The sequence below is a fragment of the Melopsittacus undulatus genome, chromosome 4 (genome assembly GCF_012275295.1).
Source record: "Melopsittacus undulatus isolate bMelUnd1 chromosome 4, bMelUnd1.mat.Z, whole genome shotgun sequence".
In the NCBI taxonomy this organism is placed as follows: domain Eukaryota; kingdom Metazoa; phylum Chordata; class Aves; order Psittaciformes; family Psittaculidae; genus Melopsittacus; species Melopsittacus undulatus.
The window spans coordinates 35,673,969-35,962,326 of record NC_047530.1 but is presented as its reverse complement, the minus strand read 5'-3'; the positions used below and the strand labels follow the sequence as shown (position 1 = coordinate 35,962,326).

Below are 288,358 nucleotides of genomic sequence, written 5' to 3'. Positions count from 1 at the left end.
GCTAGCTTTCCAAGAGAACATATATCCCTGGACATGTCCTCTACCTGTCAGGTATGAAACTTGGTGCTAATGAGAGGCCTTGCCTTGTGTGGAGGGTCTAGATCTTCTGCCTGGATCTCACAGGGCAGCTGGAGGTTACTAGAACTCAAAACAGGTGACATGTAGAGAGAATCCCCTCTAGGTTAAGAAGAAGCAGGAGATCTGCCTGGGCTGTGAGTTAGGAGAGGTTGTTTGTGCTACTTTGCGCAGAACTCCATTCACTGTGACAGTGAACACCTCTGTCTGCCTTCACATTCTCCATTCCTAGACGAGAATTATTTCTGTTTTCACATCAATTTACTGTGAGTGTTGTGCTGGATTGAGTTTTCTGCAGTCTATAGAGTGAGACAATTTGGCCCTCACCTGAGCCTAGAGGAATGGCTTTTGTCAAAGGAAGAGGAGAGTTCAGTCCCCATAATTTTTTTCAGTCTGTGGCTGCTCAGCTGACAGTTTGATTTCTCTGTTTTAGCATTTATCTCCAGTATGGACCTTGCCAAAGACCACTTTGTCATCTCAGAACAGGATTTTTGACAGTCTTAAGTAGAGCATTGGCAATAGATTAACAACAAAAATATCCTAATAACTAAAGCATTAACTAAAATTAATTGTGGGAGTACTGGTTAGATGGATTACTCTAATTTCATAGAATCTTTATTATCTTCCTGTCCATTGCAAATTTGTCTGGGATGCCAAAGGTTTATATTGAAAAAAAAGAAGCAAAATTAAAGTGATGTGTTTTTTTCATAGCATCATTCACATGCAAGGTGGAAGAAGTTCAACGTTTTATCCTAGTCTCATCCCCTACTGTTTATGCAGGCTGGATGAATTTTCAAGGCTACTTACCTTCCTGAAGAGAGAGAAAGTTATTTCTAGCAGTGTCAGGAATCAAGGGGATTCTGTAGCTATTTGTCAGGGGAGTGACTGTGAGCTGAAGGACAGCAAATTCATGAAGACATAAACATGGTACAGGAGATGGCTTGGGGGCTGGTGGGTTGTATCACAGCAGTGATACCTCTAAAATAAGGGAAATACCTCAGCAGGAGACACACATGGAAAGAGTGCTGCAAAAGCTGGATCACAGTACAGTCTGGGGTAGTTTTGTTCCGCCTGTGCATCATTTCTGTGAGTGAGATAGTCAGAGGTCCTAGTTTTTAACTACCTGTTGAGGAATTAACTAATGACAGACTCTGAATTGCAAAGCATGACCTCCCCATGTAGCTGGGAGGGAGGCTAAAACTTTTGTGTATCATCTTCTTTGGCCTTTGGGGAAGAGCATGTAAGATGAGGTGTCAGCTGGACTTCTAGGTGCTGAACAACTCCAGTGGGCTTTTGGTTGTGAGTGTGCAGGCTCTGCCACCACATAAAGCATCTCTCCAGTCTCTAAAACTGTAGATCTTTGGAACTTCTTTGTTGTTTTTTTCCTCAGATGTGGTAGGGGGTCAGTGGGGCTGCCATGGAGAAGAAGAGTGGAAGAGATGGCAGTGAGGGTGAGAGGGGATGGTTGGCTGGAGCAGCTGCCCTTCTGCTGGGAGTCCCTCCCGAATTCCCTGCCACTTTCCTGCTTAGCCTGATAGTTCCTCCAAGTTCTCTAATCACCTTCTTGCTGTAATGAGCCTCTCATCTCACTGATGGAAATCAGGGTATTTGGTTATGAAAGGGACACTGTTAATAACACGATCTCTCTCTTCCCCACTCCATCCCCCACTCCCCCCACCAGCCCCCCTCCCAGCTCTCCACACAATTCTCTCAATTAACGATAGGCAGAAATTAATTTTTCCCCTGGACTGAAACAATTGCTTGGCGGAGGATTGCCAGCTCGGCTCCAGATAGGGACCTTTCCCAGCAGGGCCCAGAGAAAGGAGGAGAGACCGAGGCGATAAGCAGGGCCCTATCAGCAGCCACAGGACGCAGTAATACAAATGTTATCCTTAGAAATGTATTTAAAGAGGATATGTTTATAATTCGAAAGGGATTGTCAGGCTTCTCTCTTCCCCCTCCCCACAGATCCACACTGCTACCGCCTTCCTTGCCATGAAGCGCTCTCAACTCTGAAAAGCTTGGCAATGTCAGCACTGCAGGCTCCCCTGGCCACAGCACAGGGTAGGAGGAAGGGATGCCTGGGTGCAGTGCTGGGAATGGCTGTGGAGAGCCACGACATTCAGCATGCAAAAGCCAGGTAAGGCAGTGTGCAGAATCTGCTCAAGGGGTGGAAGCTTGCCACAGTTCTACTTGCATCTTGAGCAACAAGAGTCAAGGACCAGACAAACACACTGTGCAGAAAGCAAGCAGTAGTAGGAGGACTAAGCAAATACATGGAGAGAAGGGAGAACAGCCCTTGCTGAAGGCTGGTCTGGAGGGTAGGGAACTGGCTGCTGTTGCATGCAACTGTGTTCCAGTAACACTGGTGACTCAGAAAATGCTGTCCTGTTGGTTGCTTTCTAAAGCTGCCCATTTATAAATTATTCTTGAGGTTTCAGCAGTCCTTATGGGTGATCCCCCATACCGCTTGCTAATGCTGAAGGCAATCTAGAACTCAGTTCCTACCATGCAACATTAACATCCTTGTTATTCCAGCCCTCACCAGCATTACTAGTACCATTGTCAGTTCTGAACATCAAAGCATCCTCAAGAGATTTAGTTGGGTCCCTGAGGCTGGCTGGGAGACTGCTGGCTGGGAGACTGAGTGCCCCTTTGTGTGGCTTGGAGGCTGCTGTTATTATATGAGCAATGGCATGTGGACAGGTTCTGTGGTACGAACCTGCACCATTCCAGTCCTACAGAAGTCCTTGATTTATTGCCAAATAAAATAAAATTATCAAATAAAACATGCCAGATATGAGATGGGTAGCTTCATGACCAAGTTTTCAGTTGCAAGACCAAGGGGATTCCTGTGATTTGTTTAGTGGTTCTTCAGTTCCTGTCTTGCCTGTGCTCGGTTTCTCTTTGTATTTAGTTCTTGCTTCCAAGTTGTAGCATTATTAACATCCTGCTTGCTATATTTAAATGTACACTTTCCATGGAAGAATCCAAGTAAAAGTGATTTATCTTAATTTATAAAATTACTTTTCCAAGGAACTCTGCATCTGTGATGTCTTGTTTCTCGCTTGTCACAGTAATAATCACATTTGTTTTATATTGCCTCACACCTATATTTACAGTGTACACTCCACAGCAGTCAGGAGCTTGACTTGGACATATCAGCAGGATTGGCACCTTGTCACAAGACCTGGCCATGAACTCCATACATGGTCATTGCTCAGCCAACTGCTAGCAGCCACGAAGGCTCTGTGAATCCTGTCAGAGCATCTCTATTCAGTGTGCTGCACGCAGTACTGGAAAGAGGGTGGCCCTCATATCACCAGGTTCCACAAACTTCCTGGCTCCCCTTACTTCAGCACATTCTGTCTCCACCATGCAGATTTTGCCCATCCTCTGCCAGACATGTGAAGGCAGGTAGCAGTCCCGGGAGGTGCAAAGCATCTTTAAGACTAGTGTACCAGCAAGGGTGGAGGAGGTGATTTGACAGACCTTGCTGGCCTGGAGGGTTAGACCAGAGAGATCTCTTTTGGTGAGTCTAAAGAAAAATGCATGGTTTAAAATACAAATTTAATTTATTGCTGTTAGCTGTGAAAACCTCTCGCATTTACTACATGCATGTCAAGTCTTTTGCCCTTGTGCAGAGATGCTGTTGGCAAACCATAAGCCCTAAGAGCGAGCCACAGAGCTGTCTCTGCAGTTGACTGATGAGCTTGAGCTCCTTCATTGAAGCTCCTGGATTCTCCCCATGCCTTTGTTCCCTTCCCTCAGCCTTTTCCACTGCTGCTAACCTGACAGTCTTCAGTGAGGTTCTGGAGCCACCTATCCTGGTAACAGTCACATACTTCCCTTTTTTTCCTCATATTTGGTAGTAGTAAAATATTCTTAATTGGAAGTGGCACACCAAGCTACCATTAGAAGGCAAGATGGCCTTTACTAGCAGGGGCTTCCATGAAGCCAGTGCTACAAAACGCTAGTAAAGAAGCTAGGCTCATCTTGGGTGTTGTGGCACTGTCCTCCCTAGCTATGTCTTTGGGGCTGGTATTCACTGATTGTCAGTCCACACCCATGGCCACAGTCTGCATGACAGCCTCCTCCCCTCCCTGCCATCTTCACTCAGCTTTGTCATTGGGCTGCCTGTGCTGAACACGCCTGGCAGCAGTCACCTCACACAGATGTCCACATTGGTGAACTGGCACCTCCAGATGGGAGCAGTCCAAGGCACACTGTCCTAGTGGCTGGAAAAGGCACCAGGGAGGGTCTTAGCCTGTGCAGGGCCTCCCAGATACCATTTATTTCCACATTCAGGTGCTGTTTAAGGTTGGGCAGTTGGGAAACGGGGCTTTGAAGGTGTCTGAGGGAGCATTCTTACAAGATGACACAATCCGTTAGTCACATCAATACTGGTTGGGTTTTTTTTTGGCAAAGACATGCAGAGGAGGTCTCTCCCTGTAGCACACCTGTTTCTGGTATGGACTGGGTCTCTGAGCCAGGCTACATCCACCAAACCCACACAGCATGACTGAACTGACAACCTGAGACTTTCCAATGTCAGCTTGGCAGCCAAAGTCTTCAGAAACTCCTTCCGGGTGGTCAGGTGGGAGGGAAACGTGGTGGTATAGCCTTGTCCACCATGCACTTCTTCACTCCTTTCCTTTCAGCCCTGTCCTTTCTCAATACCCAGGAAAGATTAACTCCTCTCCGTGCACCAGAGAAAGTTATTATCATTAATGAAGAATTAAAAGGGAGTGATTAATAAAGGGCCCTTATCTGGAAGCAAGGAGGAGGCCGGACAATGGGAGGAAGATGGAGAAAATGAAAAACAATAAATATGAAGTGTAAAAGGAGGCGAGCACTGCTCCCACTTGTTAGATCGCAGCTGCATCTCCTGAGGGGGGAAGGCTCCAAATTGCTAATTACTGCCTCTGAAAAGACCTCGTTCTGATATGTTTTCTGCTGAAAGGTTCCCATTAATGAAGCAGCGATGATGCCGTTTCCCTTTGACTTGCCTTCAATTCCCTCCCCGAGCTTCCTCCCAAGCCGGGAACAATGAGGCCCTGGGAGCTGGCGGCTCCCACAGGCCTCTCAGAGACTAGGCCGGGGGCAGCCGAGTGAGGGGAGCCGAGCCGGCTGTGAAATATGGAGGGGGGAGATAAGGCAAAGACAGAGGAAAGAGGCTTGCTCCCAGGAGCCCAGGGAAAATTTGCAGTTATTATGAAGGAGATGAGACAGATTAAAAGCCCTTGTGTTCTGTGCTGCCCTTTTATTTAGTGGCTTCATCTCCGAGATGAAAGAAGTTGGAAATGACTTTCTCCACATTTTGCTGCAAGAAGCTTCACGGCACATTTTTTGACTCTATTCCTCCCTTTGTCTCTTGTCCCCTTTCTGTCTCTCTCTTTTTCCTTTTAACCCTTTTTGCTGAGAAGCACCATGGGACCAGGCAGGGCATTTGCTGGGATAGAGCAGCGACCCTTCTACTCTCCCAGTCCTGATGGGCTGTACCTCTCCTGCTGTCCACCGGGGAGGAGGCTTGGCAAAGGCTCTGCCATGACGTGCTGCTCGCCTACAGCCAAGCTTCCTCTCCTGCTTGCCTCGGAAGCATCCCTCACCACTAATATCTCCTTTCCTGCCTCCAGGCCCAGCAACAGCTCGGCACTGGTGAACACAGCCTCTGGGCAGAAAAAACAAACTGTATGTACGAAGTCCAGTGACTTAAAGCAATCTAACTGGGCAAGAGTGCTGAACATTTTGTATCCCTGGAACATTTCCCCTGCAAAACTAACCCTGGGAAGATGGGCCAGTTCCCATTGTCCATGCAGTGAACCTCAAAACTGCTCAGAGAACAATTTGCCAGGGATACAGGATGAAGTTGAATACAGGCAAGGATTCAAAATTTATGGTCACTGGCCCATGCCAGAGCAAACCTTGTAAAAGAGGACAGAAATACCATAAACTGTTGAACACGGGATTACCCCAACTGCCCTGTTATATTTCTCAAATTCCTATTCCCAATTTTCTGATTTGTCTCTGTATACATAAATGCTCATTTTAGTCCTTGGAACTCTTGCAATTGTAAAAGCAACTTTGCCCTGTCTTTTGCTTTTGCCCTGTTCCTCTCTCAGAGAACCAACCCTGCACACAAGTCTGTTGTCTTTACTCAGGTTGAACATTGCCAATGTCTGCTGAAATTTGAAGTGTTGAAAATGGCAAAAAAATGGAAAGGTAAAGTAAAATTTATAGCAGTTGCCAAACAGTTTGTTAACTGACAGAAACAGCAGAGAGCTAGTTGGGAAAATGAAGGGAAAATAATAGAAATTAGAGTGGGCATCTGCTGCCATCTCCCCAGGACATCCAAACACAGTATTCCTTGTACACAATTGTTTGTCTGGTTTGTTATCCTGCCTGGAATGGCAGCCACTACCAAGGGCTTGAAATGAAGGGGTAAGAAGCTCTGAAGTGGATGTTTACAGAATAACCTTCCCATCAGGGGAGTTTCTCTCTAACCCAGACATTTTGTAGCTGTTTTATATCCTGAAGCATGAAAAAGGATTGCAGCGGTGAAATAGGATTAGATTTTAGGAGGGATTGGCTCTCAGATCTGAGAGTAAAAAGAAAACCCCTGTATTGGAAATAGGAAACTGTCAGGGAAAACTAAATACCGCAGGCAAGTAAGATGACTTACTGCCATAGAAAGGGTTAAAAAGACAAAAGAACAGAATTTTACAGGCAAATTTGTGAGCAGACAGTAACTTATATGAAGTCAGCTATTGGAAATGGGATAAACATGATCTACCTAATGGCTGTTTTTCTACTTTTAATATTTCTTTCTCAAATTTTTCAGAGAACTAAAAGGTAATGAAAACGTTAACATGACAGCTCAGGCTGACACGAAGGATTAGTTAAAGAAACAGCATGTAGAAAGCTCGGTAAAGCGAAACAATGACTGGGTTATTGGGGTGCAGAAATCACTGGCAAACTCAAGGATTTGGTGATTTTTAAAGTATCTTGACAAACTAGTGAGGGTGCCAGAGGACTGAGGAAAAACAAGCGCTGTGCTAGTCTTTTGGGGGGCAAGTGGGGAGGAGGCAGTGATTCTGGCAATTATCACCCTTTCAGAGTAACTTCTGTTCCTGGTGACATGGAGAATAGAGGCAGAAAAAATGTAAAGATAACAAAGGAGATCTATGAGCAACAAGCAGCAGCACAGATTTATAGAGAACAAATCGTGTCAGACAACCTGATTACTTTCTCTGATTGAATTTACAGAATTAGTGAAGACAACTCCACAAACATAATGTATCCGGACTTTGGCAAAGCCTGTGATACGCTGCCTCAGAGAATGTTACTTTAAAAATGAACCAGTGTTGAGCGTGCAGCCACCTGGGTTGAGGAAAAAAAAATCCAAAAGCCCATATGGAAAGTGGGATATAAAAGGAAATTATAAGCAAAACTGGACAGTGGCAGGGTCGCACCTGGATTTACTGTGGTGTGTAAAACGGGACGAATGAGTGAAAAAGAGGTGCAGGGCTTAAGGAGAAGGGAGTAACACTGTAAGGTTTAATTTAGGAGATTATTTCCATCCTGCTATACACAACTAATGTGCCAGCACCGAAATGGAGCCGTTCGGACACAGCCGCTGTAGCCGTGAGCTTGCCACCGGCCGAGGGAAGAGGGAGGTCCGACCATGAGGCCAATCCCCCAGCTCTGCCGTGGCAGCCGCCGCCGCCAGACCCGCCCCGCAGGCGGGGCGGACGGGGAGGAAGTGGCTCGGAGAGGCCGGAAGCGCCGCTGAGGCGGGGTTGGCGGAGAGGGGCGCTGGCCGGTGAGTAGGGTCGGGGTGAGGCCCGGCGGCGGGTCGGTGAGGGTAGGGTTTCCCTGTAGGGCCAGGGGTTGTTCGGTAAAAATACCCTCTTCTGCTCAGGGGAGGGTGACAGTGTGGTGGCCGGGTCTCCGAGGGCGCTCGGTGTAAGGGAGGCGGCCTGCTGCAGCAGGTGCTTCAGCAGAGTGCGGGTGTTTGTGAGCCCGGTGGGACGTGGGGAGAGAAATTCCACGTCTGCAGCTCACTGGTGGGGAGAGGAAGGTTGTGACGTGAGGGATTTGACCAAGACTTTGGGATTGGCACAGTGACAGCCCTGAGGTGGAAGAGGTGGGATTTTATGGCAGTAGGAGTTTGGGCTCTGTCTCATACACCCTTTTCTAAGGAGCGCGGGGTCTTACGCCTTGGTTTGCTGTTGATGTTTTGCAAACTACATTTTTTTTACCGTATGTTTTACTCTCAGCTTTACTCCTTATCTCTTTTTTGGAAGACTTGACTGTTTGCTGAGCAAGGTAACCGTTTTCTGTGGCTTACTGACACCAGGTAGTTGTAGGCTCTGATACCCTTAAGATGTGTAATAGAGCCTGCTGCTTCAGTGTAATAGCTGCAACCTTAAGGCCTCTTTGGACACAGAGCACTTGACCCAACTGCTGCAGTAGCAAGATCTCTGCTACCATGGTTAGAAGAGAGTTATAATGCTTGCAAAAGGAAGGAGTGAGCATTAGCCCAGGAAGCAGCAGTTGTCCTGCATTGGGTTCTCCAAGACAACTCCAAAGTAAGTACATAACTTGGTTAATGTTACAAAGGTTGTAGTGTACTGTAGTCTAGTGGTGTGCTGGTAGCAGCATTTATGTCTGCTGCTAATTGTTTGTTGTCACTTTTGGTAGACATTGCCAATGGATGAACTGGTGCATGACTTGGCCTCAGCCTTAGAGCAGACTTCAGAACAAAACAAGCTGGATGAGCTATGGGAAGAGATGACCCTAAGCCCACGGCAGCAGCGGCGTCAGCTTCGCAAGAGACGGGGTCGTAAACGCCGCTCAGACTTCACACATCAGGCAGAGCATGCCTGCTGCTTCAGCGAGGCCTCAGAGTCAAGCTTGGACGAAGCTGTCAAGGATTGCCGTGAGATGCTGACAGCCAATTTCAGTGACTCTGATGACACAGCAGTGGTCAAACGACACCCTGCTCTTAATGCCACCCTGAGGAGCAAGCAACACTCGTGGCATGAGTCAGATTCCTTTACAGAGAACGCGCCCTGTCGACCTCTCAGGCGCCGACGAAAAGTCAAACGTGTGACATCTGAGGTGGCTGCCAGTCTCCAGCAAAAGCTTAGGGTGTCAGAGTGGAGTTATGAGAGGGGTTGCAGGTTCAAATCAGCCAAGAAACAGCGTCTTTCACGCTGGAAAGAAAATGCCCCTTGGACATCATCCAGTCACAGCCTTTGTGAAGCAGGAGAGAACAGGCCCTTCCTCAGCAAAGGGGGAAGGAAGGAGCGGATGGAGTGTGAAGCTGATGAACAGAAACAGGGCTCAGATGAAAACATGTCAGAATGGTGAGATCTCAGTTTCTTCCCTGTGCTTGTCAGACTGGCTGTTTTGCTTGCAGCTACTTGTAAATCCTGTGCTTTGCTTTTAAGAAGTTCTTATGAAAATTATTCATTGCTGCTTTCTTTTTGAAGAGGAGAAATATCTCTGCTACTTCTAAACTGCAGTTTTTTTCCAAGTCTTTCCTGTCAGTGCCGTACTGCTGACCCCAAATGCTTCCTTGAGAAGTTGGCAAGTCAATATGTTTTTGGCTCCTGTTACACAAGAAGCCCTCTGAAATGTCTGTGGCCCTGCAGCTGCAAAGTGGCATGCTTGTGAACTGAATTTTGGAGAGTAAATCCACCCTTGGCACTTGTGTTGTGTGATTGATATGAGGTGATATCAGTTTCTTGTTTTCAGAGTTTACTGTAAGTTATAATAGAAGCAGATCAGATCTCTTCCCATCATGACCACTAGCCCTCTGTGCAGGTACTGTGTGAACCTCAGTCAAAATATCTTGTTTGCAGCTTTCCATCTGAGCTCTGGATCTAGAAAAATGTCTTGAAAGGCTAGCTATGGGGAAAATGTAGTGAGGCAATAAAATCTGGGGAAAGTGTACAGGATAAGGCTGTGCTAACAGTGGACTCTGGCATGTCTTTGTGTCCAGTTTTGGAGACCTTTGAATTTGTGTCAGAATCTCATACAAGAGATGAAAATGAGAAGTGTAGATGTCATGGTCCGAATTTGTGTCACTCTTGGGAAATTTTTCCCTGGAGTGTGACTTTTATTCTTTCCATAAAAGGTTTGAGATTATATAACTGCTTCTGTACAAAAGATTTTTTCAAGTTAGAAAAGAAACATCTGCTGAGAATCAAAGTGAGGACATTTCTTAATGAATGAAATGCAGAAAGTGAATGAAGTTGTTTATTTGCTAATTATCAGTGTGTAAGAAGCATGAGACGTTGAAATACTTAAAATAACTTTTTTAAATTTTTTTTTTTTCATGAAACACAAGGTTTGGAACTCTGCTGTGGGACATTTTGGGTGTCAAAAATCTAAGTATGTCCAAAAGGGGGATGTGGAGCATAGATTTACTAGGGTCTGTTAAGCATTACAGTCCAGATGGAAGATCTGGCTCAGGAAGTCCTTAAACTGCTGACTGATAGAACCTGGAGGAATACAGAGGAAACAGCTGGTCTGTATTTGTCATGTTCTCATATTCTTTCCTCACACATCCACTGTAGTGGGCACTATCAGACAGAGGACAGTGGATTTGGAAAGTATAACTGCGTGATCCAGTATAATTGTTCATAGGTTAAGGTTCACTTAAGTATTCTAGCTGTCCAGCTCCTGTAATTTGTCAGGATAGATGAGTGGTTATTGAGGGCTTTGTTGATAATAGCTGTAAGTGCAAACTTCTCAGTAATATTTTCTGGGAGCCTGTGAAAAGCATAGGTTGTAATATGTCCTCTCTGTCCTTATCTGGGGGACCACTATTGCATTTTTACTGAATCTGTGTTCTGTATGTAACCTGCACAGGTTGGAAGAAGCAAAGATGTAATTTTTTTCTTTAAGAAGTGGCTACTGTTTGATAAAAAACTAGGTGCATTGTGGGTCTTTCCAAGAGACTAATCAATGCCTCTTCACTACTAGCTGTTAAAAATACTTCTGTCTGTTCAGAGCTGTTTGTCAGTAGTCCAGGAAAGGGAATGTGGTGACTACTCATGAATGTTGCATGTCAGTGGTGATGGGCTGAGAGATACTCTTATTTGATGTGGCTGTGATGGACAGTGTGCCTTCAGACTTCTTTCCCGCCAGAGCCTGTTCTGTCATGTCAAACTTGAACTTAAACCAATAGGCTTTCATCCAGCCTTTATTTGTGACAGCCTTTGAAAGAGTAAATAGCTTTGTCTGGACTGTTACTTGAGGACCATGCTGGGAGATTGCTTTGTTTTGTCTCAGTTGTCCCTTGCTCTCAAACTAATTACTGTGCGAGTGTTTTCATCAAATAACATTTATCATCAGCTGCCAAATCCTTGGGATTCTCTTTGGAAAGCCAAGGGTTGAATATTTGACCTTTCCAACACCACATGTGTGATCTGTGCTGTGACTCACTAGGGAGGGTCAAAGTTGGAGAGAGAAATACATACAACCCTCTTAACTGCAGAGTATCCCTCACCGCAGTGGAGGATCATGCTTTGGTCTCTGAGGCTCTAAATATAGCACATTGCTGGTAGCAGCAGGGTGGAACTGTCTGTGTTTACCTCACTTGCTGTGCTCTAGCTGTTTGTCGTGGTACCATAAGAGAAGTACCTTTCACAGATAAGGGCATAATATCCTGAGGAAGGGAGAAGAAAATTGGGTGCTCAAAAGAGTGAATGGTATGGTTGTCATCCCCAGTTGATGGGAGGGAAAGTGACTGATACGGCTTCTGGAAGTCAGGAAGACAGGAAGCAGTTTGTAGTAATCTGGTGATTTATGAAACAATTTGAGACTGAAGTGGTTCCACTACTGTTCACTCTAGCAGTGGCAAGTGTCAGAACTAACATGGTTTTAGGCAAACTAAGTTGTATATTCAGAATTACAGGTTGTTTTTTTTTTTACCACCTTTTGCCTCCTTTCTATTGACACTTGCTTTTCTTTGTTATATAGAAATGAATCTCTGTATATGCTAAAATAGCCAGCATTTCTTTGCCTTCCAGAAGGCTCCTCATCCTAAGTCAGATCAAAACCCTACTGTATTCAGTAGATAAACTGTCATTCACTGAGAAGTCTTTGGATATAGATCCTTAATGAGGAGGTAGTTTTATATAGCTTGCTTGTGGGACTGTGCCCAGTCTTTTCCAGGAGGGAGATGTGCTGCAGAGTTGTAATTCAAAGTGTTCACAAAATGAATTATTTGAAATTGTTTGCCAGACATGACAGGAGATGAACACAAATTGAGAGAAGGAAGGATGTGCAGGAACATGAGGAGGGAACAATGATCATTCTAAATCGGGTAATGACATGTCTTAAACCTGATCTATAAATGATTTTGGAAACAACAGAGGAAGCAAGTGGTCTTAGCTGAAGTAGCCATTTGTATATTTGTACAAAGGTGATGATGAACTGCTAAGACTGTTAGAAGTAACTTGCCCTTCTGTCTCTTAATGCTTTGAGATTCCCTGCAGCCATAATAAAGCAAAGGCAAATTATATATTGAGTACTGAAGTTCCTTTTGTTGGTCTAAGCTGAGTATTCCCAGTATGGTCTGGGTTTGGCTTGAGGGTAATACAAGAGCTGTCTGAAAAAAATCACTTTGAATGGTGTGTTTACTAGTGAGATGTGCGCAGTTTGTCTAATCTGCTCTCAAGTACCATAACTGACCCACCAATGCTGTGTAACCTCATAGCAGCCTTCCAGTATTTGAAGGGGGCCTACAGGGATGCTGGTGAGGGACTATTCATTAGGGACTGTAGTGATAGGACAAGGGGTAATGGGTTGAAACTTAAACAGCAGAGGTTTAGATTGGATATAAGGAAAAAGTTCTTTACTGTGAGGGTGGTGAGGTACTGGAATGGGTTGCCCAGGGATGTTGTGAATGCTCCATCCCTGGCAGTGTTCAAGGCCAGGTTGGATGAAGCCCTGGGTGATATGGTTTAGTGTGAGGTGTCCCTGCCCATGGCAGGGGGGTTGGAACTAGATGATCTTAAGGTCCTTTCCAACCCTAACTATTCTATGATTCTATGCTGATGTATTTGTTGTGGTTTAACCTGGATAGGCAACTAAGCCCCATACAGCTGCCCGCTCATGCCCCACACAGTGGGGTGAGGGCAAAAATTGGAAGAGTAAAAGGGGGAAAACTTCTGAATTGAGGTAAAGTTGGTTTACTAGGTAAAGCAAAAGGTATGCAAAAGAAGGCAGGCAGGTGTTTAGCCATCTCCAGGAAAGTGGGCTCTTTTATGTGTAATGGATACTTGATAAGACAAACTCCACCCCTTTTCTTTCTCCCAGCTTTTATTGCTGATCATGATGCCATATGGTATGAGGTATCCCTCTGGTCAGTTGGAGTCAGTTGTCCCTGCTGTGTCTCCTCCCAACTTCTTGTGCAACTCCAGCCTGCTCACTGGTAGGGCAGTGCAGATGGCTTTGGCACTGTTTAAACACTGTTCAGCAATAACAAAAGTATTAGTGTGGTATCAACATTGTTTTGGTCATAAATCCAAGCATAGCACCATGAGGAGGTACTATGAGGAAAATTTAACTATCACAGTCAAAACCATTACAGTATTCTGGCTTGGAAGTACAAGCATAGCACCATGAGGAGGTACTATGAGGAAAATTTAACTATCACAGTCAAAACCATTACAGTATTCTGGCTTGGAAGTACAAGCATAGCACCATGAGGAGGTACTATGAGGAAAATTTAACTATCACAGTCAAAACCATTACAGTATTCTGGCTTGGAAGTACAAGCATAGCACCATGAGGAGGTACTATGAGGAAAATTTAACTATCACAGTCAAAACCATTACAGTATTCTGGCTTGGAAGTATAACCAGTGCTCATCGTGAGCGTGAAGTAATTTCTTTACCCTTTGGAAGGGAGCTGTTTCTGTGACAGCCTGCAGTGGCAGTCAAGAGCCTGGCTAAGCTGATGAATTGGAGGCCAGTCTCTGTAAAGAAAAAATTCCTCTCCCTTGGAAGGCAAGTGACAAAGACAGAGTGTTCAGCTTCCCCTCCTTCTCCAGCCCAGCCTGACCTTCTGCAGCCCCTCAGTGCCTCTTGTTTTCTTATTTTTATAGAAAATCAATATCCCTCCTGACACAAACAATAGCTCAGGCAAAAGAATAAATGGGGGAAACCTGAGATCTCTGTCCATCAGCTCTCACTTTAGCTCCCCCAAACTATTTAATTACAAGCATGCTTTGCTCCAGGTGTTTATGACAGTGAAATTGCTAAATGAGGACCATTTTAACCAAAGATTGGGTGATCAATAACACTCTATAGCAGTAGCTTGTCGAATCAATAGCATTCATTATTTCATGGTTAAGGTAAGTAGCCTCCTTTGCAAGTGGAGGTCATTAATCAGTGCTTACTGGACCTGCAGAGAGGCTTGTGTGGGAGTCTAGTTCATGTTCAGACCTGAAGTATAAAAGGGGTGGTAAAGAGGGTGAGATCTGTGAAAGTTTGTTCCAATAAAACACTGGCAGTAATGTGTATCTGTAGGAAACTAGAGAGCTCTCAGTACAACAGGATGCTTAAAATACTTTTGATATGATCTGGAATCTTGACAATGCTTTTTCCTTTCTCAGGCACCTTTCCTCTGAGGATGCTAAAACCCTTATGAAGCAGTCACTCAATCCTCGCATCTGCTGCTTGTGAGGACTGTTAATCCAGGCTTTCAAAAGGGAAAGCAGACACGCTAAGAGATTTGCCCAGGGTCATACAGTGAGTTGGTAGGAGAGCTAGGAATGAAACAAATGACTCATGGTTCTCCATCCTTGGCCTTCATTGCTATGGTGTATATGTGGGAGGGTGACTGGATAGCCAAACTTTGTAAGGGATTTATTTGGAATTTTATATTAATTTACATCCTAAAATGTGGGAATGATGTATAAACTGTTCATCCTTTAGGTTTAAATAAAGGCCTTTATACAATGATGAACATGCAGGGTTTGTAGATATCCAGCACGATGAGTTGATTTGACTATGCTTTGGAGTGTATTTTCTAAGAACAGTATTATGCTCCTAAGATGGGTTTTTATTAGCTGCCTGCAATTCTTTAGGGTGACATATCTTGTGGACACTCATCATTCAGCTTTCTGAATCAAGGACTATCCAGTTGATACTGGTGTTCAGTATGATCCAATTTCTCTGAAAGAGAGGGACCCAGAGGTGCTTTCTAACGGCATGCCCTGGTCAGAGATTGGTTCTAGTGCTGAGTTATATCTGATGTTTGCATCTAGGGCCTTAGTGCTGGAGGGCGGGCATTAAGTAATTTCTGCTTGTTCTGATATCTCTCCACTAAATCCAGAGGAATTACTGCTCAAAGTGTCCAAAGATTGATTTAATATCACCATTAAAGCCATCAGATGCTTGGGACTGACCTGAGCATGTACATCTGCTACAGATATTCATCCAGCTTTACAGTCAATTAACGGCTTTCTACACATTAATTTCTAGTTTAATTCTTTGGTTCAAGAATTAAGTCTTTTGTAACTGCTTCAGCAAATGGAAAACGTGCTGTAATGAGGCTGCATTCAGCAGCAGCAAGTCATGCTGTGCTAAGGTATTTAGCTAAAGAGTTGTAAATGTACTAGCTACTCTTCCCTCCAAATAAAATGAAAGTTGCCATAGATTGAAGGGGAAGTTTATGTACCTGTATAATATTTTGAGAAAAAGGAATCTGACGTAGAAAACTTCAGAGGGTTTTCAGTTAGCAGTTAAGTGATCCAAGGACAGAGTTTTTAACTGCACTTAATTTCCTAGTGAGCATTCCAGACAATGTCATAGTTAGGTTATTAAATGTAGTACCTGAGGCAAATGCCATTGTATTAATTACTTTTTGATAACTCAGAGCTATACTAGCTACAGGATTCTTTTTCAAGTGGTGCAGCATTGCTAGGTTTTAACAGAAAGCAATTATGCCCCATGCTAGAGCCAGCCAGGTATCTGAAATGCATTTTTTTTGTGAGATAGCTAGAGTATTTTGGGCTCAGAGAAGCTAGTAAAATGCAATAAAGTAGTTTTTTTTTGTTTTATATCTGCGGCAGTTGTAACAATGGGGTTTTTTGTTTTGTTTTTGTTCCAGTGAAACCAGCAGTGTATGCAGCAGCAGTGATACTGGCCTGTTTACCAATGATGAGGGCCGTCAAGGTAACGACTGTCCTATTTTTTCTCATGTGTTGATGGGGAATTTCTTTTACTTTATTCACAAATAAAAAAAAAGAGATCTGTTTTTGAAGAGGGATAGAGAGGGAAGTATGGGAGAAAGGCCAGTGGCTGGGAGGGCATGGGAGTTAAGAAGTGAGCTGAGGGCTGCAAAGGTTGATAACAGTGCACTCTTCCTGCTGAGATTGTTTGTATATTGGATCAAAAATACTTGAAACATCAGAAGCTATTATGATGGAAAGGCACAGAAATACAAGAGAAGTTTAAGAGCTCTTTATAAAGAGCAGAGTTTATAATTTGTTTCTATACGTGTTTCAGTTGTTGTCTGTATACTGTTAGAGACTATGTGAGTTGTTTCTATGAGCGGGAAGATGTGGATAAAAAAATGAGTACTTAAAAGTCACTTAACAGATTGTGCTAGGAAGACAACAGCAGCATGTGCTAGTCTTTATTTCTTTAAATACACATTCCTCCCTTACTCTTATGTGCATTAGTTGAGGCTAGTATTTTCAGTGTCTGTTGCAGAAATAGTTTCTTAGGGGGTTTGAGTGTGGAATGTAATCTGTTTTATTTATCAGTGACAGCCCAGTGTCTAGTTCATGGGGAATATGGAAGAAGTAAGTGTGAAAGAAGTTGTAGTAGGTACACAGGCACTCAGGAGCAGGTGGAATGTGACCCTAGAGACCTGCCATTCTGTGCAGCTTTTGCTGGTGTGCACTCTGATTCTGTCTCATTTCACAAGCTAAGATTTGGATAAGATCTCTTCTGGGAATATATGAATGCTAAAGGAAGTAATATCAGTAACTCAGCAGGAGATGTTGCTTTTACTAGCTTGTTACTGACCTGGGTATGTGTGTGTGAGGACAACACAATGATAGCAAATATGCTTACAAGTTTTCTGATGGTATGTTAGGCTGTAGGGCTGATCTGTTGTGATCTTAGGTGGCTATAATATGTTCCTGAAAATTTGGGATTTAAAATATCAGCTTTGACCTTTGTTTCCAGCATCAAGTCCTTCAAAAACAACAGAGAAGTCAAATCTTTTGTCCTCTCTTCTTACCGATGACTGTTCTGGGGGGACTGAAATAAGTGAGCACTTGTGTATCAGATGGCGAAGCAGGGTGGTGACTGAAGTGTTGAATTTTTACTTCATCACCTGGGACAAGATTGATGTAGACTGGATAGTGTGTATATATATACTTGTCTATATGCTTGGCCTATATACTTGCTCTGGTTTTATACCCTGTCTTAGATACTAACTTTTGGCTGCTACTGGAAGTAGGATACCCAATACAGCACATAGAATATACTCCTTAAATAAAGTCCAATTACAGCCTCCCTTGTCTAGGTACTAGAAGAGATCTGGTATCCTACCCATCAGGCCCCTGTTCAAAGAGTTTATATTGTAATAGCTTTATGGACAAGATGTTTTAGCTTGCAGTTATGTTAAAAAGGTTAAAAAAATGTTGCACTTTCAGGTTAAATAAAAACCATCTCCCTTTCCTTTTCTCTTTTTTTTTTTGGCCATTTCTAGTCATAAATACTAAGCAACAGTTCTCCAGTGTAATGAAGAAAGTACAAAACTGTCAGGTTTTGGGTTTCTTGTCATTGATCATCATCTTAGAAGTAGTTCTCTGGTAGAATTCCAAAGTAAATAATAGGAAATTTAAGCCAGCAGTGTACTTCAATTGAGTGTAGTTCACCTCCACTTCTTTTGAGGTTATGTCATGTAATATTTGTGCTAGTGTTAAATAGGTTGTCTTTGCAATTCTAGCTACCAGTTCACTTCTGTGAGCAGAGAATGCTCCCAGTTTATAATTTGAATGTAAATTTTTGGTGCATTGTGATATTTCATGGTTGATGTATTAGCATATGACCCTAATTGTGTTTGTCTTGTGAAAGTAGTGATTTGAGATATGAGGGTGCACTATGCCAGTAGATCCAAAATTGTGATAATTTTGCCCAAATTTTGAACACTTAACTATCCAACATTACTTAGTCTTAACTTACTATGAGATGGATAGGGATATTTATATTTTAAAATATATTTGTTACAAGCATGGTAGGTCAACTGACATACCACAGAAATAAAAAGCAATGCCATAGCTTTGGGAAGAAGTATTCTGACTGTCTTACCTGTTGCTGTTTGGAATAGGCTTTGGGTATTGCTTCTTCTGTTATGTGAAAGATGGCAGTATTCTTAACTAGGGTGAGGCTTTTTTTTCCTTCTTCTGTTTATTTTCTTCTCTGGCAAGATGTGTAGGTATGCATAATGGACTTCAGTGAGAAAGAATATAACTTCATGAGGAAAGGAGAGTTGGGTGGAAATGCTTGACTTGGGACTTAGTGGTAGACAAATGAGAGTTTTCCCAAGTGAGGTGTGTTAGGTTTTTAAGGCAATGTGAAGTACCTTGCAATTATATGGGATTGTTTGTTACGTGAGTCAGAGTCTTTGCCCACTTCTTGCTTTTTTCTTATGCTGCTCGTGTGCTACTGCTCTCAGAGAATTTATGGTGAGGCAGATTTACCATGAATGATGCAGTTATTTTTAGACTGCAGCTGCATTAATTACAGTGACCCTATGTTGTGGAACTTTGATCATTACTTCTGTTGCTGGTCTAGTTTTGAAGAGGTTTGTAGTTCTGACAGATTATAAGAAATTTTTATGGAGAAACACTCACAGCATGGTTAGGACTTACAGTCAGAGTGACCATTTTTAATACCTGTGTGTTTTCCTCTTAGTTGCTGTCTTAGGAGACTAGGGATCTTTCTTGTTAGTGAGTATGCTTCTTTTTCTTGCTCTGTGAGCCTGGTCTTCTGTTGCGAAGTGTCTCCTGTGACAGCCTATAACGTGTGCCAAATGATTGGCCTCTACCTCTGTCACAGTAATTACTTCAGAGAAAGAGTTCTGCATAAGACATCACACAACATTGAACTGAGGTTGATGAGATGCAGTCGCAACAGAGTGCTAAAGCTGCCCTAGGCAGGTCTATAAAGAGGGCTTTGTTCTACAGGGAAATTCTGTAGACTGATGAGTTGGATAGTTTAAAGCATTTAGTGAGGCCCCATAGTTACTGCAGATCATTGAAATGGAATACAAATATAAGGCTCTTCAGGAAGGAATTCCTAATGAGACTTCAGTTGTTTCACATCCAGAAATGTGAATACTACCTGTAATATTTTGTGGGGCTGTCACAGGGCGCGTTGATTTTACTTGTAGCTAATTCCATCCCATTTCTTTAGGAGATGATGAACAAAGTGATTGGTTTTATGAAGGAGAATGTGTTCCAGGATTCACTGTCCCCAACCTTCTTCCCAAGTGGGGAGCTGACCACCGATCTGAAGTGGAACGTATTGACTCTGGCCTAGACAAGCTCTCGGATTCCATGTTCCTTTTGCCCTCACGGCCAGCTCAGAGAGGTGAGGTCCATAAGGAATACCATGAGTTTGAGAACTTTTGATGTGATGGCAAGAATGGATTCTGGTCATGGGCTTTGCAATTTAAATGCATACTAGTGATATGTATTTTTTTCATGATCCAATTAGAAATAGCTCTACTACTGGAGAGTATACTAGAGTAGCAGCTACAGACATTCTTGAATCTTTTTTGTTGTTGTTGTTGTAGTTGTTTTTTTTTTATAGACGTTTTACTTGATTTGTGAATAAATGGGAATATCTACCTCTTGCAGATTGGGAACAGAGGATCTGAGTTGACCACTGAACTGTTTTTCCTGGTGGTTTTGTCAGGAAGAATCTTCTTTATTCATTGCTCAGTTTTTCTGGATTTGGTTTTCAGGGTTTCATGCTCGCTTGAATCGCCTTCCAGGAGCTGCTGCCCGTTGTCTCCGAAAAGGTCGGAGAAGGCTTGTTGGCAAGGTATTACCTTTTGCAAGATAATAATTCTGTATTTCCAATGCTGATCTGTCCTGAAGTACTGTTCTAAGATATCATGTGAATTGTTTTCTGCAGAAAGAGGCCACTTACAGGTTTTTTCATGTATTGTTTGATTTGTTTAACTGCTTTGATTGCCAGAAGTCGATTGAGTGACTAAGTGGATTTTAAGGCAGGTTTGGAGTGGCAAAGGCAGTTGATCAGTGCTAAAAGCAATATGAAAGGAGGTCTGATGATGAATGACAGGGAGCATAAATATCAAGAAGCTTTAGACAATGTAGGGGAAAATAATGGTGGCATAAGACTTGGGCATGCTCATAATCTGAGACTACAAGGGCAAAGAGGTGACTCAAAGGAAAGCCAAATTTTTGATAGGTAAGCAGACTGATAGGAATTGCAGCAAAGGAAGGTGGTTTTAGCAGTTGCATTTTTACTGGGAAGACAGAAGAATAAAGGGTATATGCAGTATTGCAGACAATGTTACCTAAAGACCTTGACTATGTTTATTATATGTAGGGAAAACAACAAAAAATATTAGTCCTGTTTCTAGAGGAGTTAAGCAATATTTGTAGATGCCTGTCTAAAAGAGGGAGGGGTACATCTGGTTGGGTCTGGATCTTGGAGTGTTAGGTGCTGATGGCTTTTGTGAAGGATGTTTCTGAGAAGGAAGATGTTGGCTGTGTTTGGCTTTCTTTTTATCGGGATAAGCTCTGTGCTTTTGAAAATATTTGCATATGTTCTGAACTGACTGGCTTCAGGGAGTCTTTTAGCAAGGTGTGTTAGAGAGGCAAGGAGTGTGACTTCTTCCTTCTGTTCAGTCACACTTGAAAGATCCTTCTTTGACCCTTCTTTCTTCTACTCACTTTGCTTAGTTGTAATCAGATTTATAATATGAATCCTCATCTGGCAAGAGACCTGCTTTGGGTAGGATTCCTTGAGCCACCTGCAAGTGACTGGGTCTGTTGGCAGCACCTCTAATGATCCAAATGAAAAGGATAATATTTACTTGTTTAATTCATCTTCATCACCTTAAAGGGATCTTTGTCATTTGCAGCGGAGGTCACTGCTCCCCCTTCCCCATCTCTCTCTAAATTGTAATCATAAATAATGAGTTTCATTCAAAGCTCCCCGCCAGCGAGCTGCTAATTACCAAAAGTATGGCTTGTAATTTACACAGTAATAAACGGTAAATTTAAGCATTACGGCACTTTAAGTTAATAATTTTTCTGCTGTAACAAATAGCCCATCTTTCACCCCTGCTGCTGTAACTGCCCCCAGACTTTGAGTATGGTTTGCCTATGTGCCTGGCACAAACAAATCTTAACCTGTGAAAGCTTTTTAACCCTCATCTTCAGACCCTTCCTGCAAACTGTGTTTCTTTTTTTGTAGGTAGTAGCTATGCAGACATGAGTAGCTGGTGCTTTAAGTGGTGTGTGTATGTGTAAGCCAGCATCAAACATACACAGAGCAGTGTCCTGCAGGGGAAAGTGTGTTCCCAAAACAAGTTTTTTCTCCTGGGACCTGCCTTTTTAGTTGCTAGAGGTCCTGCTATTTCCAGAAGGGGCAAAATCTTCATGCATGAAACAAGTTTCATTCACCTGTACTTGCTGAATCCCTGTCCTTAGTATGACAGTGTCATGTCCTGTCCTGTCACTCAGCCTGTTCTGGTCCAGCTGACCCCAGCAACCTGGAAATAAGCACTCCTCAGCTATTTCCCTTGTTATTGACTTCATTCTCATGCTGCATGCTTTCTATTAGTCCATCGGTGTGCCCTGTGCAACTGTCATCACTAAAATAAAAAACAAGCCCCACCAATAAAACTATTTTTAATTAGTTAAATCAGCTCAATTTTGGCTCTAAAAGGAGAGAATGAATATGTTTAGTTGAGAGTGAGCTTGGAAGAATAGGATGTGGCCCAGGGGAATAAGATCTGTTTGTACTGGCAGCAGCAAAGTATTATGCCTACTCACTGTGTGACAATCTGCAACCTTTTGCCTGTGTTTGTGTTTCAGGAGACCTCCATGAGCACTCTGGGCACTGAGAGGCTAGGTCATATTGTTAGTGATCCACGCCAGAAAGAGTAAGGCCCTTAACAGCTTGTATAGAACTTTGGGAAGGGTGGAAGAACTATAGTTCCCTCCTGGGACTGAAGGGAATGAAGAGCTGGGTGGTAACTGAAGTATCCAGTGATGTGTGGAATGGGAGGCAGTCTTCTACTGATGGCTTCTCTATTTTCTTTCTTGCAATTGCTGACTTTCCTTTTGTAAGGCTGCCCCATTGTGTGGACTCTGCTGAAATGTCCCTTTGGTTACAGTCAGCTTTTTCTTTCCTCCTGCATTACGATGTGTGATTGCAATAACTGCAGATCTTCTGCACAGTATGAGAAGACTGAGCCCTATATGTTAGCTTTTTATAAAGCTTCTGTGTGGAGTCAGGCTATGGGTGCATACTCAGACTGCAGAAATTATGCTGACAAGGCAGCCGCAAAATTGCTTTCTCTTTCTCTGATGTTCTGTCTCCTTCCCCAATTAGCATATTTAAATTGTAGCCAGCATCAAAAATAGTTATGATGCCTATCCTTTGACATCTCTCCAATGCTCTTCTTGTTGGGCTATGGATAGGTAAGGATGTAGGCTGGACCCACTGCACTCTTGACTATGGTGCAGTGGGTCCACCCTTCACCAGGTGTTGGTATCAGTTTTCTTCCTTAGATCTGTAATTCGTTGTTTTTAATGAATCCTGCTGATGTTTAATCTTTCTCCTTCTTTCTCCATCTTTGTTCTTCCCCCTTCTCTCTTTATCTCCAACCATCCCCTTCCCTCTGTGTTCATTCCTTCTTTTGCATTGCTCCCTCCTGTCCTTCTGACTCTGCCTCCTTCCAGCTTTTGGTTACCATCCATGGGGAAGAGAGATCGCAACCAGGTAAGCTGACTCTGTTCTACCTTTTTTATTTTCTTGATTCCCCTCTCTCTAGAAAGAATAAAGTGCCAGCTTCCAATTTCCCACACACTGTGGCCTGTGCACATGAGGTAAGGCAGTCCTTTCTCATTTTGTTAACTGATGTCTTCTGGGCTTTGAACCCATGTCTTGGGCATTATATTGTCTGTTTAAACTGAATAGCTCAGGAACTCCTTTTGTTTTATCTTCCTGTTTCAGGTTAGTATAGGCCTTCCTTTCTGACAGTGACTGGGAGGGAAAATGCCTCTTGGCATGAGAAACTTTCACTTCCATAAGAATTGGAACCTTTTTCTCTTTTTAAATGTTTTGTTTTGCCTTGTTTGGCTGAGGCTTTTACCTGATAGTCTCTTCAACAAAGAAGGGGAAAAAATTTGATCTGATTGCAGTTAAATAGCAGCTACAACAGGAAAATGTAAGAGGCAGTAAGTGAGAGAAATAGGCATTCTTGTAACTAAACTGTATTTTCCAGTAGGTCTTTCATAGCTTCAGTGCTGGAAGGCTTTTTTACTGAAGATATAAGAGCTCAGGTTTGTAACTGCAGAAAGCAAAAGGATCTTCCATTTGAGCAGTTGTGTTGCAGCCTGGTTCCTAGCCATGCATGCCCCTTTCTCTTCCTTTGCAAGTTGTTTTTTTTTTGGCTGGTGAGCAGTAGGATTGAAATCCATTTTCTCCTTCAGGTGATTAAAAGTACATACATGAGAAGAAATAATTTTCAGGTCTTTGTGCAACTGTGTATTTCCTGTTAATGAGAGCATTTCACATACTGCTTTTACATTTGCCAAAGAGAAGAATAACTACATAAGCTTTAAAATGACCAAAATAAATTACTTTTGTTTTTTTTTTAATTGAACTTGAATTGACTACGGAGGCTTACTGGTGATTCCCCCCTGCTGTGCAGTTGCAGTGTTACTTCACTGACAGTAAACTTAACAGTCCAGGTTAAGGAGAAGTTCCCTGTCAGCAGCAGCTTTGTGGTGCATAGTGCCTGTTCCTTCTCAGAAAGGTTGAAGGTAAAGGCCTGGGACTGAGTTCTGGAGTTGCAGATAGCTTTTATGATGAGTCCTGCTACAGATGTGGATTATTAATTTGTTCTTATTTAAAATGCATCAGCAATCCTAGTAATACAAGAAAAGTGTTCTGGAGATCGGGGTAGCACTTTGCAAAGCAGATGGAAATTAATTTCCTGCTTGAAGTGTGAATTATGAATAAAGAGTAAATGCTGAATATAAGTGTGATGCAGGTACCCCAGAGAAACTATTAGTCTAAACCTTATATCTGCATATTGAGCAAAGTTTGCTTCATGCATTGATTGACTAGATTGTTCAGTTTCTGTCCTGACCTTTAAAAAGAAAAACAACTTCAGAGTTACTTCTTCTACAATAAGCTGTTTTGCACACGTTTAGTGCTTTCAGGATTTGTCTGGTCTCAGGATCTAAGGCTAGCATGACTCCTCAGTGTTTGAGAAATCTGTTTAAAACAGTTTGCAGAGAAACCATGTGAGGTGGGTTGGGAGTGGGAGGAGCAGCTCACTTGCTGTGGAATGAATTGGGAGCTCTTTGTGAACTGAACCTGGTGGGCCCAAGTCTTTTAGAAGTTTGTTTCAGTGATCCATGCACCCATAGAGAATACTGGAACTTCTCTGTGGGAAGTGGGAAGAAACTAACTTTTCTCTCTACAGTGTGATGGTAGACATAGGCTTCATGAAAGGAAGGCAGACTTTTTGCTTATGGCATGCAGCAGTAGGGACTTTGAGTATGCTTTTAGTTGACCATCATTTTTAATAATATAAGTTGAAAGAGGAGCATGCTTATAATGCTGCCTGTTGTGAGAAGATGGTTATGAGATTTGCACCCTGTGCTAGCCTTTTGTCTGAAGTGAGAGTCAGTCCCCACCTTGTCTCACCCCTTGATGTGTCAGAAAGGTCTCCTTATCCTTACATGAACAACTACAGGGAATAGATCTGAGTGGCTGTATCTGAAAATTTTTTCTTTTAATGCTTTGCTTAAATAAAATCTCTTGACTTTCCAGTTCAATCCATTGTCTCCTTTGTACTCTCTGGATGTGCTTGCTGATGCTTCCCACCGAAGATGCTCACCAGCACACTGCACTGCCAGGTAACTCCCTTGCTCTGCTCTGTTGGGGTTGTCTCGCTTCCATCCCATGGTTATCTTCAGTAGTACTATGTGGTTTGAACAATGCTTGTGGACCTGGAAGTTAATGAGCTTTTCCCCAGGAGGCCTGTGTTCAAACTTAGCATAACATGTATGGATGCAGATTATTTCAGAGTCCCAATAACCACGTGCTTAGAGTATATGAAACAGTGTATGACAGACAGGCAGAACATAGTGTGCTTTTAGAAGTAAACATGATCTGTTCTGAATTGTGGGTTGCTGCAAGACTGTTGTATAGCTACAAGTGGGGACAGTGTTGTTGCCCACTATTAAAATCAGAACAAGATGAGACGCAAAGTGCTGACAAGCTTGTGTGGGTGACATGCTGAGGCATTTTGGTATTCTGGGTGCCTAAAATAGACCCTCTAGGCAGATTCAGATCTCACCTGAGGTGACCTCTGATGGCATGGTATCTCTCTCTACTGCTGAAATTTAGATCTTGCCTGACCGAACACTGAGCTATATTTGAGTCTGCATAGTTGGGGTTAATATGCTATTCAGGCGCCTTCTGCTGACTAAACCTGAATTAAATTCAAGTGTTGGCCTTAGAGGTGACTCCTGTTCTTGTGCTGCAGGTGACTGGCTAAAGGTAAAGTGCCCTTGAGCTCTTTCCCATGCAAGGAGACAAAGCCTTGGCTGGGGCACAGTTCTAGTTATGTGCTTGCATGAAGGACCAAATCTGAAAGAAACGTCTGGACTTTCAGCTTCATGGCTTCCTTTTTCGCGTTAATTAGCAAATAGAGCATGAAAAATGTACTGAGGTTGTATGTGTCTGAACGAAAGCTTGGCATCCACCCAGCAAAGCCTCTCCTCCCACTGGCTTCTGCAGGGAGTTTTGTGATGTCGCACCATGACCTCATGCTGCTGTAGCCAGCATGTTAAAGTTGGAAAGAGGGAATGAGGAAGAAATCGGCTCGTAAACATTCGACTGGATGAGAATAAAAATAATTCAGAAGATTGTGCATCAGCAAATTGGTTGCTTTTGGGGCTTTTGCTCTGCTCTGGGAATGTTTTGTGCCTGTGAAGCAAGAAGATTGGTATCTTCATTTACAGCTAGGATAACCTTTCTAGTACCTTTAGTGTTTTACTTGGTACTCTACAGACATTTGTTTTCTAGAAAGAAGAGCTAGACAAATCCTGGTCACAAATTCAAGGGCGAAGTCTCTACCTTTATGATAATCAGCAAATAACCAGTAGCTTTGGAAGGGGCATGGCAAGGGATTTCTAAACCTGGAGGAATCATGTTTGCTTGTTTTGGCTGAATATGTAGTCTAGCTAACCAATGAATATATGCTTAGTTCCTTCTCTAATGAGCAGCTGAATGCTGGCCTGACTAATCTCTGATGAATTGTTACAGAATATTGGCAGAGAAGTTGTCCTATCCTAGAGGCAGGTGTGGTTTTGAGTGCCTGTATTTTGAGATAGTAGTTCCTGTTTTCATGTGAAATGTGCTCAAGAATCTTTATAGGAGAAAGAAATGTGGGAAGAATGAACATGTTATATAGACCCATGTATATGGCAAGGATTGAACTTTTTGATGCATGGTACTTGCTTTATGTAAAGATGCTGCCAAGGGCACAGAACGAAGTTGTTCCTTCACAGAAACATTTTTGTAACAATAATTGGTCTTTAGGTGCTTCAAGAGATAAGCCTATTAATAGTCCATTTCTTACAGGAGGGTCAGGTAGTCTCTGTAAGCACTGTCCAGCAATTGCCCCAGTTAACATCATCTTCTTTTGCCATGAATGGAGTTAGTTCCAGTAGTTTGTGCTTTGGTAAGCTCCTAAAAGCTTGCACCTCATCCTGGAGAAACTGCTCAGAAATTTGTCATAAAATGGTTTGTTGAGGGGAGTTAAGCCCTTGAAAATTATATGAAATGTATTAGAGAAGAAACTCTTGATGGTTTGGACACCTTATGTCTTCAACCTGCTGCCTCTACTGTGCCATGCAAAATGCTTAGTTTCTGCTAACTCAGAGGCAGGTGGAGTCTTTGCTCTTGCATGGAAATGTTTTCTTTGTCTCAATGGCAGATTTTGGTGCAGTTCATCTGGAAGAGTGGTAACCCAGTGCTTTGTTTAAGCAGAGCTGAAGGCTAGAATACTGAGCACAGTTGGGGGTGTTCAAGAACCTCCTCCTTGACACTGAAAAGCCTGTGTGGAGGGTTCCTTGGGAAGTCTTATTTGAAAGGCTGTATAAATTGTACACTACCAAGATTACCTTTCTTGCTTTATGTCTGTGATGGGAAGAGATTTCATTCAAAGTGTATGCACAGCATTGGGAATTTCACACCCATCATTAGAAGCCGTTTTGTGTGTGTTGTGACTGTTATCATTAGTGGTATAATTTTATTTTGTGAAGTGAGGAGAGTTTCCTGCTTTCTTGCAGCCCTCCCAAGGGATGGCTGGTGTATTAATTTGCTGTATTGCCTCCTGGCTGTTCCCAGGCTGTTTTTCCTCTTCATCATGGAATTTTTAATGGCCCTGCTGCCTCTTGGGAGGCATGCAAGGAAGAGTACCTCAGGGATCTCTTCCTTTTTTCACATGCCTATAATTACTCTCCTTTAAGAGCACAAAGCATTTGCTAATCGTGTCTTGTCTGTTAAGGTTTCGGCTTCATGCAGGCTTGCTAAAAGCAAGCAAGTAGAGACTTGTGTGGGCAGCTTAAGTGATCCTTCCCCTCTTTCTCTTCTGCCCATTTGCCTCTTTTGGAGACAGGAGTGATCTGAACAGAATTTTCTTCTTGAACTCCTACTTAAGAGCATTTTGTACAGGCTTAAGTGGAATATCTTATTAGATTTTGGTTATTCAATGGCTATATCAGTGGGAAGGTATTATAGGTTCTTGGTTATTGGAGTGTTATTCCCTTAAGGGAGGGTAAGAGTTTCAGAAGAGCCTAGAGCCAGTGTTCCCTTCAATTTCATTTTGAATAGCAGGTAGAATAAGAGAAGAAAGTAGAAGGTAATTTTTCCCTAATGCAATTTATTGTTTGCCTTGAAAATAGGGTTATGGGTGAAAAACACAATTAAATGCTCTCACTGGAGGTCATAGGGAAAGTGCACCTCAGATGGCAAGTAGATGTTGAAGGTGAAGATTTTGAAGAGGTATGTTAGAGGCCTCTGAAAATCATTTTGCCTGTACTCTGAGTTAATGTTAACTGTAAACCTAGAGTTTAATTGCGTTTAGAAGCAAGCCTCTCATCTTACCTGGAACATGGGATAAAGATCTAAAGGGGTGAGTCCTCATCTAGTGAACTGCCCCACATGCTGGATTTGGTTAGAGTGAAGAGGCTTGAATAATTCTAGTTCCATCTCTAGAAGTATGCTCATCAAAGTAAATCTTATTCTTTCTCTTCTGTATCTTTGCAGAGATCCTGACATTTCTGACTCTTACCAAAGTATGGGGAAGTACAGGGATTCCCTGCAATGACAAACACTGTCAATGTCTTCCTTTGCTAAAGCCTGGCTAATATTCCAGTTGGGGATATAACTGAATTCTTCTGACAGGCACGCAGTGAACAACAGCTGTCAACCTAGTGTCACATGCAATTGTTTGAGGCCTAATGCTCCCATTTTGGTGAATCCTAATTCTCTGAAAAATAAATTCCTGTTAGCTTCAGAATTTTGTTTACCTGCTATTGCTTTAGTCACCTTAAAGCATGTTGCCATTATCCAATACGTGTACTCAGCATGTCTGGCAAATACTGGGACTCTTTCTGGAAAAGATATCATGTAATTTAGTATGAAAATTGAGAATGCAGTATATGGGATCACATTGTTTCTGCTTAGAATACTTACATGGAAAACAAGAAGAAAATGTGTTCACTTGTATTTGTCACACACAGACTTTAGTAACGAAATTGCTGTGTCATTATAATGCTTACTTGGGGAACAGTCAGCTGCTGCACGATGACCTATGAGATTTGGATAATTTAAGAAGTGAGCTGACCTGTTTGTGATTTTTGGAATCTGAAAAGGTGCTCTGGAAGCTCTCCCATGAGGCTCTGCAGGGCAGAGGAGAGACTGCTATTCACAGGAAGTATCTACAGTGTGATGTGACAGCAGGAGCCACTTGTATGTGTGGAAGCTTTGCATGCAGATTGGATGTGCGACTTGTACTGATTTACACGTGTTATGTGCAGATCAGACTTTGGTGCCCATCTGTCTTTATAGGCAAAGAGGAGGAAGAATTCTGCTTTTACCATTAATTTTGTGAAGCTGCCACCAATAGCCTCAGGTAACACCCCAGGGCTTAGAAAAAGAGCCTTTTATTTGGCCAGTGTTTGCTGGGAATATAGCATCACAACAGCAACAGCTGAGTTGTGTGGAATTTTAGTAGCAATATCCTTGTTAGAAGGCTGTCTCTGTTCAACATTTACTTTAACATGAGGATAATAACATCCCTTGTTTGTATGACAGTAGATTAATGGCTGCCTCTCACTTTCACTACATAATCCAAGTGCTTTGCTTCCTCTAAGGATACAGCTGAAATAAAAATTGTCACTAGACAAGCTGGATGATGTAAGATTACAGTGAGAGGTGTACACCCCCAAGTGTGCACTGTGCCTCCTGCCTTCAAGAAGGCCCCAGACTGTCACAGCTCTGTAGTCTTCTCTGAGGCCTCCACTGTGAGTTTACGGTATTTTTTACTCTAAAATGTGGAGATTGCTTTATAATCTAGACTTTGCTTCGCAGACAATGAATGTTCAAGGGGCCTCGTGCTGTTCAGTAAGGGTCTTCGTGGGCTAGTGTCTGCTTGTTCTCCATATTGTATGCCACAGATTGTCCTGTCAATCCTAATTTTCTGTTGAAACCCTGTGGTGGATGTAAAATAGTGGCAAGCTCCTGTGACCCTAATGTCCAGCACGTGGTCACCTTGAACTGGAGGAATAAGATAGGAGTCTGGTTTCTGCTGCAATTAAAATTCATTAAAAAAAAATCATAGAATAAATAAGTGGAAAAAGAAAGGAAACATTACTTCTGACACGTTAGAGACAGCAATGAATCTCAGCTTTCTGCAGAGCAAAGCATGCTTTTTCTCCAGTGTGACCTGCATGTAGGATCAGGTACCTTAAGCAACATGTTAAGAGACAAATCCATATATCCTGGGTAATTTCTTTAGCTTATGATTTCAGACAAAACCAAAAAAATACAAACATTGTCAGAAAGACACTGTAGACTTCTTTTTCAATATAATTTTTTTTTTCCTATACATATGTAGTTTGTAATTCACTAACTCCTGACAGTGAGGACCTGCAGTGTTAGTTGGATATATTGCAGCTGTGAATGTGTCTGCACTTTGGATCATGCTTTGTCTCTCCAGGTGTGTTCTACTTTTTCTCTTCCCAGGTTAGAATTTCAGTCCTCTTTAGACTGTAAAGTAGGTTTTCACATTAGTCTGTAGTCACCTGGCAGATTCAGCTGTGACTGGGCACTGCAGCTTTGGGTTTTTTTTTTTATCATGATCAACCAGCTATAGTCCAAAAGTAACCAGGGAATTATTTTCTAGTACTGTTTGTGCAACATTGAAGAAAGTATAGAAGCTTAGCAGAAGAGCTAACAGGTAAGGACAGAGAAAGTGCCATTCTGGTTTCTCGGTTTAGGCCCACAAAGCTCTCTATGCCTCAGAATTCTTCACAGAGGGGTTTGTGACTGCACAAATGTGCATTTTCTGTCAGCCTTTCCTCTCAGCCCTATTCTATTCTACTTCAGAGTAATTTTTAAACTGTTCAGAAAAGTTGTTAAGATTCAACTTTGGCAAAAAAACTAATTCATGGTTACAGTCAGTCACTGCGATTTTCACAATTTATGGTTCAGCCTGTCCACTGTTATGTTGTGTGCTTCACATGACCTGACTTTCCTGGTGGTGGTGTTCCTAAGAGTCTGCTGTTAAGCTGGGCTTCTCCAATTCTGTTCTCTTACCAATACAGCACAAGTATACAAGCTAGTGATTAGAAATTTAGATTGAAAAGTGTGCTACCAACCCAAAAAATTCATCTTTCATAAATTATACCTCAGACACTCTTTCAGTCCATGTCTTAATAAGGGCTGTCATCCCTACATGCATTCTTTTGCTCCTCTCTCTCGCAAGGTATTTACCACCTGGAGATTACACGAATGCAGATTTATGGTGCCTGTAAAGTGCACCAGCCACTTGTAACTGACACTTTTACCACCAGGGCAGTCAGAGCCAGTGCATAATCAATAGGTTCCTGATTTACTAACTGAAGTGTGGGTGATCAATAAGGGATAAACCTGAATGAAATACATGTTACAGAGACAATTTATGACCTCTGAGCCTTTGTGTGTTTGAGGCAGGGCTGCTAGATGCAGCATCCTTGCTATTAGTCTCCAGCTAGAGTATGATTTGCCTTTACTTTGGTAACAAGAATTTTGATTTGATTTGGTAACAAGGATTTTGAGATTTTCATTCACATTCTGTGCCCTTTCCACCCTTCCTGTAATCATGAGGCAGGGGTAGATATAGTTTGAGCATGGAGCTGAGAGCAGGAGCTCTTTTTGAAATCTAGTTTGTAACACTTGTGAACTGGGAAAGATTACATAAAGTCTCTTAAAAATTGATAGTGTATACTTTTTTCCTAGTCTGCAGTGATTCTCCACCAAGGATCAGATGGCTAATGTTGGTATAAGTTCATAAAATTAAAAAGGAAACCTTATTATCATGGAATAAAATGAGTTGGATTATTGTATATAATTATGTAGCCATCTAGTTAGTAATTTAATACTGTGTCACTGATGCAAAATAAAAACCTGAAGTGGCTATCTTTTCCTTGGGCTATGCGTGTGCCTAAGTGTTTCAGATTACATGGTGGGACTGGGCTACAATGCTGTATAGCCACTATGCTCGTCGTGTACGAAAACAATTTTTAGCATATGTGAAGTCACTTTGAAGTTGATCACTTCTGTGTACAAACTTGAGATCTGAATATGTGGTTTGCAGGTGTGCTGGTACTTTTGAAAGCCTTTATTTAGTTCATGTTTTCAGGAGACTCCTGTGTCTGGTTACATTATCATACATTCCCAGATTTGAAAAACTGGCTGTCAGTGAAACTTAGCACAGCTTAAAAGTGTTTGAAGCTATTCCTTAATGTCAAGCTTGGATGACAGATTTTTTTAGACTTCTTGTAGAACTTCTGAATTTTAGTTGAGAGGATAGAAGATGAGAGTTCTTTGTGGTTGTGCTTTGTTACAGGTAAGTAAGTAGATCCAGCAGCATTCAAACAATTTATAGTCTTGACTGGTATGGGAAATATTTTTGTATTCCCTACAAGAGTACACTTTGGTTTTGCATAAATACAGTGTCAAAAACTGTATCTATTATAAATGTGCTGCCTTTTTTTTTTGTATATTTTTGGCATGGAAATACAAAGCCATAAACTTTTCCTGTTGTTATTTGCAGGAGATTTCAGTACTTGATAAATGTTTGTTAAACTTTCTGGATTTTTTGTTTTTTTTTTTGTTAATCAAATAACAGGCTTTAAAGACATGGAAGCTTTTCAGCACTTTATCATCAAAATTTATATGATTCCAATCTTTGCAATATATAAGCACTCACAATCTTACTTGCATTCCAGTTCTGCATTTTGCACATCAGATCTGATGCAGAGAGTGACCAAGGAACGTGCCAAAATAACTCTGGTATCTTGGACAAAGGAGGGATTTGAACCCCACATCATTGCTAAATTATGCATTTTTATTCATTATGGATTGTATTTGAGAAAGTTCTCTGGTTTGCTCCCAAGACTGTCTTTTCTGAATTAAACTTCTCCCTCCATCTAGACCTTGGAGAAGTGCTCAGTTCAAGTCAGTCCCAATAATGCAGGTTTTCTTAACTGTCAAATGGCCAAATTGATGGTCATTGGCAAGCTTCAGACTTAGCAGTTAATAATGACTTCTTGTGCTTTCAGTTTGTTTACAGGTGCAGCGAACCTGTATTGCCATCAGCCAGTTCAGCTGTTGTCACAGCACTTCAATAAGGCAATAATCATTTTGAAAATGCATCAGATTGTTTTGCATTCGTAACTTTATGAACTTATTACTGTAGTGGAACAAGTCTGCATGGATATTGGAATATGGGTATTCCACTGAATAGGTTGGAGGGTGATTGGCCAGTGTCTTACAAGAAAGTGATACTAGAACAAAGTTTTGTTTTCATTTCTCTGTAGGCAAGCAAATGTACACCTGGGACCACCATGTTCAAGGGACATCAAGAGGAAACGAAAGCCAGCTGCAGCCTCCATGTCCAGCCCAACATCAGGTGACCTGATATGTGTGCCAGCATTTGTGTGAAGTCTCTCTTGAGCAAAGTGCCAGTCACAATAGTCAAAAATATCATTACTTTGATTTGAAACTATTGAAATGTGTGTGAGAAGGGCAACATGTGAGAGAGAATATCATGTGGTTTTTCATAGCATCAAAAGCTGCCTATTAAAGTGGCACTATGGCATGTTAGTGTAATTTACAGTGTGTCATTATACAGTGGGTAATATGTTTCTTCATAAGGTGTTATTTCCACCATTCTTAAATTATACAGTACATGGTAATAAGGAGGTGATCACTGTTCATGGTGTGTTCCTTCAGTGTTGGGCTGACATTAGCTGGTGGCTCTGGTGCCTTTTTCAGGATGCTTTTAGGCACTTTTCCAGGAACAGAAATCTAGCATTGTTTCTTCACTGGGTGAAGCCACCTCTTCCCTGAGAGCTTAGTCTTGTGAATGAAAATAGTAACGTTTGTTCTTGCTCTGGGGATGTACTAATTAAAATGCTGGTTTATTTTCATGTGGTATATTTTTGGAAAGAGACTGATTACTTACCAGGATCTGAAGAAGCTTTACTCTGCAGACCACAGAGCAGTTTTGGAGACTTTTCTCTGGCCTCTCACCCTATCCTCTCTTGAAATATTTTGCCTGCTATCAAGTGACCTGTGTTCTTCCAACTAGCTTATTAAAAAATTGTTACTGTAATTCAGTAACAAGAAGGTGGGTAAGCTCATTGGAAAAATGCTGATGTGAAAACAGTGGGGAAGACTGAAAGAATTGGTGATGAGTTCCTATTCATGAAGTTTAGGTTTCTTCCTTAGGCTGGTGGATAGACAGTAGAATAATGAAATAGGGAAGAAAGTTGTGCTAGTTTTCCAGGCCACAGATCTGGATTACAGACTGTCTGAAAGGTTCTCTATTAAAAATTAAGTAAAAGTAATCTGTTACTGACTGTTCATTTAGGATATTCTTTCCTGGCTTTTGAGTATTCCGTGTGAGGATATGCAAACTTCTGTAGTGAAAGAGTTGGTGAAATTGCATATCCATAGCCACAGAATTTTACTTCTGGGAATGCTAGGTTTTCTTGGTAAAATGCTGGTGTCTCACTGTCCCCTCTTACCTATCCATTAATTTATTGTTCAGAGTATATTCTCTACTACATTGCTGGTCACTTTCTATAGGGAGAGCATCTATTTCTATGCCTGCATGTTTCAAAATATTATGTACGTTGTACTTACTTGACTAGGCAAATTGTACAAGGACAGTTTTTGAAGACTTGAATCTGCATCTAGGATGGAACCAAGCACTGGAATCTTGGTTTCATTTGGGATAGAGTTAATTTTGCTCCTAGTAGCTGGTACAGTGCTGTGTTTTGGCTTTAGCCTGAGAACAATGCTGATAACACACCAATGTTTTAGTTGTTGCTCAGAAGTGCTTACCCTGATCAAGGACTTTTCAGGCTTTCATGTTCTGCCAAGTGAAGAAGGGGCACAAGAAGCTAGGAGAGAGCAGAGATAGGGCAGCTGACCCAAACTAGCCAAAGGGGTATTCCATATCACAGCACGTCATGCCCAGTGCATAAAATGAGAGGAGTCACCCAAAAGGCCCAGATCACTGCTTGGGTTGGGCTCATTGTTAGTCAGCAGGTGGTGAGCAATTGTACTGTGCATCACTGTTGTTTATTGTTTGTTTTCCTTTCTCCTTTCCTTCTTCTCTCCCCTTGTTATTTTCATTAGTAGTAGTTGTAGTAGTAGTAGTATATTGTACTTCAGTTACTGTACTGTTCTTATCTCAACCCATGTGGCTTACATTCTTTCAGTTCTCCTCCCCGTCCCACCCAGGGAGAGGGGAAAGCTGGAGGTGAGCAAGTGGCTGTGTGGTTCTGAGTTGCCAGCTGGGTTTAAACCATGACAGTAGCTGAGGGGTTTCAAAGTGTTTTGTTTTTTGAGGTGAGGGAAATAAAATTAGAGTATGCATTACAAAGGAAGGAGAGTGTAGTTACTAGAATCCAGACAGGATGCTTCGTGATCAAGAGAAAAGTGCTGCAAGGTTTTTCATGGTCAAAAAGGCTAAAGATTTCTTACTTAGACCCTATTTAGAAATATCCCCAGCAAAGGCGGTAGCTGTGGACAGGTTTGCTATAACACTGACTTGTGGAAAAAACCTTTTGATTGTGTAAGTGAAGCTGTGTCCTAGCTGACTTAGTACAGCAGTCTTCCAGTTGTAGCTGGAGCACAGCCTGGGAATGTAACTTGGAAACTTCTGAAATCTGGCATTATTTCTGTCAAAGGTGATCTGACTGGAATTACTAATGTCTAAAGAAATACATAGGATTACTCTGCAATATAGAACTGACTAATGACTCTCATGCTTAAACATTGCTGAGATAGTTACAGATTTTTCTCCCTTGCCATACATCTACTCATCCACTCATAAATGTCTTACACTGGGGCTCCCCTGTACCTGAGGAGTCACAGCAACCTCATTTTCTCACTACAGAGGCTTTTTGTTTGTGGTGTTTTACTACTTCTTCAAAAGATGAAACACAAGTAGATCAGAATGCAGGCCCATGCCTGTCACTGCAGGCACACAGAGTGCTGGATTTCTTCACCTTTAAATAGCATCTTAGCTGAGTCCAATTGCGCTCGTCTCACTTGTTGACCAGGTCCTGCTTCAATGATCTCCTTTTTTTGCAACCTGGGTGCCCCATGGAGGTGAAGGACATAGCCTGAGCTGGCTCCATCAGTCAGCAGAACAAATGGGCTTGCTCTGCTGAACATCGGGCCATCTCGGATTCCACCTCTTTTATAGAGATGAGTGATGAAGAGGGGCTCGTTCCACTTTGCCGCTGTATTAATACACATCAGGGGCCAGCTCCCGGCACTAAATCACCCTACTGCATACATCTGTTATCGGACTCCTCACCAGTGTGATGAACAAGACTGCAGATAGAGGCTTCCTCATGTCATTCTTTATAGGATTTTCCTAAAAGAATAAATAGCTCAAATCTCTGCCAACACTCTCCCCTGTCATTGTGATGAATTTAGCTTCTTTCTTAAACATGCAGCTACAAATCTTCCCCTGTCACCTCACCCCCCCATCATCTACAGAAAGTTTTGAGTTGAATTTGGCTGAAATCAGAAGATGCTAATAAAGGGCATATGAGATGTGAATGCTATATCTCCCTTGTAGCTGCAGGAGTGAGAAGGGAACTGGAGATACATTTATTTGGGAGTGAATCAAACTAAGTTTATTGATGTCTTCTCATATACTTTCATATAAGTGGGTATTTATGGGTTCTGGTAAAGCATTTTTTGACAGACCATTGTATGAAAATCCAAAAACATGCATTACTGTAGCAGAAATGCATAGGTCTCTATTGTATTGCTATAGCATTAAACCTCTGGTATTAGTATTGTGGTCTGAGGTTAACTGGCCTAAATAGTGTAACTGAGATAGAGGTTAAAGAATAGTGTTTTGGAAAAAGGCCTGGCTGTTGAGAGCAACAAAACATGGGTAGAAAATTCGGAATTCATTTGCACTTCAGGAAGTGAGTGTTATTAAAATTAAGTTGGTCAAACATATGCCAATGTTGAGAGAGATTGAAAATGAAAGTGCTTTCCACGCTACACAGTTGTGCATTATGTGAGCCCTAAAGCCCTCACCAGGTAAGAACAAAGATCTGGCTGGTGTAGTCTGGGAGTAGAATAAGGAAATCTGGAGGAAGTAAGAATGGCTGTACTGGATTAGCCGAGAAGCTCATTCAGCTCAGTGACCAACAGCCAGTGCCTAGGGAGGAAGAAAGTTTGTTGTGATAAAGGTTCTTCAAATTTTCAGTGATCTAAGACAGGGCCTTCAGAAGGCACAGATAGTGTCCTTGTGTGTAGTTACTTTCTGTTGCAGTGCAAATAGAGTTGGACTAATGTCCCCAGTGGCACAGTAGAGCTTGTCTGATAAATACTATATAAAATGTTATTCTTCTTGTAGTTATTTTCTGTTTTGAAAGGGATATGATGAAGACTGTCATGTCTGTCTTTTGTTTGTCAGAAGAGTCCACAAGTATAGAAGGTCGTGAAATAAATGATGAACAGTTGTCCAGCTTTACATTGATGCTTTTAATGTTTATTATGGTCCAGTCCCAGTGAGTCTGGGACATTTTACCCCAGTGAGTCTGGGGTAAAAATCTGCATAAATAGATCTTTGTCTGCCTGGTCATGTATTCACACTTAGCTTGTGAAAAATAATAACTTCTAAAAAGTGCCAGTTAGCAGCCTCTGAAACTGCTTATCAGAGAACAGCCTGATGAGTAGTAGCAGTTTTGTGACTTTTCTCTCTCCTGTTTCTTGCCGATGGATTCACCTTTTGTCATGGTATTATGGTACCCAGCAGCAAGAAGCCTGGTTTAGGCCTTTGTTGTTTTTTGTTTTCTTTTTATGAGAACCTGAGTGGGGAGACTGCTAGCAAGGTGCCCATAGTGTAGTTTTGGTGGTGATTATTAAAGGGCTTCATTGTTTTTGCGTGTTTTATCTGACCTTTAGATGGAGGGAGCTGATGGGCTGGAGGTAGAATATGCAATGTACTGTTATCAGCTGCATTGCTGTGGTTGTATGGGAATGACTCACTGGTTTGAATGTACAGAAAGGGGTTGTTGGCGTTCCAGATCTACTGACTGGAGAACCTGAAGCATTGAACCAGCTTTTTATTTAAACTTCAAAGCAATCAGTCCACTAGTTGAAGCTTGTTATGGCCTCTTTATTCTTCATCTGCTACAGAGCAGCAGAGGCAACTTGTAATAAAAACACACAAACAGCTATTATCTATTGTGAGAATACAATGAAAGAGAGATATGTTTCGTACTGAAGCAAGCACTTGTTCAGAAAGCTTCTGGTTGCCCCAGAGACTCCTGTGGCAGCAGCTTTTTCTCCTGCCCTGTTCTGCTTTTGAGGATTGAATGATTCAAGATACTAAGAACAGGAGCAAACTCTTATCTTATGGAAATTTGGGTGGCTGCTGGTTTGAGCTATGGATCTGCAAATCTCTTGCTAATTATAGCCTGTCCCATTTTGAAGTAGTGGTTGTATGGATAAAATGAGAATGGATTCCAGTCTAGCTTAGCAAGTAGCTTCTTGGTATAATATGGTGATTTGCCATATTAGATATATGTGGAGGTTTATGGTACTGCCTTTACTGTGTAAGGAGGAGAGGTATATTTTCTTCTTTAACTGAGCTTTGCAACCTGAAATTTGCCAAACCTTCAGAGACTTTGAAATTCCCAGATGTAGGGTTAACTGAGTCTTTGTAAAGAGATCAAGGTATTTTCAGTTGAGTGATTACAAATTGATCCTGTTTAAGTATGGGACAGCTAAAGCTCTTGATTTCCGACAGGAGCTTTGACTAAAGAAACTAGTTAGTGGACTTGGAGTTCTGAATATGAGAATCATTACGGCAAAGGTGTTAAATGCTATCAAGAACATGTATTTCAATGGAATTTGGTGGGGGAACTTGGAGAAACTCAGGGAAATAACACCTTCTTATACAAAAGTACATATAAGGGGTGTTTTCCATGAAATCACTTGCTCTAACTTTTATTATTTTATTGCCCATTTCTACTTTCTTCCTCTGTTCCCCCTTCCCTGAAATTTTATATTTCAGCAACTTTATCTGTCCACATGGATGCAGCAGAGTCAGAGCTACCAGCAACACCATCTCTGAGATCCCAGAACTCTGAATGGACGGGGAAAACACCAGCAGCAGAGAAAGCTACTATCACTGCCTCCAGTAACTTTTTTAAAATGCCACCAGAGAAGAGCCCTGGATACAGCTAAAAGGAAGCATTGCAGCTGTAAAAGCTTGGATTTTGGAAGTGTTTGACTCTGTGTGTCTCTACCAAACATCTTGTTTGGTGGTAGTGATAATCTTCAGTATTGGTGCGTGATGCCTGACATCATCCAGACTGATCTGTGCCCCACGCACCTAAACCATGTTTGTGAATCTGTGTTTGAAAAAAAAGGTAATTGGTGTTGGGACCTCAGTGGCTTTTAAAAATATTCTTGCTATTGTTGTATTTATTATGCATTCATCTCTTTCCCTGCTGCCAGCTCATATGTGCTGGGTCATGTACAGATTCTTCTGGGTTTTCAGATCTTTATTCACCCCCTGGACATGTTGCTTGTTTGTGCATTTGGTGTTTTTTTAGGTGAAAGTCCCCCTGCCGCTCAGGCACGTGTCTCCCCCTGGTTTTTTTTTGGCTGGGGAATGAGGAGGGAATGCAAACAAGTTGAAACATGCAACCTGAATTCTGTATTAGCAGAATGTTTTCAGGCCATGTGCTGATGGACTCAAATCACATTGCTTCCAGTGAAGCAAATATGGTGCTTGTCCATTCAGAAATTGCCATTGGCTCACTGGCAGCATGATTCACTAGACTGTTTCCTTCTCTGTTGTTCTGAATGTCTTTAGTCTTGCTTGTGTATTGCATGGTCTTTCCTAATCTACTGGATAAGGAATTGGGAAAGCTACTTGGACATGAATGTGCAAGCTGGTATATTTGAAAGAAACCTGGGCCCTTGTATATCCTTGGAGTATGGTAGAGGATATACAAAATTCCTGTTTCTCAGTGTATAAATTATAAAATGACTGTTAGCATTTCTAAAGGATGCTTGCCATAGAGGTTAACATGCTGTTGAACAAAAAAGCCATTTAAAGTACCACCTGAGTTCAGAATATTCTGGGTGTTGATCAGACCTCTTCTATCTAAGTCTTTCCTTCCCTTCAGAAAGTATTGTCTGTTCTCTCTTCTAGAGGTGTCTCCACCTATTGATGATTGGACTTTGGAGCATGCACAAATGAGATTCTCTTCATAGCACTCCCACTTGTTCCTCTGTTATTTTGTGTTGCAGAATATGTGGATAGTGATTTCTTCCCTCTCTTTTCTTGAATTCTTGATCATGCTCCCCTTACTTTTAATTACTTTGTCTGGAGCTTATTTTAAGCTGTGTTTTTAGAATATACTCCTGCATAGCTTGTATCAAGGAACAGGTGGCCTCATGGCTTCAAGAGTCCTTTAAAAATAGGATATATTTGTATGCTTACAACTCTTTTTTGTTTTCTTCACTGGGTGGAGCTTTCAAACAGTACCCTTTAAACTTATAAATTTCATTTTGAATGGGGAGGTGCAGTTAGCACTTTTAAGTGGTATTGCAGTCTTCTGCTCTCCTTTATAAATCAAATAGCTGAGGGAAAGATCAGAGTTTGAGACTATAAAGCAGTGATTTATATTTAACTCTCTATTAAAATGTTAAATGCTCATAACATACACAGAACAAAAATTGAATGACTCGCTAAATCATGATTGACATATACACTTAAGACTATAGACACACTGTCAGTGTCTCATCCCCTAAATATCTACTTATTTTTGGGGAGACATCTAAATTGCATTTATATTTCACAGCCCAAGCAAACTGTCAGATCTGTCATTGTAAATCCCTCTCAAAACCGTTTTTTTTTGGTGGTGGTGCATTTTTAGAACCAATTAGAACAGGGGAAGCCTTTTTACCTTGCTGAAGGAGTACAGAGGTCTGTTTGGATTATGGAACAAGCTGTAAGGGTTTTGCAGAGAGAGTAATGTTCCTGTTTTAAAGTAGTCATTGGATTGTCTTATTTTGTAGGTATTTTGTGGCAGAGAAAGTCTTGGCACTGTAAGGGCCTGGAGATTACTAGAAGTTACTGGAGAGCCTGTAATTTAGAACATACAAAGAGAAGGTAAACCTGAGGAGTAGTAGCTTGACTCTCTAGTACTCATGAACGCAGTGAATGGGAAAGGTGGTCACATTCTCCTGCCAACCTGCAGGACATTTTAGGATTGGGAGCCTCATAACCTAACTTGCAGGCTGCTTTAGTGACAGGGAGTGGTTCTCTAAAATGTATTTGTGCAATTGAGTGGTTTTAATCTCTGCAACCTCTCTTGGTTTGAGTCTGTTCAGCAAATTTCCTCAGATTACTGATCCTTCAGCTAAAATTTCAATGTGTGGCCTTTGTGTTCCCCTTTTTAAAACAAATTCTGCTATGTCCTGCTACATTCTGAATGTTGTTCAGAGTAGTTCTGTTTCTTATGTGGTGTCAGGGCAATTTTAAAACTTTCATAAGAGAGGTGTTTGAGGTGTTCAGGAATCTTCATTGTGGCAGCGGGGTGGGGGTGGGTTGCCAGGCTTCACATGATTTTTCTCTAGGGGCAGGGAAAGATAACTTATCACATTTTCCTATTGATGTCTACTGCTCTCGTGAGACCTCACTTGCTCTCATGAGACCTCACTTGGAGTATTGTGTGCAGTTCTGGTGCCCTCAACATAAAACGGACATAGAACTGTTGGAACAAGTCTAGAGGAGGGCCATGAGGATGATCAGGGGACTGAAGCACCTCTTGTATGAAGACAGGCTGAGAAAGTTGGGGCTGTTCAGCCTGGAGAAGAGAAGGCTGCGTGGAGACCTCATAGCAGCCTTCCAGTATCTGAAGGGGGCCTACAGGGATGCTGGAGAGGGACTATTCATTAGGGACTGTAGTGATAGGACAAGGGGTAATGGGTTGAAACTTAAACAGCAGGGGTTTAGATTGGATATAAGGTAGAAATTCTTTACTGTTAGGGTGGTGAGGCACTGGAATGGGTTGCCCAGAGAGGTTGTGAATGCTCCATCCCTGGCAGTGTTCAAGGCCAGGTTGGATGAAGCCCTGGGTGATATGGTTTAGTGTGAGGTGTCCCTGCTCATGGCAGGGGGGTTGGAACTAGATGATCTTAAGGTCCTTTCCAACCCTGACTATTCTATGATTCTATTCTGTGTCAGTAGCACTGTTCATCTGGTTAAGGCCTTTCTTGGGTTCTGAGCTCCTAGGAGGTCTTCCTTTTCTTTAATAGTTGAATGTACCTGTGGCAGTACTGAAGAGTAACTGTGGCAGGCCTTGCCTTAGTAAGCTATACTTCCTGCCATGGCAACTTCCAGGGATGGGGGATCCACAGGTTCTCTGGTTAGCCTTTTCCAGTGGGTCACCGCCCTCTCACAGTAAGTAACTTGTTTGTCGTATCTAATATAAATCTACCCTCTTTGAGTTTAAAGCCATTCCCCCTTGTCCTTGTACTGTCACTACATGCCATTTCAGAAAGTCCCTCTCTAGATTTCTTGTAGGCCCCCTTTATGTACTGCAAGGTGCTCTAAGGTCTCCCTAGAGCTTTCTCTTCTGCAGGCTGAACAATCCCAACTCTGTAAGCCTGTATTTGTAGGAGAGGTTCTCCAGCCCTCTAATCATTTTCATGGCCCTCCTCTGGAGGGCTGCCATTCACCTGTACAGGGAGAAGACACAAAAGGCCAAAGCTTAGTGTTGAAACTGGCCAGTGTTGTAGTGGGCAACAAAGGGTTTTTGAAGTACATTAATAGCAGATGAGGTCTAAGGAAAACATTGGACTGATACTTGTTGAAGATGGTCATGTGAGAAATAGGTATGGAAGAAAAGTGAAGGCATTCAATACTTTCTTTTGCCTCAGTCTCTAATAATACTGACACATCTTGGGCTGCCCAGTCCTCTGAGTTGGAGGACCACAACTGTGGGAATAGTGACTTTTCATTTGTGGACAGTGAAACTGTGAGGGACCAGTTGTATCAGTTGAAGTCCACAAGTCTGGGAATTCATCCCAGAGAGGTGAAGGAACTAGTAGATGTTGCAGCAGGACCCCTCTTTATCATCTACCAAAGGTTTTGGGATCTTGGGAAGGTCCCTGCTGACTGGAAGCTAGCCAGTGTTGTTATAGTTGACAATAAGAGCATGAGGGAAGACCCAAGAAACTACAGATCTGTTACTCTGACCTCAGTACCTGGAAAAATTATGGGAAAGATCACACTGGGCACTTCTGAAAGACATTTAAAGGACAACACAATAAGACACAGTCAGCATGGGCTCACAAAGGGAAAGTTCTGTTTAACTAATTTGATACCCTTCTATGATAAGATCACCTGCCAAAGGGATGAAGAGAAGGTGGTGGATGTAGTTCTTCTAGATTTTAATAAGGCTTTTGATACTGTCCCTCACAGAATCCTTCTGAACAAGTTGTCCAACTGAGATGAGCAGGTACACAGTGTGCTGGGTGAACAGCAGGGCTCAAAGTGTTGTGGTGAATGGGGCTACATCTGGCTGCAACTGATCACAAGCACTATTTCCCAGGGTTCAGTTCTAGGAACGGTCAGTATTGTTTATGGATGATTTGGGTGCAGGAGTTGAATGTACCATTAGCAAGTTTGCTGATGATACTGAACTGGGAGGTGCTTTTGACACTCTCAGGGGAGAAGAGGCCTTGCAGAGGGCTCTAGATAGGTTGGGCTATGGGAGCACTGGGCTGTGATTAATGGGATGAAATTTAACAAGAAAAAATGATGGATTCTGCACCTGGGATGGAGTAATGCTGGACACAAATATAAATTAGGAGAGAGGTGGCTGAAGATCAGCCTTGCAGAATGGGAGCTGGGGGTGATGGTTGACAGAGGGCTCCATACCCCAGTGTCCCCTGGCAGCCAAGAGGGTGAACGGTAGGTATCCTGGGGTGCATCAAATACAGTATAACCAGCTGGTCAAAAGAGGATATTATCCCCCTGTATTCAGAGTTAGTGTGGCCTCTTATTGAGCGCTGTGTGCAGTTCCAGGCACTGCAGTTTCAGAAGGATGTTAAGTTCCTTGAATAATTTGTCCAAAGGAGGGCAACAAAACTGGTGACAAGACTCAAAGGCATGTCCTATGGGGAGTGACTGCGCACTCTGAGGTTGTCTGGTTTGGAGAAGATGAGGCTGAAGGGCAACCTCATTGGTCCCTACAGCTTCCTCACAAAGGGAGGTGGAGGCTGAGGTTCTGATTGTTTCCTCCTGTTTCCAGTGACAGGATGCATGGGAATGGTTCAGAGCTGCACCAGGGAAGGTTCACACTTGACATTAGAAAACACTTCTGTTCAGGGAGGACGGTCAAACAATGCAGCAGGCTTCCTACAGAGGTGGTCAATGCCCCAAGCCTATCAGCATTAAAGAGGCATTTGGACAGTTCTCATAATAATATACTTCATTTTTGGTCAGCCCTGAAATGGTCAGGCAGCTGGACTAATGATGATTCAAACTGAACTTTTTTACTCATGAACTTCGTGAAGCTTCTGTCCTTTCAAGGTCCCTCTTGGGTGGAACCTCCACCCTCCATCAGTGTCTCCCCTCCCCAACTTCCTGTTATTTCTGATCTTGTTGAGAGTATGTTCTGTGTCTTTCCACCAGATCAGTAATGATCACTGAACGGTATCAATCCCAGTATTGTCTTCTGGGCCATGCTTCTCATAGGTGGCCATCATGCAGATTTCAAATCATTGATCATTATTGCTGAAAGTTCAGCCAGTTTTTCACGGACCTTTCTTAATGGATGACTTTCAGTGCAGAGTCCATAGCTCCCCCATTTGGCATATATAGATACGTATATATGTATATGTGAGAGACTACATCAAGAGGCTTACTGTCCACTACCCTGTATACATCCACAGAGCCTGTCATCACAGAAGGCAGTCAGGTTTGTAGGCATGATTTTCCCTTGTTTAATCTAGTGGCCTTTTCCTAGTCACCTTCATGCCTGGAAATGGCTTCGAGAACTTGCTCCATAGAGCTACAAGGGACCATGGTAGGGCTGACTAGCCTTTCATTCCCAGATCCTCTTTCCTGGCTTTTTAGAAAGGTGACATGGTAGGTACCCCTTCCTGCTACCGGACACCTCATGCAATTGCCACAACTTTTCCTAGACAACCAAGTTCAGTCTTATAAAAGCATGCTTTCACAAATGGGGCTTTATTTGTGTACTGGGAGAAGATGAAGAAAGTGAAGTCAGGAGCTGTGAGAAGCACATTTACTAGTTGTTCTTTGAGCATTTACAGTCATTCTGGTGAGGCTTCATGCCCAGTTTAGTAGGTAATGGAGAAGTGCAGATTAGAAGAATGAAGTTTCTGGCCTGATGGATTTATGATTTTAAGGTAAGGTACAGTAAAGAGTGAAGAAGGCAACAAAAGAGTGGCTGGAGAGAAACTCAGAAGGGGCTGGGACTAGCACTACTGAGTCATAGATTAGCTTCATGACTGTGGTATGCATAAGTGTGTCTTGCAAGGATTCCTGAATAATGACATTGAGTCCCTTAGTGCTGGCCTTCCAACTGTAGAAGCTCATGCTGTTGCTTTGTGGATGTTGCAGAGACCTTCTCAATGGGCAGAGAATGAGCAGGGAAATTCGAGAAGGGGCATCAACAAGGGTGAAGTGTGCCTGTCTTATTGTAACCCTTTCTGCACTGAAGAAACAAGATGATGCAAAAAAAAATGTGTGTGCCTGAATATCGAAAAGGAATTCTCTGAAGCAGATAAGAACTTTCTTTTGTTGTCCCGAAGAATAGTTTTGTAATCAGAGAACATTTCAGTGAAGCAAAAGTGAAATATGCTACCAGTTACTTGTTTAGAAAATGTATTTTAGTAGTCTGTTAGGAGACTACAAAAGGAAGACAAACTTCTCATTGTGATTCTGCGTTGTTGTATCTTTATCCCCTGCATTCTATTCCAGTTTGTGTTTTGTGCTTGAGACATCCTGCTTTTGTACCATCAAATGTGGGAAAAATACAGTAATGCTTCTTAAGGCATAAAGTGTAAGGGACCACTTGCTAAACAAAAGGCAAGATAAGATTATTTTAACCCATTAACTTTTACCCAATACAAGGATTAAGCTGAACATAGAGAACGTAATATCTTGATTATACTGAAATGTTCAGTTCTTAAGAAAGTAGACTCTTAAGAGTGCCATAGGCAAGTGCAGGAAGACTGGTGCATAGGGTCATAGAATCAGAGAATAGTTTGGGTTGGAAGGGACTTCTGAAGGTCATCCAGTCCAACCCCCTGTAACGAGCAGGGACATCTTCATCTGGATCAGGTTGCTCGCATCCAGCCTGGCCTTTTAAGTCTCCAGGGAATGTGCATGCCTGGCCTTCAGTCAGGTGACATACAGACTGTTGTGGAGACAGACGGAACATTCAACATCATTCTCAACTTCACCATGGGTAAAATGCCTCTCCAACTGCAAACCCATCCATTAGCGTAACTCCGGTGAATTGATAAAGATATATTAACTGGCATACCAGGAAAAGAGAAGTCTTGTGCCAACTCAGAGAGTTGATACAACTGGAAAATGGACTGGCACAGTCCATTATATGAGATAAAAATGCAAAATGTATATACCTGCAGACAGTAATAAAAAAGATTGCTGAGCCCTGTGTTCATGACCTAGAGTATTTGTTGTCTTAAAGCTGCCAGTATTATGAGAATGATCAGGGTGTTGCAAAACTGCCCTCTTTTCCTTCTAACCTCTGAAGGAAATGGCACAAATAGCATAAGAAAGGCTGCACAGGGGCCCACCGGAAGTCTGTCTGTCTTGGTAGTCTGTTTCTCACAGTGGCAGGGTTTGGATACATAGGGGGCATCCTTTGTCCTTAGTAAGGGCAAAGTATTTATATGGTGATACTCTCCTTTGATGTTCTCTTAGCCCAGTGTCCTACCTCAAAAAGATAACTCAAGCTCTCTCCAAGGATGGAAAAAACTGTTGTGAACCTTTTGGCTATAGTATTTATCCTGCAACTGGATTTAATTATATTTCTAGAAGGACATGTAATCTGACTTTAAAAAAGTCAAGTAAGGATTAGCTCATCTTTCTTGGTAATATTTTTTCTTGCTAATTACCCTCTTCCTAAGGAAATTGCATCTTCTCTTGGAATAGTTTTTTCCTAATATCAGCACCCTGACATTGTTTCTTGCAATGCTTTTTATTTTTTCAGCAAGTTTGAGAAGTCCTTTACTTCCATTACAATTTGTGCTTCTTTGTTATGTATAACTACCTGTAGCCAGTCAACAGATCTTATGTAATCCACTAACCCATATAACTAATTTTTCATAAGCTTCACACTGTAAAACTTGTCATTTAACCTTTAATAATGTATTCCACATCCATCTGTATTCAGCTCTAGTGTCTATGCTTAAGAGTATTCTTTACAGTAGCAGGAACACTTGCTTCTCTATTGCTATTCAGGCTTCGTATGCTCATAAATCCAAATATCATGCTAGCCTTTGCTGCCCAAACACTGCTGTAACACTACCATAAAAGTGATATTCAGGCACTTGACTCAGAATCTAAAGTTCTTACCACTGCACATGATCCTAGAAATAATTTTTTTTTAATTTATTCCAAAATGCATTGCGTTTCCTGTGCCTGAATTGCAGTGCAGTTTTGGACTGACAGTTTTTATAATTTGTAATACTTAAGAGCTCAGTCTGTGTAGTTTTATCAGAAGAGGATCAGAGCCATTTTGCCTGTGTGGTAGACAGTTCTTTATGGAAATGAAAATACTAGGTAATAAAGTCTCTCTTGTCTTGTACAGATTGGCATAAAAATGAACTTGAAGCTAAAGCCAGATCAATTCAAGTTAGAAATGGGGTATGAGATTTTAACAATGAGGACAGATTAATCATTGGAACAAAGTACTGTGGAAAGCAGTAGCTTCTGTGTATCTTCAAGCTTCAATTTGTAGACAGCAGCTTTATGGAAGGAATATTGTAGCCAAATATAAGCCATTGAAATAAATACAGAGACATCTAAAAGACATTGAATGGTCAGTTTTATAGTGAAGTACAGTCTACATGAAATGATAGCTCATTCTAGTTTAGAACCTCAGAGAAGACAGAAGGCTTTTTTTTCTACATGATAGAGATCTGTTGAAAAAAGCAAAGTGTTTTGGCAAACATAGGGAGAAGTCATGGTGATGGACTCTTTATGGTATTAACGAAAGATTGCCATGAAATATGTATGAGAAGGTGAGGTGAGAAAGAAATTGTATGTGCCAACTGAAATGAAGCAGCATTTCTGCATGGAGGTTTATCTGTGAGTACTATAATGACATATGAGTGTACAGTCTTCAGAACCTACGTGATCACTCAGTTGAAGAGCATCCTTGGTGAGGAATCCTCCTTTCTTGCTGAACTGGCAACTAGAGTTCTGCTGCTTTGAGCTAGTGTTCCCTGTGTACACATTCAGATTTCAGTAGCTCTGTCTCAGTTCATTCAGCTGTGTGAACTGCCTGCACATTGCACTGAAATCAGAAATACGAGGGAGAGCATGGGTGGCCTTATTACCTCAATACGATAATTGCCAAAAAAGTATGCAATAACTTTTTAAATCACTATAGCTATTGCTTCTGCTTTTCCCTCTCATGGCATATAAGGAAGGATGCCTCCTTCTAGTACAGCCCTTTTGGTAGCCTGTAGCTTTCACTGTCATACCAAAGGAGTAGACTAGGTTTCTCCAAGTGGAAGAGCTCTTCTGCACTCATCTGAGAGGAGACAATGTGATTGGAGGAAGCAACTTTCTGGTACTGTGTTCTGTAGCATTAGGGAGTGATGATTTGCTCAGCTTTTTCAACTTTAAAATACCACAATACTATTGTTTCAGAATTAATGTAAAATTCCATTGATGAGGGAGTGCCACATTTGAATCCTTGTTTCAGATCTTAGGTCCTGGATGTTGTGTTAAAGTCCCCTGGTAGCATTTGGTTTTGTTGCGCAGATTGGTGTATGTGAGAACTCGTTGCTGGAAGCTCTTCTAAGAGTGCCAGGAACTGAGATTGGTCTGGCCTGAGCCCCTGGGCACTGCTGAGGCCAAGGAGTTTTCCCTTGGGTTCAGCAACACCAGACAGCCAAAACCACCATCAGTTTTATTCTAGCTTCTTCCTTCTGTCTCAGAGGACTAACTTAGAGATAGTTAACAAACAGGTCTGCTCAAAATCTTTCAGAGCTGCATTGTACATGTCCCAGATATTTTAAGTGATCATAAGACTTAACTGATTGATAGGGATTGGACTTTGGGTTCTTAGGGCTCTGTTTTGGGGGTAACATATAAATAAGGATTCTTGCTTGTATTCCTTTGTCTTAAACATGTATTCTCTGAATGGCACTCTTGCAGAATCTTTGTTCTGATACAGAAACTGGAAATAAATCAAAATATGAAAGAAGTGTTTTATCTGACACAAAGCAAACTGAATCAAGAGTGGGAGAAAGAGGTTTCACGGACATCTAACTAGATTTACAGTATTGAAATGTCCATTAATCTGCATGCTTCCTTGACTGTTTTCTTAAGTATAAGCTGTAACCTGAAGGTCTATAGGGAGTTACTGTGCTTTTCTCCCTTTTGAATTGCAGACTCGAGTGAAGGATTTGAGGTAATTTATCATTTCCATTCTTTGTTTTTTGCAATGAATTTGTTTCCCAGTTTGTCATGACATTGTCTCTAGACAAGTGAGATGCTCTCTGTTTGGAATCTGAAGCAATTGTAGAGTTTTGTAAGTAGCCTTTCACTTCTGAGTCGCTGCTTCAGATCTGCCCAGCCCCAAAAGGGATTTCATTTAAATAAGCAGGTAAGTTTCAGTGGATGGTGTAATGGATATCTGTTCATTTGCTAATGCTAACATCTTTTTAAGATAGATGGGCATCATTCTTTTGAAGCAGTGGCCTCGAAGATGAAGTGAGCAGTGGACTTTGAATTTTCTTTCTCATATATATGTGTCCCGGTATTGAAAGTTATGTACATTTGTGAAAGGAACAAAACAAGACTCCCTCTACATTAACTGTTCCAAGGAATAAATTCTAAAAACTGGATCCCAAGAGTATTTTTAAACAAAAAGATCAAGATCCTTCAGGAACTGCTTCAAGTTCTCAGCACTGTATGGGGGGAGGGAGGGGTGTCTTAATTTTTAAAAGTGATGATTTTCCTATCTCTTCTGCAAATCACAGCTGAGAATTGGGAAGTGTTCCTCATGAAATGTGCTGGGTTTTGTTTGGAGCAAGGAGAAAAGTGCTCTTAACAATAGATTCTGTTATGGGAAGTGCCCAGATTTGGCAAACATCATCAATTACAGGTAACTGTCAAAACTGTCAGGTCTCTAAAAATCATTAGGAGCTGGTTCAGTCTTCCACCTACTTGCATTTTTTTTTTGTTCTGAGTAATGAAGCATTTAATTTGATAATTGGAGACCTTTCTATTAAAAAAGCTGAATGGTTCTTGTTCACACGTCCTTAATTTTACACCCAAGGGCTGAGAATTTTCTCAGCTCAGTTCGAATAGCTGGTGATAAATTCAGTAACAGGCCTGACTGTGGTGGCTTTTATTTACTTTGATCTTTTTCAGACCATGCTTGCTTCATGCTTTTCCAGCTCAGAGAATCAACTGAAACTACAAATGAATACAAGTAGACTTGCTGGATTCTAATGAGGATTTCTCACATCTAAAGGAAGGGTATTTCAAATCTGGGGATACACATTTTGTTCTCTACTGAAGTAAAGCAAGATACTGGAAAATATTTTTTTAATGAAACATTGTATAGCATTTCAAAATGCCAAATGACGTTAATCTCATTCATTGCTAGCTGGGGAGCAACAGGGAGGTAGCTGAAGCTGAAAACGAGCAGATCTTAGGAGTTGCTGCCATTGGGCAGATAGAACACACAAGTTTTGCAAAACACACTTTTAAAATTGCGCATAGTTGAAGAAATCTTACTTTGAGAAGTGCTGGGGCTTCTTCCTCACACACTGTCTGCAGCGGCAGTGATGGCAAACCATGGTTCTGCTAAACAGTTCTGACACTGATGTGTTTCTAGCAATTTTGACACCAGCTTCGTGAGAAGTTCACCTACCTTGCCTTAGGACTGTTCTTGACCCTGCTTCACCACATAGCTTGCAAGTGCTTGGACTCACCTGACCCCCACCCTATGGGGAAACATATATTCCCAATTTGAGAAAGCTAGAGTGAAGACACCCTTAATGCTGAGTGCTGCATGGTCAGTGAAAGAAGCTTTGTGTTTTCTTTCCTGACTGTTCAAGTGTCACCATGAAAGGAACCTATGCAAACAAGAGCAGCAAGGGGAGTTTTTGTGAACCTTTTGTCTCTTACTGGACCTTTCAGGTACTTTCGAGACAACAAGGAGTGGGAATGAAGAGTGCAGGGTTTGATTCACAAGAAAGGGGAGAGGGACTCAAGAAATGCAGATACTGCCACAGTGCTACCCTGGGGCAGGTGGCATTTCCCACCTTTCTGACCACTGTGGTAGGCTGCGGGACTCTAAGCCACAGATTTCTTGTGTTTATGTATTGTTATTGGGTTTGCATGGCAAAGTTTTGGTAGTGGATGGGCTATAGGGGTGGCTTCTGTGAGAAGCTACCAGGAGTTTCCCCTGTGTCTGACAGAGCTAATGCCAGCTCCAAAATAGACCTACTGCTTGCCAAAGCTGAGCCCATCAGAAATTGTGGTAGCGCCTCTGGGATAATGTGTTTAAGAAGCAGGAGAGGAAAAACTAGTGAGGAGCAGCAGTAGGAAGAGAGGAGTGAGAATATATGAGAGGAACAACTCTGTAGATGCTAAGGTCAGCAAGGAAGGAGGGGAAGAAGGTATTCCAGGTGCCAGAGCCAAGATTCCCCTGCAGCCTGTGGTGCAGACCATGGTGAGACAGGCTGTGCCCCTGCAGCCCATGGAGGTCCACAGTGGAGGGGATCTCCACCTGCAGCCTGTGGAGGACCCACACTGGAGCAAGGGAAAGCCCGACAGAGGCTGTGACCCCATGGGAAGCTCGCGCTGGAGGACGCTCCTGTGAGGAGCTCTGGCCCTGTGTAGAGAGGACCCTGCACTGGAGCAGGTTTGCTGCAGGACTGGTGACCCCACAGGGGACCCATGCTGGAGCAGTCTGTTCCTGAAGGATTGCACCCATGGAAGCCACCCACACTGGAGTAGTTCGTGAAGAATGGCAGCCTGTGGGAAGGACTCATGTTGGAGAAGTTCATGGGGGACTGTCTGCTGTGGGAGGGGTTCCACACTGGAGCAGAGGGAGAGTGTGAGTAGTAAGGAGCAACAGAGACAACGTGATGAACTGACTGCAACCCCCATTCCCTGTCCTTTTACAGCACTGGGGGAAAGGAGGTAGAGAACTCAGGAATGAAGTTGAGCCTGGGAAGAAGGAAGGGTTGCAGGGAAGATGTTTTCCTGATTTGATTGATAATAAACTAAACTAATTTCCCTGAATTGAGTCTGTTTTGCCTATGCTAACAATGGGTGAGTGCTCTCTTCTTGGCCTTATCTAACCCATGAGCCTTTCACTCTATTTGCAGTGACAGAGTGGCTTTGGTGGGCACCTGGTGTCCAGCCAACATCAACCCAGCACACATATTTATTGAGACATTTAAACAAGTGCCTTCTGTAACCCAACACAACACAAAACCCCAGTAAAAAGAGAAAACAAACTGAAAAAATTGTGCTCTCATGACCAGCAAAGCTACAATTGAAGTGGCCAATGTTGCTACAATCAGTGCCCTTCTGTATACAGCATACAGTACAGTCAAGCAGCTGCATGATATATTACTGTGTTTGGAGGTTGTGTTTCCTGTCCCCCACTCCCCTTTCACACTAGGTTTCTGCCTCAGTCCGTGTAGGAGAGTTGAGATTCTCTGAATGTACATCTGCTTGGGTTTGTTTGGGGCTTTTTTTCCCCTCATTTAGGCTGACTTCAAGCTTTATTTACTGCACAGCATCCAGGCTTCACTCTGAAGAGGGAAGAAGTCATTTCCTTTCAGTGTCTTCAAGGTACCTCCTGCTATGGCAGCTTAGAATGCTAATGAATTTATTTATGTGCTGAGAATTTGGATGTTACTGTCACCCTTATTTTACAAGTGGAAAGTTTAAGTTAGAACAACTGAACCAAAACCCCAGGGTTTCTGGCTGAATTTGTGAGGTCCAGGATGACATACCTGGGTACTGGAGTTTGTAGTGGCTCGCTTTGTAGCCTTTTGTAGGTTCAAATCATGTTTCCTATGAAGTTCCACAGGAAGCTCAAAGCTCAGAGCTTCTGCAAATCTAGCCACAACTACTGACGAGGTGAAAAGCACTGTCCTCCTTCTTGAAGGAAGCCCTCTGGCTTCTTGGATACTAGAGAGATGGCAACAGGCTGGCACTTCTCCAGGGCTCGTGGTTGATTACTTTCATTGCAAGATTTTTGTCTTGACAGTTTCCTGCGTTGTCCTTTCTGTCTGTAGCAGCAAATGAGTCAGACCCAATCTCCCACAGTTCTTGGCCCTCGCCTCTCCAGAGGTGCGTGTTCTGTATGAAGCTAGAGTTTCACAGAAAATAAACTGTGGATCATTTGATTTGGTATTATTGTAATGTGTATGCACAGAGGGATGAATTAGGACAACAGTTCATTTCTCCACTTCTGAGTATTTTTATCTGTAACCAAATAAGAGTGTGTGTGTGTGTGTATACACACAAAATTTATGTTTGCACTAGGAATAGGTATGTATTCACTTTGTATTGGGGTTTCCTTATAGGGTGTTTTAGCTTTCTAAAATATGTCTCTGGACCTACCTACGATTCCTGGACTTCAAGGGAATTGCAAGTGGAAGAGCAGAATAAATGTATAAATGTATAGTGTTACAGAGGATCTCCTGTGAAATAGCTTGTCTACTATGGTTTGAGAAAGAGCAATAGGTAGGTGACAACTTGCTCTTCAGCAGTTACATTTTGTATACTTTTACCTGGGCAGCATAGGACAACGTGACTATTGACTCGTGTTTCGCACTGATATTACAAGTGTCCTTTGGTTCTCTTCCCTAAATTCTGACGTAATGACTGTCCAGTGCAGAAAACATGGCTGTCATTTAACAAATGCTAGGCAGCCTGTTAAGGCCCAGTTCAGCAGAGGTTTAAAATACCAGAAATCTTAATGTATATTTTGAGAAGAATGCCCTCTGGTCAGAGACCCCCTTTGGAACCAGAACCAATCCTCTGACCAAGCTGTGTCAAAAAGAAGGCGAAAGGTACAAATAAAAAAATGGTGCTAATTTTTGTCTTTATTGTCCTATGTTTTGTTTTATGCTCTCCACTGATTCTGAGGTCTACATCTTCTATAGAAGTTAGTGCAGCTCTTAAAAAAAAAACCAAACCAGAACAACAAAACCACAAACAGCCTCCCTATCCAAGTTTTTGTAGGATTGTTGTGTCAGATATGGGATGACAGGCTCTGCTCACAGCTGAATATCCAATTTCTGGTGTAAACAGATGCCATTACCTGAAAGATGACAATCAGAATGTTCTAATTCCTATGAATACTTTTTTGAGACTGGGCAGGAAGCTGCAGCTGTGGTATCCTTACCTTTGCAATGGAGTTCTGTGATAGACATCATTCTCTGCTCTCACATTGCACCTTTACACCTGAGCTAAATGCTCATTTTCTGAGCAAAGTGCATTGTTTGCTCCACAGAAGTGGGCAGGATGACGTGGTTTGTTGCAGTGCACCTTATCTTCTCTCTGCTAATTGCTGTGGGTGAAGGGATGCTGGGCATTACACGTGACTCAGAAACAACTTTGCTGAAGCACACGAATTTTTCTTCAGGTAAGCTGCATCCCACCTGTATTTGTAACTGTGTGTTTGTTCCTGGGAAGCACCCAAATGCTTGTCACGAGTAGCTAGCAACTGGAAACACCACAACTGGTGTATTCAGAATGTGACTTCTCTCTTATCATACTGCAAGTATCTTGAATGTTTAGGATATGCATGAGTACAACTTCTACTGCTTGTCGCTGAACTACTACTGGTAATTGAAAATTGGAATACAGTGTTCCCTGGAGAGTCAGTCTGTCATGGAGCTCAAGAGGTTAATATGTAGTTATGTGATGATACTATAATTTTATATGCATCTGCAGATACTTGTAATAGACATTAAAGTGGGCATTTACATCCTTATTATGGGTCAGTACTTGATGTCATAATAAAAAAGTCACATCAGAAAAGTACAGGATAAAAATCTGATTATGCACCTTTTGGAGTGTAAATGGCTTTAAAATTCAAATTGTCACCTGATGGGAGGATCAGAAAAGAGTCAGAACAAGGGCAAAGGGGCAAAGCTGTGAGACACAAGGGGCAGGATAAAGGAGGAAAAACATAGGCCAGACTAGGCCTTTGCTTGGGCAGTTTGTATCCATATGAATACTGTACTCCATTGCTTAGATATCTCATGTCATCTGATTACACATAAACTTGAGTGAAAGGTGGGCTTTGTGAGGGGGATTTGGGGTAAATAGACTCCATATCTTCTGTTTTTTCCACACAGTTCAAATCTGCTCAGTGCTGGGAGGGCTAAAACTTCATGTTCACTTTGGCAGTGTTCAAGACCGGGTTGGACACGGTGACATGCCTTGGGTGACATGGTTTAATGTGAAGTGTCCCTGCCTATGGCAGGGGGGTTGGAAGTAGATGATTTTAAGGTCCTTTCCAACCCTAACTATTCTATGATTCTATGTGGGTTAATGCAGTGTGTTCATTTGGAAAACAACAAACATCATCAAAGCTAATAAAGTTTCCAAGGCAAGGTAGCAGCTGAAACTCTCTCATGATGCTGTCCTAAGTAACTACACAAGAAATGATGCAACTGCTAGCCCCAGAGCCTGAGGAGAGGGGTGGACACTGGGAAACCTGAGACTCTGAATCCTGAAGGGCTGAGTAGGTTAAAATCAACCAAGAAGTACAGTGAGGACTAGAGCAGCATGTAGGGTGGACTGCATATGTGGTTGGGTAGACTGGCAAAGTAAGTTCAGCTGCTATGCTCTCAAAGGGTTTCCAACATCACCTTGAATGTCTGTGGAAGCTGAAACCCCATAAGATGCATAAATTTGAAAGGGTGTTGACCTTCTATTTCTCTACTACCTTTTTACCCACATACATCCTAAAGCACTCTAGAAGTTGACTGGAAATTTAGGGATTTTTTTCTTTGTTGGAAGTAAAGTATGGGTGCAAGGCCATGAGATGAGGTAAAACAGCTACCTCTGTTGAAAGGGGAAGCCTCCTCCTTCCACCTCCACCCCGTCTCCTCCGCATGCCTGGCTGTAAGCTCCTGCTACTTACCTTTCACTCCTTGGACCCCTTTAAGTCAGTCAACCCCCTTAACTGCAAAACAATTACTTTATTTCTGCTGGTTTAATCAGTTGATTTGGCTCAATGGGTGTGGATGAGGAGTGCCGGAGGCAGCCCAAGGCATGAGGGCAGGACTGGGGCTGGGGAGATGGGTGGGCTGGGAGAAAGTCCCATCATTTGAGTGAGGGAGACAACTCAAATTGATAGCGTCAAGGTTTCACCTTTGGCTTACTCACTTACAGACCTGTGCCCACTGCCTTGTGTTCTCCAGGGATTCAGCACCTTGTAGGAGCTCCATACAGTCCAAGGCTGCAAGAGGGGCTTTGGGGGTTGTAAAGTCACCTGGAGCTGCCTCACCAAGAACTGTGTGCTCTTCTTCTCTCAGTTGCTCCTTAGTGGTTTTGACACCATCTTCAGCTGAGGTGAGAGGGGACATTTCTTGTGACATTACCATATGAGCTTCCTAAGCAGGGATTATAGCTGCAGGAGACTTGCTTGCTTTAGAGAACCTAAAGCATCTCTCACATGGATCTCCTCTTTAGAGGGCTGATTTGTATATATGGCATAATGAATGATGGGGCAATATAATGAAAAATACTTAGTATCTCTGCACCATCTTGCATGTGATGAGAGCCAGCCTTTCTGGTGAACGAGAATGTTATTAAGCAAGTCATATGTCCTGTGCAACAGCTGTCAATAGAAGTACTGAAATGTTGAGGCCCACAGGCAGCATGGTCTGCAGCCTGATGGGGTGGAATGGGATATAAGGCAATTTCCTCAGGAAAACAAGAGGTGCAGATAGAAGTAAAAACTTTGCAAGAGTTACAATGCCTGAAAGGCTTTTAAATTGCCTCCCTAAAAGCCTTGTGTCCCTGCACTAGTGAAGTACAAATAGAACTCCAAGAGGCTGTCTCTCCATTCAGTGGATCAGACACTGAGCAGGCTGGCGGCAGTCAGGCAGACAGTGAGCAGGGGGCCATTCAGCAATTAATAGATCCTGGTTTATGAATGGCCACGCCTTCTGGCTCGAGTGGCTTTTGGCTGCTGAGAGAACAGGGATGGAGAACTCCATCTCCCTGTTTGCAATTAGTGTTTGTTATTAAATGCTGACAGTGTGTTCTCTCCTCTCATGCATTTGGTCTTTGTTTATGCATTGGATGTTGGCACAGGCTTCTGTGCTGTAATGTCTTGCATTAGCTGCTGTTGAAAGGAGTCCAAGGAACAGTGTGCTTAGAGGAGGACAGGAAGGTGGCTTGGCACAAAAACAGCCGGAGCAATTCTGAGTGAAGGATGAAAACAGGTTTACTTAATTGGGAGGCTGGCAAGGAGCAAGCAGCAATGAGTCCATGCACATCTCTGCTCTCAAATGTGATGCCAAACACTTTGATGGGAATGAAGAGCTAGCTAGGAGGTACAACCAGCAGCAGAAAGGTGAGATAGCCTTGGAATTTGTTTGGTAGAGGGTAATTTTAGCAGACATGGCATCTTCAGGTGGATAGGTTGTGCTTGAGGTGTTAAAGTGTGGGACCTTGAGAAGGAGACTACAGTTACTGGAGATCACCATAGGGGCAGAGGTAATAGAGAAGCAGTAACAAAACCCAAGCTGTCTGTGGAGAATGAGAAGGAAAAGCTTAAAAGCAGAGAAAAGAAGGGGAGAAGAGTAATCTCTGGACCCCTAGCTGATTTAAAAGGCATTGGTAGGGATGAAGGGCAAGAGAATGGCATCAGTTGTCCCATCGGTGAGAGGAGACTTATTCCAGTGTATGGGCTTTACATAGCACCTACAAGGTCTAAGATGCAACATCTGGCTATATCATAATGGAGGTGCAATGGCTGCAGCTCCCTGCTGCTCCCTGTGGTGCTCAGCAGCACACCAAGCTGAGCTGGCCATTTTGGAGGTCAGGTCTTTTCACCCATTTGTGTGAGAATAACTTGAAATTTGACTCAGGAGAAAATGTGCCAGGATCTACAGGCGACAAGTATAGTTTGGTTATGAGAGGGAAGTACTTTAAGAGCTCTTTGTCTCCTGCAGCCCATCTGCTCGGAATGGCTGCAATGGGTTATTTTAAGATCAGAAGTAAACATAAAGTGTGTTGGTTTTTCTTTCTGTAAGACCTGGATACCAGCTCTGCCACTCCTCCCCTGCCCCTGTCCTCCATTCAATAAGGGGATGGAACATTAAGTAGGAATGGCAGGGGGGTTGGAACTCGGTGATCTTAAGGTCCTTTCCAACCCTAACTATTCTATGATCCTATGAATAAACAATGCAGCTTCTTGCAGTTCTGCTTGAGTAAAACGTATTTCCTCATGCAATGGGGACAGACAGGGAAAGGTGTCATGAACTCTGATGGATGCCCTTATTCACTATGTTAGCTTTTGGCCTGGCTGGTCACAAATTGTCTTTGCACATCGGAACCACATTCCCAAAATACAAGTGGCTTTGGCAGTTGCACGGAAGTAGAGCCTTGATACTCACTGGTCACTAGGAGTGGAGTAGGATGAACAGCATTACTAAGTACTATTTATTCACCGCTGGGGACTGTGGTGTGTAACTGCCCCTCTGCGTGTTCCATTTCATCCTGTAAATATTTTACTGTGGTATCTGCAAACTTTGATCCAGAGTATCTTTGACAGCAGGGCTGGCTACTGCTATTCATTTCAAATATTTTGGGTACATAGCTCTGTTGATCCAGCACTTGTTTGCTGGAGAAAATTGAGGTCCTCATCACCAGGAAGGTACCTTGCTCAGTCACTGCTCATGTAGCCTAGTTAAAGTGAGCATCTTTATCTTTTGCCATCTCTTAGTCTTTCCTGGTTTTCCCATTCCTCTGATGCTGGTTTGTCACTGCTCCTCCCCCATAGCCCACATTCAGGTGTGGCTGTTTAAAAGCAATCTCTGTCAACATTTGTCATTAATCTGTTTCCATTTTTATTTGTAAAAGAGAGAGAGAGAGTGAGAACAGAACAGCAGCAGTAGCAGGGCAATTGCAGATGAATAATGAAAGGATTCATCACAGCCATACCAAGATATATATATTTTTTGCAGCCAAGCGAGACGGATTCCCATCACAGCTCGGGGACTCGTTCCACACAACCACTCATCTTTCATGCTGGGGGGAAGGGAAAGGTGGAGACAGTATCATTATGGATGTAATGGGGCTCAGAAGTGACTGGTCAAGGTTGCTGCTTCAGTTGCAAGGAATCTGCTTACAGGAATTTTCTCTCCACCTGGTGTTATTGCCTGGTAAAATGGTTTCCTTCTACAGCAGGCTGCCACTTGCTAAAGGAAGGCTTAGGGTTAGCTAACAGGGATGCTTGCTAAGCGGTTGCATTACTAAAGATGGATAAGATGGCCAAGTGAGGGTTTCACAGGGGTGGCCATCTTGTCTTAGAAGGAATGAGGAACACACTGAGTAATGCAGGGATCACTCTTGCTCACCATTTTGTCTTTTGAGCCCACCCTCAAGTTTGCTGTCATATCACAGAATCATAGAATAGAATCACAGAATAGTTAGGGTTGGAAAGGACCTTAAGATCATCTAGTTCCAGCCCCCCTGCCATGGGCAGGGACACCTCACACTAAACCATATCACCCGAGGCTTCATCCAACCTGGCCTTGAACACTGCCAGGGATGGAGAATTCACAATCTCTCTGGGCAACGCATTCCAGTGCCTCACCACCCTTACAGGAAAGAACTTCTTCCTTAGATCCAATCTAAACCTCTGCTGTTTAAGTTTCAACCCGTTACCCCTTGTCCTGTCACTACAGTCCCTGATGCAGAGTCCCTCTCCAGCATCCCTGTAGACCCCCTTCAGATACTGGAAGGCTGCTATGAGGTCTCCACGCAGCCTTCTCTTCTCCAGGCTGAACAGCCCCAACTTTCTCAGCCTGTCTTCATACAAGAGCTGCTCCAGTCCCCTGATCATCCTCGTGGCCTCCTCTGGACTTGTTCCAACAGTTCCATGTCCTTTTTATGTTGAGGGCACCAGAACTGCACACAATACTCCAAGTGAGGTCTAACAAGAGCAGAGTAGAGGGGCAGGATCAACTCCTTTGACCTGCTGGTCATGCTCCTTTTGATGCAGCCCAGGATACGGTTGGCTTTCTGGGCTGTAAGCGCACACTGAAGCTGGCTCATGTTCATTTTCTCATCGACCAACCCCCCCAAGTCCTTCTCTGCAGGGCTGCTCTGAATCTCTTCTCTGCCCAACCTGTAGCTGTGCCTGGGATTGCTCCAACCCAGGTGTAGGACCTTGCACTTGTCATGGTTAAACTTCATGAGGCTGACATCAGCCCACCTCACAAGTGTGTCAAGGTCCCTCTGGATGGCATTCCTTCCCTCCAGCGTATCAACCGAATCACACAGCTTGGTGTCATCGGTAAACTTGCTGAGGGTGCACTCAATCCCACCAATGAACAACTCTCAGCTTTTCCTGCACCATCCAGCTTTACAAATCTGTCTGCCCTGTTGAGCAGAAATGTTTTGTCTTCTTGTCCACTTTTAGTACATAAGGTGGATGGAAATCCATCAGATAGGGAATGCTGAAGGATTCTGCAGTCTTGAAGGTCTCTGTCAAACCAGAAGAACAAGAACTGCCATTTAAAAAAAGAAGAACAACCAAAACAAAACCAACCCCCTGCAATAGGCCTGGTTGATTGAGGTGTGCACTCAAATCCAAAAAGGTCTCAATTTTCTCCTATCTGTCAGGTCCAGGGCAGCCAGGCCAGGCACATCCTGTGAGAGCAGTGCTAATGCTTCAGTACCGTTTGACCTCTGTATGCCTGCATACACACAAATGTAGTGGTTAACGTTCCTCCACTGCTGAAAGGAGTCTGACTCTCTAGCCCTCTTGTGCTTGTAGGGAGGTGATCCAGGTAATACTGTTGTCATCCAAGGCAGAGGTGGGCTGTGCTGAGTAATTCTCAGATGCAGAAGTGCAGTTACCCTGTCTGTTCCTGGGGTTTAGAGGGTCTGGGTTTGAGGAAAGAGCATGACATTTGTCTATATTTTTCCATCTAGGAAAGCACTAAAGCAGGTTGATTTAAAGACCAGGATGGTCTAATTTTCAGGTGCTGCAATGACCTATATTGCTGGTTATCAGTTCCGCTTCCAGTCGTAAGAGTCCATCAGCCCATGAAAAGCACAAAAGACCTTGTCCCAAAGGACTGTGTATTTGTCAGGCCTCTTGGCAGCCTGGAATGCTTCATGCACCTCTGGCAAGGCATTAGCATCAGGGCATTCCTGTATTTAATCCTTCCTCCTCTCAATTGAAGTGTAAGTGCCACTGGAGGCAATCCCAGTTGGATGGGAGGGTGCAGTACAATGCCACAGCTGATGCGATCCTTGAAAGAGTAAGACAAGCAGATACATTGCTTTGTTGGGCCCTTAGGGCTGTCACCTTGGCAGAGGGAAAAGAGCTGTGATCTTTTTCTAATCCAGACCTTTCTAGTGCTTTATTTTTCCTCTGTAAAATCACAGCCTTGCCAGCAGTAGAGGGATCAGGGAAAAGGGACCTGTTTCTTTAGCTGCCCCTCCATGTCATCCTCTCCCTCCTGTACTCTGGGAATGCAGTGCTCAGAAGCTCAGACTCAGTCTGTCTCTTACCATTCCTCTCCAATGTGTATCTCCCTTTGGAAAACCATTTAGTAGGTTTCCCCATATCCTGGCACAGAATTATGACAGGTCATTATGAACTGGATGTTATTCAGTTTGGCTACATGATTCAGCTCCATTTACGCATCCTACTATGTCTCCATTCCTAGGTAAGGACCCTTGGTTGCTCAGCGGAGACACAGGTTTTCTCTTGAGTATGGAAACCATCAAGTGTTGGGGAAGTACAACAGGAAGAAGCTTCTATATAAGGCATTTGCTTATTCCAAAAGAGAAAAAGTGCTTCAGCCACACTAGGGCTCATTGTTGATCAGCTGCAGAAGTTGGTTCTTATACAACCTGTGGTTGGTTAATGGTTTCTCCTGGCAGATCTTTCTTTACATCTCCAGAATAAGATCCCTGAAGGTGGTTTCACTTCCATGGAGACTATGTGCTGCTAAAGCTAATGGCCATATCCTGACCTTCTTTGGAAGGTTCTAAGTGCTTGGACATTGAGGGTGGGGGAGTAGGGGGAAACAACCAAACCCAAACAAAAAAAACCTCAAAAAACCCAAACTCCTCCAAAACAGACACTCCCCTCCCACTTCACCCCCTGAAAAGAACAAAACAAAACTGAAAAAAACAAGCCTCCAAACCAGCTTTTCCATACCTGTAGTATTGCAAAACTGAGTTGAATGGGCAGGTTTCAATCTAGAGCAGTTCTAAAAATGCTGTGTGCTTCCTGTTTTTTCTTGGTGGCATTATGTATTATTAATGGAAAGCTTGCTTTGTTGCAGCCCAGGAGATTGCCTTGACTCTAATTGGTGCTTTCTGTGTAGATATGTGTAATAAATGTGTAGGAGCATGTTAGCAAAGGAGAAAGTTCTCTTCTGACTCCAACCAGCAGATGTTCTGTGAGATCTCATCCCTCCAGTCACCTTTGCCCCAGTGGTACTTTCACCGAATTCTTCTGTTTCAAGTGCTGTTTTTAGTGGCTCTGTGCAGTAACTAATTTAGGGCCTTCATTATTTGGCCTCCATGTCTATTCTCTCTCGCCCCTTCTCTTCCTCCAAACACTCCCAACCAAACCAGGAGCTACTCAAGCAGTAGTTTTCTATTATTTTGCAGACATGGTGGTTTTCCCTGCATTCTGTTGTGGGTCGGAGTTTCTAGGCCTTGCTGTGTACCTACTCATACGGGCAGTAACACCACAGCACAAGATTAAACATCAAAGATGGCCACCAATTCTCTACCACAGGATGTCACTGAGATATCTCACATTTAAATAACAAAGGGTAGAGTTTATTTAGGCTTGAACAGCCTGTAAAATACTGCAAGAAAATCACTGCTCTTGCTGAAGGCTTGTGATGCAGCAACATACAGGCTTTTACTGGAGCTGTCTCCTCCCAGCCATGTAGGCTCTTCTCAATTGGAAATATTTAACACCCTATTAGTTTCTGATGTGTTCTTTAATATATCGGTGATCTCAGTGTTCCCAGAGAGGCCTCAAATTATGAGGATATAACCAGGTGCAGGTTTGCATAACCTGCTTTGAAATGCTTCACTCCATCTGAGGAATACTTCAGTTATTTTAGAGTTGCCACGGTGTAAGCATGCTGAAAAGTCTGCAGTGTCCAGTGAGTGGTGGCTGAAGAGCTTTAAACTCCTTCAGCAAGGGTCATGTGAAGAAAAGTCACTGGGTTGCCTCTTGGAAAACTAATTCTTCTGTTTGGGAGATGCAAGAAGTGTTCTTTCAGCAAGGACCAAAGTGATGCCTGGAGCAGCTGCTGTAGCCTGTGGGATCATTGTAAACTCAGTCTTTCCTCACTTTCTGTACTGCTATGGTTCCTAGATGGTTCTGCTCGTACCAAAGTCCAGCTGACCCTGAGGTTTTACAGACTTTGAAAAAAGCATTTACTATCCAGAGAATATACCATCCAAACAGAAAGATGTGGGTGTAGGCCACAAGTAGTAAAGGAGAGGAAGGACAGGATGATACATGATCTGTGATGACATCAGTGTGAAATAAAATGGCAAAAAAGACAGACTGCTGAATTGTTGGTTACTGAATTAATTGTCCTTAATTTTCAGAACCTGAGCCAAGGCATCTTGGGACAGCAGCAGAAGCATATTGAAAATGATCAGGGAAGACACATGTATGAAGGCATGTATAAGCAAAAAGAAGAGGAATCAAAATAAGTGGTAGATATGTTTGGAATAGAAATCTAGGTCCCCAAACTTCCTTTATTGTGCTTTCTTCTGGTGAAGGAGGCACAAAAGGAGACCCAGGCTCAGTATAAGACACTTCTGATTCAAGGCCTGAGCTGGGGAGATATTTTGCTGGTAACAGTGGAATGGTGGTAAGTGGAGTCTTCCTTTCTGCAGTGCCCATGCTTTGTGCTTCAAACCTATGCTTTTAATGGGAGGATCCATTTCTTTAAAAGAAATCTAAGAGGCCAAACTATTACCTGTGGGAATGGAATTTCCTGTACCAGTGCTACCAAGTGGGAGCAGTTCAGCAGTGTCCTCCTTGGACTGGTCAGTTCCCCCAGTTGCTGCTTACCCAGGGTTCCTCTCTGGCAACTCTTCCCTGTGTCTGATGGCATGAATGCAAAAGGATCTTCCCTTGCTAATTCCAGGTCTCCTAAATAATGCTGGTTTCTTGTTGATCTGTGCCCAGAACTAGAGGCTGCAGTAAGCATGTGTAAACAAGGTGTCTCAATGTGTTACCTGTCAGTCCCTGTATTTCCATGCTCGCCTTGGGAGAGCAGTGAGGAGGGAGCTGGGCTGCTTAGTTTGACCTTGCTTTTTAGGTTTTCCCCCTGTTGTTTGTTGTGTTTTGTTTTGGTTTTTATTCTCTTTGCACATGCCTCTAATTGATCTTGAAAAGAAGGGGCAGTTAAAGAAGATGTTAAGGTGAAATGAAGCCATAACTGTGACTGGAGACTTTTATTAAGTGTGGCAAAGTTCCCTGGGCTGCGTAGAAATTGTTTATTGATTTTGGTATGGCTGGGTGCTCCGGAGTAATCGCCCGCAGAACCGCTAGAGAGAGAGCAGAGAGGAGAGTGCTTTGCCAGGTCTCTGCTGCCTCCTGGCCTGGCTGCTGTTCCTCCTGCCTGAGCTGGTGGTCTCCTCTTAAGCTGTAAATGAGCACCACAGCTGGTTAACTCTTGTTGCAGCCAACTCCTGCAGCCCAGAGCTGGGCTCTTCCTGCTGCTCCAGAAATGGCTGGTAAAGAGGTAGGGTAAGGGAGGAGATGAGCATGGTACTGCTGAGACTTAAGCTGCCCTTTGGCTCTTCCACCTGTTGGTTGTTACAGAGAGAAACCTACCTATGATAGTCAGCAAGGTTAGTCACCTCTGAGCCTGCTTAACCATGGGGCAGGTCAATTTTCTGGCATGGCAGAAATGAACATGTTCATGTTTCTCAGTAGCATCTATGAAGTTTTGCCCCAGTATCCCCTACCTGCTCTCACATGCCTTTCACCCCTGTGCCAAAACTGCAGGATGCTGAGGAGGGGTTAAATGGCCATGTGTGGTGAGCACAGGAAAACTTCAGCCACTCCTGGTTTTCCTTTGCTTTTTGTGACAGCATTAGGGTGGGTTTACTGCTGTAATTCAGTCAACCTGCCTATACAGAAATTTTTCACATCCCATTTGGAGACTTGATACCACTGTCTTGTCAGAGATAAGGGTTTATGCTTCATTCACTTCCCATGGAAGTGCTGCACACCACCCTTGCCTTTAGTACAAGGGCAGTTAGTTCTCCTGTTGTTCCTCATCTAGGGTGCTATGATTGAAGTATGTTACTAAAATACACTGGCCCTTCAGTTCCAAGGAAAAAATGGAAAGGGAAGCAATTTTACTGGCATTTGATTGGATAAGTGAGTGAATTTTCTGAGGTATCTTGCACAGTTTGTGATACCCCATCTTCTACAGGAGAGGTGCTCGTAAGTAATGGGAGGTTTTATTCTCTCTGTGTCATCCAGAGTGCTTAGTTCTACCTTCTGGTAGCATAGATTGGTTTAATCTCTTTCTTTCTACAGAAGACCTCAGAAGCCTGCAGTAGTGTGGTCATTAGGTGAATGATATTCGGAGGTTAATCTCTATGTGGTCAGAAAAAGAAGATCTGTTAGGGCCCCCTTGAATCTGCTGAGCTTTAGTACAAGTGTCAAAACCTCTGTTTAAAATAACAAACTGGGTTCCTTCCTTAATCTTCTAATGTGTATATGAGAGTGGGAATATGAAGCTGGAGTAAAGGTAAGATCCTTCTTTGCATCATTGAGCAAAAGTTTTGGGAGGACATGTGGATGCTATAAAGTGTTTTCTGCTTTGCATGTGCATTGTTTCTTTAATGAAAAAGACAGGAAAATGTGTATTAATTTAAAATTTAATTTCCTAATGTGCATAATGTTAATGGAAGGCAAACTATCTCTAAAGTGTTGGCAATTTAACTCCTGTAGAAAAGGTTTTGAAATGGGATAAACTCATATGAGTAAAACTCTACCTAGAGAGCCCTCTGACAGAAATGACATGTGAACGCTTGTGCTAGAAACAGCAGTAACAGCTTCAACTCTCATCTTTTTGATTTTTTTTATTACCCCTGTAATAAAGTTCAGAATTTTAATTCACAGTGGAATAAAGACAACGAATTATGCTGACGTTGGTCAGTGTACTTTGGCTAGGAGGTGTGAATGCTGTAACAGAATCTGCACCAGTCTGCACTGGTACTTCAAAGCATTTGCTGTGTATGTACATCACGTAAACTTTTGTAATGCTCATTGCTTGAATGAACTAAGATGACTGATTTATTCTCTGAAAGAAAAAAAAAGTAAAAGAGCCTTTTAGTTAAAGCTGCAAAACCTTCTGCTGTGGCTCAAGTTCCCTCACTGCCGGTTCTTGCTTGTAACTGCTGTAGCTTACTGCTCCTGTTGCTTGTGTTGGAGATTTTTGAACCCCCACCCTTGGGAAGAACAGGCTAGCTTTAAATTCCTGTCCTGCACCTCAGACTGAAGGAGTTATTTTTAACCTGCCTTGACCTCTGCCTGAGGAAGAATAAAATAGGGATTGGGCAGAATATGACTCAAATCAATAGGTTATCCCAACAGATATGATCTTTGGCACTGTTTTGCCTTGGACACTTGCTGCAGTAACAAAGATAAATGGTGATTTGTTAACATTATGATCTAGGGACTGGGTGGCTCAGTGGATCGTGTGGTGGCCTCTGACCTCTGGGTCTCTAGGCTTTGAACATCAAGATGAAATCCCATTCTGGTAGTAGGAAGGGGAAAAAAGGTCCATAAGGGTTGGGTGATTTTGGTTCAGTGCTAATCACAGTGCTCTACAAAACAATCCAACAAGGACTTAATAGACAATATCTCCTGCCAAAAAGGAGTATGAGCAATAGAGCAGGAACTGTAGCAATAGAGAGCTAGTGATCAGTTACTGCAGGCTAAGACTTGCAGTGCTTTTATGGAGTGACACTGGACCACTCAGAGCTCCTTTGTCTCTTAGCCTACTTATCAAAGAGGGCTTGCACCAGGGACGATTTGTGTTGGCTCTCAGTAAAAGAGAAATTGGGTTTATGAAAGCAGTTTCCCTTTTATTTTCTTGAAACAGTTTGTGCATGTCTTTTGACCCTTGATTGATAACTGAAGGATAGTAAGGCAGGCTGTTTTGGGAGCTGAACTACTGGAAACAGCAGATACAACTGGTATAGCTGTGTGCCTGTCGTGTCTTCACTGACTTTGTGTGATCTGTTCCATATCTCCACTGAGCCCTGTTGCAGGTCCTCTGTAAATAGCTGACTTTTAATACATTCTCAGACATGCGCAGTTTGCCTTGCTTCAGCAGTCCATGATGGTGGATTCTCCTCAGGGTGAAAATAAATTCCTGCAACAGAATTTCTTTCAGGACATCTTCAAGGATTGGTGAGCAGTGTTTGAAGACAATTACATGTTGTAACTAACCTCATGTAAACAGGCATAAGCCACAGTCAGCTCTTGTCAACCTTGGCTGGTGTATAATTCCCTTTGCCATGAGGAGGCAGTATGACAGTATCTCATTCTGAAGCTGAACCTGTCAAATTCAACGTTTTGGCTCTGGATCGCCTCACATTTCTGCAGTAAGATTGGCGCTCTGCTCTCAGATGCTTTACCATGTACAGAGTACATCCTCTCAGTATGGAATAATCAAGGGAACAAAAAGCTTGCACCTGCTGTGGCTAAGGGATCTAGTAACTGCCTTATTGATACATGCAAGATGCTTACCTATTGCTCTTAATTTTTCCTGTGTTGTAGATCCAAGGGTTATACGAGAGTTCATGTGCATGGGGCCTTGCGGCAATCCCCTACAGCATCAGTCCCACTTCGTACTTTGCACTGGGCTGTGCATTTATGGGTTATAGAGAATGATGTGTGTTGTGTCATTGAAAGTAGCCTCTTTCCTCATTTTTCCTCATCCCAGCCATCTCTATGCTGTACCTATACCAGCTATAATCTGGAATTGAAGTGGACTAGTGCAAGCTTCTGCTAGTGTCTCTGTTTAGTTCTGTTTTATCATTGACAATTGCTCTTGAATCTCAAATGGGGAGCAAGTTTTTAATCCACAGATTGGATGGTTAAGGGTTGCTCACAGCACATATTTGGTCCTTGAGATGTCACAGAAGGAAGCTGAGATAAGAATGTTGTCCTTCATGTTCCTCTCCTCATGAGCAGGTCCTTCATGTTCTTCTCCTCATGAGCAGGTGATGGTGGGAAAGGCTGGTTCCTGAAAACTTTGCCCAGTGTATTCCTTGCCCCAGACCAAAGCATGTCTCTGTACCCTGCCCAGGTACCTGTTCCAGCTGATACTCCCCCAAGCTTCTTGTGGCACTTGTTTGTCCAGAGACAGGAGCTGCAACCTGCCTGTAACCAGGAACAGGGCTTGTAGCCCCCAGCTGTATCCCCCTCCTTCTATGTGGATTCATATACCCCTGCCATTCTTGCCTGTCAGTCCTTGAGCAGAGGTCTGTGTCCCTCTCCCCGGCAGACCAACCCAGAGCTTGCCCTGGCTCCAAGATGAGCAGAGGAGAGTGCATGAGGCAGACTTAGTGTAAGCAAGTGTGTTCAGCTCCCTGTGCCCTTGCAGCCAACATGCCACTGGCATTAGACTGCCACTGCCACCTCCTTCATGCTCCCGCCTTCTTTGCTACATACAGAATACACCTGGGGTTGAGCTTGTTGCGTGTATTGAACAGAGGCAGCAGGGTGGTTTGTAGTCCAAGAATGTGTTAGAACCTGCACACTGGCTGTTAAATGACACCTAACTGGCTGTGGCTGTAGCCTTGCTGTGGACGTCCAGGTACGTCCCAGTATTTCTAGGTATGCTGCACTGGCACTGCTGTCTTTACCTACCAGGCCTGTCATTCCATTAAAAAAAAAAAAAAAAGAAATCAGAAAGAGCTGGAGAGCGAAGGGAGCAGCCCAACAAGACCTACTTTCCACTATATTTTTAGCCTCTGATTTTATTTTCCCCAGTATAATTCTGGATTAACTGTTTCACTGTTTTGTCCAGGCTGATCTAGTATTCCCTGCCAACATCATTTTTATCCTTTTTGAAATAGAGGAATTTCACTGTCATTTCTTCAGTTGTTGCCTGATTTTCTTGTTGTTTTAAGAAAAAGAGGTGTGCAGTGACATCATTGGTGATTTTGAGTTGTTCTAATGGAAAGTTCTTACTTTCAATACAGGTTATATCAGGTTTCCTTTGATTGTAACAAACAAAGGGTCTCCTCCATCCTAAGATACATGGGATGAGCCATCCTGTGTCCTTCCTGGTTTAGAGAGAATTGCTAGCTACCAATTTCTGTCATCTCTTTAACTATCTAGATGGAGACAAGGACATTCTTCCTACTCTAATACTTGGTTTTACAAGGAGACAGCTCCATGTGTATGTTACTGGGGAAAATAACACACATTTTTTTTTTTTTTTTAAAGATGTGAAGACTGAAGGACAATAAACTGCCCCAGCTTCTTTGAGGTGCAGCTCAGCTCAGAACGCACTTTGGTTTGCTCTCATGGCAATAGCTTTACATATTTGTTGGTATAAATTGTCTTTTAGGGGTTTTCTTCCAAAGGACTTTTATTCTCATGGAGAGACATACTGGAAAAGTTGGTACTTCTGCAGTACACTGTGCTCTGCTTTTACTGGCAGACTGGTCAGTTGTACCTCTGAGAGGGCATGAGCCATTCCTTCACTGGCACTAGAAAAAATGCCTGTACTTTGGGTCTGGCAGTGGCCAGGATCAGGTCTTCACCTTAGAGTGCATGCAAGTAGCTGTTTTTCTCTCTCAGGGGCTCTGTCCCATCTACGCCATAGGTGCTATGAGGAGAGTTGTGCAGATGCAGTAATTGCAGAGCTGGTGGAAACAGACAGTCAGGTCCTATCATTTTTGTACCTGCTCCTTCTACTCCAGAAATACCTCTGCAAGAAATGAATGTCTTCTTCAGTCTGTTTTAGAATCACTGAATTGCAGAATAATTCAGGTTGTAAGGGATGTCAGGAGGTCTCTGGTATAGTCCCTTGCTTAAAGCAGTGTCAACACTGAATTCAGACTTAGTTGCTTGGGGCTTTATTAAGTTTCTGTCTTGAAAGCCTCCAAAAATGAAGGTTGGACATCCAGTCTGTGCAGGTCATTCCAGTGCTTGACTGTTCTCATGCTGGAAAAGCTTTTTCTTCTATCCAGTACGAACCTTTCTTGTTTCCATTTGTATCTGTTTTATAGTTCCAACCCAGGATCCACTATAAACAGTCTCTCTCTGTCTTCTTGATAAAGTCCTTATTGAAAGTCTGCTCTCAGGTCCCTCTAAACCTTCTCCAGGCTAGACAATCCTTCAATTTCTCCTCATAGGGCAAATGCTACAGCCTGTTGACCACCTAGCTCACTCTCTTTTCAGCTTGCTCCAGTTTAGCTCTCTCCAAATCTGGACAACATATTCTAGAGAGAGTCCAGTACGTGCCACGTGAAGTGAATAGGCACATCCCTTGACCTACTGGCTATGATCTGACAAATGTAGCCCTCGGGTCCTTTCCAGCAGAGCTGCTACCCAAGCAGGCAGGCCCTAGTAGGTACTGTCCCAGTGAATTACTTCTTCCAAGGTATAGGACTTCGCATTTGTCCTTGTCGAATTTCATAAGGTTCATGTTAGGCGAATTCCTGCAGCCTGTCTAGGCCACCCTAGAAGGCAGCCCTTCCTTCAGCATATCAACCAGTTCCTCCAGTTTGGTGTTGAGTGTAAATGTGGTAAGGGTGTGCTTTGTTGGAGCCTCTAGGTCAGTCATACAGATGCTAAACAGGACACATCCCAGGATATACGCTGGCATACAACTTGTTACTGGCCTCCAGGTAGTGTATAAACACTGCCCTCTGAGCCTGATCATCCAATCAGTTTTTTAACACATCTGATTGTCCACTCATAATAGTTTTGTATCAAATTTGAGACATTCTGTGAAAGCATTGAATGCTTTGATGCAGTCAAGGTAAATGGCTTACATGCCTCTCCCCTTGTCCACAAGTCCCATCATTTTATCATAAAAGAGAATCAAGTTGATCAGCATGATTTATCCTTGGAATATCCACACTGGCTGTTTCCAGTCACGTTTTCCTTCATGTGCCCAAAATATGTTCTAAGGGGACTCACTACATAATTCTCCCAAGGACACAGATGAGCTGACTGGCCCTAATTTATTGGATTTTGGACATCTGAAAATGGATCAGAAGGAAGTTACAGGTCAGAGAGAAACCCATAGTCTGTAAAGCCAGGTTCTTTCAGCTGCTTTTTCCTTAGTCAGCTCACAGCCAGCACAGAGTATATAGTAGTGTGCATGGATGAGGTAAGAGAGCTTTGATTGCAATTTCTACCTTATATCCAATCTAAACTTCCCCTGTTTAAGTTTTAACCCATTACCCCTTGTCCTATCACTACAGTCCCTAATGAATAGTCCCTCCCCAGCATCCCTGTAGACCCCCTTCAGATACTGGAAGGCTGCTATGAGGTCTCCACGCAGCCTTCTCTTCTCCAGGCTGAACAGCCCCAACTTTCTCAGCCTGTCTTCGTATGGGAGGTGCTCCAGTCCCCTGATCATCCTCGTGGCCCTCCTCTGGACTTGTTCCAACAGTTCCATGTCCTTTTTATGTTGAGGGCACCAGAACTGCACACAATACTCCAAGTGAGGTCTCACAAGAGCAGAGTAGAGGGGCAGGATCACCTCCTTTGACCTGCTGGTCACGCTCCTTTTGATGCAGCCCAGGATACGGTTGGCTTTCTGGGCTGTGAGTGCACACTGAAGCCAGCTCATGTTCATTTTCTCATTGACCAACACCCCCAAGTCCTTCTCTGCAGGGCTGCACTGAATTTCCTTTTTGCCCAACCTGTAGCTGTGCTTGGGATTGCTCCAACCCAGGTGTAGGACCTTGCACGTGTCATGGTTAAACTTCATGAGGTTGGCATCAGCCCACCTCACAAGCGTGTCAGGGTCCCTCTGGATGGCATTCCTTCCCTCCAGCAGATCAACCGAACCACACAGCTTGGTGTCATTGGCAAACTTGCTGAGGGTGCACTCAGTCCCACTGTCCATGTCACCAACAAAAATGTTAAACTCCAGAAGAGCTGAATTTGGGGGTAAGGTTGTTTTTTTTAAAACTGTTTCTGCTTGTGTGCAGTTGAATGCAGCCTCCAATTTTGGATATTCTTTGCCTTTTCTCCAAGAAGGTGGGTCCAGCTGGTAATGCATTGGCAAGCTCAGGGGACAGCTCTGTACAGTTCTCATCTCTTTCTATAGGAACTTTAGATAGAGAAACAGCTATTGTGTCAGTATACAAAGCCTAAAAACAAATCAGGCACTGAGGCAAAGGAGCTGCCTCTCAATTGATCCACAAAGCCCAGCAGAGGCTCTCTCAGCTGGCACCCATGTGAAGCTGGGTGCACCATTATTCTCTGATGGTCAGAGGGTTACCTTCTGATGAGTTTTAACTGAATCTCTGATTGTCAGAATGACAATTGTACGGGAGGAGGCAGATTATCCCAATTTACTATGAGGTTCTTGCAGCAAGTTTTGGCTGCTGCCAGTGAGACAGCAGAGGACTGGAGAGCCTGTATAGATCACATCATAACTTGTACACCTATCTGATCCTATTTTTAACCCTGCTTAATCTGTATCTTCAGTGCTACACAGTGGGGCTGAGTCCCATGTGTTAATGTGGCTTCATGTATTCTATATTCTTGAGGCACTTTTCTCTCCCAGCTTTGCACTCCTTTTTCTGCTCTCTCCCAGAAAATATTCAGGACCAACTGACTATGGTAGTTCTAAGGGCGTGGTTGCGTTGGGCCCTTTATAGTAGTATCTAAGGAAGGAAAACGAAGAAGAGTAGAGATGTTTCCTCTAAGAATTCCACTGGCATACAAAGATAGGGCTACTGTAGAGCACCAAACATAGGGGGAAAATTCCTATCTATTATCACTTACTATTTCCTTCCTGAAGCATCTGAATGAGTGCCTTTTTTTTTCTTCTCCTGATGTTTTATTTTCCTTGCCACCACTGTAGGTGAAAGGTCATTTCCTTTGAACTGTCTATGCTTCCAGCAGTCATTTGGAAATTCCAGCCCCATGGAAGTGTTGTCTGAGTGCAGTCTGCACTGCTTGGCTTTATCTGATACTGGATTTCACACACAATTGTCTGTGCTTCTATCTGGTTTTGTCACACAGAGGTTCTTCTCAGTTCACTTTTACCTTGATTACTTTAAGTGAGGCCGTCATCTGCAGTTTTCTACCACCTGTTCTCAGTTTCCAGGTCACTCAGTGTATCACAGTAGTCCTACATACACTGCGGAGTAACTGAGCTTTTGACCTGGTCTCATGCTGAAAACTAGCTGCTAATTCTTTCTTTACTAACCTTTCCAGTTTCATCCAGCTTGTCATTTGTGACAGAAATTACACTCCACAGATCCAAGAATGTCTCTGGGAAAAAAAAAACCAAACACATTATCTAAAGGTCCTGACTGTCAACTGGTTAACTCACCAAGTTGTTCCAGAGGTACCTTGAAAGAAGTCTACTAAAGCAAAGGACCAACTCTTGTTCCAGAGTGAGAAACTACACTAATTGGTAGCAGTAAATTGAGATTTATGTGCAGTTGTGTATAGTTCAGATACTTGTAATTGGTTAAGCTCATAATTGTACTCCAGCTTGCATGGGTATAGGGATCAGGTCATTAACGGAATCAGGGAGATCCCCTTCAGGTTGGCATTTTATTCTTCCCTCACATCCATCAGAGATGAGCTCAGTCTTTTATGGTAGAGAACCATCCAGGCGCTCACTGAGAAAGCAATGACATACTTAGAGGAGGTATACTCTTCTTGAGCATTCAGTCATGTTTAGGTGCCCTGACTGCGGCCATGGGGAAGTCAAAAGCTGTTACAGTCCCCACCCATGGGAAGTGGGTAATGATATTGGGTGGTTATTGAAGTGCCTTTGCACCCTTCCCCCTTGAGGAGTCTCCTTTGGACTAATTTCTTGGAGAGTGAAATGAGCACTGAGGAATTAATAGGAAGCTGGTTTTGTGGGACACTTCATCCCTGAAGAAATCATTGTGGAACTGAGGTTTCTCCATGAGTTTTGGATGGATACTTTTGGTGCATCTCATTGTCCAGTGCTTGTCTCTCCCCTCATTCTGGCATTCCTGGTTCCCTGCAGTACCCAGCCTTACAATACTACTGCTATTCTCTGCTCACAGGCATGTTCTTCCCAGGTGCTTATACTCTCCTGCTTCTGAGACTGACCCTGTGATGACAGCTGCCTGGCTGCCTATCAAAGGCTCCATTTAGAGCTAGCCCAAGAGCGGACAGAAAGGTGCAGTGTTAGATCCCGAAATCTGACACAGTGTGGCTTGCCTGCTTTTCAGTGGGTCCTTGACAACCCTTCAGGGCAAACCTACTATGGTAGCTCTAAGGGCTCATGTCTGTCAGCCTCACTGCCAAGCACACAAGTTCACTTCCATCTTGGAAGAAGGGGAGAGAGAAGTGACATTTCACCGAGTGGCAGGCACACCAGGGGATGTAAGGAGATAAGGCAGGATCACAGAAACAGCTGAAATCCTGAGCGGATATTGCATTGCTGGCTGGATTGACAGGTTTAAAGTATTGCTGGGGCAAGTCTCACTGCTCCCTCTGTCCCAGAGGACTGTGTAGTGAGAACAGCACTCAAACCTATTGAATCTTGGCCTACACTGGGGCCAGTTCTGACATAGTCTGGCATGAGGACATCCGTGGGGAATTTGTTTCCAACATTCAACAGGAGCTACCAATAGAATGGCTTTTAAAGTAAGTAAGTTCACTTAGCAAACAGCAGCAGTAAATGAACAGAAACACTGACATGGCCAAGGATGAAATATTAGCATTTTTCAAATCCGTTTAGTGAAGACAGCCCCTGGGCACTGGTTCAGGTCCTTGTGTTAGGAGGCTGTTTGCAAAGCACTAAGCTAACTTACAGCCCAAACCTGTCAGCTTCTTCCTGGAGCTCAGGAGGGCAAAACTTGACTTAGTTGACAAACTAGATCTGGCCTAAAGACATAATACCTTTTCATTTCATTCATCCCAAAGTACTTCTGACACATCAGTCAGAGCACAAGCTTCAGTGTTTTGGCCACTCCAGACTGCAGGCAGGAAAAGGAAGTTTTCTTCAAGCCCCACAAAGTTGCTACATAGGCAACAGCAAACTGGAGTGACATGTTCAAAGAGCACCACTTCAGTGATTACAGATGATCATGATGCATTGAACAGATTCTCTGTGGCATCACAGCAGTGGGCAGCAGGATCAAACAGTCCTGGCTTGGAGAACTGCCTTGCACAGTTATGAACTGCTTCCTGCCCATGGCTGAGTTTACGGGGCAAGTGATGTGTCCAAATGGTTATCTAGCCTTGACTGGTTTACCAGCTCTTGTGGGTTGCAGCCCAAAATGACATGGCTAGATGCCAAGATGATAAGACAAACTGTCTAGCAGAAGTTTTCCACTCTTCGAAAGGTGTGACTATGTCCTTGGGTAAGGAGAAAGTTGTATGGGGAGCCTTTTCTTCAAGGTTGCTTGATCCAACTTGATTTACACCAGTAAAGGTGTGCCAGCTGTGTGATGTGAGTGGTGGCCCAGCATTCCCTAGAGGAAATCCCATGTGCAGAAGTAAGGCTAGTGCTCCTCATCTGGAGAAAGAGGTGTCAATCCTCAGGAAATGGATTTGAGAGTGGCATGAGGGTTTTCCCAAGGAACTTCTCTGTGCAGTCAGTGGGGAAACACTAGTGACTGATCAATGGGTGGCCCATGCTGTTACCTATAGGTCCCAGACCAGGGCACTCTCCCAGCAACTGAGAGGTCCCAGGAGAGGAGGAGAGTTCTGGGAGGGTGCTTAGGGGGACCAGTCTTGCTGGATAAGGTGTAGTAAGCCAGCACACTAGTCAGTGACTTGCCAGAGGACCAAAGGACTGTGAGGAGGGTACTTGAGGCCAGGCAGGTTGCAAGGGAGGGAGAGGGGGGTGCATAATGCCTGGGAATGCAGTGTGGCAGCCAGTAGGGAAATTGCACCAAGGAGTATTGGGTGCCCTGCTTGCTGACCTCCCCATATCACTCTCCATTCTCTGCCCACTCCTATACATGGCAGATGGAAGCACTGCCTTTGTTTTATGCTGTGATCCATGTCCTTTCTCACAGGTACTGTGATTCTGAAAGACCTCCTGCTTATCATTAATGCCCAGACAATTTAACCCAAATATCTGGGGCATATTGTCCACCTCCTCCCCTGTTGTGCAAGCACAGTCCCATTCTGCAGCCCTACTGCTCCGTTCTGCATGCAGCAGTGTCCCTTGCAGTCCCTACCAAGAGGTTAATAAAGACCTATTGCCTGAGTTACCTTTAGCTTTTATAAAGCAAAAAACACAAACAGCATGTAAGCAGCATTCATTACCTTGCATGCCTTCAGCTGCTTATTGGATACACATCCCCCCCCCTCCAGCATCTCTCTTTTTTTTAATATGTTTTTTTTAATTTGTTTTGATGAATGAGTGACAACCCTGACACCCGATTCGCTGAGATTAATAGAAACGACACAATATTTACGTCGCGCCGACGAGCAATTATCCTGCCATCTATCTTTGAGATTATCTTTCTGATTGAAAACTACTCATCCATGTAATCGGAATTATTTGGAATTAGAAGGGAATTTATGGCCCCTCTCACTCTCCCTCCTATTTGCCTCTGTCTCCATCCTTCTTCCTCCTCTTTTAAGAGGGATTCTTTTTTCCTTCATTCCTTCCTTCCATACTTTTTTCTTTCAGCCTTGTGGATGGAAATGTATGCTTTTCTGTCTAAATCTTTGCTGTACAAGGATGGTTGTTTGTGGAGATGAGGAAGAATGGGCAAGACTGTGTCCAGGCAGGCACAGGGGACAGTGGAGACGTATTGAGGCTTGGGCAGCAGCTGAGGGGTAAAAGCCTCTTCAGAAGAAGGCTGGCAGGGGAAATGGATGCGTGGAGTATATGATGCAGTGGAGGCTGCACTGGCAGTACTGCAGTGATAGAATAAGTGGAGATACCTCACTTGTCTCCCTTCTTTATTCTGTTTTACAGTTCCTTCCTTATTACTGTGCTTTGAAGATGTCTTTCCCTGGCCCACTGCTTAGTAAATGTGCTCCCTGTGCATTTATTTTATCTGAATGCTTATCTGAAAGTCTTTTTTCCAGTTCACTCTGTGTAGGAGAAGCACCCATACCTGTGGGCTCCTTCCTGCCTGCAGTGAACATTTCTGTAGCTGCTGCTGGTGTCTCTGCTACTTCAAAAGTCTGTGGGGACAGCCTGCTGAATGTGTGGAATAGGGTCTGGCAGACTAACATCAATACTGGTGTCCCTTATTACAATGCTGTCTGTTATAGGGCTTCTAGGAAATACTCTTGCTTATTTCTCGTAGCTTTAAGGAGCTGATAAGTGGTATAGGACCTCTCATGTTTTTTCTCACTGGGAAGAGCTGTATCTTTCTGCATTTTTTTCAGAAGCACCAATGTTTCCCACACTTTTCTGTATTCAATTTTCATTCTTTTGCTGTCCTGTGATGCAAGAAAAGCAACTAGTTGTGTTATCTCAGGTCACCTCTAGAGTAAGGAGACAAAACTTTCCCTTTTGGGTGCTGACAAGAAGGGATAGCAAAATTCATGTGTGTTCCTTCTCTTCTCGTCTCTCTCTGAACACAGTCATTAGTGAGGCATTTCCTACCTTTCCTTTCTCCTGCATGAAGACAGAAATGAGACTATCCTGCTACACATAGAAAAAAAAATCTGTGTTGTCGGTCAGTCAGTACTGAGAACTACACCTCTCTAGATACACTTCAAAAACAGCACTTGATTTTTTCACAAGTGGTTGTGGCAGAACCAGAGACATTGAAGTGGGTGTCAGGGGATGTCAAGTAGCAGAGACCTTTCAAATGGATCTAGTAGCATCTGTGTCCTTTGAGAACCACAACATGGAAAGGTCCTTGGCTCACATTAATCCTGCTGAAGAATAGAGAAGGGAAGCAATGTAGGTTTATGAGCAAGTGCCTCGTGCTGAAAGAAAGACACACAGGCTGAGTGTTGCAAGAATACAGCCTTAACTCAATTGCAGAGCTACCAGCTAACATACAAGCCAGGCTGACAAAGATGTTTGATACAGAGAGCAGTGTAAACAGTTAATGTTACAAAGATTTGGAAAAGAAAATGTGCTTTGAGGTACAATTGCTGTCAGCTCAAGAGATCTAGGCCCAGATGGGAATCCCTGATCCTTCCGCCCAGAAATACCCAATGTTGCTCTTAATTAGTATGGAAATATTTTCCTTCTTGAGAGAGGGCTGTTGAATTGCCAGTGGGATACTGGGGGGATGGGTGTGTGCTTGTGTGGGGTAGGCTATCAAGGAGCTATTAATTAGGTTACTTCCCACTGCTGTTGACATGCTGGGGAAGGGGGTTGTTTGTGGGCAAAATAAAAAGGAAAGGGAAATGGAAAGACTGGGGACAAGAACAGAAAGCATGAGGAAAAAAAAAGTAGTCAGGTAGGACAAAGTGCACAGGCTGAAAGAAGAAGTATGTGTAAAAAAACATTCCTAAGATTCCTGAAGCAGAAGACGGGATAAATGAAACCAGGATATGGTTAGAACCAAAGGTGCAATTCTTTTGAGACAGCAGCAGCATAGATTGGACACAGCCACAAGGACTGACTGATCCTCTCCTGCCTTGTCACTGGTTTTGTTGTTTATACTTCCACAAACTTGTCACCAAAGCCTCCTCATGTCAGAGTAGCGATATTTTTATGCCAACAGTCACTATGAAACAGGAAAGAATTTGGATGTGAAACTTCTTCAGTTGTAGGTTACCTTCCTTTGCTGGCTGGGTCTCTTACCGCTGCCTTTGGAATGGGATCTTTATTGGGTTTGATGAATAATCATAAAAATACTAATTGGAATTTTTTCTTGGCTTCCTATATAATACTTCAACCACTTACTAATTTTATCAAGGTCTCATTGCAGTCTCTACTCTGTACTTCTGGTCATCATGTGTACAGCCCTGAAAGAGCCCAAACACAAAAGCCAGTATCCAGTGATAGCATAACTCTCTATCTAAGCAGTAGGTGCTGCTTTTACAGTTCTGAGAGAGTGCCAGAACAAGAAAGAGACAAGGAACGTTTGTGGCAGTGTGAGTTAGAATAAGCAAATGATCTGTTCATAGTGGGGAAAGAAAACTGAGCAAGTGGGTTACCTAAAAATATCAGGCTCCAGGCTCCCTTGCAGAGAGAAGAAATCAGTGCAGTTGTGATTATTCAGAGAAAGTGTTTTGAGTTTGCAAAGCGGGAGGAGTGGACTGTTAAGGCAAAGGCATAGCATTGATATCTCATATGGGACCAACACAATCCAGACCTATTTACCCTGAGATCTCACTCTAGAGAACATAGCTGTCTGCTTTATTTTCTTCCAAGAAACCTGTCTAATAGGAAGCCGGATTCTGAGCATGGAGAGGACCTACTCAGCCTCCTTGGAGCAATACAGCACAGGACAAAATCTATCCAGTTTGCAGTCTACCATCATAACTTCAAATCCCCAAGTTCCCTAAGAGATCCAGAATGAACACAGGTGGTTTGAAACAGAGAAACTGGTAAAAAGAGGGACTAAAACTAGAAGGATAACTTTGGTTTCAATTCCAGGGGTTTGTGCACCACAATGACAATTTATCAGCACATGAAAGACTGCTGTCAAAGCAAGCACATCTGCTGGGGGCCAAGGAAGCTCTTGTCCTTAAATCTGACACCAATCATAGAATCCAGGAGCACTTGTGGAGCTCTTGCATGTCCTCTTCCTATGCTATGTGTAAGGCACAGCAGGATTGAGAGGGGATATGCTCATCAACAAGGAGGGGTATGGTGACAGAAGAAGAGTGAAGCAGGATGAAGCTGAACACCATACAAGTGAGGGCTCCTGATTCCATATCCAGCTCTTTTTGGTTTTACATGGAGTGTGATTATTTGTTTGTTTGGGTTTTTCCAGTTGGCTTTGTTTTTAAAGAAAATGAAATACAGATTATATCACAACATGGTGTTCCTTCGAAAAATGCTTCTCAGTTTAACTGGAATTTATTGTTAGGCCAGCTATTCTAAGGGAATACTGCATATATGATCATGCTTGATGAGTCTGTATAACTTTTGAACCTGTTATCTAATTTCAACACATTTCACATCCAATCAGAAGTCTGAAAGCTATTAAATTCGTGCAAGCTTCATGAAATAGGTGACAGGTTGAGGAGGAAGGCCTTATTGTTATCCCTTAGGGAAAGACAGCAGAATGAGCTCACTCTTATTTAGAGTCCAGGAAATTCACATGGGACAGGGACTGTCCAAATGCCCCAATTACAAAAGAGTTCAGTTGAGGCTCACATCTTACTATGTGTGCATCAGAGGATCCACTGGTTGGCCAATGTATCTCATAGATTCTCTAGTGACTAGCAAGGAATAAGCTTCCTTCTTTCTGGACATTCATAACGCTGCTAATGCATGTGGTTTCCCTGAAATTTAATAACAAGTAAGTAATGTTGCAGCTTCAGGATAATACAGTTGAAAAGCCTATCAAACACAACAGAGAAAGCCATTGGAAACAAGGCATCTTTGTTTCAGGTACCTGAGAAGGCAATGCACACCCAAAATTTTCAATAGAAGATTCTTTCAGGAGGTAAGTTGAGGTGCAGCTGTGAAATTGTTGTGGTCTGTACAGACTGTATCTTCTGCCCTCTAATATATGTGCCCCAGTTTTCCTCATATTAGCCTATCTGAGCACTGGTTTCACTGTGATCTTGGATCCCAGTATAGGTAAAGTGGTAGTTCTGCATGAATATTACTTTGGTAGAACATAGTTCAGCATAACTTCTTTGGAGATGTAAGCTAGAGTAATATAAACGTGGTTATAGTTATATAACTCTGTCCAGTGCAATATCCTTATAAAATCATTCCTGTGAAGTGGGATAGTTACATTTATACAAAAATTAATGTGGACCAGGGCTCAAATTGCAAAGTATTTGCAGTGGAGATCATATTTGCTTATTTACACATGCAGGGTGTTTAGTGTCAAAGGGCCTGGTACTGAATGCTGCTTATAATAATAATAATAGCAGCAATAACATAAAAGGGTTACAAGCCTGGCTGGGGAGTCACCACAGTGTGTCTGTAATTAGTTGTAGTAAAAATTATCATTTCTAAGGCATCTGGAAACACTGACTCTCAAAGATGAACAGTAACTATGTAGTAATGCCTGTCATGGCACAGCCTTGAAGACATTTTTGTCAGGGATCTTCCTTACTTTTTGCTTGCTCTGTACCACGAAATGAAGGTAATGGTTGCATGTTTTTACTTTGCAGTCTTGCCATTACATGGACCTCTGAGGCTGCCCATTTTCATGACTCACTTAACAACGCTTGCAAGGGGAACAGGTAACATTTTGCAAGCATAATGTAGCAATACCGAAGTAGTTTCTCTACAGAGACTCACACATTCTGAAAAAGGAGGTGAAACGAGAGTTTCCATTTATAGAGAACTTGGCTGAAGAAATCACCTTTGAAGGAGGGAATCACTGCACAGTTCAGGGCAGAGGGCTGCTTCCTGATACTGTGTGTCAAGTCTCGCTTGGTTGTTTGCTCTTTGATTAAAGTTTTCTGGTGTGAATAACAATTTCTCCAAATTAATACCACTACTCAGAACAATTGTAATTAACATAGAAGACTTCCAAATAATTTGTCCAGAACTCAGTTTTTTGTTAAATTTCATAAAGGAACAACCAAGTTTTAGGAAAGTGTTTTATTGGGGAATTTGCTGATACAGACAGAAAATATGAAATGCCCTATGGTTACAACCAGCAGTCCACCTGCCTCCAAATTAGAGCCTTGCTTTCTGCCTGGATGCAAACTAGTGATCAGTGAGAAAGTTAAGAAAATAACATTTTTGAAACACAAGGTGTCTTCTTTGGAAACTTAAGAAGGAGACATGAAAAAATTTCCACACTCTCTACTTTTTCTAACATCCCATTTCTATAAATTTAAACATGTGAGTTCTGTCACCTGATAATGTGTCAAAAAAAAAAAACTTCTCCAGGAAAATGGCAGAGATGTAGCACAACAGCTCTGAAGAACAGGCTTTCAGAGAGCAGAGGGCAGTCTGCTTGCAGGTTTCCATGGGGTTTCATCAGGCAAATGAATCCCAGGATCGAACGGCAAGGCACAGGATGTATTCAAGAGAGAGTTTCTGTTCTTGTCTTTGCTACTTAAGGTATATTTACAGGGCACAGGGGAGCACCATGCAATGATAACTTAGATACAGTCTCATGGTATTCTCAAACTGAATTTATATAGCCTGGTTCTCATCTGGATATAAAGTCCATACGAATGAGGCTATCTTTCTGCCAAAATCCAAACCAGATCATTTAGAGCATGCTGAAGTAGCCCTGTGTAACTCTGTTTTGCTAAAGTATCCTTATGTGCTGTGTGACATAAAACTGAAGTTTCTGATACCTGGCTGCAAAGTGCTTTGATGTATCTGTCCTGCCTTGCAAAGGTGCAGAGGGCTGAATCCATCACTTTTTTCACAGCTTAATGTTGCACAGAGGAGCTAAAGAAAAGTTGTGGTTTCATGGTGGTTATGTTATGTTTTGTTTTGTTTTCCCAAGCTTGTGAGAGCAGGAGAGCTGCATGGTACACAGCATGTCAGGGAAGAAGCTACTGTGATTGCTTTAGATCTTCTACTCTGTGCTCAGTGGAGAGTCACAGCCAGGCCATGTAGCGAGTGAGTGTGTGTCACGCTAGTGACACATTCCTTGAGGGAGGGGACTGGTGAGGAGCTGTGCCTCACCTCCCAGCAGCAGCAGGGCCCTAGGCAGAAGTAATGGAAGGGACTGGTTATTCCAGGCGAGGACAGGTCCAGGTGTGGCAAGAGCACAGACTAAAGCAGCAGCAACGGACTGAGCAACCAAATGTCTGCACCTGAAGCACGGACTTGACAGAAACCTTCCTCAAGCAGCTGTTTCCAAGGGGCCTTGGGTAAATCCACTTGAGGTTAAGGATTTGACTTTTTTTTCCCTCCTCACTGTCAAGCCTCAGTGAATGTGACATCTTTTAACAGGGAGTAGGGGGGTGGGGAAGGGGAGGATAGAGGACAAGATAGTTTGCGATAGACTGTGCTACACCTGAGCTCAGGTTCCAGCAGCTTTGAGTGTCTGCAGTGAACTAGCTGCAGGGCACCTTTGTGCCCAGAAGCAGCCCATAGCGACTTCAGCAGTTGGGGGGGGGGGGGGGGGGGGGGGGGGGGATGTGAAAGGGGGTGGGGAAGAGAGAGGGAGCAAGCACCATGTGCTTCCCATCAGGACCTCAGAGGGATATGCTGTCTGCGGACTTGCCAAGACTGTTGGTAGAGAAACAGCTGGGCTTTGGCTCCTCCTCAGCCTGGCAGGCTGTTCACTAGCAGCACTGGTTGGCTGTGGGGGCAGCTGCTGTGCATTTGCCTGAGCACAGGGCACATTGTCCTGGCACTTCTACTCCTCTGCTGGGATTCTGTGTGTGTATGTGTGTGTGCGCGCGTGCGTGCCCTTCCTTTGTGTCCTCTCAGCGCAGAGCATCCTCAGACCAAATCCTGAGTGACTGAAACAAGCAGTAAAGCTCGGCAGCAGCATGACAGCCCCAGCAGCTTGTCGTCTCTCTGTATGTGCTGTAGCTGTGCCCCTTCACCTGGGATCAGCTCAGTGCCAGTTTCTGTCTGGGGAGCAAAGGAAGGAAACACTAAATCCTTTTGCAGAATCCTTCTTTCTTGCAAATATGGGTAACTACATTTAAAGAAAAGGCTCCTGCTCTTCTCCCCTTCTCTCTCCATTCTTTTGGAGAGGAAAATGCTCTGAGTTTTGAGGTACTCCAGGCTGCAGGGCGGGAAGGGTCTGGGTCAGGAGAGTTTTCAGAGGTGACTGGTAACTCTAAGATGAAGAAGGACTTGAGGTGATAGGGTGAGAAGGCAGAGGAGACTGCAGAATTGTGAAGAGGGAGAAACCAACTCACCTATTCACTAAGATGAAGCTGAGTCAAAGTTCAGCAGAAGCTTGCTATGGTTAGCCTGAAGAGAAAGAGACGAGGGGGAATTTTACCTGGGTCTGTGCCTGTTCAACACATTACAAGGGCTTGCATCTCTCAGCCAAGGGCCTGGCAGACACAGAGTGGGCTCAGAAGTTATTTTAGGTGGCACAGAGCTGAGAGACATTAGCTGGAAACAGATTCCAGTTCCCCTCACAGTGCAAGTGAACCTTGCCTTAGGTTTATGTGCTGGAGAAGCTTCTGTGAGGGTAATGTTTAGGCTGCCATTTCATGTTTGGTTTTATGCACAGTGAGGGAGTGATATTATGGTGGCAGAACTTCACTGCCGGAGAGGGAATTGAAGCAGGCATTTGCACACACATTGCTGTGTCCATGAAAGTCATGTGTGCCTTCAAGTGCCTCCCAAATATGGGTTGTCAGGAGTTGTAGGTAGGGTTTTGGTGTGATCTGTGAGAACAGTCTCTCCCCCAGTAACAAGACAGTTTCCAGTAGCGTTCAGGGTTATTTTTGGTGGCTTGTCCCCTCCTTCCATTCCCTGTGGCATACCCTGCCTGGCACAGGAGCCCTGGCAGCACCAGGCAGAAATCACCTGGCTGGGAGCACTTGCTTGCCTGGGTCTACAATGCAGAGGGAATGCTACTGAACATGCAGAATTTGTTTTACTGTGGTGGGCTGACCGTGGCCAGCTGCGAGCTGCAGCGCTTTCAGGAAATATCCACATGCTCCACCGTGCTCTCTGCAGGGGACCGTGTGCTCCGGCACCTGCAGCGCCTCTGGCCCTCCTCCTGCTCTGATCTAAGTGTCTCCCGTTTCTCACTCCTCACTGCCTGTCCCCTCTTACACAAACACGCTTTCCTAGGGGCGCCGCCATCTCAGCTGAGGGGATCAGCCGTGCCCTGTGGTGGGTCAGCTGGAGCCGGCTGGAACAGGCTGTGTCTGGCACAGGGCAGCCCAGGCTCTCCTCACAGGGGCCACCCTGCAGCCAGCACCTCACCACAGACACCTGGTGCAGATACGCCGAGTAGCACTTGCCTAGTGGTATTTCGGGAGGGAGAGCTGAGTCTTGTCCTTCGGCTGAGAGAGGGTCCCAACCTCACGGCAGGGATAAGGGTTCTTCAGACACAATCAACTTAGCTGGGAGATGAGGCAGGACAGGAGATCGGTGGTGTTGCTCTGGAGTGGGCTCATGACGGACCCACTGCAGAATTTCTCAGTACTTATTTCCTCACTTTCAAGGCTGAGGAGCTTGTGTGGCCCCTCACTTTCCTCTGAGAGCTCTGCTGTGTTGTGCCGATGTGCAGGCATGTTCTCAGCAGGTATGGAAGCAGATGAGCAGCCCTAAAACTGCTCAGCTTGCATATGAAGGGCTTCTGGAAAAACTTACTCCTCTGCAGCCATAAACATCCCCTTCCTTTGAGGACCTTCATCAGTTTTTTGCCTTCATTTTTACTTTAAAAAAATACATTTTATTTGAGCAAGACACAGATTATGGAGCCTCTCATTGGAGAGGAGAAGAGGGAGTGGTAATAACCCCCATGACACACTGGGCATTTGGAAAATGGTGATGATCCTTCTGAGGAGCCGAGCTAACAGTCTGGCTGTAAGAGGTTTAGATCTGGAGCCAGACATCATGGTTAGGCCTGTCTGTGGTTATAATGTAGTTGTTTGGGTTTTGTAGAAGTTGTCTGAAGGAATCTGAATTAAAAGAAAAACAAAAACAAAAAACAAAGGGAAACCTTTTTCTGGCAGTCCTGGTTCCTATTTCATCTGGCACCAGAACTGATTTAAAGTCTGTCCTCATTCTGGTTTCAAAATTGCTCTGAGCTTTCCTATGACAGTTACCGTGCTTCCTCTCCTCACCATGGCCAAGGTCATTGAGAGCACAAAACAGTATCTTTTGCCTGAAGATGACCTTAGGCTGCTGGGCTGCTAATGCCCTGCCAGCACAGGTGTGGACTTGCTGGTGCTAAACAAGGTCCTAAACAAGTGATACAACAACAGCAATGGGTTTCTGCTAAACATCCACCAAGAAGTTGAAAGCATAAAGGTACCTGCCCCAAATGATGGAACTGACAGCCAGACGCTGGTGGAACACATTGCAGCATATGATTGGAAGAAGACGATGGTGGTTTCCAGTGAGAGAATATTGTGTTTACACAATTTAGGCAGAAGTACATCCAAGAATTCTTATTCCATTTCACTGCTTTTAGCTGATTGTAAACACAGAAGCTCTTTTAGGAACAGGCTCTGCAGTAGAAGCGGAAGTTTAGGAGGGATCTAAATGAGGTAAGGATAGAAGGAATTTTATTGTCATACTGTATGTGGTAGACTGCAAAGCTTGTGTGTTTAAATGCAATACAGCATGTGATTGTCCTACTGCTTACAGGCTTCAGTTAAATCCTTACAAATTTTATTTCCGTGTGTGTGTGTAGAACTGAATGTTCACTCTGGATAGCTTCTGAATGCTCAAGCCAAGTTATTTTTCATTAGCACATTGTTATTATTGGTAGGCTCAGAAAAACAAGGGAGAGTAGCATTCTCCTGTGCTTGCTCTTGTTAAGACCAATGCCATTCCTCTGCTGAGCAGCCACAGATGGTGCCTCTCCACAGCCTAACTCTCTGAACACCTGTGCCAGGTGAAGATTTTTCTCTGCCTTCAGCTCTGAAAATGGAAGAATAGATTTGGAGTCTATTTCCCCTAATCCATGAAGGTTCCTTAGTCCTAACCTGACATGCTTTGCTTGAGGCTGTTAGAAAGTTTTTGCAGGTTCTCTTCTGCCAAAGAGCTTTTGGAGTCCTAATCTCTGGCTGGCAGGCAGCTGGAGGGTGGTAACATCTTTACCTGGAATGGCTAGGTAGGTGACTTCTGTTAAAAACTTGGTAATTCTTGTGTGGTAATTCTTTACATTCCTGAAGAATATAAAAATATATAGAAGTTAAAGAAGGAGTGAAGTTTACAAGTGTTTTAACCAAGCAGTGTGGCTTTCCCTGGTGATGGCAGAGACTTGACATGACAGTATGGCATGCACCATCCTAAAGGGTACATGGAAGAATTAGATGGTATGTATGGACTTTGGGTTCAGCATGTGCCGTAAATATCCTGCTGCGGATATTGGTTGCACAGAAAAATAACTTTGAAGTAATATGAAGTTTTCAGCATTAAAATCAAATAAAGAAATTAACCAGCTAAACTGCTAGCAGTAAAACCAGCATGCAGTTTTTCAGAGTACATGCTTAGTATCAAAATATATAGTATATTTAACTACATCTTAGATCAGTCATACTGTGTGTGCCAAGCGTCCAGAAGAGTGGCTACTAAAATTTTTCCCTTTATCTTTTATTCCTTATCTTGTTATTTTTACAGTCTTGGAAGAGGGGTTTTTTTTGACATTCATTTCCTTTACGTGAAAAGAGTTATCATTCCATAGTATCTTTTTTTTGTGTTTACCTAGCCTCTTTTTGAAGTCTGTGCAATTCACACCTCAGTAAATGCAACAGGGCATTAATACAGCTATCCTGGAATGCTGGGTTTGTGAGACTTTCAAAGTAGTGTGACTGCCAAAGAAACTTTTTGTTGTGTGTTACAATTATTCTTAGTTTGTGGCTAGCCTTGGAAACTGCAGAGCTGACTTTCAGTTTATCTGTTAAAACTTATATTCATATCTGTATTTCTGATAGCAAATCGGCACTGGTTCTGAGCTCTAAACTTATGGTACATAAATCAGATGCATACAGAAGCACCTTAATAGCTGCTTCTGTGAGAAGGGACACAGGAAAAGAGGACAAAGATGTAGTTTAATGTGAGGGTGGGGGGACTTGGAAGATTACACTGATTGGATCAGTATTCCAAGCTTCAACTGGTTTTGCTGTGTCGCTCTCTACAAGAGGTAGTTGTGAATTTTTGATTTTGTCATTAGAAGGAAAGTATATATTGCATTTGTCTGTAATAGCTTATATGCAGCAAATTCTGCTTTGATTTCTATGTGCAAAGCTCAAACTTTTTGAAGAAAATAAAGCACTGAAATTTTACCTCTGTCATAGCCTTGAGAATCTGAGACTAAATACAGGTTTATGGTGAAAGTGGCCCTAGAAAGAAACATTTAGAAAGAGTTTCCCAGACAACAAGTAGAAAAGATGGTAAAGCTGCATTTGCACTTTATCAAAAAAAGAGTTGAGCCTTTATACAGCCTACAAGCCACTGACGCTGATGTTTTTCTGGTTTTTTGATTGTTCTTTTGGGTTTTTTTATTTGCTCGTTTGTTGTAGTGTTTTTAAGTGGGCATTCAGGGTTACGGCCTCTACTGTTGGATTCTTTCCCTGCCTCACCCTAAGTCTTGAGACTGGAATTAAGTGGTTTTTGTGCATAGGGGTGCTGGCAGTGTGGATGCAGGACCTGTTTTTGAAGTTTTATCTAAAGCAGATCTTTTCTGAATTGCTGGGTATTCCAGTGGGGAGCAACTAAGGTCATACATACTGCTGTGTAAAGGCAGAAAGGAAGAATGGAGGAATGCTGACTCCATTCAGGGTTCATCTGTATTAGCTGTCACATGCTAGCAAGTCCTCATCCCTTAATCCTCCAGGCAGAAAGTGGAAAGATGGAGGACTAATGTATGCCCGGGCTTTGCACCACTGTAGGTATGGGATGACAGTGGTAAGCACTGGACCTGGACCTGAGAACTGAATAGTGCTTTGCAGCTACTTGACTGAGATGTGCCCAAAGTGTCCTTGTGATTTAGACTACACTATGAGCTTTAGTTTGGCTCATAGCAGCATAATGGGGAAGGGGTGGTGCTGCTTTATACAACACAGGGCTTGATGGAGTAGGGTTGAAGAACTATTGTCAACAGTAGTCAACTGGCAAAGAACAGTCTGACAGTGGTAACATGTTCAGGATCTATGTAACTATGCATTTGTTAAAGCTGAATTTTTCAAAAGTGATTGTTGAATTTAGATGCCCCTGTTTTGTGACCTTGCTCTGCTGTGCCTCAGCCTGATTATTCTGTGTACTGAACTTCTAAAATTCCTTCTGATGGCAGTGGGAAATGTAAAATGGTTTACAGTTCTCAATACCAAAGCCCAAAACACCTTGTACTAACCAGCCCAAATGAGAGGGCAGAAATTCAGGTGGTCATGTAATTTTTTTATCCAAGATCTGATTCAACTAGGTGAAGGACCAAAATCTGGTGGGCAATTGAGGGTATATTTTCTCATTGGAGCTCAGCCATTTGTAGTTCTTAATCTGTGGATATCAAAGTGCTTTGAAGTGCAGTGTTAAATGTTGTTATCTCTGGTTTTTTTAAAGCTGTGGTAAAGTGACAAGCCAGACTTCACAAAGGGCACTAGCTCAACTAAGGAAAATGTCTAAATTTCACGAGTCTTTGCTCAGTGCTTCATCAGACCCCTGTTCTACAAGAAGGGCATTTCATTGACTAAATCCTACCAGTTTAGACACAAAGCATATTGTCAAGAGGCAAGTTATGCATGCATCAGGATTTGGCCCAAAAAGAGGAAATTATTTTATCTCCCCACATGATCAATATCTGCAGTTGAGCTGAGACCTTGGCTGTGATGTGGTGGGTCCTTGCCTTGCTTTAGGATAGCTGCTCCTGTTAAACTAACGTTACTCCAGCAAGAGCAGCAGCTGCAGTGTAGTGCAGACATGCCTAAACTAGCTTAAATAGTTCAGGTACTGTTAGCCACTGAGCCAAAGAACCATGGAGTTCAGCATGGGCTTGATGCCTGAGGATTTATCCTGCTTTTTATGAGTTTCTTTACCATCAGAATGCTTTATGAGTATTTCTTTACCATCTCAGCTCAAGCAAGCCCAGCAATGTGTTGAAAAGTAGGCTGGTGAATCTGGTTCTCTTTCTATACTAGTACTAGTACTTTTGCCTGCAGAGCTGAGCATGGTGCTGGGGATGATTGTAGGAGATACTGTCATTGTAGGAGCGTAGCAAAAACTATTTTTCCTCTTTCTGCCTATTATTCTTCCTCTTATTCTCTACCCAGATGTTCATCAGGAGCTGCCTTGCCATTAAGATTATATGCTGTGAAACTGCATAGCAATTAAGGTTCTACTGTAGATCATAAATATCTAGGAGTTGATGAAAGATTGGAGAACCAGGTGCCCCCTGGAAAACCTTTTGCTTTGCCTGACTATGGATCTAACAAGAGAATCTGTAGAGGTTAGATATGGAAAAACCAAGGACCATTACCCCTGTCAGTTAATGAGGACCAGGGCTGAAGAAGCATTCCTGATGCATTCTCTCAAATCATTGCCCAGATGGTGGGCTCTCAGCTCAGCCTCTGCAAAACTGCTCTGCTGATATCTATAACTCATCAGTTTTCTCCTGGCAGTCAAGGACATGAGCAGGAACGATGGTTCAGGTCCCTAAGAGCTAAGAAACTTCTGCTGAGTCAATAGGGGAGGTACCATCTATGCCCTCAATTTTGTTTTCAGGAACAGCCTCATCAAATAGTATTCGTGGGCAGAGACCCTAAGTAGACTGCTGAGCTGTTAAATTGCTAACCTACCCACTAGCCCTAGTTTATTCTGTAGCAGCAATACAAGCATGCCTGGACCAACCCCCAGAACTTAATTCTGGACTCCTCTCTCATTCTGTCAGAAACCCCAGCTTGTTTTTAAAATGGCATTTATTTGCGCTAAATTACAAAAGAGTTGGATGCAGTCTGCCAGTTGTGCTTTCCCTCTCCGTCTTTGTGCACTGAATTTTGTTCGTTTGCCTTACATGCCTCAAGTTGCTGTAATGCTGCTAGGAAAGTAATTGCCTTGCACTTTCTCTTTCTGATGCCCACGGGTGACTGTGGGGGACTCCTCCCTGGGCACAGTGCACAGTTAAAAGCCCAGCTTCTGCTGCTTTGCTTAAGACCTGGTTATTTCTTTTTTTTTTTTCTTCTTTCTTTCTCTCCTTTTTTTTTTTTTTTTTTTTTTTGTCAGCTGCCTGTTATATCAATCACAGAGCTGGGATCTATTTATAGGTTGGGACTCAGAGTACTGTGTCCTAGTCACAAAGAGAGGCAGAGACGCAGAGGGGACTGTCGGCTGGTGCAGGCGGAACCGAAAGATATTTAATCAGCAATTAGAAACACCTGAGGGCAAGGGAAATTCTACTCCAGCCTCAAGCTTCATCTCTCAGCCTGCAGCATGTAAGTAGTGAACTTCTACCTTTTACTGCATTTATGGAGTTGTTTTTTGTTTTGGGTTTTTTTTATCCAAATGTTGCTCTACACCAATCCTTTTAGCTGGGCTAAAAATTAAGGCAGCATCTCAGTATGGTTAAAGGTAGTATTTTTTTTTCTATTTTCACACTGTCAAAGGAAGGTCAGCATGACCCACAACGACAGGAGTTGGTTCAGAACTTTGTAGAGATCAGTCAGTTTCACTATTTGAGAGTGGCTTTTTCCTCTGGAAATAAGCAAATGAAAGTTTGAGTGGAACAATTTTGTTTTGGGAATAGAAAGGGTCAGGTTTGCTGGCATTCCAAAAAGGTCAATGTATAATGTAACTCTGCTTAAGGGCTTACCAAGGACAGGTGCTATTTATCCCATGCTGGTAAAGGCAAACCTGGAAACTTCAGCAGTCCTGTCTTAAAAGAACCAAGCAACACACTTTCCTCTATTAAAAAAAAAAAAGAAGCAAACCAAGCCCAACAGCCCACCTCTCACCCCCCCCCCCCCCCAGCTTCACATCAAACCTTCTCTTAGCATGGAGATGAAATGAAATTTTGCTTTTACTGAATGCGTTTATCATTGAGCAGTCGATGTTTCTCTAATTTTAAAAGTCCCACAGCAACCAAAGTCTCCTCAATGACAAAAGAGGGGTGCAAGTCTTTGTAAAAGTCGGCATAGTGGTGAGAAGGAGAAGGAACTTACTCTCTCATTGCCAATGAGCTGTTTGCTTTAAAGCAGACAAAATGCAAAATGTTTGAACAACATTATATTTTTAGAGTATCTTAGTTAACAGGAGTATGAAGAGAGAGAAGACAATAACTAGTGAGGAATTATTTTTTTATTTATAGCTTTTAGCACAAAGAGGTTTTTCTTGTTTCATATTTTTGCCTGAGTTTTGGGCTATAGCTTTTAAAAAATTAGATGTTGTATTTTTTTAAGTATAGAAATATTTTCTTCATTTATTGTATTTATAATGTTTACTTCCCAAAATGCAAATATTACAATTTTTAATTTTGCTGTGCTAAACTTTTAAATATAAATTTATAACTGAATCTATGTTCCAAAAACTTTTCTCCCCCACAATTACCATTTTTAAAAGTAGCGACAAATCAAATGAAGCTGAACTTAAAATAATTTGGAGGAACAAGTGTCTCATAAAAATAGAATAATAAAACTGGAGCTGTTTCATAGGTAATATATCAAGTCCTAAAAAATACACGATAGCTGAGTTGCTTGGACTGACTGTAGAAAGGTGAGGAGTGATCTTGCTCATAATTTATTTATTTTGCATTTCTTTATTATAATTATAATAACAATTATAATACTCAAAGTTTTTAACTCGGGTTCTAGAGACAAAAAATCCTGGTGGCAAATTCATTCTGTCTGAGTTTTTAGCCACTGTTATAAATACTCCGTCCTTCAGCTAGAATGTTAGATACCAGAAAGGCTTTTAGGAAAATATGGATAAACGTGGTGGATTTATATACATAACTAATGCTCAAAATAATGGCTACAATACACTGCTTGCTAAGAAGCTGCCCTCCCCCCCAAAAAAAAAATTTAACCTGACCATTCTTATCATAGGAAGCTTCATTTTGATTATTAAGGCTTTTTGCTTTACTTAAAAATGAATGTAGTTAAATTATTTAAGTCCCTTTTCTGTTTGTTTTGGCATGGTATTACATTTATTGCCTCTTTGTGACAATGCAATGTTATTGTGTAATAAAGGGAGAGCAGATTTTCCTGAAAGACATTAAAGAAATAAAGTTGCTGACTCTAACAACTAACTAACAAGGAATCTATCAGATAACTGGTCTGAGGTCCCCCTAAAATTGAAAACCAAGAGACATGTTATCACTTGAAAAATGAATCTTTTTTTTTCTTATGTAAACAGAAATATCAGCATGACTATGCTCGGGAATTATTGCAAAAACTGATTTACTATAAATTTTTGCAGACATCCAAGCATTCCTAAAGTAGACCTTCAAGTATAAAGCTAGAAAAATTTAGTCTTAAGAATTTGTTTGGACTGTTCAGTAGTTGTGTCATTGTAACTGCTGGACTTTATCCTTCTCTTTTAACTGCATATGGGTCTTTTCCCCTGTTAAACCTGCCATATCTTTTTATTAGTGTATTTGGAAAAAGTAACCAAGCATCTACTGTCCTGTAGCATATGAATCAATGGTTTATGGGACCACTTTTATTTGGAGGGAAGGAATTACCTGTGGTTAGAGGGGAGACTTTGATGCATTATGTGGAAGTCTTTGTTATTTAGTTTTTTCACTAATGTTTCATGTTTTGTGGACTAAGTATCTACCAGCCTCCAAACTGACTTCCTCTGTACAGTGTAGTTTGTCACAGGGCTGTTGCATGAATTTTTTTTTCATTCCTTAAACAAACAACTTTCATTTTGTCCTAATTTATTTGTTTCTCTGACTGCAAAGTAATGATTGACATGCGGAGTCTCCTCTTCAAGCCCCTCCTTTCATTGCTGGGTATAGCACCCCTTATAAATAAAACCTCTGCCAAATCTGCTGCACAGGTGTCTGGAGCACAACATGCTCAGGTGTCTTGCTGTAAATCCCTGAGAATATGGATTAAACACCAGAAGAAAAAAAAGGAATACTCTTCTTGAAACGGTTCTGTGTTTTTAGGGGCCTTCAGAATAAACCCCCCCAACAGCCAGTTATTAAAGATTGTGTAGCCAGCTATCTCTCTTGCTCTCTCTTACGTCTTTTATAGCTTCACCTGTACATCTGTCCATCTATTTCTCATCTCTATTTTTACATTTCATTATGCTATGCTTGCTCTCCTGCTCTCTTCTTTTTCTTTCCTGAAGACACATTTCTATCTGGCACAGAAAATAAACTCAGATTGCGGGTAGTTATGTTAATCTAATTCAATCCTCTGTGGGTTAGGAGTGAAATTCTAATAGTGGAGCTGTTGAGGGCTTTTTTGTTAATGGCTTGGGGATTACATTGAGTTAAAGGCTCATTTCCTAATCAAACAGAGAGGGAGAGAGTGACTCCGAATATTTATGAGTCTCCCAGCGCGAGTTAAACATTGAACTCCAAAAGCAGGATTTCAATGCTGCAGAAAGAGTTAAAACCCCTCAGGGTTGCTGTGTCGAGAAGGGAGGAAAAAAAAAAAGAAACCAGTTAAGCCATCAGCATTTTCAACTGCTGCATAACTTCAGTTTGGTGAGAGAAAATAATCATCTCACAGAGCTAAAATGGAAACCGTAGCAAGATATTTAAAACAAAGTCAAGTGATGCTTCAAAAAGGCTCTTCTTTAGTGAAGCAGGATACATGCAAGGCATACAGCAGCCTAATAGAAACTCCATATAAATATTCTAAATGAGAAGGATTGGAGGGTGGGCTGCCTTTTTGTTATTAGTGCTTGGAAAACCCGATTTATTTTTTTAATGCTTTTTATTTTTGTTCCTACTTAACTCTTGGGTAGCCTTTTCTTAAAAAGAAGAAATAAAGTGTGGATAGGTCAATACCTAAATTGTTCTTCTTTTGTTATGCTGACTGGTATCTTTTGAGGCATTTATTTCTGTCCTTCAGTTTAGCTTGATTCTTGCCTTGTCATAGTTGGAGAACTGGATTTGCTGTCACAGGAATGATTGACCAAATTAATGCTTGATTGCTTTTGTGATGAGTTCATCATACATGCTTGGGTAGACCCTGCTGTTACTGGGAAAGAGCAGGCCTGCCTGTCTGGCTGCAGCAAACAGAGGACCTCTGTGTTGCTAAAGACCTGATGTGTTGTGAACTAGCCAGCAGTCCTTTTTTTTGCTCAGAGCTTGGGTTTAGAAAATGTGTCTGCAGCAGGTGACTTGCGCAAAATCAAGACTGTGCCATGATCCTGCCTTTCTTCTGGAAAGAGGTCCTGAGAAGGAATGGGTATAGAAGCCTGCTGTCTTCCAACACATAGCCAAGTCCATGTTCTTCAGTTTACCTGCCTGTAGAACGATGTATGAGTGCCACCAAAAGTACTCCAAGATCAACAGAGGATAATCTTATATAAATCCCAAATGGCTCATTTGCCCATGGCAAAAACTGCAAATCACTGACACAGGTGCATAGCTTGAAAGCAAGAGGATTTTGTGCTGGCAACAAGAGTTACCCAAGTTTGTGGGTTTTTTTGTTTGTTTGTTTTGGGGCTGTTGGGTTTTTCTTTGTTTTTAAATACATTTGGTCCATGCCACCAAAAAGATTTCTTGGTTTGGTAAGACAAGCAGATAGAAGGCTAGCTTACTCCTAGTATAACATTCCATGGTGTTATCCTACACATTATGTCTGAATATGGTCTTGGTGACTCTTGTTGAGAGGAAGCTCTGGTTTTATTACTCAAAAGTGGTAAACTTTGGAAAAAAATAAGTTACTGTTTTGTTCTGGAGCAATGTGTATTGATGGTCATCCTGTATGCACTGAACTTGGTGTTTTTGCTGACATGTCTATCTGGGTGCAGCACCTTGAGGTAAGAATTGGCACCTTGCCCTAGTTTAAAAATTATTTAAAACTGCGACCTGATGTGAATGCCTGAGGCCCCTTCTCTGCTCTGTGCCTGGACCTGCTGAGGAGAGCACCATCAGCTAGGGTGTACTTCATTAAATGCATTTCGAATACATAATATTTGTGCTTGTTCCCTCTAATAACTGACACCTACAGCACATCACTTTGAGACAGGAGCTTTCTGTGGCTGAACTAAACACTGTATAACACTATTTCCTGCCTTCCTTTCCCTTGCCATCCCAGTTTCCTTTCTGTTTGCCTCAGCCTTTTCCTCTCCTGCACTATCATGCTGTGGTCATGGCCTCGCAGTTTATATTTCCCCTGCTGACCTTTCAGGGAAAAATACCATTTTTTCTCTTTTTGTCCTTTCCGGTGCTATGCTGAATCCTTTGAATGACCTGCTGCTGTTTACCCTGAAGGTGGCTGTGTTTCAGTACAGTTTAGCCTGGCATATACAGTTTATAAAGAACTGGGGAAATAAAAGCTAATTTTCAAATTTTCCACAAGCTAAATAGAAAGCTACTGTGTTTTTGTTGTCTTCTTGTCATGTTGATTTTATAGTAGTGTAGGAATTTTGGGGAAGAAAATACTGCCACTCTTCAAAGCACCCTGTTTGGTTGATGTAATAACTTGAAAGTAGCCACAGTTTTAAAGTCTCAGGACTCTCTAAAGTCTCTAGAAAAAGGGGTGTGACTTTAGGAGAAATTACTTTTTCCAATGGGATAAAACTTGCAACTAAATCTTGTTTGGATACTGGAAAGCATATGTCCAGCATGTGTGAGAGGGAAGCATAAGTGGCTATTTTTATGTATTAAGGAGTCGCTGCCCTTTTCTTTCCCTCAACCATGTGGGATGCGAATGATCCTGCTCACAAGAGTTTCATGCTGTTCTCCGAATGGGTTCTCTTTCTCTTCGTAATTGTGTTTGCTGGATCAGCAGGAAATGTACTCCAGAAATTCTTGTTTCCCCAGCCTCCCATGATCACCTCTTTGTAGTAGGCTTAAGCAAATGATTTGTAGCCATATACTAAAACATAAGCATTTCATTGACATCCCTGTAAAGCTCACAGGACCTAGGGGGTGACTTTCTGGTTGAGAAGAGAGGGTATGCCTGCCACCAGGCTTACCATACAGCTTTATTTTTGTTTGCTTTGTTATCCATTCTCTGGCCTTTCTTTTTCCACAGGTCTTCTGGAATTTAATAAATTGCAATTACTCTCATTGGCAGATCTTTCTACTGCTTCCATTTAAATAAGTTCTTCCCTGTTCCACTGTGACTCCGTGGCCTAATACGGAGGATTTCAAGCTTTCTGTGTTGGTGATGTGCACTTGTGTAAACTGGTGAAGAGCTGATGTGAATATGATTTTCTCCGTCATACTTTTTGGACCCACATTCTGTAGTGCTGAGAGTATGGCAGCACTTGCATTATAACCATTGCTTAGTGCTGTCTTTGCATGGGGGAGGACAATGAGGATTTTGTGAGCAAAACATAGGCTAGGAAGGGATTCCTTGCATCAGCATCCTCTTTAATGCATTGCCCCAAAGTCATTCTAGAAGCCTATCTCAAACCCCACTGCTTTTTAGGTAGAAATTTCTGTGTACAGGTTAATGTATTCATGGCCAATCTTTATACCAAGTTGTTTGTTTCACTGTTGTTCTTTAATTCTAGCTCTGATACAAATTCTCTCTTCAGTCTAAGGTGGGTCCCTTCACTGATGTGTTTTGCCCATCTTAAATAAGGTTCTTGTTTGCCTGTTCTCCAAGATCTATAGAGAATTGAATGAACACTGCAAAATTCCCTGTGTTACAGTAGGTTCTGAGTACAATCCTGTGTTTTGCCCTCAGTAGACCCTATTCCCTTTTTTACATTGCAGATAATCACATGATTCTTCCATTCTTCTTGAGCTTTCTGTCCATTCCTCTTACTTTCTTTTTCCTATATAGGATTAAACTTCATTTTTGTGTGTATCTAAACAGGCTTTACTCTTGTGACTCTGTAATGACTGTCCATGCTGTCTATTGCCTATGCAGATCCCTTCTCTGAGTGTCAGCTGGTGCTCTGGGAACACTTTATCCTCTCTGCACAGAGAAGTACTGGGGATAGAGAACTGTGGTTTTTTGGAATTCTGCATCCAATTCAAACAAATCAGGTGCAAGTGTGTTTCCATGTGCTCAAAGGGCTGTACACAGACATGGTTTTGTTGTGCTGCAGTAATAGGCTATACAATGCAATACTATGTTCATCTGGCTACATCCAGCTCTGTAGATATTTCTGGCACGCAGGCTCATGGAATGCATATTTAAGGACAGAATTAATGGGGCTGTTATGTTTGTGAAGGGTTAAATGATGGGACATGAGAGCCACAGCTTCTCCTGGGGAATAAGAACTAGCCAGAAGAATTGATTGTCTTGGCTTATTGATCCTTCAGGAAACAGCACTGAAGCGATAATGCTGTTCCTGCCACTTTGAGGCACTTTGTACCAGCAACATCCTCTGTTTACCTAGGACAGTGCAAAGGAAGAGCTGCTCTGTTGCTAACCCATTCCAGAAAAGCCCTGTGCTAGATGTGTTGAATTTCCCACTTGTATGTCTGCTCCTAGGGAGATGTGTATGTGCAGAGAGGTAGCTCAACAAGTGTTGTTATTTTGTAGTGCTTAATGGAGATGGGGTGTAAATGGTACCTTGTGAATTACTATATGAGCTTTTGCTGGCAGTGTTTTGGTCTGTACCATTCTGTGAAGCCTCAGGCTGTCTTGTGACAGGGTAACTATCTCTCCCATCCTTCTCCCTAACTTCGCCTTTCTGATGAGTTGGCAGTCAGCTGGTTGGTCTTGCTTGCAAGTTGGAACAGGGTGGTTGAGCACTTTTGATCCTGTGAGCCCAATGCTAACTTATGGCCACCTGTGTGAGCTGGTAGGGGTAGATGATGAAACATCCCACCTGATTAGCACCGAAGCTCCAAACCTTCCTTGAGAAGTCAGGCATTTCTTTCTGGCCTCAGGGTGGCAGAAGGAGAAACCTCCACCTGCTACAGGAGCTGCTGGAAGAGCAGTACTTTTTTGTCGGCTTAGCTACACCACCCCTATAGATGCATGAAATATGTCTAAAGAACACAGCACAGCATGCAGATTGTTATCCCTAAGGAACTTTTGGGTGCTTCTGCAGCCACAGGCCTGTGAGGGGCAGGGGAGCATATGTTCCTACCTGTTTTGGGGCTCATAGTTGTACTTCTAGCACAGTGGGGTGGGAGAGCCCTCACATAGTTCCTCCTGAGGCATCAGTTACACTCAGTTGCTGAACTGGGCTTTGCTCACACTGTCAGCTGGACCATTGCTGATAGTGACAAGATTTGAACTCTCACCTGTAGAAATAAAAGAGCAGCTTGCTTGTCATGCTCCCTATCTCCTTTTCTCTCTGCTTTACACTTGCACCCTTTCTCTTTGTGGATGTGCTGTGTTTTTGAGGAATCTCAGGCAGGTCTCTGCAGCTTCCCGTAACCAGGTTAGCAGGCTAGGAAAGCTTGGGACCATTTGGAGGGCATTGCAAAATCTTGCATGAAGCCAAAAAGCTGTTGTGCAAAGCTGCTTTATTAAGTCTGGCCAGCTTACATACAGAGATACACAAATAACTTCGCCATTTAATTACCCTATATATCATTTCTATACTTCATCCTCTTTGATGTTACCAACAACTTTATTGCTGTGCTTGATGTTTGACTTTATATCTCCACCATGTGAAAGCAAATGATGAGAAACATTGCAATTTGCTTTAAAGCAAGAAAAGTGTCTAGACCACAGGGTTTCAGGAAACAAGTAAAAAGCAATGCCAACTTTATATATATATAAAAGGGGGGTGATAAGAATAACCACCAGTGTATCATGTTTATTTTGGGACTTGATCAGTAGTTGAACATATGAGGCTCACAATACTGGGTTTAATATAGTATGTGACATTGTGTATTATGTAATATAAAATTATTATCTACTACTTAATAAATCTCATGCTGTGACTGTTCCACTTTTTTTTAACTAGCTCTCAGACTGTGGCTACAAGTTGTACAGTCAGCTTTGGCTCTTGCTTCCATTTTGCCCTCATTGTTTGTATCATGACACTTTCCCTACTGCTGGGGCTGCTGCATTTAGCCATAAGACAGCTTCTGACTGAAAGAGCTTCCAAACGGATTCCAGATAAGAGACTATGAGGGTGTAGAGTCAGACATTAAGTCTGTGGCTAGAACAAAGATGAAGGTAACTGAGAGAGAAATGTATGCTAATGCACTGTTGCAAGTCTGGCTTGTTTGGGGTGTAGGTGGCTTTACTTGCTGTGCACTTAACAAAAAGACAACAACAAAAAAAGAACATAGGTCTCTATTTTCATGTGTAAAACCTGCCTAATTCTTTGCTTTGCAGAATTTCACCTTCACTTTCTTAGGTGAGAACTCTACTACATTTTATTGGTATCTTTATACTTGCATGCATGTTTTCCCCTTTTTTCAATGCTGTAGTCATCCTTTTCTCTTAAAGCACTGTTTTGTTTGTTTTTTTTTTTTTAATAAGTTAAAAAAATATTTTTCCACATAACACAAAGTTAAACTGTGGGACTTATTGACCTCTGCATCATTCAATGGCAAAGTTATGGATGGCTTCAGAAAGATATTGAGGAATTTCTAGAAAGTGTGGACTCATCAAGTGGCAAGTACATGTTATGGTCTAGAGGGAGCAGCCTAAGCCACAAGCAGCCAAGATACTGATAGTGCAGTGTGCAAAGGTGCAGCAAGGTGAAGAGCAGGGAACACATTCTTTCTTACAGTCTTTCCTTGAGCATGTGCTAGTACCTACTGTTGGAGATAGAATATGGGACTTGGTGACTTCTTAACTTGACCTGGTGTGGCTGTCCTCACAGCTTCTCTTGCAACTGGAACTGGTGTTGTCACTCTTTGTGGATTTACATGATACTCTGTTACAGACATGCAGTATCTGTATTTTGGGATGCCTGATGTTGCTTATGCTGAATGTTTTTCTGCTGTTATAGGCAGTGATTCTAAAGTAGTGAAAGTCCCTAAGATTGATAAGCTATGCCACTGTGAAAGTAGCTGCAGAATACAAGAATAGAGCTAGGGAGCGAGGGTGAGCTAAGCTGAAATGATGCTTCCTGAATTTATCCTTTCTGATTGGTACTATGTTCTTTTCCACTAGCTGAGTGGCTCTTGTGGTGGAATGTGCAGGGCAAAAGTAGGCCCAAAGGGAAAGAGGCAAAAGGTTAGAAGAAGCTTTCAGTTATTTAAGACCACATTATGCAACAGCCATGAATTTGTTTCAGTGTATAATATCCTCTGCTCTGCAATGCATAGGTCTGCAGAAGGGTTTGTCACCTGATGGCTTTTGGCTTGGTGGTATATTGAATCACAAGAGTATTGCACTGCTGTATCACCAGTTGGTAGAAGTTTCTTCAAGTAAATTTTAACACCCAGCAGGCCCTTTGCTATGCTGATATTTATTCCTTATAACTTCAACAATGGCTTTTGGCTTCATCTTTCCCGTCTGTGAGTGATGTGCCTGCAATACTTCCCTTCTGCAGTGGAGCATCTGGGAACACCTTACCAGGTTTCACCAGACAGAGAAGGCATTTGGACAAGAGCAAGGTACTTTGCTTATAAGATGATTGGTCAGTGTGAGAAAGAAGGGCCCCAAACATTTGTGCAGCCTGCTGCTTGTGTGACACCTACCCTGTGAGCACAGAGTACTGAGAAAGTGCCCTGTTACCTGTTGGAAACTGTAGCTTAGTGTTTTGGCTCCACCCCCTGCCCTCAGATTTCACGGGCCTTCCCAATGCAACCACCTCTAAACCTGTACTTGTAAACCTGTGTAAACTTGGAAGCTGTCTCATGTACTTTTGCTGCTTAATGTATGTCTTTAGTAAAACATGAATGCCTTGGGGCTTCTGAGCAGATTTACTTTCATGGCTCAGAATTCACCTCCGTAGTTAGAGGACAGCTCTGCATTAACTTTTGGGAGCTGGAAGAGGCTAGGCAAGGAACAACATTGCCTCCTATCTTGCTTCAAATGTCGATGGTCATCTTTTGCATGTTTCAACACTTTGCATTGGTAGGTGCTGACCCACATGGGAATGAAAACCAGAATCTCTTACACTGAAGTCCTGATAGGCACTCAATGCTGAAAAGCTCATGACAGGCCTGGAGTGCTGGGGAACTGTGCTAGTTTTAGCTCTCCATCCCAGCCAGAAATATTCCCAATTTTCCCTTTTTGTTTTCAGCCTGACAATTATGTGACTACGAAGACCAAGTTTTTTATACTGTATAAACATCTTTTTTGTACTATTTTCTGTTTCAAAGCAGAGCCAAGCAGGAATTTGTGCTTCTGGCTTCCCATTCATCTGGGAACTGCTGCAACTTTGGTAGAGGCACGTTTCTGCAGAGAGGACTCAAGCTGCTGATTTTGACTGGAGTTTATTTCTGGAATGCAGCAGTGTTTCACCAATGGAGCAGCTGTCCTGGAAACACTTACCACATGGGGTCATTTTCCTCTCTGCATGTAATCAACAAAGCCACCCCAGTTAATCTGAATCCTTTTAAGTCTCCTAAACTAGACCACAGGGAGTGCAGAGAGGTCTACAGGACTCTGACCTCCTTCACTTCCTTCTCCTGTTATTAGGGAATTAAAAATGCTCCCATGCTTACATGTTCCTTAAAGGAGAAGCCTATAATCTTTTCTGAGCATGGAAAACCATTTCCATCAGTAACATGCTACTGATACGGGGGGAGGTATAGATCTTCCATTTTCTATGGATATTTTGTAATAGTAGCTACACTTCTCCTAAGTTTACCAGCTGCTCCAGATTGTGCAATCACAACAGTCAGCAGCGGAGAAAGCTTCTTGGGTTATTCAGTTCTTTTTCTTCTGTTTGATTTACTTTGTTTGCACAGCTTTCTTCCATCCCTGTTCACTTCTGGGGATAACAGTTTTAGAGCTCAGTTCCTTCTGCTACAAAATTTTCCCAGTTATTCAATTTAGATAACTTTTTAATTTCCTTTCTTCTTTCTAGTTCTCTCTCACGTGGACTTGGCGGTGCTTGGTTAATGGTTGGACTCAATGATCTTAAAGGTCTTTTTCAACCTATGTCATTTTATGATTCTGTGTTGCCCAGTTACTTCCTCACTGTTTCCATTCTTCAACACTTTTTGGATGCAGGTCCTGTCTCTTAAGTCCTCCTTGCCTCCAGCAGGTTTTTGTTTTGTTTTGTTTTTTTCCCCTTGCTACAACCTTGCATAAGTATCTTGAACTACCATATTATCTTTATTGTGGTTCTCTTGTAGTTTTACATTTTGAGTTTAGTGATTCCTTTCTTTGTCTTACACCTGTCTTTTAGGACAGGGTGCAAGGCCAGTCAGAGATAGCAGTTTTTTGTGGGTAGGAAGAAACTCTCAAGCCCAGACAAGGCCTTTTTCAAGAAGCTACCACCCCATCTGGCAAGTTCTGGCAAGGCTGTGATCTGGGCCAGCCTTGTTGCAGCCCTCCATGGGTAAGCTGCTGAAGCTCTGCAATGAAAACTTGCATCTGCCAGGATCCAGGGACTGCTTCTTCAGTCAGGCACTTGAAAATGGGAATACAAATTACTCTGCTGGTGGCTGTTTTCTCTTTCCATGTGCTGTGCTAAGGTAACTTTTTAGATGAGTAATTATGACTGGGGCTTCCTAAGAATTAGAAGTATCTTCAAAAGTTTTTGCCCTTACAACCAGTTTTTTCAGAAAGTGATTAAAAAACCCCAGCACTTCACTGAATTCAGCTAGAATATTTAAGAGTTTCAGAGTGAAGAACACTCTAGAAAATATTCAGTGGATGTACAGTTTCTTATTGTAAGTTCTTTGCCTTTCCAAATGAGAGATGGGATGAACATAATTAGTCCTTGGGTCACCCCTATGGAAAGGTAAAATCTGGCAGGATGAAAAGGCTGGTGTGATCCCTTCAGAGAAAAGGCAATATAGGTTTTCCTAACTGAGATCCAAGGGGGCAGTAAGTTGTAGTAGGAAACTGTGTTTTCCTAACACTGTTTCAGAAGCTGAGGCTGAGGTTTGAGAAATGTTGCAGAAAGGACAGGTGATCAGTTTTTAACAACAGCCTGCTATGACACAATCAGAGAGGGGACTGGAGAACAGTGTGTGCCTTTAAGAAGCCTTCAGTAGGCAATAAAGTAGTAAATTGACATATAATAGAGAAGAATAGAAAAATATTTTCCTCAGTACTATGACAGTCTCTTCTGATGGAACATGGCTATGTTCAGTTGAAATTAAATGATGGATTTATCTGTTAAAACTAGAACAGTATTTGGTTAGCCAGAGTATGTGAGAAATGGGAAGAACAAAGATTTTCCTCTCCTGTTTATGAGTGTGTGTTACAGAAGAGTTCACAGCCTGACTTCAGGCTTCTAGTGCACTGATATTGAAAATACATACTGTAGTAGTGAAGGCAAACCCAGGCAGCAAGGCAAACGCATCAGGATTGACTGGTTGACTAACAATTCTCTTCACTCATTTTCTAACCATGATGAACTGGATTTATAGTATTTATTCTCACTGGCAATTTATTCTATGAAGCTTGGATAAAATTTCAAAACAATGAAGATCTTTAAAAATATAAATTTCAATTGCCTCACTTCCCACCCCAGAGATTACGTAATCCAAGACATGAGCATATTTAACTGACCATTTTCGTCTTGTTTATGATTCATGCACTGCACAGGCCTTGCCATTAGCCTTTAAACATTCTTTGTATACATTTTATACATTCTGGTAGATGCAGCATATATTGTCTGGCAAAACTGAGTAGTTTTCATAACAAGGTTACTACAATATGTAAGAAATTGCCTTCTGAAAACCATGTATGATGTCTCTTAATTGAAACTCATTGGAAACAAATGAGTATTGGATAGTAAATACAGCACAAACACTTCTTAGTGAATAGTTTCAGCAGACCAAAGCAGATGCTGTCTTTGCACATTTGTCTTGCTTTCTATAATCCTTAAAGAACCACAGGGAATCAAAACAGATTTCAAGGCAGACCCATACCACTCTAATGCTCTAGGGCTAACTGCCTAGCACAGGCCATTAAAATCCACCTAGTAACTCCTGCATTTAGCTGGGCAGCTTCTCAACATCAGTGTCTTCTAGAGAGACATAAAACCTTGATTTAAAGACATTGTGATAGATTATCCAGCATGCCTCATGGCAAGTTGTCCCAATGGCCACTTCCTGCTGTTTAAAAATGTCTTTATTGCTAAGTGAAATTTGTCTAGTTTTGGATATCAGGAATAGTCTTGTATTACATCGTTTTAAAGCTAGATTAAAGAACTTTCCACTATTAACTTTTCCCCCATTTACAATTAGATCAGGTCACCCCTTAGCCTATTATTGGAATTAAATTTATTATGCTTCTCAGATCTCTCACTGGATAGACTTTGTTTCAAGCAGGCATTAGTCTGATAGCACCATGCTTTTCAGTTCAATGATTTATGTCTCTCAGTCTTATTCTGTCTCAACCATATCATCCTTTACCTACAGAAAAAGGCAAGTTTTCAAAGAAAAATACCCCATATATGAGTGCTTTTAAGAAACCATTTGATATTACTAATGGTATCACAACTTTCAAAACTGTTGTAATGTAGGGGTCATATGGCAGGTACAGGTATTTATGTACACCTGCTTGTGGTCAGTTTGAATTAAACTAACATTTTGGCATTTTTAACCCACATCAGCTCCTCATTCTGAGCTGTACAAATGTGTTAACACAAGGGAGGAGGCAGGACACATGTAGCTCAGATGGGAAGGATGGTGGGATCTCTTTCAGCAACAGAGGTGGATTAATAAGATCCTGCAGCCTATGTAGAGAGACTTAATTTTTCTGCAGTCTGATTTTTAAAAGTTACACACCTAAAAGAAACAAACAGGCAAGAACTATGTAGTTTTATGCTTTTTGAATGTAACATATGTATGTTATTTGTATGAAATTGAAAGAAAATCTAGAATTCTGTAGAGGGGAGGAAGAGATGCAATTCTTTCTATGGTAATTTTGAAATAAAAATAGTAAAATCTCTCAGAGAAAGAAATTCAATATATTCTAAAAGCCTTTGGGTTTCCGCATATGTGTGTGGCAGAATGTAGATATTTCTCCAGGAAGAATCACAGAATGGTAGAAAAGTTAGGGTTGGAAAGCGCCTTAAGATCATCTAGTTCCAACACCCCTGCCATGGGCAAGGACGCCTCACACTACACCATGTCGCCCACATCTCTGTCCAACTTGGCCTTGAGCACTGCCAGGGATGGAGCATTTACCACTTCTCTGGGCCACCTGTTGAGAATCTGGGGAAGAAATCCTAGCTTTGGTACTTCTACATTCATATTTTCCCAGCTTGCACAGGAATGGGTGTTAAGAATAATTACTTCAAGGAAGTTGTGCTCTGAAAGAGACTCACACACAAGGCCAGAGCTAGTGGCCTGTTGTTAGGGGTGTGAGAGTAAATCTGAGAAGGAATGGGATTTTTTCAGTCTTGCAGGATATTAGAACATTGGAATATCTCTTCCAATGTCTCCCCTGACCTGCCTGCTGTAATGCCATGAGAAGGCCACTTCCTTTCACTCCCCTTTGCTAGTTATTGCAGCTAGTCAAAATCAGACCTTGTGAATGGATGTAGTAATGAAGGCCATTCATCAGTCTCAAGTGCAGGTGGCCTGTATATTTATAATTTTACTATGAGCTTTATTCATTCTCATTAAATTAGAATTTGATTATCAAGAGAGAAATTGTAAGTGCTTTACCAAAGAATTCTAGAACCAGTTGGTAGATATATTGGATTGCTTGTACATTCACTATAGCTGTATCCCTAAAAAGAAAATACTTGGATTATGAAATCAAGGTAACAATGCTTCATGCATCAGAATTGCAGCTGCTGGAGTGAAATATATCCTTCTTTGTACTTTCTGTGAATAATTTGATTGTTTGTGATATGGACAGTCTAAGATTTATGGATATAGCTTCTCAGCTGGTGTAAACCAGTACAGCTGCGGTGAAAACAAACAAGTTCTGCCACTGTACACCATATTACAATTTGGCGCTCAGTGTAGTTTGGTAGATGTGTCCTTGCTTTTAAGTGGTCAGGTTTTGTAAATGCGACAGGTAACTACTGGGGTTTTAGTAACCTAAAACAACTCTAAACATGGTTTTAGCAGTAGGTTTTACTTTTCAGCTCTACCTACATGAGGGGAAGTATTCCCATCAGTTGAAGCGGAGCACAATGGAGAACTGAACGAGAGTATGGGTTAATGGTAGTGACAGGCAAGTCCAGTCTGAGCTGGCAGACCAAGGAGGAAAAGTGGGCAGGTTGCAAATGTTGGCCTTTATATGAGATTTGATTGTATTGTATGCAGGCAGGAGGCAATGAGGTAGTGTTCTTGTTTGGTACTGTTCTGGTAAGATTCACAGCTCTGGGCACTAGCGGTAAAAAAATGCAGAGGAAACTTGGAAGGTAGTAAGAGAAGAACAACAAAAATGATAACAGACCTAGAGGGATTGTTTTCATGAGGGAAGATCAAAAGACCTAAATATGTGGAGCTTGGCTAAGTGATGACTAAGAAGGGAACATGAAAACTACCTACAACTGTTTGAAGGATATAAACACTAGAAGTGAGCAAACAGTGGGGGAAAAACAGTCTGTGAATTTGAAAGTGGTTTTCAGTGTTCTGTAATTCCACCCTTTAGTGTTCTCTCTCTGTTAAGACTTGTGGTTTACTGAATACATTTTCAGGGAAGAGCACACTTGTATATTCAAATGCTTCAGTCTCTGTGAGGGAACTCTGAAGTGTAAATTCAAGCTTAAAATTTGAAGTTTGATTTAGCTTACATAAGTCAGGTAGTGTGTAGTACACTGGACTAATCAACACCATGCAAATTTTATGCATGGCAAGCCAAATATGTGGTTGAAAACTGTATTTTCAGTTTTAGCATGGTACTTGTGTGTTTCCCTGGTGGAATTAGTTAACTGAACAATGTAGGATAGATTCCAGCTGCTTTCTATCAGCTTTGCACAAAAAGGTGAGGCATTTGCTTTTGTTGACAGGCTGTAATTTATAAATGGTATGATTTGCAAGTTGATATGTTGGGGGAGGTGGGTTTTTTTTTTTTTTGACTTAAAAAGTGACTACAGCCCAAAAACAAGAGCATGCTATGTATAGAAGGGCTGCTGGTGCAGTTTTATGAAGTTGTCCAGATGTGCCTTTGCACTGCAAGGAAGATATTTTCTAATTTTTTTTCTGCACAATTCATGAGCTGGGAAAAGTGGATTTAGCTTCTGTGATCCTCCGGACAGTTAGAGCGGTTGAACTGAGAAGACATTTAAGGATGAGTTTAAGAAAATACTGTGTTAATGGTGACTTTTTCTCCTCCTGGAGGTCCAGTTGTCAGTTAAATCACTTGGGCAAAGCAATGGAAGCAGTTGCTGGGCAAAGCCTCAGGTGAACTGACTAATTTGGTAAGTCATTTTCAACTTCAGTGATTTGTGAATTCAGGTATCAAAATTCTGTGTTAATACTCATCAACAGGCTTTTCTAAGCACCTTTTTCTGTTAATGCAGGATTGATGCATGCTGCCCAGAGAATAACAAGAAATATATGGTTAGCTGTGTATATACACTCTTTAAGAAAATGCCTCTGGATAAAACTGTGTATATGTATGCACGCATGCGTCAACCCATACTGCACACAGAAACTACAGGCATTGACCTATGCAAACACACACCAAATTATCGCTTCCTATAAACAAATTAGCATGCTTTAAAAGGTGAAAAGCTCTATAAAATTGTCTGCCCCGTTGTTTATGGTGTGAATAGAGGATGCACTACATTACAGAGAAGCTCACATCTCTCTCTTCTCCCCCCCTCTCTAAATGGACGCGTGCTCCGTCCGTTTCACCATTGTTCCTGCCAGCCCGATCCCAGCAGGGGTTCCCTAATTAGCAATCTCTTCATTTCCAATCAAAGCACAAAGCGGCCCCAAAAGCCTCTCTTTATGAGGGAGCTGAGCGGTGGCTGGGGACGTGGAGTGGGATAATTGCCTTCGCCACTGGCAGCAGTAAGCAGCCTGGCTAATTCATTATTGTAATAACTTTGCTTGTCCTTGGGGAGGGGGGGGGCTAGGGTGAGAAGGACTGCGCCTGGCGGTGCTAGCTGAGGACAGGGGGAAGGGGGAATCCAGCCAGAATAGAGGTAGAAGATGGGAACAATTGGCAAGAAAGGAGAAACTATTCAAGTTTTTCCTGTCTGCCCCCCCCCTCCCCCCCCAATAATATGAGGTTGATGTTAATTTCTGGCATGGCAGCCAGGACTCCCTGAGCAAGACTGCTGAGGGCACCCCTCTGCTTTGCCCTTGTCATGTTCACAGAGAGGGACATCTGGAAAGGTATGTAACTTGTCCCCAGGATGGCTGGGGAGGCTGGGGCTTAGTGGATGAGGAAGACTGAGGGTTAGTCTCTCAGTCCAGGAAGGAAAAGTTGACACTCAAGCATTGCAATAAGGTTGAATGATTGAGCTGCCCACACCCAGCACTTTGTGGCTTTCAGCGATACACAAGAAGTCATCAGTCCTTGTGTGGAGATTGTGTACTGTATTTCTTCAGTGGAGCCAGGAGGTGGCAAATCCTGTGGCAGAGCTTTGTTCTTATCTATTGTCTCTTTAGAATATCTTTAAAAGTTTACCTGTCTTCATGTGGATGACTGTTTTGACTTTGCCGGAGCTCTGTTGACTTTCAGTAGCAACCAAGGCTCTGTGCTTGTGAGCTGACTGCTAGGCTGAGATACCAGCAACTGCTGGAGCTGCTAAAGTGAATAGGTGGTGATGGTGATTACTTCCTCTTACTTGAAGGGAAATGTCTGTGATGTGGCGCAGTGGGTTCATTAGGGTTTTGGTTTTGAAATGAGTATATGTTTAAAGTAGGTAAGGCCAGCCATATATTTCCAGATCCCTTGGTTTTCACATTGTTGTGGCAGGGTCTTGGCTGCTGTACCTGACTGTTAGGACAGCTCCTTTTCCAAATTCCTTTGAGCTGTTACTGCTATGTATGTTGATTGTGCTCGTCACTGTCATGGTTCATGTTTCTGCACTGAGATGGCTGCTAATGTAGCTATGCATTTTACTGTCATAGTTTTTTTCACTGAAAATTAGTATTTCTGACATAAAACTAAAGAAACAGTGACATCAAAGTGCAAGTGCCGAACATACAAATCTGTGTGTCGCAGGAGCAGTTTAACATTAAATTATGCCACTGTATTCATGAATACTTCATGCTGGAGTGATCTGTGCTGCACCTGTGTGGTATGGAGAGGCACATAGAGTAAATCCTGGGCCTGATGGCATTTCAATACTATGTAACGGATCCTTTGTTTCCCCAAGAGCTTAGCCACCTAAGATGCAAAATGCTTACTGGTAGTAGGTGTTTTGGGGTAGTGGGATGAACAATGGATTATTAATAGGTGTTTAGAGCAGAATTTATGGTTGATGTCCTGATACTTGTGACAAGTGCTGTTTTTCCAGCTGCCGTGTGCTAGTTGCTGTCTAGCAGGTTTTTCCTCCTCTATCTTCTCTACCTCTTGACCAGAGATTCAACCCCTTGGAGGCTGTGCTGCCAGCAGCCAAAGGAATGTGAGCTCAGTGAGCTAACAAGCAAGAGCAAATTTCCCCTGCCTGGTACTAATGTCTGTGCGGGGTCCACAGTGTTGATGTAGCAAGAGTCCCAAGAGAAAACATGTCTTCTGATTTTTATTTTCCCATCATCAGTGCTGTAGTCCTAGTTGTGTTGTGCTTCTTGTCGTCTAATGTAAATACTGTATAGAGGCCAATGAGTGTGTACACAATTGCTACTGTGAAGGATTTCCATCACTTACTGTGTGTTTTGTGCCATTTCTATGCTCCTGGACTTGCAGCAGTAACAGCACATAGGGTTGAGGTGAACTCATGTGGGTAACCCTGTCTGCTAGAAATGGAGATAACCCATTTGTATATTTGAGGGATTCTTCATCATGTGGTATATCCTACTCTTGTTGTATTTATCCCTCTAGCCCTTTGAGAACATTTTTAACTGTGGAAAGTGTAGTGACCTAGAGTTAGATCCATGCACTGGCTAGACTTTTGGAACAAATTGTTTCCTTTTCTTGTGTTTCCAACTGCTCAGGAATTAGGATCATCTTGAATCCTTTTCCTGTCAGTTCAAGAGGCAATGAATCTTAAAGACCTTTTGGTAGATAAACTGGGACAGGCAGTTCAAAGTTCAAAATTAAAGTAATCTGATATACAGCATGCTGGCATAAGGTTGATGGAATGCTTGGGTATGGGCAAGGGTGGATGGGCTGGAGTAACACTGAGCAGTTTAGTCTTGACTTCACTTTTAGTCTGAGACCCTAAATAGTTGCATTGTTAGCAATTGCTTGAGGAGAGTTAAGAAATTGTGGCAATGGGCATGAGAAGGAATATTAATGATCCAATTTCCAGCTGGGTTCCACTCGAAGGCTTCGCTGGGTGATGTGCATTTTTAATCATAACAAACCAGAATGAGAAGGAGTTGTTTGCAGCAAGGCAGGCCTGTGTATGAAATCACAGGGTGTGACACCATCTCAGACCTCTGCCTGCTGCTCAGGAGCAATTGCACAAGGCTGCTGTGCTTGAATACCACCATTCAAGCTAGGTTGGGCTGTGGCCATAGCAAAGCCTGGATTACTGCTAGAAGTGGATCCAGGTAGGGCTATCTAGTAACTGTCTTGAATAGCCTGAAGATCTTGACCAGAGGAAATCACTGAATTTGACTGGAGCTTTGGATCAAAACTGGCCTTGATTCAGAAAGAGCTAGAAATAAAATTTCTAGATGTTAGAGAGCATAGTGCTGTAGCCATGCTGAATTTCCTGATAGCTAGTTTTTGCCATCTTGATGGTTTCTGTGGTAGTCTTCTCACTTGTTTGTGTTTCTGGGACATGATTTCTCTGACTTTCAAGGATACAGTCTGGCTAAGTGATGTGCTTAACAACAAGACTGCATTGATCTTTTCAGTTTTAGAGACACAGCTTTTGAGAGAATTTGGGAGAACCCAGAGGTTTTCTTTACCCTCTGAGGTGCTTTGCATTCTGAACATTCACCCACAGAGAACTTTGCTGTACTTCCTTGGGAGCCCATCATTAAGTTGTTCAAATAGCCAGTAGGAGTTGCTTTTGAGGGACATGGAGCCCCTTTTGCCTGGGGCCAAGTGTTCTGTGATCATTTAGTAGTGAGACATGTAGCTCTGTGCTTGATACCTATTTGAGAAATTCCAGCTCTGTACCCTAACTTACCTCAGGACAGGTCCCTCTTTACTTGCCCTTCATTCTGTTTTTGGTGACTGTGTAACTGCTTTGTCTGTAGGGTTAAATTGCTAATAGTCACAACAGTGTTTTAGTCCAACAGTTGTCTAGTGTATATGAGAATATGATGCAGAAACACAGCCTTTTTGTGGCAGGGATGTCTAATACATCTCTGTGGCAGAAAAAGCAGCAGCTTACCTTTATCAATACAGGACTTAGAGTGCACACTAAGCAGGACAGGAATTCCATCTAGCAGAGGGCAGGGGTGCCACAGATTCTTACTATAATGCAGGAGTTATGGGAGGAAGAAATACTTTTCTCTCATCCCCTCAAGTGTATATTAAGGCCAGAAGCATGTACTGACTTCCCTCTTGGAGTTCTCGGGAGCTGTTTAGTTGCTCCCCTACACGTTAGTGCTAACCAAAACTAGGGAAAAGGGCTGAATTACTGCATGCCTTCCCTTTGTAGCATCATGTTTTGTGTATCTAGCAGAGGAAAGGTGGCTAGTGTTTGATATCCCAGTACTCTTGCTCGTTATTTTCAAGTAAACAAGGTGAGGTATCTGGAAGAAGCATGAGAAAACTCTTGTCCTGGTTTTTATCCCATTAAGCTGGGTACTAACATTTTCTGGGATGGTCTGTGCTGATGCAGCTGTCTGTATTGTGCAGGCTGGGGTTAGACCATTGCTGCAGAAAGATGGGATGCTTTCTATTGGAGAAGTTTGTGAAAGAACAGACACCTGCAAAATCAGAGCCAGCTGGGCCACTAGTGTCTGCCCCAGCTCCTGTCTGTCACAGTGCCAGGGGAGATGCCAGCAGCTTAAAGAGTTCTGTGTAGGAATGAAAGTTACATGATTTATGCAAGAGCTGTTTCACCTGATGAAGGGAATTCGGTTAAGTGGCTGGGGAGGAAATGGGGAGGGGATAGGAAGAGTTGCCTTTCGACATCCACAGGAGATGCTGCCTCTGGCATAAGTGTCATGGTGGAGGACATAGTGAGGGTTTTGTACATGTTGTGTTCATGCAGCAAGTCTGGCCCAAGAGAGTTACCTTCCACTTGGCAAAGCTGTCTCACAGCTGCCGCTTGACACCCAAGCAGCTAATATGCCTCCTCCACAAAAGGCTTTGGTTTGAAATGTTGAAAACTGCGATTTTGTGTGTGCATCTGTGTGTGTGAAGGGTTGGAGATTGAATGGGCAGTGGTCCCCTCCTCGTGGGGGGAGGGGACTGTCAAATGGATATAGCTTGCTGTGATTTTACAAATGCTTTTTGGGGAAGATGGATATAATTTGCTGAGATAGGTGTTTGTTGCCCAGGCAAAACTCCCAGTGCATTTACAGCAGTTCTACATGGTTTCTGTGTCTGTGGTAGGTACGTGTGTGTGCATGTACATGCTTGTGTATGCCTTTATTTCCATGCTCTGGCTGCCTGCCTCTGATTTAAGGGCAGGTTTTATTCCCCAGCTGCCTCAGGGCTCCTCTTTTCTGATTGCATTAAAGTCTCTGTAATTCTCCCTTCATTAATGATTGGCATATTTTTACCTCTCACTAAAGGAGCTTGGAGGCAACTCCCGTGGGGCCCTGCTCGCCAAATGAAACAATTTCATCCTGCTCCAGAAACGCATTAAAAAGGGTTTGTCAGGATCTTATCACTAGTTAGGGAAAGCTAATCAAATTACTTCTATTTATTAGCTGCCGCAGCAATGTGTCATTCCATCAAGTACAGGTACTGGGATGGGCAGGAACTGCATAGAAAGCTCTGTGCATCCACCCCTGCTGCCTTGCTCTGTACAACAGCATCTCTTGCCAAGGGAGGCCACAGGGCCATGAGAGGCTGTGAGCTTCCTAGCATCAGTACTTCTGCCATCATTCCCAGCAGGACCTTCCTTCTGCTGCCACTCTTCTCTTGTCTTTTCCAGGGGACTCTCCAAAATCCCTTTGCAGTAGCACTCCTAAGCTTTAACCATTGAGTCCATTGCTTCTGCATTTGGTTGATCACTTCTTGCTGTTACTGATTATATTTTACTATGGACTGTTTGTTTTGAGATGGTTTGGGGTTTTTGGCAAATTTAACTCAGTGTTAAACCAGTCCAGGAATTATTTATTACTTGGTTTCTCTTTGGGCCTGGGTTGACAAAGCGAGTATTCTGTCAGGATTATAACAACTTGGAAAATAATAAACAATAATAAATATAGGGGGTTTTGTTTTATGAGACTTTTGGGAGACATTTTTCAAGCTTTTTTTTTTTGGGGGGGGGGAGGGTGGTTGTGGTTTTGGTTGTTTTGTTTTAAATGATCTGGAAAAGTAATTAAAATTGGTGAAGTGGGAAAGAAGACAACTGACTATTGAATAAACTGCATATGAAGGACCTAGCTGGGACTCTGAAAAGAGCACCAACAGTTGCGGGGCTGGTGCTGATTATATGAGCAGTAGTGGTTTGTGAAGCAGGAGGTGTGAGCTCAGGCAGATCACTCTTTCATTGATTCCACACATGGAACATGCATTTCTCTCATACACATACAGAATGCACTTGTATTTGCAACCATGTACGTGCTCCCATTCCTGTACATAATCCTAAATCCCAGGGTGACTTTGCCTCCTGTGGGCTTGCTCAAAAGGGATATGGAGGCAGGTGTTTGAGATGCACTTTCAAATTTTAAATGGCATAGTAGATCACCTTCCATCTCTATTTCATCTTGAAACTAAGAACAGTGACATCTCTGGTGCTTGGGATAAACATGAGTTTGCCAGTGAAAATGGGCTTATTTCCATGTAAAGCTGATCTCACATTAGAAAAAAACACAGGAATATTTAGTGGATGTATTTGCATGAAATTGAGTGTGTCTAAATATAGTTATGGTGATTCATGATGATGTAAACTTTTGCTGTTTCATTTTGTGCATACTGAAGATTTTACCTTAGCACAAAATCCTGGGAAAGCAGTGAAAAACGCACTGTTCCTGTGAATGAGTGTCAATGAAAATACAACAGTATGCACATTGCATGTGTTGTTAGTTTCATTTAGAGAAGGTTTGTGCTGGTTCTCAGCATTTTGCAGTGTATGTACACACAGGCGTGCTCTGTGTTTGCACAGAAATTATGGAGCAGTTAGAGGTTTGACAGTATTCTGGCACTACAAGCAATGATTTCAGGAGCTTGGGTTGGTGGGGGACGGGCAAGTGCCCCAGATATCATAATTTTATAAATTCACGGTGCAGTGTGAGTGGCTGCCAAGCTGCAGGGGCCTGGGGTGCTGTTCCTGGGAGCAGCAATGTAGCAGGACTTGTGGGGGAGTCCAGTCCCATCAGTCCCATGCAGTGAGCCACCCAGACCCATCAGTCCCATGCAGTGAGCCACGCTCCAGCATTCTCATTATCCACATAGTTCAAAAGGCAGTTCTGAGTGGTCTGTCATGTCCCACAAAAGGTTGTATCGATTGGTCTTTCAGGGTATTTCCCGGGGTCCTTTATATCTCTGCCTTGTCATCAGTAATGAAGAGGCCTAGAGCAGGGAGAGTCAGCAGACTTCCAGCTGCTGGGATTTCTTCATCTTCTCATCAGGATTTTAATTAGACACGTCCAAGAGGGCAGCACTGTGTGAGGGCAGGAGGGAGCTTTATCAAGCAGGCCACTTCTTTAATTACTGTTTACTGACAGATAACAAGGGAGGGGAGGTGGGAGCAGGGATAGTTGTAGGGGAAAGAAGGAAAAGGACGTCAGTCCCCAGAGCGTGCGTTCAGCAAAGGCAGCCTTTGCTAAGGATTGAGCAGAAATTTTCCCCCCCTCCCCACCCTGCCATACTGTTTACCTATTGCCAGAGTGAGAAAGGCTCCCCTTGCCCCTTTCCTAGGGGGCAGAAGGTAAATCGATCTGAAAGGTGTTAAGTGGTAAGGGCCAGAGACACAAGGAATGAAAACTGTAAGTCTGTTTAGAGAGAAATGAGAGAACTGTCTCCTCTAAGCTTCCAGGATGCTCAGCTGAGCTGTCCTGTGCTGTCCCTGCCTTGGGCAGCCCTGTAGGTTTTCTGACACTGCACAGTAGGAAGCAAAATTATTTCCTTTTCCTTCTGTCTGGAATTGGCAGCCCTCCCCTCTCCAGCTGCCACCATTGTGGTTTTGTCAAAAAGAAACCTTCTTTTCTATGTGTCCTCAGCATTGGCAGTGTGAGAGTGGTCTGCTCTGTGGCTGCTGCTGTCAAGACTTTTCCCCTGCTCCCCCATGGGCCAGCTCTCCACCTGAATCATATCTTCACCCATCCCTCCTCTGCCTGGCCTCAGAATCCACATCTTCCAGCTTTTAACTCATTCGCCTTAAGGTGGTTTGGGGCACTGTTTGTAACGAAACTGCTGTGTCCTGCTGGATCACAGCCCTGTTTTTCATTTTGTGGAGCTGCATCCTGATTGGTTTGTTGTCACAGGGGAATGCTGTTCACAGTCCCTACCAATCCAAGTGGTTGGGTCAGACTGCAATGGTGAATCACTGCTCTGTGGCTCAACGAGGTGTCTGGGACATGGGATAATATCTGCAGTAGAGTGCAACAGTTGGTTTCCACATGGGCTGTCCTTTGGCAAACTGAGCTCAGCAGCCTGTCGCTCTCCAGAAACTTGCTCTGATCTTCATGATTCTTCATGATCTTCATAATCATCTCTGATTTTGGCTGTGTTGAAGTCTGGTGCTTCCAAAATACTGTTGCTATCCCAGTATGGAAGACAGCCTGTGGCAGAGCTTGTTTTCCCCTTGGTGCCAACAGAATCCAACTGCTCTGAGCAAAACAAGATCTGGAGGATGCGCATGGAATCACCAAGGACTTGGTAATTGGACTGTTGTTCTTTCATTTTGCTACGCAGTAGTGAGCAGATTATAGAGCCCACACGTTATAGATTTCCTGTCATCCTTCATGAATCAAACTCCACTGTCTTATTTACTGTTGGCCAAGGCCTGTGAATAACATCACCAAGGGATATGCTCTCAAGCAGTTGTGCAAATACACAGTCCGCAATTGCATGTGCGTTTGAGCTGCCAGTACACCTCCTCCCATCACAACACTTATGGTAGAAAAGGACCCTCTGTTTCCTATCTGCACAGAATGGCCCCTGGCTTCCCTGAGAGCTCACTGTAACACTGGAGGCAAATCTGTATTATCCAAATAATGTTAAGTCCTGTATTTTTAACTTTATGACATTTCTAGTTACAACTCCAGCCATTCTGTACACACTCATACCTACCCACACCAAGGATGTGAACTTCCAGTTTCCTGACAGCTGTTTCATATGAACTCTGGCAGGTCTTTGTTGCAGGTCAGTAGAAGAGATAGGTTTGTGCTCAAGGTACAGTACTGGAAGTCAGGATCATAGACACAACTCTCAGGTTCATCAAGGACAGCTAAGAAATTTTGCTGCTCTAGCTAGTAGTATACTGAATGTAATATATGATAGCCTTAATTTATCAAAAGGTATTTTCTCAAGTTTCCCAAAATTTCAGCTCAAGATCTTGAAAGAGTGGGAAATGGAATCCAGCTGGAGATTTGCCTCAGTGAAGAACTGACACTTGTTTATTTATTTTATTTTTGATAATTGTAGTGAGGCATTAGGGACATGTTACTACTGACTCCCTTGGAGTCCCCTTGGAAGTGAAGTTTGCTTGTTATTTATCACAAGCCAGCCTGCTAGTTGCAACTTTGTTCTTTATTGTAGGTGTTCATACGAAATCTGTGGCCTTCCATCTGCTGAACTTGGAGGCCCACAAATGAAGTTAGAGAGATTTGAGTGCTAATTGATTTCTGTTAGGCAGGTTAATGTTTCTGTGTGGAAATCTAAATATTAGGCAAGGTCTGGGGGATGTGTCTTCAAATAGTAAGCCATTTTGTTCTGGAGGAAGTGATTAAGCCATTTGCTACGTCTGTTGTTGATAGAACTGGAAGTAAATGGGCTTTCGTTGTAATGTGGGATATTTCAGTTTGATGTTACGAACTTCTATTAGCAGTGATATGGTAGCATTAAAACAGACTTTCTGAGATGTGCTGAAAGATTTTCAGAATAGGCTAGAAGAAAAATGTCAAAAAAAATGCTGCTATAGCTGATCCTCTTTTGGGATGTAGTGATGCACCAACCACCTGACCTGGTCCTAGCCCTCTTTTCTGTGACTCTGTGAAATGTTAAGATGTATATGATCATGCATCCAGTTGATGCAAACTTGAGAGGGGTGCAGGTGCATGCATCAGATAAGCACTGGCATCTATAAGCTACCAGGAGAGTGTTCAAAGGAGTACAAGCACTGCACTTTCCTTGAAAGGCCTGATATCCAAATGCTAATGTACCCAACCATAGTAAGTCTTGAAAAGAGATGGCAGTAGCAGCTTTTTTGCTTAACCAAGTTCCTTAATTTTTGTCTTCATTTTCTCTGCCATGTACAATGGTCTAGTAGCACCATCATTTTTTACTAGTGCTTCCTGTGAAGTTTGGTTCCAGTTGTTCATACCACTGCCAAGCTTTAATCATTGCTGTGAATATTTTGTATGCTTTTGATAGACTTGTTTTGTGTAAATATTCATCAAAACCAACTTTTTTTTTAAAAAAAGTAGAGAGTATGCCATATTCTTGAATTATGCCCATCTTCCATTTAATAACAAATCAAGAAGATTTCTCTTTCAAAGCTCTAAATCAGCTTGTGTTCTGGAGCCAGGCTGCAGGGACAGAAGGGGCTGTGCTACAGCAGAGATAGTGTCAATAAGTGGGGCAACCAAACAGTAAAGAAAAGTCAATGGGAGGTGGGCAAAAAAGTGAAGAGGGGGAAGCAGATAGTTACAAACAGCTGTTGAACAAGGAGGCTGGACTGTGGAGTGTGGGAGAATGGTGCCTGGAGGAGTGAGATAAGAGCAAAGGAAAAGGTTGGGGTGAGAAGGTAAAGGCAGTGAAGAGAAGGAAGTAGGCTGTATTGGTCTGGAGAGAAGAGAGCAAGAGGCATGACTTGGATTGAATTGTTGGTAGAGCCTCTGTATTGTTATTCCTCAACTGTCACTGGTGTCTGAAATTCACCCAGTGTTTCATGCTCCTTGTGTTAATCTTTACAAAGGAGGTTAAGTTACCCTTGCAGCCATTTACTCCACTACTCTGGTTGTAGTGGTCCATGTGATAAATTCATCTCTTCTGATAATCCACCAAAGCATCCTTGTGATACATCATGAGAGAGTTTGTTCACTGTAAAAGAAACAAAAACCCTGTGAAAATGGTACTTTGAAGGGTGCTTATACAAGAATTGGAAACTGGGGAAAGACCAGTTATCCTCTGTGTGCACTTCTGTCTAGCCAACTGAGTGTCTTACACAACTCTATGTTTTAGCTGTGTCACTGTGTACTGTTTCTTCCACAGGACCCCTGCCTCATTCACTGCATACGATGGACATGCTCTGAGACAAATCAGAGTTGCACAATGAGAAAGACCACCTGTAGGACCCCTGCCTCTTTTGTCAGGTGTGTACTGAGCGAGACAAAGGGAGTGCAGAAGAGAAAGGGAAGCTTTTATAGCTGAAGCAGTGAAACTCTAATCTGCCAATTTACTTTTTTTTCTATGATCATTTCTGTATGATAGGTTTCAGGGTTCTTAAAGCAGCTGTTATGCCAGTAGTTGTTTAATTGTGTGTTCCTTATTTTATAGGGGACCTTTTAGATCCCAAAGGACCTGCTTTACAGAACCACTGAGTGCATACAGCTGCAAATGAATAGGAATCCACTGAACCCAAAGTTCTATACAAGCACAGATCACTCAGGCTTCTGGTGTCTCAGAATGGTCACCCAGAATTGGCAAATGACTTTTAATACAGTCTTCAGTCATTCACCTGTAAAATGGGAATAAAAATACCCCCTCCTCTCATAGAGGAATGTGAAAATAAATGATCTTGGCCTGGTGAAGCTCTTGGACAATGTAATGATAAGCCCATAGAAAAACACATAAGGAAATGAATAAATCTGTAGAGTCAGGTTTGAATAATATGTGGTAAATAAGGCCTGGGGCCACACAGTGAACAATGAACAGAAACCAGCATCTCAACTAGCTGTTCATTACATGGGAACAATCCCTTCTAAGTGCAGTGTGAGATGGGGTACTGTGGAAAAATATGATCATGTAATTAAGGGCTAGAAAATAATGCATATGTATATGAGAGCTAAGAGTATTTCTCACAAGTAAACATAACTGTGGCATTTCCTAATTCTTGACTTCATTTGTAGTCTGTCCTACTTAACATACAGGTTTTTTGTCTTTGTTTCACGGGTCCTGTCATGCTTCGCAGATTAATCTGCTGTAAGATGGTGTTGTCCCAGCCTCTCCATTTGGATTAAGTGTTGCCATTTCATGTAGTTGCAGATCAGCTAATTGCAAGTAGTCAAAACCTGCTCATCTTATATATTCCAGAAGTTGTAATCTCCACTGAAGTGCAGATTGCTGTGAGTGAGAGAGGCAGATCTGACCCTGAATTTGCCATCATGAGCAGAATTGGTGCCTGGATGTTGCTGTTCATAACAATGAAGGAACTGGGGATATTTGAGAACTTTCAACCTGCTAGCAGTAATTAAAACAATAAAAAACACAGTAATTTTCCCATACAGCAATATGCAAGAGAGGAGAATGTCACTAGGGCTACAAAATGACTTTAAAAGTCTTTGCTGTAAATGGGTGGAGGAAGAATGGCAAAGTTTAAACTCTAGCAAACGTATGCAGAAATTTAGTGGTCAAAATATCTAATTCTAAATAACCTGTCGTGGTTTAAACCCAACCACAGAGCTCATTGACTCGCTCCCCCCCTTTCTCCCCCAACTCCTGGAGAGCTGGGGAGAAGAATCCAAAGAATGTAACTTTCACGGGTTGAGATAAGAACAGTTTAATAACTAAGGTATAACACAAATCACTACTGCCGTAACTATAATAATAATAATGATAAAGAAAATATCAAGGGAAGAGAATACGACACCTCAGCACCTGCCGACCCATAACTCACCCCACCCTGCCTGACCGAGCACTGACCGATCCCTCTACCAGTCCCCGGAGCCTAGCCCTTCCGGCTAACTCTTGGTTACATCCTGGGCATGACGTGCTATGGTATGGAATACCTCTTTGGCTAGCCTGGGTCAGGTGTCCTGTCTCTGCTTCCTCCCAGCCTCCCCTCCTCCCTGGCAGAGCATGAGATCAGAAAGTCCTTGGCCAGAGTAAACATTTGAGCAGTAACTAAAACCGTAAGTGCTATCAGCACCGTTCCCAGCCTGAAAGTCAAAACACAGTGCTGCACCAGCTACCAAGAAGGAGAAAACATGACTGCTACTGCTGAAGCCAGGACATAACCACATTTTTGACGACTGATTATGTGCATGTTTAGGAATAAATGTATAATGAGTGTAGTGGTAATGGAGTAGTGTTAAAACCCATCAAGTTGAAAAGTTGAAAATGGTGCTGGGATGGTGAGGGTGCAAATGCTGTTTAACCTTCCCAAAGCATACCTGGTATTTTCTATAATTCCAAGGGAGAATGTTATGAATAGCTCAAGAAGTGGAGCTGTGACACATACCCCTGACATATTGTTTGTAGGAAGTAGAATTGTCTGTTGCAAATGTCTAAGAAACATACTATAAAATATTTTCATCTTATATTTTCCCCTTCTCTTCGCCATTCACAGTCTCAAATATGAGGAGTATTAATTGGCCTATTTAGACAGTATAATGTGGTGCTTCCCTCAAGGATGACTGTTGGCCAGTTGATGACTAGGAAAGCATCGGCTCCCACATTTGCTGCAGATAATGGTTCATTCTGGAAATTAAGTAATCCAAACCTATTGAACACATTTTAACCTGTGTAAAAGACTAAGTGTCCTTTGTTCAGTGGTTTAATTGCTCAATTTAACATTTTCTTCAGACAAACGTATTGCATGGTTTAAAGAGGACAGAAGAAAAAGTAATGCCAGGGTACCCAAGAGCAGGAACTCTGACAAAAATCCCTGTGGGCAAGGCCTGGCACTACTGGCCAAAGGAGAGAGGAAGGAGCAATTAAAAATATACAACAATCTGTTCGTGTTCAGACAGCAAGATGCAGCACTTGTGCTGGGTGGCAGCCATCAATGAGAGCTGGTTTCCCCATGGGATATGCAGACCTGGACTATCAAAGTAAGCTGGGGCTGGGACAAACAGATGTTATGCCAGACACGTCAGCAGAGCTAGTCTGTTTTGCATAGGCGCCTGATCTTACTTGGCATGCTTTAAACTCATTCTTTTCTGAATCTCAGGGTGCAATATAACTATTATGATTTAATCCTAACTGATCTGTTCTCCACATGTGATGTAACTCTGGGGTATTACTTCTAACCTATACAAACGGGAAGCTGAGGCACAAGGTGGTGTGTTGCCAGGTGCACAGCTCCTGAGTGTGCAGCCTCAGTTGCATGGCTCTGCTTCCCTTTGATGACAGAGGCTGTGGGGGCACTGCATTACCAAAGTGAATGGTCTTTCCCTACAGGTGTCTTATTGACAGGTAGTGTTAGTGCCACAAAACTGATGTTTTGAAAACACCATACTGAGGCATCTCTGCACAACAGGCACTCTACTCTCTGGAAAAGTGTGTTAGGACAGAGTGGGGAAAAATTAACGTGAACATATGGGCTAGTGGCCCCCACACTGCTGTGTCAGTGCAGCAGTAGGTCAGGCCTTGGCATGACAAAAACTGCTTGTGATCCTAATTGTGCTCAGGGGCAGACAAGTCAGAGTCTTGCTCTTTACATACAGGCCTGGAAAATGGAAAAATGTTTATTTGCTGCTCTCAATACACAATGTAGGAGAAAAGAATAAAAATTATTTAATCTCCGATGTGAGAAATATCACCTGACTGAGCATGATGCAGAGGACAAATGGGTTAGAGGGCCTTACCTTGCCCAGCCAGAAGGGATGAGGAAACATTGGTGAGGCACAAGATCAGATTTGTTAATTATTTATTATTCATTTTCTGATTTTCCCCTTGCTCAGATTCCACGATTGCTGGAAATTAAAGCTCCTCTACCTGTCTGGGTGCATCTGTGACATTGACTCCGTCTTTGAGATGGGGAGCACCCTCTAGTGGTTAAGGATAAACTGACATTTCCTGGGATTGGCACCCATCATAATCGCAAACTGCCAGTTAAACTGGGCGGGAGTCAGTGCTGGCTCTGTCAGTGCTGGAATGGGTGTTTGAGGTGTAAACGCTGTCGCTAACTTTCTAACCCAGGGATTCTAGTTGACCTCATGAGAAGCCTTTTTGCCGTGTGAAAAGCGTGCAAGGTGTGTATGTTCTCCTTCCCCTGCTGTTGGGCAAAAACTCTCATTAAGCCCCTTCTTGCTTTCTTCTGGTGAGAAGGCAAGTAAACTTCAGTTTGCTTTATTAATTCTCAGCGGACATAACATCCGACCCTGCCTCCTTTCTTGGGGACTGCTGTTCCCTGCCTCTGCTCCTACTCTTTTCTCACAAACGTACTAGTCTTGCACCCAGAGCTCTCCCCAGTTCAGCTATGGCTGATTGCTCTGCCTAGATGCTAAAGCCAGCACAGTACAGTCCCTTGCAGGGGCCACAGCAATTCATCTCAGGTTTCCCTTCTCCTTCCCTAAGTGGATTAACAGGCTGAGGGGATCGTCTCTGCCTGCCTGACTCAATCTTCATTAGCTAACATGTTTTGCCAGCCTCAGTCATATCCTGGTCTGCCGAGCTGTTTGACATGAGTGGATTCTGGCCCCAGCCTCCCAACAAAGGCTGCTGCGTCTTCCAAGAGGGTTTTCTTGTTAACAGGGCTCTGTGGGCTGCCACGGGTGGTAGGGATGTAGGGCAGGAGTGCTACAAGATGTGCATCCTTGCTCTGTGCAGTGTTTACTTTATAGTAACTAATCTGCATCACCTGCTGGCTGAAAGACCTGCACCCCTAAGTAATGTGTATGCTGTATGAGTGTCAGAAAATGTCAGAAAACCCACAGGTGGGTTTTTTTCCCCCTTACGGTTTCCAGTTAAGGGAGGATCCTGAGTGTATTGGTATGTCCCTGAAACTTCAGTTAGTTGGCTGTCACTTTTGGATGCCTTTTCCTGGCTACTTGTTGCTAGTCAATTTGAATACAGTATTTCCTAACAAGCTGTGTGCAAGCAACTGACCCTAATTCCTCATCCCTTTCTCCCTGCTACTGTGTGGTAGTCATTAATGGCTGTCGTACCCTTGCACAGGCAGTCATTTTTTTACAAGTGCTGCTGTTTTCTCAGTCCAGAGCAGACCTTTTCTACACAAGGAAGGTGTGCAGTTCAAGTACTACCTGTTTTAAAATAATCTATTTAAACTATTGAAAATTCAGACTGTGGATGCTCTCCTGCCAGTTTGAGGATGCTTCATTTTTGCTCATTAGCTGTCTAAACAGATTTAGTTTCAATACTAATTAGTGCCTTTTGCACTAGCTTCAGTTAATCTATTTCAAATTGTACCTTGAATTATATACTGCAGCAACATTCTCATGCAAAGAAAGCCTTGAGGAGAGGAGGTGAACACTGGGCATCACTAGTATCAAATGCCATTGGGGAACACCTATGATTGCAGCAGTACAAAGGCATTAGGTATCTGTGCAGAGACCTGAACTTGCCTTCATGGGAAAAAGAAGCCTCCTGGCTGTCAAATGCATGTAAATAGGTGCAGGTAAAGCACTTGTATTTCTGCAAAACTGACACTGTGAAAGCACAGAACATGATACAGAAATTATTGTGACTGAAAAATCTCAATGGGAAGTGATTCACAAGGAAGCAAATGTTCTCTGTATGTTTTTGTAACTTGACCATTGCGGTGGGGGAAGTTGGTGTGCCAGTCTCTGAAAGCAAGGTCGCCTGGCTGGGAACAGAATCAAAATGGATTTTTTTTTTTCTTTTGGCAAGTTGGAAGGGAAATAAAAAAGGCAAATGAGCATGAAGGGGTAAAGGACACTGCAGACTTCAGAGGATTTTAGAACCTAAAGCATTGTATTTAACAAATTAACGGATGAATTGAATTTCCCAAACACTGTGTCTTAAAGCACACAATGATTAACCCAGCACTTATAAATTAGCACTCTATTTGGTTTGTCCCTGCAAGGTCCTATACCTGGGTTGGAGCAATCCCAGGCACACCTACAGGTTGGGCAGAGAAGAGATTCAGAGAAACCCTGGGGAGAAGGACTTGGGGGGTGTTATGGAGACCTTATAGCAGCCTTCCAGTATCTGAAGGGGGGCTATAAGGATGCTGGGGAGGGACTATTCATTAGGGACTGTAGTGACAGGACAAGGGGTAATGGGTTAAAACTTAAACAGGGGAAGTTTAGACTGGATATAAGGAGGAAGTTCTTTACTGTTAGGGTGGTGAGACACTGGAATGGGTTGCCCAGGGAGGTTGTGAATTCTCCATCCATGGCGGTGTTCAAGGCCAGGTTGGACAAAGCCTTGGGTGACATAGTTTAGTGTGAGGTTTCCCTGCTCATGGCAGGGGGGTTGGAACTAGATGATCTTGAGGTCCTTTCCAACCCTAACTACTCTATGATTCTGTGATTTTTCAAGCCACAAGTCAATGGGTCAAAGCAGAACAGCTCCCCAGAGAGCCATGAGTTTTCTGTGTTCTATTTCCCTGGGGGATTCAGCCCCCTCTGGAGCAGTCACCTGCCAGCGCTAAGTAGTTACCAGTGTTTAATAACTCTTCACATAGTGGGAAACAAAGGTTAAACAAACTCTAAAAATGTAACTTGTCTCTGAATGGGCAGCAAAGGAAGGTTCCTTTGAGAGACCAAATAAGACCTTTGTTTGGAGGAACATAGAGTGGGAGAACAAACCTGTTCTCATATATTTACAAGTAGCAGAAATCACTTTGTTACGTGTGATGAGGAGCAGACTAAGGAGGCAGTAGTCTTAAGTTAAGGCTCACGGAAACACTCGTGGTTAGACTTTGTGCCTTTTTGATATTAAGGCTATTGTGGATCACTAATCTTGACAAAGATGATACTTTTTGTTCTTCAGTCCTGTCCTTTTCAAAGGTTTCCCAAAGCACTTTATACATTAATGAGTTATTTTGCTGCCACAACTGGTTTTGCAGTAGCTTTAATGGCACAAAACAGCATACTGATATGAGACCAGAGATGAGGAAGAATTGCTGGGGAGTAATGCAAGATATACAGACAGAGATAGAACAGGAATAAACTGAGAATGTTGAATGAGATGTATTTAAAGCAGTAGTCTGCTGTCTGCTCCTGCCCTTTTCATCTCAATCTCTGGCATCTCATCAGTAATGAATTGCAGGGAGACACAAATTGACACAATGCAACCTGTACCACTCACATTATCTGTTCAGCCTCCATCAGTGACCCTTTTGCAATGCTACTCTTCTGCAGCATCTTCCAGTAACAAATTCTAGTGGTGGTTGTTAGTTTTCAAGTTCCCTTGTGTGGCCCTCTGACCAGAGCCAGAACAAGAGGGTAGATGCCAGATCTGTCTGTCTCTGAGACTGTTTTTTAGCTGGTGGTGAAGGGTCAACTCTGAATACTGAATGGAACACTGTGATTTTAGGGAATAACTCCTCTTTATCCTCCAGTTTGAGGAAAAATGAGAAATATCTTGAAAAGACATTCTTCATACAGTATCAAGAATTCCGTATTTCCATGCTGACTTTTAAAATTCACATACTTCCTCCTGTTTAATCTTTCCCTCCCCCTTAAATTTAGGATGTTTGGATGAGGTTTGGATAAAGACTAGACTGGTGTGCTTTCTGTGCAGTTAGGATCTGCATGTAACTTCAGGGTTGCTTTATCAGCTGTGGACTGGATTGAGAATGTCTGTTGGGAGTTTCAGGTCTTGGTTTTCTTGTTGGAGGTCCTTCCATCAGGCAGGTCTGTTAAATGCTTGCTGAGTCCCTAGAGACACCTGATCTGTGTTTAAAGGGAAGCAGCTGAACCACAAGAAGAGAGAAACTGCTGTGTACTCAAGCACATTTGCTCTGGAGGGATCTTACTGTAAGCTGTGCAAAGCTTGCATGGCAACTTGGGAGCCGTGGGCTCTCTGTGTGCTCTATCCCAGCAGAGACCTGTGTGATGCTCCTAGCTTTTCCTGCTCTGAGAAAGAGAAGTTGATGGCTTCTGGATTCTTTGGGCATGAACTGTCTTTAATTCTCCTGAGGCCTAGGCCAGGAAAACCTCTGGAGGATTCCAAGCAGCACCTTCCTCCTGCTCCCTACTCCTCTTAAAGCTTCCCTAGTGGAGACACCCACTCAGGGAGAGCAGGAAGTCCATAAATAAGTAATTCCTTCTGTCTCTCCTGATCAGTCCAAGCAGCTGTGATTGCTCCTGAAAGCCTAGGTTGCTTTCTTAATGGCTTTTGTTTAAAATTTCACCCTCATCTGATGACCCAGGTTCTCCTCCTGTTTTTGGAAGAAGAATTTCTTCCTTTAGTGAGACGGTTTTGGGACTATTTATATGGTGTTTCAATAGTTTTGGCTGAGGTGAAATAGTATAGCAGTGCAGGTGTAGCTACAGTTCACAGGTTTTACCAGGCTGCCCTATGCCTTATTTTGACAAACCTCTACAGGACACCTCCCAGGGTACTGCAGCTAGCATTGCTTGAGAGCACTGGACACATGTGATGCTCGTGGACATCCTACAGACATCTAATAACTCTTACACCACTCTAAGGCACAGAACTTTTGGGGGTCTCTTTTACTATTGGGAGAGCTAATCACTGTGACACCTAAGTGCTTGCTTACCCTTTGCCCCTCAGTGTGTAGGTAAACATTTGGGAACATAATTTAGGAATGTAGGTTCTCACTTGTCCGTTCAGTGACCTATGGCATCACATTAATGGGCACTTGACAGCTTGCTGGATATTTAGGGCTTATATTAGTGCACTTGTACTTTGTAGAGAGGGACTTTTGTGGCTAAAATAAATGTGGTCTCTACATAGCAAATATATAGCTAAATTTAAAGGTGCTTTCTTTGTTTCTTAGTGCAACTCCTGGAGATATTTATTGCTCATCTGATAGGTGTCATCTAGGTTTGTCTATGCAGTAGTCTGTATTTCTGGAAGTATTAGTACTGCTTCCTCAGGCAGAATATACTTGCTGGACAGTAGGACATGCAAGGCATTTTCTGAACATCCTTGCAGTGCTGATCAGGTACCCTATATGATGTGTCCTAGTACAGCCTTGTGCTGCAGGCCAATGCGGGTCCCATAGTGCCTTCAGTAGAGGCACTAGTTTAGCTGGATGGAATGCAAATGCCATTCCTATGGCTATAATGTTAAATAGGCTGATTCAAACCAAACGATTGCTGGCTAATCAGGGCTAGTCACCTACATTTTTTGTTTGTTTTAAACATCCTGCTTGACCAAAGAATTTAATGACTCTCCTTTTGAAATGAATCCCTGGAAGCAAAGTGATTCTCAAGGTAGACTTGCCTGGTACCTTTCCCCTCACAGGCAAGGTAGGGGGGTGCTGTGTTATTGACTGTTTGGCAGACCTCTGTATGTGAAGCAGTGTCAGTCTCCTGGGTGCTATGTCATTGACTGTTTGGTAGTGGCAGTCTTCTGGGTGCTATGTCATTGACTGTTTGGCAGTGGCAGTCTTCTGGGTGCTATGTCATTGACTGGCAGACCTCTGTACATGAAGCAGTGGCAGTCTCTTGCCAACCGTCTTCCTCCTGTCCTGCTTCTAACTTTTTGTTACTCTGAAAAAGCAGTGATTTTAACAAGGAGCAATGCTGTCCCCAGACTGTGTGGTTCCCACGCTGAATCTGATAGCAACAACGTCTGAAAGTTGTATCCTAAAGGCCTACTCTTTGCTGAATTGTGGACTACATGAGTTATGAAATACTACCAAATGTTGAGGGGCATGGTCTAGAAGATTAGTTGAGTACTACTGAGTTCAACTGACTGTAAATATTTAATGGAAGATGGGTATGTTCACCAGAGGAGCAGACTGGGGAGGCAATAGTAATCTTTGATCGTTGCTAAAATAAAAGTGTTGAATGAACACCTGATGAGCAAAAGACCAAAACCAGAGTTTACTTTGTAAGCTCTGTGGAGACCAAGGGGACCTGTTGCTAGGAGTCTGCAGCACCAAAGTCACCCTCAGACCCCATGGGACTGAGATTTGAGTTTGCCTTAACAATGGTACTCAAAGTAATCTTTTCTAATGCTGCCACAGGACTGGTGAAGCTGGCAACATGTGACTTTGAAGGATGAAAGTATTTTTTCTGAAATCCAGTGATGCATATTCCGCATGAGAGATATTGCTATCTTTTGGAGTACACAGTGCTGCATAACAGAAGGAGGACTGAGCTAGTGAAGCTTGTCTTTCTCTTTACATAGAAAAGCTTTTTTTTCTGGTAACCAGCAACCATCTCCTTGTGACTGGCTACCCTCTTGATACTGTATGTGTACACACTGTATAGCTAATGCAGATGTGCTTACATGGTCCTGAGTTGCCCTGCCTCTTCTAAATGAGGTTTTGTGGTATAGGCAAGGATTGCTTTTCGTTTTCCATTTCTTGTTTGAAAAAGTACTGCAAAACCATGATCATTCACGATCCATAGGCAGAGTGTTTGAATGTTAATGACTTGTAGACAGAGCAGTGATTTCCTAATGTGTTTTACTGCAGGTGTCTGAATGAGATACAGTTGATGGAACTCAGAAGTTAAAAGTATGTTAAGAAGCTTGGGATAGGGCTTTCTGGCAAAGCTGTCTAATCAGATAATCTGTCACTACAATTTGCTCTTGTCCAGAAAGTGAAATAAATGTAGTTCAAATAATAAATAAACATAAGAGGGAGTTGTGAAAAAAAAATCTGTGTTGTTGTCCGAACACTGAAATTAGTAGAGAACAAATTTTCAAAATGGTCATGTGTTTTAACTGTTTGAAGTTGCAGAGCAGAGGAGACTTGCAGTTGTGCTGCTGATAGTGTGTCAGAAGGAAGCCAGCTCTAGGGGTCTGACACTAGCCAAAACCTGTAGCCCGTTACTGTTAGAAAGTGGAATATTCTGAGGCTCAAGAAGGTGACCAGGAAAGCACTCCTGATCATCAGATGATCTCTGCTTTTTCCAGACTGTTGTACATCAGGTTTCCTGATGTCACTTGGTACCTGCAGATTCATCTTACTGTTAAATACTTTTGCATAGATCCATTGTCAGTGAGCTCTTCTGCATTTGGCCTGGCTGACCTGGTGAAGTCAGTAAGTCTTCTATTGACTGTGCCCAGATGAGGCCAGATGGAAGTTCCTGAAGAGAAAGGATGGTCTTTAATCCTTGCTTTCTTCATCCCTTATACCCTGCACGAAAAAGTCCTTTCACTGCTTTGCTTCTTTAATTGCCTACATCACTTTGCTGGAGGACTCGGTTACCTTACTCAAACAATCCAGCTAAGAGGAAATTGCACACTTATGCACTGTTTTTTGTCATGTCATAGTATTCAAACTGCACATGCCAGAAATGTTTTAATTCTTTGATTGCAGCATAACAGTAACTTATTTGTCATGGCAAGACAGATACTTCTTTTGATCAGTTTAGTGAATATGCTGGTACTGTGAATATTAGGTCCTGAGAATGCGTGGGCTTAGAGAGAAAAACAGCAAATCATCTTCCCAAATTAGAGAAATGAACAAGCATCCCCTCTTTTTCTGATCTCCCTCCTTGGCTTTTTCAGTACAAGACTTGAAGCTGGTGCACTGAAGTAGGAAAGCTAAAGGTAGAAAGATGCTGTTTGACTTCGTGTCCCATGTGAAAGAAAGAACCACCATACTGGGAAAGGCATGCTTGTGATGCCTCATGCTGGAGGACTGGTGACAGCTAAGCAGAGATATTTGATGTCTTGTGTTCCTTCCTTCCTCCTGGAAGAAGGCAGGCGAATAGGCCAGCTACTGCTCTGTGGATACCTGAGATCATGGATAGGGAAGGATTTCTTTCTGCTTTGCTGCAATTTGGAATGAGGACAGAAAATAGTAGTGAATGTGCTAGTAAACGATGTGTAGCTGTCAGTGTGAATAAAACCACTTTCCAGTCAGTATCTTGATCACATTCAATCACAGTAGCCCAACTGAGTATTAGTGTAATACATTACAGGAAACACATCGGCAACAGGTCAAAATTTGGAACTAAATCTCAGCTCTCCACTGAAGTAGTCTATGAGATCCATCTACTTCTGTAATCACCTGGGGTTTCTTTTGAGGAAGGTTTCTGACTGCTCAGTTAAACAAGAGTTAGGCAAAACTGACTGAGGATTGGCAAAACATGAAAGCAGATACACTGCAGTATTTCTGGTCAAGAATGATGGAAGTTCCTATCAAATATCACAGCTAGCTGATGATGCAAAAGGGAGCAGAAGGCATAATCCCAGCTACATAATTTCTTCTTCTGCATCTCTACATGTTTCTTACCTCAAATTATCCCAAAATCTAGAAAATGGTATCTCTCTTCCCATTGTCTTTATTCTTTTCCATTTGGTAAAATACTCTGTGCCTGCCTCTTACTGTAATGTCTTGGTTTGAATTTTACAAAAGTTAGTGTGGCTTCACCTGGTTTGTCTTTGTGTGTGTGCATCTGCATGTATAGGTTCACCTAAGATTTCAGCAGGAATGAATTCTACTCAGGAATAGAGTCCTGCTAGTAAGACAGAAGCAGGTATAGAAGGACACAAAACAGCACTGCCCTGATGAAAATACAGGTTATTAAAAGAAAGTCTTGACTTTTTATTGGCAGTGTAGGGACTATGTTTATCTTATCTCACAGCTTCTAAGACTGTTGCATCAAAGCACAGAAATTAATTGTGACAGAATTCTCATTCAAAGCAGTACAGGAAAGGTTGGGACACTTGTATTCAGACTCTTGCTCTGCTACAGATTTGTGAAGATTGATCTGGGGCAAGCCACACAACCTCTTTATGATACCATTTGGTAGTCTATAGGTTGAGAATTATAACACGTCTTAAAGACTAGGAAATGTTTAAAGCACATTCAGATAGGCAGTTACATAAAAATTACAATATAGAAATTATTTCCTGCTTAAGCAGATGTTGAGCTTCAGCAGTGATGGTGGTGATACCTTTTAGATGGAGGCATAGTGTTCTTAAGTCCAATTTATTTTTTTTGGGGGGGAGTGTGTGAGGGAGGAAATCTATTGGAGTTTAGTAGAAAGCAAGACATTGCCTTTGATGGGCAGAGTGAACTGTTTTGTTTGGGTGTAGTAAGGGAAAATGGATTAGAGCCAAAATAAAAAGAAGGCTGTTTTGGTCTCATGGATGAAGTCTGTATCTGGCATAGCGATTTGATGTGGAAAGGGATATACGTGAGAGTGGTGAAACTCTACCAGTGCTCACGGACCTGTGCTCAGAGGACCTAAGTTTTTTTTCAGGGCTACACTAGCCTTGCAAAGCAGAGGGATCAGGGTATGCAACAGTGACTTTTGTGAAATCCAAGCAATACTATTGGCCTCAAGTGTGAAAGGGTTGTCTTCTAAATTTATCATAATGACCCCTCTCTAACTGTTTCCTTAAGGGAGACGGGCTGGGAACGTTATCTTGTCATTGAACTCATCTCTCCTCTGCAGACAAGATAAGAATGTGTGTACAGAAGTCCCTTCTGCCCGTCTTAGTAGTAATTACTCTGTGCATTTTCTGCCCTGTGCAGATACCACTTCACTGTCTTCCTTGTGAGAACACAATAATAGGGCCTTCATAGAGGGAGAAAATTCCACAGTAACTAGATCTCTCCTTCTGTTGCATTTTCCTTATTCACAAAAAAACTAGCCTTATCAACAAGTGAAATCAAGTTTGTTTGGCATGATTTGCTGGTTACTCCTATATTAGAGAAAATGAAATTTCTGTCAGTCAATCAGTCAGCTTGCTGGAAAGTTGATCATTATGCCATGATAAAAGTTTAAAAAAGTAAAAAATTAATCTATCAACAGATTAGTCATTAAAGGATTGAGGGAAAGTCTCCAAAGAAAGTCTTTATCCGTCATCTCTTGGAAGAGGCAGCAAATGTCTTCACAGTGCTTTCTGAGGAGTGGGATTGCATGTCGCAAAGAACTGATATTGCCTAACATTCCATTGCCTATAACACTCCAACTGTGGTCTGTCTGAAGCTAATGCTCGTTTCCATTAATTTCAGGATGGAAAGTTGTTGCTCTACATCTTGATTGAGTGTGAGGAGAACTGCTAACCTCAAAAGCCAGAGGTTTCCTTAAGAAAGTTATCACAGTGGGTAACACTGGAACACCTGTGGATATGCTCTGCTTAGAGGCCATGGATGGTGTGGCCAGGACTGCTGCTGCCCCTCCGACAATAAGAGAGCAGCAGTTCAGGGCAGGATTTGGTAAGGATAGCAAACAAAGGCCATGCTCAGAAGGCAACCCAGTGCTGCTGTTGCATATACAGTTTTGCCTTGTACTTACCCAAACTGAGGTTTTGGGCTTGAGATCTAGTAGCTTAATCTTGCAGTCCTAGTACTTTTTAAAAAAAACATACCTATCAGAAGGATGTTGTGATCAATGTTTCCTTCTTTATTCTCTGGAGGAAAGAGAAATTGACAAAAACTGTGAGAAGAGCTCAGTGAGCACTGCGTATGAAGGGATTTTCAAAAGGTGAAGGCTTCTGAGGGTCCACAATCAGCCTGCACGACTCTAGTCCTCCTACTTGGGAAATTCAGGTTGGCAGATTGGGCAGAGGCTATTCCATTCTATCTGTCTCAGAAAAGAAGAGCCAGGCCTCTGCACAGCTATTGTCAAGGCAGAGGAAGCTTAATTTGTCCATTTGCACTGAGTCAGAAGAGATTAATGTTACATTTCTGCACCACTCTAAATACCCACCTTACCCAGGGAGTTCTCTGTCAGCAGCAGCCTATTTCCAGAGCACAAACTCACCATTGTACTGTTTATATCAGTTAATTCAGCCCTGTGGACCTTGTGCCCAGCAATCACATGGCTCCCTGCTTGCCTAACCTCAGCCTAAATAAAAGTTAAAGTGCAAAATGAAAACATTGGCTATTGGGCGAGCAGAACCTGCCTGCCAGATTGTTGCCACCATGGTCTCCCATTCACCGAGGGTCCACACCAGGGTTAATCTTTGTACAGTCAGGATCCAGCCAGGGTGCCTCTTTCTGGAGAAAATTGTTTTCCATCAGAATCAGCTCACTGCAAACGTTCTGTTCTTGAACTGTAGCCTGCCCAGGCCCTGACCCTGTCTGCCTCTTACAGCCCCTCTTGCTACTGTGCATTAGGAATCTTCTTCAGTGGGCAGCTAGGTCATCAGTGAGTCTCTCTCTGACCTCAGATTTCTGTTAGAAGCACACTGGTGCTGATTTTATCCTTCTTGCTTCTGCTTGGGTCAGATGTTCTACAGTGTGGTTAATGTGAGATTCCTTGCTTACAATCTTGGGCCCTACAAAAGATTGTCTTCTATCTTCAACAGTTAAAGCATCTTAGAGTTTCTGCTGGGCTGATCACTTATGTAAAGAATGGTGTATGTATACATATGCTCAATTTGTATTAATTAGCTGTTTTAACTGTGTCACCTGCAACATTCAAGACATCAGATTCTGCTTTATTAAAACTGTAAATGAGTCTGCTCTGTTTCCTGTTGTTCTAAGCTAACATGATTTCTCTGCCATCTTCATGTGTATCTTTCACCATAAAACACCTCTGTTTTGACATCTTTAAGCTGGTCTGTCTATAGGATAGTTGATCAGAATCACAGTTTGTCCTGACACAGTGTGGGGATGCACTGGGGCACACAGTTTGTATGACATCTCAGGTAGAGGAGGTAGTGAGCACGTTGCACTGATAGACTTCAATAAAGCAAGGATGGCTTATACTGGCTGTCAATTTGGCCATTCTTTTTTTTTTAATCTTCTTAAGTTTCTACAAATACTGATAGTATTTGTAGAACACTGATAGTGTGAAAAGTTTTAACCTAATCTTAGTGTTTATTGCTTCTCTTGGTGGTGTACATTCTTGCCTCAAATTAGGGTTGATATAATATCAACCTCAGCTGGGGTTGGTATTGAGAAATATCCTTTTAGTTCCTACTTTTTCCTTTTTGTTTGCCTGACATAAGAGAATTAAGCTTTTATCCAGATGTGTTTGTGTGTATTTTCCTTTTAAAAAGGCCTCTAGGTCTTGTTTAACTGTTAAGGGTATTTTTACATATTTGAGCAGTGGACAGCTAGACCCTGTAAGGACAGCTTTGTGAGTCAGGCTTCCTGTGTAAGACAGTGTGTGCCTGAGAGGCTCAGCTGCTGATATGGAGAGGGATCTTCAGACAGGTACTGAAATGCTGCTGTAGATAGGCAGTGGAATTGTATGAGTATGGAAATGTGAGTGGAAATTGTGAAAACAAACTGACTCCAACAGCAGCCAGGACATATGCAGAGCTTTGAAATTGTTTTGTGTGTGCTAGTTCTGATGTTTGTGAAGATTTCTGAGGGTCTGTATCTATGGGTTCTGTGCCTGGGAGTATGTAGTGTTATCCTGAATACCTGATTCTGATCTCACTTGCTGGGATTTATTCTGGCTGTGATTTCATAGGCTGCACTGAATTACACTGCTTTGAAATGGGACTCGGGCACTTTTCTGCATGCCTGTGTTAGTTTGTGCTTGTATGGGGAAGCGGGTGAGCACAGCAATTAGGCTTTGTCAGGGTGAGATGTAGGTCTATTCATGTGCACAGAGTGCGTGTGTGTGGAGTCGTGTCTCTTGAGTGTGCCGGTGCGGGCGTGTGCAAAGCGGCACGCTGGTCTGCCGTGCTGGGCTTGGGGAAAGCTCTCGGGTGGACAGGTACCTGCTGGCCTGCCCATGTAAGTAGCCCATAGTGCACCCTTCACCTTAACCCTAAACTCTACAGCCGTGCCCACGACAAGCAGATTAGTGGTTAAGGGGGAAGAGGAGCGTGCGCTGCCGCTGCGATCCTTCCCGTGGTTGGACCGGGCTGGAGCCGCGAATGCATGTCACGCGCTTCCGCCGTCCCAGCTGCGGCGCCAGGGTCAGCTCGGCTTGCGGCCCGCATTGCACCCCAACTCCTCCGGCTCCAGTCCGGGACGCCCCGCCGACTATCCCGGGGGAGCCGGGGCCGCACGCTGCCGCCACGCGCGCTGCCGGTGCCGGGTCTGTGTCCGGCGGCCCCCCTGGCCGTGCCTCCCCCAGCCACGCTCCAAGCCCAGCCCCTGCGCGGGAGCCAATAGCCGCCTTGCCGTCTTCATCCGTCTCGGCGTTAAAGCTACAGCGGGGCTCGGGGCGGTGAAATCCCCCGTGGCCGTGTTCTGCGCGCTGCCCGCCTTCTGCCGCCGTCAGTGTGTCCGCACGCGGGTGCGGGAGCAGAGCGGAGCGGCGCCGCCTCCCGCCGCCTCTGCCCCGCCACCCGGCTCTGTCCGGCTTCTGTTCACGGGGTTCCCCGCCCTCCCCGGCCGCTGCATTTTAGTTCTCTCGTTCTTTTTCTTTCTTTTTTTTTCCCCTTTCTTTCTTTTTCTTCTTTTTTTTTTTTTCTCCTTTCCAACCGGGAATGCTCAAACTGGACTGATGGACATTTCCGAGCTGTGCATCTCCGACCCGCTCGGCTACCACAACCAGTGAGTGTGCCGCGCCGCGACCGGGGGGGGGGGGGGGGGGCAGAGGCGGGCTGCGACTGGCGCTGCGTCCCGCTGCGGGTGGGACGGGGCAGCGACTCCGTGGTCCCGCTGCCTCCCTGCCGCAGAGCCGCCAGCCTCCCTCCCCCAGAGCTCCGCATGGACCGGGTGCATATGAGCGGTCGCGGGCGCAGCGCGCACCTCCGCGCGGGCAGGTGCGGCAAGGTCCGCGGAGAAGAGAGCGCTTGGGGTGTGGGGGGGAGGGTGTCGGCGTGTTGCTGTGTTTTTCTTGCCTTGTAACTTCTCCCTCTAATGCTTCATCTCCTAGGAGCAGGCAGCTAACAGTGAGCACTGGCAGTCCTTTCTGCGCAGTTTTACTTTCCGTCTGTGCTAGGATTTTTATTAGATGAATTACTAGGTGTCTGTAAAGAGATGTGCATATAAAATGACACAAAGCAGATCCATTAAAGCACTGTCTCTATTTTCAAGAAGTACGGTTTTTCACCTGAAATGCCCTCTGGAAATTTAGTTTCCCACAGCTTACTGTTCGGATAGCCTGCCCGGGGAAAGAGTGGACTGAGTCGGAGGGCTGGCAAGCAGACATCCCGACCTGGGACCCGTGGCGAATACCTTAGCACCTGCTACTGCTCTTTGTATTCCGAAGTGGGCTGTGCCTGGTAATGCTGTGTTCAAAATCACTTCAGCATGTTAACTTTGGTTTGATCCTTTTGGGGAAGTTAGGAAACAAGGCAAAATCTTCTCGGCATTTACATTCAGCTGACTTGAGCAATTAGTTTTAAATGCATTTCTCCTCTCGGATAAATCTCAGTCACCCTGAGCAGAGTCCCCTTTTGTGTGTTTGATGTTAATCCCTGTGTCACCTACGCAGGTTCTGTTGTGGCATCAGACGTAGGAGTGAAGTAATTTTGCCTATTTCATTGCTTTTAAGAACACATTGTATTTAGTAAAATGAAAACAATTAAAGCCAAACAGAAAACCCACAATGATACTTACCTCTCCTCATTACAGCTGTCTTATTTGTCTTTGTCTCGTTTCCTGATATTCCATCTGTCCTTACACTCATTTCTTCTTCCTTTAATCCCCTGCTTCCAGCAGTTTCATTAAAATGAGACTTAGTATTGTTAATAGAAATTAATAATCTAACCCATGTGATTTTCTTTTCCCCACTGGTGCTTCACTTGTGGCTGCTCCATTTTGAATTAAAAATAAACAAACAGTTTCTTAAGGGAAATGCATTCAGTATGCTGCTGGGAGTCTTCTCATGTTAAGGCAAAAATAGAAGGTGCATTTACCTTCATTAAAAAAAAAGCAAAACAACCAAAACACCACTACATCTTCGTGACTTCCTATGGTGTCTCTTAACTTTTTCCTTTAGTTTTGTGTGCTTTTGAAATTAAGGTACTTCAACATGAAAATAGTAATAAGTAATCTGCACTTTATGTTACTATTCAGTTTTCCATGGGCTGTCAGCTTTCAGTAACGTCAAGTGCACCTTACCCATATTCACAACTGTATGGACAGTGAGTAGACAGATGAAGGTGGCCCTGGGGGAAGTGCCACTGAGACCCTGCGGCTTTACAGTAGACGGAGAGTACTGCTTTTTGAGATGATAAACTGTTGGGGAGCTCTTTGTTTAGAGAAGTGCTTGCCTTGGTTCTGTGTGCCAACTAACCTGCTCAACATTGTTGAGAGTAGGAGGGACAGACAAATATCATTTAACGTGTCTCAGCTTCTGTTTTTCAACCTCCTTATGTATTTATTTATTTATTTTTTAATTGAAGATGTACAGCAATGCACGGAAGTATGGCTTTATCTGGGCAAAGTTACTGAGAGAAGGAAAAGAGGTAATAAGCGTTAAAACTACAGTGTATTTAAAGTGTACATACAGTGTGTCAGGTACTGATTTGATTTGCATTCTGGTTTTCTTAAGGTTAGATTTCAGATTGCATTCCTGTAGCTGAGGATAAGACTTGGTCCAATGCATATCCCTTTAGTAATTTTTCTCTCACTGTAACACAGTTATGTTGCGAACATGCAATGTAAATACAGGTATTGCACTTGTGTCTGTATCGCTACCTTGCTGTGTGAGCATATCATCCTTATTGTACTGATTTACTCTTCTGGCTGCTAGCCATTGGAAAGATTTGAAATTATTTTCCTTTAAGCAAAATAATATTTCTTTTAATTATTTGGACAGCAATTTTTGTCAAATTGAACCTTAAATTAGGAATTAATTTAAAAATATTGCAAGCTGACTCTTTTCGTTTAGTTGTCTATTAAGTTATAGGAAAAAATAGGAGGATATATAGAAGGTAGGAAGGGAAGTGGATGTGGTCACTCAATACGTGATCCATACAGTTACCTGGAAACTGTATTTCACCTTACAGTTATTGTGAGACAGAGAATGAACATGGCAAAAGAGAGAAGAGGTGTCTCCATCTTGGAGATTAAGGAGAACTTAGTATTTGTAACAGTGAGACCCAGGAATGGTCTAAACAAGACCTAAGCAAAGAATTTGTTGTCCCTATCCTACTCTTCCTCAAGCAGTGAAAGTTGCTTTCCTTTGCTTGCGTGTGTTGATGTGAGAGATGACACCAGGAACCTGTCGAAGTTCTAGTGAGTGGGCTGTGTGGTTTCCCTCAGTGCAGAATCTTGCAGGGAGAGTAAGAAAATCCTTCTTCATCATTTTGCTTCTCTGTGCATGTGTCCTTAGGCAGCATATGTATTTCATTTCTTGTGTAGGAATCCACTCTTTAGCAACCGCTTACTACCTTTCGGTACCGACCTTTGGGAGAATTATTCCTGGGGTAGGTGATGCAGCTTCAAGGAAGAGGCTTTCATACGAGTTTGAATTGGGGAACTAACAAAGGCAATGATTGTACCTGCAGTTTTAATCTCAGGTGAGGGCATATGGTGAGAATACATTAATTATACTGTAGTGACAACGTCTGTCTGCAGTACAGCGGGAAGGCAATGTGTGTGCAGACACCACAAATGTACACTCTGACATATTAAAGATGTGATTACATTTGCACACAAACATATGTTTACATCTGTAAATGTTTGTGTTATATATGCATGTACACATGTATGGTCATACTGAATATTGGTGGTGAGTCTATCATGAGCAAACCTAAGTCTGTTTGAAAGGAGAAAGACGGCATTTTTACTTCTCTGTATTAACTTCCACATCTCAGAGAATTTTTTTTCTGCTTAGTTACAGTTGCCACTAGAAACATTTATAGGACTACAAAATTGTAATTTCTAATTAATGTTGTATATGACAGACAGAAACTGACCAAGGAACCATCAAGAAGGAAAGATAAAAATCATTGGCAAATGAGGGCATCCTGCCAGATGCTATGTCTCTTACACTCTTTCTTCTGGTGTACGAGACAGACACCTGAGTCACTAATCTGATAAAAATAAAAATTATTTTATGAACAGAAGGATAAAGTTGAAAGGAATAAGTGATAAATTTGCTAGAGAGGTGGAAAAGTATAACATTGGAAGTCAATGAAGAAGTGAATTCTGGACTCTGCGGCAGAGAATTAACGAAGTTGTTGTCACTGACTCTAATGCACAGACTGAGGAAATGTGACTTGATTTCAGAGGTTACTGGAAATCTTCATATTCCATGAATGAGAGGAAATCTGAGTCAGAGAAGCTGATGCAACTGTCTGCTTGGAGTATTTCTGAAAGTCTGGGATAGGGAGGAGTTAATTGGAAAGAATGGGGAGGAAGTTGTTTATTTTATTGAGAGAATAAATTACAAAACCTCTGGAAGAGAAATGGCCTAGTTGACAGGTTCCTTATGAGGTTCCCATCATAGAATTGGGTCTTGGTACACTAAGCCTATTGAGCACAAGGCTGATTAGGAAATTGGTACTTTTAAAGTATTTGTATTAACTTTTCCCTCCTCTTCCAATTCCACTTGTAAAAGTAAAGATGATCTAATCATTATCAATTATTGAGAAATATGGAAAGATCAATATATTTAAAAAATAGGATTTTTTTTTTCCTTTTATTGATTTGAATTAATCAATAAATATTGCATTTAGCCTGAGAGGGGAAAGACTTTGGAGAGATTGCATCAGAGAAAGGTGCTGTGACAGAGATTTCACAACCCCTTTTTCTTCTCCAGGAGAATGTTGCTCTACGCTTTGTGCCCTTTCTGCTGTTACACCCTGTGCTTACTACTGCTCTGAATTTCACGTTGTTTGAAAAGACCTGTATTCTTCAAGTAATTTCCGTTCAGTAAGAACTTTGGTGCATTGTGTCATTTGGTCTCTGTCTAAATTTTGCATGGATCAAAGGACAGAAATTCTGTTATGGAATGGAAGAAGGGAGCAAAATAAACTTGAGACTGTATGAACTTTACAGGTTCTGTTGGGGCACAGTAGAACTTCTCCAGTGTGTAAAATGCCCAAGAGAGATTTAATTAAAGAAAGAAATAGTAAAAGGAGAAAAAGGTGGTGTCAAAGCTTGGATATAAAAGCCAAAATCTTTTCCCCAGCTTCTCCTTCTAACTTGTGCTCCTCGCTTTAGGAGTTGGGAGTCCTAGCAGTAGCTAGTGTTGCACATAAACAGTTCCACTGTACATTGCAGAGACTGGGCAGTTTTTACCAGTGAGACCCATTCTTTACTTCTTAGAGCTACTGACAGTAACTTTACAGCCAGGGAGCACAACAGAATTTTTAATCTGTGCAGTGTGAGTAGGTAAATTTAGCATATGTCCAGTACCCAGCAGCAAGGTTCCTAGGTAATGCTGCTATAGAAACTGGGGGGTGGGGGGTGAAGGTGTGTGGTGTTAAGGGAAAGATCAGAGCTTCCAGGACAAACTATGAATTGGTTGGTTGTTCAGTGAAGGGACTTAACAAAGAATATGCCAGCAGCATTCAGCTATGGTGACCTTGCCAGAAAAAAAAAATATGGAAAATCCTGATTTCTTTCTGCCTTCCCAGTATCAGCTCCATTTGAGTCGTGAATGCAGTCATCTCTATGTAGCTTGTATGTGTAAAGTGCTTTGTGCCTGTCACTGAGAGCAGAACATAATTTACCATTATATATTAGTAGTACCTATTGACCTCATGAGTTTTACTTCTTAGGAATTAAACTGTAGTAATTTATACTTTGCTTTTCTTATACTTTGTTTTTTATCCTTACTATGCTGCCTCTGAGGCTTTGCCCTGTCTCTTCAGAGCAGTAGAGATTTCCCCAAAATGATGTTAGCATAGTGCAGTTTTGATTCTTACAGTGCTTTGAGAGTCTGGCTGTTGGGAGTGACTGTCCATGAGAAGAAACATGCCTGCTCAAGGTGGAACACACTGTATAGTAATATATTTCTCATGTTTGTAATTGCAAATGTAATTAGCAAACAAGCTCTGGGGGATTGAGGACTTGAAACTTTCAGTGCACATCATTTGACCCTATCTTGACTGGACCAGAGCTTGTATGCCATTGTTAACCCTTGCTGTTCTTGCAAAGAAATGCTCCTTCTAGTCTGACTGCTGCTAAGTTTCCTCCCTCACTTCCTTTTTTTTTTTTGGTTGGCTATAAGCAGCATTGTGCCTGTATTTGCTTACACCTTCTTTTATTGTGATGGCAAGTGCTTATGTTCCTCCTGCGACAGGCGCACTAATATTTCCTCTCCTAGCACTTCTGACAGTCTGGGAAGCATTCTGCAATGCCCTTTGTGAAGAGCACTGTGTACCAGTAAGTGCTTTTGCATACTGAGCTGTTCAGTGCCTTCCTATCACCACAGGCAACGTTACTACTCAGTGCCCCTTGCACTTCGCAAAGACAACTTGCGAAAAGCAGGTGGCAAGCTGTTATCACACAACCTGCGAGGGCTCTCTGTCCCTGCTGAGCTGGAATTTTCTTGCACTCACTTTTTGAATGGGGGAGGAGTAAATATGTAAGAAATGCTGTTAATTTTGTGGAATCCTGGCAAAACTCAGTCTAGTCACCCTTAGGATGACTTTGTCATCCTACAAACAATATTCCTGATCCATAAGGATTCTGTGAACAACACAGGACCTGTTCTTAAATTCACAAATTTAAGTGTGCATATGAAGCAAAGGGAGCTATTTTTTTTTCATGTGAATATTGTCTTTTATTTGTTTTATTGTTTTCAAGATGGGACTTATATTGCAATACAATTTGTGATAGGACTGCTTTTGTTTTGGGCAGTTTTATTTATTCTTCCATTTTCATGTATGTGAAATGAAAGAGCATAAATGTAGAGAGTTGTTTTCATACAATTTTTGTCATGACTGTAAGGGCATTTCAGAAATATTGCATCCTGTTGAAGGCTTGGAAGGAAAAGGAAGCCTGTTCTGGTTTCTTCTTGGTAGAATAAGAGCCTTTGATGAGAAACTTTTCCTTCAGTCCAGATTTTCCTTTTCCATTCCCGGAAATTATGTTGGATTTACCTTGTATTTGCAGGCTCATATATTTTACTTAAATTAGAATAGTCTGTAATGTGGGTGATGGAAGTGGGGACCTCCAGCTTAAAGTATCCTGCATAACAGGAGACAGTTTCTTATAGCACCTTTTGTTTTGAATTGATTGTCAGTGTTTTACTGCAGCTGTTTTTAGATGAAGATTTCTTGTTGCTCTGTCTACTGTTCTGAACGGCTTTTTGTACATACAGGATATTTAGAAGTGTTATTTTCTAGGTTTGCCCCCCTTTTTCTCCTGGCACTTTAAAGTTCCCTTTAGTAATAATGGCCCTCAATCTCGGGTGATGGAGCCGTCACTGTGAACAATGCTGGTGAGTGTATTGTCTCCCTGTCCTTTTACTCAAGAGAAAGGTCAAAAGAACAGCTTTTAAAAAATGTTCAATTCTCCTGTTATGATTTTGCATATGGAGATGATAATTTTAAGGATGTGTAAGCACTTGGGTGAAAATAAGACAGAAATACGATTTTTTCCATCAGTTGCTGGAAGTACATGTTTTTAAAAATGTGATGACATGAAAAATTGCAACCCAAATTTCTCACTGAGATTTACACCATTTCAAATATTAAAAAATTAAACAGTTGAAAATAAGGACACAAAAGAATTATTCTCCAACAGATTTAATTGTTCTAAAGTATTCTGTGTTGTTTCTGCTTTTCAGTCAACCTGACAAGTTTTTCATTATCAAACATATTATTTGTTTCCTGATTTAAGAAATGATACTTATCTAGATGAGTTTTTCCCAGATGTGGCATCATAACAGCAGAGAACATAAGGTGCTACTGATTTCAGGGATTTGGTTTTTAATTTCTTTTGGTGCACATAACCAGAATTAGCCGATATGAATTCTCAGTGGGTACAGTTTCTTCATACTTTCTATTCTTTTTAAACAATCTTTGATTTATACAATAATTTTAAGGAGTTCCTGTCATTTTATTTTTCTTTGTTTCTGGCCTGTGTATGGCATGTGATTGCTATCTGTCTCTTAACAGTTCAGAAAGCCCTGTAGAGGAGGAAGAGCGATTTAATTCTTTAGAACACACAAATTCAGTATACATGATGCTGCTTCTACTTTTAGCTCTAAAAGTTTAATTCCATTTTTTCCTAGTTTTTGTATTTCTGTTGATGAAGGCTGTTTCAGTCATTTTTATAGACTAAGGGACTAATGGTACAGGAAGATACTGGAAATATTTTCCTAAAAATCTAAAGACTAAAAATATCAATGCCTATTGCATGGCACTCTCTAGTAAGCAATTTTTGATATCAAGATTCATCAGTACTGCAGAGATACCTGGGTGGATCAGGGTTCTTTGTACACCTCACCGTATTAAGCAGCGACTTCTGAGTGATGATGTGTAGTCTGCAATGCAGCCTCACCAGGGGCTGGGGCAGGGAGGGGACCACGGCTGGCTGATGCAGTCGAGGCTCACATTCAAAGCCAAGGAAATCCCAGTACGGGAACTTGCTTTTCAGTGCTGGGCTATGTGAAGGGTGTTGACTTTACTTGTGGTCGGTTCTTTTTGCCTTAATAGATTGTAGCAAATATGAATATGACCTTTTGAAAATTATGTTCAAGTGTATTGATGTGTCCATATGTATTACTTTACATAGATGATGCCAGAAGCAATTCCTTTGGAATAATTGATACAAGCTATGTAATGGCACCAAACATGCTGTAGAGGACTAAATTGAGTCAAAAGTGCAAGAGAGAGAGTTTTCTTGCATTCAGAGATCTGCAAGTATGTGATGGATGTGTATCACCGTGTGTGTACGCAGTTAATTTTACATAAATAGGCATATTCTATAGGTTAACAGAACGCATGTATATGAAGTACATAATTTTATATATAACCACATGTTAATTTGATATTGCATAGTGTACTGTTTCACTTAAACAGTTACTCATACAATCAGTGTCTCTTTGTATGCATATGCAAGTCTTTCTGCATATGGGTGCATATTTCTCTGTGTATTTGCATGTAAACATATAACAGAATAACGACAGGTATGGCTGTCTTTGTTGCAAGGTTTTTCTGAGTCTTTATTAATTAAAGTTTGTAAATCTCTTCATAGCCTTGCATAAGGTGTTCTGTAAATGTAGAATGCTGTACAGGTATACGATATGTAACATTTCTGCTTAAAAAAATTTGTTTCTCTTGGAGCATATATAATTATGGGTCATATAGGGTTAGGTGCTACTAACCAATTGCACTTGTCAAATCAATGTATATTAGGATTTGTGATTTTTAAAGAGGAACCAAGATTTTCTTTATTTAAAGTATCAGAGAGGAATTTGAAAAACGGTGTGCAGAACATAGATCCAGCTGTAACGTTGTCCAGATAAAGCTGGGCTCATCTGCCAGAGCCAGAAAAGTCAGTGGTTTGGAATTTCTTTTTTATTTTTGTTATTTTGGATTTTTTTTTCTTTTCAACGTGATTTTGGTTTGGGAAAGCACAAAATATTGTGTGCTTCCCCTTACAGAATCCCTTGCTTAGAAGGTTGTTTGACGATGAGATACTTAATTTTTTTTATTTCAATACCTGTAGTGTCTCTGACCGTTCTCTTTTTATTCTTTTCAAAGAGTTGTTTTATTTTAAAACAGAGCAGTTCCTTTTCTTCTAGCAATTACAGCTAGGGGACTGTCATTGCAGGAGGAACTATAAGCCCTAATCACTATCTGTGATCATTACTTCTCTAATGATACTGACTGTCCCCATCGAAATTTCTCCTCTTGAGTTACTATTTTAACATGGACTTACTTTTAAAGGTATTAACAGATTTAATTCCACAGCCTTTTAAAAAAATAACATAATTATGAAACAAAAACCAAAAGCTCTCACAAATATGGTATTTATATGTGTTTTAAAACAGTAATTTTCCTTAGAATTTTCCCCTCAGGTGTTTAGGAAAAAACAGGTGCAACCTCCCCCACTCCTTTAATTGTTTGCTGAATGAAGAAAAAATTCTTGCTTTTGGCTGGTCTGCTTTTTCAGCATACTATTACTTTGCTTCAGTCTCTGCAAAATGTTATAGATTCAATTCCCCTGTTGGACCAAGAGTTAAAAATTAATTCATGAATAATAAAAACCAATCAGTCTTGTTGAGTTTAAGAAGGATTATAAGAAAGGGTTTTGTACAGAAGCAGTTATATATCTTGGTGGTGATGTTGTTGGACTAATAGATATTGTACTTGGTCCGGTTGGTTATCTGATAAAGGTAGCTGTTTTGCAAATAGGATTGTTATCCTGATGTCTAACGAGTCTCATATTGGGTGGATTAAAAGAGGTTGTGCGCCTGGTGTCTATTACAAGTTCTTGATTCCCTCTTAGGATATAATTTATTTGATTCAGATGTGTAGATTGAAAAGGGACCAGGTAAATACACGCAATAAAGAAATGGTTCGTGCTGCCTTACCACAGCTGGGATTTTCAGGGAAGGTGATGTGACTTGGGCACCAGATTGTAGCAATGGTCAGCATGCCTGTGGTAGGGCACTGTCCATAGCACAGTGAGGGATGTCAGGTCATCCTGTGCTCAGAGCATGTAACTGATAGAATGTAAGCGCAGAAAAACTCATAATCCCCTTGAGATAGGGGAATGATTTGCACCCAGATTTCTGTGGCCTGTCCCTACATGTATCTCTGTGTAGCACTGGAGAGGGGGAGAAGGAAGTAGGAGGCACGGTTTTGGAGGAGTGAGGGCATTCAGAGTGAAGGAGATCTCTTTTTTTTTTTTTTCTGTTTTCAAAAGCGGGTCAGAGCTAAACCTACAGTTTATGGGAAGCCAGTGAACAAAGGTGGCTTGTTTCAGTGGTGGTGCTTGAGCCTGATGCGTGGTATGGGAAGAAGACTGCCCTTCTGCACCAGTGAGCCATTCAGCCCAGTTAAGTGGAGGTCTGGGGAAATGAGGAAGAGAATATGGCTGCCATAGGCAGGAGGAGGAATGGATATCTCTTCAAATAACTGCTCTGTAAGAGCTTCTTAGGATTACAGAGCCTTGGTGAGGAAGTATCTTAAGCAACAAATTCTCCTTCTGTAAGAGGAATTTGCTGTCATGCCTAAAAGCCACAGCATCTCTGTTTTAGCTGTTGTGGGAAAAGTTGCAAATGTAGGATCTTTGGGAGGTTAAAGACAGTGATGTACAGCCTGCAGGTGACTGGCTGGTAGATTTGGGTAGAAATAAAGGCAGCTTAGAGATTAGTGTCCTTCTATTAAGAGGTCAGTAGTTTTGCTTTCCTCAGTGAGGGACTGGCCAGTGGCTTTGACTCCACCTGCCCGTTGCTCTAACACAGGGAGGAGCTGGAAGAGCTCTGCAGCCATCTGCAGGGCTCCGCTGACAGTGCGCCGGGCACCTTGCTCCTGCGGAAGGGGCTGCGGGGCCTGCTTGGAGAGCAGCCATCGCACCTTTTTTACAGGCCAGCTCCTGAGAACGTCCAGATTACTTTGTCCTCTAAAAAGTACACGTGGGCTTCTCCTGGGTATCTTGGCAGTGCTCTCATTACTTCATTAAGAGGGAGTTTCCATGTAGCCTCCAGGTAGACCCTTTGTCATCCTTCACAGGTCCTACTTTGCATGCTCCCTTTTGCATCTTACTAGTGTATATTTGGACACTGTCACCACATCCCCTGAAGAGTAATTCCACCATCTGTGGATATCTCATGGTAAAGAAGCCTGATGAGTAAAGAGAAACCTTAGTGTTTCCCATATGAGTTTCAGGCAGTCCTTGAGAAACATATTTTCTTTATGTGTGAGCATCTTTTGTGTATTTACACACTTTTTCCTAAATGAAGCAATCTAGAATTCCAATAGAATCATAGAGTGGCTGAGGTTGGAAGCAATCTCAGGAGGCCATCTGGTCCAGCTCCTCTGCTCAAGCAGGGCCAACTACAGCCATCTACAGTTCAGGACCATGTCCAGGGCAACTTTTGAATATGTCTAAGATGAGAGACTCCATACCCTCTCTGGGAAACCTGTGCAAGTATTTGGTCACCCTCACAGTGAAACATTATTTCCTGTGGTCAGGCAGACCTTTCTACATTTCAATTCATGCCCTCATGTTGTGCCCCTTGACATTTTTTGCTCATACTTGAGTTCACCCAATTGTTTTATGTTGTGTTATAACTCTAGTTCGACAGGCTCTTCTTAATAAAGTGACACATAAGAATTTTAGGTACATGTGGGTAAACCTATGTGGAAGAGAAGTATCCCCCTCCTGGTTCCCTGGCAGTATATCTTAATGTCACTTGTGTAGGTGATTGTCAGCTGGGAGTATAACTTCATTGTTGGGATTTGAATTGCTGGGCTCCTGCAGCCTGAGTTAAAAATGTCAGGTATGTTGTCTTAAATTTGCAATCAGTTCATCAAGAGCATCTATTGTGTCTCATCAGGAGATACAGCAGTTTCTCATCTAGTCTAGAGTATAGCTTGTCCACATCACAGTATAATAAATACAAATAAAGAGGTATTAGTTTCAAATATCCCTTTTATCTTTTTCTTAGTAAGTAGCTAGGTTATCAGGGTTATTTCCTTAACAGTGTAAATTAATAGCAGTAAGCAATCATTAAATGCAGATTTAACAAGGAACAACCCATTAATTTGGGGGTTGCCATTATTTTGGCCTCTCTTCTCAATCCTCATTGTTTCTACTTTCTTATGGGAAAATGACATCAGAGTCATCTCGTGGATCTTTGGTACATCACCATTGTGAGAGTTAGAATAAGGATTTGACACTGTTGATAATGTGGACTACTGAACCGGGGAAAACACCTTTAAAAGCCATAGAGAAAAATTTTGAAGGAGGATGCCATATTAAAATTACTTTTACCATGACAGAAAATCTTCTGCCTGTAATAATGTGGTCAATACTTGCTGCCTTCTAGAAGCAACTGCTGTGCTAACAGGTTCTGTTTCACTTGCAGCAATAGGTAATTTATATCAGGTTACTTCCATCTTCTGAGAGCAAATAGCAACCATGAAATGCTGTCACTGTTGTTGAGGGAAGAGGCTGGTGTTAAGAATTTATATGGGAAACTAGACAAGCAGAAGCCACAAGATGAAGAAGCCATCTAACAGCTTTGAGCCTGTTTGGGAACTTGGATTTTTAAAGCTGTCTCCAAAGGTACTTTGGATCTGAATCTGCTGTCATTTTTACTTGTGTAAATGACAAGTAACTGTGAAAATCAGGTGGGGTACACCAGTGTTAAACTGGCATAAGATTAATATTAGGCCATTCAGCTTAACATCATAGTAGAGGAAGATATACGTGGAATCAGTATAAGAAATCATATTGAAAGGGACACAAACACAGTAAAGCTTTGTATGGGAAAGGCAGAAACTAGTCATTTTCCATCTGTAAAACTTTGCCTGGTGCTGTTAGTGCCTCAGATCACTGGCTGTTTCTTTCAGATTTCAGGTTTCATGCTTCTAATGCATGAAATGATTTTTTCAGCCTTTGGGAATAATTTTGGAGTATGTTAGAGAAAGCTACATAGTGGTAACTGGGGAAAAGTTTGATGCATTGCTAAAATGCACTGAAGACAAAATGCCAAATTTTAGGTATGAGAGGAGGTGAAGTTTGAACTTACTGAAGTTGCAAAGAATATTAGTGGGATAAAACCAGAGCAGAGGTGAGTAAAGCAGGAGTCCGAAGAAATATTCCTGCATGTGGGGAATTCCAGCGAGCTCCAGATGGGAATGTCCTTTGCCAAATTCATGAGGATGAAACCCATGGAAGAAGGCCTGTGCAAAGGAGAAAGAAGACTAGAACAAGATAGCTGGGGAGAAGAGACCCGGCTCTATTTCAAGCTTCTTTTAAGTTATCTATATAATGCCATCAAGCTGAGGAGCAATTGCATTTTTATAGCAATAGATAAAATCTAGAAAGAGTGGAAGGCAAATGTGACAACCTGTGCCTTAAGCAAAACCTCCTTGATATTCCCCTGTGTGTAGGAAATCTTAAGTTCAGCATCATGTGATTCTGTAGTATCTTCAGAACTCTGGTGCTGCATGGAAATACAAAAAGCAATACCAGGCAAAGCTCTACTGCTTTAGACAAGAGATCCAGAGGAGAGTTAGTGGTTCAGAATGATCTTGAGCATTTTGGGTTGTAAACAGTATACTTCCAGTGGATGCTCTTGAAGCTGTGTTTGATTTGAGATGGTGAGCTGGAGGAAGACAAGCAAGGGTAGAACCTGTGTCATGGAAGTTAAGATCAGACTGTGACAGAGTCATGGTGACTGAAAAGCTGACGGCAACAGACCAGTCAACTGTGGCTGCATTTGCTGTGTGACTAAGGTTTTTGTCTGAAGTATGATAGGAAACATCTGTTTCTCACCACTTTTCTCATTTAACTTACTGAACATACACGGAAAACACACAGCCATTTCTTCCTGCAGAAAGCTGGAATTTGAATACAACAGTTTTAGGAGAGAGAGCAATCACAGAGGAGGAAGAAAGATTTAGCTAGCACATGCACAGGTTTCTGTTGCTAAAATTGAATGAGAGTTTCCTTAAAAACTGGGGTCAAACTGTGCAAAACTATCACTTCATTTATCTCCTAGCTTTTTAATTCAGTATGTGCTGTATGGTCTCTGCACTGGAAATGGGCTTTCCTTCAGATCTGCAGACTGTCCTTTTTTGTATCTCTGCTACTCCAAGGTGAAAGTTGTCGGCAACATCCTTGTGAGGTGAGAAAGAGTCACATATGTAAAGCCTGCCCACAGAAACACACAAAGTCCTATCCACTTGACAACCCCATTGTGGTCCCTACCACTGGCTGGGAGCAGAGTCTGCTTCCTGTACCCATTGTGGGGAACCTGAAAGCTCCTTAGTGCTGGGAGCAAATTGCACTGGGGAGAGGTGATGAGACATAGGGCAGCAGGATATTGCAGAGAGCAGAGGGGTTTTGAAATGGAGTTTTTGACATTGGAAAGACCTGCAGTGTATAATGTCATGGGGCCTGAAGAAAGAGAACTGTTCCCTTGGGATGAGGAGATTTATTACAGTGTGTTTAGCATCCCTGCAACTAGAGAAGGAAGATGCACATTAGCAGCTGGTAGGAGGCCTGTGCTGCACTTCTGCTCCAAGGGAGTGGAGAAGGCAGGAATGACACATTGCTGTGAGGTGGGATGGAAGTGGAGTCCTGTGCATCAGCTGGGGCAAGTATGATAAACACTGGCTTTGCGTAGAAGTGGTGAAAACTTGAGAGACTTTTTTCATTGTGATAGAGATACTACGGAATATCCCCAGGAGCAAAGCCTCACAGTCAGTGAGCTGGAAAAGGGGGGAGTTGGGCACCACTAACCAATTTTTAAACATTTTCTGTCCTGTTCTACTGGCCACTGCTGACTATTAATATGTTTTCAACTCTTTGTGTTGTGTTGCAGTATTAAGGGTGCTTTCCTCTTGCTTCCTTGTTGGCTCTTGGTAGCGTGATGCCGAAGATGGTTTAATTTTCTCCCAACTTCCATTTTCTTTGGAAGTCCTTTCTGCTGAGTGAGAGGGAGGGAACAGAGAACAACAGCACATGGCAGCACCTCTTCTGCTTGAGACATTCATGGGCTGGTGGTATTGTTTTTTGTCTGTTCTTGTGGCTCTTCACATTTGTGCAGCAGTCCTTGCGCTAGCAGGTGTACATAGAGATGGGGAAGGGAAGGAAGATTCTGTGTTTTGCCTGTTCTTGAAGGATACTGTGTGTTGATACTCATATAAATAGTTAATATGTCAATGAACATATGGAGGGTTACATGGTGTGTCTTGTACTTCTTGATGTAAATGGATTTGCTACCTCACATTATGTGCCTTATGCATGCATGCTTTACACACATTTTGTGTGTGTCCATCCGTACTAAAGCCAGCAAGGGTATCTCCCATGATGCTCCAGTTTCAGGAAGTGCTTCTTGCTGAACAGGGTTTTGAAGCATCTTCTTGGCCTGAGGAAGGTGCTGTTAGAGCTCCTCCTGTAACGGTATCACATAAAACAACCTAACAGGAGTGTGAACTGGCTGAATGAACATATTAAATCTGTGACAGTATTCCTGATTCCAGGAGGAGGTTTGGGATTGGGGTTATTGAGCCAATGATTATTTAAAGTGTCATCAAGACTGAAAGGTAGTTTGTAGAGGTTGGTTGAACAGTGTCTGATCTGAGGAGCTGCAATTTTAATGGACAAGGAGTAATGCAGTGCTGGGCAGGAAAGTCTAGCACCTCAGAAATTAGTTTTTGAGAAGACAGTCTGTGACGTTGTTTAAACAAGGTTGTTGCCTATCGCCTGCTTTCTGCAGGGATTTAAAGGTGCAAAATGAATGATCTTCACAGAAATAAGAGGTAGAAGGTAAACCCTGCTTCCATGCAGTGATGCTAAACCTCTGTCAGATGTGTCCCTTCCCTGATGTGCATTCTGACGTTTGCTTATCACTCAGGGAGCAAGGGCACATCTTTTGCCTCCAGCAGCCCAGCTGCCTGGATGGAGTAAATATTACTTTGTGGCCAAAGGGGCCTGTTAGCCTCCAAGAGACACCAAACAGCAGCACTCAGAAAAATTAGCAGCAGTAGAAGTACATTACACAATTCATCAATCTTTTGTTTTCAACACTGAAGCAATGCTACTTGGGGTGTGTGGCTTACACCAGGGTCAGCACTTTCATTAGGAGGTCCCTGGCCCCCCACGCTCAGCCCACTACCCATTCCCAGGGGTGCTGCAGAATTACTTCCAGCAATGGGTGCATGCAGCTGCCTGGCATGGGTGAATGAGGCTGGGAGCAGCCATTCTGTTCTAGGCAGCATGAAAAATCAGAGGCAGCTAGGTATGAGTAAAAATAAGTTTCCCTGGTGTCAGCACAGGCCAGTTCTGATTTAAAAAATGAAATATGGCAGCTAATTAATCTAGATCACAGCTTAATCGCCTGTGGTGGGTTTAAAAAAAAACTTTTTTTTGTGTGAATTTAGCACTCAGGAAAGTGAGAGGCTGAGATTACTGCATAGACCAAAGCACAGCATGGATAAGCTGTCTCCCACCAGCTCTGTTCATGCTTCTCCATGGTGGCCTACAGTAGCCACTGCTATTACCTCCGGAGCTTGCCTTTCATACCCTCCTCTACAGCAGCACCTGCACACTGGTGTGACACACATCTCCCCAGCACTTTTGCATCTCCTTATTTGAGCCATCGCAAAGGTTTTGAGGCACAGAGCAGCAGATTTGCAGGTTCATCCCAGGATGGTATCAGGAATACCTCTTTCTAGGGCCCAGGCTGTGGTGTGCTACCTGCTGTCACAAGCGCAGTGAAAAGCTATTCTGCCCTTGAAAGCGTGGCATGAATTGGGAAAGTAAAGAGATCAGCAGAGAAGGCACCAAAGCAGCAGACAGAAAGCTGAAAAGATAAAGGGTTTACTAGTTCTGTTCTTTCTTCCAGACAAGCAGCAGGCCAACACTGGGGATAAGAAAAACAATCTGCCCAATTTTACAGACTGTGAGTGCATTTATGTTTTGTAAAGATTTTGAAAAGACAAAGAATGAGTGCTTTGCTGCACATCTAACCCATCATTAGTGAGTTGCTGTCTGCTGGTGTTTTCAGTAGATGTAGGTCTTGCAGAGAGATGTGTCATAGGCACTGGCTGTGAGACAATGTCAACCAGTTGGTTGACTGAAGTGAGGGATGGCATGGGAGAAGGCAGGTATGTGTTTGAAAGATGAGCAAAACAGATGGACCAAGTTGAGTGCATGTGATGGATCACAGAAGGGGCTAGGACAATGTGAGAAGAGACTATCTTAAATTTTGTGATATGGCTTTAAAATATTCCATCAGCAAAGCAACAGCTTTCTACTCTGCTCAGTTAAGTTTTTGGTTAAGATTCTCTAGAGTTAGGAGCAAACAATATACTTTGTCCTTCATTTTCCATTTGCACTCATGCTAAATCATGGTCCTGACTGTTCTTGCAAGTTAGCAAAGCTGAGTAGGAGGCAAGTAAGCAAATGTGGAAGGTAGAGCAAGAGCTGATGTCGCTGATGAAAAATATTTTACTCTGTGAGCTGGCACCTCAAACTGGCACCAGGGTAGTTTGTGTGCCCCTGACACCCATTGTGGCATTGCAGTACTGGTTATTTGGTGGATACCAGTGTTCTGATTAAATTTCAGCTCAGACAATTACATTGTTCGTTATTTTCCATTACAATTCCAACAGGACAGACAATTCTTTTTTCACTTAAACTCTGGCTGTATGGTGCAGAAAAACTGCTGTGTTAGGCTTTAGAGATGGGATGAAGCGATCCTGTAATGTGCATACAATTTTGAGTAGCAGTTTGAAGTCCTTGTGGGTGAAAGGTGCTGCCCATTACTTCTTACTCACTGTAAATCATAATTTTTTAATATATTTTTTTACAATAGCTTGAGTGGATAGAAAATGAACTCTTCAGTTTTGTGAGGTAATAACTATCCTAGGTGAAATTAAATGCAAAGCCAAAAGCTTTAAACAAAAATGGGTTGCTAATAGAACACAATAGTACTGTTTTGAATCTGTAACCTTCAGCAATTATACTGACCTATGTAGGAGCAAATACTCGGCACTTAATTTGAATAAAAATATTATTTCCTATTTTGTCACTATAAATGAATTGAGAAGATGAAGCAGTCACTTTTACTGAGGGCATGGGGATAGTAAGGCCAGAGGGCAATAGAGATCTGAAGAATGTGGTTCCCATTCAGTCAGTGTTATGACCAGCAAAGAAAGTCCTGTCTCAGCATAGCAGCTGGAGAACAGACATGATTTTCAACTTGAAAACACGGTATTAATGGGTTGTATTTTGTTGTGCAATATTTGGTCCATGAGGACCCTGTGGCCAGGACCCTGTAAAGCAATTTGAAAAATGTAAGGTATGTGTAACAAGGTAAGAACGCAGAGAAGAGACAAAGAATTCACAGCAATGTGGAATAGGCTGTAGTGAGTAAAAGGGAAAGTTGCACACATCAAAAGGCATTTGAAAATTATTCAAGATAAGTGCATGTCCACTAGGTCAGAAACAAGGAGAATCTAGTTTGTCCTCTTCAATTTACTTTTGTTATTACGCAGCACATATCCCCACAGCATCTCAAATCTTGCTGTTTTGTCTGAGGAAGAGTAACATACACGTGAGGTTTTGGAATACCTGTGATTTGTTCTTTCAGAACAGGGCTTTGAGAACCCTATGGGCACACAATTAACTGTTTCATTTTAATTCAGCCCTGTGGGAAGATGTCAGGGTCTCTCACTTTGTCTCTTTGAAATTGCTTTGTAAAGGGGATGGTTAGTTAGCATCAACTGAGCGTCTGCCATCCAGGCTCAGTGAATAATCTGATTCCACTCTGTATTAGAAGAGAGAGAAATCAGACAGGGCTAAACACCAATTTTACTGCAGCCTGGTGATGCATTTGGATTACGCAGGTTTTATATGGCTTTCCCAGTTTTAATTTCTGTGGTTCTCTATGAGATAGTCAAGACAAGGCAACCAGCAATCTTGGAGGGAAAAGAGTGGAGCCAATATCTCCTTTTTCTCTTACTTATTGTGGATCCTTTTTCTCTTACTTTTTGTGGAAGTTCTCCCCTTTCTGTTTTCCTTCATTTGCAATTTTGGGTCATAGAAAGCTGAGAGCATCCCTGAAGATGGCAGCACAACTCCCCAAACCCTAGCTGCAGTGCTCACAGAGTGCAGTTAATGCTTTCTGGCCTGGCAGGGGGAACCTTTCCCTGTGTCCCCTTAATGCAGACACTCAGGCATATGTTCCTTCTGTCCAGGCCATTGTTCTGCTGTCTGGTTCATGTTCCCAGAGAGCAGGGATTATATCTAGGACTTTCCCCCCCCCCCCCCCCCCCCCCCCAAAGCAGTGGTAAAATTTTAACTTGGGAAAATTGATTATTTTCTTTTCCTGGTTGTGCTGAAATCAAATGGAGTTGCCCTTATATAGTTGTCATTTCTGAGAGAAGATTATCTTTCTCTTGAAACAGATAAAATCAGAGCAAACATACATCATAAAGGAAGAAAAATCCTGAAAACTCTTCAAATGTACTTATAGTGTAAGTTTTGGAGCAAACAGAGAAGATTTTGGAGTTGTTAAGGTGATTTTTGTTAAAAAGAATTTTGGGGGTTTTCTGTGGTATTATATCCCTACCAGTAAGTGAAGTACATCCATAGCTCTTGGAAGTGTTTGACATTGACACTGGAAATGTCTGTACTGGGGGTCTTCAAATAGCCTCTGTTCATCAATTTGTCTGAAGTGGTCTGCAAACAGATGGCTCTGTTCAGATCCAAGGGAAGCTTACTGGTATCCACAACAGAATTTTACTTGCTTGTTCCCTCCTTCACCACCTTGGTTTCAACACTAAAATTATCTTCACCTGCTTGGAAACTACCACCACCAGCAGCACCTACCTGTATTGTGACAAGGTGCCATTCAACAGCCTTACCTTACTTTCACAGGAAAATGGGACCACACATCATTGACCCTGGAGTGCAGTACTTACAAGCATAAAGTGTTTTAGTTGGGATTGTAGAACATCCTTTTCTCTTGTGTTGGATTCAGTTCTAGCCCTCCTGAAACACCCACTACAGCTAAAATGTGACAGTCTCTTTCTGTAATGGTAGGAGGGAAATTACTCTTTGAGAGCCAAGACATCACTGAACATGCCAGATATGAGAAGGCTTTTTGTCTTTTCATGTGCAGAGGTATAAGTTTCCTCAGCTCCTCTTTCTTACAGCCAAAAGCTAAAAAAACTTTAGTGGCTTCCATCCGAAGATTGTTGTCTTGTGTAATAGGTTTTAGACTGACCTCCAGGTGAAGTAGATATTACTGGATGTCACACAGAATGTCCATAGCCCAACACTGGTAAAGATTTTAACGAGAATTAAATTTGTTTACAGTGTGTTTTCCATATGCATATTCTGTATCCTGCATCTTTACCTTGGAATATTGAGGTTTGTGGGAAGCGTATGTTGCTCCATGAGATCTAAACACAAAGAAGGAAAGTCTCCAAGTGGAAGGTGCACATAGACAACACATCACAAAACTCCTAAGGCCAGCTGGTTGGTAGTTCTTCTTCCCTTTATGAGTGAGTATGTAAAAAGGAACTAATGTTTCATGCAGGACATGGAGTTGAGTCCTGAATGTGTCCTGATTATATTTTTATCACACTAGAACACTGAAAAGAATTCTGGTATTTGAAGTTTGAGCCAGATTCGTGTTTGAAAGATACGCTTGATATTTTAAAAATATAGCAGCAGTTTGTAAAAGAGAATAAGGAAGGTGTGTGAAAATAATGATGCTGACCAGTACATGCAAAAGCAAGCTTTACTGAAAGAAGAAAAGCATTAAGATGGAGAAAGAAGGAGTCTGTAGTTTTGCAATATATAAGAGACCTTTGTTGAAGTGAAACGATGCTCCATTTATGGTTTTGTTTCTTAATGCAAATTTCTTCTCCTTAGCATTGCAGAAGGAAGTTTGAGAGCATGCAAGTACCCAGAAAACTGAAACAGATGCAGAAAACGAACATTATTTTCTATTTGCAGAATTTCCTGATATTTAAATATAAATATCCTAAAAAAACATTTAGATATTTTTTCAACTGTGTAATTTAGGTTCTAGAATTTTGGGTGCTTGAGTTTGGTGATACCTCTGTGGTAGGTTTGAAATTAAGGACGTGGAGTGGACTGAGCACTGTGGGACAAATTTAAAGTTATAGGCAAATATGGATCAGGTTTGTACTCTAGAATTCTGAGATTGAAATCCCTGCAGGTTATATTGTCAAGACTTGCTTGATGTAGGAGAGAAAGGTACCTGTCACTTCCTTCCTCCCTCCACAAGAAGTGCTGTTTGAGCTCTTATCACCTAGTTAGTAGATTTGTACCCTGCCCCTTCCCCATGACAATCGCTTCCCAAAGCTCAACATCTAGAAAGGAGGAAAGTCACTCAAAAGTGACAGCCCTCAGGGTACAGCAGTTGTCACCCACACTTGGGAGGGCTGTTGTGCTTTTCTTATTCCAGCTAAGGAGAATACAACAGCTCAAAATCCCGAGGCTCCATCCCTTATCTGGTTCTTCCTAAAACACAGGGCAGTTTGCTGCTGCCTTTGTATCGCCTCTGGAGTAGATATTATGCCTTCCCATCTAAGGAATTTTCCCCTTTCTCCAGGTTGTGTGCTTCTGCTGCCCGGGGTATGTTCCTGGAAGAACTCTGCCTGTGACACAGCAGATCAGTGGGCGCAGACCCAAGTCCCCTTTCCCAGGGATCAATATGATGTTGGAGTACGATGGTGGGGCTGGCATTGCCTACTCCTTTCAGGTCTGGCATTGATTAGCTGCAGCCTGCAAATAGAAGTGGAGCAGTAACGCTCCACAACCTCAATAACCCATCCTCAGGAGCCTGCCAGAGTCAAGGGGCTCCTTGCTGCCACCGCAGCCAGTAGAGCCATTTCATTAGTCTGGAAAGGTTAATTGCATTGAAAACTGGCGTCATCCTCAGCACATGACCATTGTAAAACTCCACAGTTGTGTGAGGCCTGAAGCTGTCTCAGGGAGAGTGGACATAGCTGAGCTCTGAGAAATTTTGCTCAGCAAGGCTTCTGTGTAGGGCAGTCAGACCCCACATCTGTCACAGTTCTCTTGCCAAGATCCCCTTACTTAGTTTAGAGAAAGCTGGTGAGAGGGTGACTGATGTGGATGGTGGTTGTGGTTAGAAGGGCACTTGGTATTTTCATACAGTCTTTAGATTGCATTGTGCGTGCATGCATGCATGCAGCAAATATGGAGAAGCAGCTCATGCAAACTACAGGTCTTACTCTGAGCTACACAATTGAAGGAAGAGCACAGCAGGCTGGGAATCATGGTCTCTGTGTGCTGCAGCTCTGCACTGAAATGGCATCTATGAGTCTCCCTGTTCTGTGTTCACAGCAAATAGAGCTCAAGCTCCTGGAAAATTTTTGGTACAGCCACTCAAACAGTATAGGCCTCCTGCAGCAGAAGGCCACTTGTGTGCTTCCAAGCTCTTGAAACTGTTACCTATCAAAAACCAAGGGGAAGTCTCCCTCTGAGGAAGGTTGGCCCTGTGAAAGTTCAGGTGGTCTCTTCTAGTGCATTGTTAGGCTTCTGTGTATGTGTCGTAGTTTAAATCCAGCCACGCAGCTCGTACACTCACTCCCTCTGTTTCTCCCCCAACTCCTGGAGAGCTGAGGAGGAGAATCCAAAGAATGTAACTTCCACGGGTTGAGATAAGAACAGTTGAATAACTAAGGTATAACACAAATCACTACTGCCACAACTATAATAATAATAATGATAAAGGAAATAACAAGGGAAGAGAATATGACACGTCAGCACCTGCCGACCCATAACTCACCCCACCCTGCCTGACCGAGCACCGACCGATCCTCTACCAACCCCTGGAGCCTAGCCCTTCCGGGTAACTCTCGGTTACATCCTGGGTATGACGTGCTATGGTATGGAATACCTCTTTGGCTAGCCTGGGTCAGGTGTCCCGTCTCTGCTTCCTCCCGGCCTCCCCTCCTCCCTGGCAGAGCATGAGATCAGAAAGTCCTTGGCCAGAGTAAACATTTGAGCAGTAACTAAAACCATAAGTGCTATCAGCACCGTTCCCAGCCTGAAAGTCAAAACACAGCACTGCACCAGCTACCAAGAAGGAGAAAACATGACTGCTACTGCTGAAGCCAGGACAGTATGTTAGCTAGTTTTTGGTCAGAGAAATTTATTTTGTGATTGACGTTTGGTTTTGGTTTTGTTTTGTTTTTGTCAGGGTTTGCAGGGGAGTCTGCTGCATGTGCACAATTTCACAATTCAATTTGCCAAACAGAGTTCTAGAAATTAAGAACATTCTGATCATCTGACAACTTTTGAGGGTCTAAGCAGTGTATTTCCTCATAATAAAGAGGAAATTAAATTTTTGAAGTGATTTTTGTTAAGAGGCAGATTTTCTGTTACCTTAGCAAGTGTCCTCTCATTCTTTTGTTAGAAATGCCATCTTAGGAAGCAAATAGGGATTGATGTTGGGTTCTGAGATTTGGCTAATGTGTGTGAAATGTTATGAGGTGCTCTTACTGAAAATATTAAAACAGAGCAGAAGATTAATTCCCAGTCTGACAGAGAAAACTTTGCAAACTACTCACTAGTTGTTGGTGACTGAACAACAGCCAGGCTGTTAAATCATTGGTTGCAGCTTCTTTTATAAACTCTTTTCTGCCTCCCCTTCATAGTCATAGTCACCTTTTGCGGGCAGTCTTGCCTAACATTTTTTCTTATGTTTTCTTGCTCTTCTTTCCCTGTGTGCCACATTTTGAACCAGAACATTGGTTCCAAAGGAGGGAAACATGCTGCTGTAGATCAGAACTTCGACTGCTAAATAGAGAGAGATGAGGACAGAAGCATGTGAAGATGCTGGGTGTGCACAGCTGCTGCTTTCTAAACAGAGCCCTTTTCCATACACTCAGTCACATCTCTGTCAGGACGTGGCTGTTGTGGCATCCCAGCTGCATGTGCAAAACACCAGTGCAATGCCTGGCATCTTCTGTATGACTGCAAGGTACCTGTATTGAAGTAGGATCTCCCCTTGAACTTGGTCAGCTGATTGTCCACCTTGCCCACTTCTTACAGATTCGTGGGACAGGCCTAAAAGGGTTCACATGTTCATATCATGTCTAATTCCCAACACATACCAGGGCTCTGTAGCTGCCCTGTCTCCTCTGCCTCTGTGCAGGAACTTTCTGCTGCAGCTTGAGAGGAAATGTATGTAAGAAAGGACTTAAAGGTCTGAAGGAGGAAGACAGGAAAGGAGGGCGGGAGGGAACCTCTCAGCTTCAGGAGAGCTATTTTGAGATGCTCTTCCAGTGTGCACAGGATTCTTGGTGGGAAGGACACAGTGAAGAGCTTTCTCTTTAATACAGTGTGCATTTTATCTCCGCAGACTTCTTGCAGACTTAGTTTAAAGATCTTAGCTCAATACCATTAGTGTATCTCTGCTGAAGGCCCTTTATAAAATTGATTAGAAAGTGGGCTTTTGCATGTGTGTGTGTGGGCTCTAATCTGATTTGAGTCCGAGATGGTATCTTTAATTCAGTGCATCGCGGCAACTAACTCACGAACTTCACCGAGACTCAGAGCCCCTAATTTGGTTTGAGAATACATTAGCAAAACGAGCTCAGAAGGGCCCTTTTCGGGGAGAGAGGGAGGGGGTGTCCTGGGGGGGTCTTGGGGACGATGGGAAGAATTGACTTGACAGAAAAGAGTCATGGATTTAAACAAGATTCTGGGCATGATATTCCTGCAGTGGTTATCAGGAAACAAAAAAAGGGAGGAAAGAGAGAAGATTGATTGATTGCTGGCCTTGCACAAACCATGGAGAACAAAGTGAACCTCAAAGCAGGCTTAACCCTTTCTTCCCATGAAAACAGAGAGAACTTGAGGTGCTGTTTATCCAGAACTGTTTGTCCTCTTCCCATTTCTTCATCCTACTCCCTAGTCTGATGCCTGTAGCACACACTAGCATTGCGGAAGCAATAGTTTGCTTTTGGGCAATGACCCACGCTACCAAATCGTTTCAGGACTGATCCAACTCAAAAGTAAAATACTAATTGTAGAATCATAGAATCACAGAATGGTTTGGGTTGGAAAAGACCTTAAGATCATCTAGTTCCAACCCCCCTACCATGGGCAGAGACACCTCGCACTAAACCATGCCACCCAAGACTCCATCCAGCCTGGCCTGGAACACCACATGTCTGTCCTTCTTTCCTTCTTACTTCCTGAAATAGAAAAAAAAGAAAAAATGAAGGCAAAAAGTCAGTGCTTGAGTGGGACAATGACAGCAGTGCTTTGCTGCATGTGAGATGTAAAAGCCTAACCTGGGGTTCATGGTGTAGATATGTATAGCCACTGCCTCTTTTATAGCTAACCTTTACTCTTCAGATCCCCTATCCCTGTATGATATGTACTGGGGGTTCTGGAGCATTCGGTATGATCCAGCTGGGGAAGAGGGGAAAGAAGGCAGAGAAACTCTCCAGGTTCCTCCCATCCATTTTAAATAAAAGGTTATTTTAACTTAAGAAATTGTTAAAGTAAATGGGGGAGTAACTTGTCTTAGATTCTGTTGGGTGCTATAGAAATACTCAAGATAGAAGTGAATATTTTATTTGAAAATGTAATTAGTAAGCTGTTAAACACAAAATGTTTGCTGTGTAAATTCAGTTTTATGGCTGAGGTCTTCCAGACACAGATATCAGAAAAGTGTCAAATTCTGCCTCCTTCAGTATTCCTCTTGCAGCTGGGTAGTATTTTGTCATGGTAGGATTATGGTGTTCTAGGACTTGCTGTCTAAATTTTTTAAATTGGTACAATTCAATTTTTTGCCAGGGAAGTTTTACTGGTTTATACCCAGTCTGGCCATTAATATAGTGTCTGACTTACATTTTCAAATGAAGGCTCCTAAATTGTGTTTGTAAAGTACTTACATAAGCCTACATGTGTGTGCTTGAGAATATGACTGTTTTTGTGCAATGCCACATTATGGTTGTTTTACTCAGAGAAACATCAAAATTACGGGAGTATATTGCAGACTGTTTGGTATACTGGTCCTTTATGATATATTTCCATTCCATTGCATGAGTACAAAGTCAGCCAAGACCACAGCTGCACAGAGGGCACAACATTTTTGGAGAAGATTTGAGCCCCTTCCACTCAAGCATTGCATTTTGGAAGACAGAGCTGACTACGCTTTCAGGAATGAGGAATCACAAAAACAGAAACCTCAGAGATTGAAGGCTTTGGCAGTAGGTCTTACTGTGTCATTTGGATATGCAACTGGATTCAAATGCTTAAGCTCAGACACCTTCCAATAATTACTTTTGTTAGCCTTCATGCTCTGCAGAGAGCCTACCATATGCTTAGTTGAGGTTCATTTTTACCTCCTTTGATGAACTGCTGAGGTCAGCAATTTTATTTCGGTAGCTTGCTCTGCTGAACTTCATTTCTACACCAGCCTCGCCATCCAGACAATGCTGCAGTGCAGAGAAATAATCCAATTTTACTTGATTATTAATAATTACTCTCAGCTGCTATTTTTTCAGTTGATTGATCAGAATAAACACTGCTCTGACAGGATACACCAGAATCCATAACTCCCCTTAATTCTCTGCATCTACTTCAGCTCCTGCTTCTCCAAACACAGTGTGAAACAGGAGGTTGTAATGCAGAGTGGTTTTTTAAAATATGCCTTCTTGCCATTTTTTAACTAGTTGTGACCAAAGTTCATTTATTTGGGTTGGTGAAAGTTCACAAGACCTCTATGATGTCTCTGGTTTGCAAGCCAGTGCTTTTGGTAAACAGATGTTTCCCACTGTTCAGGGTTAAAGCTGGACAAAACTTCAATCTTTTAGTCTTCCAAACTGATGAAAGACTATAGGTTTGCAGGAAATGTGCTTCATGTTTACAGCTTTGTCCCTTCTCTGACTGATTATGTATTCATTTAGCAGGGTTTCAAGCCATGAGTCACTTTGGAGGGACAATCATGTTGTGGTTGTGTGAGGCTTTTGCTGTACCAAATTTGACAGTTTCCTTTTAATATTTGGAAGGAGCATATCAAAAGGCACTCTCTCAACAAGTCATAGCTTGAAACTGTACCAAGCAGTTCTGCATGGACAGAGGGACTTTAAAGCCTTGGCAGATTTGTCAGGAACTTAAACACCTCAACTAAATTATGCACAAAAAAATATAGGAAAACAAACATTAGTGTTCGTGTTTGCACCAACCTTGCGCACAGTCAGGAACAACCTCTCCCAGCACTGTAGTCCACTCCCTGGGGCTCCCTTGTTGATCCAGCCTATTTTGTACCAGATTTGCTGTGAACACCAAGTGGTGAGTAGCCAGTACCTAAGGAAGTCACCACAGGCAGTTCAGGTGTAGCTGGGATGAGCACTGATTTTCCTACAAAGTAGCTGCTGTTAAACCTGTGGAGTAGAGTTTTCCCTGGGGAGATGGTCCATGCAGCATGGGAGAAAGCTTTGCTACTTGTAGCTGTTTTGATTTCCAGCTTGTGTTCCTTAAATTCATCCTGTTTAGAGAATAATGCTGTTTCCAGGGTGGGAAGGTGGGAAATGAGAAAATTGGTTGAACGTGGACAGAATTTACCTCCTCTTTGCAAGCAGAACAGTTGTTAAAGGCATCTAGAGCTTAGGCTATTTATCTGCTTAGGATGAATCCAAGGAAATAAATAAACGAATCCCTATTAGAGAGATCTTTTTAGGGAGCTTGTTGCTGAATTTCCTCTCTGGGGCGAAGTGCATAGGGTGGACAAGTCTGTCACTGCTGGCAGCAAACTGGCTTCTGAAGGATGCTCAGGCTAATGAATGTCACCCAGAGATAGTGATCTATGGATTAATAGATCCACTGTACCCCACAATATACAATGGTTGGATAGGGCCATCAATTTGTGCAGTGTGACTCCAGGAGAAGACCGTTTTATTAGAGGAAGTGGGGATTTCTGAGAAAGCCCTGTACTGGGAAAGATTTGTTCATCTTGCTTTCCTTCCCAGGAACATTTGAAATAAAGTGCATTTGAAGAAGGAATACATTAACACTAGAAGGTAAGTCTCCAGAAATCTAGTGAAGGGCATGGGATAGCTGCAGTGTTCAACATTCAGATGACTCTTCAGGACCTGAGATCCAGTTGCTGTTCAGATCAATAGAAATCATGATTTAATTTCAACAGTAGTTGAATCAAGGCTTAAATAAAGAGATAGAATATTACTTGTGATTTATTTCCACTGTATAGGTACAAAATGCTGGGTTCAGAGGGCAGGTGAGTTATTTATACTCAATTCCAACAGTTTTTCCTCAGCAAAATGAAGCAGTGTTTTGTGGCTTACAGAGGTGCTAAGAAGTAGCTCTCCTTACTGTGAGTGAATGAGAAAGAAGTTTCATTCAAGCTCTCATCAAAGTGGATAAAGTGCCTAGGTCAATTTTTGTAAGTTGATAGGGAGCCAGGGTTTCGGAGCTTCTGATCACATGCCAGCAGTGATTTCATTGTGATGCAGAAGGAATGGGGTAAAGCTTAAATGGCACCAGATGAAAAAGCAGAGCTGGGTTTCTACAGCAGCACTCAGCTTTCAAAATAGAGAGGTTGATTTTTGGCTGTGGGATGCTTCTTGACACATGGTTAATCCCTGAGTAATGCAGGATGATCATTGTATGAGTTGATGGCACAGCCTCTGTGGTACTCCTGAATTTCCAGAACATTTATTTAGAGTTCCACCTTTTCAGGTGTTTTTGATGTAGTTTGTTTGCCAGTATCTGTTCTTTATCCTGCCTGGTTAAAGAGGATAGCATGAAGTGTCAAAAAACTTCTCTGTACATTAGAACATACATGTTTCTGAAAGTGTATAAATAGACACCTGCTGAGAGAAGCACAAGCAGAGATCAATGTGGGATGTACACGAGGGGAGCAGCATGAAAATTAGAATCTTGTTTCACAGAATATTTGTTGTTTCAAAATGTTATTTAATCTCAAATGTGGCTGCAGCCTGAAATTTTAAGCAGAGTAGAAATTCCAGTAAAATTTATTTTGAGGAAACTCAATAGTTTGTTTTGGTTCAATGTTCCTGAACCAATGCATGATTGGTCAGTCAGAGAACACATGAGGCAGCACACGATGGGCTAAACAAAGTGCTAGAAACAAAGCAAAATTAAACATCTCATTTTCATTAGAGTTGTTTTGGAAATCTTGCAGTACAAAACATTGCCAAAATTCACTTAGTTCTGTAATGGGACAGATTAGCACTTTTTAACAAAACGAATTTTTGATTAAAAACTTGTAGTGAAGTGTAACTGCAAAGGAGGATGGAAAAATGGGTTGTATGGAGGTGTGGTCAGGAGGCAGTTGGTGTGTGAAATAGCACCTAGGGAGATGGAGGTAGGATTAGGCAGTATTAGAGATAAGGTTATTGTGTAGACTGGGTCACAGGGGACTGGGCTTAAAGTTCATGCTGATGAAGGAGGAGGCCAGAATTGGTCTGTATAATACATCCAGGTTTGTGAAGCCAGTGTTGTATTCCTCTGGTTGGCTTGCATGCAGGAAAACACTAGCTACCCAAGCTACTTAAACAGGCAGATCTCTGAACTGCAGTGCTGAAGAAAGAGGTTCAAATTCTGCTGATAATCTGGAGCAAAGGCCACCATGAGAGCACGGGGCTTATCTGTCTGTCCCATCCTTCTGTTCAGCAAACTCATCTGCACGCTCCATTCTTTCAATCACAGTTGCTGATTAACTGTCACAATGATCCTGAGATTCCCATCATTCAGGACCATGTGCCTGCTTTTCACTTGAGGAAGCAATGTCATGGTTATCTGCAATGACTTGCTGAAGTCTAAAGAAGAGTAATGTTGACTTTGGAATTAAGAACATTTTTTGCTGCATTTTAAGGGCTCAGTATGCTGTACATCACTGCCCTATGTCATAAATACACATCCAGTGACTAGTAGTCACGACATGTATATGGGCCTTTAGGCTGTGTTTGGGGCATGGATACCTAGTGATGTGATGTAGGTGTAGAGTGGTTTCCCAGAAACTGCTCCCAAGAGTGGGCTCAGGAAGGTGGACACAGAGAAGGTCTGGGAGAGCAAGGTCTATAGCATAGACCTGACCAGAGAGAGATGGCTGTGGAAAACAGGCTTAGTTTGCCAAGGGCAGAGGAAACTGGGAGGCTGGACACACAGGGCAGATAAAGTGTATGTGGAGTTATAGATCCTGCCTTTATGCATCACATTGATCTCATTCAGTGTGTTATACTTAGCATTTCACTTATATAATGTCAGGGTGTTACACAGGTCTGTTTATTTTTAACTCATGGATGACTGGCAGTTTCAGTCTGGATGCTGTCTGGTAATGAAATGCGAAATTTTTTTTCAGGATCTTTGTCAAAGGATCTCTAAAAATTGAGAGAAATGCGTTTTCTTGTCTCCTGGAAGAGAAGTCCATCACAGACACACTACATAGGGTGTGGTGAAAGCATTGACAACTATTTGCGTGCTTTGGTAGATAGTTGTGTTATTTTGTGGTACATGTTACATTTCATTTAGGAATTAGGCAGGAAAAGCAGAAGGGGCCAAGGTGCATTCTGCATCATGCCATAGGAGTCTGGTGCGAAAACCAGCCATCAGGCTTGGGACTAGAAGCTGTATCATAATGATATGATCATGCCTGACCTTACTGCAGGTGGCTGTTCACTGACTTGCTATATGTGCTGTGTTTCTCATTGTAGACAGGGTTTAAGTGAAACCAGTTGAGGGATTTGGCAAAGGATTCCCTGATGTAAACAGAGACCAACCACTGCCAAAGATCACCTCCTACCAACACCTCTGGATGTCCCGTTCTTATTGTATCACTACCAGATTCTCTAAAGGCAGTCACATTTCCACTGTATTAAAGAATCCAGCAAGGCCTAGGAGAGTATCCTCCCTCCTAGTTTATACATAGCATCCTGCATCAAGCTCTAGGGCCTACTGAACCCTGGTGGAGCTAGGCTCCAGAAGTTGCTTTAGAAATGACCCTGTTTGCCCTGATGGGTTTGCAGTGCTCACTGCTGGCTTGTTGCCAGACATAGATTTTCATTTCCCATTGCTCTGAACACTTGCATGGCTCACACACACAGAGTTCAGTCTATCAGTAATGAGTTTGTTGGGGTTGTCTACTGGAAGGAATGTATTTAGCTTCCAAGACATCCCACCATCAAAATATTTGGCAAAATCTTGTAAATGAATCTGCACTTCTGCCTATTCCTGCTGCTTGTGCAGGTTGCCTACACCTTCTGTTCTGCACACGTCTGTTCCCTATCAGTCCAGTACTGTCTGTACGTCTCCTCTTTGCATCTAATGGAGGCTGGTAATCCTGTTAGGTGCTTGCAGCAGGCACTGCCGAATTTGCTTGCAAGCGCCTGTGCCAGGTCGAGTGTCATTGCCAGCAGCACTCTTGGCGGGATGAAGGTTGCATTAGCGAACAGTAATTGAAATGCAAAATAACATTTTGATCGAGCGAGCAGGCTGTTTATTTATCAGATCAATAGCCAAAATGCCCCATCTGGAGAAGTCAGCATGATAACAAGTGATAGCATTCCAAGGGCAAAGGGAACAAGCGCAGCAGGGAGGACATGCCGGCAGGGTGAGCTGGTTTGGCTTGGGTCACACTGGACAGTTGGCTGCTGAAAGTTGCTTCAGTTTAGATCCCTTCTTTGAAGAGGGCAACACCCCTCCTAGCAGTGCCTGCAAAGGATTCCAGACCTCTGGACAGAGAACAAACAGTTCTTAATACAAGATCAGACAGAGTGCAGACATACATAAAATCACATGAGGTCTTCTCCTTCTCATGCTTCTGGTAGACACAGGGTTGTGACTCAAATGCACACTGCGCTTAGATGTTGCTGAGTTGTTTTGATTCTTTGGTTTTGCTTTAGTACATTAAAGTGCTATAAGAGTGTGAACACTCACGGTGATGATCTGGAAATATGAAGTCATAGCTTGGCTTCAATAGCAAAGCTGCTAGAATGGTATCTGGGTGCATCCACGTAATTAGGAAAGAAGAGATGTGGGAAGGTGTGTGTGAGGAAGGCGTTTATGTATGTATGTTGCACAATATGCTTATTATATGCATGTGTACCTGCTATACACAGATACCCTACTGAGTAAAACTATGTGACATTTAAGCCTATCTCCGAAAGGTACTAAATGAAAGTGTAGAAGCAGCTGTATATCTGTGTCTGTCTGTTAGCTTCTGCTTGTCCATAAGTAGGGATGCTAAAGAGAGGGAACAGGATGTGAAACTGAGGCTGAAGATCTTGCAAGCTTGTGTTTGTTTTTTTTTTAATTTCTTGTCCCAAAGTAATAATAGGGAAAAGAAAAAACTTCCTGGGATGAGGAGGTGATCTATGCACCACAACAGAAAGAAATATTTTTGTGGGGCTTTTTTTGTAATCACATTTAGTTAAATTTTCAAACAGTCATGCCAGTTTGGGAGGAAAATGGAGGCAATTTAAAACTATTTTGCTTTAGAAATTGTTTGGGGTGGATTGTTCAGGTTTTTTGTTGTAGTTGGGTTTTTTTATCTATACAAATGTATGTGAAAGTTATGTACAGTGTTGGAGAAAATTACATGCTTGTTCTGTTACACTGTTTTCTGTCTGAAGAGTGGTTTGTTGGCCATGGTCTGCTCCTCATTTCTTGGTTCAGGCAAATAAGAAAGCAGGACAACGTGAGGCCTCAGGTACGTCTGGGATTGGGTGAACTCAAAGCTACTTTGTCAGTCAAATGAAATGGGGACAAACAGTCTGGAAGATGGATGAATGAAGTGGCTTTAGAATAAGTCATTAGGGTTTGAAGCTGGAATTTGGGTCAGCTACATCTGGGTGCTTAACATATGCAGTGTGTGGCAAGAGATCTGCTAAATACCTACCAAAGGTGGGTTTTTAAAGACTCAGCAGCACTGAACCTTGAGGTTATCTTAAATAGGTAGATAAAGATAATCCTGTATGCTACAGCAGCCTAAGTTGTTCAGAAGGAAACTGGGTGTTTCCATTTATCACCTGTTGTCCTAAGACCTGTGATGTTCACTAGCTTGAGAGGAGCCTGGTCTACAGTTATCTCTCTCATGTACTCCCTTTCTCTGCTTGGTCAAGCACTGTATCTTAGCCTTACTGTATAGCATGTTTCTTTTCGGTCCTTGACCCCATGCAATTCTCTTATGCCTCTGTCCTCACCGACAATGCAACTCACTCCCACTTCTACACTTTCCCAATGGTTCTGGGACATCTCCTCTATGCCAGATCCAGTGTTTCCTCTCACACTGTTATCTTGCTTTGTTACCCTATCATCTTAGAAATGCTTCCCAGAGAGCCACATTTCAAATTGAAAAACACTAATTGCCTATTGTTATTTTCCATCCTGTAATATATGTGGAACTAATTTAAGTCAGATTTTCAGGATCTGTCTGATGAGGCACTTAATTATAGATTTCTCTGAGAGCTATGGGTGGAATTTGGCACAACCCATCTATTCTATTTGGATTGTCTTGGCAAAGGTGGGAGAAAGTCCCACTAGGCAGAGGCAGAGTTCCACTACAACTGCAAGTTTGAAGTGTAAGAAACAGAAACCTCCAAATCATTAACAGGTCTAACTCAGAGAATTCCTAAGTGGATTCAGGTTGGAGAACACACAAGCTTGGATTTTGTCTGAATAAATGTAGAGTCCCCTCTCAGTAAACTCATATTCATAAAGAAATGTTAAGTCTATTTTCGCATTTGTTTCTAGGATGATGTCCTTGATTTGTAAGTATCTCTGATCCTAACTCCTTCCTCAAATACTTGGAATTGAGCAATACCTCTCTTTTTTTCCCCCCTGCCATTGTTCAACATGAATTGTAGGCAAGGTTGAAGGGGGTTGCCTTCAATGGATACCTTGAAATGCAAGGAAGTGCAGGCTGAAGAATTTGCACTGGTGGCAGTTTTCTCTCAGAAATGCTAAAAGGGGTACTGAGTGAAAAAAAAGGTCTACGTGAGATGAAACGAGGGATAAGGTTGAGATGCGAAACTAAATGTGGTATGAATGGCAGTGCTGGAAGTTTTCTATTGCTTGCCCAGCTGAAAAGGTGGAAGCAAAATTCTGATGTAGAACTGTTTCAAGTGTGCTTTACTGAACATGTTGTTGTATGGATCTCTTTCACAAGTGTCTGAAGGACACTGAGGGTAGTAAGAGAGATAGAGATTATAAGTGTCCTAGATAGGCAGAGTATAAAGAAAGACATTCAAGAAGAAGTGAAGGTCTAGCTGAGCATTTCAGCAGGGATTGAGTTGCAGCTTTGTTGTATGCAGGCGAAGTTGTTGAATGTGTGTGAGCAGTCTTCTAGGTATAGAAAGAGTGGGGCAGAAAGTGGAAATATGAAACAGAGTGATGGGTGGTGGCAGAATTTGGAAATATAGCAAACAGCAAGTCAGTTCTGGTCCTTGTTTTGTTGTGATAGAAACAGTAAATATAAGCAAGAAACATCAGCTCAAGTGCTAAAGCAATTCACTCTGAAGGAGTGCTATTAGTGCACCAGAGGGCAAGGTACCTTCAAAAGGCAAATGTGTTAATAAGGGAGTGAACTGATAATGTGTGTCACACCTGCAGATTAATTGTCTCTTCATCTGTGTACTGCTTCTTACCATTTATTAACACAAGTGTCCTTAACGTGGAGAGGCACTACAATAATGAGAAGAGAGATGAAGACTAGTAGGAAATCCATAGTGTCTTCTGCCCATGAGAAGCCTTTTTTATTTATTAAGCAGCCTCCAGTCTGTTGTGGCAGCTTTCATCCGCGTGAGCTAACTTCAGCTAGAGAAGATCTATGGTACGTAACTGGGCTCTGGTTATGCAATGGGTCAAAGGGATAAAATTTCTCCTGGGCATTAGAGAAGCAAATACTATTTGTATGAGAGCCAGAATATGAGTTCTTGCTCTCTCTAACTCCTTAGCTTGCAGAAGAACCTACTTGGGTCTCTGTCTTCCCTGCTTTGCAAGAAATATGTTCCTTTAGTCTACAAGGCAGAACTGGATTTATCCAGTGATGCTTCAACAGATTTCATATAACCCAGTTCTTTTCAGGAATACCAGGGAACTGACCTCTGGAGACAGGTCTCTAGATAGGCTCTCACAGCTGGGGAGCTATGAGACTTTGATGGCTTCTTTACATATTTTGAGTTTAGCCTCTTCAGCCTCATGACTCAAAAGTTCTTCCCCTGACTCACCATCAAATTATAAAGCAAAAAATATCTAGATCTCTCTTCAGAGCAAAGGTGAAAGTAGGCCAAGTGTGATTCCTTTTTACAAAAATAAGCCAGGTCCCGGTGTCCAGCAAAGCCAAAACCAACAGAAAATCGTTGTAATTGGAATTGGGATGTTGTAGCTCTCTTAGAATGACATGCCAACAGGTGGACCTTGTTAACACCTGGCAGTCCAGGTTTGTGAACTACAAGTTGGTATTTGTGCTATGGAGTAGAAGTCATACAATGCTTCCCACTCCAAATTAGAGAGGAAGCTCATCAGCCTCTTGCTAAGCTATGGTTTATGTTTGTTCCAAAGACAAGTATGTAGTATTTGTGCAAGTTTCTCCTGGAAATAGGATATGTTCCTGTATGATGGAATAATCCCAGAAAAGCTTCCTGGACTGTGGATAGTATGGCTAACTTACCCCTAGTTATCTTCTGTTCAGGAATAAGGTGGCACATTGGTGGATCCCATTATTCTCAGACTGTTGTGTGGAGAAGAGCCATCAGTAAAGATGAGAAGTCTCTAGATTATGTCTCTCTCATTTGAAGTCCACTTGAAGCAGAAAAGCAGGAGAAACCAGTGTGGTGCTGACCCCATGCCTCTCTTGGTGGATGGTGGGTGTCCTCAAAGCACACAGGCAGGGATGAGGATGTGTGGGAGCTGTCCATGGTAAGAGCAGGTCAGCCAGCAGGTGTGGGCATCTCAGCTCCATGACATTAGGTCTTTGCATATGTGACCTAAAATTACCGTGGCTGCTGTTACAGCTGTCACATCTAGCCTGTCACTTGGAAAACATTTATTTCTGTCTTCTGTATCTAAAAAAAAAAACCCTGCCTGACAAAATTTGGCTTGTTACTGGAGCTGCAGCCAGTGTTTGAGAAGCTGATCTACATTGTTCATCAGCTGTGAGTTACAAAGCTCTCTTAAGGGGCCCACAAAGGATGCAACGCCCAAATAGCATCATGGCATGATACACACATCTCATTTACACATGCAGTGCAGGTTTGTATCATCTGGGCTAACAAATACTGATAGCAAAAATAGGTCTGTAGCAAAGAAGAGGTTGGATGTTTTATCTCTCTTTTAATCATAGGTGTTTCTGCAGATCAAAGCTTCTTTTGTTTTGCATGGTTGGTTTAAAAATGTCTGTGCAATCCAAAGTGTACTTTTGTCACAAGCTGGGGCCTGAAGTGAGAAGGTTTATGCTGGCAGTCCTCTCAGGTTTTGTCAGTAAAATTTGAGTCTGCTGTGAGGGCTCCTTCTTCATGGGCTTCAGGACTAAATTGCAGTTCCACAAGCACAGCCATAGGTCACCTGGGAGTTACAAAACTGTACAAGCATCTCACCTGTGGGGGTTTTCAGTTTTATGGTAGATCTGAAAGAACTTTAAAAAAAAATTATTATTTCATTCTGTCTGGAATCCACATCTGGCCGTGAGAACACCAAAAAAAGCCCATTTCTGATATTTTACATTTCAATTTGTGCCCAGAATAGAGAAGGTTTTGCCTGAGGAAGGCCTGAGTTCTCTTTCTCCCCTTCCCTCAGCTGATATTAGTCATGTAGCTATACTTTAGCATTCCTTTTAATGACAACTTTAGTCTTACTGTGGAAATTTCCATCATGTTGCATTGGTGAGTTTGTGATTTTATCAGAAAATACTGGTGAAAGGACTAGGTAGCCTACATGGCAGACCTTCTGGTGCTCATTTCTTACCTTCCTCCCAGAAACTGGAGTATTGTAAGTGAGCTATCCTTGCCTTTCCTATTGAAGATCACATGATGAGGATCAGCCACTAGAGAAGCTCAGCAGTGTTGCCTCTAAACTGCCCTTGATCCAGTTTGGAGTAGGTATTGCTGTCTGGAGAAAGTACAGGGTCAAATATTTGGGTTTGCACTTAGATGCTCAGATGGTATTAAGTTATTGAATTATGGATCCCTTTAGCCAATAGAGAATTCTTCTGGTGGGGAAAAGTTGCCTTCAGTTACAAAGCTGGATATTGTTCTGGCTGTCTTTCTAAGCAGGTGTAAGTGGTGGACCATGTTTCTCTTGAGTCAGGTGAAGACTAGTAGATAAAGAGTACTGAATTCCTATAGTTGGCATACCCAGAAGTGGGTCAGTAAAGAGGTGAACATAGCTACAAATTATCATTCCTGGCAAAAATAACCTCAAAGGATGTGCAGTAAATTAGCCTTAGCTGCATTGATCCCTAACTTGTAATCCTTGAAGCTGAAAAATAAAAAAAAAAAGGGGACAATAGTTACTGCCTTGATTTTATAACACTAATGTTTTGTCCCTTTCTGGTCCTGTCCATCTGGCAATCTTTCCTTCTCTTAGTATTGCTGCTGTTTTCTCAAGAGAGCATTAAACTCATAAGCAGTCCAGGCATTATAGAGAAATGGCAAAAGGTGTAAGGCTGGAGAAGAATTGGTGGAACTCGTAACGTTAACCCAACATCACTGCCCGAGGGAGATAATACTAATGGATAAAAACCTAAAGCACAGTCTTGACTTGGTCTAAGCCATAATATTTACATCCAGAATCACTGAGGTTGGAGTATCCCTGTCTGAGGGCTGTTACAGGCACATAAAGGCTAACAACATTGTTAGTGATAAGCACCAGTGGGTTTATGAAACAGGAGTACAGCAGACAATAACCTCTCTTGATACAATTAGATAATTAGTGGGTAAAAGGAATGCAGTGGATAGACTGTCTCTGGATGGTGCATGGGCTTTTGACACAAAGCTGTGCAAGATCTGATTAGGGAAATTAGATCAAATTGGTTTTGATACAAATCCTGTGAAATGAATCATGGATTAGCTGACAAGGTGTAAACAGAAGGGTTAGAGACATTCTTTATCCTTCTGCAAAGGTGGTGTCCGAAAGGGCAGTGTTTTGACTTTAAATATTCATGAGTGACCTGGAGGAAAATGCAAAGTTCTTAACTTTACAGTTGACAGAACTGAAAGATAGAAGAAAAAAAATCAAAGTAGAAAAAAGAAGAGCTAGGCTGAAAATATTAGTGTTTTCAACAGGCTTTGGTAAAACAAGTGGCAATTGGCAGTGTGGGATTTAAAGATGATACTGGATCTACTTTGGAGCAAGGAGAATCTCCAAATTGCATGTTGTGTAGAACACGGTAGCAAAAGCAGCTTATATTCAGCGAGGTCCCATTGAGACAGTGGCTATCAAATGGTGTGAGCTGATGTGCAGCCTGATGTCTGTCAAAGCTACTGCCTCGTTGGTCCATACGTCTGCCCAGCTGTGTGCTTTCTAGAGTGACTCTTCCCTGTACTGCTGTGGTATCGCACTGTGTGATTCAGGGCACCTTGCTGCAAGAGAGACCCAGGCAAGTTGGAAGAAATCCAGAGAAGGGCCACAAAGATGCTAAAGGGATTAGAGGGAATGACCTATCATGAGGAAAGGTGAAAAGAACGAAACGTTTAGAACTTCTAAGCCTGTTACACAGGCACAGAAATAGTAACGGAGTTTCCTGTGCCAGCATGGAGGAGAGTTGGATCAAGTCTCTCTCCTTTTACATTCCTATTAAGGTAACTAGAGATGAGCAAAATGGCTGTTCATCACTTTGAACTCTTTGCAAGAAACATTTAGCTGTTCTTGAAGTTCAGGATGTTGTATTTCATTGCCAGGGGACACTCTTGAGTCTGTTTAAAAATCACCATGGGATCTCCGTGAGACTTGCAGAAAGTCAGAGCTAGTGAGGCTTAACTCACTGTGTATTGGCCAGCAATAATCAACTATGCAAATTGCACCAGAGGCCAGAAACGAGTAACACAAGGACTGCAATGGCTGGAGTCACCTTAGCTATGCTCTTTGATCTGTCTTGGTGTTTAGGACTTTTGCCTCTAAAGCACATGTTCACATCTAACCAGAACTCACTGTGTATTACTGTCTCCTGGAAGGGAACAGGAGCATCCTCAGCTGTGAGGGTGTGGGGTTTGTTGCTATCCTTGATTTGCAATCAGAAAGTCAGTCACTGTTTGCCTTCCTTGGGGAGGAAGGCTCCTTAATTGAGGTTGTGAGTTGAGAAGTGCGTTGCTCCTAGGAGACTGATCTCCCCTCTTTTATTTTATTTTTGATGAAGGGGAAATACCTCAGTGGGTCCTCTTGAGGTTCTCTGTGAATTCTGGTCTTTTTAGGAGACAGAAACTGGGATTTGAACTCTGCTGACTGAATCTGATAGTACAGCTCACCTTCTTGTCATGCCTTTATCATAGTGGTGTCCTCTGTCTGCCTTTAGCTTTCTGATTCCTTTTAATGTGGAGTTCCGCAGTGCAGAACAGCATTTTATGGTGGTTTTGCCTTCCATTTTGTCCCCAGTTCATGTTATTGCGCCTAATGATCTTCAGATTTTTACTATAAATGTACTTCTCAGGTAGGAAAAAGTCCCAGCATCTGGCCAGCACAGCAGCTTTCAGCTTTGCTGTGAGATGCTAAGATCTGGTCTCAACTAGCAAAGCTTCATCTTCTTCCACACAGTCAGCTGGCATTACACCGGGAGATCTGCAATCTGTTTAGGTGTCCTGTGGGATTAAAGATGAATACACCTGCAGCAGTTATTCCTGTGACTGCTCCATGGTCTCTAGTCCAGTATGACCCTCTGAGCAAAGTATGGGCATTAGTCAGCTTATCACACTGTCTTTGAGAGGAACCAGCCTCTGGATTCCTCTCAAGTAACACCACACAAAACAGCTGAGGAACATGAGATGCCTGCCCATACTCTCAAGGTCAAGAGTCTTGCCAAATAACAAACTTAGCTGATCGATTCCAGAGGTAGGAGATGAGGTCAAACATCGAGGATGAAACAGAGAAGGGAAAATTAGGAGATACATGGGTCAAATGAAATCATAAGGATGCAGGACTATGAAGCTGCTGCATATCAAGCATCTACATTCATATCAACAGACACAGAGATGTGATATATATAAACCTGCACTCCAGCCTTGCTGTATCACAGAATGTTTTGTCCTGTCTCCTGACAGGCTTGACCTTTTGGCAGAAGGAGTTGCCACAAATACCAGGTAAATAGGCTGAAACTGAAATAGAAGTTATCCACATGACTGTGGTATGGTAACTTTAAACCAGGAGAGCTTCCAAGAAGAAAAGTCAAGCATCTCCAGTCAGTCAGAATTCTTTGGACATGTCATCAGGAAAATGCATGTATTTAGGTTTTCTTAAAAGCCTTTGAAAAATTATCTTGCTGAAGGGAAAGTTTAACCTCTCAGGTTAATACTATTATCAATTAAAAAGTGTCTGAGACAGAAAAGGACAGGTAGACCTACCCTACCCAGAAAAGAAAGAGAAGTCAATTTTCAGCATGATAAAGGTTAACATGAATCACCCACAAAGATCAGTGTTGTGGTGTTTGATCCATGTGTTAATGATCTGGGATGTGGATGAACAGTGAGACTGCAGGTGACATCAAATTATCAAGAAAGACTGAAAAACTCCAGAGGATCCTAATAAAGCTGGATGAATGGACAGCACAGTGGTAGATAAAATGCACTGTTGCCTATTGCAAAACATTGCACATCACAAGGCATTAATTTGATTTTTCATATGTCTTAATGGATTCTAAATTAACTGCAGCAACACAGGAAAAGATCTGAGGATTGCAATAAGCAACTTGCTGATATTCTCTGTTGAAGAAATGGTAACAATTTAGATTTCAATTTAAAGCCAAAAAAATAGAAAGGAAACAGTATAAGGAGTTGTATAATAGGTTGAAAATAACACTGAAAATATGGTAACGTCAGTAAGTAATTGATGGTGTGACCACTGTCCAGACCTTCAGCTGGAGAAGTGATGGAGCAGTGCCAGTTTCATGCTGCTGAGGAGCTGGCTCATTGAACTCTGTTCTGGACTGAACAGAAATAGCCAGATAAGAGGAAGTTCAGAGGTGGATGATGAAGCATATAAGAGCTCTGCAAAAACTTCTGTGTGAAGAACAATTATATAGATAGCAAAGAGCTGAATGAAGAGAACATGGCAGAAGTACATTTCCTGACGAGTGCCAGGAGATGTTCAGGGAGCCTGGAAGGCTGCAAATACAGTATAGGCATATAAAAGTGTGGGGTTTTTTGTTCGTTTATACACCACAAAAGTAATCCCCAGATCTCATTGCCATAAGATGTCATAAAGTAGCAGTGTTCTAAAAAAAGACTGAACATTTATGTAAAGAGTAAGACTGTCACTAAAATAAGTAGTTTTAGTAAACTTTTTATTATTATTATTATTTATTAAACTTTATTTTTTAACTAAAGTAAGTTCTTTACTGTGAGGGTGGTGAGCCACTGGAGCAGGTTGCCCAAAGAAGTGGTAAATGCTCCATCCCTGGCAGTGTTCAAGGCATTGCCTTGGGCAACATGGTCTAGTGTGAGGCATCCCTGCCCCTAACAGAGGGATTGGAACTACATGATCTGAAGGTCCTTTCCAACCTTAACCATTCTGTGATTCTAAATAAGAGCCTCAAATTTGGTAAAGATGCAGTCCTTTCCATATACTTAAGAGCATAAACTTCTCTCTAAGAAATGGGAATTTGAGAGAAGCATCTCCATGCAAAAGCCCTATACTAGTAAATAGAAGAAAGATAAAGATTTAAGATTAAGCTGGATGAAACTTTTGATCAGATGATTTCCCATCAGTTTCTAAGCTCCTCTTTTAATGATGATAGTGAAGGGGGAGAGGAGAGGGGAAATCCAACATGAAAATTAATCAACTACTTCTGTATTACAAAAGAAAATCCAATCTGAGCAAGTCTTTTCTGCAGGGTCTGCTTGTGAACGCTTGGCTTAGAGCCAGGGCAGCACATTCTGAACTAAACAAACATCTTTTTCACTAGGCCTGCCACAGACAGGCTCATTTTTTTCTGCTGTCCCAGGGTTAGATTGTGCCTCATCAGCAGTGATGCCCCTTCACAGCACTGCAGCCTTTGAACAGCCTGAAATCATGGTCTATGTGAATAGCCTTGTCTTTATTCTACTGTGAATTTGTGGGTAATAGGAATGCTGTTCTTATTGAGTTGTACTGATACTCCTGAAGGAGAAGAACCAGGGTGGGGTTGAACAGCCTGAGCCAGCTGGAGCTGGACTGAGGTGGGAAAAGGAGAGATCTCTTTTGACCAACCTGGAGCTGGGTTTGGCCAGGAGGTCTCTGAGTGCCTTTGCTCTCTCCCTGCAGGCTGCTTGGCAGAATGGCCACAGAGGAGCGGCACCTCTCCTCCAGCTGTGGGTCCTTCATCAAGACCGAGCCCTCCAGCCCATCTTCTGGCATTGACGCCATCAGCCACCACAGCCCAAGTGGCTCCTCCGATGCTAGTGGTGGCTACGGTATCGCCATGGGTGGCCACCCCAATGGCCTAGACTCACCACCTATGTTCAATGGCACAGGGATTGGAGGTGGGTCCTGCCGCAAGCGTTACGATGACTGCGCCAGCGCCATCATGGAGGACTCGCCCACCAAGTGCGAGTACATGCTCAATGCAATCCCCAAGCGGCTGTGCCTGGTGTGCGGGGACATTGCTTCTGGGTACCACTACGGCGTGGCTTCCTGTGAGGCATGCAAAGCCTTCTTCAAAAGGACTATTCAAGGTATGGTGGGAAGGGAGGGAAACTGATACATTTGTTTCATAGCAAAAAGGGAGGCAGCCCCAGACGTTGCTGAGACTGCAGTATTTCCATGTCATATAAAAAGGGGAAGGAGAGGGTGCATGTAATGGACCTGAACCTCCGTCCTTTTGTATGCTTCCTCTTTCCACCTGCTCAGCTCTGGTCCTTCCAAATCAACCTGGACCTAAAGTTAGGTTTTGTCATGGTAGGAACCTTTGCCTAGCCTAGCCTGGCTGGCTACCAGATCTGGGTGTCTGATGTGGTGGTACTGGTACCCTGATAATGTGGCTGCTAGTGGAGTGAGGCCTGGAAAGGAAATGTTTTGCACTCTAAAGATGTTTTTTTGACACCCATTTGAAGAGTAGATGCTCCTGCCTAGAGATGGCTTCTTTTCATAGATGCCTGAACCTTGAGGTGAAAGCTCCAGCATCCAGTTTCTCACTCTGTCCTGCCAGTCTTAATGTGTGGCTGTGGACTCTATATAGACCTCACCCCAAGGATGGACAGGCACTTGGATGAGAGTCAATCCTGTGTTCCTCCTTCGTTAGTTACAACAGTCCTTTTCATTAAGATGTAACTTATTTAAACATAAAAAACTTAGACACTGGAGGAGATAGAGATACCCAGTTTTTGTCAGTCTTACTAAGGATGAGGAATTCCTCAGATGGTTTTGAAAACCTTGGTGCATGTGTGTGTAGATGAATTGCAGTGCGCTGCACCTACATGTACAGTTCACATGTGAGGCATATGACTGTCCTGACTGCATAGGTGTGCTGCAGATGAGCACACACACAGTTACAGTATAGCCAAAAGGAGTGCCTCTGGGCAAGGTCCAATATCCGTAGATGCTTGGGTGTACTTACGTAAGTAGGCCCTGTGTGAGCAAAGCCTTTACTTCCTACGAGCTTTAACTGGGAAAAGTTTTCACCTTCCAGTGGAAAGCACATTGAATTTACCCAGCCACGATGGGTTGACTGGACACATATGTCCAGTGAGCAAGCAGCTTTGTCTGTACTTGGCAGTTGGCTGAGGTCAATCCACCATGGCAACACTTCCTTGCCTCCAGTGAGATGAAAGAAAGGCACATATAGGGAGAGCATTCATTTTTTGTTCATTGAGTGGGCCTGACTACTGTCACTTGGGATATTCAGCTCTGGAGTGGACAGAGCAGTATAGGGTGCAGTTCATCCCAGGTCTCTGCAGAATTAGATTCTAGATGTCTCTGCTTCTTGTTACCCAGCTGTGGGAATAATCACTTTGTATTGCCCCACTGACTCTTCTTTCATTATGCTGTGTGGAAAGCATGGTCATCTCTAGGGCATTGGCCTGTTGTACCCTGGCAGGTTTTCTGTGATGTGTCATTGCTGAATCTCCTGTGGTTGAATGTGTACTTTTACTTGCACTTCTGACTGTCAGCACTGACTCTGTCCCTCCTCCACCACTTGGACCCATTCCCAGTGTTTCGTTTTGGCACATTCAGGTGCTAAAGGAGAGACAGAGTAGTACTCTGAAGCAAAGCCCTAGGAGCTGCTTATACAGGAAGAGACTGAAAAACTAACCTCTCATGGGATCAATACTGAAGCACCTCTGTGGCAGAGCAGAAGAGAGGCCTAACCTAGAGAGGTAAAAAAAGACCTGGGAACTTTTGAAGAGTTTTCAGAGAAATTCAAAAGAAAATCATGCAGGGCAGCAGTGCCTGAAACATGTATGAGCATGGGTGATACCTCAGCTGACTTGATCCCAAGAAGGGAGAGCACTTCCCTCCAGCCCCCTCTCCCCAGCACAGCTATATTCTCCCTGGGGTTCCCTAATTGATTGCCTCCTAACATGTAACAGATGGGGGAAAGGAATAAGTGGAGATTTCTCTCACCTTGTCATCAGCTTTGGCTGGCAACTGAGGTACCAGAAATGCTTTTATTCCCAAGGGTGGGAGAGATGAGTGTGCAGTGCCCAAGGCTAAGAAATTTCAGTGATGGAGCTGAAGGCTGAGCCCAGTGGGGCAGGCAGCAAACAGGGCTGCAGAGTTTGGTTGATTCAAGAAAATGCACCATTCCCAGGGTTCTGCTGCAGTGCATGTGATATCCAAGCACAGCCCGGGCTATGCAGGGAAAAAGGATTTAAGGATCACATAAAAGAGAGAGTGGCAGAAGCATTTCCATAAGGTGTTCATCCTGCAACTGTATTATATTCAGTACATGTGTTAAGTATCTAACTGAAGAAGTAGGAAAATCTTCATCCAGGCTGACTACTATTGATGTAGGGTGTGCAGAAAGCATGTAGTTGTGTATGTTACATGATTGTATCCCCTGCTAGTATCAAAAGACTTGATGTGATTCTGGTGCCTGGGAATGGTGTTGATTTAATGGTTTGAGCACAGGGATGGAGCTACGACCCCAGGATTTCCCAGGTGCTCAGGAGATGCAGAAGGTAAATTCATCAGGCTTTTGTGGTCTTTGACCAGCCACTTCACTTCTCTGTGCCTAAGAAAGATGGAAAACCAATGACTATTATAAGAATACTTAATCTGCTGGCCCTACATTTGGTAACTTTATTAAGTAACAGGTGTGTATGCTGCAAGAAAATGGGTCTAAATCTGTCCTGGATGATTACACTACCACAGCCATATCTAGCTAATGCTGATCACGACGCAGATCTTCACACTAAATCTCCTTGTCAAGTACCCTCCTCCCCTACTACAAGTGTCCCAGTCTGCCTGTTGTTCTCTTAGCTACATTCACTCAGGTAAAACCATCTCTTGAAGCAGGAGTATTCTGCAGTAGCCTCTCTGCTCCTGCTGCTGCTACAGCAGTGGGAAGAATGGACATCCAAGCTGCAGATCTTTTTTGAGCCTGACAGCTCTGTCACTCACTTTCCCCCTTAGCCAGGTGAGGCCAGGCTGTCCTGGACAGCATGAGAGCTGGTGCCTTACAAGTGATGAGGGAGGAGATAGGTTGAAAGCCACCATGGGCATGGCTGGTTATCTCTGAGGTCACTTCTGTTGCTGTGTGGGAGTTTTTCATCTGCAACATTTTTCCAAAGGAAAGCAGAATTTGTACTGTGTCACATTCCCCCCCCCAAAAAAAAAAAAGATTTTTGGAATAAAAAATAAGTGAGGAAAATTCAAACTGTTGATTAACTTCAAGCTGAATTGGAATGTTTGGTTTTGCTGAAGTAAGCTAGGATCACACAGCACATCTTAAACTGTCCCGTAGGTTTTGGGGAGGTCATACTTGTGACCTCTCTCATGTTATGTTACATAGCCCAAGGGAAGGATCAAGACCTGGAAACTTGTGTGCCATTTCCACTTTGCAGCACTGGCAATGCTTGAGATGGAAAGGGGAAAACTTGGGATGAGATGATAGCACATGCCATTGGGCTGCAGGCCTTTCTCTCTGAACATGTTATTTTGAACCCCAGGGCTGAACTTCACTTGCTTTGAGTGGGAGTCAGAAATTCTGACCTGATAAGAAGCTAGGCTGTCTGACACAAATTGAATCCTCTTCCTGTATCATCGCATTGCTTTGTGGGAACTGTGTTCTGGGTCCCATTATATTCTAGTGGCAGTCTGCATTGTCCCCCATAAAAATACGTGCCATGGGCATCATCTGACTTAGTGGGAATGTTTTCAAAGGTGCAATCCAGCTAAGGTAGGAGAGAATCTGAGTTTTGAGCATGTTGAAGTGTGCTGCTTTTAGTGCTTAAGAGAGCCTGGACCACCTCTCCTATGAAGACAAGCTTGCTCAGCCTGGAGAAGGGTGGGTCTGGAGACCTTAGACCAGCCTTGAGCACCTAAAGGGGGCCTATAAGAAATCCAGAGAGAGACTTTTTACAAGTGCATGTAGAGACGAGGAAAGGGGGAATGGCTTTAAACTGAAAAATTCTAGATTTAGATTAGATATTAGGAAAAAAAATCTTTACTGTGTATGTGGTGCAACACTGGATCAGGTTGCCCAGAGAAGTTGTGGATGGCCCATCCCTGGAAGTGCCTAAGGTCAGGTTGCATGGGACTTTGAGCAACCTGGTGTAGTGGAAGTTGTCCCTGCCCTTGGCAAAGTGGTTGGAACCAGATGATCTTTAAGATCCCTTCCAAGCCAAACCATGCTATGATTTGAAACCAATAATTTCATATTAGCTGAATGGAATGGGTCTGTTACATGAAAGTTAACATACTTTGGATTGTTCTGAGTTAAAGCTTTCTGAATTCTATCCCATGGAAATCATAACTAATCCATTTATCCAAATTTAGGACCAAGGCAAATGCTGGATTTCTTACTGAATACAAATTCTAATCTAACTCTATTCCTGCTTTTACTAGTTTGTTCAGTATACAAAGCATTATATATCAATCAAACATATTGCTGTTATCTTTAGTTCATTAGTTGTTACAACTGGTTTTGCCTATTCTGAATATTAACTAATAACAGTTCTATGTAACCATAAGAGTTCTTTATTATTCAACATATTCATGACTACCCTTCACCTATTTTTCATGTTCAAATGGTGAAAATTAAAGCTATTTCTAAAATGACCCATTAATATAAAATAAAAGCTTGAAGCTCAGCAAAATAATTCTGAATTAAGATTTCTCTCCCTGATCTTTCTTTGTTCTTGGAACTTAATCCATAATGTAACAGGATTTGCAGGGAGCGATACTGGAGGGAACTGGTGATTGGAGAGTCAGAAAGAAGAGACATATTTACCATTGTGTTCTGAATAGGCAGGATGTGTATCAGATGAAACACCTGCATCTGTGAATTCCCTGCTTGAATCTTGAAAGCTTCAAACTCAATGAGTACAGCAACACAACTGCTGTGCTGGTGTGCCATTACATCAGTAAGGGGCTTCAAATATGGACAATACGGCTCAGAAGACTTGTAGGGATTTATAACAGGCTTGTAACAAAACCTGGTGTCTTCTAGGACTTCCTGGTAATTATTACGGTGGTTAGAGAGGTTCCTGGGAAGGGAGGAGCAGTTGAGAGAATTTGAGCATTTTCCTGAGCAGAAGAGGATTACCATCCACAGGATCAGCAAAGGCCTGTGAAATACAGAAGGGAAGGTTTGTATCCCTAGCAGCCATGGTAGGCAGGCACCGTCCTGTCCTTTCGTCCTTCTCAGAAATGTGCCTGCTACTTTTCAGGTGGAAGTTCACAACAAAAGGTCCAGGAGATGTTCTGAGCTTTCAGAAAACTTTTGAAGCTTAACCAGGCACAGCACAGCATTCACTTGGTGTAGTGCCTGAATGCTGCTTACTATTCACAGCTCTAGCATATGGATTCAGAAAACCATCTCCAGTGCAGCTCAACTCTGTTAGTTTTGTGTTTCTTTTTGCCTCAGTGCATCTGTACAGAGAGCTCCATACAGAGGGATGTTTTCTGTGGAACTTTGGTAAAGCATTTCTGTGTCAGAAACCCCACAGGCAAACTTGCGGCCAGTAGATAGAGAACCTCAGGACCCATCTCCTTCATCCTCTTGCAAGCTGGAGGCAGATTTCATTGAGGTTGTCCGAAATGTCTAAGTCTGCTTTTGTGGAGCTCAAGCTAGGTGTGCCACTCTGAAGAGGAAAACAGTGCTGGTGTTACACCTATAGCTACCCCCTTTTCCTCTCATAGTGTCAAGGGCCCTGAAGTCTTGCTCCTCACATTTCTTTTTTACTTACTATATAAGCTGCACACACTAAAATTTTGGTTAATTTAAAAAAAAGTACTGGGGCTTATCTCACCTGCTTTTCCAAAGTCTCATATTCCTGCAAGTGATAAACATGCGTACTAGGGTGGGGAGGGGTTTGGTTTTGGCTTTTGTTGGGATTTTTTGTTTGATTGTGTTTAGTGGTAGTTAGTTGGATTTGGGGTTGTTTGGTTTGTTGTTGGTTGTTTTTTTTGGGGGGGGAGTTACTGGGGGCAGTTGATTGTTGTTTTTCTCCTTTCCAAAAATAGGAGCCTGTGCTGATGTGTGTATATACTCAGGCACCTGGAAGCATAGGACAGCCCTACTGAAAATCAGGTCACTTATTTAAGTGCCTAAATACAGATTTACAGGTTCAGTGTTTGAATCCATTTCTTTGAAAATTGTAACTTAAAAAATACCACCCCTACTCCCCCTCCTTACCTCATGCAGATCATCGGAGAGATTTTCCTCTGATTTTCACAAAGTACCTCTCACTCCAGGGCTCAGACTCTGATGCCTCAGTTAAAGTGGAAGTTTAAGTGTAAGGAAATAGAGAATCCACTCCATGCATATTGTCAGTGTTCCCTATTCTGGTACAGGAGGTCAGACTGGTGCTGCTGAGGGCAGAGGAACTGCTGATCTGACACTGCACTCACCAAGGGCCTTTTTACAGTTTTCAGGTCCCTTTTCACTGAGGCACCCAAATGATCTGTTTACCTTCAGAAACAGAGATAGAAAGGATTCAGGACAAAAGCTTGTGGGTACTGAAATGACAGTGTCATCACAGCTAGCGGCTTATTAAAAGTAAGGTTGCTTTCTCCTGTAGGCTGTCCAAGTCAAGCAGAAGAGCTGTTCCATAGAGGTATTACACTGACTGCCTGGTGGGATCTTCCTAAGACTATTGAATATTGCAAGCAATTATTGTAAAACAAACCAACCAATCAAATTCCAAACAAAGCTCTCCAAAGCTGTGAAGGCAGTGTAATAATAGTTACAAAATTGGAGTAAAAGGAAACAAATGCATGAGCTGAGGTGCCTGTGAGATGGATTTTCCTGGGAATTCCTGCTCTCAACCCTCTGGCTTGGGGGGAGCCAGCAGAGAATGGCACCATGCCACTTGTTGCAACCACAGCATGCTGTGTCATATCACTGGGGTGAAAGATATGATTTGAATGAATGGAATTTGGAACTTAATAGCAGATATATCTGAGTCTGGATTTTCCCCTGAAATTCAGGAAAAGCTGCATGCAGTCATCTGGCCCTCTGTTTGAGTCACCCAAAGGAAGGGATGAAAATTCTGTGTGCATCAGTGCAAAGCAAGAGAGACTAAGCAAGAAAAGAAGAGTAGAGGGAAAGAATGGTCAAAGCAATGAAGAATAAACCAGAAAAACAAGAGAGATTAATTTTCTTCAGAAAACAGAAGCTGAAAATGCTTTAGCTTTAAAAACTTGATTGGCTACTTGTTTATAATCTTCCCTGTGTTTCCTTGTAGAAAGGTAGAATCAATAAGCAGGGAGCAGCTTGTACTCTCAGTGCTTTATTAATTCTGAGCTCAACTTCTCAGAGAAGTCCTGTCCATAACTTAGGCAGAAGCTGGGTGGGACTTTACTGCCTCCCCAAGCTCAAGGAGGCATCTTCTCCTTTCCAGAGAGGCTATGTGGCTATGGGATCTTTTGATGACAAGGCTCTGGGATGCAGCTTTCAGGTGCTCTTACTATATGTGCAGTGGAAAATATGTTCCAAATTGTTTAATGGTCAAACAGAAAATAGGGTAAAAATATGACCTGTTACCTTAATAGATCTTGGCTGTTCCTTAGCATCTTTCATCTAAAGAGTTTAAAGTACAGCTAAACACTAATGAATCAAGACTTAGTCTCCCCAGAAGGTAGGTTTGATGCTTCTTTTGTTTTGCAGATGAGCAAACTAGGACACAGAGAGGGAGTGATTTGCTCAACAAGGCTACATATGAAGGCTTGGAACAAATCCAAACTCTGATTTGGTCACCTACCACTTGACTTATTGAAGCCATCTTTTTCGTAAAACTTGTTCTGTGGAATCAGTGAGGTCCTAGCAGATTTTCACATCAAATATAAATATTGACTAAGCTGAGGAAATCTCTTCTAATAAGCAACACTTCAAACTAAGGCCTTGTCTATTAGATCATCCAATTCTCTGCCCTTCTGGGTCACATAATCTATGGTTCATGACACACAGAGGCTTGACGTGGATTTTATACTTGCATACAGACTTATCCATGTGCACCTTTGTGTGTTGATGCTTTTCTGCGGGGTCTTGCAGCAGCCCAAGCTGCTGCAGTGAAGAGGAAGCTGTCTTGGAGCACCCTGCACTGGCAGCTGGGCTGGTGGTGTGACCGCCAGCCACTGGGAGGCTACTGGAATTTCGATGAGTTAATCTCATCACTTTATCACAGGGCACTTACAGAAATTACAGGGAGCTGTGAGCAGCTCACTCTGCTGGCAGCCAGCCCCAGGACCCATAAAAGAAATTGAGACAAACACACACACACAAAAAAGTCAGAGAACTTTGTTAAAGTTTGGAGATGACGTTTTTTCTTGGATGAGTTCTGCTTGGGTAATGCTGATTGTGCCTTCTCTGGTGATGTCCCTGGTTCCTGCAGTAATGGCAGATACTGCCCCCAGCTGTAGCTCTCAATCCATGAAATGCAGAGCATGTTATGGGGCCTAATATAAAACTTCATTTACTTTGGAAGCGTTGTTTTGTATGAAGAGGGTACAGCAGGTACCACCTCTAGTATTTGCACCTGTAAAGAGAGCTGTAAGACACAGCTACTGGTGCTTTCTTCCTTTAGACTGGGCATAGTGTGTGGAAGGGGCATATGTTCAGTGTGAAGGCAATAAGCATGGTGAATGGGTATATTTTTTCAGCTGTGCTTACCAGAAAACCACATGGATGCTGCACAACGTGGTGGCCACTGCTTTTCCACTCAGGAAGGGTATTTTGCCCACTGTCCACTCTCCTCTGGCTCTGCTCCTTTAACAGTCATGATCCCAGTGCAGAAGTGCCTTTGAGAACTGCTTTTTTGAGCTGTACAAACAGTATAGAATCATAGAATCACAGAATAGTTAGGGTTGGAAAGGACCTTAAGATCATCTAGTTCCAATCCCCCTGCTGTGGGAAGGGACACCTCACACTAAACCATATCACCCAAGGCTTCATCCAACCTGACCTTGAACACTGCCAGGGATGGAGCATTCACAGCCTCCCTGGGCAACCCATTCCGGCACCTCACCACCCTCACAGTAAAGAATTTCTTCTTTATATCCAATCTAAACCTCTGCTGCTTAAGTTTCAACCCGTTACCCCTTGTCCTATCACTACAGTCCCTAATGAATAGTCCCTCACCAGCAACCCTATAGGCCCCCTTCAAATACAGGAAGGTATGGTAACCAGTACCTACACCTACTCTGACACTAGGACATTCAGTTGTGATGTAGGTTTTGTAAACCATTTCCAGTACTTCACTTGTCAAGGAGTCCATGAACTAGAGGCATGGGGAAAGTGGGAGATCTGCTTGATGCAGGGTAGCTAGACCCTGAGCTGCCAGATGGGGGCTGTCACTGCCTTCCACTGCTGTAAGAGATCGTTGCTCTTGATGTAGTGTTTGTTAGAGGGCAAATTTTTGGCCATGAGACCATGAAACATGAAGTCTTACATCTTTCCAGAAGTCTGGTCCTGGTTTTGGTGAGAAACGTAAGCGTTGAATCTAAGTCAAAATCTCCCAAATTGAGACTGTGTTGTAGTGTTCTCCCAGGTTTGTTCCTGCTCTGTTCCTTCCTGTGTGGGGCACAGCAAGTGTTTGATCATGACGTAAGGGCCTCTGTACTCATCAGTCTTGTAATGTGCTGGAGCTGTGTGTCTAAAGCAGGAGTTTGTTTATTACCTTGAGATTAAGCCTGAATCTCAATTTCTAGCTCTCTGAGAACGTTGATACATTGCTAGTTATTGAAATTCAGGTGCTGCCCAATGACGAAATACAGTCTGAATGGAAGCAGTTTGTGCAGCACACTCTCTCTGCTCCTTCAGACAAACTGCATTTTGGAAGATGATCAATGGTGAAGAATGGGGTGGCTGGGCTGAAGCTTTAGGGGCAAGTTGCAAGTCTTATGACAAAACAAGGACAAGAGGTAGAAGGTTTATAACTAGCAGGTGGATCACCTTTGGGGTTGTGTGCTCCTGGGATTTCACACAGCATGGGCCAAGCATAGTGAGTACTTTCTTCCTTTTGAATCTGTGCTCTTGTCTTTTGACTCAGATTCCCAATGGACTTTCCAACTGCTTAGTTAGCCCCAGAGTCTAATCACCACCCCCAGAGATTGGTATGTATCAGATTGTTGGTCTTTAGAGGATGGAAGGGTCTTGTGCAAGAACATAGAAATCCATTCCAGAAGTAGGAACAAAAATCATGTCCTGTCTCAGTACTACTTTAAGCTCTGCTTCTAATCTGATGATATACAAAGTCACAGAATCATAGAATAGTTAGGGTTGGAAAGGACCCTAAGATCATCTAGTTCCAACCTCCCTGCCATGGCAGGGACACCTCTCACTAAACCCATGTGGCTCAAGACTCCATCCAACCTGGCATTAAACACTGCCAGGGATGGAACTTTTGTAATTCCATACTGTGTGTTCTCCTGGCTCTTACCTACATTTCTCCCTACAGCTCTGATTGAACTCTTGAATCTCAGTTTCTTGTTCTAAACCTCCAAACCAGCTTTTTCATTCTTCTGAACAGACTGTAGAACTTAGAAATCCTTTTCTGAGCTGCCTGATTTACCCAGTAATTAGACTGCCTTAAATGTATTGTCATTGTCAATGCATCACTGGCAAGCTTAGAATTCCAGTCGTGGTCCACAGAAAACATTGAATAGCCCTCCTCTTCAGAAACATCACCTCCAAAATGAATGGCAGGATGTAAACAGTCATTTACATTTGTTGTCTTCTAGGACTAAATAATTGCTACCTCACACTGTGATCCAGCACTTATATCCTCATATCAGACCCTTGTGTCTGTGTTTCAGTTACTTTCTTGGCTTACGATAAAATATTATGTGACCAGAAATAAATTTGTGATGCTGCTTCCCCTGTTTTGTCTCAAAGGCAATGTTGTGATCATAAGTGGAAAGGAATGAGGAAAGAAATGCTGATGCTCTTTTCAGAGGGATGAGACACAGATGCACAAGGACTAATAAAGTAAAACTGGAAAGATTTGCCTAGAGAAACTGTTCATTTTACAGGGCATGTTATCCATCTTCTCAATCCAGACCTACTGCTTCCCTGCTACCCGTAGTATGCCAGCAGGCAGGAGGAAGCAAAGGACAAAGTGTCATCCCTGAGCTCCCTGCTCCCTCCTCCCCAAGGCAAGAAAGGGCAGGTAACATCCATTCTACAGACATGGAGCAAGACTGGCCACAAAGGAAATGCTGCTAATATCTGAGCTGTTCCCACTCTAAGCCTTGGACTTCAGGGAGCAGGCCAGGTTATAAAAGATGCAGAACAAGGGATGATGACATACCTGGAGGGGACATTGCACCTGAAAGCCCAGCATTGCAGTCGGCCCCTTGGATGGACAGGTTTCTCCCAATACTTAGAGCAGTATTGTTTTTTCCTGAAATGTATTCTACATAGTGCTGGGCTCTCTAAGAGCCACCATCAGCCAGCTGTGGTCTCAGAGTATGTGTGTGTGCAAATGAGTGAGCAAACATACAGCATATACAGACCGATGCTGGTGGGAATATCTGGGCCATTGCAGCTTGTCCCTGGATCACTCGGGATAGCACGGTTCTTGGGTGACCATCTCTGTGTTTGATTACAGGGAATATTGAATACAGCTGCCCGGCCACGAACGAATGTGAGATCACGAAACGGAGGCGCAAGTCCTGTCAGGCCTGTCGCTTCATGAAATGCCTCAAAGTGGGGATGCTAAAAGAAGGTAAGACAGAGTCAGATTGAGAATTGTTCTCTGTCCCAATAGCACCTGAGACTTCAGGTCTTGCAGGATCTCTTAGGCTAACTGCATGCTTGCCCTCTCTGGCTTTCCAAAGGTGTGTTTTTAGGGGCTTTGTAAAATATTCAGGATGTGCTGGGGACCAAGAGGGCAGTCCAGGGAGAAGAAGGATTCTAGTCAGCACCCTCATGATAGGATATTACTTCTAATACCCGCAAATTTGAAAAATAACTGGAAACTGGTGGTGACAGACTTTCCCGAAGGAACCCCAGGCTGGAAGGTGTTTCACTTCTTTCTCCCCAGTTCATTTTGCAGTGCTGAAGTCATTTTACCCTTTGTGTGATCACAACTGGCTTCGCTGGGCTTTGTAAAGGATGGAGTTAATGCAGAGCTATGGCACAGTGTGCAACAAAAATCTGCCCATATTCCCATTTGGGAGACTATTTGAAGATGGGCACAGGTTTGTCTGAGAGCTGTGGATCCCCTGCCCTGCACACCCAGCCTGCCCTGTGCTCAGCCTGTTGATCTGCTCAATGCTCTCTGCTCTCCAAGCAGTGTTCAGCTTCTCTCTTGTGCTGCTTTTCCTCCCCCCACTGCCCTCCCCAATACTTGTCCATTCAAGGTGAACCACAGGGAATTCAGTGGCAATTAAACATATTCTTATGGATTGACTTTAAAGCTTTGTTTCCCTTGGGTCCCTTTGAGAGAGGTAGCAAGGGGAAGGAAGGAGAAGCATTGCATGTAACTCTCTGCATTGCTATACCTGGCAGAGCGCAGTCCCCTCAGTTTAACCGCAAGGAACAACAGCTGGCTGTGATCTGCACAAGTCCTGTATGCTGGAGCCAAGATGCCAGCATGCAGCTTGCTTCCAGGTCATACCTTCATAGCAGCTGGTGATAAATTGTACAGTGTCACTTGAATGTGTATTGCTTTGCACTAGGGTGCTCTCGTTTCTTGAGAGGTAAGTTGATGGCAGCCAGTGTTGTTAAGAATGTAGATTAGATGTTAAACCCTGTTCTGTTCTTTGGTGGATGTGCAGTTTCTGTGGGTAAATATCTTCCTGCTAGAGCACTCCAGTTACCAAGCAGAGGAGGTGCAGGCTTGTGTAGTCTGGCCCTCCCTGAGGTGTAGAGGTTGCAGACTCAGAGGATCTTGATCCACTGCTGGAAGGGAGGCACCTACTTTTGGACCTGGAGACCTGGACACTGGAAACCTGTTTCCCTACATGTGGTAGTTCGTGGAGGGGATATATCCCCTTACCCACATGCCAGTCCACACTAGTGACACTGGCATTAGTGGGAGCAGTTTGGTAATGTACTCTAGCCTGCTCATACTAATCCCATAAACCAACCTTAAAAGCCTGAGCTTTTAAGTGGCTCCAGTCACACTGCAGAGCAGCAGCATGGGTCCAGGTTTGCTGGCTGCCTGTGTCTGTGCTGCCCTGCATCCAAGCATTTGAGCTTCTGAGAGCTGACAGCTGGGGGAGCAGAGCCACAGAAGCCTTCACTGGCATGTTTGACTGTGTGGCCACAGCATCCTCTGCTTCCAGTTTGGGAGTTTGGCACAGTCCAGAGCAGGTTCCTGTGAAGCATTCTGTGACTTAGCCTCCAAGTTATGTGAAAACAGTTAACTCCTTCCAGACCAGAATCAGGCTGGAAAGCAATGTAGGTTCACTCACACCATGCTGTGCCTGAACTCCTGAACCTCATGGGATACTATACATAGCAACCTGAAATTTGACTCTACAACTGCTTTTGTGCTGAGGTATATTTAGTTATTCATATAGGGATTGATTTGGCATCATTAAAGCCACTGGGGAAGGATGGTTTGCTATTGATATTAGTGTGTCTGTAATACATGCCCATAATATTTAGAGCTGTGGAATATAGTATAAAGATTTATTGACAGTAATGGGATGCAGGAACACATGACAATATCAGGAGCAGCAGAGGAGACTCCACTAGCAATCTACAAATAGTACTCCCACGTCCTAACACAGTGGGCAAGTAATGTGGGGCGGGCATCTTTTTTCCTTTGTGCTTTTTTTATTGCTCTGTTTCCCAAGATGGAAAATAAGGGTCATACTGCTTTGCTTTGCAAAAGGATTGCGAAGACTGATTAGTTAACTTTATGTGAAGTCTGGTGGAAGCACAAAGTACTAATTCAATCAGTACACATCTTTAAAAGCAAAATCAAAAGGGGAGGGGGAAATGGGTTTATGGTCTTTAGTCTTCACAGACCCAGGAATTTCTGGAAAGAATAAGTCCATAATTGTTTGACTTCCTCAAAAATGCGGAATTGACAAGGGATTTTGGATTAGAAAAGGTTCGTTGGTCTTTTCCATCTCTGATCAGTCATCCTATTAAGCTCATCCATCCCTTTTCTTTGCCAGGGCAAGAATGTTCCCAGCTGTACAGTTCTGGTAGTTTAATTTTGTTTTTTAAATCTCTGATGTCTCGGTTTCCCCAGAGAGCATGTTCTGGAGTCCCCCAAGCACTCGTTAGGAAAAGATGTGTCTTGATACTTGAGCTAGGATTATTTTTTTTTCCCTTTCAGTAGTTCCCTTTTCTGCTTTTCTGCATTGTACCTCTCTTTTCCTTGGCTTCATCTGTGGCAGAAGGTTGCTAAACCAGGGTCTTTCTCCTCCTTGATTACCAGGGGTTTGGAGAAGAACAGTCTTGTGATTAAAGCCAAGATCTAGAAACTACTTCTCTTGACAGGTTTCTTCTTCTTGTCATTTGCACTGGGCTGGTAACTTAGTGGGGACATTTCTGGGTAAAGAAACTGTCCTTCCTCTGAAGAAGAGTACAATATTCCATTAGTACCTAATTAAGGGCTTAATGATTTCTTCTCATTAAGGGAGGAAAGGTTTTCCTGGTCATTGTTATCATATATGATGCTCATACTATCTCCCGCCTACTGGGCATATGGCATAAGCCTGTTCTTCAGGCACAAGACACCACTATTCAGAGATGGCAGAATCAGGAAAACGTAACTTCAAGCTTTTGCCTTACACTTTAAATGCTCAGTTGATGCTGCCAAAGAGACATAGGCCCTCCCCCTGGGAGTACATATGAGGGGTCACCAGACATCTTCTCTCCTCCCTGTAGGGACTGCCACTTTGAATGTAGCCCTTCAAGATCTGGGGAGACTGCCCCTAACACAAAAGTGCAGGTTATTCAGGCAACGCTGAGTGAATGAAGATCAGGGCAGGAAGAGAGCCAGTGGAGCAATCAATAGGTGTCTCAGATATCCAGGCCACTTTCTTTAAGAGAGCTCTGATCAATGCATTGCAACAAGGGAACTGCACGGACATCAGAGCTTTGCTGTCTCAGGTTCTCCTGGCGTGATGCTGCAGAGCTGGCCAGACTCACTGGGGAAAGTGGCAGGCAAAAAGCTCTGCCCACGGAGCCCAACTGGCTCAGATATCTGAAGTGGTGGCCTGTCTGGCTGCCTGTGTCTCACTTTCCCCTTCCATCTTGAGTGTGCCCCCAGAGAGCATTAATTAGCCCCTCACTAACAGGCTCAGATAGGAAGCTGCTGAATCTGGAGTCCAGGATTCCAGCAGACTCCAGTCCCAATGCCCTGTGGAGAAGCACCATTCCTAGAAAACCTGTGCTGTGCTGCTCTTGGCTTTGCTGTAGCACCAGCCTGCAGACAGTGGGAGATGAGGCTTCTTCAACTTCATCCAATAAAAGTGCATGGCCCCTTTTCTGCAAAAATTAGGGAAACCTGAGCACCCTGTGGTACTGCTGACCCCAAATGAAGAAGATGATATCTACATGCATGCCTGGCCAGTGTTGATGACCAGTGAAGGAAAACATGCCCTGCAACTTGTAGAGGAGAGACATTGTGCAGAGCTGGACATACATCCCTGTTTATGACCACCCCATAGCCCCTCTACTCCCAGCACTCTTTGTCTTGTGCTCCCAATGACCAAAATGTAGCTCTTTAGCTCTAGGCTCTACAAAGTAGATCTAGATCTCTCTGGCTCTCAAGAATGATGGATAGAGAAATTTCAGTGGTTTGGCAGGTCTCTTTTAAAACCTCAATATACCTTGTCAGTTTTGGAGAGAATATAGCCTTGCCATTCACGCTCTAGCCACCCATGGCCTTTCAGTTCTACAGCAATTTGTTTGTCGTCTAGAGGTAGATGTAATTTCAGGTGACACATGGCTTCTGTAAATGGGCTCAGAGGTTTGATTTTGGGCATTGGCTGGTTAAACATGACCTCACAGCCTTGCCCTCCACACCTCTGCTGCCTCTCTGACACACAGTCCTGTGTGTCACCTTGCAGAACTGCACCATAAAGAGGACAGTGGTGTCAGTCCTTCTTTGTGTGTCACTGGTGGGTTGACCTTGTCTGGCCAAGTGCCACACAAAGTTGCACTCTCAGACCCCTTTCTCAGCAGGACAGGGGAGAAAATACTATGAAGAAGTTCGTGGGTTGAGATAAAGTCAGGGAGATCACTCAGGAATTACCGTCATGGGCACATTTCAAAAATTTATTTTATTGCCAGTTAATAGGAGAGGAGGATATTGAGAAATAAAAACAAAAATAAAACCACCTTCCTCCCACTTTTCCTTCCCAGGCCCAGCTCACTCATAAGGTCTGCCTCCTCCCCCCCAAACATCACAGGGACTGAGGACTGCAGAGAGCCACCCTGGCTCTGGTGTCTTTGGGAATACCTTCCCTAGAAGGAACTTGCAGCAAGCTGACAACTTCTGTGCTGCTTAAGGGTCTGCATCTGTGTGAATATTGGAGATGATCCCCACTTTAAAGGTGGCGAGCCTGTAATCTCCAGACTACAGAAATGGCTGTCTCTTAAATCCATGCTCCTCTTGTTCAAGACCCTGCCTGAGTAGGAAATACTGCAGCCAGTGATACTTTCCTAATGTTTTCTCCTAACTCTGCTAGGTATAACTCCTAACTCTCCTTTTTCCCTTACCAGCTGTAGCCAGGGGCTGATGGTGCAGATGTTTCCCAATTTAACAAATCTCTCACCCTCGGCAGGCCTGTCTCTGTGATGTTATAAATTGGGTGTGGTTATCTAGTATCTAAACAAGGGATTCCAAGCACTGGCAATCCCAAATTACTTCCACTTAGTAACTCTGTCTTTATCCTTCACTAAAATCCAGATATCTGAATCAACAGCTGAGCTCCTTTTTGGCAACGTAATCAAATGGATGGTGTTTAATTTCTGTTTTCAAGTGAAAGAATCTCTCAATTGAGCAAAGTATTTCCAGCAACCTCTCCCCTTTCCCTCCTGCCCCCATCCCTGCTTCCAGACCATGTGTTCTCAAAAAGATATTTGATTTCAGTGAAAGCTCAGCTGACATCCCTACAATATGCTCAGGTTTTTGCTTTGTGCTTCCTGGGAAGGATGAGGGCTCCTCCGGGGATTCTGGGTAATTGGGTTAGTGGCCAGCTCATGTCAGGAAATTAAAAGGCAGCCCTGATCAGGTTGCTGCTGCATGTGATTTAATGGCTTTGTATTTATAGAGTATTCTGCCTCCAGCCGGTGCCAGAAATATCACTATTGGAGGCATCCAAATGAAAGAAGAGAAAGAAAAATTATTTTTCTTTCTCTAAAATACCCCTGTGTTTAAAAAGAGACAGGCAACCCCCTGTCCTTTGAAACAGGATCTCCAAGTGCAGTGAGTGGCATCTTGATGTCTGTATCATCCACATGTAACTATTTTCCAAGGCATGAACTGAGCATTTGCAATGTGGCTGGGGGCTGGGCTCTGTGGTGGCACAACACTGAGCATTGCTGCCTTTGGCAGGGTGATGGTAATTCTCCAAAGAGGAGGCTTCCAGTGGATGGACAGTCCACAAAGTACACACTGGGCTACTGGCTCCTGGTATCTTTCTTCTGGCCATAAGACTGGTGCATCCAGGACCCTCCTCACATCTTCTCCCATATCCAGTGGATTATAAATCCATTTAGTTTGGTTCCTCCCAATCCTTTAACTGGATGGATGGTCGCACACAGAGTTGTGGTCAATGGTTCAATGTCTGGCTGGAGATCAGTAACGAGTGGTGTCCTTCAGGTATCGGTGTTTGGACCGGTCTTGTTTAACATCTTTGTCAGTGACATGGACAGTGGGATTGGGTGCACCCTCAGCAAGTTTGCCGATGACACCGAGCTGTGTGGTTCTGTTGATCCGCTGGAGGGAAGGAATGCCATCCAGAGGGACCTTGACACGCTTGTGGGCTGATGCCAACCTCATGAAGTTTAACCATGCTAAGTGCAAGATCCTACACCTGGGTTGGAGCAATCCCAGGCACAGCTACAGGTTGGGCAGAGAAGAGATTCAGAGCAGCCCTGCGGAGAAGGACTTGGGGGTGTTGGCTGATGAGAAAATGAACATGAGCTGGCTTCAGTGTGCACTTGCAGGCCAGAAAGCCAACCGTATCCTGGGCTGCATCAAAAGGAGCGTGACCAGCAGGTCAAAGGAGGTGATCCTGCCCCTCTACTCTGCTCTCGTGAGACCTCACTTGGAGTGTTGCGTGCAGTTCTGGTGCCCTCAGCACAAAAAGGACATGGAGCTGTTGGAACAAGTCCAGAGGAGGGCCACGAGGATGATCAGGGGACTGGAGCACCTCCCATACGAAGACAGGCTGAGAAAGTTGGGGCTGTTCAGCCTGGAGAAGAGAAGGCTGCGTGGAGACCTCATAGCAGCCTTCCAGTATCTGAAGGGGGTCTACAGGGATACTGGTGAGGGACTGTAGTGACAGGACAAGGGATAATGGGTTGAAACTTAAACAGCAGAGGTTTAGATTGGATATAAGGAAGAAATTCTTTACTGTTAGGGTGGTGAGGTACTGGAATGGGTTGCCCAGGGAGGTTTTGAAAGCTCCATCCCTTGCGGTGTTCAAGGTCAGGTTGGATGAAGCCTTGGGTGATATGGTTTAGTATGATGTGTCCCTGCCCATGGCAGGTGGGTTGGAACTAGATGATCTTGAGGTCCTTTCCAACCCTAACTATTCTATGATTCTATGATCTGTTTAGGTTCTTGCCATACCTAACTAAATCCCCATTCTGTCAAATATGAAGTCCAGACTCCATTGATGTGAATCTGTTGAGAAAGGCATCACCTCCACACAGGTTTATGGTAAACACTTTGTTCATTTTGTCACCAGGAATTATGCTTAGTGCTCTTATAATGTGTACAGAAAAGAGGAAGCTCATAAAAGCTGCAACCATCCAGGGATGTTTAAATCCCAGCCATTGTGTTACAAGCTTTTAGGCAGTTCCGACAACATTGTAAGGCCAGGCTGGATGGGGATTTTGGCAACCTGGTTTAGTGGAAGTTGTCCCTGCCCATGGTAGTGGGGTTGGAACTAGATGATCTTTAAGGTCCCTTCCAACCTAAACCATTTTATGATTCTATGATCCCCTGAGGTGAGCAAGAGTGGGGTGTGACTGAACCCCTTTTCCTGACTCACTTTTGAAGACTGTGCCAGCCCTTGGGCTGCAGGGTATCCTGAGAGAGTCGTTACTTAGAATTGACTGGCACAGCTGTTCTAAATTTAAGAATTAATTAAAAAGTGGACAGTAGTTCTTACTGTTGGAAAAGCTGCTGCTGAGGTGACACTGCAAGGTTGCTCTAAGAGGCTGGCCAAGGCAGCAGCATGCTGCATTGGTGGTTCTAATTCCCTCACCTCTGTGGATCTCCATCAAAAGTGGGCCTCTCTCCCTGCAGTGGTGAGGCCCTCTCCATTGTGTTGCTTACCTAAAAATTTGTTTCTTGGTCCATCCTTAAGCTCCTTTACCAGTTCCAAAAGGCTCATATGCTCTACCTAAATAGACTGAGACAGAAAACTAAGCTAGAGAAAGCATTAGTTCGACCCTTCAGGGGTTCTCTTGGTAGCCAATGAAGAGAAGTATCCATCATGACTCCTGAGCTGTCTGACCTGTGAGATGAATGTGGAGGTGCCAGCTTCTCTCTGTTGCCTATCAGGGGAGCCTAGATGCACAGAAGGGAGCTATCAAAGTCTAAAGTACACGGAGTTAAATCACACTCAGGGCTGTAGGTCCCTTTAGGCAGTAAACACCTCTTTGGGGACTTGGCCCTGAACACTACCTCTTGGAAAGTTAGTGGGTCTCTGGTACTAGGTATATCAGACTTCACAGGGCTAACCTGTCCCTCTTAGTCCAGGGACTCTTAAACCAGATAGACAGTAAAGAAGCATTCCTACCCAACAGCATATCCCTCAAAATATCAAAGGTGGAGGATGCTGCAACATCCTGCTTTAACTAATATAATCTCTCTGTAGGCCCTTGTAACACAGGAGATGGAATTTTTTCAACTCCACTGCCTCCCTTCCCAGGCTAGTTCTCCACCCTTCCATTGCAAGCGTCATTCCCAAGATAGCTGACCTGCATCATGCCTGTTGCTGTGTTCTAATGGCCATGCTGTGACCCTCAAGTTGGTTTTCTATGTTTCAAATGTGTTGGGTAATTACACCAGTCATCTATCAGGAGACTTTGCAGGGGCTGACCTCTTTTTGCAGCAATGTGAGAGCCTAATGGTATAAAGAGTTATTTTTCCCTTCCCATGCTGGAATCTCAGAGTAATGGAAGAGCCTAGTCAGGTTGCAGCCTCTTAACTCTCAGACATGCTTTTCCCTATAGTCTGTTTCTTTCCCCATCTTGGCAAGCCTAACTTTTATGGTCATCACTGCTCTCTGTTTCCTAGATAGGCCTCCTTCTGGCTCACTCATCCCATCACCACACCCTGTTGTCTCTCGTGAAGTTCAGAGCAAATAGACAGAAATTCTGTAGGAGACACCTTGGGCATAACCCTTCTCCCTTTCTTTCTTCTTTGCTTTCAGCCTACTGCAACCAGCTTCCTTGTGCAGTGCCAATCCGTGTACTTTAGATAGCAGCTCCTGGGGATAGGAGCATCTCTGTTAGTTACAGAGCACCACCCCAACTCAGACCCTGGGAGAACAAGCAGGCTGCACTGATACAGAAACTGCAGCTCAAGGGTCAGATGGGCAGTGGCCACAGGACCTGGCTAGTATATGGGAAAGTTCAGCAGAAGCAGCCCCAGGGGCATTGCTCTCTGGCCAGCACTTGCCCTATGTTCCTTTCAGTTGTGTCCTCCTTGATCTAGACACATGCTATACCATGCAAACCCTGTACCTTGGCTCCTCCACTAGCTCTTTTGGCAAGATAGATCTTTCTGTTCCTATCAATTCATGGCCATGTGATAGGACTCGATGGAAAGTGAAGTGAGGCCAGTAATTTGACGTGACAGCTGATATTGGGCCTAGACTGCATTTCCCACTGGCCAGGGCTTAGCTTCACAGAGCTTTTAAGAGTATTTTTAGTCCCCAGAAAATAAAACAGAAACTAAACCTGACTATGTGCTGTTGCCTCTGCATACTCGGCTATTTTTACTTCCGACAGACTCGGCCTCGGTCCAGCTTTTAAAAAAAGCTGGAATTATTTTACTTCCATTAAGAAAAAAACCCGAAAGCCTGATGTTATCAAGTCAGCAAGGGGACATCTGATCCCAAAGTTGTCGGCAGACGTCCCTCTGAGGGGCATGTCCGAGAAATGCAGGGAGCTTGAACAGATCAGCAGATCAGCTCTTCCACTGCAGAGGCTTGGTGCTGGCACAGACCTCGCTGCAAGAGCATTTGGAACACGAGTGGCACCCACAGGACGCTTAGAAAACTGACATCTCTACCCCAGGCAGGACGGTGAGCCGAGAAATCCTGCACAAGTCCTGGCTCTGCCCAACTCCCTGCTAGATCAGAGAGGGCTCAGGCAGGCTGGGAGCTGAGAGTGGGCTGCCAGTGAGTCGAGACTCAGTCCCTGTGGCAGATACTGGGGCAGAACCTAGGTCAGATGGGTGCCAGGACTCTTATGCAGGGTCAATCAAAAGGTAACAAAATTCAATGAACATCAGCAACATGCAACACGGGAGCAAGAGGAGAGGGATGTTTCCAGCACAAATAGCCATTTGGTGAAGAAGCAGCTCCTAGAAAGGTAGGTCATCTAGGGATGATACTTCTCAAACTTTGCCCTGTACTGTTGCATGTCACGTTGTGTATGTAAGCACTCCTTTCTTTACTGTTCTAGCAGCCCCTCTTTGCTGATACTGTCAAGAAAGGAGGTCCAGGAATGATTATGGTGACAATTTTGTAGGATGGGTGCCTTCTCTCTTGGGAAGTGGCAAGTCGTGATCTATGTGAGAAATGGTTATGTCCAGGATCTGGCAGGCAACTGCCTCCTCTTGCCGCTGTCTTGTGAAGCCATGGCACCAAATCATATGTAAGAGTCTTCAGTATGGACCAGCTGCATCTTGTAAGTGGCCACAGCACCTTGCAGTTAAAGCTCAGGAGACTGCACGTTTGGTGTGAAATCTACCCTTTGGGTTACGGTGTATGTACCACTCAGCCTTGCTCCAGCCCTCTCTCTCATTTCCCTTCTCCTTCCACTCTCTCACTTCCATTCATATCTTAGTTTACATCCCTCTTAGTTTCTTCTCTGCTTAGTGCTTTCCTTCATGCTGTTTCTCTAAGCTCACCTACTCCATTTTAATATCCTTTAGTGTCCCTTCACATCCCCATTGTAACCAGATTGCCTATCTTAAAATCAACCACTGAGGAAATCAAAGTAGAACAGCAGGTATTAACAAGCCACCTGAATACCACAGCTCAGTACCAAGTCCTCATTTTGTGCATGCCCTTCCCTTCCATCTAGGTATGACCCTTTAGGCTGTCAGATCTTTGGGGCAGGGATTCTGCCATGATGTGTATGTCTGGAGTGTTACACTCAGGGACTCAGACTGAAATGCTTTTGTTTGCTATAGCACCTACAGGTTGCTGGACTCAGCAACTAGCACTGGGATGCGCTACATAGGGGTCATCCTGTTCACTGGCTCTGCAGCTGAGCAATGATGACAGGGTAGGGCAGTGGCTCTGCAAATGCTGATTGAAAACATTTGCCTCAAGGAGTGTCGCACAGGATGGGGAACAAGAGGAGGACAAACACTTGTTCAAAATTAACAGGCTGAAGTCCTTGGGCAAACAGACCTCTGTCTGCTCAGTGAAGGAAGGAGGGATGGAGGGTAAATCTTTCTGCATCTCTCTTATCTTTTTTTAATGCACTTAAGTCCTTTCTGTCCTTATAATCTGATTGAGGGTCCCTAATACTGCTACAACCTGTGCAGCCATTCCTCTGCCGGGCACTGGAGGATGGCATACTTCTCCTTGGGAGAAGGAAATTAGCTCCTTCCCCATTTCCTCCGTACCCCTCCCAGTCTTCCCTCCCCACTGCTTATCAAGCTGCATGGTGAAAGCATCTTTGAGGGCTCTGTGTTGGTTTCTCCTGGGCTGAGAATGGCATCTCCCCACACTGACATCAGGCCCACTGGTGGAGGGGATTGGATTCTTCTGTGACATTTCTTCTAGGAGGGTCCTGGGGAGCTGAGATTCCTGCAACCTGTTCTGGGTTCCTCCATAATCTTTGAACAGTCCCTTTTAATTTTCATACCTGGTTGCTTAGTTGACTGAGAGTTCCTGAAATTTGTATCTCTCCCTACTTTCCTAGCTTGTAGGTAGGTGTCATTTATTCAACAGAGAATGGAGTAGAGGTCATCTTTCTTAGGAAACCAGGGTACACTTATAGCAGGAAAGAAATCATGGATGGAAATGAAAGCTTCCTGCTTCATTCAGGACTTTATTAGTGCTGTTTCTCAGGAATCTCCCTAGATAATCTCAAGTTCAGGATTCCCTTGATGCCCTTTCTGAAATCACCCTCTGGGATATGTTTTGGCTCCCAGGAAGGAGCCCACACTGCTACCTGTTGCAATGGACAACCTTTTCAGAAACAGTACCATGTAATGAAGGAGAAGGATGGTACTTACGCTTAGGGATGTCAGTGAATTCTTCACACTGGGTGAGAAATAAAAAATGGGGCAGGGGAAGGAAATTACTAAGTTTGATCTGAGTTCACCTATTCAGCTTCATGTCTTTTTCTCAATGTCTGCTGGCCTCTCATAGCAGCCACTTGCAGCAGTTCCCTTGCTCTGGAGAGCTCCAGGCCTGCTCATTCTTGCTTTTCCTGCTCAGTGGGAGCAGCAGGACTCTTAAAAGGAAGCAGCTACACAGTGTTAATAGCACTCGACGCCTCTGTCCCCAGACACCGCAGCTTATTGGTAATGCAACCTAGACCTCCATGCAGGTGTTGCTACTGCCAGTGAGATTTTGCTGTCAGACTGTGAGTGCTGCTGGCCTCTGGTTGGTGTTGCTGTTGGGGGCTCTTGGTACTGTCTGTAAGTCAAACTGATTTGAATGCTGCAGCCATGAAGAGTATCAGGATCTAGATGGTGTAGCAGGTAATGGTTTCATGTGGTGCAAGCAGGGCTGGTGTGAGTGTACAGTAAAACCTTTCTGTTTTCTATGACATTGTAGGCAAATGTGATATTGAAGTGCACAGTGTGACAGACCTGTCAGCAGACTGCAGGCTTTTTCAGGTGTACAGGTTGTTCAAAAGCATCACTTCAATGCTGATTTGGAGTGTTTGTTTTTAGTTGTTTGTGTTTATGTAGTGGATTGATTGCAAAATATTAATGCCTTACTGGGATTAGTAAGTGTAGCACATAATTGGTTCCTGTGAGCAGACTGGATAAACTCATGTGTGTTTCTAAGGAAGTACTTGCATAGTATAAATTTATATTTTTATTCTGTTTGAATGCTTCTACATTTACCTTGAAAATTTGGGTTTTTTTTTTGCAATAGCTTTTTCTCCCAGCAAGACTGACTTACCCCAGTTTCACAAGACCAGTTACCAGAGATTATATGGCTGGCCAGAAATAACCTACAATTGGACAAATTCCTGTGGCTTTTTTCACTATTTGTTTTTTAACATAGTATGTTGTACTAATACAGCAGTTCAGCTGCTGCTCCTGGTCTGTTGGTGCTGCTGTGGTTCTTTGCATGGTGACAATCATTGATGCTTCCCAGTCACTGGGGACTGTTTTCAGTCTGCTCTTTGCAGTTTGATTCACTGTATTTTGAAAGAGTTGAAACAAATTCTTCAGTGACTCCCTACTTCAGCTTTATCATTGCTTGATTGTAGTAGAGGATGTTTCTATTTATTTTGGTTCTACTTTTCTTGGAGTTGCCTTACTTGATCAACACTGAAACACCTTTGTTGAATTCATAGCTCATAATCTATTTGCTATAGGTCACGTTTTCAAATATAAACAATGAGAGGCCACAGAACATTTAAGTCCTCATTTTTAAGAGCAATCTAAAAGCTTATTTTTATAATTGCAGGTCTGATTGATATTTAAAGGGCTTTTTTAAAAAGCAAGATCACCTAGAGGGCATTGGAGTCTGAAGCTTTTCATTTGCCCATCCAGACTAATGGTGATTCAAGAGTTTGAATAGGTTAATTTCCGTCTTCATTAATGTTTTGAATAAAAGTAAAGCTCCCAGCAGCATAGTTAGAGCTGGAGGCAGTCTAGCTGGTATTAGTGGGATTGCTGGTTTCAGCTGAGATCTCAAGTGTTTGGGAGAGGGAAACTCCCCAGGGTGTGAGGAATGTCTTACTTAGCAGTTTCTAGCATCTGCGTGTCAAGGTTCCCTATGGCACTAAGGAATCATGAGGATTTATCTTATTTTACCTGCAGGTGTTCGTCTGGATCGAGTCCGTGGAGGCCGTCAGAAATACAAAAGGAGACTGGATTCTGAGAGCAGCACTTACCTGAGCTTACAGATCCCTCCCCCAGCTAAAAAACCATGTATGTATTGGTCTTGAATTGAGGTCCTCTGAGCAACCACTATGTTTCTTTTTATTGGTTTCCCAAAATGTACAATGGAGCAGTTGTCACTTCTGATTGCTGTGTCAGTCACCAGCACTGGGATTTTTTTCTAATGATCATAGTGCAGAGGTAAACTAGGTATAGCTGAGGTACAGCCCAGATACTGTATTCAGAAATACCAGACCTTTACTGTGAGATTGTATAAATCCATTTAGTGATACTCTGATCTTTTCCTGTATCCAAGCAATATTAACAAAACTGGCCCTATGCTGATTTCTCTCTTCCATACTACCTACTCATAGTTCTCTAAACTTTTCCACAGTCCACCAACTGCTTATTCATGCCTTCTCCTTCCCTTGTTGGACCTACAAGACAATGGCTGACAACCTTTCAGTAGCTTCTTGCTTTTGTTATCCCTGTACAGAGCTGGTTTGGAATAGGCAGATCATAACAGCCTGTGTATCTGCAGTGAAGTATTCTCCTGTCATGGCCAAACCCATTTCTAAGGTCTTATGGGCTGTATAGTCATGTCTTATCTGAGGGAGGTCCTTCTAGAAAGGGCTGTTATGACACCTTATGTCATGAGAGATACAACAACTTCTCCTTTGAAATACGCAGTGACTAAGATCGTCTCCCACTTGCTGGTGGCTGAGCCAGAGAAGATTTATGCCATGCCTGATCCAACCATGCCAGAGAGTGACATCAAAGCCCTGACAACCCTCTGTGACCTGGCAGACAGAGAACTGGTGGTGATCATTGGCTGGGCTAAGCACATCCCAGGTAAACTGTAGGAATTACAAGGGTGTAAGTATGAGCAGCGAAGGGAGCTATTACTTGTCACTGTGCTTATCAGATTTTTATATATAGTGATGGGTGGAAATTACAGCTTGTGGTGGGCTCTCATTGGTAACAAACTCCAGTAGGCGCATAAATTTATGACTGTATGTGTGTGTTCCCTGGGATTATGCAGAAGGCTTTGAGATTATATGATAAAGTTCTCTGTTTTACCTGGCACTGTGTGGCACAGCAAAAGCACTTGGGAAACAGGCCTTGGGATGGTATGGTGAGCTTAGTGATTTTGCACTGCTAGGTCTGTTGCGTTTGTAGATGAATAAATGTTATAGTAGTGACCAGACTTTACTCCTAATGACAAGGCAGATACCTACCCTGTCTGCAGTGGACATTCTTGCCCAGACTCAGGAAAGCTTTCCTCATGCCGGACTTATCACAGAACAAGTCCCATTGGGATGCAGGACCTACTCCTTATTTCCAGTGAATCTCCAGACTTCTGTGCTGACAAATAATGAGAGCAACTTCCTTGCAATGTGACTGGCCTCAGAAGACTCATTGACTATGTCCAATGCCTGTACAATTGAGTGACATAGCAAAAGTCTCACACCTGCAGATAGGATGGACCCAGGCTGAAGGAGCAGACATGGCCCTCAAGGGGGTTCTGGGCACAAAGCTTTGGTCTGGAAAGGGAAAATTCCCCTCTTTCTCTAGTGTTCTCCCACCCCTGCAAAAACAAAACAAAACAAGGATAGGTTACATTTGCTTGTGGAAAAGGTTGACCAGGGAGCTTAGGAGATGTCCTTGAGGTTTACATGGCTGCTTTCCAAAGACTGCTTCAGAAGATTAGTGTGAATGGGTCACTACAGCTATCTCCTGTCTTCTGTCCCACTTTCTTGTGTTAGGAGAGTATCTGGGGCTCAGCCATAGGATCACAGGATTTAACCCATACTGCACATTGTCCATGTCTTCCACTGCATGGGTTTGTGTTCTCTTGCTTTGGTTCTTCACCTTAAGTTCTTCCTTGTTTGATGAGGCATCTCACCATGAGTGATCAGTTTACACCTCCCATGTACTTTGTTTCTTCTCATGGCTCCTCTTTTGGCTTTTTGGTGGCTGCTTCTCTTTCAGAGGGAGCATTTCTCCTGTGAGTCAAGGGTTAGTGGTTTCCTGGGCTAGATGGAACATGGACTATTATGTGGTGGGACTATGAATTCTGGAAAAACTTTTTCAGGACAGTGTTTCTGAGTAGAGGTTAATCTCAGTGGTGCCCTTCTTACATGAGATCTGCAGTATCTGCAGAGATTATACCCATCACTAGTGCCAAAATCCATCTGAGGCTGATTCATCACAAGTGGGGTTACAATGGCGATTAAGGAACTCAGCATGGATTGCTCTACTAACCCAGAACTTGGGGTGTTAACAGGAATGGTTTTAATACAATGCAATTAGCTGTTACAGCTGTCCAGTGAGGTGCTGTTGTTATGTTCTAACCTTGGCTGTGTCTGTTCACGCAGCATGCCCTGCTGGAGTTCTCTAGCTTGCAGCTGTGGAATGAGCATGGGATGCTCAGCTCCAAGTTAATACAGTTTTCCAGCCTGCCATGGCGATGATATCCCAGAACAGAACTATAGTAGAGATTACTCTTGCACTGTTAAAGGAGCTCTTTCTCCCTTTCCTGAAAGGCAGAACATACCTGCCATCATCTCAGTTTTCTTTTTGTATTTTCCTTTCCTGTCAAAGGCCCTGCAACATGGTAATAGCCATCAGCCTGGCACAGTTCAGACCAGCAGCAGTATTATAACAGGACTGTGTGCACAGGAGCTTCGGGGTTGTTACACAAGGGAGCAATACTGAGAAAGAAACATAATAAAAGACTGTTCATAAAAATGGATCAAAATACTCTGCAGTTCTGAAACAAATATAAAACATACTGAGTTAGGCAGCAAGGGGGCAGAGCAGGGCAGGGCCAGGAGGCTGCCAGGTGTTTAGATTATTCATGCCCTGTATTTCTGCCTTCCCAGGAATTTCAGCAAAACAAAAATGCTTCCTGTGTTCATAAACTCTTGGATAGAGGGGGATGGAGAAAAGAACAAGTCACAAATTCCTGCCATATATTCACACTGGAATTAGTAAAAACCAGTGTGATGTTAAAGTCATACCAACCCTTCAGGATCCCAGGTATCTGCACAAACTTGTACCCCACAGTGTTAGTAAATATAATCAGTTAAAGATACTCTTCTATGACAACAAGAAAGCATGATTTAATGGTGTTTAGCAAGCATTATTAGCTCAGTAGCCTTATTACCCGTTAGATCAAAAGCCATGCTTAGCCAATGTGGAGTTATCCCCTTCTGTGTGAGGCCCCCTCCCCACCTCCCCCCTATGCTAATTGTCTTTGAACATCTACCTTTTCTTCCTGCCTTGCTGCAGGGAGACAAGACTTCTCTCGAGGGGTGATGATGAAGGCTCTCCCAGGGTAGCTGTTGTGCTCTTCTCACTAGGAAGACGATAGTACTAGCACAGAATGAAATATGGCAAGTGGAGTGACAGCAGCTGTGTCTGGAGTGGCCTCAGATCCTATAATTACATCTCCCTTTATTACCTCTGCTAATGGCCCTCCAGGATGACAGAAATGATAATAAATTAACAGATTATGAACTCCACTTGCCACAAATTATGTGACTTTTCTTTTTTTTTTTAATTCTGTGAGCTCCCACTGCCAAACCACAGGAATAAAAAAAGAAAAAGACAAAAAATAACCCCCCTGAATGTCACATCAGCTATTGCAAATAAAGCAGCTCTTCTCAAACTGGCAAGTAGGGAAACATGCGTGCAGTTCTCTGCTAGATACAGAGGCTCTTCTTTTTGGGAGCCTAGGGATGGCAGTGGAGCATTCAGCACCTTTCAGGATCACACCTGAGAAAAGCAGCAAGAAACATCCCTGAGGACACTTTCTGGATTCTGTGCCATCAAACAGCTTGGGAATGCAATAGGACTGGATTTTATCAGTTCCTGGGAGCTGTAAGATGGTGCAGCAGTTGAATTTCACTAGAGGTTTTCCGGTCTTATAAACCTGTAATAGGAAGCCTGTGTTTTTGGCCAAGTGAAATTCTCATTTACCTTTCCTGATGTCGAGATTCTTAGTGTGGAAGACCCTAAGTTGTATGGTCTTCCCTTGTCTGTGCTGACTGCAATGATATGGGCACAGTCCTCCAGCCGTTACATTCTACATGTGTAAACACTGGAAGAAGAGGGTCCCAATTCTGTCGGATGTTTCCAGTCAAGCCTTGGCACTGCAGTGCTCCCTTCCTCATGCCCTGCTACTGGAGCTGGAGTCCTTAGCTACCTGGGAGTGCTTCTGGCAAGGGGCTTTCCCAGGTGGGTAGGGCAACTGCAGCTGGCTCTTCTGCTCTCCTTGGCACAGGACAAAGCATGGGCTTTCTTCTGCAGTTCCCACCTACCGTAACTGCCTCTGGGAAGGAGTGATTAACAGAGATGCTACTGTGAGGCTTAAGTACATTTTCCTGCTTTATTCTCCAGCTGATAATGTGCCAGCCATGTCTGTCCTGGATCCTCTCACTCTACTACATGACTGTTTCTCAATCTTTAACAAATTTCATTGGCAGAGTGCAGTGAGGTGATGGTGTAACCCCTTTTGTAGTCCTGATGAGGAATGAAGACACATAAAGGCCACGTGACTGACCCAGAAACTGGACTGGGCTGTTCTGCATGGTCAGAGCTAGGAGAGGGGTGACCAAAGGAGAGATACCAGGTGCTGGAGAGTGACAGTGGCTGTGCACAGCACCATTCACCCTGTCTCAGGGCTAATCTTATCAGTTCCCTTCTGCAGCAAGTAGACATAGGGAGATAGAATCCTTTGAGCTGCATCAGCCTACACTTGGACTTAGTCAGGAGGGCTACATTCAGGAGCAGCACGTAGCAGCTCCAAGAGGTAAGGGGCAGAAAGGCAAGGCAAAGAACAAGGCACCCCTGAAGTATTCACAGCCTGAGTAAGGTGTGGTATTCACCAGGTGCAGAACTACATGGAGCACCGGCTGTGCTGTACAAGGATCAGTCTTACAGCCATGGAGCTGGATTTGCAGTTCTTCTCCCTAGGAGCCTGGACTCCTCTTTAGCTGTTCCCTCTGGCTCTCCTCCCCAATGGTTTATTGATTCTTCCCTCCCACCCACTGCTCCCCTCAGACCTTGCACACACAACACGTGACAGCTGATTGGTATCTGTTAATTAATGTGGCCTGGGGCCTCTTTTCTATTCAGTGGCCTGATAAGGGAAATTGGATGTCCAAGGGCTGCCAGGCCATTATCACCCTTTGCTTCCCCTGGCAACACAAACACAAAACATGGCGTAGTGATAAATAAATACCACTAACCCACCCTTCTGCCTTCCCTTCCCCAGCTGAGATAGTGCAGATAGGAAAAAAAGAACCCACAGTGGTCAATATAGCAATCATCAGCTCTTTTGTTAATTGCCAACTTGATAACAAGAGAAATCAAATGATCATCATGGTGGCTGGCTATGAAGGCCCTGATGCGGGGCCAAGAACTGTGAGCAGGGAGGGCTGTGGGATGAAGGAGTCCTGCTGAGTCTAGCACACAGACAGTGGGGCTGGGAGGCTCCTGCACAGAGGCTAATGAGCTCACAGGCCTCTTGGTGAGCCCTGAGGCTCTCTCTGTGGAGAAAATTGGCAGGGGAGGCTGGTGGAGCATCTCTTCCCCCCTCCTTCCCCAGATGAGGGGTGCCTTGTGGTCCCCTTCTCTCACAGCCCTGGGAATCTTTAGACGCAAGGAGCTGCCAAAAAGTGCAGTCCCTGCCTGTCAGTGGTGGGCAGGAGCTGCCTAGATGGGACCAACACAATGCTCGGCATTCCTGTCTGTAATGGCTATGGCACAATGCCCATCTCCCAGGATCTTTCATGGTCTGGCCTGCAAGGGTACCTGGTACATAGGACGTAACAACTTGCTTTCCCCCACACTTTTTACCCCTGAAGGCAGATGGTGCCCCTGTGTTTTGGCCTCTCCACTTTCTCAAGTGGGCACTGGGGCTGTCAGGTTCTATCTCCAGATTGTGCTTGCTCTGTCTGTACTTGAGGAGAAAGACTTGCTTCACTGCTGGGTGCTGATTCTGTTGCTGCCAGGTGTGGCTGTCATTAGGTCCTTGTATAGCACCATGAAGATATTTTTGACACTGGGTATGGTTGTTGGCTGTGAGGTGCAGAAAGCTGATGGCATGGTGCTCAGGGAGTGATGAGGAATAGAAAATGTTTCTGTTTACACAAGTATTCAACTTTTGAATACATTTCAGTGCTCTGTTGTGGCAGGACCTTCTCTCATGTTGACCAAATGAGAGATTGTGGTATGCTTGTAATTAAGGCCTTTGTCATTCCCTCTTATCCCATCAGAAGCCCTCTTTTCTGCCATGTGTAGCTGTTCTCTGCCCTTTGGTCAGCTGAGGTATATTAAATAAGCTGCAGTACAAACCCACAGAGGAACAGTGAGCAGGACGATGTGGTACAAAACAGTTGCTGCTATAAAAGAAGCAGAGATGATTGAAAAGAAGTTGTCATTAATCTTGGGTTACCATAAACACAGTCAGATCATCAGAACTCTTGTGGGTGGACATATGAGCAAAAAGAAGAGTAAGGTCCATGTGTGTTGATTGCCACAGAGACAGGATCACTTTAATGATCTCTTATAAATTATTTTTGACAGGAGTAGGAGAGAGCTTAGGATGAATCCCAGGGAAACTAAGGACCCCAGGCTCCTTGAGGCTCTGCTGCACACCCATTTCACTGTGTTTGTCCTTTGCCCTCTCAGGGTTCTCCAACCTCTCCCTTGGGGACCAGATGAGCCTCCTGCAGAGCGCCTGGATGGAAATCCTCATCCTGGGCATTGTGTACCGTTCCTTGCCATATGAAGACAAGCTTGTCTATGCTGAGGACTACATCATGGATGAAGAGCACTCTCGTCTGACGGGGCTGCTGGAGCTTTACCTGGCCATCCTACAACTGGTGCGCCGCTACAAGAAGCTCAAGGTGGAAAAGGAGGAGTTTGTCACACTCAAAGCTCTGGCCCTTGCCAACTCAGGTACAGCCCTAGCCCAGTCACCGTCACAATCAGGGAGTCAAGGCCCACACTGTTATCTAGCCTGCAAGGAAACTAGAGACTACTGCCTGAAACTGTGCTCTGGCATGCAGCATCCTCAAAGCTCCTCTCTGTCCACAAAGCAGGACCTAACCTGGAGAGCAGAGAGAAATTAGGCTTGCTGCTGCTAGAGCCCAGACTGTGCTCTGGCCCTGTATTAGAGAGTGGAATCAGGCAGGGATGGGGTGGCTGCTGATTTCTGGCAGTAAAAGGAAGCCTGTGAAGTCCTTCTCCACTAGTGAGCTGGCTCCAGTGCCATGAGTTTAGAAAAGGGGATGTAGGACGCCTAGCATCCACTTCAGTAGTGTTCAGTTGGTCAGCTACAGCAAACAGGGAAACCTTGGACCCAGTTTCAAATCCCAGAAAAAGTGGTGGGATTTGGGCTGCCCAGTCCTGTCCTAGAAATGTTCAGTGACCACAGACACTGAATCTCCCTTAAACTGGGAGACAGTGTGGATCTGGATGGTAGAGCCTGTGTTGCCTGTTCTGTTTCCTCTTGTGAAGAGGATGAGAAAGACCAGGGGCGTCCACCCAGTGCCCTCCGTCTCAGTCTGGGGAGGGCTGCAGCTCTCAATCCAGCAGGCTGCAGGGGAGACAACAGGTGCAGAGGGCTGCACTGCTGTCTCACAAAGCCAGATAGCTACTTGTTCAGGACTCCCTTCCAGAAGGCAAACTGCTAAAGCTACTGTGTGACGAGGGCTCCCTCTACATCCCTTGAGTCTCATTGTCTCACATCAGATCTTTCAGACTGCATCATGCAGGTCACAGAATTCACCCTTGAAGCCCAGCAGTGAATCCAGTATCTGTGCTGGCTAAAGCCACCTTCCAGAAAGAGACCCCGTGTGAAGGTGAAGGGATTAGAAGAGGGGGAATCTGCATCTTTCATGATAGCTCACTCTAAGAATTAATATTTTTCTCAGGTAAAAAAAAAAACAACAAACAAACCACAGCAAAAAAACCCCCACAATTCCTTGGCACCATATTTTTAATGTCACTTTGCCTGAGTTCACCTTCTAGATACTGGCCTTTGTTGAGCTGTGTGCTATGACCCCAGGTCTTCTTCCACCTGACTGCTTTACTTGATAAAGTTCCAGTTCCATAGACACATTCCTTGGCTATAGATACATTACTGCAAGTGTAAGCAAGTGGTCCAGAGTGCATGCGGTTGCCCTATCCCCACTGTTCTACACCATCCTGATCCTCTTTGCCATCCATACATCTTAGCAGCAGCAACTTAAAAGAAAAAAGAAATTACTTACAACTCATTGATAAAAATGTTTAGTGGCATCTGTTTCTTTTACTGATACCTGTGGATTTCCACGAGAAAACTCCTCCTTCAGGGATGATTCACCACTGATAGCTACTTTGAGATCTGTCATCTAGCCAGTTACTAATCAATTGAAAGTGTGCTTTATTGATATTGCATAGTGCTAATTTTTTAATGAGAATGCCCTATGGTGCTAAGCCAAGTGCCTTATAAAAGCCTAAGTCTATTATAGCTATGAAGTTAACTTTATCAACCAAACTTGTAATCTCTTCAGAGAATGAAAACATGTTTGTCTGACAAGACCTGTATTCCAAAGTATCGGGTTGACTGGCAGTAGAATCACAGAATCATTCAGAATCATAGAATCACTGAGGTTGGAAAAGACCCTTAAGATCATCGAGTCCATCCATTAACTTAGCACTGCCACGTCTGCCACTAAATCACGTCCCTAAGAAGTGCCACATCTATGTGTCTTTTAAATGCCATCTTATAAGTCTTAATCAAATGTCTTTTTTTTTTCTTTCCTTTATTGGGCCCTGGTTCACATCAGGCTACCATGGGAATCATCAGGTAATACCTAGGAGAATATGTGCATCATTAGAACTTTTCCAGTCATCTTGAACTGCTTGAAAATACCAAAATTTGTTAATCATTAATCTGCCCTATATGGGCCTCAGACAGCAAGTTTAGAACTCTTCAAGCCAAGTTATCCAGCTCTGCTGATTTCTGTGAAGTTTGTACCTAACAGATGTCTAAATCTTCTTGTATATAGGACAGACTAAGAATTTTTAATCATTTTCATATAGCATTGCTATGCAATGTTGCTTTTTTCTAAATGGGACAGACGTCCTCACTGAGGACTTCTGTCTCCTTTGCACTGCTGTTAACAGTTTAATCATCTCCAGGTGAAAGGAGCCACCCTACAAATGGTAATTTTTCTTCTATTTCTTAAGTATTTATAAAACTTCTTTATCGTCCTTAGCCCTCCAGCCATGGATTTTTCTCCAATGTCCTTCACTTCCCTTAACGATTTTCTATACTTCATAACTTCTGATCCATATGAACTGCTACCTAGTTCCCTTTTTCAGTTTCTCATATATTGCTTTTTTAGCTCTAATTGCTGCCTTCACTTTGCCACTGAACCAGGATGGGCAGATGGCCAAGGCTGGCCTCTCTTGATTGTGGGACAGTGGCTTGTGGTGATGTAATCAACTCTCGTTAAAGGATCTGCCTCCTGTCTACCAAGAAGGTCACAGAATTAAACAGGGAGAAGGGCTCCTCAGAGAGGCTGAAGTGCTAAGGTAGTGGTTGTCACAGGATGACAGGGTAAGTGCGTGCCACACCGGGGCATTTATCTGGCCCATGCTATGAGCAGAGACACTGCAGAACCTGAGCCGTGGTACTGTCATGTTCTTCACAGTGCAATAATAGCTCCATCTGCTGATGTTGCTCACTGTGCTTTCAGGATTAAGGCCAGGGTAAGCCTTAAAGGACAGTCTGTATTGGGAGTGGAGAAACACTAAGCAAAGACAGACCAGAACAACCAATATCTGTCAGGTGTTTTGGGGTTCTGCTTCCAGCATTGTAGAGTAAAGTAGCCAAGGTAATGGTCAGGAGACACAGGACGGTGACTGTTCTGAGCTGGATGGGAAAAGCCATTCTGACTTGACTGGTTTATCCTAGTGCATCTGTGTAGGAGTATAATCCACAAAAATCCTGCTTTGTTCCTGCTTTATTATTTGTATAGAAACATATAAAAGTAAAGCACAAGATCTCATTTTCCACGTAATTAAAGCCTCTCACAACAAGCACATAAGGGAGCTAGAATAGAGCAAGTGTATTTTTCTAATGTAGCTGTCACATGCAGCCTTCACATTCTTTTAATACAAGTTTATTTTTCTTACCATGTTTTTGACATGGAGTAGCGTTGCAGAGCCTGCATGTATGTACTTGCATGCAAACAGCTGATTCCTAAAACAGTAGGAATGGAATGCAGATTACCTCTCGGCCAGGCCTCAGCTCCCTTGAGTCAGAGATAGTTTAATGCTGATCACTTACATTAGCACCTGTGCTGCCTAGACCTGCTTTCTGTCTTGCCTCCTATATAAATTCCTGAATATCCCTTATCCCTGCTGGGTGTAATTGCTCATGCTTCTAGGGACTTTCTTCCATGCAGCCCTGCTTGTATTGACCCTTTGTTTCTAGGAATTAAAACAAATGAAAACAGAAGTGGGAGCTTACTTGCTCTTCACTAGAGGAGAAGCTGACAATAGGCTGACCTTGCCAGAGCTATGGCTGATCTCTGAGTCCTCAGTGTAATGCACCAAGGACACACCTGCTGGGACAGGCAAAGATAATTCAGATGACCTCTGTCTTTAGTAAGTGCATTTTAGAGAGCTGAGAAATGAATTCCTAATGCCCAGAGAAGCAGGCAAGTCCCAACAATATGATCACGCATTTTTGACAGAGTAGAGGTGCTATAGACTTAGACTGTTACCCTTCAGAGACTGTCCCTTCCTAGGCATTCCTAGGTCCTCTTTCTGCATAAAAACAAATTGATCAACCTCTGTACTGAAGAGCTCTCCAGGTTAGCATACAGCACATGTTCATTTAAGGAAATCCCATACTGGCCAAACCTTATTTCCCTTTTTTTTCCCCATGTATTTAAATTCTGAGATGGAGTGAACAAGATCTGGATTTAGCAAGGGGATATGTAGCAAATTCTGTACTAACAGGTCCTGTAACATCCTGCCAGAAGCTGCAAGAAAAAAGAGTTAGATGAGGAGGCAGTGAGCCTTGTCCATCTCACACCTGCCTGGTACCCCATTTCAGCAGTGTTGGAGAGGGGCTCCTGACATGGAGCCTTTTAGGCCAGCTGACCCTCAGGGACATAGTTGGGCAACCTCCCTCCACCTCAGTGCTCCACCAGCTGTAAAAATTCATAGCTATTGATTTCGTAATTAACAGTTTATCAATGCCATCGACACCAGCTCACTGGTGAATTGCAGGGAAATTAATCCTGCACTGTTATTTTATTTTTTGCAGTCAGCTGCCGATTTTGAGCTTCTTTCAGCAAAGAGGGGGGAAGTGGGGCAGGCTTTGATCTTTATTTCCCCACCTGCTCTCCCTGTGTACATTTAGTTATGTAGTGCTGTTAAGTCTCCTCACCTTACAGAAGTCAGGTGGCAGGAGGACACAGTTTTGGGAGTCTCTTTGCTGTACAGCCACATCAGTACCCAAAACCAGAGCACCCACTTGGACCTGAAGCTTGGCTCATTGCCCAGTGCTTCTAGCACCACTGGAATCTGCAAACTCCGATGGGCTGTGATTACTTTTTCCCCCACCTGGAAGGACATTAAACAGAAAGGCTGGAGGACATTTTTCTCCAAGCTCAAGCTCTTGATACTTCCAGTCTCAAAAATTATCTTTGCAACTTGGCAGGAAACAGGTCCCACTCACTTCTCCTGGATGGTGCATGGAAATTTTCCAGAGGTGCTACCTGGCTGGGAGAAGTTGCCAGACTGACTTGGCAACATGCTTCTCCCTCCCTGCGTTTCAGAATCAAGCTCTGTGGCTAGCTCAGGCCACTGTGATGACCTGCTGGGTCTTCTCTGAGCTTCTTTGCCTGATCTCTTGGATACGAAAAGCAAATGCAGCAAGAACAATCCTTTCTTAGTACACTTATTGGAAATACAACCCTTTAATATCCTCTAACTAGTGCATTCTTTCTAAACAGCTTGTTAAACAGCTTTCTTGCTAGACATAATATTTTCCCAACTGTTGTAATACTTTCTAAATTGTGCATGATAAATAGCATTTCCTGTACATGTATGAAATTCACGGTTTTTGTGTTGCACTCTCCATAGAGATGACACATATCTCTAGAGAGATTTTGATGCTTCGGCCAGCCTTCTTCCCCTTCACTGCTGTCACACTTAGGAGCCCATGTCCTCACATTTGTGTTGTGTATGTGGCTGAGTCAGAGCACTGCTGTGTTGCAAAGTCCAGCTGCAGTGGCAGACAGGGCACGTGCATGCATGCTTGCCATGGTGGCCCTTTGCTGCTGCCTTTGGATTCATTGTCCTATGTCAGGAAACTTGATCAATGGGCTCAGTATCAATTAAAAGTCTCTGAGCAATGAAGACAAGGAACAGTGTCTCCAGCTCTGTCAGGGTTGTAAGAAAGAAGCAAGTATCAGCAAGATGAAAAGGAAGAAAAGCTCCAGTGACAGTTAGCTTCTCTAATCTAGCCTCTGATATTTGGTGCTGCCCTGTCACCCTGACTTACCTACACGAATTTAGCAGCCTGTGTTCAACTTGGGTTTCCCAGTTCAAAGCCAGACTGCATCACCTTTGCCTCAGGGACACGCTAAGGAGCTGTGCTAGCCTTGCAAACCCTGCTTGCCCCTCCAGCAGCTTGAAGAAATCTAACTGGCAGCCTAAGGGAAGGGGCCTTGCAGGACGTGTGGGTTTCCTTCCATGAAGCAGGAAGCTCCCTGAGCAGCTGCTGGCAGTCTTTGAAAACAGCGGCATATGCACAAAGGTGGGGCTGGCAACACCCCTGGGCACACTGGTTGTGACCTACTGGGGCTTTTCTGTCTTGCTGACACCCTGAGCAGCTGCACGGCAATTAGGCCGTTTAGACAGATGAAGCGCTATAGCAGTGTTAATTATTCTTAATGAGATTGCTCCCAAGAGGCAGCACAGCAGCTGCTGCCCCTTGCAGGGTGACTCTCCCCATAAGGAGCATGGAGGTCAAGTGAATGTGCAAGTCACAAAGGCTCCTGGCTGACCCCTGCACAGCTTTGGGGTAGCTGGCAAACTCGGCAGCACGCAGGGCACAATGTGTCTCCTACCCCAGCAACCTTACTGTCCCTGCACTGCTAGGGCCAACTCATTGGGCTGATGCCAAACATCACTGCACCAGCACCAACACCTGTCAGCAAGGTGCATTTTTTCCTCCCCTTAAGAAAAAACAAAACATACACACCACCAAAAAAACCTCAAACAAACAATAACAACAAAAATCCCACCACCCCAAAACCAAACCAAAACAACAGAAAAGAAAGAGAAGGAAAGAAAGCATATTTAGCTCCAGGACCATAAAGAATTTTCTTTCTCGTTCCTCATATCTGACTTGTCTGTTTGCTGTCTTTTCTTCCACCCCCCGCGCCCCCCCCCCCCCCCCCCCCCCCCCAGATTCCATGCACATAGAGGACATGGATGCTGTGCAGAAACTCCAGGACCTTCTCCACGAAGCCCTGCAGGACTACGAGCTGAGTCAGCGCAATGAGGAGCCCCGGCGAGCAGGCAAGCTGCTCCTGACCTTGCCCCTCCTGCGGCAGACAGCCGCCAAAGCTGTGCAGCACTTCTACAGCATCAAACTTCAGGGCAAGGTTCCCATGCATAAACTCTTCCTAGAAATGTTAGAGGCAAAGGTCTGACAGCCCCAGTGCCAGCTGACAGTGGCCGGGGAACAAACAACTAGAAACAAAGATGCAGACAACGGAGCAATCCAAACAGCAGCAGCAGTCACCGCCGGCTTTTACCTCCAGTCATTTATTATGGAAGAATTATTTAATGTCTATCTGCCGGCGTGACTGCAGAATCTCGTGTACAGGAGGGGGAAACTTTTAATCAGTCACCCGTTTCTCTTTTTTTTGTTTGTTTTCTCTGTGGGAAGTACCAGAATACGCTCTTGCACTTGTTGAGGCGGTCACTGGGGCTTAGCCCCACTGAGCAGTGATGCACTTGGCGCTGTCCAGGCTGCCTGCTCCCCAGCTCCCTCCGCCTGTGCTGGAGGGGGAGTGGGAACAGAAGCAGGAAGAGAGGAAGAATAGAGTCAATATAAACATTATCTGCTGGTGTTGTGAGGGGTCAGATAGAAAGTGAAGCAGCCAGGGTCCTTCTTTTTGTCACCTTTCTGGCTCTTACATAGAGGAGATGCTCCTCTGGAGAAGAGCACTGCTGGAACTCTGCTGATCAAAACGGCTGCTCCCAGGCTACCCCTCTAGCAACAGCTAACACTTGTACATACAGGCCCCACTTCTTACCGGGAAAGGTGCTCCTAACTGTGTAAGATATTCTGCGACCTTGTACAGTGTGTCATTATGCCTGACTAGTCCCTCCCATGTACAATCCCTGCAGGCCCCTGAAGAGGTAGGATATATGTCCCTGAGAGAATGCAAGTCTCCTTTCCCAAACGGCAAGAAAAAAAATCCCTATATGATGCCTCAGAGCTGGGTTGACTTGATAATCTCTGCATCCTCTCCTATGTGGTGCTAACTACAATTCTTCCACACTTTTCACCCTACAGTGTATCAAACCTGCCTCTTCAGCTCAGCCGAGTGCCATTTCCCACTTCTTCCTTGTGGCAGAGAACACAAGGCTTTGTCTGCATGGTTACTGCCCAAGTATAAATGCACCCCAAAACAGAGCTTTCATAGACCTCATTAAAGTGATAGCTTTTTGCCTCCACAGAGACTTAGGCTTATTGCCAAATTCTAGTTAGGCATCAAGGGCACTGCTTTTTTGAGGAGGCAGCTCTTGAGCCTGAGAGATTGCTTTTTTTTGTGGCAGCCTGTGGAAATAAATTAGAGGGTGGCATGAAACCCCTGATATCCCAACTACTGTCTTCCCCTGCCTCATCCCATTATCCTCAACAGCAGCAAAAGAGCTAGCATAGATTATACCTGGGCCTGGTAAGAGGTTCTCTCATTGATGGGAAAGCAAATACTTGACCTTAAGGTGGTGGGAGAAGTGGGGGAATGTTTATTTACCTGTCTCATATAACCAGGTTCCTGCTGTCTCCAAGCCCTGGTTTAGATCTGCTGCATTCCCAGTAGCCAGAGGGGAATGTGGGTGACTGCAAAACTGGCTGTTGACATTCTCTAAGATTTTATTTTCTAGGTCACTTTAGTTTTGACCCAGCCCGAGCTGATGAAACCTGAATGTATTGTCTGTTTTGTGGTCAGTGGCATGGCAGTACTGGTGAGAAAAATCCTCTGATATACATTTGAGACAACACTAGCTTACTGCCTCTGTTCCCCTCAAGCTTCCATGCTTTCCTAGCTAGCCCAGGAGAAAGATGGTGTGGCAGAGGAGTAGCTTGCCCCTGGCAGGAAGCTCTCCAAAGCAGTGTTGAAGCTGTGATCAGGGAGGCACTGGGTGCTTGTTTTCTTCTAGAGAACAGTGCGTTCCAGTAGGGCTGTCAGTGCTGCAGAACAATACCCAGGCTAACTCAGAGACGAGGGGTGCTAACTGATGCAGACCTTTCAGCTCTTGCAGCCTGGCGCTTGAGTTGGTTCAGTTCCATCTCCTTTGAGTTTTTCTACACTACACAATTGTAGCTACTTTTATTCAATTTGTACTCACTTGTTGAAGGAATTCAGGCTTGCTGCAGGTGCATTAGTAAACTAACAGAGACCTAAGGAGCAGAAAGCACATGGGAGCTGGGTCTGCTTCCATGATCACAGCAGTAGCAATTATACAGTTCCCTTACGCTTTGAACAGATACTTGTGCTTCTCTCCCCAGCTGCCTCTGCAAGGGAGCTGGTGAGAAAATGAGAGGCTTTTGGTTGCCTGCATCCATCTGTGACTGAGAGGGACCAAAACAAAATGCACGCCACCACTAGAGAGCCAGCTTAACATGTGCCGCACTCTGGCAACAATTCTGGCTGTGGCATAAATGCTCTCACAAATGTGCTGGGTTGCACTATCACCTATAAGTTTGACTCATTTGACCACTGCTACTTCCCTGCCAAGTCCTACCCAGCTTGCCATCAGCCCATTGTGTCTCGACCTGCTGCCCAAAGGTAGCTGTCCCAAAATACAAGAAAAGATTACCTAAAACGCAATTCTTACTCTATTGGGCCCTGCCTGGAAAGGTCACATACTTAAAAAGAAAAAAGGCTCTTCCAGCTTTGTTGTATTTGGACCCAGGCCTGCTTTCCAGAATGGGGAGGGAGAACTACCTACTGATACCTACTAAGTAATGGTAATGGAGAGCTGCAGAGTTAGCTTCTAGCCCACAGAGAATGCTGGCTATTTAGACTAGGGCTGTGGTATGCTGGCAACTCCTGCCTTGGCAGAACAGTATGAAGATACCAAATGCTTTTCTTTTTCCAGAACCTTCTTTCTCCAATACAGTTGCATAACCTTGGAGCCCTCCTGGATATTCCCCACTTCTTGAAGATAATATGCCTGGAAATGTTTGCATTGCTTCTCAAATAGGATGGGAACTGAACCAGACAGTAATTATCACACATTAATCTCTTTAAGCAAGGAATGCAAACTCTCCCCCAGGAACTGGGACAGAGACACCTATTTAGATTTAACCCTTAAAAGTCTTGTAATATCTTAAATTGTGAACTAGGTCAGCTCTATTGGGCCTTTCCACCAGTGCAGGAATTACACTTATCTCTTCCCAGTTAGTTATTCTGATCTGCTGTGCATCACTAATACTATCACGCTGCCATGACTGAGGAGTATGTCCAGCTACACAGCAAGCTGGACTTGCAGAGGACAGGAACATTGCATCGTAGTCCTCTCAGTGAACTTAGAAACAGGAAATAGGGTGTCAGCAACTGCTTTGGTCTTTGAATACTCACAGTCTCTTAATACCGGGGGTGTGGAAGTGGAGACATGAACTAGGAAATGGGTTGGTGCTCTTTATGCTGTTCATTTGTAATCTAGGAGTCACAGAGTCAGCACCATACAACTGTCCTTCTTCATGGTGTAAAAGATGATGGAGCTTGAGCATTGGGACACAAATGGGCTCTATGACTCAAAGCAAAGCAGAAGAGGTAAGTAAGTGTATCAGTAACAGTGAGTAAGCACAAAGCCCATGTCTAGCAACTACAGTAAAGCAGCCCCAGCCCTTGATTTGCATGTGTGGATAGCAGAAACCACATAACTGTCAGCTACTACAAAAGGCAATTCTTCCCAAGTGACCAGCTCTTCTGTTTTGGGCACATTCTTCTCTGGGAACAGTGGTGTCTGGCCTGTAATGCAAACCAAATTTCATGGGGATCAATTAAAAGAAAAGGTTCAATACCACACAGAATTAGGTTTCTGGGGAAATTTGGGCATTACACCTCGCAGCAAAACTGTGAAGCTACAAGAAATACCCCCCCAGTGATCAGACCCTTGCAGTATTGCTTATGCTGAGGGGGGGTGGGGGGTGTTCTTTTCTCTTTGTAAGCTATGTCATCCTTTTTTTAAGAAAACCTAGTACAAATATATAAAATAAAACATGCTGCACCAGAAACATGTAAGCAGCTGTTAGAGGAGAAAGTCATTGAGAAAGACCCTAGAATGTAACTTGTTGAGCTTCTATTACCAGTCGGAACTGAGAAAAAAAAGCTTCCACTTTGTATCCACAAGCTATAATCAATCATATGGCCAAAGGCCACTCTGTTGTTCTTGTGGCTGGGTTATGTGGAGAAGCCAGAGAAACAGAGGCTGTGAGAATGATGCAGAGTTACAGACAGTGAGTGAAATAAAAAGTAAACCAGTATCTACTTAACTATTACCTGCTCCTAAAGGAAAAAAAAAGAAAAAGAAAAAAACTGTTAAATAAATTGTATTCTTGTGGTACAGGTCATTTCAAACAAAACAGAAATAAAACACAGAATGTAAAAACTAACCCAGGCAGAGTAATGTTTATTGTGTTCAGGAGTTGCTCTGTTCTGTCCTTTGAGGTTCCCCCACCCCACAGAAGAGGCTGGGATAGGGTAAAGCAGGATTTTGCATGCTGCAGTATGGGAGGAGAGTCCCAGCCTGCTCAGAAACACGAATCTGGTGTTTGCTCATAGCCAGAAAACAAATTTTCAGCATGCTCCTCCATTTTTGTGTTATAAGCATTACTGGGGGCTCGTTAGACAGGCATGTTGTTGTCAGCATCTGCCACAAACTGGTTTGGTTTTTCCACTCACCCAGTTTCTCCCTGCATTCTGCACTTCACTGGTGCAAGGAATAAAGACCGAGCTAGTGATGAAAAAGCCTTGAAGTTGTTCCAGTGAAAAACAAAATCTCTAATCATAGAATAGACCACTGGCTGAAACCCAACAGTGACATCATGAGTGTTGCAAGTATTACAGCAGCATCCATTGCTTATAAAGTGGGTGCAAGTGCTGAAGTCATGGCATTTGCATTGATGCTAGTCAAGCAGTGCAGAAGGGCAAGCTCATATCTGCTTCAGAAAGCAAAAGAAACACACTGTGGTAACTGGGGTAGAGACATGAGAAACAAGGACCCCAGGACTCTGACTTTCAAGCACAGACAGCATCACCCCCCATGTAAGCACCACCATTTCCATATGTCTCACTTTTAGCCAACACTGAGGTCCTTGTTGCAGGCAGCAGCACTCACCAGGAAACCCAGAGGTGTCTCAGCCTGCCCTGAGGAGGAGGTGATGTGAACTAGTGGTGGCCAGTAGGAAAGACCATGGGATAGAAAAGAGCTTGAATGAAAAACCAAGATGAGCCACCACAGTAGGACTGTAGAGCAGACTTTACTTCAGTTAAATATAGCACAGGTACAGCCAGTCTGTGGCTTTGCAAAGGGCAGCAGTTTTGACAAGTTTTACGTAGCACTGGAGCTACTGGTGTCACAAGATCAGTAAGGGCAGCCACAGGACTGCGGTGAGCCCGGACCCCACTGGTGTCTTCAAACACCGCTCATGGGACTTAGGGTTTCCTTAGTCCCTTACCTCTGAAGTAGCAGCTGTCTCCCTTACATATCCTGGGCACCCTTCTGCACTGCATAGGTTTTTCAATGCTTTCCTTACATTCCTTACTATTGTTCACTCACTCACACTGGAATTAAATAGAGGGAGGGGGCGTCCTGATAGTAAGCACACTGAGCATTGCGAGAAACTGAGGGCAACCTGAAATTTCTTCTTACAGAAAAGCTTCACAGGAAATACTAGAAAAATACTCTGTTTTCTCTAATCCAATTAGCTGAAGAAGGAAGGGGGTTTCTTTACTAACCTTAGGATCAACTAGATTGGAAAAGACCTTTAAGAAAAATCATCAAGTCCAACCTTTATCCCAGAGTCCACCACTACACCATGTCACTAAGGGCTTTATCTACAGGTTTTTTAAACACTACCAGGGACAGTGATTCCACCACTTCCCTGGGAAACCCATTTGGTGAAGAATTTTTCCTAATATCCAGTATATTGCAGCTTCATATACATATGTATCTTACATATATATATGTATATACATTATATTACATACATATATATGCATGTAATATAATAGTGCAGCTTGAGACCATTACCTCTTGTCCTGTCACTTGTTACTTGGGAGAAGATCAGCCACCTCCTCTCTCCATCTTCCTTTCAGGTACTTGCAGAGTGCAATAAGGTCCCCCCTGAGCCTTCTCTTCTCCAGACTGAACACTCCCTGTTCTCTTTGCCATTCCTCATCACACTTCTGCTCCAGGCCCTTCACCAGCTTTGTTGCCCTTCTCTGGACCCGCTCCAGCACCTCAGTATCTCTCTTGTAGTGAGGGGCCCAGAACTGAACCCAGGATTTGAGGTGCAGCCTCATCAGTGCTGAGTACAGGGGGATGATGGCTGCCCTGGCCCTGCTGGTCACGCTACTGTGGATACAGGCCAGGAGGCTGCTGGGATTCTTGGCTGCTAGGAACAAGCTGTCCATGTTCAACTCCCCCAGGTCCTTTTCTGACAAGCAGTTTTCCAGCCACTCTTCCTCAAGCCTGTAGTGTTGCATGGGATTATTGTGACCCAAGAGCAGGACCCGGCACTTTTTCTTGTTGAACCTAATCAATGTTGAGTTCTCTAAACACATTTCCCCCAAGATAAAGTCACATTTAAATGCTGGGATATGTTCTTAAGCTCCAAATGCTAAAACATGATTGCAGTAGTTGTTTGTGGCTATCTGAACACGAAATTACATGAAAAACGACGGGATTTTTCTCTTTCAGGCTAAGGTATCACAGAAGGAATCAAACAAACGTTAGCTGACGTACAGAAAACTTTGGTGTTCAATTTCCCAGTACCAGGAAGTGGAGAGGTTGTGCTGTGTGCCTGGCTTTCTTTACAAAGCCCTTCTGTCCCACTGCAGTGACCTGACATGACACTGTAGCAAAACCCTAACATCTCTGCATAGGGAGCAGGATTAGCCCTGCAGTGTGTTGGGTTGGCTAGAAGAGACAGAGGCTGATAAGCAACTGTGAGGATCTGGGTTTATAAAGCACAAGGATGGTTCAGCAAAACACAGACAACCCTGATCCAAAACGTTGCTGCCAGCCAGCCAAAACCAATGGCCTTGCTCCAAAAGAACTGCAGCCAGTGAGTTTCTACATTAGTGCTAGTCAGCTCTGAGAGGCCCATCATGCTTCTGGTCCTTGTGTGCTTCCTTCCACAGGGCTTGAGTGAGGCTAGAAAAGTCTTCAGCTCTGGGAGCAGCAGCATTCAGATAATTGTAAGTAGGAGACAAAACTGTAACTTGCCAAAGGCTCAAACCATCTTTCATAAGAAAAACTGAGAAGACAACATTGCAACTCAGGTGTCACTACTTCACCAAGCCCCTCCTAAATCTAAATAGTAACATGGTGTCTGCAGCCTTCCCTTGGCAGCACACACAGCACTTGCAGAAACAGCACTATTGCTTCAGACCACAGACCCATTTAGGCCAGTGCCCCCTCTCTGCTAAAGTGGCTAGCAGCAGATGACCAGAGAAGAACATAAAAATAGAGCAAGGAGGTGTAAGTCTCCCAGTGATTTAAGGATCAAAGACTACCTGATCTAGAGATGAGGCCTTTGCATTTAACAACCCCAATGATTTTTCTTACATTAATTTCTCCATTCCCTTTTTTCAACCACAACAAGCATTCAGCTCCTGCAGCAATGAGTTCCATGGTTCACTGCCCAAAGAAGTATCTCCTTTGCCTGTTCTGAACACGCCATCAAACTCATCCTATTTATTTCATGCTCCTACAGTTTGTATTAGAATACAAAACAAACAGTCCCCCGCTCACTTCTCTTTACCATTTACAGTCTTCTAGGTCTTTCGATTTCACTCACAGTCTTTTCAGGGAAGAAGTAGAGCTGTCAGACACTCCTTCCCTGGGTATACAATTCACCAATCAAAGTTAGAAAAATGTGATAATAAGGAAGGCAAATGGCTCCCTTCCACCCCATGATCTTGATGCTTTAAAGACAAGTACAAAAACCTAGTACCTATCTAAGATACAGTGACAGATGTAGACCTCTCTTTCTGTAGCTGTCTACACACAAACATACACACTCACTACATCTTGTAGTTCTGCATTCACAGCAGTACTGGAGTTCATATTTACCTCCAAAATAGCTTAGAAACAAGGTATTAGCCTTTTAAACCAATATTTTCCTAACAATAACAACAATACCATATTTTAATCCTTTCTCCTTTACATAGATGTGGCTTTTTCCCCAACAGATCATTTTTCTCCCTTTCATCCACCTGAAACAAACAGAGGAAACTAAAAAGGCACCTTGGCTTTTCTCTGATATATTCCTATAACACAAAGGATTGTTCTAGAAACAGAAGATTTTAATGCATTGCTTGATGTATTAAATAAGAGATTTTTTTAATGTATTACTTCCTATTACACAATTAGAAACTGATTTCTGTTTAGAAATCCCAACTTGCTTAATTCAGAAATACCAGGCTTTTCTAAATGCTTAAAATCAGCACATTGACAATTCTAAAAAAGTCCTGGAATCAAGTGCATTATTCTGATGAATGAAATTACTTTACATTGTGTTCCCTGATTTCAAGAAGCCAGCACTACATTTTCCATGAGATTTATCATACCCTCCTGACGTAACTGCAATCATTGAATAATAAAAGGCAGGGCACTGATCAGAGAAGGAGAAGCCAGGACAAAGCAAACTGAGATCACTGCCTAAACTGGCAAGAATCAACACAAAACAAGGCTGCATTTAGCAGATTGGTTAAATCACAGCACATAAATCATGTTTTTGAGAGGGGTTAATTTACAGTATGTGCTAATTAAGTCAAGTGAAATACAGAAGTTATGAATAATCTCACTGAAGAGTGTTACATTTGGAAGGAAAACGATTTAACTGAAGCCAAAATTACAGTCACCTTCAATAATTACATTTCCAGCACTGTAAATTTTTTTTCCATCACAACACTGCAAGTAATTTTGTATTAGCAGTTACATTATTAAACTCCAGCACATTAACTAAACTCTTGTTTATAGTTTTTGTCAGTGGTTAATGCTACTACAAATTGATGATCCTTTGGGTCAGTCCTCAGAAGCACAATTTCATCAGATATTTTTCAATCTAATGACCACTTGTGACCAAGCCTGGGGTAATTACTCATTTCTCCCAGTTGTTTTTGTCATTTCCCCCATTGTTTTTGTCATCACATCACAAAAATACAGCAAAGTCTGAAGGGAGTGATACTTATGGGAAAAGCATTAGTGCAGGCATCAGCTTCTCAAGGCGCTATCCCCAGTTCTTCCACTTCCTTGAGCACTTCTAGCTCAGGCTCACTTTCTCTAGCTGCAGAAAATTCTACATTGCTTTTGCTGCTTTGCACATTTCTTCTTTCCACCGTAGCTCCATGAGAGGAGGCCCCTACTCTGATCCAGCTTGTTGCCCTGACTAATCTTTAGTACGTTTTTGTTCCTTCACTGTTGTGATAGTCTCTCTTTCTCCTGCCTCCTCCTCTTGTGGTGTTTCTGGCACACTGCTCTCTGGGTGGGGAGGCCACCAGTGCATATTCAGTCCCCTGTAGCTGCTGACCACACTGAGCTGCTCCAAACCCCTTGCAGGATGGACTCTTCCAGCTCCCTTAAAAAACCCTGTCCCTGTGGGTAGCAGCCAGCTCACTGTTCTGGACACCTACTTGGAAGGAGGGTCACCCCAGGTAACTGTGTTACTGTTTTTCATTGGTGGGGCTCTGCTCAGATGTCCTTTCCAGCCCTGCAAGTAATGCAGTGCCATCAAAGCGATGCTCACCAAACCAAGGGGAGAGTTACAGGATGGCTTTTGCAAAATGACTGCTCTGTGACTGCCATTAGGTCCAGGTTATCCTTTCCCTTCACTCTCAAGCTTATGTTGGCAGACAGGAATGAAGAACAGGCCTGAGACACAGTCCACAGGGTAGATCACGGCAGCTTCTGTGGCAGCTTTAGTTAATTAGACAAGCCATGCCAGACCAGCACAATACCACACTCACCTCAGGCTCAACTGCACAGAGCTAAAGAACCTCAGTATCCTGCCTCCGTAAGCCAGCAAAGCCATGTGGCAGGGGAGCACATAGCGACACGTGGTATTGCTAGTGCTGAACTAGAACAGCTGCATTGTCAGGATGCTGCATGCACTTGGCAAAATAGTTATTAACACAAACTGAGTTATGGCAATTGCTTTGCCCATGGAACACAACCACAAAAGGGGGCATCAATGACTAATTCCGGAATTTGTGATTGCCCTGTATGTCAGGATAAGTTGCTAAGTTACTTCTGTCAATCCTCTGGACACTCTCACAAAGATAGCAGTAGTCTACCTACAGCTGCCTGGCAGCTATGTGTGTTACTTATCCCAATACGAGGAATAAATACATTACCCCCAAGTTGTCAGTGAGATACCATTCAAAGTGCCAACACTGTCACCTCCTTGGTACCAGGTTCCATACTTTGCTGATTACATTTATTCTCACACGGGTCATCACAGCAAATGCCCTTTTCACTGAGTCTGGCCCTATATGAAGTGTTCATCTGGCAGAGAAGCATTACTCTTTTCAAAGATCACAAGAGTCAAAGAACAGAAACTGCAACAGAAACTATCTATCTGGGCTATGTCTATGAGTGGTTGCAACTCAGCTGTGATACGCCAAGGGAGAGGGGCTAACCTGAGCTGGGACAATGCTTCACAAGGGGAGCAGAGCTGGCTAGATGTCCTTCACAAAAGGTGTCCTGGTGACTTCCCAGCCATGATTGAGAAATGAGATAATCATCTCTTCCAAGAGCACTCATCAGATAGCCAGCTACCCGTTAGGTTGGGAACACGTAGTACCTCTGGAACAAAAAGGAGAGAAAAATATGATATAATGATAACACAAAAAGAACATTAAGCAGCATCTCTGTGCTTCAGACTTGGCTGAGGAGTCAAATACCCTTTACAGGTAGCTTTATGCTTCACAGTTATTGCTACAAAGCACATTACAAAAATAATCTCTCTTCTGTTTCTCTTCTCCCTTCACAGTCCCCAGCCTCCACTTAATGGAGCAGGGAGATGTGGGCATAATATTATTTCCCTACCAGTCCACACCATAGGTCCACACTTACTTCTCCTGGATCATTTCTCATGGCCAGAAAGGTTCCTGCCTTTGTGCCTAGATGTATTTTGAGCTTCCAAGGAGTAAAGAGTGAGAGAAACAGGGCAAGTATAAGAAAAAGAGTTTATATAAGAAAACAAGTATATGATACAGTTTGTTTCTCAACTAGTTTGCCTAACTAGCTTTACTGCCTGTTTCCCATTCATCAGCCTGGCAGAAAACCATGACATGAAGATTTTTGCCCTACCTACACCGTCAGCCATTGCATCAGTGAGAGTACACTACACAAATTGTAGGCCAATATGCTGCTGGCAAAGGAGGAAAGAAGCAACCATTAACAATGGAAAACATTAATGTCACCTTGTTCCTCACCCTAGCTCTCAATGTGACTACTCTGCTCCTTTGCTTCCTACAGCAAATATTAAATGATTTCTCCTGATTTCAAGTAGCCATAGTAAGGGAAAGGGGAGGGGGGGGAAGACATATTGAAAAGGAGAATATGTCAATTCAGAGCTTCAGCATCAATGAAGCTGAAGACTTCCTGGAGACATCAATGATGCTTAGATCAGACTCACACAGAGGAGGGGTGACAGGCAGCCATTTGTGCGTTTTCACTGCATATTTCGTACTTCCAGATGGGACAGTAATACTGTTTGGGATGAGAAAAGTCTGCCCGAACAAGGCAGGCAGATCCATGCACTCTTCAAAGCCAATAGAAAAGCTGAAAGTTATTTTTCCCATCAGCAACAGATTTCTCATGCCCTCACTGCATGCTCTGTTCTCTGGGAATCATCATCTCTTTGGCTGAGAAGCAGAATTCAGCCTATGCCCCCAAATCTGGGGTTTGATAATCAGGAGCAAAGAATCCAAAGCAGCGGGAATAAGGGATGTTAGATTCAGAGTAAGAAAGTTCTGGGTCTGCTTCCCAGCAGGAGGTACAGCAGCAAAACCTATGGTTATCTCTGAAATGCAGCTCAACCTGTATGCTTTCCTTGTACTCTTTATGGAGAGGGGATGGCTGAAAGTGTTCACTGCAGCACACAGGAAAGTCTGTCTTAGAGAAGCCAGCCCTAAAGCAGGCCTTAAAGGCAAGGTCTTACCCACCTATCAAAATATAGTGCTTTTCTGTGCCAAACTGCACCAGAGAGAGACCTGCTGGAGACACCTCTCTCCTAGAATTGCCCTTACCAAGTAATGAAGATGAGACACCTGATTCTGAAGTGGCAGGACAGCAAATGCAGGAACAAGATGCTAAAGTATAACAAATCACCAGCACAGTGTACCATGTACATCCAAGAGAACTGCAGGGCTTTGGGATGGAAGTGGGTGGACTGCTAAACCCATGAATTCTCTCATTAAAATCAACTGTTCTACTGGAGTAATGAAGGGTAGCAAATGCTGTAAGTTGTTCTAAAAAAGGCATATGGGGTCACAGACCACTGAGCTTTACTTTGAATCTGGTAAATTGATTGAATTATTAAGTAAAATTAGAATCACACACAGGAAAGGACTGACATAAAGAATTGATTTAGTTTTGTTCCATGATCTTGCCCTATTTCCACTGCTCATCACTATCTTCAAAGTCCTGTTGATTCTTAAGTCTCTTGCTTAGATCATTCCTTGTTGCTCTTCTGCATTTGGCTATGTCCTACAGAAATATGGCTTTTCATCCTTCCCCATTCCACCTAATTCTGTCCTGGGAAAAACTGCATAAGCCAGTATCTGTATTTATTCATGTAATATCTGTATTGCCATTGCAGGTACTCCAGAGAAAAGCAGCAATAGCAGAAATCATACCCAATGTCTTAGTGATCCAGCACTGGTCCCTCACTTGTCCCAGTCTTAACAGAGGAGAACTGCATATTCTAGGAGGCTGATCACTTAAACTGCTGTAAGCTGGGCTTTACCATGAGAAGAACATGCAGCATAAGAACGTTTTAAAGGAGTTTTCTACATGAGCCCTTATATATTGCCTGATCCAGATGGAGTCTTAGGACTTAAGTTTCCTTGGCAAGATACACTGAAAAGAATGATCCAGCAGGTGTCTTTGTTCTGTGCCTGGAAACTCCCTGGCAACAGGCAATCCAATCCAGCCATCTCTTCCCCACTAGTTCAGGATTTTTTGTGCTTCAGTATAAAATATTTACTTAATATCTCCTCATGCAGTCTGGTGTCTGGAAACACCACTCTGAAGAAGGTACCAAAGAATTATGCTGATCCTGTACTACTATAGCTATTTTGCATATTCATTTTTAAGCACTTAGTGTTTCTAACACCTAATTCTCTAAGCACCAAAAGCCACTAAGCAGTGACATTAAATGAACACATTAGACTATAATTCATACTTATTACCCATATCACTTTGATCAAACTAACTTCGGTGTTTATTTGGTCACCACGATAGTTAAACTGTTATTATAATTCCACTCCAAGTTTTGTTAAGCATTCTGATTTAATAACTTCCATAACTGTCATGACTTTGTTTTCTTTTGTAACTAAGAAATGAGAGTCCCAGTTTTTTTTCTGAGTAGACATTAGCTTCCATGTATCCACATGATGGCAATGCAATTCACTTTCAAACTCCTAAGGTTTGAATTTCACTGTTTGGATCTCTGGAAAATTTGAGCACCCTCTGCAAGGTCACTGCAATGCTCCCTTTTCAATTTAGTCCCAAGTCCAAGTGGATATTAGGATTTATAAAGCTTATGGCCATTATGGCCTGGGAACTGGAGCATCTCTGTTCTTGCCTTTGAGTCACCATGCACCTGATGCCTCACTAATCCCCAAGCAGTTTGGTGTGCCTCGGCACTGAACAGCTATAATTACTTCTGGAAGCCAGCTGCCAGTCAAGGAACAAAGTCTGCAGAGCCATTTCCCCAGCCCACATCGCTGAGTGCTTGGACCATTTGAATACAATACTAAATAGAAGAAGACATGGGCAATATGTTATCTTTGCAAAGCTGAGCTTGTCACATTTGCAGAATTTATACGGTGTGGCAGGAGATGTAAGGGCCACCTTCTCCATGGAGCTCCCACATCTATGGAGCCAAACCGCATGAGCACAATAATGAAGTTTAGCTTTGCAAAACCACAAAGTTCCCAAGATGAGATGGGCAACCAGCAGTACATTGCAAGTCCTCTGAGATAAGCACAGAGATGAAAAACTAATGACAGAAATGGATGAAAACAGGTATTTTCTACTAAGTCTAAGCAAAACTTTTCTGTGTCTCACTCGAGCACTGTGCCAATAAAACTCTGAATTCTGTTGGAAGTGTTAAGCCCACACTGTGCAGCAAGCCAGGAGCACCTGGGAGGCAAAGAGCACATGCGCCGTTTAGGAGATGCTCTTTCTGGGACCTCTGGACAGTATTATGTAAATTATTTTTATTTATTTAACCTCCTCAGTGATCCCTGCACTCTATGGACAAACGGGAGCACCGAGTGCCTGCTCCAAGAAACCCTGCAGCCTAAATTACAGATAAGTCCCTGCTGCTGTTCAAAGAGGGTTACTTTCTGGGCACATTCCTTTTGCTATGGGAGAAAGGATACATTCAGGATATAATAAAGAAGATAAAACAACTGCTGCCGTTGCAGAGAAAGCTGCAATAGCAGCAGCATCACCATAGATTCAATTTTGTTCCTCCTCCTCTTCCTTCAAACAGAAGTTAAACTCACCCATTTCCTCCCTTGCACCCTTGTGTACTCTCCTCAGAGAAAGAAGTGGCTCAGGACACTACCTCCCGATCAGAGGTTCACTTGAACACGTCCTGCCAAAAAAAAAATCCCAGTAAAAGCTGGAGGAAAACATGGAGTCTTTTGCTGCTTTGGACAATTAGCAAGGCAGATTTTTTTCATATACATGTGTGTGTATACACATAATATATACATATAATACATGCATATATACTGTACACATGCATAATACAATACACACACATATTTAGTGCCTCATGGGTGCCAGCCAGCTCATGTATTCCCAAGACAGAGAGATGCTGAGGGATGTGGGGGGGAGCCTGACCAGGAAAGACTGTTTGAAGGAAGCCCGGGAGTTTTCACACTATGTATCCCATTCAAGCTTGACCTTGGTGGAAAGCCCATTGATTGTTCAACACTGTCCACGCAGCCCACAACTGTCCACAAGCAACTTCACAAGCAAACACACACAGCAGGCTTTTGTCTCTTCCCCTCCAAACATAAGGTAGAGTCAGTGACCTTCTCTTCACCCCACATGAGAGTCCTCTTTGGGAAAGAGAGAGGCCATTTTAAGAAAGGGAAGGTATGTCCTGTGCTGGCGCTGGGAATCCCACTGAGTGACAGGGAGCAGTTCTACAGCAATTGCTTTGTTTAAAATGCAAAATGTGGATGTGTTTAGAGGACATATCAGCATCAATCACTGTATGCAAATACTGCCTGTGGAGAAGAGTTTCCCCTGTAAGTCACTCCTCACTGCCCTAATCCAGTTAATGCTGGTAACTGAGGGCATGTTGCATCCTGATGTGCCACTGATGGTGCTGTCCCAGGAGAAGATTAATAAAAGGCAGCAGAAGTGCTTAGCCCCAGCAGGGAGCAAAGTCAGAGTGGGAGGGGAGGGGGGAGGACAAGGGTGTCTTCTGTCTAGCAGTCATTGCTCATTACCACAGACTAAAACAGCAAAACCTTGCAACCCTCTTCCACAATCACCAGCAGGCTTACAGAAGAAGGTCAGCACAGACAACATGCACTGATTTGGACAGGAAACATTGCTGACTTGCAGCCTGTAACTTCTCTTCACAGGGGAACGTGGATCCGTAAAATAGAGGTAAAAAAATCAAATGCAACTCTGCTGCTGCTAAGCTTAGATGTACCTAAAATAGGGGCCTGCTTCCAGCCTCTGGGCACACAGAGTCACAGCTGGACTCACAGGCTGACACCAGAAACCAGAGCTGCAGACAGAATGCAAGGATTTGCTTAGGACATCATGAAGGAGGACAGGGACACATTACAACACAGGCTCTGACAGCCAGTGAGGAGGAAACACCTGTGACTGCATGGGAATGGTTTTTAGGCACTGGCCAAGAAGGCAAGGCCCTGGCAGGAGTGAATAGTACCAACCACAAGTTGACTTCTCTGGCAAATGTAGCCCTAGCCCCTTCCTGGCAGATGAACAGTAAGTACTGCTAATGATAGTCATTAACATTATTTCCTCTCTTTCTCAGCAGCAAGAGCAGTAGGAAAAGAAGACTGGGGAGAATGCAGATGTTCCCACTGCTGGGAGCAGAAAAGGAACAGAGCACTGCTAGTTAGCTTGCTTTTCATCCATGCATTGATAGCAGTTTTACTGCTTACACTTTCCCCTTCTCTTCCTAGTCAACTCCTAAGCTTACCACCTTCTCTCACCTTCTCCCATAATCACCTTGGCCACTCAGCCACATCTGCTTCCTGCATCAAACTGTTGCCAACAGTTTCCCTCTTCTCACAGTCCTGCAAGACTTGCAAAGACTTCTGCCCTGAGCTCCTCTCCCACCATGTCTGCCCTACTCAGAACTTGAGTTATTGTCCCATGACTCCTGTACATCTGAGTTACTGTCAGATCTTTGCTGAGTGGGAATCTTCTCTTTTATGTATCTGTAAAGTGCTTAGAACATTTATATTGCTCTATAAATAAGGATAGTAAGAGTCTAAGCTGGCAGCTTTGGCAGATGCATAGGCAATGATGACAGCCTGCCCATGGAGTGAGATCATTCTGCTTACTGGAAGATTCCATACCAGAACATGCTTTTGCTTGGAGTCCAATCCATATCAAAACCCTTCTGAGCCTAGCAAAAGCAAAGCTAGTTCTGTGTTAGGGAGCTGACTTAATCCAATAGTTCTCAGCATTGCACTTCCATCAGGCAATAGAGAATTGCAAAGAGTTTGCATGAGAATTACTGCCCAGATATGCCAGTCAGTGAAGAGTAATTTTTGCTCTCCTAGAAAACACCTAATAGTGCAAAGTCAACCTAGTCCATAAAGAGCTTAAAATCACAGATGGTGCCACCAACCCAGCCGCAGCTTTGTAATGCATGCACTTCTAAACACTAAGAGGATTATTTTAGGACATGGATACAAGACAGATGATGGCAGGATGCTCTTTCAGTTATGTTCTAGCTCCTTATGTTCCACAGCTCTGACACAGGCAGCTTTGACATAGGCAGCCCAAGCAGCTTTGAGGGACTTACACACTGAGTTGAAGAGTAGGGATTTTGCACACCACATCCATTTCTCCATCTCTAGCATTTGAATGCTTATGCCCTTCCACAGGCAACAGCTGTATGAGAGTTCCCCAGACTGAGGACCAGCTACTGTCTCTATGGGATAAAGATCAGCTTTCAGAAAAAGTTACCATCAGCTCTCTACTCCATGACTGGAGTTGCTCCTCCAAAGCTCAAGAGCTGAAACCCAGTCAAACCATCACCATAGGTCACAGCAGCCACTTTGGGGAGCAGAAAGGATGCTCTCTCTTTTCTAGCACCCAGTGGAAAGACAGCTTATTTCTGGCATGCAAGCTGTTTACCTGCCGGGGCAGGAGTGGAGAGGGAGCAGAAAACCTAGCATAGAGGGAGGGCTGGTGAGCAGCAGGTTCTGGCTTTACAAGCGGATGATAAATGATAACAGCATTAGGAACAAAACCAAACATCTTTCATGCTGTCAGAGCAATGAAGCCAGCACATAACAAGACATGGGCACAGGGCAGTGTAGTTGCTTTCCAGAGAAGTGCACAACTATCAAGTTACTTCTGCTCTGAGTCAACAGACCAATTCATCTTCCCAGGGTTCCTGTAGAAAAGGACAGGGGACAAAGGAGTAGTCATTTCTCTCCACTTAGCTAAGAGCTTCATCTGCTCCACAGTGCACTGAATTTGATAGACAGGGTCATGTCAGGTAGTGCTGGATGCCAGTGCAGCAATGCTGTAAGAGGATGTGGACTGGAGAGTCCCAGCTGGACTTCTTCCCACACAGCCCTAGTAGTTACCAAAGAGTATTGTGAGGACACTACCTTAACACAGAAAGAACAATCCAGAAGATGAGGACCATGGTATCTAATCCCCTTCACAGTGTTCCCCCAGATTCAGACTTCACAGAAAGCTTTGCCTCCCTGCAGATGAGCATAAAGCCCTCATCCTAGGGCTTACCTCTTCTTCACAGGAGGAGGTCATCAGAGCAATAACAGTAGTTAGTGAAGGCAAAGATGCAAAAGCAATTCCTTCTGTCAGTCTGTGAGGAACAGGTTCTATGAATTACTGTAGTTGCCCTTCTGTCTTTGTTGTAGTCCAAGACTTGGCAGTGAGGAAAAGTGCAGAATTAAGAATTAGATGGAGTGTCATGCCTGGTTTTGCTTTTACCAGCTCCCTTTGGGCATACGATCAAACAGAAAACATGACAACCAGTGGACATATGTGCATGTAGCCAGCAGGATACTCAAGTACTACTGGCCTGGCAGACCGTTCTTCTCAATATTAGGTGGTGCTGGAAAATCATTCCTGTTAAACTCCGGTTCTCCTTAACAGAAGAGTAACAATACTTGATGATTCTTCCCCTGACAAACACTTGCTATCTTCCTCTACTAATGGCAAGGGACATAGACAGCTGTTACTGTTCTGGGCTTGCATCTGGGGAAATTGAGGCACTGTAAGGGAAGTAGTTAAACACAGCAAGGATTCAAGTATAGGCTTTCACAAGTCCCTACTCTCCATATTGTTTGCAATCTCTCTGTTTTGTAAATGTTCTCTCTCAAGATGATCTAGACCCTTTAGCAACTCACATACTTAACCACCACACTGTCCATGAACTAGGTAGGCATCCTACCCATCTCACGGCCAACAGCTCTGTAGGCCCCATCAAGCAAGAAGGCTCTGCGACACCAGCTTGAGCTTGTCTTCTTTTGGCTCTGAGGACTGCTGGCTGCTTTCCCTCCTGCTGTGAAGGGTGGCCACGGACACAGAAATTTAAACAGAATGAATTGCTTTGCTAAGTACGCCCTATGCTGAAGAACACAATCAAAATGGGGAAAATGGGAATGTTCAATGGAAAAGGCCTGTGGAGGCAGGCATGAATGAGATGTCTCATGTGACAAAATGCAACAGAAAATGTAAGTCCAACCTGGAAGAAGGCAGTAAAAAGGAATGTACAAATTCACACACCAGGTAGAAATGAAGATGTCTGGGGAATCCTGAAACCATCCACTGAACCCATTAAAAAAAATACCTCTGTGAGCAGTAGAATGAATGAATCCCATTATGGATTTATGCCTTGTGCTGAATTTACTGTGCTGCACATAAAAAGAGGTGAACTCCAACCAGTTTTCCCCACAACTAGGACATTCAGGCACTCTTTTTGCAGCACTGTCTTGTCCATCTAACAAGGAATGAGGTTAGAAAACCTTCAGTGCAGACACTGAAACATTGTTTTCTCTGTCCAGAGAAACTGTTGGGAACTGGCACATTGAAGATCTCTGCATCTCTTTCAGGTAAGTTAAATTGGGGGTGTGAGGTTCAAAAGTTATTGTGAGGAATGAGTGAAAAATATGTACAGTCACAGACAGTGCAATCACCTGAGCCTTGTTTCATTTGGAAATAAGGCTTGAAGGAATTAAAATCTTCTATGCATCAACTGGAAATAGAAAGTTTACCAGAAAAATTATGGGTCTTGAATTATATTTGTACTATAAATAGAGATTAAAGAAGACAATGGCATTAAGAAAAGAGATTGGACTTGGAATTAATTCTTTTCAGATGATAAGGATGAAGCTTGGAAACAGCAAGACTCAAAGTAGGAAGAACTGGAAAAATTCATAAACTGAAAAGAAATAGTCTCCTAGGATTTCGTCATCTGTTTGGGACCCCTGAAGAAAATGAAGAGTAGAGCAGCCCATTATAGAAGTAGAATTTGCTGCTCTACAAAGTATATTCCAGACACCCACCCACTCTATAGCACAGTAAAATGGCTGAGGTTGGTGAAATTAGTCAGGCAAACTCAGGCCCACACAAAGAGAAAAGAGCTTCCTCTGGTAACCTAACTAGTGATATTCAGCATGTCTGCGCATTTCTCCACTGCTGGATACGTGACCATTTGTTCAACCACTCCAGGCCTTCTATTCCAAATAAGGATTAATAACAATGAAGATATCTCCTCTGCCAGACACCTGAAGCTTTGAATTGCATTTTTCATGCTGGGCTTGGCCCCTTTTTCCCTGTCACACATCAGCTGTCTTTCTGCATTCTGCATGGCTTAGTCTAGCTCTGGGTCTACAGACATGATTTCTCCCCAAGTCAAAGTGGATGTTTCAAGACCTGTGCCTGATATGGAAAGCAATATGAGTCTTACTGCAGCAATGCTAACATTAGTTCCCAATAAGGTCATGCAGTGAACAGACTAGCAGGCTCCTGAACTGGAAAACTGGGAGCAAAAGAAGAGTTTGAAAGTAAGGACTTCTGGTCCTGTTGGAGTACAAGGTGACCCACTGAGATCTTTACTGGTTGTAAATAAAACAACACCCATGATGGGAATGAAAGCCTGGGTGAATAAAAGCCTAAGCCAAAAGCCTATGCCACAAACCATAAAGATGTCTTACCCCACCAGTGCTCCTCCACAGGGAATGCAGTTGCTCTTGGTCTACCGTCCCCACTGCTATTCCCCTGTCATTCCAGCTAGGACAGCTGTGCAATGCCCCGTCCTCTCTACGGCCAACCACTCATATCCTCTAGTACCTCTAAGTCCAATTCTGGACCTTTCTTGTCACATACAACTGATTTTTAAAATGCATATTTAACTTCACAGAATTTATGTGCCACTGAGGAGAAATTCACACCCTCCTCCCAAATGAAAGAATGAAGAAATAAAATCCTGTCCTTGACTTAACCTTTTACATGCATGTCTCAGCAAGGATGGAATTCATTCAGTAATAGTTCATTGTAGCTTTATTTCTAAATCACAAGTGACCAGTGCCTGACCTAAAGGCCAATTATACCCTCCATAACTGTACAGCAGTATGGAATAGCCTGCTGACTCTTTTATCACTCAAATAGTTCCTAGTGATTCTTTCTAAAGGTCCCAATGTACAATGCTCAACTCAGACTATTTGTTTGAGTTCTGTGGATCACCACATGGTTTGCTATGTAGTTTTCCTGGGTTGTACCTTTGTCCAGACACAGAGGACCTTTCATTTATTGCACTGGACCCTATCATCAATGAGGAAAGAAGTGGGTTTCAGTTCCAGCCATCTACAAGGTCCACAGCTCAAGGCAGCTTGCTCCACTGAGCCGCTCTCCATTAAGTGTTGTTCCCACAGGAGGTGCTGTGTACCCCACAGGAGCACACACAGGGTTAACATTCTTGAATTTCTTCCCAGAGACAAATGGTTTGTGTTGAGGAACTGCTGCTGGGAAGGAAAAAAAAAAAAGCCCCTTTTTTATTATTCCAAGGTGCATTTTAATTTGCACAAGCGACATTGTGTCTGTGATGGATTACACGAAGGGAAACATTACAGCCCAGCAAGCTCGGCAAGGAAAAAAATAGGGGAGATATGGGGAGGATTAAACACAACCTATTGCAATGCAGAATTCTGATAAGGGGTCCATGGTGCCTTTAGAGCAGGAGCAGGTGGAACTCAGAGTACCAAGAAAGAGAAGGGGCATGGCACAGGGTGAGGGAAGGGGAGCAAGGTGGGAGCACAGACTGGAACAGACTCCTTGGTCATGTAGTCCACTCTCTTCCTGCTACCAGCATAATTGCAGAAGTCCTTTCATAAAAGGTCAGGCTCCATCTTAAAATCCATTCTGTTTCTTTTCCCTTGGAAGGATGTTACAGAATCTCACTTCTCTTTCTGATGGTTAGAAACCTTCATTTAATTTCCAGACTAATTTATTCTCAGCCAATTTATACCCATTTGTTCTTGTGCCAACATTGTCCTTAAGCTTAAATAGCTGTTCTCTCTCTTGAGGGTTTTGTGGTTTGATGTATTTATAGACAGAAATCATATCCCTCTTTCCTCATTTTGCCTGACTGAACTAGCAAAGCTCTTAATACCCTGTAAAGCAGATTTCCCATATCACTGGTCATCCTAATACCTTTCTGTGCTCTCTCCCAATTCATGCCTGTATTTCTGGGATACTGGTGAATTGCATATGCTATTTCAGGAGTGGTCATACCAGGCTTTTTGACTACTGCACAATAGTTCCATTTCTTTACTGTCTCCTATTTTTGGACCTTTCATCAACACCATACTGGTCATTTGGCCAAGGCCGTTAATGGTCAAGACAGGACCTCAGAAGAGCCTCCTTTCAGCATAATACTTCCACTTTCAGCACTACCTGTTGCTGTCCCTGCATTTAGTCTGCCTTATGATTCCTCCACTAATCACCATGCAGCACCTTATCTAATGATTTTCTGAGCTTGTGATAAACAAGCTCTAGCCAGTTATCTTATCAGAGACAGCTATCTCATTGCTTTTTATCCCATCTTCTTTTGCTGTTGTGCAGGTCCTTTTCCTTTAAGAGAAGGAACCTACTGTACAAGCTAGAGAAAAATCCCTCTTGCCTGCTAATAGTGTATGGTTTATGGCACAAAGGTAGGTAATTCTGTCCCCTTGTTAGAAGGAGCAATGTTGATATGCAGTGGTCTCTTTACTACAATATTGTATTTCCTTACACACTCTTCGGGGCTCAGCAACATAACCAGACTCTTTGTACTCCTCCTTTTTTTTTTTTAATCCAGCCTCTTCTTGTTTTGAACTAATACAAAAAAGCATTCTCCAGAGATATTAGTGCCTGGAATTAAAGAGGACAGATTTCTAGCACTTAGGGATGGAGGCATTTAATAGCAATAAAAATGCAGCTTGGTAGGTGGTCTGAGAAATGCCCTAACACAGCAGGAAAGACTCAAGAAAGCAAGCTGAATTAGGTACACTGTTGGTAAACTGAATCATCACATTTTTGTACTGTGAATCACAAGGAGTATTTGAAGTAATTGCAATAAACATTTATCTGTTAATCTGCAGGACATATTTTACCATAAAAATCCAGGCAAATCCATTAAAAGGAATGAAAAAGACCTACCCAGAACATCTTCATTAATAAGCACATAAATAAAAATAGCCAGGGTACTCCAAAATCTAGCTAAGGTTCAATGCAAAACAGTACTGAGTACCTGAAAACACCAGCTACTTCCTTGGGAGCTACACAGGCTTAAAATCTTTCCTCACCAGAAGTTGAAAGCCTGTTGCCATAAACCCAGGAGGCTTTTACTGCCGAAGACACAGATGAGCCCTGTAGGACCTGTAAGGTCACTATAGCTGGGCTCTGATTCACCATGTGAATGGCTTCTATTGAAAATATTTGGCCATCAGTGCATGCATATATGTGCATACTGCAATGTAAACATGTATCTATTTGTCTCTCCTGTACTTCCATAAATGAAATGGTGGCTAAAACCATGAGGGAAGGGATGGTGGCTAAAACCATAGAGGAATGGAAGATATGAATACTTGAAGCCTAATGACTCCGAACATAATGTGCTTGGTTTTATAAGGCTATCCTTACTTGTCATGAGTAAACTCTACCAAGGCCTCACAAAATTATGCTGTATTCTGATTCCTTGTGCTTTGTCAGTAAGAAATGTTCTACTGCTTAAATAATGCCTCACCCGGACTAACACTACAGGCACAATGCAATTCTTCTCCTGCCTCCCTCCACATGTCTGTTGGGAAGTCACAGATTGGACCTATTCAGCTGGTAAGGGAGGAACAGAATCCTGCACCCTTCCCTACAGCCCTGCTGCCTCAACTGAATTACAAAGTAAAAGATGACAAATGCTTCTTTCTGATTCCAGAGCAAGTAAGGTTAACTGTACCTAACTGCTAACAAGAAGGTAACATATTCAAAGACAGTTTTCAGAAATGTATTTTCTATTTTTTCCATTATCTGGGACAACTCAATACTCTCCATTAATAAAAGACTGACTGTGATCACTTTTCAGAACAGAGCTAAACTCTGCTGCTCTAGAAAGGTCAGTGTTACACTTGTGTTCATCATGTCACACAAGTCAGAAATCCCAGAATAAACTTCCAGAAAATGCTAAATGAAAAAATTTAATAAACTCGAGTATTACTTCTGAAATCCACTTGCCTCTCTGTGCCTCACAGTCCTAAAACCATCTGCCAGCAGACATCTTGCTCTCTGCTTGAAGAAACTGTCTGTTTCCTCAGAACACACATTAACTCCATTTCCTCCTGCTGGGGACTGAAGTGTACTTCTTTATAGAAGTTTCTCACAGAAAAATCAGAAGTATACAATATTGTTTGGAAAATTCAGTGACAGCTAATTAATAATTGGCAAATAAGTGTTGGGTTAGGAAAAGACTGAATGCATTAGATGAGTCATTCAAACCGAATGCTTTAGGCAACTCAAGTGTTAAGTCCTTCCTGTTCCTTTACATTAATGACACTGTCACTGAAAAAACAACAGAACTGAAAAGGGTACTAGTGTCTTCTAGGCAGGGATTCTGAAATCCCTCTCTCCCAGTGCATCCCTAATCCTGCCAGCTCCTTTCTCTTCTAAGTGAGGTTTAAGCAAGCAGGCAGCACAGCCTAATTGGTTTCTTTGATGTGATGGACATATGAGGGGATTGGTTAAAAAGCTCCATGATAACCTTCCTCGCTAAGACTGTTTTCAAGACACAGAGGATGTGGCATGAAACATTAATATAGCCTGAAGATCTCTTGATATGGGAAGGATCCTTTCTCACAGTGATAGTATCATAAACATCCAGTCACTTAAGCAAGGCCTACCATCCTTCTGTGGACCAAACAGGAAAATCTCAGACCTGTTCCTCGAGCATAAAAATGCACCCATATGGGGTGGGAGAGAAAAGCCTTCTCTCCAGACTCCTGAGAAAAGGGGTGTCACAGGCAGGGTGAGAGTACAGAGAACAGGCAGCAGGGAGAAGCATGGATGGTCGTTGCGCTTGCCATAATTGCTCTGCAAAGGAAGCTTCAGCTACATCCATTCCCCACAGCAATTGTGAGTTAAAAAACCAAAGATTCTACCTCAGACTCAGTAGGATTCTACCACTAAAGCTCTCAGATTTGCTCTTGCTCCCAGCTAACAGAGTCAGTACTGTTTGAAGTAGGGAAAGGAGAGCTGGTGTCACATAGAGGACTGGGAGGTAGTAAAGAGAATACAGGGCCCTTGTTTCTTGTAAGGGGTGCCCTGAGGAAGCTACCTAACAAGATTCAAAGAAAGATGATGTGGGGCAAGCCCAGAAGTCTCCACTTGCAGTCTTACACAACTCTGCCAGGTTTCAGACTATTCTATGCCTCTGCTTGGACTCAGACCATGCATGTTTACTTACTGCCTTGTTACCATATCAGTATTTTTCCAGGAAAACACAAGCAGGAAGCAAACAGTGATTTCTAGTATCCAAATCCCGAAACCAACAACAAAAAAACATTTAAAAGCTCTTTCCCTGCCAGTGGAGCTGTCAGAGCACCTAAAAATGTTTTAAAAAGCGTGATTCAAGGCAAGCTAAGGTCACTGCCTCTTTCTCTAGAAAGGGACTGCTATGAAATAGTAAGGTTTTCTAGAGAAATCTCTGAATATTAAATCACTCACTCTGAGTTTTAACAATGGGATAGCATAGCAAGGTAGTGGATCTGACGTGTCCAGGTTTGGTATATGCCAGGTCCCTGGGAGGAGCCAGCTGGAAGATTAATCTACTATTGAACTACCTTTTTAAAATGATGTTCAAAAAATATAGGTCGAGCTTTAACGATCTTTGCAGTGAGTGTCACAAGCCCCCTGGTGTTTCAGATGCTAACCCAGTGACCATATGCAAAGAGTTACCCTATAAGCATGAAACCTCACTTGTCCTGCAAGTCATGAAACAAGTCATGGGCTAATCCCACAAATAATGGATGACTTTGCCAATGTTCAGTAAAATCCTTTACATTATTAAAAACATCAGTGTCATGTTACAATTACTAAAGAAGTCCCAAGTCACACAAGGCTTTAGAGATTATACCCAAAACTTTGTGATGAAGTTTATGTGTCTATGGACTATTGTCCTGAAAAGAATGAACTGAAAGATTTGCTCTAACAACTGGGGGCTCCCAGCCCCTCCTGAGCCTGCTAGAGAGCTGCACAAGCTCTGCTCTTGCTACAGGAAATAGGACATGTTGGAAACACCTTGCACAAGAACCATTTGTGTAGCTTCCCTTTCTGATGCTTTGTCAGCAACTTTTCTCCACAGCTCTAGAAAAAGCAGATCACCATTATCATCTTCATGACTACACAGACGGGATATACACTGCAGAGATTGGGATACTCTCAAGTCAGGAATAATTCGTTTTCTGTTACAACAGTTTCTACTGCTATGTCAGCCCACTGCTGAACACCTGAAAACATCATATCCTTCCTTATGGCACAGATTCTTCTTTCTTCATTATATTTTTAATGATAAAAAGTATTATTATTAATGAAAGACAAACAAAATACACTTCATCCTTGACAAGTTTGACCTTGAGCCAGCAGCTTCCCCTGCACCTCAGAAGTATGGTTCTCTTTTTAGGCTCTATTTTCATGTATGCACTCAATAGCAGAATTAAGAATTGCCTTGTATTGCTCTTCCTAGAAAATTATTTCAAATGTGGAGTCCACCACTGCACACTTTTTGGATGCACTTAACAGTGCCCAACATAATAATGTCTTTTGGTCCACAGGAAGATGCTGTAGGATGAAGCCAAATTTCCACCCACTCCAAGTCACTCCCTTATGTATAAATTGCCCTGCCCAGTGTACACAGAGCTCAGAATATCGCTGGTCTTTAGGGTGATGTGGAGTAGTATTATTGATTACTGAATTACATAGTGAGTGCCAGCAACCATTCTTTGCCTGACAGGACACAGGGAGTATATATGAATCATGTGGGATAGGAATGACTTGAGTCATGCTCAGTTAGCTCCTTTATTTCTTTACTGAAAGATGCCTGTGATACTTCTTGGTCAGAAAATAACACTAAGAGCTTTAAAGAATGAAAATAAAGATAAAATGAGAATGAAGAGGGAAAACAAGAACACAGATGATTTCCTTTACCCTTTCCCTGAAACGATAAAAGATAAACTACCAAATAAACAAACTCACTTGTTCCCTTTGCCACCCCTGTTTTGTTTTAAAGGCCTTATGTCAAGAAGCTGCACTATAATTAACTCCTGTTAACTCGTGCATAAAGGCTACTGCTCCTCAGATGGAGATGGCCATACCCACTGCAGAGCATGCCAGCTATCTCCTTGCTCATGGGTTCTGGCACCAGCCAATTCCTTTGTGTGATTTATCACCTGGTAATCCATCTCCTCCATCCATTATCCTGCACAAAAATCAGCTCTGGACAGCTGCTTTCTCTGCAGAGCTGTCACTTTGCCTACCCTGTTCTCAACAGGGCAAGGGAGTTTTCTCTTTTCAGATTCAGTAAGCCTCATGACAATTTAGCTGAATATCTTAGAGGTAGAAATAACAGCTCTGTGCACATTAGGTTAGACTGATGACCTGCATAAACCTCTCTCTTCAGCTGGGATGGCTCTTCCAATTTAGGATTTGCCAGCATCTATTAGATTTGTGCAAGTTAGCACTCCTGAACTTTTTTTAATATCCCCAGGCTATTTAAGAATCAATTAATGAAGACTACAATAACTATTTTACTGAAATCAAACAGACCTGTTGCCTCTATGCTGGACTGATAAATATGTCAGTGATTTCAAGTGCTCGAACTGCAGCTAGTACAAACATTCAGCAATAATTTATATTGTGAAACAATATGTAAGCAAAACAATGCATTATTGCATGCCAACTCTTTGATGTTTGAAATACGGTTTCAGAATTCTTACATATGCAACCATGTGCATATCCATACAGCATCTAAATACTGCATCAGACTTACGTTACACTAGAATACCATCCATAAGTAGTAGGTTTTTATATTAGGTTTTTATATTAGAAAGGTATAGCTACATGAGTAAATTCAACACATTCTCCTAATGCTGATACTTGCTTATTATAGCAAGCTTGGTTTAAGCTGGTTTGGTGTGTGGAATCAATAAAGGCAACAAAAGTTTCTTCCGTGCATCTAGTCTAAATTCTCAGGGTTGGGGCCCATATCAGCACCTCCATATTTGTGTGACAGCCAAGCTAGAACTGCTCCAGTGCAAACATCAGCAGTAGTGAAGCGTATGCAGAAAAACAACACACTGCAACAGAAATGAAAGTTCTCTGCCTGTAACTGTGCAGCTCAAAAAAAAGCTCTGTGTACAATAAAGAAAAAGGGAAAAATGGAAAAACACTATGTTTACCTTCAAAGACTCAACAAAAAGCAGCACATCCTCTCAAAAACAAGACTTTCACCTTTGGTATAGCTGTACTGGATCTGGAATTTGTCATGTGCTTAGGGACAGGACTCACAAACCCAAAGAGAGTTCAGCTTGGGGAAAATAATTAATTTCTATTCCTCTCCTTCAGCTCAGTCAACCTCATGGGGGGAGGTGCCAGAAACCATTACTGCCCTCCTGTTCTTCACATTAAAAAAGGAAAAAAAGTAGGTGAGGAAGGAAAGGGGAAACAAAGATGCAGAAAGAACCTGGGGAGGGGAGGAGCAGGGATGGGAAGCTGAGAAGCAAGAAGAAAAAAGCATTCGTAAAATTAAAAGGCAGGGCCGCATCAGATTGTGTCGGGCAGGGGGAAGCGTGTAGTAGGCAGGAGTAATTGGTAATCGGAGCAGAAGTGAAGAAGGGGATGATTTATGGGAGCATGGAGACAGGGGTGGAATAATTTTTGGAGCAGAACGGGGAACTTACTGAACGCCTGAAACTCAGCTACTTATCCACTCGTTCTCGTGATAAATTAGCTCTTGTTTAAAGTAACCGGAGCTCCATTTTTCATTCTGATTACTACACTTGATATCTCTCTCTCTCCTTCTGTTTCTCTCTGACCACTGCCCCTTAGCAGGTTCTCTGAGCTGAGGCAATGGGTTTATGGAAACTCTTCACCCCTCCGTTACACTGTTCACATCCCCCCACCCCCCTTCCAATTACTGTGGGATTAACTCTTTAAGTTTCTATGTGCTTCTGTGAGCTGCTTCAACTGTTTCTCAGCGTTGACCTGGGAGATATAGAATATGATCTTCCATTTATGCCATGGTGGAGGAAGGTGGATGTGTGTGCCATGCTTGCATGCATACGGAACAAGCACAGCAGTATGTCATGGCTTCCAGCGTTTGTGCATGTGTTTGCCACATTTGGAAAGCAGCAACATTTCTGGGCTAGAGCACATCCAGTTATTACTAGGAATTATTCATTTTACTGTACCACCCAAAGGCACCACACGTCCCACAGGCTCAAGGTCTCACTATTCAGTTTACCACCTAAATCCATATGAAGACTCAGGTGAGACAACAGGCAAGACTGAAGCAAGTGACAGAAAGGAGATGACATACACAGACAGATTTGCCACAAGTGAGTAGATGATTTTAAGATAAACTCATATAATGACACACTTTCAATAAAAACTTGTAGGACAAATAAATACTAATAAGCACCAGGTTTCCTACTGACACCTGTTTTTAATTTTCCCTAAAAGCATCAAAATACTGGAGTGGATCATAAGGAAAGATTTGAAGAATTAAGTGGTTTTGCCAGTCAGTTCAGGGCATACAAATGACAAAAGGTACCGCAGTAGACAGAGCAGCTTGGTTTCTGCTACCTCCTTTTGTAAGTGAGAAAAACATGCACAGCAAATTGTTGAGAATTCTGAGAAATAAAATACAAGAACAAACAAGCCAGGAGTTGGCCTGTTATTGACAATAGTCTAGAACTAGAATATATAAAAAAGGGGTTATTCACTGAAATTAAAAGATGACGAAGTAATTAGGTGGTGCAACCTTCACCTCAGCTGTTACTAACACCAGGAGCTTGGCACAATTGAAAAGGATAAGGCAGGTATAAGGACATATCTAGACTTACGCTGGTGCGGACACACATCTGAACAAGAAGCCAATACCTATATATACAGTCTCAGCAGATGTGACCCCACAGTCCAGCTGTTTCTTAACTATGCCCTGCCAGGAGTCCCTGCACCTTCTTAACTCGTGTGAGTCACAGCAAAAAAACAAAGTATCAGGTTAGTAAAGGACACCAGATTTGACACATCACAGCAACACATGACATCTCATATGGGGCAGCACAGCCATAAAACCTTGCTGAACAAATAGGCTGCTTGCCTGACACAGCTTACAGTCAGTGTAAATTCTGTCACATATTACAGGGGACAACATTGTTTAAACTGCCCATTCAGTTCTAGCTCTTGTGAAGGAGCCATATTCTGATGAATGGTATCTGTCTGATTTGCTGCTACTTTGTGCCCTGTGACACCTCTTCTACTACCATCCTGAATACACTCTCCTAGGTACAGTTCAGTTAAATCACACTGAGCCACATTCAAAACTGAGCTAATTCTAGTAAAGCTAGTGTAAATATAACTCATATTTCTTGTATTTCTGTTGCCAGTAGGTAGTATAATCACACATCATCATTTTTATGCCAGAAAACACGAATGTTATGGATAGGTACTTTTCCAAATGAGAAGATGGACCTCAACAAAAGTTATTCATATTACAGTCTCTCAGTACAGGCCTTTTTCATATGGGCTTTCAATGCTTCTTCTATAAACATAATGATCTCCAAGTTCAAGCAGAGCAATCCCATCTCCGTTGCCTCCTAATTCATACTACTATAGAACTGTGAGCTACATGAACAACATGGTAGCACTGAACTCCTGTTACTACCTTTGTTAGTGTGAGAGGCATTCTTTGAATAGGTAACTACAGCTTGAGTTATGAGATGTTTAGAAGGAAAGTCCAGGTAAAGTAAGAAACTAGAGAAAAGCTGTAAGTGCTGTCATTACCAAAACTAATAGGTGGGCAGGCTGCTTGGAATCAACAGAGTCTCTGCCTTGAAGGAGTCACAGACAGCATAAGTGCCCAGACCTCCTGAACACAAATTTGCAAGTTCTACAAGCCTGATGTGGTTATCATAAATTTCACCAGAAAGGTGTTTTTGGAAGACAAATAGGTCCACCAGGTATTACATCATTAGTATGTTGCCACTGATACACATAGCTACACTGTGCAGGCAGGGACTGCAGTCCAAAGCCCAGACTAAAAAGCAGCTGCAAGAGAAGCAACAGGCAAAAATAAGGTGTGCAATAAAGGTTTAAAGGTAGTGAATGTGCATTTTCTTTGAGGTGAGTATACTGCACATCCTCTAACCTTGGAAGATCCCAGGGGAGGTTTGGAAAGGGGATGAAGGTGGTTCACAGTTGTTAATACATTTTTATTATATATTTCATTATATTAAGTAGAGGGCAAACTGATCACTATGACCAGACAAGGACAGGGAGATTAGTTTTACTGGAGTGATGGGCAGTTTCTTACTTGGAGTTCAGATAGTTAATCTAACCACCATGTTTCAGACTGTGCTCACTTTATCTGTACCTGGGATTCCAGTCCCATCTCTCCTTCTCATACCTTTGATAGCAAGCAGCTAGATCTTCAGAGATTTCAGAAAGCCAAAGTTGAAGCAAATGAAAACTGAGTTTTACTTTTATATATAGCAGTTTCAATGCAAGAAATGCAAGAGCATTGAAAGAGAATAGAATAGAGAACACAGAGTAGCTTTCACAAGTTCCAGAATACTTCAGGTTGAAAAGAATGAAGTATTTGAAGTTTTTCTCTGGGGAGACCAGTTTGTTGCAGAAACACCAGGTAGTAATCTTGTGGGGGTTTTTTTAAGCCCACAGGAGACCTATTGCTTTTACCTTTGGGGCCCAGCTGACTTGGCATTTCAGATATGGCACTTGAAAACACAAGCAGGACAAAAGCAGAAACTTCATTTTATGAAAAATTTCAAAGGTGACAGGCCATAATCCTGAAGTAATAATCTTATGCTTTCTTCAGGGAAGTGAGTTAGACAGGGCCTAAATGAGCTAAATGCTTCAAATTCAACCTGCATGAAATTTAGCATGCTTGTAGTTTTAAACTGGCATCTAGAGCATCTTGGGTTTTAAAAAGCACACACTTAGTTTTTTCTGAAGGACTCCCAAGTGATGAAATTCACTAAGCAGGTCTTGCTATAGACCATATGGAGAGTTTAACTCCTTTGTTAGACCGTGAATTTTTCCCTTGCAATTATCTTCTAAATGGCCACTGTCATGGTAGCTTACAGCAGTGATTCCTTTCTTTTAGACCTACCTGACCAACATAATTGCTAAGACAGCTTATGGACTAACCAGAAGCAGCTCAGCCTATAATGGTACACTAGTTACCTCCGTCATCTGAATGCCTTTTTACTGACTTGTCTCACCTAGTCAACAAACTGCAGAACTAGAGTCAGGACCATTTGCACCTCAGCCTTCCTGATGAGACTGCCAACAGGAAAACTTCCCAATGCAGCTTTCTGCCATTTTCTCTACAAAATAAGTAAGGCACTAGTTTGGCTGAGACACTAAATCCTTGTACACAGCCATGAGGTAGTACTGACTGGCTCTGTTACTGCAAGGTGAATGCTGCTGACTGAAGAACTACTCCGTCCACAGCCAATCAACTGAGCAACTCATTTGTTATACCTAAGTGTATCTGATACTATAACCCAAGGGTTCACATACAGCAGCTGTCTCCCTCAGTGAGCTAGATTACCAGTCCATCATTTGTTGCAAACTCATTCTGTTTAGCCTAGAAGCTCAGACGAAGAAGCAAGCAAGCATTGTTTTTATGACCATTGCCCTTTTCCCTCTGTCCTGCAAAACCAGCTAACCTTCAGGTGAACATCCAGCGTTCAATGGAAAGGAATAGCTAAAATATTCAGAGGATGCCAGGATATCCCTTCTTTACAGATTCATTTATGGGACAGAATCAAAATTCTGTGGGTCTGCTTTCTGCCCCTTTCAAGAGGTAGGGAAGTTGTCGTTACTCAGTGGACAGTGAAAAGTTGCCCCTACTTAACTTCCAGTGCCAAGCCAATGGAGAAAAACTTTTGTGGAAACTTTTCTTGAACAAGACCTTAAGTTCTTAGAGGTTCTTCCATTTCTGTTGGCCTTCTAGACCATACTGGAATTCAAATAACCTACCTGATGTATTTGGGGGGTTGTAAAATACCATAGATAGAAGTGAGATAAAGGTGGAGAGAAGAATCCTGAGATACTATGGATATATTTATTTTTTTAAGAACTATCATTGCTCTCTTCTATGCCCCCTCCCCTGGCAGAGGTGAACTGCATATCTTTAGTTAATAATTAACTTGTCATGAGCTCCATCAATATCCCATCATCCAAGTGACAGAGGGAAGGGAGGTGATGGGGGAGGTGATCAGCACGACATGCCAGCTCTGCCCGCAGCCTGTGATCTCGTCTCGGCCATAATAAATAGGATGAAATGCGCTCCTGATAAATGCCCATGTCATGGAGAGATTTTACCTTCACTCAGAAACAATGTAATATCTCAGCTATTACCCAAAATAATTTATCAATGTGTAATAGCTTTGTGCAGAGCTCAGATAGGAGGGGAGCAGCGCTGCCCGAGATGGATGGATCCTACCTTCTGCTTTTAATTTTTAATGCTCGTAGGCAGCTTCACATTAAAGGCCAGGTGTCATATATAGACTTAATGTAAGAATGGAGTTCATGAATTCTAATCAGGAGAGAATCTCCCTCTCTCCTCTCTTGCTTTAGTCACTTCTCTTTTTTTTATTTATCAATTTTCCTCTCTTTCTTTACTCCCATCTTCTTTGCCTCACCTCTTTTGGTGCATTTCTTCCCCCCTGTTCTTCATATTCATTTTACTCCCTGTCTCTGTAACAAAACCGTTTGGGTAGCTATTTGCTACTTCTAAAAACTGTACCATCACTTAAGGACAAAATAGAAGACTAGATTTACTTCTGCCTTGGTCCCTGTGTCGTCATTTATATATGAGCAAGAAAACCCAGCACAGTAGTGATCAAGAGTGGAAAAATCTGGACTATGGCCGTCAGAATTCACCATGGAATTACATTGCTAAAAAGAGCCTGGCTTTAAAGGGCCAGTGGAAAAGGGCCATTCCATATCCCGACAAATTCACATATCACTGCAAAGAAACCTGTTTCTTTAGTTGGCAAGAATACTGCACTGGGACGTGTAGATCCAAACAAAAATGCTGTACCCCAAGGTCTCATTTTCTTCAGATTTCTAGTTTCCTTATAGCCATGCCAGACGCATAAACGTCTTCCTCCTCACTTTCAACATTATGCATGAAAACCCAGTTGGGGCCCATCTCATCTGGTGGCCTGCAACAGAGGATCCTATTCAAGGACCTCTATAGCAGTACATAAAATCTCCAGTATGGACAATACCAGGAAGTTGTCATTAAAAACACACCATTAGGGTTCAAGTTAGAAATAGCATTATTGTATCAATACACTACATCAAAGAATGACGTACTGTCTGGGTGAGACATACCTGAAAGCCACAGCAATGTATGTCAGCACTTCTTAGCTCTGCACAAAGAATGAAGCCGCAGGAAGGAAGGGGGGAGCACCACTTACTGGCCAGAATGTGCAGCAAGGGACAAGAAGACGGTTAATACAAGTAGCAAACACAAAGATCAAGGAAGAGCCACAGACTGCAAAAAGGAAAAGATCAGCTATTTAGACAACAGCTTCTGTTCACAATCCGATGTGAAGAAAAATAAAAGCATACCAAGGCAATGCTGCCCAGACGAGAAGCACTGCCAGAGCTGCAAACCCTTTTACAACCACTTTGCTGAATCGCAAGTTATGAGGATACCAGTGCCAAGAGGAGCTTGGACTTGACTTCTTGATTTCCTGATTCTGTCAACAAAGGTAACTTAACTGCTCCATTTGTTGGTTGACAATGCAGGGTCCACAGACGAAATTACTCTCTTGGGAATTCCTTCAAAAGAAAAGACTTCTCTTGTGCCTGAAGACCAGGATGGCTTAAAAAGGCTTTGGTGGTGCTGCTCCTTTTTGGCAGATAAACAGAGGACAATCACCTTTAGGGGTTGCACTGTCAGTGAACTATTCCTCTTTTCATCTTGGAAATTTTTCTCTTTCCCACTTGGACAACTTTCTTTCCAGAACATAAAAAGCTTAAGACACAGGCAATTTATTCCCACGTGGAACTCAGTATATTCCTCAGCCTACCAGATCAGCACAGTAGAGTTCTGTTCTCAAGCACTTGGTCACTACAGGAATAGTCCATAGGAAATATTACTTTCTTGTTTCTTACCTTCTGCAAGAATTACTCTGAGAACATTCCTCTATTTCCATGTTACTCTTTCCCAGCTCTGCACATCACAGTTCTGGAGGTCAGATATATCCCACTTACAACAAGCGGCATGTCCAAAACTTTATTGACTTCGCACTGCTTCTCAGTAGGTGGTTGATCAAAGGGAGAGAAAGGCTGATGTCCCACTGTGACAAATCCACTCTGCACACGAAGAAGCCACCTCTATAAAATATGTTAAAACAAGTTTTAAGAAAAAGTCATTATGTAATTGATAAAAGACAAAACTTAGCTTTGTATTCAGCTTTGTGAATGTCAGGATAAGAGACTGCAGACCTTTGAATCTTTGAACAGCAGATCTGAGAAATGAGAAAGTGGAAAGCCAAATTTGTATTGCTGGGCCATAGTGTGGTACTTCAGGGTACAGGAATATGTGGCTGTTTGTGGGCAGAAGCACACTTCAGGCCATCTATAAAGATTCACAGGTATTCTAGGAACACTTTACTGAGCACATTTTGCTCCTCTATGCCTGTGTATAAATGTCACACTGTAAAGGCAAGACACTAGCATCCCCTGGTGCAGCAGCCTTAGGATACCCTCTGTGATATACAGCTATCTGAACTAATAAGAAAGAGAGATGCTGTTTGAAGAGGACAGAAAGATAGCCTTACCTCTCCTGAATACCATTCACTTAGTGGTTTTGGCCTGGCTCCAAGCCAGGAGGAGAGCAGCATGCCCTTGTCTGTGTTGAATGAAAGCCCATTGCTGGCTGCCAAGCAGCCTCAGGCAGACAGAGACTCCAAGGACCTAACTGAGAGCTCTAAACTCATTCTCTCATGGGCCAAGATCCTTTCTAACCCTAGAGGGGTGTGATAGGGAAAAGAGAGACATCCCCCAGGTAACAGTCTCTTGCATCACACAGCCTGAGCCTAATAAGGGTCTACTGCTGTCTTATTCCATTGCTGGCACTATGACTCTAACTGCCGTGTACTACAAATTAATTCATTCCTTCAGGCTTTGCTGTTCAGTAACTGGCTGTCACAGCAATCTCCTGAGGAGCTAATTGAGAGTTGTGATCCGTGCAGTATTTCCATTACTGCTGTAATGACAGGCAGCCAGACACACACATATGCATGCTCACACACACAGAGCACAGGTTTCTCTGTCCTTATGAAGGGAAGCCAGAGTCATCTCAAGTACTAAGCAGTAGCTAGGAGAAAGGGAAAACAGGTGGAACTATTTCCACAATTCAGACTGAGGTCACACAGACTTTGCCTAAATGAGGGCAACTTGCTGGGAGCTCAAGACAAGCTCCTAATTCCCATTAGCAGAGTGTGGCCTTCACACACTCCTCTTCTGTACCGTGGCACAGTTCCCGGACACAACAAATACCACCAAACAAGTCACCTTTATTTGAACAGTCTTCCCTATTGCATGGTGGAACCTGTAGTCTCCATAGAGATACTTCTTGACCAAAGATGTTTACAGCTGTTGTGTGTGTAGCACTGTAGAATCTGCTAATATTAGAGCCTTACAGGTTCTGCTAGCAAACTAGAAGAGGTGTTAACTTGGGCAGACTGTGTTTGATCAGTTATGATGTGGTTATTCAGGAGCCTGAATGGCTCAGGCATGAGGTGTGTTCACAAACTGAGTCACCTTTATGTTTGTCCTTCCTTTCATGCCCAGTTAGAGAGGAAAACAAAATCCAGCACTTCCTGTGGCTGCACCACCTGCTGGTAAATACTCAGCCATCACAGGGCACATTTTATGTCCTAACTGGACTACACCCTCATAGTTCTCACCCAGAAAGCAGAGGATATGCAATTCTGTGCTGCCACTGATGGTTTTTTTTTTAGCAGTGTCAGTTTGAAGGTGAGAAACTTTATTCTCTTGCAGGGTTGTCCACTTTTTTGAACCACCTCTAGAATTAACTCTACCATATCTAAGGCCTTGTCTATATACAAAAAAATGTGTATCCATTTAACCTAGCTGTCTTAGAAGTTGGTCAAATTGATGCAGACTTGTTCAGTAGGCATTTCTCACTGAGTGCTTTATTAATCACAAACCTCTGACTGGTTTCTTTATAAATTAAAGACCATTTCAAAGTCCACTATCAATGGAAAACCAAAGCACAACAATTATTTTGAATGTCAATTAGTGAATTCCCTAATAATTAAAATTCTGTAACATTTTAAGGATCTAAGCAAGCCAGGATGCATTTGCAAGTGAGTTTTTTCAAAATAATCTCTGCAATTACCATAGAAGCCAGACAGATCTAAGTCAACAGCTCTAGTCACCCTTAAACTGAGACTATTGCAATGGCAGAGGTAACCCAGCTGTTGTGAGGAGGTAACTCATGCTCGGGAACTTCCAGAGGCCTGGACTGCTCTCACACAGATTTCTAAAGGCAGCTTTTTTTAGCAGGGGAATGAGCTGTAGGTTCTTCAGAGCATTCCAGAGAGTGCAGTGTGCTACTCTGACTACCAGTGCACTCCAGCTTTCTAAAAATACCTAGGAAGATACCTATTCAAGGTACGCAAACAGCCTTTAGGGCTCACATAGAGGATTAAGTTACTGAGCTGTAAGAAGTAATGGCATATAATCTTACCATGATAATTGATCACATGCATGCTCCTGGCATGTGATAAATACAAAGTCATTTGACTTAACCCAGCAGAAGACGGTGTTAAGTGGAATTACCCCATGTCTGCTGCAGGCTAGTTGTGCACACAGCTCTTACCAGGGCTCAGCTGAAATGTAGCAATTTGTTCAATTGTGCTAAAAGTTACTGCATGTACAAACCCCTATTCTGCTCTCTTGTGACAATATCACAGGAAAATTGTTTTGTTTTTTTTTTTTAAAAAAAAAGATTAATTTTATAAAGGAAACACAAACTTTCCCAAAACTTTCACAACAGTGAAGTGTCCCTGGGAAGTGGGCTAATGCAGGATATTCTGAGATACCTGTGTATCACAGAATGTAGTATACTGCAGTATGTTTGGCTTTCCGGCATGTAACTGTAACTACAATTTTCAATTGGACATATTTGCAATAGATAAATAATCTCAGAGGGCAACAGATCGGATGTATCTATCACATTACACCAAGAGCAGACCCAACTATCACTCATGGCAAGCTCCTGAAAGAGACAAGAGACTGCTAGTGACGAAAGTTCCAAAAGCCCAGGGTAGATCCTGAAACAGGCTACACAGCCTGTTAGGGTATGGGGTGCCCCGGGACTTCATTTCAAGGATCATTCAGGGCATGGCCAAGGAATATGCGAAGTGGGCATAGAACTTACCTGTTATCAATGTTGGAAGAGCTGTGGTATAAATAGAAAAGGTTCTGAGTTATGAGCAATAACTCAATTATTCCAGAAATACTATGTGCCATAGAAAAGCTTTGGCTTCTGTGCAACGTCTAAGTCAGACCTTTTCCCTTAAAATGTGATACAAGATGATTTCCAGTTGAGGGGTGAGGGTGGAGTGTGGACATACAAGTAGTAATTTATTCCAGGCTATTTTGAACCGATTACCTGGAGGGAGCTTCCCAATGTGGTTACTTGACATGTATTTCAATGCAAACTGATTGCCTCATAACTCTGCCATGACAGTGCACGTATACTTACATAAGACAACAGGATCACCCCCGCCAACCTGAGTCAAATCCTGTGGCCATAATATGTTCATGTCAGCATTTGACATGCTCATGGTCTCCATATGTAGATGCACCAAGTCACCAGCTTCACAGCAGAAAGCAGATAAAAGTCCCTTCACACCACATCTTCTCAAGTAAGCCCAGCCCAGCCTCAAGAGGCAGCACAACGAGCCTGCCTCAGCTCAAGAAGTCCTTACAGCTTGTGTTTTATGGAAGACACCTGACTACACTGTGCACAGATCTGCTGCTCCTGTGAGAAGAGACATCTTGTGAGAGGAAGAGTTGTCCTGATGCAGTGAGCCATCAATTCATTTGCAAGTGACCCTTGGAGGACACCTAGTCTGGACATGTACAGGCACTACTACTACCACTAGAACATGTCAGCTGTGCCTTTGACTAGCTGACTCTTGGCAACCTCCAAGGATGGAAGTTCTACAGTATCTATGGGTAATTTGTTTCACTGAAGCACAGGCTCCCTCCCGGAAGTTTTACCAATGAGTATTTGAATATCCCAAGTCACAGTATGTACTACTTGCCATAGCTGACAGAAGATCAAGTCTTAGATATACTATTCTAAAAATGGTAAGCATAAAATGACAAAAAATAAGCAGACATTTGGAAATAGGCTCACAAAAATAGTGTACAAATGCATTTCTCATGCTACCTGAAACTAATTTCCACAATCAGCATGGTAACATTAAAAAAAATACATAAATGTGTGAAACCCCAGAGGAACAAGCACTGCAGACCAGACCCTGAGCCAACTTACATCTGACCACCATGCTTACGGTCACGTAGTGCAGGCCACATAAAGGGGAAACGGAACATTGATCATCTAGATCCAATTACAAATTATAGCTCCTACAAAGTCCATTCTGGACTATTCAGGATATTTTGGTTTCAGAACCTTAAATCTAAAGCATCACCTTCACTTCAAAACATCTTTCTGTGCTTCCACATCACTATTTTTATTATTCGCTTTCTTACTGTGTAAAGCATGCTATGCAATCCACTTTTATAATACTTTACTTTCTAGGCTGACTGGTCAGCAGAGCTCTGTCATCCTGTGTTTTCTCAGCTGATTTCTCTCTATGGGCATATCACCAAGCAGATTAAAAAAAAATACCACTTTTAAGATCATTAATCTTTTTGCCTTCCTATGGAAGCTTTTTTGTATTTCCCATCCCGTGTTTTTATCTTGCATGTTTAAAAGCAGTAGAGTGCTCATTAGTAGGGGTATTTAGTATTTTTATTGCTGTAGAGCCTGGAGACCCCCTCAAAACCTTGAAGGCATGCTAGGGCACATGAAAAACAACAAGGTGCTTGGTGACAGCCAGCATGGCTTCACTAGGGGGAAATCCTGCTTGTCCAATTTGGTGGCCTTCTATGATGGGGCTACAAAAGTGATGGACAGGGGTGGAGCAGTTGATGTCATCTACCTGGACTTGTGCAAAGCATTTGACACTGTCCCACATGACATCCTTGTCTCTAAATTGGAGTGTCATCAATTTGACAGGTGGACCACTCGGTGGATAAAGAACTGGCTGGATGGCCACATGCAAAGAGTTGTAGTCAACGGTTCAATGTCCGGCTGGAGACCAGTAATGACTGGTGCCCCTCAGGGATCAGTGTTGGGACCACTCTTGTTTAGTATCTCTGTTGCTGACATGGACAATGGAATTGAGTGTGCCCTCAGCAAGTTTGCCGATGACACCAAGCTGTGTGGTTCAGTTGATCTGCTGGAGGGAAGGAATGCCATCCAGAGGGACCTTGACACACTTGTGAGGTGAGCTGATGCCAACCTCATGAAGTTTAACCATGACAAGTGCAAGGTCCTACACCTGGGTTGGAGAAATCCCAGGCGCAGCTACAGGTTGGGCAGAGAAGAGATTCAGAGCAGCCCTGCAGAGAAGGACTTGGGGGTGTTGGTCGATGAGAAAATGAACATGAGCTGGCTTCAGTGTGCACTCACAGCCCAGAAAGCCAACCATATCCTGGGCTGCATCAAAAGGAGCATGACCAGCAGGTCAAAGGAGGTGATCCTGCTCCTCTACTCTGCTCTCGTGAGACCTCACTTGAAGTATTGTGTGCAGTTCTGGTGTCCTCAACATAAAAAGGACATGGAGCTGTTGGAACAAGTGCAGAGGAGGCCATGAGGATGATCAGGGGACTGGAGTACCTCCCATACGAAGACAGGCTGAGAAAGCTGGGGCTGTTCAGCCTGGAGAAGAGAAGGCTGCGTGGAGACGTCATAGCAGCCTTCCAGTATCTGAAGGGGGCCTACAGGGATGCTGGAAAGGGACTATTCATTAGGGACTGTAGTGATAGGACAAGGGGTAACAGGTTGAAACTTAAACAGGGGAGATTTAGACTGGATCTAAGGAAGAAATTCTTTACTGTGAGGGTGATGAGGCACTGGAATGGGTTGCCCAGGGAGGTTGTGAAAGCTCCATCCCTGGCAGTGTTCAAGGACAGGTTGGATGAAGCCTTGGGTGATATAGTTTAATGTGGGGTGTCCCTGCCCATGGCAGGGGGGTTGGAACTAGATGATCTTAAGGTCCTTTCCAACCCTAACTATTCTATAACTCTATGATTCAAATTCATGAAATGCCTCTGCTGAAAGTATTTCCCGGGATGATCCAAACTGGGTCACCCGAGCTAATCTGACCCAGGCTAATCTGACCCGGGATAATCTGAACCGGGCTAATCTGACCCGGGATAATCTGAACCAGGCTAATCTGAACCAGGCTAATCTGACCCGGGATAATATGAACCAGGCTAATCTGACCCGGGCTAATCTGACCCAGGAAACATAACTGTTTTTCTTGAAAGCAGAGGAGCTCAAAAGAAATCAGCACATGGCAGCAGGTCCTCAATTCTCTTACATTCACTTTCTAATAAAAAGATGACTGTGTTACCGGAGGAAAAAGATAGACCCCAGCCAATCCAGAAGAACCCTGAGGAGCACTGAATACAGAGCCTGAAGACTATGGGATTTAGATAAAGTCTGTATCAGTCTGCAGAAAGCTATACTATTGGTTATGTGAAAACAAAAACCTAACAAACAAAACAAACCAGTTTGAGTTGTGTGGTATATTTAGTCCATGACAGTTGCCATAAATGCACAATATGATTTAAAATGGAAAGGAAGAAAAGGGTTGTAATCAAATTCTTAAACTCATGTTTAGAAGTGAGTTCAATTTTAAAATATATTTTAAATTTAATAGAGAGAATTTTTATTTCAGTTTCTGTGGCACCTGAAGATGCTTCTGTAAGATCTTGCAAGTGTGTGCAGCTATCTTAAATATGTTTTTCTGCATGGAACTATATAGTTATGGGGCTGTTAGGCTGACTGTTATGACCTGTTTGTTAGGCTAAGAAATAAATAAAGTACACACATGGTGAGATGCAATACTCTAGTATTTCCATAAGCACTTTTAGAATCTTGTGAAATTGTTAGAATGAGAAGTAACTAGTAAATCAAATTAGGTCAAAGTAGTCTTACAATATTGTCCACTAGAGTGTAACAGCAGACAGTCAGTTTACTAAAATACTTCAAATTTTCTGAGGGAAAGTTATTGATTCGCTTATTTAAGATTAGAATTCTTCAGTAATATAAGTCTTTCAGTCTTATGAAGATTAAGAACTTATCCTCATTAAAATTAATTTTGTGGCTTTTCATCCTCTAATTACAGGAAATCCTTCAGGATTTCTGTTTCTAAAAGCTCTCTTAGTCAGCAGAACTAAAGAAAGATTAGGGTACACTGATACTCCCTTTGACAGAATAAAGCTGCATTAAAACAATCAAGACATTAAACAATGTTTGACTGCAAGCCCAACGTCCACAGCACTCTCTGCTCAGTAGGACAGTTTACAGAGCAGGGACTTCAATCTCTGATTATGCCCTCCCTCCTTCCCCCATTTATGTTGCTTAGTTCTTGGAGGTAGTTACCAAGTGCAAATAAACCCACAGGGGAACACTTGCCTCCTCTAGACCTAAATTAATGCCACTGAAACTCATCATTAGTTAGATGTATAAGGGCAGCTCATACACATGTAATCATCTATCAGGAAACACCTACCGTATAATACCAAACAAAAAGTCTGCTGCATGAAGGGAGCCTTTTCTTCAGGAGGTGCTTCTGATTCAGTTCAAGAGAAGGCTAAAGCACCAAAACTCATGTACCTCATCCAGTTCTTTGCCCAATTCTATGCTAAAGCAAGGAACTAGTTTTATTCTGGACTGCTATGTTCCAGGTTAACTCTCTGCATAATATAGTGTTAGCTGTCTTACAGATCACACTTGGAATCACAGAATTAGTATTGGAAAGGACCCCTGGAGGTCATCTGGTCCAAGTTCCTGCTCAAAGCAAGCCCAACTCTGAGCATAGATCAGGCTCTTCAGGGCAAATTGTGACTGTCTCTGAAGAAGACAGCCTCTCTGTCCACACTGTTGTAACACCCCTGTTGCAGGTTATATTAATTGCCTCTCATCCTTATACTGTGCTCCTCCAAATAGAAACTGTCTCAGTCTTCTTTTTAACTACCTCTTAGGCAGTTGAAGGCTATTAGATCTCCCTTAGCTTTTTCTTCCTCAACTGAATAAACAAGGGTCTTTCAGTCTCTCCTTTTATTTCATGTGCTTCAGTCCCTTAACCATACACGGGACTTGCTCCAGTTTGTCGGTATCTTCCCTATACTAGGCAGCCCAAAAATGGGCACAGGACTCCAGGTACATGCTTACAATTGCTAAACAGAGGGGAATAATCAGTCCTCAACTTGCTCAACACAATCCTGACAACTCAACCTAGCATGCACTCAACCTTCACTACCTCAAAGTCAAGCCACTGACTGATCTTCAGCTTGTCTGTCAAGACCTCCAGGTCCTACTCTGGAGCACTGCTCTCTAGTCACGTGGATTCTAGCCCACAATTCTTTCAAAAACAACATTCACTTTCCAATGCACCTTAGCAACATCACAAAATAGCATGCAGTTTGTAATTCAAGGACAGTAAATGCACCTTGTGAGCAGAACGGAAAATAGATGGTTTGTGAGGGTGCCTGAATTTGCTTGCAACTAACAATTTAGGAGGCATTTAGGCATAATCATATTCCTCCACCTCCTACTTTACTTTTTTTCCCAGCTCAGTATCTGTGGCTTACACATTTGTGTAAGATGCCACAACTTTTGCTTTCTCTGGAGCCTCATGCACCAGATGTAGAAGGACAGACTGATCATCTGGGGTCTAGCGGGTAAGTGAACGAGGAACAAATATCTATTACCAGGGTCAAAGGAACCATAAGGGACTTATCCTTGCACCACAATCTCTAACTCCGGGCAAAAGAAAGTTATCTGGTTCCAAGTGCCTGGTCCAGAGCAGAGGCCAAGGTCTGAGGGGTGGATGAAAGACCAGGAGTTGAGTGGGCATGTGTGCATCATCCCCCCCTTCTCGCCCCATCTTCTCACTCTGAGTTTGAATGAGCAGAGGGAGAAGGCGAAGAAGGAGGACACAACCTAAAAACAGATGTATACAACTGTAGAAGCAGATACTGCCAACAGGTTTCTGTAACATGACAGTTTTAATGGAGAGTTGGTAATTTCACCTGTTTCAGTTTTTATGTTACTCCATCTTGTACATACTATCTCTGTGTAATAACAAAATACATTTATGGTATCTATTCTGTTTGTTCTGACCTTAGATATAACTAACATCCACTCAAAGCAACAACACACTCAAATACTCATGCAAACTGAAAGAATTCCATTGCAGATCTAGTATTATACTATTCAGCCTGAATAATCTATTTGGTAGGATTTGGCCGATCAGGACAGTATTAAAACAAAACCAATAATTAGTAATAACTTATTGCTTGGTACTTACATCACACATTACTTTTAGAAGTACTGCAAAAAACATTACTTGATTAATCAATTAATCAAGAACCTATAAAATTAGCTGCATTAACTAATTAATTAATCAAGAAGTTATTAAAAGCCTGACTGAAAGGATATTGATTGCTGCTAGAAATAACAATGCAATTGCAATATTGTGATGCAAAGACAAGAATTTCAGATTTGGAAAACAACAGTCTGCAGATCTATGAGGATTTTCATGCATGGAGCACAGATCTGAGATGCATCTTAAAGGTGTGTAGCATGGGAAACCAAAAAAGAGCTAGAAGATGTATCGTTAAACATAAGTTTATGGGATTGTTTGAAATGGCACCACTTTCAAGCACAAGAGAAAAAGCTGTGACTAAGATCCTTGCAAGTTATTTCCATCCTAAAGAAGGTAGGAAAAATTAAGAAAAAACATACTCATAGAATGGGTATTTGCTAGTTAATTAACTCTGAAGAGAAAATGCTAATGGCTTGCTCAATACACACTGCTCATTGTGATCATGACTCAATTCAGTCTGAGAAGGCTTTGCAAGAGCTTTGCCCTTAGCCTGTGACATAACCTTCAGAGGTAGGGGAGACCAAGAGATTCACCCACATATGAATAAAATAGAAGCAGCACAGCACCCTTCCTGTCTCCACTGACAGGCACTGTGTGGAAGGGGCAGGAATGCAATTTCCCCTGAGGGCAGATGGATTAGAGATCTTCTTACTCTTTCCCTCTTACTTACAACCAGGTTACCTGTTTTACAAGCCAAGCACCTCACCAAGCTATACACTGTAGGACTGCAGCTAATTTCCATAACTTCTCTGATATGATCCTTCTAATTGCTGGGAGGTTTGCCTCGCTTTGACCAGGCCAAGCGGCAGCTGAGTTTCATCTGCTATTAGCACACACAGGATTCTAAAACTATGGGAAAGTGTGAGTGAAAACATCTACACTGATGACTGACAAAGGGTCTTGTGCACAAGGCTTACCAGAACTACAGGCTGATTGTTCAGGATCCTTTATCTCCCAGTCCTATAGTCATACTTCTAATGGGATATTGAACTGCAATAGCAGCACCTCTGGCAGAAGAGGTGTCTGAGACACTGGATCTGCTCCACCTAGTGATTCCAGAACATGTCAGGCTACACCTCTTGAGATTAAGACTGCTTCAGGTGACCATATAGGGCACTATATACAGACCACTATATCTAGACCATATGCAATCTGCAGGCTACTGCTTGGTGACTATGGCAGTAGAATAGCTGAGGGGAGTTTCCCAATCTTAGGCTGACCTGCAGTAAGGCAGGTTTTATGTAATGGGATCACTGATCCCCTCCCCCACTTTATTATTCCAATTTTCACCCCCCTACCTTATATTTTATTAAATTTCAATCTCTCTTTGGTAATAGCAAACAAACAGAAAATGAGAACAGAATATTATATCCCATAGCATCACAGCTGCTTGAGAGATAGACACATTAGCACAGCTCAAGGGGGGGAGGGGAAGCTCATACCAGGTATTGCCTTCCCTCATAAGATAAATATATAGACAGAAACAGCTCTTGCACAAGTGAAGACAGCCCTCAGTTTGCTCAGCTCTTGAGGCACAGTACTGGAGCAGCCTACACTTCAACTTAATTGGCATAAAATGGAGTACATTATGGCAGTCAGTGTCTCCAAAGATGAGCAGCAGAAACAAATCATACATCCTGGCATGCAAGGGACAGGCTGGTCCCAGTCTATGCATCCTATGCATATTGCATTGCAAGAGCCGTATGTGCTACAGATGACAACCAAGTTTAGGTGACAGGGTTAGGTGGCTGGTCTGCATCTTGGTGTAAAAACTGAACAGCACCTATGTGATGCAGAACAAAGGCTAACATCTTCTATAAAACCCCCCAACATTTTCTGTTCCATTTCCCAAATGGAAAAAGAAAAGCCAATTCCAGAAGGCACAGACACAATGTCTTTTTAGTCTAGCTCAAGTGAGTATCTGTATGGTGTACTGCTGGAGAGGAATCTTTCCTTTACCTGCTAACACTAGATCAGTCATTCTCTTTCACACTGTATGGCTCTGGCATCAACTCTACTTCTCAGGAAAAGCCCAGTCTCCCTTGCCTGCGATCACTATTTATACTGGATGTCCATTAATTCCATTGCTTGGAATGATTTGCTGTGGGTTTTCTTTTTTTATTCTAGCTGCATTATGTCGTGATCTGATGACTGATTGGGTCCTATGAGCAATCATGAGCCAGAGCCTATTGCTGCTAGCTTGATAGAGTGTATATCTCTATTTCATATTCAATAATGATGAATGGTCATGGCTTACATTTATATAGCGCCTTTCATCCAGAAAGATCCCAAAGCGCTTTACAAATTGATTTACTGTGCAAACTCTGGGGTTTATTCTCCGCTTCATAAGCTCGTATAAATCCCATTGAGTTACTTGCACTTCATCATGGTACTTGGTATTGCCCAAACAAAGCAGAAGCACTCTTTCTAATACACCTAGGAGAGAGTCAGGGAACACTTACAAAAATATGCAAGTCTTCAGAACCTCAGTTTTATGTCTTATCCAAAAAGCAGAATCTTAGCAGCAAAGCAGCCACCTAACCCTGGGAAAGATCTACTTTTTGCACTACTAACAGGGCTTCCTGCAGCAAAGCATGCCTTGGAGAGGACCCAACTAAGAAGTGAACCTGCTCACATATCTGCTAAAAACAATTGGTTACTTCCATTAAAAAAAAAACACTATTAAACAGAAAGCTACTAGCAATTGAACATCAAGAGCCATCGATACAAGCTGCATGAGTTTCTTCTGGGTTTCAGAAGGATGAAACAGGAGGAAAGCTCGACCAACCTTCCTGGCAATAATTTTGAGCACATATTTTGCCACTGCATAACGCTTTGCACTAATGATTTGAAACAAATTACCCAGTTGCCTTCTCCTCTATTTAACTTGGGGTAGGGAAGGAAATACACCAGGTATGTGTCTGGTTTCAGCAGCTGCTGCTGTTCTCACCTTGATGACTAGCAAAAAGTATTCCTGCAATCTACCCTCCCCATCTTCCAAGCCTGGGGGATACGGTGATGTGAGGAACTCATGTCTGACGCAAAAGGTAATCACCTCAAGTATTTTTTCCACATTCTCTACTCAGTCTAAAAGCTTCAAAGGAGCTCCATAACTTTGGAAGAGAGTTAAATGAGGAGCACAAAAATAGATGCAGAAACTCTCAAATAAATATAGTGCCACAATGCCATAGATTAAGGCTGAAAAAGCTCCTGAGTTCCCTTTTTTCCCCTGCCATATTACTTCTTAAATGGCTGAAATTCTGAAATAACATTGATCAAAGACAAAATCACATCAAGTTATCCAATAGTTGTGTGAAAGACCTGTCTCCTAGGGATTTTAACCCAAATTTTTCCGGGAACTCAAAAGGAAATAACTCAGATATTTGAAGGTAAAAGGTATCAATTTAGTGCTAGAATTACACATAAAATTCAGTGTTTGAACACTGTCTTTTCCTTCATGGCCTGTCAGACTTACCATGCTGACTTATTGCAGCACTAAGTACAGTTAAAAAAAATGAGAGATAAACAAAACCTTTCCTCCTTTATTACATTATGGACTGTTTGCCAGATTCTTTATTAACATTAGATCAAAAAAAGATGACAAAGGTTAAGACAGGAAAAAATATTCCTTCTTGAAGACATAAGATTTTGAAAAATGAATGCAGCAGCAGGATTGACAGTATCAGCCTGGAAGACCCCATGTAACCTGTATGACTGAGGCAAGGACAGGGGGAATCACACAGAAAACATGGGAGGATTTATCCAGACGTTTTATAACATGTTCAGGCCCATATAGCTGCAGTCAGCTCTAGCAGCTTGCCTGATACCAGTAAAATATTCTGGACAATAAGTGAGTGAGGTTTTAAGGAGGCTGTAGTAGAGATGTCCTCCTCACTCCCCGTGTTGTGAATGTCCTCCCCATTTCATCTCAGTGAAAGTTGGTTACAGTGAACGTGATGGCAAATGGGATGCTGAAGCACAAAAAGCCTTATGAATTTCTTGTGGTATAGACATAAGAAGAAATAAGTGGTATAGTAAATGTGGGTATAGCAAATGTCACATAGGAATGTGACAGTAAATGCTGAGGCCAGTCAGATGCAGGTCAGGTGCATGTTAACCTAGGGCATGAGACCCCACTAACCATAGTCTGCTCTCTCTGAAGACTGCTCTCCCACTTCAGTGAACAAGACGGAAGTTCTCTAAATCCATTTGTCATCTATATTTTAAGTGAGGACCTCAGTCATATTTGACACAGCTGCATTTAGCATGTGGTTTAAATGGAGTATAATTTCTTTCTTAGACATCTCCCCCCTAATACATATAAATGTCACAAACACTAAGAAATTTCCCTTCAAGACATGTGCACTGAAGCTCATGGTGCTAAAGAACTGCAAGATGAGGACTACGGCCTGAAGTCTACATCAAATATTCTTCAGTTTTATGGGACCACTAAGGTGTGATGCAGGCATGTTCTATCAGCATAGCTTCCATACCTTGTGGTGGCTAAATTTTAGCTCATTTTTACTTCAATTCAAATACTTCAATTTTACCTTCAGCTTCACAGTAGATGCTTGGTCTTTGCACAACGTGAGAAAATTAAGACCATTTTGATACAAATAGCCTGCCTAGCAAGAGTGGAACCCTAAACAGCCTTCTGACACCTGAAAGGAGGCTATTACAATGCAGCAAGGATCTTTATGAATGCACATGGCAGGAGAACGAGAGAGCGTGGAATTAATTGCAAGAAGGGAGATTCTGACTGCATATAAGGAAAAAAGTTCTTATCATAAATAATCAGAGAAAAATGTTACCCAGAAAGACTGCGAAATTTCCATCCTTGGAGGTTTTCAAGGACCAGCCTGATATTTCCAGCACACCCTCCTCTGCCCATCTAGCATTTTTCCCAAGCCCCTCCCTCATTTGTTTAATTCTTCTTGTGTCTTATTTTCTACATGCTAGTGGGGGTCCTTTTTCTCCTCCTGGCTTTGATTTCAATAGGAGGGGAGTGAGAATAAGAGCAAGATTCACAGTTCTGGTCTGTAGGATGACCGTGGCCTTCAGATGTTTGGAGAAACAATGACACAGAAGACAGGATCAAAGCCCACAAACCTAGGATAAGCATGTAAATGCATTAAGAGGAGAGCAAATAAGCAGTTCCATAGTGAGAGTAGGTACTTTCTTGCTGCAATCAGTGTTAGCAGAATTCAGCTGCCAAGCACTAGGAAGCAGTTATTGAGTCTCAATAACTTCCTTATTTTTCAGAATGCAGTGATACTGGGAAAAGTATACTAATGACACTTTGCCTATTTTAAATCCTTCACTCGTTCCCTTCATGCTATGGAGATAATGGAGTTCCTTAGCCAATAATGTACAGCCAAAAATATACAGACAAAATACACATTGCCAGTAGTCCAGTGGCAGGATTATATTTCTTTTTTTAAGTTAGCCCTGGAAGATGTTGCAGGTTCCACTTTTGTTACCAACAAATGTTTAGAAAGTGTGCACTTCTGTAATGGTCCTATTTGGTGGGTTTTGTAACCATCAAAGAATTATTAACTCATGAGATCGAAGCCAACATGAGTATCAGACTAGATGGAAACTAACTCCATGCTTTCAGAAATCCTGACAGATTACCAAGTGCAGGAAAAGGAGTTCATACCAGTTGAGAACACACTGTTCAGTCTAACAGTTCAGCAAATAGCTGGAAAATTTTATGATATTCGAGCCTTAGAAAACTTGCTGAAAATGACAGGACATCCCATCAACATTGACAAACAGGTGACAAGAAAGCCAGAAAGTAATTGCAAATTAAGGAAACGACATCAAATTAATGAAAACAACAGCGTCAGAGTTCATTTCCTGGCAAAATAATTTTCCACCTTGCAAAAATGCCAGCATAAATGATATAGATAGGACCTTTACTGTCACTCAGCTGCAAAGCCAAGGACCAAAAAATGCCAGAGACTGAGATCCTCCTGATCTAGGAGTATCCCATCTCTCCATTGTAGGAGATACATGCACAGAGGCAGGGATGCCAAGGAAGCCTGCATCACTATCCAAAGCTTTATTTATCCCGAGGATAAAAAGAAGATTCTGACAGCCCTCTGCATGCATCAGTCTACTATTATTCACCAGCTCTGAGCTCACGTCATATCAGCACTGTAAAAAAGGAAGAAGACACAGGCAGTAGTTTTGGAAATGAAAATAAAGAATTTTAAAAGCTTTGCAAGAAGATTAGTGCCAGGGCTCAAAGACCTTAATTTTTGTATATACAAATAAGAATAAAGCAATGTGGCACAAAACTTTCAGGCTTCTTGGTCTTTGCAAGCAGATCAGTTTGGATCATAGAATCATTGAATCATAATTCTATCATAGGATAGAATATAACAGTGCCAAGGCCAGTGCGTACCAAAGATTTCAATATCCAGCTTCACAAGTCTACAACATTATTGTATCTGCCTGTAGACAGATCTGCCTTTAGCCAACACCCTGCAGCTTCCCAGAGACGGTGTGATAGGAGCATCCAGCATCCAGAGCTACCTGTCTTTTAAAGCCCTCCTAGTTGAATAAGAGATGACAGTACCCAGGACCCTATTAAAGCAGGAAGGGAGTCTGAAAAATATATGAATCAGGGCCTGGGAAATCAGTGTTATACAGGAGCTTGTTCCAAAAGAAAGTGGAAAACTACTGTGCTCCTCAAGCATTTTCCTTACAAAGGTAAGCAAGTGCCAGAAACCATGAGTCCTATTTGTATAGGAAAACACACCATCCCCTTCAGACTCTCAGTGTGGAGGAGGATGCTGAACCACACCATCCCCCTGCAAGCCCTCCCTCCCTCTCATCCACCGTAGATATACAAGGCTAAGTTGATGAGCTGGTTCAGCTTAGTGTGAAATGTGTTACATTTTCCCCCCAGCTGCTTCCTGATTGCAGTATTTACTTTTAATCTCCTCTGCCTCAATGCCCGATAAAAACTTTGTCACATTAGATGGTGACAGATGGGGAAGAGAAGGGGGGGATCACTGCAAGGGAACGTCCTGGCTTCCCAATAATTTTTCACAACACCAATTATGTCCTTCAGTGCTTCCCGGCATGTGCACCCATGTCAGCAGAGAAGGAAATAGAAAGGCATAAATAAAGACAAAACCAGGCACTGCGTGGCTTTAATCTGCAGAATAACATTTCTCATTTAGGTGAAATATTGTTGGATTCTTTCCTGTGCTGGAAATGGAGACACACACACATATATACAGAGGCACAGAGTTCACAACTGCCTTCCTTATGCATGAACACTACTGTTCTCACAAGCAATTCTCTGGCATTATGAACAGAAAAGTGCAGGTATCTCCTGCTTTCTGAAAGGTATCTATGTCCAGCAAGCCAAATCTTATGCTCTTTAATCCAATCTCCATTGACTAAATGGAGGTAACATGAAGATTCTTATGTTACGGTATCAAAAAGTTCTTAGAAAGTTTAAGAACACAACATATTAGGCAACACTTGAGGCTGCTGGCAAATGTCAGTTTCCAAGACCAACCTTGGATGACACCACATTTGGCACCTTTAGATGTCCATTCAAGGTGACAAAGGAAAACCTTTTGAATATGGTTTACTTCTTGCTTAGATCTCCAAGGGAAATGAAATGCAGGAGTAAAAACCTACACTGGTGGAGATATATATGACAGTAGCTGAAGGTAATAATGGAAGCAAAGGGAGAGGGAGCCAGGATGAAGATTAAAATGGCTTTGACCTGGGCTGGGATTTATCCAGTCCTACCAGGACAAAAAAAAAAAAGTCTACATTTTGTTTGCGCTTTCTATATTAAGGAAATACGGCTTTATGCACCTTCTTTGTGAACAAGAAAATAGAATAATCAAAATATAGCAATTCCCCAGATATTTTTTTCTGTGAACTAAGAGAACCACAACTACTGGTCTCATCTTGACAATCCTGGCTCAGTCCCAAAGAGGGACAAGACTTCAGTGACTTCCATTCCAAGTAGAATGGACAGGCAATGTCCCAGAGGATTACATAATGAAACAAGAGCAGCTGCTCTATGGCATGATGTAAGTGTAGCAACAGAAATGATGGAGAGGAGCCTCAACTGGAACAGAAGGAAAGGGTAACTTTCCTAACAAGTGAAGCATGGTGTACATGAATGTTGACAGATAGGGCACACTCAAGTATCTTCCATTAGGCCAGAACTTGGCCTGCAGGAGTCTTGGTAAGAAAGTAAAATGAGTAGTCTCTGGGCTCCGGGCTAGAAGATTCAGCAGATAGCAGCCAAAGGGCTGTGAGCCACAGAAGTGATGAAGAATCCACTGATAAAATGAACTATGCTTTATAAGAAGCCAGGGAACAAATGGTTGGAGGTAGAACAGAAAAGAAGGCAAAGGAATGAGAAAGTATTAAGCTATTTAGCTACAGATTTGCTCTACTGAAAATAGCTAACTAGTAATAGAAACATTATGGTCTTAAAGTGTCATTATGGGTTGTGCATGATCAGATTTTGGCAGTCATGTCTGTATTTACATAACTGTCAGTATGGTTGTATTATAAGCAGATTTGCAGGTCTCATTATGCCAGTGAAACTCCCTAGAAGCTCAACTACAATGGGCTCAGTGTGATATCATACTGGCAAAGAAAAATGCCCTTTTCCCTACAGACAGAACCAGTGAAGACACCCAGGTTTCTGAAGAACTTGCTGACTGAAAAGGGCATAAATCAGCAGTCCTGGACCAGCTAGACCTCTATGGATGTAGGAGCAAGAGCAGCCACTTACAAGAGAAAGTTAGTATGAAGAAAAAGAAATGTCAAGGCAAATAGATTTAAGGAGAAGGATAAAACTCAGACCTGAATGATTTTTAAAATCCTGTTGCCTTTCCAACGGATAAGCACTGAGGCTAGGAACTATACCTGGGCCTTACCCCTTAGGATCCTCTACAAAGCATTTTTGGTAGAGCTGCTAAAAAAATAGCATCATATTTGCAAACAGATATAGCAGAAAATTGCTTTGGTGTGGTACCACGTCCTAAGGTGAGATTCTTTGTTCCTTCCCATTTTTATAAATATATCAACCCAAATCACTTGTAGTTAACTAACTGATAAATAGTCAAAAAACTAAAACCTAGAAACATCCAGATTATTTGTTTTCATTTGCTTTCATCATTTCTCCAAATTAGTTACTCAGCAAAGTAATATTCTTAGCTCTTCACTGCAATATTTTTGCAGCCTCAATGAGAATGTTTCTACAAAGAAAGAAAAAAATATGCAGACAGCTACTGTCCTAATGTAATTTGATCTAAAAGTGTCTTTTTGTTAGACAGGAAAAGAGATGAATTGCGTTTTATTTCTCTGATTCTCCCTAGAGATTGTCAATCAGTTTTACTTGAATTTATTCTTATTTGCGAATCACGTTAAAGGAGTAGGATTGTCCTAGGATCTAGGCAGAAGAAACATTCCTCTACTTAATTTTTGGGTTATTTCTAAATGAGAAAGATAAGAAGCCCATATGCAGAGTACTCTCTCTCTTCTTGCATCCCAATTTTATCAAGCAATACTCATGCCACAGTTTCTCCCATCTGTTTAGCTGCCTTACCTTCAGTGATTTAGCACATGTTCAAAGGCTTTTTGCTACCCTATCTTAGAGCTTACACTTAGACTGAATCTACTTCAGCACAATGACCAAGACTTAGAGAGTTCCTGTTAAGAAGTATGTACATTTTTATATCCCCCCCCAATCAGTTTTTTCCTTCATTTAGGCACAATAAACTTCCTAATGATGGGAGAAAACCAACTGCCAGATACTCAGTGACTGTGTTGCTGTACACCAGGAGAATTCCACAAGCCACCCCATTAACTTCAGTCTCTAGAGGAAAGACAGGAGCCCAGCTTCAATATGTGCTCAACTTTGCTCTGCCCTGATTTTTCTTAGTCAACATCACAAGTTCCTCAGGGGAAAACTCCAGCTCCTGAAAATAACACAAAATTCACTTGGTTTCCTCTAACCACATGGTCCAACATAGTAACATAAGAAAGCAAAGTAAGCTAACCTTCCAAGCTAAAGATCTCTCTGCTTAACACAAAGCATTGCAGATTCTATGAACAATGTGGTCATTATATTACAGTGCTTTTCACACCACCCAACCAAGTAGGCTGGGGTGCACAAACATATTGGGAGGGGATGTAGCCAGGACAGCAGAACCCAGTTGACCAAAGAGATATTCCATAACATATGACATCATGCTCACCATATAAAGCCAGGGGAAGGAGGAGGAAGGGACAGATATTTGGTGTGATGGCATTTGTCTTCTGATGTAACTGTTCCAGGTGATGGAGCCCTGCTTTCCTTGAGACGGCTGAACACCTGCCTGCCAATGGAAGGCAGTGAATGAATTCCTTGCTTTGCTTTGCTTGCACGCATGGCTTTTGCTTTACCTATTAAACTGTCTTGATCTTAACGCATGAGTTTTCCCATTTTGACTCTTCCAAGTCTCTCCCCAATCTCGACAAAGGGGGAGTCACTGAGCAGCTGCCACCTGGGGTTAAACCATGACAAAAAGGTATTCAGGAATTAACAAGCATGCTCTTCCTTTGCCTGCTGTATGAATGTTTGCAGCACTTAAATCTGCATCTTCTCAGGGAACTTATGTTTTGTAGCTAAAAAAATGCCTGTCAAGGTACTTGCCAGCATTGGTACAAGAATACAGCCTATATTTTTCAAATAGTCAGCAAGTCCCATCAGCTTTCCACAGCAGAGATTTGCAGAGACCTCTTGGAAATTAGGTAAGAATTCCCAAATCATCTTCTCTTCAGTCATTTTGAACAGTCCATCCCTTGTTTACACAACTCAGAGCAATAACAAGTGAAAGTAGTTTGCAAGTAAGTTTTGCCTGACCCTTGCAATCCCAAAATCACAGGATGTTTATCATGGTCCTGTGGGAGTTCCCATGCTTTTCAGTACCAGCCCAGCCCTGAGGTGCTCACTGTGTTGCAGCGACAGCCACAGCAGTGTCATGCAGTGTGCAACCAACTGAGCAGAATAGTGAACAGCCCACTGACCCCTGTTGAATGGGTCTCATTAAAATTTCCAGGCCCCCGGTGAAAATTGAGTGGTACTGGCTCAGAGTAAACAGGTATTCATATCAGCACTTCCAGTCAGCTATTTCATTCGTTTTCATAATCAGCATGTGCAGGCTTTAAAAGATTAGCAATACTTTACTCAGTTGATACTTTTGAGGTATTTAATACAGTATATACCAATTCCTGACAATGAACAAAAAAGCAATATTCCCCCTGCTGTACACACCATTAAAGTCAAATACTGTATGCCTGCATCATCCACACTAATGGTTTTCATCTTACAGTCTGCAGACAACTGTGATCCCTCAAAATGCTTGCAAGAGAACCACAAAAGATGTACAAGAAGCAATGTCATTGTCAGAAGGCTCAGTGTCACTACACAGGAGTGCACACAACCATGGAAAAGTGTTTCAGAGGTCCACAAACAAATCAAAACCAAAAACAAACCAACAAAGACTGAGAGACATCTCAAGTGTGGCAAATGCTACATAAATATTTTAGCTGGACTAATGAAGAGGCTTTGGTATGTGGACACCATTACTAGATTTACTGCGAAAGCCTTTAATGATGGTACATGAAATTTCTTCTCAGTACTTTTTATTGATTTAAGATAATAGTTGTTTATAAAGCATCTGTATTATTTTGTTTCAAAGAATTTCTTATTTTCTTAAAAGATGATCACAGTAATGTTTCATGTGTTTCTCAAAGTCTTTGCAGCAATAGTGTATTTTCAAAACAAGAATATTTTTCTGCAGAAACTTAGTATGAACAGCAACATATTTATTGGTGAAAAAAATGCAACATGGCATCAGAAACCAAGAGATCTGGTTAGAGACCAGTGATTTGGTGAAAAAGCCTTTGGTCAGAGCAGATACCAAATTGCTCCAAAGCAAGCAGGGTGATTTTATTACAAATCCTGTTTTAATATTTATTTTAAGACACCACTTTTGTGAGACACATGGGTGACAATACCTCCTCTTTATCCAATTCTAGTGAGAAGACTGAAGGCTGTATTCAGTACTGCCCCCTTGCATGTCTAACATAGGAAGAGGAAATCAGAACAGGTTCCAGACAAGTTCTCTAAATCTGCTGAAGGGATTAGCTACCTTATTCCAAGCCCTTCAACAGGGAGTAGAGGCACTGTAGAGCACCTGGAAACAGACCATTACTTTGACCAGGGCAACAGGGGGAAAAAAAAGATGACTGAAAAACAAGTCTTACAAACGTTTGTTAATAATTCTGGTGGAATGGCCCAAACTGATTTCAAGCAACAACTCCCAGCTGTGAGGTCTCTATACACAGTGCTCCTCAAATCACATCAGCAGACAGGAACATTGTGACTGGACCTATGTACAAATCCTCACTTCCTACTGAACAAGAAGAAATACCACAGGAAACTACTGGATATGGTCTGTGGATCTTAGGTGACCACTGAACTAGAGCTGAATAAGAAGGTGTCATTATGACACAGAGGTTTATCTCAAAGACTGCACCCTGCTCCTGCACAACCAACAAGCAGCAACCTTGCAGGCTTCCACAGGATACAGCAGTGAGCTAATTCATATGAGCAGGCCTGAAATATTAACACCTAGGCCCTTCACCCCTCACCTTCATGTAAGAACAATCCCATGTCTCTAAAAAAGTTTCAGAAGTAAGTTTTGATCACACATTTTTCTCCACAGCTAGTTAAAAGATGTGCTTTTGAGCCTTGTGGAAGCAGAACAGGGGCCCTTTTTGCTTCTCAGGGTTTGTGAAGGCAAGGGTAGTGGGTTTCAGAAAGATTATCCCACAGTTCAAACTCATTAATGAAAGAAATAAATTAACCAAGCTCATTTTTCAGGGAATTCTTGTGTAAACTGGAAATTTTCCAGTCTGTGAGCCCCGCACTGTGCTAACCCATAAATCACAGCAAGCAGGTTGTCTGTATAGTGAGCTCAGCCACGTTCAGAGATGGGGGGGTGGGGAGGTGGAGGAACTAGCATATGTTCATGGAGAAAAAGCCTATAAAAACAAAACAGCAAAAAAGAATACCTCCCTTGCCCACCACTGGAACAAAATAAAAGGCTTGGCCTCAGGCACTGGAACATACGCTGTCTGCAAAGAGCCCCCCAAACCAGGGGAAGGCACCTGAAACAGGTCAGCTGTTAATTGAATACAATATTAATTACTGCGTGCACCATTAACGGTTTGTGGGATTTGACTAATTAATGTAATAGTTTCTGAGTCACGCTCATTAAATATGAAAATTATGCCGGTGAAAGGTATCAGTTTCATTATCAATCTTGTATGGACAGGAGTGGGGGTGGGGAGAGGGTGCAGTGGAAAGAGTCCCACCCCAAGTTATTGTGTTATTAGCTCTCTCCTCTTGGAATTGGTTCAGGTGGGCAGAAGGAAGAGCCAAAGTGAAAAGAGGCGAGAACAGGAAGCATTACCTAGTGTTTGGAAGTCAGGACCCAAAAGCTATCCAGCTCTGATTGAATGTACACTTTTGCATACTGGATGGAGCTGGCTGTCTGCATGCAACTTCAAATACTTGTTGTCAGTTGCCATCATAATGTTTAGTTTCCTTCATCTCCCTGGAACAAGCATAATGAGAGGAAACCCATGTCATGGGGTACTTCATTCATTAACCCATGTAAAGCACATGGTGGTTCTAAAGCGGTAAAGTACAGGGAAGGTAATTATCACTGCTAAAAGCCAGTTCCAGAACTTAATTATGCACAAAGGATATGTTGAGAGATACTATCTCCGGATACACCCCTCACATGGGGCAAAGCTGTTACAGAAGGAGGACCAGAGATGTTATACCTCCCATTCATATCCAGCAGTGCAGGATAGAGGCAGCACTGATGTATTCCAGAGGGAGCTGCCATCAGTCCTTATAGGAAGAGTCAAATGCATGCAGGACCTACAGGCAAAGGAAGGAAAGAGACATCAGTGCTCTAGGGTCCCTTTGTGCCCTACCCACCAATGGAGCAAAATGCAGAGGTCACTTTCTAGACTGAAATCTGAGAGCAAGTACACAGCTGAGACAGTAGGAGGGCAGAAAAACTCCTCAAGAGTAAGATAAATGTCTAACATCACATAGGAGGACCATTCTTCCAAGGATCATAGAAGGAGGTAGGATCACCACCCTGTTATCAACAATGCATAAATGCTGCACAGGGAGCCCTACAGGAGCAGGAGGAGCAGAGATAATATCAGTGCTATTATTTTTGTAGGAGTCCTCCTGACTGATTCTTAACATATTTGGCACATGGTATGGGAGTCGAGGGAAAACAGGATATCTTTATACCAGAACTGCACATGTCCACATCCATGCTGCAGGTATATATCAGCCTGGAAGGCCCTGATACAGAGAAGAGAAACCAGCAGGTGGGAAAAGGGAAAGAAGTGGACAACAGCACACATGCAAAATCCAACAAACAACTCGAAGCCCTGATTCTCCTTAAAAGGTAGGGGAACGCAAGCAAGCAGTAAACCTGTTAGAAAGGAAATACCATACACTACGGCAGGGTTTTTATCACTTTGTCTAACAAGCAATGGCTGATGTATTTTTTTCTTCAAAATAGATGCTGGTGTTCTTTCTAAATAACACTGGCTTGCTAGGAATTTGTGGCTGAGCTTGCTGAGAGCTGGTGGGATTGCACACGGCCGGTTCCTATTTGGGCTTATAACATACAGAACCATGACCAGTCTGCAGGCTCCTGTACTGCATCTAAGGCATTATCCCTTCTCGACTGTCCCTCTTCAGCCCAGCTGCTTACACATAAACATTTCTTCATACTCCATGCCCCATGGCCCTGTACTGAGCAAGGAAGGCAGGTAGATACAATTAGTTCTGCTTCATATAGGAGCTATGAGTGCCATGGGCTCTGAGAAAGCTAGAAAATTTGGAGGGTCTCCGATATAAATAACTCAAAACTTTTGATTAAGATGATGGCAGAGCTCTTTGCAGCCTTATTAACAAAGCTACATTTGCTCTCCATAACAAGACAATCATTTATGGAGTGAGATAAAGTACCTGCTGTGATTCAAATCCTATACCAAACAAACAAGAACTCTTCTGGTCTGGAACAATGGCCCATACAGATGGCATTTTCTGATTCTCCCTTTTGCAGGTCACAGTGTTTCACTAAACTCCTTCCCACCTATTTCGAAGATGAGCTTTGCATTTTTAATCCATGTTCACCAAAACAGGCAGAGCACTGCTGCTCTGGAGCTGGATGAAGGTATTATGGTTACACTTTTGTGCATGTTTCAGGGATCACAAAAAGATTTAATTCATACTGCTCTGCCTCTTGCTTTGCCAAATACAGTTCAGCCTATGCTTACAGAGGTCTTTGTATGGACCTTTCATCACAGTGGTTAACATGAAACATTTGGCTCAGGAAGCCTCTAAACTACTGCCTTACTAAGCACTGCTGTTCTCCCAGAAGTATGCAATAGTGCCATTGTCAAACACAACACCAAGCTATGTAAATTTTCATTCAGACTTTTACAGCTGCTGCACACTGTCACGGTTCCCATCAATTTTGTCAGTGAGGCTAGAGAAGACAGAGATGGACACTTTCCCTACCAAGGGCAGAGTTAAGATACTTTCCTCTAGGAAGCATGCTGAGGAACCATGCTCAGCCTCTTCTCACTAGCACTGTAAAAGCTCACACTTACTTTTTGACTTCACTGACTGTATCCTCTACACACTAATTTGAGCCTTTTCAATTCCTCTCATCCACAACATTTTTCATACATATGTGCTTATGAAATAGTGAGGACTTCCCAGACTGGTGTAAAAGTCAGGATTCCATGTACAGAAGTCCTGGTTGGAAAAAGAAAGCCCACACCCAGGACAGAGCAGCTCATACTAGGGGAAAAACCTTTGCAGCTGTGAAAATACCCAGGTTGCAGCTACATAATTGGTCTCCTGTATCTCACATAACTTTAATAATATGAGTTAAGTATTTAATGAATTAACTTTGTTGTGATGTGCTGTCATTGCCTATTATCTCTTTCATTTTTGATGTTTCTGTAGCTCAGTGTCTCTGAATGAAAGTCAGTATGCCCAAATGAACACAGCAGTAGACATTTTCAACTTTAGTTACAAAAGAATGAAGTGAAAACGTACAAGATAAAGCTCAGCTAAACTTTAAAGCAGATAAGCACAGCTATACTGAAGCTGCAGCAAATTAAATTATTACTTAAATATCAAATGCAACACCACTGCCCTTTAGATTAATAAAGTCCCATCAGACATCACAAAGTGAACCACCAAAGAACAGGAGTTAGTTGTTTTGTTACGTGGTTTTGGTGGTTTAGGAGGTTTTTTTAAAAGGCATTCTCCTCCACCCCATCACAAGTTGCAATTAAAGGTATGTGTCAGCACCTCCCAACAAATATATTTAGGAGATAACATCTAATTTCTGCCAGTACCTAATTTAATTGTTACATTTGCACAGACTTAATTTATGATAGCATGACAAAAGTTGCATTTATCTAAGCAAAGTTAACTACTTTATTCATCACCTCCTCTTCTCAATACCAGAACTGAGTGGATAAATTCAAACTGCCTTAGATTCCCTCTCAAAACATCATTCTGTGTTGTTTTGGATAAAAAGAGGACAAGAATTGATCAGTGTAAAACACGGTGTGGTAAAGCTAAGGGGGAAACTAAAACCAAAACCAAAACCAACAAAACAGTACAGAAAACCAAGAGGGTTGGTTGGTTGGGTTTTTTTTCTTTACTGTAAGAAGGTTTAAAAATGTGTCAAAGTTCTGCTATTGCAAGCAATAAAGTCAGTTTAATTTTTCCAAATAAAAATCTATTAAGAAAATAGCAAAGGGATTTTTTAGTTTCTCCTTTATCATTCAGCCTAGCAGTTCTACTCGCAAAGCATTGCTTGAGTGGTTCTTCTTGCCTGGAGACTTTGACTGGTTCCAGAAGAAAGTATTGCTGTCCCATCAAAAAGTACAGTACAGAGACCAATAGTGAGTTCTCCAGGGCACAGAAGTCAGTGACAGAACTGGGAATACAAGCCCACGGCTGTGACATTAAAGCTAAAACAAGCACATAATTCTGAGCACAGAGATAAAAATAATGTCCTACTGTTGAATGATGCTTTGCAAGCAGAAACACATCAGAATTACTGCTCTAGAGAATTTACAGTGCATCTGTGGCAAAATTCTTAAAGAAACACGTTGATAGATGTAACAGGATTTGAGGTATATATGTAGCAGGTTTGGTCTCCTACTTGCTCGGGCAAGCTGTCTATTGGAATTTCAATATGGAAGGGATGTATAGATCACATAATGTGATTTATGAACTTATGCAAGGACCTGTCTATCCTAGCAAGAGCAGGTAACAGGGAGTGGAGTAGTATGCTCTATCTAAGCCAAATCTCTGGAGAGAAGCCTTCACACTGCACACAAACATGAGGTGTAAAACAAAACCTAAGACAGTGAAGCAAGCCAGATCCAGTGGGTCTGCAGTTAGAACAGTTTTGCTGCCCCATGCAAGTCAGACAAAACACCATTTGCATCTTAGTTGTTAGCAGCATAAGACAAATGAGAGTTCATTTGTATCTAATAGCTTCCTCTGCTGGTGGGGAAACCTAAAGTAACAGCCATCAGTAGAGCAAAGGCATTAGGAAGAAACTGAGGCTTCTTTTAAATGTTTTGCTATTTTGTAACCTTGTTTTGAGCTACCTAACTCATGTAGCCCTTTCCCTAGCCATATTCAGTATCTGGGCAGAAAATTAAGAGAGCAAGCATTCCTTGCCAAGTTGAAAGTCCTTGCACAGGGTTGACTGGCAGCACTCCCTGAACTAACCATCCAGCAGGAATAATGAGTTCTCAGAGATTTGGGATATATGTTTTCTACCAAACTGAAAAGTCAGATTTAGGGCAAGATTCCAAGAATTAGAGGGTAGCCTCCCTTACAAGGCACAAGGCAGCACTTCAGTAAACAGAAAGCAGAGCACAGAAACAGGCAAACAGAAAGGCAGCTTATAACAGAATCTATTCCCACTTCTAGCAGTTGCTATGTGATGGCCCTTTCATATGGAGCTTTAACTTAAGTCAGTTCTGTATGCCATAGACTCAAAGTTAAACACCCTTGGTGACTGGGCCTATACGGAATATCTTCAGAGGGGAGCACTCTCATTTGCTCTTCTCTTCCATTGCCACTCCCACTTCATTTTTTCAACAAACCCACCTCCAAATAGCTTCAGACAGCAAATAGGAACATGGCAAATCACTACAGATATTTGCAGGAATAGGTCTTCACATGTAGAATCCAGAAAGATCTTCCCACAACTAGTTCATAAAGGGCACACAGTTCACCACTTCTCCCAGCTGCATATTTTCTAGAGATTTGTCCAGTCTAGTTTTATATTTATGCCAAGCAGCAGAGATTGTGTCATTTGTCTTGAGAAACTGCTTTGCTGTCTTTGGTCCAAGATTTTTCTTTAGCTTCAGTATCTCTCCCAAAACTTGCCAGAAAGGATCAAATGTTAGTGGGAGCTTAAAACATTCAGCTTGCTTGCAGGTTGAATGCACTTTCTCTCTCAAGCCACTGATCAGTTCTTTGCCTTCTCTCCATTCTACGTGCAGCCATTCAGGAGAGCAGTCATACAAGGCATGAAAGAGATCCAAGGAATATCCCTTTCCCCTGTTCACACAACAGTATTATGGTCACAGTAACATATACTAGCACTTCTGCACCCAGTCAGGTGTGCTCTCCTTAGGTTCAGCAGTCCTGGTCTTGTATACCACTCAAACAGTCAGGGGCAACACTACATGTCAGAACTACAATGCTGGAGACATGCTCTTACTTCTCTGGTTTGGCCCCCATTCAATTACACATTCCCTTGGCAAAATGGTAGCCTTTAACCATTAGGATCTTTTCTGAGAAACCAGCAAGAGGTTTTACTGTGTGCTGCTATGAAAAGCTATGTGTATCATTAACACAAGCAAGCCTCCAGCTTCACCTTTAATCACTGGCTGGCTTGACACCTGCATTCTGCAGACAGCCTTCACTAAAGAAAGTTTGCAGCTGGCCCAGAGCTGGCTGAGCTTCCTCATACCCACCAACTATCTCCACTCTCCATTTGTCAATTGCAAATGATAATTTCAATTCAATCTGATACATATTATAAGAATATAAACAAATGCCTCTGGCTGTATCATGGCTGCGATCACTTCCCTTTATAGCCATCATTTATTACAGGCAGACAGGTGGCCGTTCGGTGGAATGCCGAAGAGGCTCTCACCTGGACAGTCACCAGGAAACACATTCACATTTATATTCTTCCCAAGAGAAAGGCAAAAGAGGCCTGTGATTTCTGGAAAAAACTTCTCTATGCTCCAAAATTTCTTCCTTTCTCAGCCACATAAAGTCCAAATATTACCAGCCTAACCCATCAGCGACCACCATATCTCAAATTTAAACTTATTTAGGATTTTTGAAAACAGGGAGGATCTCTGGGGAAGCTTTGCACTCAGTTGCTTCATTTCATGTCTTACAGTTTTGATACAGGATACAAGTGTTTTCTAAATACTGTTTTACTTCACAGCTGTGCACAAAACACCAGGATGGCAGCAGCTTTGTTGCTCAAATGGAGTTTGAAAGAAGTCCTGTTATCTACTACTGCTGGGCACATGTAGTGTTTCATTTCAAAAATACCTTGGAGTTCACATATGGGAATCATTTCACCTCCCTTTAAAACACTATCACCTCTAAAACAGATACATGTCAGGTTACTTTACAACTCAGACAGCAACAGTCAGGACGGCAAGTGAAGAGTGTTGCAGTAACAGCTCTTAGAGAACACAGAATATAATTAACACATCTGTCAAATTCTAGAACTACGATGTTAACATCAGCTCTTGTATCAACACAAAAGGACCTCTGCCTTAAACTGCCTCTGAAGCACAGCAATCTCACAAGCACAGCATAGTCAGAGAACAGTTCGGAACAGAACTGCATAATCATAGGTTGAGCAAGTCCCTACCAGCAATTCTGAAAGCAGGACCTGGGCTCCCCATGTAGGCTCTGGTACTTGTTAACTTGTTGGAATGCAGGAAAACGGACTTGTAGAAGTGCAGGCAGAGCAAAGAAGAGCAGGCAGAAGGACAGAGCAAAGAAGATTGGAGTGGAAGAGTTGCTGAAGGATCTTTTCATAACTTTAAACATTATTGACTAACGATTATTCTCAAGATTGGAGTTCATATTGATTTTCATAACAAAATGTGCATTCTTGAGTTCATATTAAAAGACAGACCAAAAGTCCATCACACCAGATATTCTGTCACAGCAAGAGCTAGCACCAGATATTTAGGAAAAACAGGCCATCTTCTCCAGAACCCAGTCCTTTAAAGAATTCATAAGGCCAATGGCTGTATTTAAAATATTCCATTTAATAGCCATCGATGGATTTGAATAACTAATCTCATTTATATTCTTGGTCACCCACAACACCCTCCTTTCCCTCTCAATCTGCCAATCTAACTCATTTGCCCTTGCTTTGCAAGAGGGTGCTGAATTCCATTCCCTAGAGTAAGAAGCCGGACAGTGAAGTAAAGTGACTTAGCTGCACTAAAAGGGGTATCTAAACACCCTGGGCTTTCAGTTTAGTGCTTAGCCCAATAGATGGGGATGTACCCTATGCAATGACTGGGACTGAAGATGTAGGCAGATACATGCCAGAGATAAAGGCCCTGCTGACACTGCTTTTATGATGGTAGCTTGTTGAGGCTGTTATATTACACAGAATTGGAATCTAAAGGCCAGTTTGCAGCAAAATTGGAGGAAGATACATTGGTTTTGGCCCCAGCAGTCAGTTAATAGATGTGCAGACACTGTACAACAATTTCACTATTTAAGTGTAGGACTCTTCCAAGTATAGAGCCTCCAGACTTTAGGGCAGCCAGCATCAGTGGCGCTGTAGGTGAGAATTACATGTGGAGCTCAGAAGCAAGGGAATAGCTAAGCCTATAGTGCCTGTTGTGCAAAGTACATTAGGAGTGTCTCCAAGCAGGGACACACCAGATCTAGATTGTTTTAAAAGTGCTGGGGAAGCCTGAGGCAATGAAGGCATGTGCAACATGGTTGCTGCTCCACCAGCCTTTTAATAAAACCGTTGGTCCAGACTGCCCTAGTCCTGGTTCAAATTTGAATTCTGCAGGCAGGAAACAGGGCCAGGATCGACACCTCTTCTGGGGACAGTGACAACAGGGAATACCCAGCTGTAATTAACCTAACTACTGAAAGGAACTTCACTGTAATTAATCCAAACCTAACACTGAATAGAAATTAGTCCTGGTAATTGATAAACAGTGAATGTAGCTACTGGGCAGTGATGTGTGGACTCCACCGATGCCTCTGAGTCTCTCTGGGATCCCTGGCATAAGCAGCAATGAAGCATTTTCTAACCTCCTCCTTCGCTTCCACAAGGCAGCTTTCAAAGCAGCTGGACTGCAGGCATGACTATATGCAGTCTGCCTGCACAGCTCTCCCCAACCATAGAGAAGGGAAGAGAGAGATCCAGAAAAGGCAGGACCGTATGCTAGAAAAGAAAGCCACTACCAAAACCATCCAGCCCAAATGCTCCCAGATCAGGCAGGCTCACAAAAGCATCTCAGAGAGGTCACTGGTTTGGTTGATTGGTTCACTGTCAAATTCCCTCTTTACCCATCCAAAAGTTGCCTTTCCTGTGCACTACCTGTGAAATGTATATTTCAAACATGCTATTTCAGCACATGACAAAACAGTCTAGCTCTGACTGAGAACTGCTCTACCAAAAGACAGCAAATGATAGAACCCATCCATTACAACCAAGAGCCCCATTTTGTATAGCTGTCTGATTTCTTTTCAAAGGGTTTTATATCTGTTCCTTTCCAGATGTATTGTTTTCTTATTCTGATATTTCAAATCACAGTAAGAATTCATGAACTGGGACAATAACTATATTACATACTGACAATTGAAAGCTCCTGCAAGCCTTCCCCCAAATTAATTACCGTTGCCACAATTACAATTTTGGGAGTGGTTTTGCTTCCTGGGGAAACTTTATATTTTAAACATTAAATAAATAAATAAATAAATAAATAAATGAAGCTGCCACAGTGCTCTGTAGTGGGGGTCTAAGTCCTCATCAAAGGGTCTCAGGGGGCGGTCAACTTACATCAGAGGAGACATAATCCACCAAAATAGCCCAGCCTACTGAGCAGAACATGAGCTGCAATTCCCAGGAAGAAACATTTCACAGTTCAAATTTACATAGCCAGTTATTTTGCATTTCAGTTTGCATGGAAAATGAAACCTTCCCCTCACACTTCCATGCTTTTCTCCAAAGATTTTCCCTCAGATGAAACAACCTGTTTTTCCAAACTCAGCCTGCTACCTAGTTCCAAAATTTGTGTATTTCTGCAGTAATCTGTGACAGAGGCAACAAGAGCTGAACACAATACTCTTAAGCTATCATTCTACCATTTTTGTAGTATTTATAGTCTATAATTTTTTCTCTTCTTGAACACTGGCTGGGGAAAAGTTAGGCTCTTTACAGTTCTAGCTGAAAAACTGGCACTTGAATGTTTTAAAGTATGAACTAAAAATATAAGCAGAATTCCAAGACTTTTTTGGTTTTGTTTGTTTTGTTGGGTCTTTTTTTTTGTCAGCTGTGATGTTTACAGCACAGAAAATTTGGAGGTGCAATGCCTGGATCTGTAAAACTTAGGGTCTGTAAAACTGCAGAGCAAAACTGGGAAGAGGTTGAGCTCCACCCATAACAAATAAGCCTCAGTTAGGGTAGTCCTAGAACTGAATGACAGCAAGGCAAGCTCCCACAGCAATTTGGTATACAGTTTAACATCACATTGCAGGTTCACCCACAAGTCCATGAATGCTCTCATTCCCAGACATTTTCCCCACTAGAGAAAATACGCTGGATGAGAATAAATACATACACTGAGACCTTCATCTAACTTTCACATATCTAAATGCAATGGGATTCACTTTGAACAGACCACAGGGATTAAACAGAAGTTAATAACAATCCCTCATTTTTTTGCTGTTTAAAACCTAAGACTTGGTAAAGGAGGGGTAAGACAGGACTTTTTATTACTCTTAGATGGTGCTAAGAGGACCCATAAATACATCTCTTTTTTCTGTGATCCCATTCATCTTGCTGCCTTTCCTACTTCTCTTTGCCAACAATCAGATCCCAGTAAACAACCTCAAGTGAAATTTGCAACTGTCAGATAAACATTAAAAATGCTTCTCTTGTCCTTTCCCATTGATAGTCCCATTAATATTGTAATAGAACAAAAAGTTATGAAAATGAACGCATGCTGGGTTTGGAAGTGAATGATGCAGACAGCAACCATGAAATATATACACTTGAATATGCATAGACAAAGAGATACAGTGCACCCACAAAGACGTGTGTATACACTTACATGTAATATTTTAAGATACAGTTCCAAACTCATGCTACCGTACGTTGTAAAGCAACTCTACTGACTTTTGTCTGGCGTAATACAACAGAAGTAAAATCAGAATTAAACTACCGCAGCTTTTTTTGAGAAAAATATCATATCTACACAATTTTTATGTAATGATATTTTTTTATCTTTATTTTTAGTCAGAGGCTAGTATTGCAAACTGCTCTTCCCTATTTAGTACTTGCACTATGCAAATCTCTGCTTGTGTGTCTACTGTTAATTAAAAAGATCTATACCTCAATCTTAAAAAGTATGATAAAAAAATCAGAAACATTAAAGTCAAGCTCTTTTATTCAAACTTGCCCTTTAGACACATACTAATTCAAACTCTATCTGCTAAAAGTCTCCAAAAAGGAGCCAGTCCAGTTCTGCCAATCCCACAATG

General features: G+C 42.8%; 2 protein-coding genes across 7 annotated transcripts; both read left to right on the top strand.

Moving 5' to 3' along the window:
- The first annotated feature begins 7,841 nt into the window (after nucleotides 1–7,841).
- On the top strand, nucleotides 7,842–40,499 carry GPATCH2L (G-patch domain containing 2 like). 3 transcript variants are annotated; one of them, XM_013129020.3, is made up of 11 exons: nucleotides 7,869–7,897; nucleotides 8,355–8,666; nucleotides 8,779–9,446; nucleotides 16,210–16,274; nucleotides 19,533–19,709; nucleotides 20,086–20,165; nucleotides 22,193–22,260; nucleotides 23,155–23,209; nucleotides 25,167–25,252; nucleotides 33,491–33,582; nucleotides 39,235–40,499. In XM_013129020.3, the coding sequence occupies exons 3-11, from the start codon at nucleotides 8,788–8,790 to the stop codon at nucleotides 39,405–39,407; spliced, it is 1,455 nt and encodes a 484-aa protein (XP_012984474.2). In that variant the 5' UTR covers nucleotides 7,869–7,897; nucleotides 8,355–8,666; nucleotides 8,779–8,787; the 3' UTR covers nucleotides 39,408–40,499. The 3 variants fall into 3 exon arrangements, with proteins under 3 accessions (XP_033917910.1, XP_005148947.2, XP_012984474.2); XM_034062019.1 differs by lacking the exon at nucleotides 8,355–8,666 and having other exon boundaries at nucleotides 7,842–7,897; XM_005148890.3 differs by lacking the exons at nucleotides 8,355–8,666; nucleotides 23,155–23,209 and adding an exon at nucleotides 23,063–23,102 and having other exon boundaries at nucleotides 7,842–7,897.
- A 43,217-nt stretch (nucleotides 40,500–83,716) lies between these two features.
- Nucleotides 83,717–223,748, top strand: ESRRB (estrogen related receptor beta). Of its 4 annotated transcripts, none has more exons than XM_034062354.1 (7): nucleotides 83,717–83,818; nucleotides 180,036–180,445; nucleotides 191,984–192,100; nucleotides 205,775–205,885; nucleotides 206,525–206,686; nucleotides 212,534–212,803; nucleotides 219,326–223,748. In XM_034062354.1, exons 2-7 carry the CDS (start codon nucleotides 180,049–180,051, stop codon nucleotides 219,568–219,570), a joined length of 1,302 nt encoding a protein of 433 aa, XP_033918245.1. In that variant the 5' UTR covers nucleotides 83,717–83,818; nucleotides 180,036–180,048; the 3' UTR covers nucleotides 219,571–223,748. The 4 variants fall into 4 exon arrangements, with proteins under 4 accessions (XP_033918245.1, XP_033918244.1, XP_033918243.1 ...); XM_034062353.1 differs by lacking the exon at nucleotides 83,717–83,818 and adding an exon at nucleotides 92,002–92,023; XM_034062352.1 differs by lacking the exon at nucleotides 83,717–83,818 and adding an exon at nucleotides 120,370–120,420.
- Nucleotides 223,749–288,358: the final 64,610 nt, after the last annotated feature.

Excerpts from the sequence above, each read along its gene's own strand:
- ESRRB (XM_034062351.1), top strand. The coding sequence starts at position 137,494 with ATGGACATTTCCGAGCTGTGCATCTCCGACCCGCTCGGCTACCACAAC. Across the intron at positions 205,886-206,524 it reads TCCCCCAGCTAAAAAACCAT|TGACTAAGATCGTCTCCCAC; the intron begins GTATGTATTGGT and ends TGAAATACGCAG. Across the intron at positions 206,687-212,533 it reads CTGGGCTAAGCACATCCCAG|GGTTCTCCAACCTCTCCCTT; the intron begins GTAAACTGTAGG and ends TTGCCCTCTCAG.
- GPATCH2L (XM_034062019.1), top strand. The coding sequence starts at position 8,788 with ATGGATGAACTGGTGCATGACTTGGCCTCAGCCTTAGAGCAGACTTCA. Across the intron at positions 20,166-22,192 it reads GGAGAAGGCTTGTTGGCAAG|GAGACCTCCATGAGCACTCT; the intron begins GTATTACCTTTT and ends TTTGTGTTTCAG. Across the intron at positions 25,253-33,490 it reads CCAGCACACTGCACTGCCAG|GCAAGCAAATGTACACCTGG; the intron begins GTAACTCCCTTG and ends ATTTCTCTGTAG.